The sequence below is a fragment of the Sturnira hondurensis genome, unplaced genomic scaffold (assembly GCF_014824575.4).
Source record: "Sturnira hondurensis isolate 20B ecotype Veracruz unplaced genomic scaffold, ASM1482457v3 Scaffold0006413, whole genome shotgun sequence".
Taxonomy (NCBI): Eukaryota; Metazoa; Chordata; class Mammalia; order Chiroptera; family Phyllostomidae; genus Sturnira; species Sturnira hondurensis.
In genome coordinates this window covers 27,261,505-27,505,297 of record NW_028079044.1, presented here as the reverse complement: position 1 = coordinate 27,505,297, position 243,793 = coordinate 27,261,505, and the positions used below count along the sequence as shown (strand labels likewise).

The 243,793-nt window shown below is 44.0% G+C and overlaps 1 protein-coding gene, 1 long non-coding RNA gene and 2 pseudogenes across 5 annotated transcripts; 2 read left to right on the top strand and 2 right to left on the bottom strand.

The window, feature by feature from the left end:
• Positions 1-478: 478 nt before the first annotated feature.
• On the bottom strand, positions 479-136,815 carry GRHL2 (grainyhead like transcription factor 2). 4 transcript variants are annotated; one of them, XM_037048299.1, is made up of 16 exons: positions 136,498-136,815; positions 93,247-93,442; positions 83,613-83,680; positions 78,197-78,590; positions 72,226-72,281; positions 68,883-69,039; positions 66,967-67,078; positions 52,226-52,320; positions 34,416-34,574; positions 28,318-28,405; positions 27,424-27,563; positions 23,050-23,081; positions 19,198-19,292; positions 15,128-15,213; positions 5,589-5,653; positions 479-3,492 (listed from the first exon to the last, which is right to left on the bottom strand). In XM_037048299.1, the coding sequence occupies exons 2-16, from the start codon at positions 93,412-93,414 to the stop codon at positions 3,378-3,380; spliced, it is 1,830 nt and encodes a 609-aa protein (XP_036904194.1). In that variant the 5' UTR covers positions 93,415-93,442; positions 136,498-136,815; the 3' UTR covers positions 479-3,377. The 4 variants fall into 4 exon arrangements, with proteins under 4 accessions (XP_036904194.1, XP_036904191.1, XP_036904192.1 ...); XM_037048296.1 differs by having other exon boundaries at positions 136,295-136,814; XM_037048297.1 differs by having other exon boundaries at positions 19,198-19,289; positions 136,295-136,812.
• LOC118988962 (60S ribosomal protein L36-like) lies at positions 116,448-119,914 on the top strand (annotated as a pseudogene).
• On the top strand, positions 136,391-140,078 carry LOC118988567 (uncharacterized). Its single transcript, XR_005066805.1, has 2 exons — positions 136,391-136,436; positions 139,609-140,078. It is a non-coding gene; the product is annotated as an uncharacterized LOC118988567 (long non-coding RNA).
• A 31,545-nt stretch (positions 140,079-171,623) lies between these two features.
• Positions 171,624-173,637, bottom strand: LOC118988357 (N-alpha-acetyltransferase 10-like; annotated as a pseudogene).
• Positions 173,638-243,793: the final 70,156 nt, after the last annotated feature.

Here is a 243,793-nt window from a genome sequence, read left to right as displayed (position 1 = left end):
AAAGCAGGGTGTTCACATTTGAGCCGACAGATACTAGCGAGCCTGTGGGTTCCAGGACGAGACTGTCATGACGGATTTGAAGTTTCACCCATGTGGTTTCGGCCTCTCTGTAGAGGTTGGAGCAAATGAAGTAAGGAACCAGCAAACTCTCTGCAAATTCAAGTCGGGGTGAGTGATCTGGGAGTGAGGAAGGTAAAGGTAAAGGGCAGAACCTCCCCTCCGCCCCGGGGGGAACAGGTCAATAGCAACCACGCTGGTGGCCTGTCACAGTCACGCTGCAGGCCTCTTGCTTCCTGCAGCCCCCTCTCACTTCTCCTTGGGGCGGGACACAAGAAGGCAACCAGAGGAAATGTCCGCTGTGTTGAGGCCCTGGACGCACAGGTGCCGAGGGGAGCCTAGCGCCTTCCCAGCTCACGCGCCTCCTTCCCCATCGAAGGACCCCCAACGCCTGCCTCAGGGAGCACAGAAGACACTGCCATTTACTCTTACTTTATGAATATTTATTTTTTTCTTCTTAAAAATGTACAAAAAATAAAATAACTGTATTTGTCGTTTATAGATTCCCCCTCTCCCATTTACAAAACTATTAAGTTACATTTGCCTTTTTTTTAAAACACAAGAGCAAATTGTCCATCTACCAATCTCCCTTGCTTGCCTTTAAGAAAGGGCTGTTCATAGAATTTGGCACAAACCCTCTGTTTTTGTTGCATTTCATGATTTTAAATAAGGAGGAAAAATAAATGTTTGATTCATTTCACGCTTCCTAAGTCTGTGGCATGGGACGTGCCTTAGCCTCTCGCGATCCAATTCAAGACAACATCTGATTGCATTTTTCTGTTGGTCTCAATTTCCAAAGACCCGTAAAGTCTGAGCAATTTGGGGTTTTTTTTTAAACCCTTGTTTCACATGTTCCTCATTTTACATGGATTTTTTAAAGCTTATTTATTTGAGTGTGATTAAATTAAGGGACAACAAAAGAAGAGGAGGCAAATTTTCCTTTCTTTCTGGAGTGTTTTTGCTCAGGAAATTTCCCTCATCAGAGCTCTGCTAACTTACACAGTGAAGAACACATCATAGCTAAGCCATGGGCACTCCAAGAATGCCGAGGGGACGTGGGAAACACGGGGGACAGATTACCTGGGCGGTGACACTCTGAACCACCCTCTGGTGGCACTGACCTCGTATTCTTTGTTCTGCCAGCGGCCCCCACCACTCAGGGACCTGGAACAAATGCAAAAGCATTTCCGATTCACCTGCTGCCTAGGGCTGGACCGGCAAGCAGCTTTTCCCACAGTCTAGAGAGAAGGGCAGGTAACCTGTGTCAGATTGCCAGAGTACTTTACCTTTCCCTTCACCCGAAGTCCCATGCCCTGTTCAATAGCATTTGCCACTCCGTCCGCCAGTGATGTTGGGAACCACCCCTAAGGCCAGGAGCGTGGGAAGTGCATAGTGTATCCGGTATTTCCACACTGAATGTGTCCATCTTAGAACAGAGCCCCACTGGTGCCCAGGAGGGTCCCAGCTGCTAGTCCAGGGCATGACAGTCACCCAGTGGAGGAGGAGGGGACAGACAGGAGCAGATCTGAATGCAGGATGCAAACCTTTGGCACCACAGGGAGGGTGAGCTGTCCAGAAGACACGCAGAAAGGTGCTCCCCTACCACCTCCCAAGGTCTTCCTAGGCATGACACCGGCTCTGCATCCCATCCAAACCCTCTGCAGCCTCCTAGAGTCCAGCAGGGCTGGGAGGGCAGGGAGCCCTTGGAGTGAGAGCCCCTGGGTAAGACGTCAAAGTGCTTTACAAACAAAGCTGGGCCCTGACATAGAGCCTGTTCTAGATCCAAGACCTTGGGTGGGGGGTGCATCTTGCTGCCAAAAAGCAGGTGCTTCCACCCACAAGGGTGAACGCAAACCCCTGGACCACCTACCTGCCCCCTCAAAGAGGACAGCGGCCCAAGACAGATCACGGTTTTGTGGTTCTTTAGGGAAGTGTGTTTTCTCTTCATCTCTCAGGGCCTGTAGCAGGAGGTGGAGTTCTCCTCTGGAGGCTGGTTTCAGAAGAGCCAGGGCTCTTGGGGCACTGTCCCTCCCACCCTCCAAATTCAGCAGCTGGAGCAGAAGCAAGTGGTCCCTTCCTCTCCGGCACCGAGACCCGGGAGGCCGTCCACTCAGACCCGAGCTGTTGGCACCACGCTTGGAGTTGCAGTCAGGCTTAAGGGGCCACTTGAGATGAAGGATGTGCTTGTAAACCGCGAGGCCCTGTACAAAGGCCAGGGTCCCCGTGATTGCCATGGAGCTCTGCAGTGGGCCCCAGCGGCAACCCCACCACGATCCCTCCAGAAAGCTCAGGCAGTGCCGACAGCAAAGCTGGAGAGGCCGGGGCCTCAGACATTGGACCTCTCCCAGGAGACAGCTCAGAGGGAGACACACAAAGCACATTGCCGTGGGGTAAAGGCGGTGGGCTCCAGAGCAGGCCGTGCCCGTGGAGAGAGAACGGGCTCCCTCTGCCGACAGGACCAAGTCCCGGCCGTGCCCACCAGGGCAACTGTCTTGGCACCCACCATAGTCACTCACACCCTGAAGGCCGCTTCCCTAGCCCAGCGTGTCTCCTGAACAGCAGAGAGGCAGAAACCTCTTACAGAAAGCAAAGTTTCCAGGTACGTGCCTCCTCCAGGCCAGCGGTGCAAACATGCCCGCATACCACAGGTAAAATATATTATTGCAATATTATAAACACTATGTACATGATATCCAGGCATGTCTTCCGTGTCACCTGCTAATTACATGGTAGCTGAATGTCTTCCTGTACAAGGCCTGATGGCCACTTGCTGGGAACCCCAGAAGGTATCTAGCAAGATGACCGTCCCCAGATCAACCTGAAGGATTGACCAGTACGGGGGTGTCCACCTCTTACCCGGCCTCTGACTACTATACCCAGAAGCGGCTCATCTTGTCCAGCCACTCGGGAGAAGTGGAGAGGTAAGACAGATGGGACGAGGCCTTCTCAGGGGCTTCGAGATGAATGGATTGGCGGAGTCGCCCTTGCAGGCTCTGGAGGGCATCCTCTGGAGCCGCAGTGGCCTGCAGAGTCCAGGCTGGGCCCTGGGCTCCCAAAACAAGTGGATAATAAATAAGGGTCTGAAGGGTGCAAGGCCCCTTCCCGAGGAGCTGGGGCCTCAGCTCCACAGCAGGAGTTAGTGGACGGGCTGGACACACAGACAAGCAGCGGGGCTTTGTGCTTCGTCCTGCTCTGCAGCACAGTCGTGTAACAGCAGTTCTGAGGTGGGCGAGGCGGGTCTGCGGGTTGCGGGGCCGGGCCCGCTCTTCCAGGGAGGAGTGTGCCAAGGGCTCCTGCCGCGGGAGCACCGAGACCGGAGCTCAGATTTCCATGAGGGTGATCTTGAAGCCTTCCACCATGCTCTCCATGTTGAGGATGAAGGTGTCCTCATTCGAGTAGTGCTCGATGATGTTGTCGTCCATGTTCACCAAGATGCTGCGGGGGTAGGGCGGGGGATGAGAAAGGAGGATTCGGTGAGCCACGTGCTTGGGTCAAGGACAGACTCCAGCGGGGGTGGGGAGGGGACTTCCCTCTGCCATTCTTTTGCAAGGGCAGCCTGGAGGGGTGGAGGGGAGGGTGCAAGGCAGAAAAGAAGACCCTCATTATATTGTCTTTCCCCCAAAACCAGTTTGAGGAAAGCAAAGCCTCGATTTTTTAGAATTAACTTCATGATTCCTTATTAAATAGGACATCAGAGATCATTCAACCCAACCGTCCTGCTATACAGATGGGTAAACTGAGGCCCCGGGGAGCTCGCAGAGCCTTGAACTCACAGACTTAGCTGTTGGCATATCGACAGCACTAGGATCTAAACTGCTAGGGACCCTATTTTCATCAAACCATATTGCCTCTTGAAAATGCATCTTAAAAAGTATTTTGCATGAAGGAGAAAGAAGAAAATAAACCAGAACCGCTGCTACCCTTCACTGAGTGTGCCCCACGTGCCAAGGTTTCTGAGACCTTGCACTTCATCCCCAGAGCAGCCCTGCAGGGAGTTGTGATTCGTGCCGTGTCGCAAATGAGAAAACTGCACTCAGTGGAGTTAAATCATTTTCCCAAGTTTATCTGGCTAGTTCATGGCTGAGGTGGGTTTCACCTCACGCTGAAGCTCACGCTTGACCACACAGGACCTAGTCCTTGACTAACTACGTGCAGTGGATTGAGTTTTAAGAAAATCAGCAACATCGAGGTCTGTCCATGACTTAGCAGTCCTTGAGCCAATCCCATCCACTGATGTCAAACAGCTGTTATTCTGAGGATGAAAAACTGACTATCATTTTACAGCCATGTGTCATCAGGCACGTGTTCAGACTTTCGGAGCTTCAGTTTATTCTTCTGCAAAAATAAGAATAACAACTCTGCTCTAGAGGCTTGTTGTTAAAATGACAGTGTTTAGCGCAGGGCCCGACCCAGGGCGCAGTGCAAGGGGATGTCTTCACCATGGGCTTGGGCACCCAGGGTAGCTTCCGCGCAGCAGCAAGGTCTTGAGATGCCCCTCATCTCACAGTCAGGGAACAAACCCAGACTAGGGCACTGACCTTGGAAAGAGCTGAAAATGCATTTCTGTGAGCTTTCCAACAAGGGCTCAAGTGGAAAGGGTTTCTTGCTTGATGCCCCTCAAGCAAGAGACCCTATGACTGAGAAAGCCTGCACTACCCAGATCACCCATTTTCTTTATGAAAGAAGCCCAGGGAAAAGTGTAAAGACCCAGGTGCTGCTTCTCATAGGGAAACAGCCCATACGCTGACTTCCTGGAGACCCTCTGGCACTAGGCCCCACCCGCTCCTGCAGTCTCTACTCTCAGAGCTTCAGAGGAAGCCCCAGGAAGACTGGCGGTGGTGGAGAGCAGAATGAGGAGCTAAGCATTTGATTTGGGGGGCCACAGACCTGGGTTCATATTTGTGTTCTGCATATTGTACATGAGACCTTGGGTAAGATTTTCAACTTCCATCTGGCTCACTTTCCTCCGCAGCACAGTGGGGATAAGAATCTACGCCATAGCACAGTGCTGAACGGTAGGTAGAGCAATGCGTATGAGGCACCTTGCGGGGACCCAGGACCTACTGAACACCCAATAAATGGCAGCTGTTGTTCTAAATACTGCAAGTGAGCAGGTTCAAGGATTGTTTCGTTAATAGTTACCTTGGGAGAATGAATTCTTTTTGTTTCTACCATGCTGTCCTGATGCTAACCCCCAGAGCAGCATGGGATTCCCTATAAACCCCACTCTCTACAGAAGGGTGGCTTTGCCATGCTCCCCACTTCTAGAGCCCTCTATTCCCCCCACTAATCCTGCCACTGGAGTGGGGTATCTCAGGTGATATCAGGACAATGCGCTATCGCCCTCCCTCCCATTCTCGCGAAAGGTCCTCAAAATTCACCACGCTTGCAGGCTGTCCCCTGGAAAGGAAGGCACAGAATTTTATAAAAAGGCAGACATTTGGAAATAACAAAAGCACCACCTTTGTTTTCAAGGCCTTATGTTGACTTGCGCAATCTGAAAGTTAATTTAAGGTCAGTTTCTTTCTTACCCTTTTTTGCTTTTCTTGTAGAGCTTTGCTATCTTCTCCACAGGCAGCCCGTATTTCTCAGATATCTGTAACACCAATGACAAGAAGACAGGTGAGCACGGGGGCAGTCCGTGCAGAAGCAAGGGCGAAAGCCCCAACTTCCTTCCCCTGCAGATGCTCCTGGAAGCCAGTTCCCTCACTCGCGAGTCTCTCAAAGGGGCCTCATTTGCAAGGCTCTCCCTTCGGACAAACCTTAAATCATTCAGCAACAGATTCAGCCACGTGGGAATTTAATCTATGATGAAGCTGTCATTTCAGATCAGAAATGACATCAGGTGTCATTTCAGAAAAGATGGACCCTTATATTAGGATGTTGTGGATTAAATAGGTAGCGATATAGAAAAAAATGAACACATTAAGCTGGATCTCTTCACCACTCCTGTATCAAAATAAATCACATCAAAATTTACTTGTGAAAAATGAAACCATAAAAGAAGAAACCCATGAGTCAGTTTTTTTTGTTACTCTCCTTCAAGTAAGAGTAACAAAAAGTTTCCAAGCAAGATATCAAACTTGAAGAAAAAAGATCAATGGTTAATACAACAACATAGAATTAAAAACCATCATAAAGAGCTGAGGCCAATTAATACACGGGCGAGCATTTTTGCAGCATAAATGACAGATAAGAAACTAACCTCCACAAGTTAGAAAGAACCCCTGCAAATCAAAACAAAAACAAAAACAAAAAACACCTAATAATTCAAGGAGAAAAAACAACAACACGAAGGTAATTTTCAGAGAAAAGCCAATAGGTGTATGAAAAAATGTACCCCCTCGCACATAATTTGAAAGTTCGCATTAAAGCAATAAGATACTACTTTTAACCGATCAGACTAACACACACTAAAACATTGGTAAAACAGTGTCAGCCAGGGCATGAGGAACAGCACCCCTCATGTTCCATGGACAAGAGAACAAGCTCAACCGTTCTGGAGGGACATTTGGTGTTAAGTTGCTGAAATTACAAATGCATATATCCTGTGACCCACATATTCCACACGTAGTCATCTGGGCTGCAGAAATGCACTCGGTATATGCCAAACTCTACAAAGAATTGCTGTTCATAATACAGGAACTGTGTACAACAAACTTCCATTGAGCACACATACCTCGGCTCACAAACCAATGGATAATAGTCGGAACTAGGAGATTCTCGCAAACCCTGCACTATTCCAGTTCCGACTTGGGCCTGCGGGGAGCAGCCACAGCAGGTGGCCTTCACTGATTGCTTAGTAAGTGCCTAGCAGACAGGCTCGCAGAGCTCCACATCTTTTGATTGGCTCTGTGCATTAGTGGAAGAGGCACTTCTATGGGCCCTGTGTCTCAGATGAGGAAACTCAGGCTCACGGGTAGGAAGTAACTCGCCCCTGGTCCCTCAGCTAGTACAGGGCAGTGACAGGATTTGAAAGGTAACAACCTAGCAGTCTCATTTCAGATTTACAGGTTGAGACTGCCTGGAGGGGACCTCATGGACCCCATCCAATACCAAGCAGCAGCCAGTAACGCTGACACAGGTGCACCAACGCTGCTGAGGAGGGCAGACGACCTCTAGGAGGACTGTTGTCCTCGGTGTGTGTGTCCATGGCAAAGCCAGCTCGGTAACATGCCACATGGACACGGCGTTCTCTGCCTCCATGCAGGGTGACAAAGTGCGTTTTGCCAAATTCAGAACCCTGGAAAGAAGTGAGACTGTGCAGGATATCACGGGAGGAAGCTGGCCACCTGTCGGGGGCAGGACAGGGGGGAGTTACAGCACCCTTGTGCCTGAGTTGGATGGTATCACCATACAACCCTCCCTGTATGCACAGAAAGCACGTGCTACACCACAGAACGAGGGGGACTCGGAGTGCTTGGGTTGCTTGTTTGTTTTGCTTTCGAAGTCATCTAAAATGAGCATACCCTTTCGTAATTTTTAAAAAGCCCATTATTGATATTTTAAAAGACTTCCTGGACATCCAGGAGGATCCTAGGTCTTGGACACATCTCATCAATGTGTTACCGGTTGTCTGACGATCTATAATTTGTAGATATGAACTTGGTGGAGAGTTCTGTTTGCCCAGAAACCTCAGGTGTGTGATAGGTAGAACTTAGCAATGTCCCTTGTTTTTTTGTTTGTTTTTTTTAAGCACTGGAGGACTTAGTCTGCTTGTTGTCAGGTCACCCAACAGAGCTGCCTGGTCTGGAAGCCAATGACTTTTATTTGGATTCAGAAATTGTTCCGTGTGGGCTCTAAGATGTATGTTTAAAAAGAAGGGACTCTGGCCTGCAAACAGGCCTGCAGAGAGAATCGGGGAGCACAGGCCTTGGCCTCCATGCCTGAATGACTCAACCGGGTAGCCGAGGGGCCTACTGGCCCGCGAGCAGCATCTTCCCTTGCGTGCACCGGCCGGCTCCCCGGGAAAGAAGTCCAGGAAAGCCCCTTTTNAGCCAATGACTTTTATTTGGATTCAGAAATTGTTCCGTGTGGGCTCTAAGATGTATGTTTAAAAAGAAGGGACTCTGGCCTGCAAACAGGCCTGCAGAGAGAATCGGGGAGCACAGGCCTTGGCCTCCATGCCTGAATGACTCAACCGGGTAGCCGAGGGGCCTACTGGCCCGCGAGCAGCGTCTTCCCTTGCGTGCACCGGCTCCCCCGGGAAAGAAGTCCAGGAAAGCCCCTTTTCTCCAGCCCTTCTGGCTCGGAAGAATCTCAGTTTGCCTCCCCACCTGCGAGCATTTAGTCATTCCATATACATATGAACATATATATATAGTAATTTATAAAGTATTTCTTTGTGCTAGATTAAGTACCTTATATACGCTCACTTAATCTTGGCACCAACCCTATTTTTCACCTTACCATTATCCTCTTAATGATATCCCATATTTCTATTGTTCTCATTTCAGAAATGATATAACTAGGGTCTAGAGAGGCTGAGTAACTTACTCAAAGTCACGCCCCTCCTAAATGTCAGAGCCAGGATTTGAACCCTGACTGTGTGGAACCAGCTACTACACATACTGCCTCTTGCCTGGTGGCCTATTATTGGCTGAGCTTCTTTCCTTTATGTGTTGTGAGCTGTGACTTGGAATGTTATTAACATTTCATATGTTGGCATCTCCCTAACTGGACTTCAGTTGGCTCTATCACCCTGTGGAGCTATCAGAGACCTTGAGAAACCCCCTCTGTGGGCTGCGGTCCCCGGATCTGGAACGTGGTGATGGTGTTTACCATGCCACATTCGCGGGGAGATTGTGAGAATCCGGTAAAGCGGTGTGCATCAGGTTGTACCACAGCACTCAGCACGGAAGCACCTAGGTGCTCAGGGCAGTTTATTCATGTTCGGGGACCTGGGATACACAGAAAACAAGAGAAAATGTCCCGGTGCTCATGAACTTTACATTCATTGAGGGAAATGAGAAAAAATAAATGTTCACAAAATGTGAACGATGTCAGGTGGTGATAAATGCTGTGACATAAAACAAAGCAGGACCAGGGAATAGAGAGATGCTATTTATGTAGGTGCTGTGGGAAGGCCCAGCTGAGAACGAGACCTGTGTGCAGAGGCCCGAAGGAAGGGAGAGAGTGAGCCTGTGGATCCGGGGGGAGGAACGCTCCCGAAAGAAGGAACAACAAACGCAGAGGCCCTGAGGGATGAGTAGCCTGGGTGCGCTCGAGGACTAGCAAGGGGCCCACAGCACCTGAAGCTTCTTGATGTGTAGGATTACCAGGTAAACTCACTCAGAAATGCACCCCCCAGAAAAGAGAAAGTTTGAAAACTCGTGTCACCTCCACTGCCACCATCATCACCACCAAATCCTTGTCTGCTACCCAGTTTAACACTCAGTTACATGAATGGCTTGACTGACACTACCGAACACGCAGGTGAAAAGAGAAGGATTCTAATTCACCCAAATGACACCAAGCACAGGGACATTCAGCAACCTCTGGCGGGCGGAGAACTTTTTTATTTTCCTGTTTGGGTGTCATCTGCATGAACAATGATTTCCTGGAGTGCGAAATGAAGGCCTGAGAGGTGCAGGACCAGTAAATGAGAAGAGTTACCCAGTCTGTTCTATAGAAAAGTGACCCAGTTTGACACAGACAAACAATGATTCCACTCCTGTTTGTTGCGGTCAAGAGTTCTCTCAAAGACAATGAGAGGTCAAGTACAGTCTAAACATAACTCTTCTGGAAGGTAAGCATGCCCCACATTTTGCAAGGAAGCCAAAGATTCTGAGAGCGACATGCAGAGTCATGGTTCGGGCCCAATCAGTCAAGCTCCCCACTCTTTTTCCTTCTATATGCGTCTGCGCATGTGCTTATGGTGGGACCTATGACCTTGGCCTTACAGGAGACTTTTCTAATTAAGGCCAACTCAGCAATGTTACTTCAAAGGAGAGCATAGTGTCTGCTGAGTCTAAAAACAACCCAATTTTCAGATAACACAATTCTCCATTTCATTACGTGGCCTGACGTCCAGACCCAGGAAAATCTGTGTAGGCCGTAGGAACCCTGCCGCCACCTACAAACTGCTCTCAGAATCTGCCCGCTGTGGCGCCTTCTGACTCCACCCTCAGTTCCCATCTGAAGGGCCACGGCAGTGCCATTCTCTTTTGTCTCTAAGACAGGTCAACATTCCACCACAATTGCCGATCATAATTTTAATAGGGAAAAAATACAAAATATTTTGGCTTTTCATCCCCCAATACAGACTTTCTTTTCCATCTAAAGAATCCCACCCTGAGAACAGGGAATTTGAAGCTTAACGGGAGAAACGAGAGCTGGTTCTCCATCAGAAAGCAATCCAGATCGTCCTGCTGTGGAAGCTGCTGCATCGTCGTTGTCACCGTCACTGTCACCCCCTCAGCCAATGTCTACTGAGTGCTCGTGTTAACTTGTTAACACTCTTGCTGACGTCATTTGGCAGAGAGGAAGTCGGGGCACAACCAACCTTCCCATAACTAGTTCAGAAGGGAATAAAAGAACATGAATACTGATACGAAGCAGGGGCTCCCACCTCAAAAATGACTGCGAGGCGCACACTCACACTTTACACACACACTTTCATGTAGGAATTGTGAGGTCCACCCCTGGAAGACTGTGAGTACCCCCTGCAGTGGGGAAAATATTGGGCCTTCGCACACCACTGATGGGAGCTGAAGGACACAGCCTGGACCAGGGCCCACAGGATGGAGCACGTGGAATGGCCTTCACCACCGCTCCCCTGCTCACAGCTACTTTTGCAGGGCCTTCAGCCCCCAAAGGTACGAGTGGGGTTATTCCCATTCTGAGTGAATGTGCACATCGGGCCTGAGGACAGAATCCGACCCTGACAGAGGAGTCCAACCTGCAACCCATGGGCCGCACGCCGCCCAGGATGGCTGTGAACGCGGCCCAACACAAAACCCTAAATTTACTTAAAACATTATGAGATATCTTTTTATGAATATGTGTCACAATGTATTTAATGTGTGGCCCAAGGCAACTTTTCTTCTTCCCAGTGTGGCCCAGAGATGTCAAAATGTTGGATACCTCAACAAATTCCCAGGTCTAATCAAATTCCCAGGCAGGGTTCACCACAGGTGCTGGCTCCTAAACTTCAGTGTACTTCAAGGTCAACCAGGGGGCTTGTTTCCAACGCTGATGCCTGGGCCCACCCCCAGAGAGCAGGATCCAAAGGTCAGGTGTGGGGCTCTGGGATGGCACCACTGAAAATATCTGGGGAGATTCCACTAGAATCTTAGGGCAGCAATACCCGAAGCCCGCAGCACCTGCTGGGTCCACAGTGAGTTTTTACGGAAAGTCATTTTTAACCAGTGGCAGGGTTCTAAGTGACAGCTCGAGGTCAAGTGTAATACTCCTGGATTAAACAGATTTCCTTAAGAGTTAGGAATTTTTAAAAATGTACCTTTTAGTTGCTAAAAGATACAAAGCCACACAGGTGATGATACTATTTTAAAATCAGAGCGATAACAAAGCATGGCGGTCAGAGTGCACCGCCTCTGCTTTGAAGCTTTGTTCAGCGTGGGGCCCTGATCTGTGGTGCACACAGATCACTTCTCAGGAGCAGCTTTCCGTCTCCGGGCACAGGAGGGAGCCCCGCATTCTAATTCCAGGGCTCCCGACGTGGCCACCTGCTCACACCCACAGCTCCGGGCCTCCTCGGCAGTGCCTAATTAGTGGAAAATTACATAATGGAATCATGAGCAAAAATAACTTTCCACCTTTGGGATTATTTGAGAAATCCAAAATCTGAGAAGAAGGAGGAAGTGCTCACTCTGCGACTTTTCTAGCTCTGATTCCTCCTCAAAACAATGGTTTAGAAGCAAAAGCTAACCTCCGGAGGGGACTCAGGAATCGGGCAGGGAGTTTTACATCTGTTTCATCTCATTTCATCCCCACAGTGACCCTGTGAGGCAGGTACTGTTATTATTCTCATTTTCAGGGGGAAGATGAGGTTAAGAAGTTTGCCCAGCTAGTGAGAAGCACTGTCAAGAAATGAACACGAGTTTCTGAGCCTTCACTCCATACACTGACTCACTAGGCAACACTGTCTCTACGTGTGTGAGTGTCAGGATGGTAAAATGGCCCTGGCTGGTGTGGCTCAGTGGATTGAGCACCAGCCTGTGAACCGACGGTCACAGGTTCTATTCCCAGTCGGGGCACGTGCCTGGGTTGCAGGCCAGGTCACCCGTTGGGGGACTGCAATAGGCAACTGATCAATGTTTTCTCCCTCTCTTTCTCTCTCCCTTCCCCTCTCTCTAAAAATAAATGAAAAAATCTTTTTTTAAAAGAATGGTAAAATGCTATACACTAGTGAGGTGCTGTTCCTCAGAAAACCTATACCCCAGAGAGAGCACTTTCTGGCCCCACCTGGGCCCCCAGATGAACTTAGGGTGCAACTACGGCGAGCAGAATCCAGTATTCTTCAAAATTTTGCCTTCTCACTTCACAGGGTGCTCAAGCCTTCACTTAAATGAGACCTGTCTCCCCCAAACTGCAAGGGCTGCTAGCGAATGCTGCTTCAGAGTTCGCCCCCACGTCACCTGCGGATCCCGAGGGGGCTTCTCCGCCCTGCTTTCCCACTTGCAGGAGACGGCTTGTGCTGGAGCTCGAACAAAATTTTTTCTTTCCCAGTTTAATACAGGTGAGGTGAAGTCAGAGTTGCTTAGAAATCTGACCAGAACCAGCCTGGGGAACCTGTCCCGTCTGTGGCTTACGAAGTTGGCAGATACTGTGCATTTCTCTCCCCACCCCCACCCATGCCCCAGCTGAGCAGAGCAAGGAAGGTGTAAGGAGCTCCCCCAAGAGGGATCAAAAGCTGGCTCTGCTGTGGTGGGGTGTGTAGGCAGGGACTCGCAGCGGTTTGGGTGGGAGGGGGGGTGATATTTCACCTCACCGTGGTCCAGCGAGACCACAGCTGCAGAACACTTGCAGAACTGGCCGGGTGTGGAGGAAGGAAAAGGAAGACACAAGGAAAAGGGGTCATGAATCGCAGCTTTGTGAGTCGGTTCGGAATTAGTCTAGACCAGTGTTTCTCAGGCCTGACTGGCCTCAGAACACCCGAGGAGCTTGTTAAAAATATGGACCTTCGATCCGCCACCACCATTCCACCTCCAACTTAGTGCCGTCAGATCTGGAGTGGAACTCCGGGAAGACACCCTTAAAAGTTGCTTAGTTCATGTTCGTATTTACCACTATCCTAGGTGAGTCGCTTTCAGCAATAAGATCTCAGAAGCCTGGTTGGGGCTAGGAAAACTGTCTGCAGGAACCCAGGCAGGTCTGAATATTTTATACGCTTCTCTAGCTCACAAGTTTACCTCCGGCAATTTTAGGTTCATTTTTAAAACCCTGGTTCACTTGAAGAGATACAGATTGTGTTTTTGTTGTGTCCATTTCTATTTTGTTTTTCCTTCAGGCGCAGCAGACTTGGTAATAATGAACCCCCTTCCACTGCAGGATCTTGTGGGTTAGAAATGATCACCCAGCCCCCATCAGTGTTTCTCAGAGGGTGGTCCCCGCTCAGCAAGGCCCGGGGACCAGTTCACAACACCAGCCACAGGGGCCAGTGAGAAATCTGCACTGGGGACACTGCTCTGCATTTCAACAAAAATTTCAGATGGACAGTGAAGACATTTTTCTACACATTATACAATTTGCCATTTTTACCATTTTAAAGTCTACAATTTGGTGGCATTTAGTACATTCACAATGTTGTGCAACCATCAGGAATTTCTAGTTCCAGAACTTTCCATCACCCCAAAAGGAAACTCAGCAAGCAGTTGCTTCTTATTACCCGTTTGCGTAGTTCATGAAGTAGTCATTTCTTATTACCCTTTTACCCCGCTTTCTATTTCTATGGATTTGCCTATTCTTGATATTCCCTATAAATTAAATCATATAGTATGTGACGTTTTTGTCTGGCAAGGAATTCCACTCCTTGGTGTAAACACAAAAGAACTAAAAATATGTTCAGAGACTTGTGCATGAACGTTCATAGCGGTACTGGTCACAACAGCCAGAGGGTGGAGAAACCCAAATGTCCATCCACTGAGGAATGGAACCCAAACATAGTCTATTGACACAATGGAATGTTACTCGGCCACAAAGAAGAACGAGGAACTGATTATAGTACAAGATGGTGAACCTCAAAAACATGCTGAGAACTGTGGCTGAAATAAATCAGCTACAAGAGACCATGTATTGTGATTCCACGTATAGGCATTATCCTATACATTTTACCATTTCACCCCATAACCCCCAAATTGCTGTTTCTGACATAGCCACTTCCCAACCCACAAATGATCTGGACTGTCCTGGGCAGTCCTATTGTCTCGATCACTATAAAAAACCCCACATCTTCTACAACACGGTTGTACAGGAGTAAGTACAGGTAACAGGGAGTTAGAAGTCATATTCAAAGTAGAGTAATGTTAAAGTCATATTAGATAAATCATATTGGAGGAAAAATAAATTAACTTTTCCTGAGCCCAAGTAAGGTAATCCCCTTTCACCCCAGACTAAATTAGGGGTGAAAGGGGAGGAAGAAAACTTAGAATTTTTCTTCAGAATTCTGTAATACATTTTTTCTTCTTAACCAAACAGAGGTCATACTTCTATTTTGGATTACATTATCACAGCTAGCAAGGCACTTCCTAAATGTTTTTGGTCCATGTGTATCTGGAAATTAAACATATCTAATTTGACTTAATGCAGAGACAAATGGAATCTCACAGTTAGAGAGAGAGAGAGAGAGACTCAGTTTAATCTTTCTTTATGGCATCTCACTTGGATTGGCCTGCCACTGACAGGGAATTGGCTGGTTTTCAAAGTTTCCTTCCCTTTAAGATGCTAATAAGCCCCGACAGCATGGAAATCAGTGTCTCCATAAATCTCTCCGCCTTTTCTTCTTCTTTGCAAAGCCATTGCAGAGCCATCTCAAAGGCTGCATTTTAATGAACGGATTCCAGCTCAGGAGACCACAAGCAGACTTCCTGCAAAGGAGCCCCCTGCTTACCGCCTCCATCAGGCCCTTCACTGTGGGCGATTTCAACATCAAGGCGTCGAACACGTCGTCGGTCTCCTTCCTCACGTACAAAAGCACTGAAAGAGAGGTGGGGGACAGCCGTGACTAAGGAGCCTGCGCAAGCCCCACAGCTGCCACAGGGGACAGCCTCCTGTCACACAGGCCTCGGACACTGACAGTGGCTGCTAATAAGCCTCGGACCCCTGAGCCAGGGGACATCCACGTCAGGCAAGGGTGGCAAGGCAGTTCCCCAAACAACCTGCTGCTAGGGACTGTTAGGGAGGGCGTGAACTGACCACTGGGTAGCAGCACCTCACGGGCTGTACGATGCTTTTACTCACTGTTCACCTTGGAATTTCTCAAGGTGGATATAGGATCTCTTTCAGACGTCTCTTTCTGTGACCTGTGCTTTCTATTTATTTATTTGATCATTCAACACAAGTTAATGAATTCCCATCTGGGCCCCTAGGTCCCAGGCTGTGAGCTGTGAGCTGAAGCTGCAGCAGCAGGTGAAAACACAGCCTGCTCTGAAGGTTGTAGTCCACTTAGAAAGGCGGGCATTCCTCAGATAAGCAGCTAGATGGAGTCTTAAGAGCTGTCAAGGAAAAAGAGGAGAAAGTGCTTCCAGGGGTCTGAGCTTTCCAGGGCGGTGAGGGAGGTGGGGCTCTTACCGCCCTGGAAGGTTACCTTGAAGGAGCGATCTGACTTATGAAGGGTGTATAGGCACTGGCGCAGGCAAGGGAGGTGGGGAGAGCAGGGAGAGGGACAGGACGGGGAGAGCAATCTCCGGCAGACAGAGCGACCGGTGTGAAGGCCCGGGAAGGAGGACACATTTCTGAGGCAAGTCACTAGGGGTATGACAGGTGTGGCTTTGACCCCAGTTCCGCCTGCCCTGGTCATTTAGCCCCTCCATGCTTTGCTTTTCTCTGTAGAACATGGATAATAATAATATCTGCCTCATAAGATTGCTGTGAGGGTTAAATGAAGTAACCTGCATATGGGATGCTTAACACAGGGCCACGCACACAGCAAGCACCCATTCCTCAAGCAGTGAGTGCTTTATCAGGAAGCAACTGTCACGGTTCTAGTGCCCTGAGTGAACACGAATGCAGCTTTCTGTTCATTTCTCTGTAACAAAACAGTCTGAATTTGGCAATGCACAGAAAATGGGAGATGATAAGCCCCCTGCATGTCATTAGAGAGGTGAAGATGCTCCAACAATGTGTACCGTTCCTCCCAGCTACTGCACAAGGGCTTAGCTCTCAGAACTGGGAACTGTCATTCAGATGCCACCCTGCAGCCTCAGTGAGCTGACTGCCCTTTCTCACTCCTGGTGACATGGCTTGTGGTTCTGCCTTCAGAGATCAGGAGGAGGGCAGGGCTGCAGCCTGGGGCACCTGGCCACCGTGGAAGCATGTGCAGGCCCAACAGCCCTGCGGAGCCCGGGCCCCCACTACAGCCAGGTACCTACTGAGCTACAGTCACCACCAGCCCGAAGGAAGGACTTCGGAGCTGGGACATGAAATCAGCTCAGACCCGAATCTTCCCCCGTCCTCCCCACCCCCCAAGGACTTCGTCAGAGCCGCTGTCTTAGAGAAGCGAGTCTGCACGGGTGCACGTGGGTTCTGCCTGGGTTTCCTCTCCGCAGCCGGCGCTGTCCCGTTTGTCCGGTCATGAAAGGAGGACGGAACCGAACCGTGTACCCTCAGTGCTGCAGTTTCTTCTCCTTGCCCAGTACAGAAACAAAATTGCAATTAAACAAGTAGACTGACTGTGTCTCCAAGGAGTTCCAAATTTAGTCCTTTTGAAAGAATATTTTATAGCCTCCATTTTGGCTAAAACGATTTAGTCACCCAATGACATGGTAAGAGAACTGAACGCTGATCGCACAATTAGACCTCAGGACCTTGATTACCACTAGATGAGAAAGTAAAACTACTAAGTAAATATAAAAACAAGCAAACAGAACACAATAAAACCTCTAACTAGTGGCTCCTACAGATGAACATTCTGTACCTTCTTCCCACAGCTTTCAGCAGAAGAATCTAATTTCTGGCAGTCTGAGCCTGAAGAAACCCCAAACCGTGCTCTGGGAAAATGAGTACTACTTCCCCAGTTCACAGATCCTTCTTAAAATTATTGTCTTTGAAATAATGTGGCTTCGGAAAGGGCTAAAGGTGGTGTGGTGGCACGTTGACAGACTTGTCCTGCTGGGCGTGTTGGCAGCCACACTCCGGCACACCCCGCAGGGGGCCCAGGGAGCCAGCCTTCATTAACCTGAATCCGGGCAGAGCCCTCCTGCGATCCCCTGCTGTGGACAGCAAGAGCAGCCGCCACCCAACCCAGGAAATGGACAAAGGCAGAAGGCCACAGGGACAGCCCCAAGCGACTCCAATCGAGGCCACCCTGAGAAGGCAAAACAACTAGTGACATTGGTGACCATTACACTCATTTGCTCTCCTGGAGAATGTCTAACGAATCCCCGAAAGGAACCGTCACTGATGCAGCTTCCTAGCACTTGTCAAAGACCATGAGCTCGGACGGACGGGGTGGCGGGGAGAGAGGGGGAGGTGGCTCTGGGCAGGGGCTCAGTGACCGCAGGATCCCTCCGCAAAGCCAAGCTGGCCTGGGGGAAACCACTTCCTCTGCTGCTGGTGGGCTGCAGCGCCCTCGTGTGTCCCTATGAGGCAGCAGTTTCAAAGGCCAGGTTCTTGCTTTCCATCCCAGCCCAACACAATTCCCAGTGGCAATTTTTGTCCTGACGTCACAATCCCAGAATAATCTGAAAATGACAACCTTTGAACTGGTCAGCATGCACTAAATAGGGATGCAAGCTACAGTGAATTTCGCCTGTGTGATTCTTTGATTCCCTTAGAGCTCTGCCCTCATCCTAAAGTACGAGACACAAAAGGCAGGCAGGCAGGCACAGAGCTCAAAATGCACTCGGATGTTCGACGGGGAGCCCGCGAAGCACGAAAGCCTTTCCCAGGTTAAATGCTGCTGATGGAACTACCGGTCTGCAGGCAAGTCTGGTCTCTCCTTTCTGAAACACCAATTACTTACCCACAATTATGACAGCAAACCTTAAGTAGATCCAGGCCTAATCCTAAAACCGATACTTAGAATATGGAACACAAGTGCTCACTATGTGTCAGGGGCATTCACTCAGCAGCCCGCACAGCAACCCTGTGAAGTCAGTACTCTGGTCGTCCCCATTGTACCAGTGAGGACTCGTAAGTAGCAGGCAACCTTCCCAGGGTCACACAACTCCACTTGGCTGAGGGGGCAACAGACGGCACGCTCTTGACCATCCCGTAAATCCCATGGAAACAAGTGGGAAAATAAAATCGAAGTTCTCAATAACAAAAACCTCGAGCCTGTGTGGAGGGCGGATATAGTTAACATGGTAAAGCTGACTCATTAAAACTCCAGCCATGCAGGAGTCGAAGGTCTCTGGAAGCCCTGGGTGTTGGCTGCAGCAAGTTATGGGGGGAACCGGCACCCCACCTGACTCTTTCCTCTCATTCTGAGGAAGGACAGCGAGTCGTGAACAGCATCAAATGCTGGGCAAGACACTGGCATGCTGCCTGGTTTCCGCCTCTCTCGGGGAAGTTGAGTGAGACCCTTGACGTGAGAGAGGATGAAAATCGTGACGTCACCGAAAACCGGTTTATTTCCTTGTGCGAGGTTAGTCACGTGCATCTACTGAACAGGTCTCCTTGCTGGCGCTTATGTTATTATCACACACACACCAAGAGTTTCTTCTTAACCTTGTATCTCACTGCTGGGTGAGTCAGTATATTTATTCCATTTCTTCCAAGGCAAAGCAAAGAACCAACGCCCAGGAAGAATAAACATTTGCTTACAGCATTTTAAAAGACAGAGTCTAAAGCAAAGGAGAAGACTGTGAACTGCCCATGCCCATCAAAACTCCCCAGGCCGGCCCTGAACCACAGGCCTGTTTTTCTTAGTCACACACACCCGCCCCCCCAACCCCCCACTCCTGGTGGGAGGGTGATCACTCTGGCGATGCCAGTGGAGTGCCCCAATGGGAGACATACCTCGCTTCATTCCTTCTTCTTTCATCTGTTTAGAAGGTGTTGGGCCAAACTCCTCTTCCAAGGGCCTGAACATCCGTTTAACCAGGACACTGCTGCTAGAAAAGATGAGCGGAAAGCATTAAGGAAAGCAGACGGGCCACTAGAACAAAGGTTCGCGCATGTTCAGTGCCCGGCTTTTCCCTTGGCTTGCATATCCCTAGTTTTCCACAACTGAGTCCGGTCACCAGCCTCCTTCTTCCCCCTTGCAGGTCCCAAGCCATCCCTGTTTGAGGCAGAACACACACCACTGCCCTTACGGCATGGACGGAAGATGTACTTCTCATGGCTGAATGTGGACCCACCAAGGTGAGACCTATGGGTTTTAGTCACTCTCTCCTGCCCCTAAGCCCTCGTCCTGCTGAGAAAGTAGGGGCTGGGAAACAGCAGGATGAGCTCGGTGTCTGTGTGGACTCCAAGCCACACAGCCCCCTCCAAACTAGCTAGGCCCCAGGCGCCTGCACTTGCCAGCCCCGAAGGCGCAGAGGGGACCTGTGGAAATGGTGCAGGCCAGCCTCACTGAGCCTCAGTTATGATGCTGCCCTGACTTCCTGCTGCTCCACGACTCCATCTGGTTGGAGCAGATGACCGTGCAGTGGAGGAAGTTCCCCGGAGACCCAGACCTCCGCTGCCAACCTCTCCCTCCGCCTTGGGAGAGGGTGTCAGTCCCCTTTCCTGAGAGCTCATGGTGTGGTGGCCCTGCATGTCCCCAGCTGGGTCAGTTCTGACAGTTCTGCGTTTCCTACCAAAGTTCCTGTTCTTTCTGGGCACTCTAAGGAAGGAAGGACTGTTCAAGGGGAATAGAAATTGGAAATATGGACTGTCTTTGAGAGGAGTCACTGATGCTGAGTGTTAGGGGCTCTGTGTGTTAGCCGGGCCGAGCGCCAATCCTACCCGCCTTTCAGTGATGGCCAGACTAAGGCTCAGAGGGCTGAGTGCCTCACTCACGGTGATGCAGCTAATGAGTGAAAAGGGCAGTTAAGGGAATCCAGCTTGGAGGGACAGCCTCATGCTAAAGGTACTCAAAAAATCTGAGAAGATGAGTGAGGGTAAAAGAAATGATAGTAAGAGTCCTCCTTCTCTTATTTTATCCCCTAGTAAGTCAAACTATGGAAGGAGCTGGAGGAAAATTCAAACCCAATTCCCAAGCGAAGGTGGCAGTAAGTTTTGGGGGCACTGTTCCCTCTGTCTTCACCTCACTACTTTACCCTAAAAGCAGGTCATGCTCTTCTGCCGTGTCTTGGGACCAGAGTGGCCACGGCCTCAGGGGCAGTGGCCAGTAGGGTAACAATCAGTAAAGAGCTGGAAACCCCCAGACTGTGTGACATCCCCTCCTCAGGCTGTGTGAGGGCTCCTACGCCAGTGGTTTTCTTTTTCTCCCCACACAAGATGTGCTTGTATTTTTCCAGTTCTGTTGACTTTTAATAGCACCCCATTCTGAGCTGTGAAAAACTTTGCCATTAAAATAACATCTTGGGTAAACCACTTTCCTCCTGAGAGTTCAAAACTGCTTTTTCACACTTTCAAATCTATACTCCCAACAGGGAGTCAATGAGTGTGTGTGGTCGGAATTCAACCGTCACATTTATTTTCAAAACAAGGCAAGGAAGGAGGGGCAGATATGACTGCCCCACTGGAAGGATGCAAAGAGCCTGAATTGCAGGTTTCCTGACGCCTGTCCTTTTGTACAGGCCTGCGTCACAAAGGGACTCAAGGACAAGGGGGAAAGGTGCTTTCTCTGCTGTCCAGCTCCCTCCCACTGGCACATGTATGATAAGCTATGACTCCAGAACAAGCAGTGCGTGAAGCCGTTACCCCGAGGAAGCAAATGCTTGAACTATAAACAAAGGGCTGCTAAGTTCCCTCAGAAAAAACAAAATCCTCATTTCACAGTTGAGGAGACCAAAGCTCGGGGGTCAAGGAGCGGGCCCAAGGCTTCACACTAGTAAGCCGCAGCCCAGGTGCAGAATGCAGGCTTCCTGAGCTCAGCGTCCGTGTTCTTCCCATGATGCCACGTTTTCCCTCATAAGATATGTGAATAACAGATCAGGACTGGTAACGCTAATCATTTCTGGTGATTATCCATGTGCCAAGGTAAAAAGAACAATCTAATTACGTGTTCAGAAAATGAAGAGCTCAGAGTTGAGAGGTCAGATCCCGGAGAAGGCTCTGCTTCTCGCCAGCTGGGGAGGGGTTGACCCCTTTGAGAATCCCCGTCCTTCAGGACAGAAGGGGGCACATGGCTTTCTGTAAAGGGTACATCGGTCAGCACTTAGGCTTTCTAGGCTCTGCGGTGTCCAACTCTGCTGGGTGACACAAGCGCAGCCATGGACAAGACATGAAGGAAGTAACACAGCTGTGCTCTCATGAAATGTCATATAATTTTCATGTTAGACAATATTCCTTTGGATATTTTCAACCATTTAAAAATGTTGGTAGACCTTCCCTGGCTAGCAGAGCTCAGTGGACCGAGCACGGGGTATGAACCAAAGGGTTGCAGGTTTGATTCCCAGTCAGGGCACATGCCTGGGTTGCGGGCCAGGTCCCCAGCAGGGGGTGTGCGAGAGGCAACCACACATTCATGTTTCTCCCTCTCTGCCTCCCTCCCCTTTCTAAAAACAAAATAAATTAAATAAAATAAAAACGTTGGTGAACAATACAGAAACAAGTGGTAGGCCTACCTGGGTTCTTAGGGTATACTTTGCCCACCTCTGCTCCAGGAAATGACCCAGCAATATCTCCTATACTTACTTCACCTTGAAATGTTTTGTGAGTAAATATATTAATTATATAAGAATAGGGAAGCCCTGGTTTGACTACAGCTTGAAAAAAATTGACCTAGAGCTTTTTAGTTATACACATGTAATGCAAACCACGATCTTAGGTCCAGTTAGGTAGTGTAATATACATGTTGAAAAATGAATATCGTTGTAGGTTGTTTTAAGAAAGAAAAAAACAGCATTCTGGTCATATGAAGAACTAGAGCCAATGACTAGAAGTCAGAAGAAGCTGGACAAACTAACTTTGTGGGGGCCGGAACCATCCAACACCAATGACCTACCTCACACCCAGCGAGCATATTCGGAATATTTCTATCACTGAGAATATTCAAGTGAAAGTTGGCTGCTCAAGGATGTGGTAGAAGATGTTACATTGCTTAAGAGAGAGGGCCAGTTAAATGAGCTTGAAGGGCCCTTCTTGGCCCTACAATTCCAGGAGCCTATAACACGAGTTGTGGATGGCGAAAGGAGGCCGAGTCCTGACGCACGGCCCCCTGGGAGCCTCCCGCGACCCTCAGTGCATCCTCTCTTACCTACAATCCTACTGACACTGAAAGGTTCTCAGCCTTCCCATTCCCACTGGAACCAGCCTCCCCAGCAGCCCACCTGGCTCACTGCCCAGAGCGAGGGCTTCGGGAGGTACGTGCAGGCGGCCCAGGTAATACCGAGAGCAGGCTGGCTGCCTCCTTGGCTCTTGCCTCAAGCTCAGTTTGATCTTGTGTTGAAGCCAAACAAATGATTTTGGTAACTGGGCAATCAGTAAAAAGGTGTAATCAAAGAGATGTGTCATTTGGAAGATAGCTAGTGATTCAAAGATAGATCAGAGGAAGGAGAGAATGGGGAGAGAGAGATTTGGATGGAAAATGGCATCCCCTCAGCCTTCCTCTGAGTGCCCAGAAGCAAACATTTCTCAGCTCCGAGTCTGGCACTGAGACGCAGCCCCACCCCCTACCCACAGTTACCCTCAGCTTGAAGAGCCATTTCTATTGATGTGCACTGACTTTGGGTGTGTAAGCAAAAGAAGCGAGTGTCTCACCCTTCTCGCTCGTCATCCGCGTTGTAGTACACCTGTGGAACAAAACAAGAGGCTTACTGCAGGTCGGAGACAGGAATGGAAATTCGGTGCACGAGGCCCAGACTTTCCCAAAGCTTTACACCGTCTCGCAAAAACAGAAAAATCTGTTTACTGGTTCTGTGTATGTGTGTGTCAAAGGAAATAACCTCCTATTCTCCACAGCGTTGATTCTTATACATTAATGAAATAAAATTGGAAATCTCCTTATTTCCTGCTCCAGTTGGTCTGATCAGATTACCTCTAGCTCTAAGCCAAATCTTGCTTTGGACAGAAAGAAAATATTTTCCTAGGATCTGAAAATCATTGTTCAGAAGGGCTGTAGAGCAGGGCCTGTGAGTGAGCAATCCCATCGGGTCCACGGGTGAGCTGGTTCTGGGCACTGTGATTAGGGGGTGGAAGGGGAGCAAGAAAGAGAGAGGGTCGCATGGTCAGGCAGCAGCGACCCCAGGCCTCTGCGTGTTCCTCGGAGGGCCTGAACCCCTGGCATCCCGCAACCTCAGAAATTTGGGAGTCAACAGTCTCCAAGCTGGTAAGCACACTCTGAATTAGAGCGATTATGAAGCATCCTTATTATTTCATGAAGCAACGGGAAAACTCAAGCAGGGATCTGCTAGGCACATAGGTTCTCTTGACCCAATTCCTTATGAAGATCAGTTGTAGACCTTTCCGGAGCTGTATCTGTGGGCTTCAGGCCCATTTTCATTTGGGTGAAGAACAATGCCCAAAGTACTATCAGACGCTCACGTATTAACTTCAAAAGTTGCCTCTAGTTCTAGTGCATTTTGTCACTATCCCTGCCCCAGTTCCCTGGGAGAGACACAGCTGTGCCTGGATAGACACCCTGCCAAACCCGGACTTAGTTGTGCAGCTGAGCTGGTTACCTGTAACTCCTGGGGAAGAGTCATTGCAGTCATGAAGCTCAGGTTTCCACGAGGAACGTTCTCCTTTTACATTTGTTTATGTCTATTGTTGTCGTACACGTTTTGTTTCTTCTCAAACAGAAAACGATGAAGGGAAGACGCCCCCCCCACCCACAATTCCAATTTTCAGTGTGGCATCCGAGAATCTGTCACTGTGACGCACTAGAAACAGGACTGTCCATCGAGACGCAAGTGGAACGACCCACGTAAGTGAGGGAGCCTGGGCCACAGCCCTGGCTACACAGCTGGGTTTCTCGTAAGAAGGTCCTGATGTGGGCCTGTGTTTGGCTGGATTCTTTACACGTGGCATAATGCACCTGCCCCACCTGGCTCTAAGGCAGTGTTGTCCACGGACAACACTTTGCAAAGTTGGCTGGTGACTCAGACATGGGAGCGGCCTTCTCTTAAGTGTTTTCTGACCCTCCTGAACGGCCTCCATGGCACAGTCCCTATCACCACCCTGGCAAGGTCCTTTCTCCTGTCACATAACAACCCACTGTTTCTTCTTTGTTAGTCGTAGGACTTACTGCACTAATTTGTAGAGTGTTTCTCAGGCTTTAGAGTGCATAAACATTTTCTGGAGACCTTGTCATCAACCCACATTCCTGGAACCCCTGCAGAGGGTTCAATTCAAAAGACCTGGAATGGAACTTTGGAACCCGATTCCAGCCAAGAACTTCTGGGTTTTGGAGGAAGATGGCTTACCAGCCACCGCTGGGGAGGTGGCTCCGGAGGGCGTGAGGGAGCAGCACCCCCCAGGGGGTCCAGTGCTCTAGGGAAGGCTGGTACAGGCGGGTTACACTACCCCAAAAGATGATGCCTCTGCATCCCACAATTTCTCCCAAGCTCCCTACTGTTTGTTTTTAAAGGCATTCTGGACTAAAGCTGCAGGCATATCAGCACTTTAATGTGAAGAGAGGGAGACTGGAGATCTCCATGGCACTTGCACAGTGGATTCGTTCCCTCGTATCAGTTTTTGACAATCATCTGGGAAATATTCCAGTCCATGTGCAAATCGGTGAGGTCACAGGAGAGGAGAGTATGAGTGGGCTGAGAGGAAAAACCCCACCTCTCCAGTCCACATCCTTGGCCAACTAGGAATCACTGTGCCACGGCTGGGGTGCCTGTAAGTGTCGCTCAAGAGTCTCCATGACTGAACTAGAGGGCTCCTTGCCCTCCATTTGGGCAAGGCTGTGATGTGGCTGGTTCTAACAAGGCACATGCCTGTGGTGGTTACTGAGCTCACACTACCGCTCGGCTCCTTCCCCTGCCCGCCTCCTCCACCCCCCATGGCAGAACTGGCCCATCCTTTGGCCTGCCACCGCTGGCTCTAGTTTAGCATGCTCAAAGCTGCCCATTCCCACCCCGCGCCTCTTTTTCAGCCTATGGCACTGCTGTCTCCCCTCCTGCTCTGGACCCATCTCCCAAGCTTCTAGTTCTTCTAAGAAAAGGCGTCCTTGAAAGGTTGGACTGGCCACACTAGGCACTTCTTTCCTTGGGCCAGGAAGCTGCCTGACCACAGAACAGTCACGAGTGGTGCCAGGGCCCAGCTGAGGTGCCCCTTGGCTGCCCAGAGCTCAGGCAGGCTCCCTCCCTGACCCCATAAAGCTGATTCCGAGGGCACAGGGACAGCCTGCGGGCTCTGTCAGGATGCGCCCCAGATAGCAGGACCCAACCTCACCTCTGGCTCGGGGACAGGGTTTGCCGTTGCTGAAACCAACGAGTGGTAAAGAGCTCTCCTACCCTCTGGATTCAGCCACAGGCTGGGGGCCCAGCTCAGGACGCGGGGGCGGCAAGTGAGGGCAGCAGATGGACCCTCATGGGAAGCCAACTTGGGTCCCTTTTTCTGTTAAGAGTTATTTACAGCTTTTTATAGTTCAGAAAAATGTTGCCAAGAGAATAGGTCAGGCTGTCAGCTGTGACATGATGCTGAAACCAGAATCATGACTGCAGACAATAAAAACAATCTCCCTCAATGATCCTTTCTTCTAGTACCTGTGGAAACCTAAGTCCATGAGATCCCACACAGCAGAGACTGTAACTACGTGCATCACCACCATGTTCTTGGGAATTAAAAAAATAAAATAAAATGTAGTGCTGGCCTGCATATCTTGATAAATCACAACATTCTTCCTTCCCCTTCTGCGCCCCTGTTCCTATCAAACAAATAGGACAAGATGGGAATGTCAAATTAGCTTTTAGTGGAATGCGCCCCGGGAAAGAGCTATGGGCGTTGTGTTACCATGCTGTGTGCGGCTGCTTTGTCTCACGCACATCAAAAACAACAGAAGGGGACAACATATTCTCAAAAGGAGAAAGCGACACCAAGAATGGCTTCTCCTCCCGGACTAAGGCCGATTCCAGTGAGTGTCTAAACACTTAGAATGGAGGGAACACTTGAGTGGGTCAGTTTGCCCCTATTTCTCAAAACAGGACTTTCTTCAAAGGACTTTGGGATTAAAGAAAACCAACCAAGGCGAGGTTCACTAAAACTCCATTGGTGTAGTGAGAGACAATTCTAGCAAACACTAGGAAAGTCATTATTATTTTTTCCCCACACATCTTTCGTTTATCACATGAAATAAACAATACAAAAGATACTGCAAAAAGAAAAAAAATTATCCATATGTTGTAACCCCACCATCAAGGGTTATAATTGTCCTTGTTCTTTTTAATTTCTGCTCTACATTTGGAATTACTGTGTAGAACAGATAGCTATTCTACTTTTTTTTCACTAAACATTGTCATAACTAGTTCCCCTTTTGCTACATAGTTTCCATCACTATAACTTTATTGACCACAGAATATTCTATCGACTTGAGCTACCATAATGAGTTCATTATTAGATATTTATGTTATTTTACTATTAACTCTTTCATTTCACTTGCAGGTATACCTAGGGGACAGAAATTGTTGTTTTTTAAAGAGCTTGTCTACAATATCATTTTTGGTGTAAATTGATTTAGCTATTGAATGGGATCTGTTAATTTACTAAAGGGAAAATTGTTGACAGGGTTTTATTTAATCACGGAGTTTTTCTTGTGAAACTTTATGAAATTACCGGCAGTTCAATTTCCCACCATTAGGTGGAGCTCTATGGCATCAGGCTAATCCCACGTGAGGAGACTAACAAAACTTCTTACAGGTTATCAGCCTTCTAACATTTCTTCCTCTTTCGTGGCTTTGTCAACACTTTACTAATTTCAGCTCCTTCTCTTCTTCCCCTTAGTAAGTTGGTTTCCTCTCCTGAGACATTCCTTTGTATAAAAATCCCTTTTCGGTAGGCAATGACTCTGTGGAGTGCGTGCAACGCTGGTTTCATTTTTAAGGTCAACACTGTCTGAAGCAATTCCCTCTTAAGGCCCTACCAGCCCCAGGAACGGATGGCAGGAAGATGTCAGCAGGCAGCCCATACCTGTCCTGTCCTCTGCAGGTTTGCAAAGTGCACGTCGGGGATGAACAGGACCGGCTGCGAGTGCAGATCGGGCATTGTCCTGAAGTAGGTGATGTCACTCTTCTTTTGTAAAGGCGTGGCTGCCAGCTTCCCCTCAGAGGCTGGATGTGATCAAAAACCCGAAAATGAGCGCGTTATTTGTGACTAAGAACTCCCAAATGAAAGCTCTAGTCTCAGCTAACCTTCGTGACCTTCCCCCGTGAAGCCTTCCAAACGCCATAAATGGGAACACACTTGAAAGACCCCCCTTTCCTGCTGCCAAACCAGCAGGAAGAACTTGGACTTCCAGGGAGCACTCTCAAGGCAGAGCGTGCCCTCATGCCCTTCTGTCCCTCTCTGTGTCCTAGATTTCTTTTTTTTTAATGAACTTATTAGGGTGACATTGGTTAATAAAATTATGTGGGTTCCAAGTGTACGATTTGATAACACATCACCTGTATATTGTAATGTGTGTTCACCATGAGAAGTTGAGTCTCCTTCCATCACCATTTATTGCCCATTCACCCTCTTCTATCACTCCCACCCCTCTCCCCTCTGGTGATCACCACACGGTTGTCTATGTCTATCAGTTTTTTGTTCATTTAATCCCTTCACCTTTTTCACACAGCCCCCTTCTCTGTGCCCGAGATTTCTCGTCTGTGAAAGTGTTGGTCTCTATGATATTACAAAGTCCCTCCTAGGGCAAACACTCTGTGGTCATTGACTGTATTTGCTTTTCACTGGGACAGTTTACTCTGTCTCCACTGCTGGGGAAAAGCAAGCAGTCCCTTGCAAGTCTGCAGTTCTACCTGCACCCCACTGCTCCCCACCTGTTCCCTAGCAGGCCCAGGGCAGCCTACCCCTTCTCGTACTCACAGTTGTTGCACTGGGTTTGGGAGGCCTGGCCTTTCCCCTTCTTCCTGTTCTGCTTCCTCTCTTCATCTCGGATCTTTCTTTCTGCTCCCTGATGGGGGGAAACAAATACAGACAATGCCAGGTACGTCATCTACACAAAAACGTGCTGCTTCCCACAAACCACAGAGACAGGAGACAAAACCAGGGGAGAAGGCGAGGGGGCAGCCCCATTGCCACCACTCCAGTGAGGGTGCGGGCTCGGTTCTAAGGCTGAGAGTGATCCCACTTCTCCCAGATTTCTCCCTTTTTTGGTATCTTGACTATTCAGACAACTTCAATTTTGAAGCCATACAGAAAGCCCAGACCCAGCTCCTTATCCCAGTGAAGCCAGTTCAGTAACATTAGTGATTATAATAAACGTCCTAAGATGAAGCCTTGGCCCATTACCATCATCCCTGGGCATGGAGAGAGCATTCCAGTTGAGTGTGAATTCCCTATAACACTTTTCCTTTGCCCATTATGGTGGAACTTGTTATAATCATTACAGTAATGGAAATGACGGAGGGCATAGGGAATCCAGACAGGATGTAAGATCCCTTTGTGTCTACAACACGATTTTGTGTTTTGTTTTCATATGTGTATGGGGTCTTGGAGATGGTGCTTATTCAACCAAATAGAAAAGAATTCGGTCCATTCACCTCCTTATTTGCTCCTCTGTTGCTTGTGATCTGATTTTCTCATTGCCTTGCCTTCCCTTCCAAATCCCGTCCCACGTAACCAGTTTGCCATCACCTTTGATTGCTTTCCTTCTTGGCCCTTGAGGATCCCCTGTTGACCCTCCCCTCTCTTGGTCACCCTTCTATGTCAGCTTTGCTACCTGTTTCTTCTCCCCCCACAAATACAGATGTCCTGACACTTTCCTTTTCCTTCCTCTCTCTCCACTCAAATGGGCGTGACTACAGGCAAAAGGCTCTGATAATTCATTTCTGTTGTATCCACATTTGACACTTTTCTATGTATTTGGAGCTCTGTATAATTACTATAATAGAAATGTGAAACTTTTATCTACCTATAACAATTATAACTCACCCAAGACACACCCCAAGGTTTGTCCAGCAATTTTATTGCTAAATTCATCTTTTATTTTGTACTATTTCTAGGAGGAAAAGGTCTGGAATTCATCTGTTCAAAATTTTGATATGTTCAATGTAGATTTTTAGGAAATGAAGTCACCTACTAATTATTTCACAGACATTAACATAAAAGATTAATGTAAAACATGACCCGCTATGAGCATGGAAGGCAGTCCCGACTGCGTCTAAACGCTCTGGGCAGAACCACAGTTCCTGTCTCTAAAATGAAGCTCCGACTCCCGATGGCCTGGGGAGGCTTTGGTGCATTCAGTTCAGATGGAGAGAGCTTCCCTGGCCATGCCCTTCCAAGAATTCCTTTCCTTCTTTTGATTTGTTATGAACCCAAACTTCTAGAAAACATTCTTTCCGTAATTATTAAAGTGTAAACCAGTCTAGTTCTTCCAGAAGAGCATAATTTGTATAATTGGGTACAAATACCAAAGTTACTGTTTGAAAAAATTTCCCCCACTGAAATGTTCATTATGGGGCACTGAATTACAAAAATTTGCCTGAAGATTTACTGATCATATTGTGATCATCTCTTGAGAGGTCATGGCTATTTTTGGTTTTTATTTGACACATATTGTTTCTCTTAAATTTATTTTTTAAATGTGCTTTAATCCATTTAAAGTTGGGCCAAGGTACCAGGAAGGGGGTTGTAAGGTTATCCATAATCTTCAACAGGCATTGCCTCCAAGACCATTCCAAACAAAAATTAAAAGTGAGAAAAAACGAAAAAAAAATCTAGCTCCAAACAAGAATTAACAAAAAAGAAAAAATCTATTTTAAAAACAGAATGTGCCTTTATTTCTCAAGTTTTTCAAAACTCACAGTTACTGTTTGCATTGATACAATTCTTGTTTTATTTTTTAATTCCCATCCTCCCACTTTCTTCCTCTTTGCGGAACCACAGCTTATTCTCTGTGCTTTGCTTCTATTTTGTTTTGTTCATTCATTTTTTTAGATTTCACCTATAAGTGAGATCATACAGTGTTTATCTTTCTCTGTCTGACTTAACATAATGTTCTCCAGGTCCATCCACGTGTCTCAAATGGTAAGATTTTATTCTTTTGTATAACCAAGTAGTATTCCATTGTATACAAAGGGGAGCAAGAGTAGGTTTATGGTTGTGAGCATGCAAAACAGTTTATTCTTGTATTATTGTTTATTAATTATTGTATTAGTTTGCATACGAACAACTGTAAACCCACTTTTGCCCCGCCCTATCTATGTACCGCAACTTCTTTATCAATTCCTCTGTTGATAGACATCTAGGTTGCTTCCTTATCTTGGCTATTGATAATAATACTGCAATGAACATAGGGGTGCATGTATCTTTTCACATTAGTGTTTCTTTTTTTCTGTGGATAAATATACAGAAGTGGAATCGCTGGAATGTATGGCATCTCTAATATTTAATTTTTTGTGGAAACTCCATACTGTTTTCCATAGTGGCTGCACCAATTAACAATCCCACCAACAGTGCACAAGGGTCCCCCTTTCTTCACGCCCTTGACTGCACTGATGTGTTGATTTGTTGACGATAGCCATTCTGACCATCTATTTTAAGCTGAAAGGCATTTAAGTTAGAATATATTCTGTGAGGATTTCATTTTTACTCCCTGCTCCATTTGTTATGTTACTGATACCATATTTTTAAACAGATTTTATTTATTTATTTTTAGAGAGAGGGGAGCGGAGGGAGAAAGAGAGGGAGAGAACATTGATGCCTCTCACATGTGCCCCAACTGGGGACTGAACCTGCAACCCAGGCATGTGCCCTGACTGGGAATTGAACCACAACCTTCCACTTTGTGGGATGATGCCCAAACAACTGAGCCACGCTGGCCAAAGCAACGCCATATTTTAGATCTTTTGTGTAGTGGATCTTTTGACTACTTATTGTAGTCTGATTTGAATTTGATACGTGTCTCTTTTAACTTTTGTAGTAGCTTTTTAATTGTCTCATTGGTTGTATTTATTAAATTCTTTTTTTTTCATGAAAGATAATGGAAGTAATTAAATGTAGATACAAAGATTCAGACATCGGTATTAAGGTAGACAGATCCTATACCTAGACAGATATAGACAGATCCTGAATTCTCAATGCTTCGATAGATGCGCGGTGCTGCAACAGGGGTCATGCCGGAGACAAGGAGACGCCCTCTCAGCCTCCGCAGCTCACAGGCGCAGTAACCAGAACTCGAGGCAGAGAAGCACAACTCGTACAGGGTGCCATCTAACACCCTGGACTGTGATTAGGAAACTTGCAGTTTTAAAATGAAAGATCTCTTCATTCTTTTGCTTTAGATAATTCAAACTCACCACTTACAATTCTACAACCATTTGAAAAGTACAAACATTGAACGTTTTCTCTTTAATCTTGCAGGAGTGAGTTTTGCCTGGTTTTTTTAATCAGAGCTGCAAATATGATGGCAAATTGCCACAAAAGATTTCAGATTCAGCTTATCAGAAATATGAATAGTGGTGAAGGATAAAATACTCTGTCCCATAAGATTTCTTCCTTTCTTCCTAAATTTCTGACCCTCAGTATTAGGATATATAAGTTAAAAACTATCCACCAGAAACTCTACATCATTAGCAACTTGCAGCAAATGACAACATTTCCCAACATCGCGCTATCATTTTCCTCCAGTTAGCACTGTTATGTATTAGACTGATATTTAAAATAAGAGCTATAGCACCCTGGCTGGTGTGGCTCAGTGGATTGAATACGGGCCTGCAAATCAAAGGGTCATAGGTTCAATTCCTAGTCAGGGCTCATGCCTGGGTTGTGGGCCAGTTCTCCTGTAAGGGGGATGTGAGAGGCAACCACACATTGATGTTTCTCTCCCTCTCTTCTATGTCCCTTCCCTTCTCTAAAAATAAATAAATAAATAAATTTTTAAAATAAAAAATTAAAATAAATTAAATAGGAGCTGTAGGAAACACCATGTATTTTCTGATCGACAAAGTGTTTGCTAATATGATTCTTTCCAGTTCCTATACACATGTACAAGCACGCACATATAAATAAGCTGTTCTCTCGGCCATTTCTTTCCTTGCTGCGGAATGCCCTTTTTTGACTTTTGGAAACAAGTGTTTTGAATAAACCCACACAATCCTCTTTTCCACCTTCTCCCTTTTACTAGACATGGCTTTAAAAATATTTTCAAACAAAAAGCATAATCAATCATTTTATTTTTCTCTCTTAGTTTCTTTTTTAAATATTTTATTTATTTATTTTTAGAGGGGAAGGGAAGGAGAGAAGAAGAGAAACATCAATGTATGGTTGCTTCTTGTGCATACCCTGCTGGGATCTGGCCCCTGCTGGGAACTGGCCTGCAACCCAGGCATGTGCCCTGACTGGGAATCGAACCGCAATTGTCTGGTTCACAGGCTCGCACTCCATCCACTGAGCTACACCAGCCAGGGCCCTTCTCTTAGTTTCTCATAGTCCTCATTCTAGGGCATATATAAACAATAACACAAAACTTCCTATTCATTCTGCATTTTAACTTTGATTTTTACAGTTATTACAACAACACTGCAGAAAAAATAATTATACCAGTATCCTGTAAGCACTAACTGTGGAAATACAGCGAAATGGATTGCCCAGTGCTTTTGGCCCATCCTGCCCCTCTTTCTCCTTGCCTCTAATTTGACTCCTCACTTGCAAAAGGGAGATTTAGGGAGGGGGACTTGAGGGTCAAGGAAGGGAACTCAAATTGTTTAAATGCTCTTCCAGTTGTACTTTCAAAATTCCATGTTGTACCTCAATTTAAAATGTTCTGTTAATGTTTAATAGGCTGATTTAAAGATGTAACTGCATTTCTTTGTTTTGCATTGAAAGTCGACCTCGACTCTTTGTTGAGGTTTTAAAATCGTCACTTGCCATTTTGGTGTTTTATATGTATAAAGGTACTAGTTCACAGGAGTTATTGGCACACAGCTTCTCTCATTTTCACTGGGGGGACTCTGGGCTCGTTACCTGGGCCGGCTGGCCAGCCGATTGCTCATCTACACAACCACTGCGCCTTGACTGAACCGCCCTCCGACTCAGGAGGCTCTGTCCCTGAGGCCGTTCTGCTGCCCTGACAGCTGGATGATGGGCACCTGCTGAAACTGTCGCGACCTGAAAGCCTAGTCCATACTCTAGATATTACCACTAGAATTTAGTATCTACCACTCTGCTGCGTGTCCGTGAACTCAGTGCAGTTCTAGTTTGGGTATTTTCTTCTCTCCTCTTGTGACCACCTCTGCTGTCTGTTCACAGAACCCGCTTCTCCCCACACTCCATCACTCCTCCAACAGCCCTTGCAAAGGTTTTGATGGCACAGTGGACCTCGCCCAGCCCAGTTCCTCTCCAGTGAGTACCGTGGTTCAACTTGGTAGGTGTCCTGCTCCTTCACAATCAAGGGGCCCCTTTGCTTTCCCTAAAGATGCTGATAACACCCAAGTCTTAAAATGGCTGGGACAGGGATCTCGTGTCACATAACCATGGGACTTTAAGCTTAGCTGTCTAATTGCTTTGTCTCTTAGGGCTGGACCCAGACAGATTCAAACACTGTACCTCCTCCAGAGTGCATGTTTACTAATGCACTTAATTTATAGGTGCCGTTTCCATTCCAAAGATCTCTAAATGAGACCTCATTTAACCCGCAGAATAACAAAGCTTACACTGATTGTTCTGGGACAGGACGTAGACCCAGTATAAACGATTAATCTATTATTTCAGTTACCTAAATGAATCAGACTCAGTACAATACCACATCAGTTAGGCATTCAGTTAGTCATAAAAATGATTGACAAAAAAAATACAGTTGACTGATGACTCCCTACATATCTAACGGGAACTGAGAATGAAAGGTTACCACTCCCCGTGATTGATGAATATTTTGGCACCACTAGACAAGGGGGAAAGTCCATTGAAAGTAATATCTAACAACAAAGACACCTTTAGGACAAACTGTCATCTTTACTCACTTTGTCGCAGAAGACCTTGATCTGGCAATAAGCTCTATGGATGGGTTTATTGCTACGATTGTTATAACTGTATGTGTCGATCTGAATCATCAAAGGAAGTCCTTTTACGCCTTTCTGGGAGGAGAAGTCTGTGCTCAGGCAGTTCACGGTGATGAAGATCTAAGGGAGTGGAGAGAAAAAGGTTCTTCAGTCACCAGGAACAGAGCCACCAAAAACCGCACAAGCCTTAGGACTAGACATCAGAATACGGAACTCATCTATGAAGATGACTGAGGAGTATTTGGGTACTCTGACATAAGAACACTTTGAGCATATAAAATATAACAAATTACGTAATTCGTAAATATATAAAAATACTGTTTTCCTATTTAATCTAAAACAATTAAAATTACTTTTCTTACAGTACACTGACAAAAGCTTACTTATTTTTCAAACATGTGTAAGTTAGCTGGGTAAAACGCTATTTCCTTAACATGTTAAAGCTGTAACTTCTAATAATTAGATCAATTTTCCTAATCTCTGACCTTTAAAATAAAAAAAAACACACACTAAATAACACCTCCTGCATTATTATACTGAAACATAGTTATCTGTTTACATATCTATCTTTCCTACTTAGCCATTATGTATGAGATTTGAGAGCATTTCTTATCATTCTGTATTATTTTGTATCATTTTGTATGATACCTAATACAGCTCATGGTGGAGAACAGGCGGCCAATAAACGTTTGATGAGTGAACCAGTGAGTTTGTCTGTGCAAAGCCCACCAGAGAGGGAGTTAAGGCACCACGTGTGAGCTCCAGCTCTAATCCGAACCAGCCGAGAGGCCTCGGGCAAGTCCCGTATTGTTTTTGGTTCTCAATGTTCTCTTTAAATCAGAATGTAAACTCTCTTCTAGAAGTGGTGGAAAAGTATGAGAGGAGCTGGCAAAGGTACGACAGGAAACAGGAGGGCAGAAATGCAGTGAAGGTACCAGCATCCTCAGCTTGCCACATGCGCCATCAAGAGACACAATAAAAAGTTGCATGAATAAAAAGAAAGGAAACAAGTAAATTATTAAAGATTATAGCATTGACCAATAGAGGAACTGAAAATAATAATTTTATTATAAAATATGGAGGAGAATAGAGGGAGGAATATGAATGACTAAATTTACCCTTATTTTACATAGTGGGTAGATGTCAATATACCATTTAAAGTTGATTTATTATAAAATGGAGTGTGGCACCTAGATTTACACGGTAACTGTGTAAACATTAAGAGTTGTCTCTAGGAAAAAAACAGGTGTTCCGTAGTATACTCCCATTTTCATTTAATACCATATACATTATTTTTACTTCACATTAAACTTTAAAGCACGCACTGTTTTAAAATCGTGTATGTATGCATTCTGAAAGCCACTTCACCAAATGTATTATCTGACCCATGTTTTATTTGGTCCCCTCAAAATTTTAATTCGCCTCCAAATCCTCGACCTGAACAAAGCCTTACCCTTCCCAGCAACACCGCTAGCAAAGAGCCACGGCGACAAACCGCGTTTCCAAAGCCATTCAGATCGTCAATTTAACTGCTAGGCATGACCTAGTTAATTACCAGCTCAATGCCTGTAGGCTTTTGGTCATTTATACACCAGGTATCTAATTTTTAGTGCTATGTCTATATCATGATTATTTTTCCTTTTATTTGTGAGCCTCTTACCTGGCGGTAAGAAACACATTAGCAAGGCATCACACATCAACAGTAGTCAAGGCCAGAAGACAGGTCAAAAAAGAAAACCTACTCTCCTAGCAACACTTGACTTCTTTTATTATTATTCCTGGCATGGCAATATCTTGGCCAAAACATGGGAACATCGCTTTATGTCAGCAAACCAAACGCCCACTATGATGAGCGCTGCCGTCGTTCACTGTTTTGGCCACATATTTCACACACTAACCTTCCTGTTGGTGCTGTAATTGACAGGGGTCTCAACCACACTGGTTATTTTTCCACTTCCTCATAAAGCCTGCCTAGTACTGCAAAAGCCGGAGGAGAGAAGTGTTCTGGTAAATATTTCCTAAACTATTAGGATTCGCGGCTGGCTCACTGAGTTCCCTATACATCACTCACAGCGGGCATACACTCCCCAGGCAGGAAAGAGTATTAATTGCGGCCTTGTCGGCTCGGAGTCTCAATGAAGAGAGCTGGGCTGATGGAATGCGTGTATTTACAAAGGCCACTTCAGTAGGACAGGCCCACTGGAATAACAGGTATTTACCGGCAATACAATACAATTAATAGACTCACTCCTCCTCGGAGGAGCTTTAACAATCAGCCACCCAGTAAAGAAAGTTTTTAAAGGTCAAATGAGCTACAACACACTGGACTTTACTGGGAAACACTCAGACTGGGTCCTGTAATAGAGAAAGGTTCTTTGTAGAAGGTCCAATGGGCTCTCTTTGAGTCACGGCATCCTGAGTCTATGAAAAGTAAACAACACAAGAACTGGCCTTCTTTGCTACGTGGTGCTGGCCTCCCAGAGTCCTCCTTAGAGGCAGGGGTATATAATAGGGTTGGCACAGCTTTCCTCCTGCCTGGCTGCCTGACCCAGTACCAACACACAGTTTCAGACCTGATGGTATCAATCACAGTTTCGCTGCGGTGCACTCAAAACCCAAATGGTTGAACTTTAACTGCAGTTGGGGAAGTGGGTGGGAGTGGGAAGGCACAGAAGCACATCAACTAAAACCCTGGCTCGGGAACTGATAAGCATGAATTTGTTTCATCTTGCAAACCCAACCATGTCCCAGCTCCAGGCACAGCAGGCGAAGGTGAGATCGAATTACTTGGAAGTTTATCTACAAAGCACTGTTTGTAAATGTGTATTACAGAAACTCAGGGAAAGATATGCTTTCCCCACCAAACGTTCATCCAAATGTCAGGCACGGAAAGTTCTTTTTAACCTCAGTCAGAGCCATGGTTATGTAAGGAGCAGGTAAATGCCACGGACAACTGGTCTGTCCCCCCAAAGTTACGAATGTTACATATGTTCCTACAATTATTTTCAAAATCTCAGTTATTTGTTTTCCTATAATTCTGACAGTATGTAATTTAAACAAAAACATATTCACTAAAACAGGTGTATCCAGGCCAAGAGTAGAAATGATTTTAATTTCGTTGCTGGTGTAAAGATTTAGTCAGATAGAAAGATTGTTTCGAAATGTACTAAGACCTTTCCAGAAATAAAGGCAGTCTCATGACAATTGACATTTGTAAATAAAATAGTGTTTACATATGAATTACAATTCCCACTTGGTAGTTCCTGCATAAGACCAGTGATTCTGCCCAGGTTCTGATACCTCTCAGCTGTGCAGTATATGTAGTAAGATTTATTAAAATAAAATAGATCAATGATGGGCTTTAGAATTGCTACATTAAGTTGATTATTAACTCCCAAGATTTTTCTGAGAGTTTGCCAACACAATAAATGGGCTGATCTCTGATTTGCAAAACAATTTGAAATTTAAAAAATCAATAAATATGTCCATGATTTGGTGGAAAATATTTTTCTCTTTAAATAATTGTATTTTGCATTTTCAAGAAAATCCTTCCAATTAAAGACTACAAAAACTATTTTCTTAGGTTGAGACCCTTTCCTAAGAAATGGCACATGCACTAGCCTCCAAATTACAGGGTCATAAAATCAGCACTTTCACCCTAAAGCACAGACAACATGTAAATGCAAAAGTGTGGTCTTGTCAATTTCCCTACTCTGTTTTCTTCTTGGTTCTTAGAATCATCGAAGACCTTTGAATGGTTTTCTTGTATTTCAGCATTTTTCTTCCATTCTATATGATTGTATTGGGTGCAGATGCAATACCAAATAAGACAGAAAGATAGACAAAAAGTAGACAATATTAACGTGTGAATTTTCAGTCTTGGGCATTATTCATTTCTTCATGCATTCATTCATCAGATATTTATCAAGGGCCTGACACCATGCTAGGAGTTGGGAAGTAAGAATGACTGACAGGTTAGATAGCCTGCACTCAAAGAGCATGCTATCTTATTGAGGATCGAGGAAACTCCTAGATTTCCTGACACCTCTATTTATATAAGCACTTTTAGAGAATGATCTAAAACACGACAGCATATTTCTTCATTTTTTCCTATAGACACTATGGGTACATCTGTATACACACACATACACATTTGGTTTACTCACATAGTCTACCATAGTTTTCTACATTGTTTTAGTACTCAATATTTTCCATTGCCAGAACACACAAAGTGTGCTTTCAGCTGACAGCCTTTGCTATTTGCTCTGCCCTCCACTTCCAGTCCTGTCCCCACAAATCATCACATTGCCAGCTCCTTCTCATTCAGGTTTCAGTCCAAAGTCAGCTCTTCCCTGACTGTCCCATCCAGAGCTGTCTTCTGCCTCTTCCTCCTCCCACCTCTTCCCCCGTCCAGTAGTACACTCTATCACACTGCTCTTTTCTATTTCCTTCTAGTTTACCTCATTGTTTATCTCTTTAGTGCTAATCACGTGCTGCCCAACCACTGATCATGTGCCTCCCATTTGCTGATCACATGCCAGCCACTCGCTGCTCATGTGCCACCCATTGGCTGATCACGTGTGGAGCATGCGCCCATCATGAGCTGAGTTGGTGGCACATGATCAACAACTGGGTGGCACGTGATTAGCGAGTGGGTGGCACATGATCAGCACATGCACTGATCAACAAATGAGTGGCACGTGATCCACCAATGGGCGGCATGTGATCTGTTCACTGTGAGCCCATAAGAAGAGGGCCCTTGTCAACCCCAAGTTCACTCTAGTCCCAGTGCCAAGCCCATGGTAGATACTCAACAAATATTTGTCCAATGAGTTAAGATAAAATTACTTTTCTAAATACACATTTCCCCCTTTATCTATGCTCTTGCTTTCATAAGCAAAACCTCTTAAGAGTTGAGATTACTTTGAGTAGCTGAACTTGTCGAGATAGTACAGTAGGGTTTGCTGCTCTGACCAGATTTATACTAAAAAAATGTTACCTGCCTATCTATCAACAACTATAAATTGAGCACCAAATAGATAGGTATAGATACAGGAATAGATAGACAGTGATGGAGACAGATGGTAAAGCTATAGACACAGATGCACACACACGCACACACTGTGGAAGATGCTGATAGAGAGATGCTATGGGGGCTACAGAAGCATGTGGCAGGGCCCTCCCCTTCCAGAAAAGGGGAGGCAGTTATGGTTTCCATTGTTGTATAGTGTGTATACTTTGATAGTGAGTTGAATACCCCAGGCTACACTTGCAGTACGAACACGATGAAAAGGAGAAAACTCAGCAAGTCAGCCAGGGAAGATTTCCTGTAGGAATGCTGAGCTGGAAGAAAGAGGTAGCCTACTGGGGAAGAAGGGTTTGTGTTGGGAGGTTCAAAAAAAGCCTGAAAAGGGAGATTGGTGAGGGGGAGGCCAACCTAGATGCTTATATCACTGTTGTCAAATAACGGACATTTGAGGAGGTCAAGTGTGTATCATTGAGGCTAAGGGCAGATAGAACTATGGCCACAGTATCTGACATCCACGTTGCAGGGAGGACAAGGAGAGTGAGGGCTGAGAAAAGGCCAACAAGTTCAGAAGCAAAAAGGGTTTGTGCCCCTGTCTGTGTCCCTCTCCAAGGCCAGGTGAAGGGAGGGAAGATGGGAAACTAGACTTCTGGGGCACGTGAGACAGGACATAAAGATGGAGAAGAAGCAGCTCAGCTGGCCGTTGGGCAGAGGGAAGCGTGATGGACAGGAGCACAGGCCGCGGGGAGCAGGGCCCAGCGGAGGCATTCTTCCAAGACAGAAAAGGTGTTCACACTGTGAGAGAAGAAGAATGTGAGCAGCTGCAAAAAGGGGGAGTTGTGGAAGCTCTGAGCCTCAGAGGCAGGGATGAAATGAGATCAACTCACAGATGAGACTCTGAAACTCGAGGGCAAAATGAGAAGAAAGCATAGCAAGAGAAAAACACACAAGAGGCTCAGAAAAGGTCCGTTCCCGGCACAAATACTAGCACTATGACCTCGGACTTATTGTTAACTTTTATGGGCCTCATTTGCTTCATCTTTTAAGTAGTTATAACAATCCTTGGTACTGTGACACTTTAAAATGAGATCATGCTTTAAACGGTAAAGGGCCATGAAAATCTATCATCCATGGTAACTCTCTTCTCAGATACCTAGTCGCCCAGCTGGTACTATTCTCCACTCCAAGTTCTTCCTCGTCCCCCACACCTCCCAGCGCCCCACCCCCGCCCCATGGCACAGTCATACCTTTCACCTCCAAGAGTGCTCCTGCAAGACTGGCATCCTTCATGTCTCTGGTCCCCCAGTTCAAGCCTTCCTTTCCGTGGGACCACAACAATAGCTTCCTATCTGGGTGCTCTCCTGAGGCCTTTTTTGAGGCCAAAGGACTCAAAGGTGCATTAGTTATGATTCACATTAATTTGAGCATTAAATATTCACATTAAATATTTAAATATTTGAGCAAACCAATGTTTAAGGAGAAAACATGAAATCTATCTCCATGAATCTATCCCCCACTGTTAGAGGGGGCAAGTCCAGGCTCTATGGAGGGGAGAGCAGGAAGAAATGTCTCAGGCAGGACTTTCACTGCTCCTCAGACTGCGGGACTCCACCACCCACTCTGTGAGCTGAGAAGGGAGAATCTGTGCATCGAGTAACAACAGGGTGGGCTGTTCATTGATAATGAGCTCCCACAGAGGAGGAATTTCAGCCTAGACTGAAAGATTCACTCACTCAACTTTCTGATCATTTGCCATTTTAAACTTCTTGTGTTCGAATTTAATACTTAAAGTTTGTTTTGAGTTTGTAATACCTAACTATGACACAAAGTTCAAAAGTCACAAAAGGGTAAATGGAAATCTCACCCTGCCCTACACTGTTCCCCCCTCAGCCTACAGGTTCTTGAGTACCCTTCGTTTTCTTCTGTATTCCTCTAGAAATAGGCTATGAAATGCACATTCCTTTTGTCTTTTATGTCAATGATGGCATAGTAAACATACAATTCTGCGCCTTGCTTTGACAAATTTTGAAGATAGCTCTTCCCTTTTCTTTTTTAAAGAGCTGTGAAGTCCTGACTGGGTGGCTCAGTTGGTTGGAGCATCATCCCGTACACCAAAGAGGTTGCAGGTTTGATTCCTGGTGAGGGCACATACCTGGGTTGCGGGTTCGATCCCTAGTTGGAGAGTATATGGGAGACAACTAATCAATGTTTCTCTCTCACATCAATGTTTCTGTCCCCACTCTTCTTTTCCTGCCTCTCTCTCTAAAATCAACTTAAAAAAATATCCTCGAGTGAGGATTAAAAAAAAAATCCATGAGCCCTGGCTGGTGTAGCTCAGTGGATTGAGCGTGGGCTGTGAACCAAATGGTCGCCAGTTCAATTCCCAGTCAGGGCATATGCCTGGGTTGTGGGGCAGGTCCCCAGTGGGGGCCACATGAGGCAACCACACATTGATGTTCCTCTCTCTCTTTCTCTCTCCCTTTCCCTCTCTCTAAAAATAAAATTTAAAAAATAAATATTTTTTAAAAAATTAAAAATCCATGAAATATGGAGTCACAATTTCTTTAACATTAGGTTTTTTCTCAGTCTTTTGGTATATTTATATATCTCACACAGCATTTCATGGTACAAACAGTGATGCAGTGCATGTCTGTTAGTTAGCATGGCTTCTATGCACACGTGCACACACAGGTGAACAGGCCACGTCACTGACAATTTTAATCTGACTTTTGTCTTCGCTATTCTAAAACTGCTTTCAAGGTCAGCTTTCTCAGTAGCGTCTTTATAAGCAGGGGCCCTGGCTGGTGTAGCTCAGTGGATAGAGCACAGCCCTGCAAACCACACGATCGCGGTTTGATTCCCAGTCAGGGCAAATGCCTGGGTTGCAGTCCGGTTCGCTGCAGGCCAACTCCCAGCAGGGGCGCACAAAAGGCAACCATACATTGATGTTTCTCTCCCTCTCCCCTTCCCCTCTAAAGGTAAATAAATAAATAAAATCTAAAAAAAAGTTCTTAATGATGATTTGCATCTCTAAAAAAAAAAGCAGGGGTTCTCAAATTTAGTATGCATCTACAGGGTCTTGTTAGAATGTGGATTACGAGGCCCCACCCCCAGAGTTTCCAATTCGGTAGATTTAAGGTGGGTGGGCCAGGTCTTTGCACTCCTAGCAATTTCCATGTTGAGGCTGATGCTCCATGTGGAGGCCCAGGCTAGGAGGCGCCACTGCCTACAGCACTGACTGCCTTGGCCAGTTCTTCCTCCTCCACCTCTTCCTCCTCCCCCCAGCCTTCTTTTCTACTCTCCTTCCTAACCACCTCTTCATTTTTTGGTTCCTCTTCCTCCACATTCTCTAAGTAGGGTGGGTCTGAAGTCCCACCCTTAGCCCTCTTTGCCTACCCTACAATTCTCTCTGTGGCATCTCACCCCTTCTCGGGACTTCCGTCAGCCCCTCTTTACAAACAGCTCTCTACCTTCCCTGCTGCTCTGCACAGTCCCCTGGCTCTTATGCTCTCCTCTCTCTGAACCTTCAAGCACACGTTCTACTTGGTTTGCTCCTCTTTCCAACATCTGCATGTCTCACCCGACCCTTAGACATGCCAATATGCCGCATCCTCCCTTGTTTTCCCTGATCCCACAGAAGGGTGACCTCTCTACAGGCTGAAATATTTAGAAGTGAAGGATAGGTGTGTGTGTGTGTGTGTGTGTAAGGACAGAGAGCAGGAGAAGAAGAACAAGAAGAACAAGAATAAGAACAAGAACAAGAAGGCAAACAAGAAGAACAAAAATAACAAGAAGAAGAAGAAACAAATCTGACAAAAATTAATGAGTTCTCTTAGGTGAAGGGTATGTGATGTTAATTGTATTAGTCTTCTTTAAAATTTATTTATTTATTTATTTGTGTATAGAGGAAGGGAAGGAGAAAGAGAGGAAGAGAAACACTTACGTGCAGAGAGAAACATCAATTGGCATTGAAGGCATTCCACATGTTCTGACTTGGGACCTGGCCTGCAACCCAGGCATGTGCCCTGACTGGGAATCAAACCAGTGACCTTTCAGTTTGCAGGGCGATGCCCAACCTACTGAGTTAACACCAGTCAGGGCAATTGTATTAGTCTCTTGATCTTCATATGAGACTTTTTAAATTAAAAAGTTGGGGAAATGTTCTAAATAAACAGAGTTTCTCTCTCCAGAACTCTCTTAGCACTTTATGTTTATTAGAGGCACTGTCATTTTCTACCTCATTACGACAGTTATTTACAGCTGTGTCTCAGGCTCCTGCTCAGCCAAAAGGGCCAAAACGTTCTGACAGCAGATACTGTGCCTGGCTCTCTGTCCATGAGTTTCTACTCCCTGGCCTGGAGCGTGACAGCAGCAGGCCTAAAGCTTCAAAGGAACGACTGCCCTTTTGCCAGAGATAATGTAGAAGCTATTACTACTAGATCCTGCCAATGTAAAAAGTCAGCGTGGAAAAAGCACACGCTTCCGACAGCCGGGGTGGGAACTCCAGCTCCACCATGCATGAGCTGTCAACCTTCGTTAAGTTTGCTAACTGGACTTTTCTCACTCTTTAGTATTTCCATGAAAAATTACATCCACTGAAAAATATGAATACTGAGTAATGTTTAAAAATAATCTGGCAGGGTGCCTGGGGTATGGTATCACTAAACAAACATTAACCATGCACTAACACACACACCATTGGTCTATGAAACCCAAGTCTGTGATCTAATTCTCTGCACACACGCAATAGTTTGTGCATGTAAGTTGCAGAGCCCTAAGCAGGATTCAGGTCAGAAACCATGGATACTCTATGTATATTCTAACAAAAGATCAAGCTGTTGATATCTTATTAGTGAGATGCCTTCCAAAGATTACTCCTTCTATATATGAATTAACTACAGCTTTACAGCCTTTCCTGCCATCCATTACCTTATAAAACTGGAACAAAGGCATGGCTTTGTTTAATTTCAATACCAAAGACTCCAGCAAATGTTTATCTTTCCCTTTTAAAGCTTCCATCACCCACACCACGCCCCAGCAAACACATAAAAACGCCATTTGCCCTGCTTCGAGGTGTATCCCGACCTTTTAAGACCCTTTCCAAGAGCCTCTCCCAGCCTTGTGTTCACTTTTGAGACCATGGAAGATGGTCTAGAATATTCTCTAGCCTTCCATAAGACAACCTGGGTCCAAAATTGGGTCCTACTTCAACAAGAGTGGAGTGTAACTCTTTTCAAATCAGTAATATCGACCCCATTTCATCCTAGGTTTTCTCGTGAGCAAAACTAGAACTCCCCAGGGACTGAGAGGGGATGGACTGGGTTGTGAGCCATGGGGCACCAGGTGCACAGTCTCCTTTGGCTTGTCCTTTGGTCTCTCTCTCTCTTTTTTCATCCTTACCAGAGGGTATGGTTTTTAAAACTGATTTGAGAGGGTGGTGGGACAGAGAAAGAGAGAGAGAAACAATTGGTTGCCTCCCTTACACGATCAGATGGGGGAATCGAACCTGCAACCCTCTGGAGTACAGGATGACACTCCAAACAACTGAGCCTCCTGGCTAGCGCTGGTTTCTTTTTTCATCCTGCAAATCAATATTTATGTATCTTCTTTTCTCCCTGGTACCCAGCACTGGAGTTGGACAGAAGGGCAACACAGCCCATTTAGAAAGGAAGGCATGATTATCAAGCCTACAAAATTGTAATGTTCTAAGGCATTGTGCTTGACATACCAGGGGAGCCCAGTAAAAGCTGATTCAATATTTTAGAGCAAAAAGAAATGTTGAAAGAGAGCAAAAAGGAAGAAGGGAGTGAAATAATAAATTTAACACAACCGATTAGATTTGCCATGATTTGGTACTGAATTTCAAGTCAGCCTTTCAATGAGCATAACCTTATTTTCTACCCCCAGAGACTGAATAATTCGCAGTGTTCACAAAGGTTAGAACACCTTTATTTTGTCCAATTTACTGCCTTTCATAGGTCATAATCAAAGCACTGCCCTCCCATCTTTTGAGTGACTAAAACTGAGATAATGAAGACCAAGAGGCTGTGTTTTTGCTATTCATGAGCAGCTGACTGCGGAAAAAGCTGATCTGACTTGCTGGCCACGGATTGTACCTTGAAAAGACAGCACCGGGTAGAGAGAGGGTTGGCCTGGACACTATGTGGGGAAAGCAAGCAATCCTACACAATGGCTCTAGTTATGTCTCAGAACCTGAAGCAAGTCATGATGGGAGCCACACCCAACGCCCTGTGTCCAGGGCAGCCACGGGGCAGTGCCGAGGCAGCGCGGCAACTTTACTTTCTTCCTTCAGGATGAATGCAAACACATGGAAGAGGGCTTCCTAGTCCTGATGTCCACTCGCGTCCCCCTGTTCACCGGGCCGACTCATCTCCCACACCCATGTTTCCGGCCTTCCCTCCGGGTCTCAGATGTTACATGATATCTCTTCATATGGAGCAAAATCAGACACAAAGGCAGCAGTGTAAGGAAAATAAAGTAAAACTTTAAGGAAAACAGGGCCCAGAGGAAATATCAGCATGTGTTCCCTCACCTTGCATTTTTTTATAATGTCAAAAATTACGTGAAATCTCTTTGGTAAATCCAATGTATTTAAAGTACCCAAAGGGATCCAAAGTTAGAGGACTCTACTTAGAAAATAAATATTGCTTATATTAAATAAGCAATGTTATATTATATATTAAATATATTTCAATATTATATTGAAAAGAAATATTACTTCCAATTTACCAGCTTGGCAAATGCGGGTTGTTTACTGAATTTGTTAAGTTGCAAACACAAAGCAGAGAGTCACTGTGTGCCTTCTGCAACTTTCATTTTCCCTGATAACAATCATTGTTCTGGCTCTGAATTATTTTGTGCTGTACTTCCGGCATGGCATTTCAAAAAAAGAGCGAGGAAGAAAGAGTCGTCACTGTTCACAGTAGGAACAAAGGCATAAAAGAAAAGTGTATGAAAATTATGTAAATGAGTGTAAAATAAAAATCCGAACACCATGGAAAGGAGCTAGAGATAAGTGGGGGATGGAGAATTAATGTGTCAAGACATGGAGAAGAAAGAACCGATGTTTTGCAATATGAGAAAGTGCACTGATCTTCAATTAATGCAGAGTGAGGTGGTAATTATGCCAATGAGATCACACACACACACACACAGTTGAACATGACAAGGAATCCTAAAAGCCCTCACGCCCAAATCCACTCTGGTCAATAATACGTATGGTATCAACAGAAAATGTAACAGGGCAACCAAAGACGTGGACAGGGAGACACCTGTGTGCTCACAGTGTCGGGCCAGTGAGGCCATGTGGAGGGGGAGGGACAGGGAGACAGAGGGTGGCACAAGCAGGGTGACGTGATTAAACTGCTTTGCTCAAGAACATGGGACTGTTTGTTTGTTTTCTTTCTTTCAGCAACTACAGGCATTGTACCCTATGGACATTTTTGAGAAGGAAAACCACAGCATGCTTTGGCCTTTAAAAATAATTGAAGATTTTCCTGTATCGGGGTGGCTAAGAGCATGGACTCTAGACTCAGAGGGACGTGGGTTCAAAGCCCACCTTCACACTTGTCTAAACGTGCAGTGCCAGAGATGTATAGAAAGGTGATACTTAATGGAATCAGAGTCTGGGACGCATGGGAAAATGACCCATGGCATCTCTTAGCCTCTCTGCTCCCCATGCCTACCCAATCAGGTGTCAGTCTTTTCCACCCCCAATCTCACACCAAAAATTTGTTAACAGGGATGAAAATATACATATGCCTTATATGAGTCCTTAACTCTAAAATTGCAAGAAATGCCTTTCTGAAAGTTCCTCCCAAGTCCCCAAATGCAGGAGGAGCCACTGAAGCAGAGGGTGGGACTAGCCAATCCCCAAAGCCCTTCCTACAGGGAAGGAGGGGCAGGGTAGGCCTCCCCCCAGTGGGCAATGGCTCTGCTTTTGCAGGCAGAGGTGCCAGACTAGAGGGCAGCAAAGAGTAACCCACAGGAGAAAAAATGTCATATTATTGAATTGCAATAGATTTTAAAACAATCTTAGAGATGGAAGGGATGGGCTAGTAGTGGATTTCTTTGTTTGCTTGATGATTTAGAGGGGCTAGTAAATAAGGGAAAAGGAGGATTTTCACCAACTCCGAGCATTCCAGAAGTTTGGCTGCATAGAAATAGGTGAGGCAAAGAAACAGGGGGAAATTGGTCCAGTGGTCCAGTGAAAAGGCACAAAAAGGAAATTTGTTCCTCAAAGCGAGAAGGAGCACCTTAATGCTCAAGTCATTCTCCATGGTCATGCGGGAGGGACCTGCATAGCAGACTGAGGTCGGTTTCATTCTGAAATCACAGTGAAGAGAGAAAAGGCACCGGACAAAAATAAGTGGCCCAGTTTCAAGAATCTCCTTAGAAATCTGGGAGAAAGAGGAGCCTCTCTAATCAGGGTTTGCTGTGCCTCTGCTCCGGTGGGGAGGCTGGGGGGGGGGATGATGTCATCGCCCGGAGAAAGACAGCAGCCCGGGTGCCAGGAATCTGATCTCACTGCTCTTCAGTAACTCAGTAGGGTCTTGCGTGGGAATTCCTCATCTTGGGGATTAGCGACCAATAAATCTACTTTGCAGGTTTGGCTACCAGTGTCTGGCTAAGGAAAGAAAGAAAAACTGAAATAGCCTTCTAAATGGGAGTCACGGGAAAGAAAGTAGCACCAGCAGTCTTCCTACTAGAATCATGTGGATGGGACCTTAATAATATCCATTGACTTTAGTAATCTGTTTTAACAATCCCTGCTCCCCTTCCGGCTGAGGACAGTGAAGCTCAGACGGCAGAAGTCACAAAGCCGGCTATTCCGGCGACTGCCTGGGTGCCTGAGCCCCATTTCAGTGCATTTTCCTCTGTAGCACCTGCCACCCCACCCCCATCCATTTCCAAGCTGTGACAGGTGGACAGGGACCCACAACCTTACCCACCTAGAAGTCACCTGAGTCATTCCCAGGGACCCAGGGACGCCTGTTCACATTACACAAGCGTCCAGACTGCAGAGACACTGAGGGCGGGGGGGGGGGGGAATGTCCTGCTGGGGACTAGTTCTGCCGCTTGCTCTGTCATTGTGCAGAAGGACACGGTGGCACAACCAGCAAAACCGGTTTGGGGGAAGAACTCAGGAACAGTTCTGCCAGAATCCTGCTGCAATCGACACCAGGAATCGGGAGTTAAGTCCCGAACTGCATGTGCATTGTCTTAACGCTTTCCCTCATCAAAGTTTTCCCTCTAGTTAAACTAAACAATGAGAACGGGGCATCCTTTCGTCTCCTCTGTGCATGCTCAACGAGGGAGAAGGAAAATGCAGGTCAGCAGCAACACCAACAAAAATAAATCTGTGCTCTGGAAAAATCTATCACCTTATCATTAGCTCATGATTATACGTATGTAGTAAGAGACCCAATACTGGACTGTTGTTTGCTAGCTTTTTTAATAAATGCGTCGACTTAAATATTTGAATAAAAATTATCATTCAACGTCGCTGTCTAGGGAAGGCATGTGTTTCTCTCGAACGATGCCGCTGTGGCTCAGAGTTTATTTGTAGTGTCTCTTCTGACCCTGCCTTCTCCAAAGCTGGTCTTATAGAAAAGAAATCTCCTTTGAACCCTGAAGTGGTATTGTCCAACTTGTTGACATGACATCTGATCCCAAGTGATTTCTGGTGTTTTCATAAAACATCTTCAAAGATCAAGGTACACCACTCTTACGGACATTCGAAAGCATGTCGCAGCCACCCTCTTTAACGGTGCCAACCCAAGCCCAAGCTGGCCTTGCAAACACCTGGGCTCGTGGCTGCCAAAGGCCTGGCTGAAGAAGCCAGGGACTGTGGGCAGGGGTCTTGGGCCCCTGTCTCCACCACGGGGAGACATTTATCCCCAGGACTGAAAACCAGTGAAGATGTCAACTGCATATTCAGCTGCCTGAGAGGGCATGGTTCGGGCACAAAAATTCAAATGTCTACCAGGGCTGGGCAGAGAAAGTTCCAGAATGGAGAAGGCTAGCGAAAGCTTTCATGAGACTAGCCAGTACCCCAAGGGGACCATTCAGGGCCTTGCAAACACTTGGACTCGTGGTTGCCAGATTCTTTAATTATCCAAAAGAATCTAGAGACCTAGATTGTAGTAATAAAGACCTTCTGATTATTAAATGTGAGCAAAAAGTTAAAAATTGAAATAAAAGTACATAAATGCTTGATATATACATGCACATTCTGCGGACCACAGGAAGGCTCCAGGCCACAGATTTTCGTCCTCTGGCCACTGACCCAAACCATCACGTGACACTGAATGCAGTCCCAGCCCTGAAGCCTGGGAAGGAATTCCGTGTGGATACTACCAACAGGAACCCGAGAGCAAATTCAACTGCTCCTAAGTCCATCGTGTGAAAACTGCAAACAATTCCCCTGTGAGAGAGTCGCCTTTACTTCTTGCTTCGTTAAACTCCTTTTCCTCAACCATGTGATTCTATTTTTTGCTAATTGTAACATCAGCAATATGTTCAAGAAATACCTTAGGTGCTGCTAGTTGAAAAAAAAGCCTTGTCCTCAGTAACAATTTATCTTTTATGGATTTTCTTTAAAAGCCCTTCAGTAGTTTGAGGGAAATTATTTGAAATTATTTTGTATTATTTATTGGTTAAGGCAGACTGCCTACTACTGCAACCATCAAGCAATAGTAACTAAAATATATATATTAAAGAAGCAAACAAGTTCAAGAAGCAAACACTGCCAGTTGGCAAAGCACACGTGAGTCTGAATTCGTCATCTGGGACAGTGCACACGCACAAACACACTTAAACAAGAAAAGTGAAATTCTGCCTTTGGGTAAGGAGTGGTCTAGTCTTAACCAGGATGAAAGAAGGGTCAGCTCAACCCACAGTCATGACCTGCTGTTGCCTGTCAGAACCTCCATCATTCAAGCAGCCCCACCAGCGGTGGCATTTTCTTTAAAGGGTCCCTATGGACACAGAAGGGTGAGGGCATTCGCCCACGAGCGCTCATTACCGCAGATTGCACCGTGATGAAATTAGGGCTCCCATCGCAGCTCACGTTTACACTGACAAGCCTTTCCAATGCTGGGACCCCACCCTCTCCACAGGGATCAGTGCGGGGGGGGGGGGCCTGCCTCTCACTCCTCGCACTTGCTCTGTGGTCCCTGGATTGCCCTTCCCCTCCCAGGGCACGAGCTCTTCACACATCACACCCCCAGCACCATACTTGCTGTGGCAGAGTGACTTGGAAAAGTTTGTTTTTATTTTGTTTTGAGTAAGGGAACTGAGCGAGGCTCAGAGAGGTGAGGTGACTCACTGAGGGCTCTAATCCCAGCCCTGCTGGGCCTTGCACAGACCCTTTTCTTGTTCTCGCCCAGGAAGCCAGCCTCTGCAGGGAAGGGGCATGAAGGGAAACAGGGCTCTGGGCAAGGAACTTGAACCAGACAGAGAAGACCAACTCCCCTACAGTTCCGTGTGGGGCCTGACCACCCACCTGCTGCGAGGCCTGCTTCCTTCTGCTGGGCGCCTGAGCCCCTGCAGCCCAGCCCGCTCCAGGCTGCTCTGCGCTCTGTTGCTGAGCGTCCATTTAAGTCACCTTTCTTGGGCCCAAAGCCAGTTTCATTTCTATTGTTTAATACCTGAGTGAAATGAGACACTGAGCAATTCATCTTCTGTAAGACCTGCCCACAAACTCCAGTCCAGTTTCCTTTCTCACCCAGCCTTCCCCCAGCTCACAGACAATAACGCATTGAAGGAAGTTGTTTACATTGACCTTTCCATTAGTCTGAAGACAGAGTTTTGTTAACGCCCACACCCAAAGTACAAAACAAACTGAGGTTTCACCTGGACCCTTCTCTTTGGTGCAAAATAAAGATCAACAATCAGAAGCTATGCAACACAGAAAACAAAGTGCATGGCGGAAAAGTTCGAAGTTTTCATAAACCCAAAGGGACTTATGGCCAGAAAGCAAATCAGGAAGTTTTCCTTTTTCACCGGGCAACAAGGTGCACATCTGTCCTCAGGTCACACCTTGCTGGAGAGTTACTGTTGCCCTTTTTAACCCTACTGACACCAGAGAGAATTAGGAAAATCTTAAGCAGTCAATAAGGGAAAAAATGGCCCAAGGTCACAGTGGGCACACCACAGGGAGTGAAGTTCAGAGATCTGCAGCCCTGCCTCCTACCGCTCACTCAACCAGGTTACACTTGGAAAGAATTGTGGGGTCAGGAGACTTCCCAGTCACGTACAGATGAAAACATTACCTCTGAACACCTTGCTCCCTCTGAAGGAGGCTGGAGTTAGACCAGGGTACGGCAGGACCTGCAGGGCACGGAGAAAAGGTCTCCGGGCCCATTCGGGGCTCACCCATGGGCTCACATGTGGGGCCTGAGGCTGGGGAGGGCCGGGGGTCTCGGAGTCTTGTGCAGGAGGCCACCTAGGAACACGTTCACCCTTTTCTTCCTTATCCCCCAAAAGGCAATTTAGCTGAACAGAATTGGATGTTTGTGACTTCTAGAGAAAGATAAGAAGTTCATTTCTTTTTGTCCTGGCTCAAGGTCTTTCTCTACCTATAAAGGCTTTTGTAAAAAAGGAAGGAAGGAAAGAAGGGAGGGAGGGAAGAAAGAAAGAAAGAAAAGAAAAGTCACCTGCAGAGAAAGGACACATTACTTAAAAAATCTGAACAATGAATCAATGCTACTTTTTCACTCACCTTCGCCTCTTCATTCACGTCCCAGGTAAAGGAAACAGCATTATAAGCGATCTCTTCGATGTTTCCAATTGTATTAAAGCTCTCCTTGTAATCCGCTGTAACATTAAAATAGAAAACGGTTTTAAGGACGAGAGTTAACTTGGTGACATATCACTTTTTTCAACAGGGAAACTGACACATCGCCCCTGCTTCTAGTTGTTTCCATAGCAACAGTTAAGGATTTATGCTTGCTGATATGTTCTTACTAACACTTCTAAAAATGCAAACACATTCTTTTATTAAAAGACCAAATCTAGGTGAAGCCATGTTCCTGATTTGTTCATTAGTTTCATTTGGCACTGGGTTTATAAAGTTACTCTTTTTCTTCTGAGTCCCTTGTCACCCACCTGTTCCCTCTCCTACTCACTTTCCCACCACTGAGTTTTCCGGGAGGGACAGAGCGGTCTGTGGGGCGTGTTCAGCAGGACAGGATATTCTCTTTATCCGCCAGGCAGTGTCCTCAGGTCTTCGGTGGCGGAAATTCCAGGACAGGGCTGGAAACCCTTTTTTTTAAATTTCTTTTTGAACTTGCGTACGGAAAGTTGAGGTGATCATACTCACCTTGCTATCATCACCAGTTCATTTAAGGCCCACCATTCCTTTATTCACATAGCATTTGTTTATCGCACTTTATCGCCATTATCCACCCTCACAAATACAGTAGCTATTAATGTGTTTGCTACATATTGAGATAAGTTGTGTTGATTTGCCTGTGTGCATAGCGTTCGTTTTCACCAGCTGGGTTGTGCTGTGTAGGGCTGTCAGATCCAGGAAATAGTTGGGATATACTCATCCTTAAAGTTATTTGTTACTTTCTAATCAAAAATTCAAATTTAATTGGGCACCCTGTATTTCACCTGGCAAACCTAGTTCTGGACCTTTTCAGAGCTGACTACACACCTCTTTCTAACTGTAACTGTGCAGAATTCCATGGGGACCACCAACCACCGTTTCTCCCCTCTCCTCAGAGCAGGCCGTTGGGTGGTCTCTGCTCTCTGGTACCACAAACAGACCTGTGATCAACACCTGCATTACTCACTGCCTCGGTTGTCTCTGCCTCAGCTGGTCTTCTGGTCTGGACACGATGTTCCTAGGCCAGTGCTCACTGCTTCCTAAGGTTTCTAGCTCATGCTTAGTTACCATCTGGGTCCCCTGCCTTCTTCTGACCGCCTTAGAAATGATATCGTGCCTTAATTCTGTCCTTTGTTTACTAAACAAACATCAGCCATGTCCTGCTGGGCTGGCATCATGATAAAACCCATATTCTTTTCTCTGAGGCCTGGTTTATCCACAAATCAATCACCTGGTTACAGACTTTCTCCCTCTCTAAGACTCCATAACTACTTGTCTGAAATGAAACTGTGATCATGTGCTTTTTATAATTTTTATAAGGCTAAATCTTTCACCACAACCTACCATGCCCTTCACAGTTAGGTCCTGCACACGACTCGGTGCATTCATACCCCACCTCACAATGGGGGTCAGAGGGAGGCTCAATTATAATGATATTGGGGGTCTATTTGTTTATAACACCTCTTAAAATTTTCTATTCTGAGTTAGGATAGGAGTTTGTTACTACGACTTATTCCAGGATGTATGAAATGCTCATTGTCCACAAGATCGGCCATGTTCCTGGCCACATGGTTGTTTCCTCTCCTGTTCTGCTAAGTCACCACATCATTCAGGGCTGGTGGCTTCTCATAATACAAATAAGAAAATAAAGTCCATAAAAATAACATTCAAAACAATCCATGATAGAACAAAGAGAGTTTGGTTTTATGGGTTTTTTAAAAAATAAAACTCCCTATTTCTGGGCCCTGATTGATAGTTAATCACAGAAAAACCTACTTGGAGGCATCCTTCCTGACTCACTTTCTAGACTCCAGTGAAAATTCTATTTCTTCAGTTTCTCCCCAAACTTCTACTTTTGGAGCCAATCCCATGGGTACAAAGTGGTATCTTAATGATGTTACATTTGCATTCATTCTACCAGTTATAAGTTCAAGCATCTCTTCACTTCCGGGTCAGCCCACCCACGTGCCCTTATTTAAGCTGCGGGTTCAAGCCTAGTTCAGGTTTCTATTGGTTTCCCAAGGGACACTATGAAGCAAAACTATAATCTCTACATTTTAAACAAAGCAAACACACTTCACCGTAAAAACTTGTAAGTTCACCACAGGAAAGTCAGAGGCCATGAACAAATAAGAAAATTAAAAGCACCCACAATCTACTCACCCACAAACAGCTACTCAAAACACATCTGTATACACTTCATTTTTCCTCTCTCGGTCTCTGTCTCCCTTTCTCCAAAATTCGTAAATATTTGTACAAAATCTCATAACAATTATGTTTAACTGCTTTTTTCCCTTAATAGATTTTCAGCATATTTTAACAATAGCTCATTAATTAACTAATTTATTTTTGGAGGGAGGGGAAGGAGGGAGAAAGAGAGGGAGAGAAACATTGGTGTAATCAACCTCTCGCCTCTTGCACACCCACCAGGACCTGGCCTGCAACAGGCCCGTGCCGTGACAGGGGATCAGAATGCTGACCTTCTAGTTTGCGGGACGACACCCAACCCACTGAGCCACACTAGTCAGGGCCGTCTTCAGCATCTTTTTACATCAATAAATAAGTGTGTGAAAAATACTTTTAATGGCCAAATACCACAATATTGGATTAAAATGAAGTGCTATAACTCAATGTTGCTCTTGTTGGTTACTTAAATGATGTCTAGTACTTTACTATACCTTAAATATCACTTCATTATCTTTATGACTGAATACTCCTATATATATTTCATTTTTTCATTAAGATATATTCTCAGAAGTGAAGTTTATAGGTCAAAAGCAAGTATATTTTTAAGGCTTTAGTTCATTTTCTCAAATTATTTCTGGAAATATGAAAACAATTTATATTAAAAATGACAGTGTATTAAGTTCCTGCTTCTTTCCAAATTGGTATGCATAGCATGGTAACTTATTATTATATTTTTAAATTAAATTTTTTCAATTATAGTTCACATTCCGTATTATTTTGTATTAGTTTCAGATGTACAGCATAATGATTAGACAGTTACATACTTTAGTGAACTTATTATTTTAATTTGCAATTTCTTGATTGCTAAGGAGGTAGTACCATCTCCCATTTGCTTTCTGGCTCTTTGTGCTTCTTTATATTCTTTCTCCATTGTTTTTATATTTATTCACTCATCCAACAGCTTCCTGTTCTGTCCTTTGCTCATTTTTCTCTCAGGGTATTCAAATGTTCTTACTGATTTTTAAGTACATATTTAATGCTAACAGATAAGCCAAAGGAAAACCATTTTATATCCTACAAATATAGAATATGGCTTTATGACTGTATTGGGGATGACTTTAAATGCAAACCTGTGCTTTTAGCAGGTCAGCCAATCTATTAAAATTTCGAAGAGAGAAGCAGGTTACTAAATTTAAAGAAATTAAACTCCCTAATTCTTCATAGCTTTTTGTTTTAAAAGAAAGTCATGCAAGTTCATTTTAAAGTTTTTAATAAGCATTTTTAAGAAAAGTTTTTAGGTCAGTCATAAACTTAAAAAACAAATATTATGTCTAGAAATAAGGACAAACCAAAATAGTTTGGTCAAACACTTATCTTAAATCTTGTAAGTTGCTGCATTATAAGGTTTTATTTTTCCATTGTTTCTGCAACCGAAATTTAATCACCTTAAAAATGCATTAATTAGTTGGAAACACAGATGGCCAATAGACATATGAAAAGATGTTCAATGTCACTAATCACCTCACACCTGTCAGAACGGCTATCATCAATAAATCAACACAGAACAAGGGTTGATAAGGATCTGGAGAGAAGGAACCCTCATGTGCTGTTGGTGGGAATGCAGATTGGTGCAGCCACCGTGGAAAGTATGGAGCTTCCCCCCCCAAATTAAAAGTGTAACTACCTTATAATCCAGCAGTTCCACTTCTGGGAATATACCCAAAGAAATATGCAACACTAATTTGAAAGAATACATGCACTCTATGTTCATTGCAATATTATTTACAATAGCCAAGATTTAGAAGCACCCCAAGTGCCCATCAGTAGATGAGAAGATAAAAAAGTTGTGGTACATTTACACAATGGAATGCTACTCAGCTATTAAAAAGAAGAAGGAGAAGGAAACCTTACCTTTTGTGACAGCATGAATGGACCTGGAGAAGATTATGCTAAGTGAAATAAGCCAGTCAGAGAAAGACAAGTATCATAAGATATCATTTATATGCGGAATCTAACGAACAAAATAAACTAACAAACAAAATAAAAAGAGACTTATAGGTACAGAGAACTGACTGGCAGCTGTAAGAGGGGAGGGGTATTGGGGGGACTGGGTAGAAAAGGTGAGGGGATTAACCAGAGGGGAAAACTCATAGACACAGACAACAGTAGGGTTATTAACAGAGGGAAAGGGAGTTGAAGGAGGCAGAAGGGGGTAAATCGGGGATAAATGATAATAGAAGAAGATTTTACTTGGGGTGGTGAGCACACAAGAAAATATACAGATGATGTGTTATAGAATTGTACATTTGGAGACTTCTGGTCAAGATGGAGGAGTAGCTAATCATGGCTTGCCTCCTTGTACAACCAGAGAAAAATTAAAGCTAGATTACACAACAAATATCACTCATAACTGTGAGAAAGTCAAGCTGTATGGAAATCCAACAACTAAGGAATTAAACAAACCACACTCATCTGGCAGAAATGAAGGATACACTAATTCAAGTAAAAAAACAATTTACAGGGAATCATCAGCAGAGTGAATGAAGCCAAGAATCAAATCGATGATTTAGAACATAAGGAAGAAAGACACCCGATCAGGACTGCAAGAAGGAAAAAGAATCCAAAATAGCAAGGATAGTGTAAGGAGCCTCTGGAACTACCTCAAACATACCAACATTCACATTATAGGCGTGAACGTTTAAATCCCACTCTAAAACACTCATTGCTTTGGGTGAGGGCATTGCCACCTTCTGACATTAATATGCAAATATTCTTGGGGTAACAACAACTGTCAACAACAACAAACTGAGAACTCACTGAATGTCAGGGCGGTGTGGAGCTTACCAACCTAATCCTCATACCCACTCTCTGAGGTATGTATTAGCATCCTCCTACGGAGAAGTTGCTGCTTGTAGAAAATCACGTGGCTGGTAATAGGCCAACCTGTGATTTGAATCCAGGTCTGTCTGGTGCCAAAGGCCAAAATTTCAACCATGGCCTATATTTATCTTGCAAATCAAACAACAAATTGTTACCAGATATTAATACCCTGTAGTGAAAGATCACAGCACATCCTACATGGCAACTGGCTGGGAGAGAAGTGCTGAGCAAAGGTCAGTGAGGCAGAGAGATGAGCCATTTTTGGACAATTGCCAGTTCCTTGACAGAGGAGAGCTTGGGGTGCCGTACTGGAGAGAAGCAAAGAAAGCATCTCCATATGTCGCAGGCACCACGAAGACTAAAAGAAAGTCCAGAAGCCAGCCCTTGGGGAGAAACAAGGCAGGTCGGGGTGAGGAAACACTTGACGGTGTTTCAGCAAAGGGCTGCTGAGCACGGGTGATTGTGCCGGACACTTTCATGTCTGTTCCTGGCAAGTTATATTCTACACAGGAATTATGGGATTGGATTCTACTCTAACTGTTATGGGCAGCATGATGGTAAATCATGCTGTTATCTTTTTTCTTTTTTGCATATGATCAGTGGTGTATGTGTAAGTGCAATTCTGGAATGCCGTCAAAGGCATTTTTTAATTCTTTCACCTTAATTAAGTTTCACATGCTTGGTAAATTATAACTAGCCCTTCTAATTATTTTTTTATATATTGTGGGAGATGAAAAGGTGTGGTATAATTAATATAAAAATTGCTTCTCTTCTGAAAGGTGTGGATTTTGCCTGGACTAGTGAAATAATGAACCTGGAATGCTGCAAACAGCTCAGGGCACTACCGCGAACTCAGTGTGCACAGTCTGCAGTCGAAGAAGATTCTTTTTTTAAGTCAAGAACTCAGGGTACTTGTTCTTGACTTAAAGAACAGGGTACTTCAGGGTACGAGTCTGGGCAAGGAGAGCCTCAGAGAAGGAAGAAAGGAGAGGTTGGAAGCACCTAGAAAATCTAGTGAAGGGCAAAAAATAGACCTATAGATTTGGCATTCAGAAATTTTAATGAAAAAAGAAGTTACAGTGGCTTGAGATGCCAGTAGTAGTTTAGGGTGTGGGTTAGTTAGGAAGAGGGCTCCTCTCTTAGGAAACATAGAGGGGAAGGAAAGAGGAAGAGCCAGCGATAACATGAAAGGGAGTCTGCAAAGATCAGGACCTGGACATACGGGCAGTTTGTAAACTTGGTGCTGTCCTTGGTGGAGCAGGGAGGGAGGTGCGGAAAGAGAGAGGGGTGCGTGAGCAGTGTAGAAAAATAGGGTGTCCAGATCACCCCAGGAGGAAGTCGTTCTCTCCAAAGCTGCTGTCCCCAACAAAATGAGCTCCTGGGACTCACACAGAAACATGCATGTCATCATTGAATACTACAATGGCTCAAACACTATTAAATATTCATATATTTTGCCTGAACTAAAATTCAAGTTAAAAAGAATACTTGCATTTTATGTTTTAAAATATATAACCTTAATAGCCTGCCATGCTTGCATCACATAAATGTTTTCTAACCAAAGCTGAAGGAAAAGGAATTTTCAGTACCTGTGGCCGCAGCACTGGTCTGTAGAACAGAGGGGCTCCCACCGTGTGAACTCACGCTAACAGAGCCAAGGATGGGCAGCAAGACCCTGGGGCCTCACAGCTGCACAGCACCTCAAGGGTTTGGTGGTGGTTGCTGTTTTAAATTGGGGGCTCTTGTGGGGTTTTGTCTTCTTTTGAATCAAATTTACTTTTCCTATCTATTTGGAAGCATGGAAACAGTCTAGAAAAACATCAAAATTCTATCTATTTGAGTTATTTGTAAAGCAAGGTAGACAACACCCAGCCGCAGGGTAGAGCAGATCGGTACAAACTCGGGGAACGAGAGCCGGAGGACAGCACTGAAGCCCGGTGGCAAACCCTGGTGGAGAGCGGTGCCCCGCAGGGCAATCTTCTCTCCTAGGCCTGTTCAGGCCAGGAGTTGACGCCGATTGCCAGCCCACGGGACCTTCTGAAAGGTGGCAGCTGCCTCCATCACCGCCTCCCCAGTGTTTCCCCTCCCAAGCATGGCTATGAAAACCGCAAGAAAGCCCACTGGTGGGGCACAGCCGCAGCCAGCCTCCTCTGGGAAAAACGCGTTAGTTCATTTTAACCACTGTGAATACAAATCTTAATCAATTTGTATTCAAAGGTGGAGCATGACCCCAGACTGGAGATAGCTCTAGCCCTGGACAGATCGACCAAGTTGAATAACTCACAGGGGTCAGCAAACTTCTGCATTTGTGAGTCTTCTGGCAGGCTTCTCTTGGAACCCTTGGAGAAAACTACTTAGAACAAAACTTGAAGAAATGTTTTTATTTAGTTAGAACTTAAGTTCTCATGAAAAAGCTTTACCTTAATCTAAAACTGTTATCAACAGAGCCCAATTTAAAAACCAGCTCTGTAAGAGGGCACAGAGGAAAATCCTATAATCACACATTAATACCGAAAGGCGCACTATAATTGCCTGCCAATTACCGAAAACTACAGGATTAATATTAACAATGTAACCAATACATTCTGATGTATTATAATCCCCTACAAGGAAAGATGACTGTGAACCAAAATTAAAGACAGAGATTGAATAAAGAGCCAATGGTTGGTTTCACAATTAACTACACAATTATGTCAATAATGGCTGCACTGAATGTGACTGTCAAGTGATAATGCCTGTTTGTATGTGCTGGTGGAGTCGGTCTGATCATGTGACAGTGGGGAATACCCATTCTAAAAATGCAGATTCTGGGATGTCCATTCTTTTAGAACATCTGCATTGTAAAGGAGTAAAGTCATTCACAACTACATTCAGGAGAGCGAAAGTCCCTGTGAACGTGCCTCAATTTATCTGCTGTGGCTTCTGGCTCTCCGTCTGCAAAGTTAATATTAGTTGTTGAATGTCTAATTTTCCTTCCCTGCTTGAAAGGGAACAAACAGAAAAAGGCTCCTTCCCCAGAAAGCCGTTTTGGAATTGTCCACTGTTTGAGTAGACTTCGTAGGCAGTGCAGTTCATTTTGTGACTTGCTTCGTTTCAAGTGTTTTTTAGGTGGCTCACACGGTGCTAAATTGGATGACTCCACTCTGCAAGTGAGTCCCAGGGAAAAGCTGCCCTGTTCTATATGTGACAACACGGAATTCCTCGGGAACCTGGCTGACCTCAGCACCCGGTCGGGCCCCACTCCCTGTCCCTACCACTCCTCCTGACTTCCCGGCCCGGTGACAAAATAATAACTATCTTCTGCAATCCTTTCCATCTCCTTTATCCCCACAGCGAGGCATCACGGAGAGTCTAACTCTCCTAGAATTTGTCTCTAGTTCCCGGGGTGCCTTTGTATCTCCTCAGTGATTCTCAAAGTGCCTGAAGTCAAGTTCCGCAGCTCATTAAAGAGGAGTTGGTCCTTCACTGCAACACGCTACTTGCCTCCTACATCCGCATGTTCCCCACTGTCTGTCCTTATCAGAGTCTTGGGGGGACTAATGTTTGAAGGGAACACTCCCACTTGGATGAATGACTCGCTCACCTATTCCCGGATCTCTGAAACCTACTCTGTGCAACAATAAAGAGACAGGGATTAGCCAAAAGCAAGGCATGCATGTTATACTTCGATATAATAGGGTATAAACACACACACAGACTTCAATATCTCCCCAACAAAACTGCGAAATGGGACTTTGTGGAGCCACGATGGTGTCAAAGCCACAGAGAGCAAGAAACCGAAGCTTAGTTACCCTCCACATCCGGTGTGATGATGACCCTACAGTGGGTCTTTGCAGAGGAGCTGAAACGGGAGCGTTTCCCTCATATTCTACTTGCAGCTCTGAGGGCTGCCACCAGGGTACAGGTGGTGAGCATCAGTGGCCCTCTACCACCTGAAGCCCTTAGAGGCCCTGCTGGGCTCAGTCTGTCTCCTCTGGACCTGAAGTCTCCTTTTAGAGCCTGAGACCAGCGAGTTCCATGCAGGCTTCACATCCACGCTGCCCTAAGATTCCCCTTAAAAACGGTAAGCCTTTGCTCAACTACCAAACACTTCTCTCTCATTTTCTACACCCCGGTTACTCGGGGCTTCCCTCCTTCACCCCACCCTCTGTATTGGATGAACTGATTAACACTCCCACTGGCATGCAGGAGTCTCCACCCCTTCCATCAGTGCTAACAGTTTCCTGGACTTTGCCAACCTGTTTTGGTTTCTCTGTCTTGGCCCCCACACCTATGCATGAGCTCTTTCCTTTGCTTGTAGCACCTTCACTTTCATTTATGACCTCAGATGTTTTCATTATCCTTGGAGAGAGGTTTCAAATATAAAAGGTTATATTTGAAAATGCAGAAGGGTGTTCCTCTGGGGAGCACCCCTCCAAGCTGCCCCTCACCCTGTAACATCTTAACCATCCATCTTCTTACCCCCAGAGTGGAGCACTTTGAGGACAGGGCTCTGCCCTACTGTCCTTGATTCGCCCGTCCCTAACAAAGGGTTTGGCATGTTTACTGACGGGATGTGGAATTTCTGCAAGCAGCTGGTCCCCCACACAGGCCCAGCACTGACTCCATACTCCGTGATGAAGGGGCCTTCACACTCAAAGACAAGCCAAGGTCCAACAGGGTCTAAGGAGCTGGCCGCCCAGGAGGAATAGCTGGCACAGGAATGCTTCTTGGGCTACAGAATGTAAACTCATTTATGACCTGGAATAATTGTTGTTATTCAACAAGCTCGCAAGAAAGAACTTGTGAGACCAAGAGAACTCTGCTCATGGGCTTTCAAAAGCAGCAGATCTCTTGGGCCAGCATTTGTTTGTTTTACTTACATCAAGTAAGAGCTAATGGCTAACGTTTGCTCCCCTCTCCCCCGGTTAAAAAAAAAGTAGTGTGTGGCCTAATGTGCAAGAACCACACATATGGCTTTCAGAAATGTCAGAACGGGCACCAGCCGGGTCCCAGCGCCCAGACTGCAAAATGTGTCTGGGGGCCTGGTGGCAAGACCTGTCTAGGGCACAGGTGGCAAACACTAGGCCTGAGGGTGGAATCTGCCCTCCACCTTGTTTTATCCAGCCCAGCACCTTGTTTCTACCGGGTGGCAGTGCCCAGCTCTCGCTTAACTGTTAAGGAGTAGTTACATTTATACAGTCCTAAAATGACATTTGGCCCTTTGAAGGCAACCAGAAGGCTGATGTGGCCCCCAGTGAAAATGAGTTTGACACCCCTGCTCTAGAGGTTGGGATGCAAATACAAAGGCCTGTCCAGAAAGTATCCAGCCACGTACTATGAGAAACAGACATTTCTTGAAGAAGATACAAGATATAAGAAACGTTTTACACGGGACAATGACACCTCAGTCCCCTTCAAAGTAGGTACCTTGGGACCTCACACAGTTCTCCCAACATCTCTTCCACTGTTCAAAACACTGCAAAATTCTCTATTGGAATCACAATCAGCTGCCCCGAATTGTATTTTCCTGAATCTCATCGACTGTCTAAAATCTCTTCCATTTCAAAAGTGATATTAGCTTCATGCCAAGATCCCGTGTCAAAATCTTGGACACAGTAGTCTTTGGAACCCCCAGATCAGTTTCTAGTTCTCACACTGTCAATTGCCGATCTCTGTTGATTGCAACCCAGACACGGTCGATATTCTCAGGTATTCTGGGAATGTTCAAGCTTAACGCAAAATTTGATGCAGATTTGTTGCTCACCCATTTTGAATGTGACAGCCACACAGTGCACATGCTCACTCAACAGCATTTACCACCCCCACTAACTAGTACAGTGAAGCCATCATTGTTACACATGTTCATTCCAGTCCATTCTCCTTGGCTGCCAGGTTACATCGGTACCATGCAAACTGTTCTCATTATACTAACAATGGCCGGACTTTTCTGGACAGACCTCATAGGAACATAAATAACATGGGGTAGTAACAGTACTCTGCAGTGAAATAAACATAAGGGAACTCAGTAGTGATGAGGGTGCAACTTTTAGGTAGGGGATAGGGAAGGGATCTCTCTGATAAGTTGACAATAAGAAAAAGCCAGTAAGAAATGAGGGAACCAGCTCTGATCAGGTACCTCAATTGGCTGGAGCATCATCCCCTACACCAAAGGGTTTCAAGTTCGATGCTCAGTCAGGGACTATAACTAGGTTGTGAGTTTGATCCCTGGTCAGGATACGTATGGGAAGCAATGAACCGATGTTTCTCTTGCACATCGATATTTCTCTCTATATCTCTCTCTCTCTCTCATCAATAAACATATCCTCTGGTGAGGATTTAAAAAAACAAAGAAATGAGGGAACTAGATGTGCAAGGTGCAAATGTCCACCCAAGGAGGAGGGACATGCCCGGTGTGCTGCAGGAACAGCCTCGCCAGGAACCTTGGAGTCAAGGCTCCATGTGCAGCCTCCTCCTCTGGGCCCCGGGACCTCAGGCTCCCACTCTCTTTGCATGGGACCCACCAACAGGATTCCGCTGGGGATACTGAGGCTCCTCCCTCTGTCAGGCAGCTAGTCCGGTGGGATAATCAGAGGATTGGGAGCAGCCTCGAAGAACAGCCAACCATCTAATCCAAGTGATATGTTATGTAAAAAATATATAGACTCTTTGTTAGGCATCATTTTTACAGGGCACAAGACACAACAGAACAATCCTCGAGCATGCGTGCTGAGGGTTGCCAAATAAGGAAAGACACAAAGATGGGAGAAAGCTCCATCAGGCTTTGCTTGGAGTGGAGGCAGGGAGGCAGACTGACGGGGAGGAGGGCAGTTATCCCAGCAGCCCTGGAAACAGTCATACACACAAAACCATGTGGTGCACAATCTGAGGACTTTGAGGTTCCCCTAATCCCGCCTACTGACTCCAAGGACCAGCGGTTACTGCCTGCGAGGCTCAGTTCAACGTGCTGACTGCAGGGGCTGGTGGAGGTTTGGGAACTACAGCTTTGGAGCCCTGCCTTGAGCCTCCAGCACCATGGAGGTTAAGAAAAAGGAATACACTAAATAATTCTGGATTCTTCCTTTTCCTTTCTGGCTACTAGAGGGGTCTCCGCCTGAACTAGCAAACGTAGAGCATGTGCGTTCGGCTCTCTTCCCCCTCAGCAGGTCGAACCACGGTGCAGCCTCACGATTCCCAACACCTCGGTCCCCGTCCCCACTGACAATGGCACCCAGCACATAGGTTTGCCATCACAGCCTCATTCCCCCTTTGTATCAGAAATGGTGTAAACAACCCACTGGCAGAGGGACACACAGTTTGATTTTTTTAATCTAGTAGATAATGAATTCTATGAGATTTTTGCATATTTCCTTATCCTGTCGGAGTACTTGTTAGGTTGAGGATAAGGGTAGAGACTGTGGTCAGAAAATCAATTTTTCGTTTGAAATGAAGGGGCTGATTTAATGCTTTCATCTCAGGTTCAGAGCAAGGATCCGAAGTAGACATGAAGCTACTTAGTAATAAGTCACAGATCTATGTGTGCACACGCACCCACACATACGCATGTATGAGCACGTGCGTGTGTACAGGGTTACTGGAGAGCAAAGTCTGGAGGCAGACAGGAGTGATAAAGGGGAGAGATAAGACTTGAAGTCCTATGAGAGCTGAGGAACCATTCTGGTCTAAGAAAAGTAAACCTTGTAACAATATCAAAGTTGAACCAACAAGTATGCCAGTAAAGTGCTTTTATTATTGGCCTTATCTGGACCTAGTCCACATTTCTATTTAATTGTTCCTCTCATTTTCTTGGGTAATAATTATAAGGCTAACTTTTCAAATAAAATAAAATGATTCCTCTGCTCCATGCAGATTGGCTACAAGGCAGGTTAAGGCAAGTATCCCTACATCCTTGTTCTAATCAGTCAGCCTTGAAGGTTCAGTGTATGACTTTGTTAATGGAGACCAGTCACTTGGGATGGTGGGTCAGTGAGCCTCTCTAGGCTGTTTCCTTGTTTACTAGATAAAGACATTGGACTGGTCGATGGAAGATACATGTCTGTGGGGCGTGTGCTTGCACATGTGAGTGTGGTGTGAGGTACAGAGTGGCATAAGCATTTTGCGGGATAAACTGGCAATTAGTTCCAATACGTTCTACAGCGAATCTCTAACTCTAACCTGGTCACTAACCTCTCTGCTGTCGGTCAAGGGCATCTAGCAAGGGTGAGGCAGAACACTGAAAAATCCCTTACTGCAGAGTGTAAGAAATCAAAGCAAACATCCTTCCGATGGCTCAGTAACACTTCCTGACACTCGACTCGATGGAAACCTTCACTTTGTCTGCACGCACTGGGGTGCACCCTCTCGGTCTGCAAAACAGGCTAATAAAGCCCATAAATGAGAAATGACTTGTTTCTAACGGAAACAATAAAAATTGTTTCCAGTGTTAAAAATTACTCAGAAACACATACATTGCTGTTTGTGTTTTTAAGCGATTTCTACGAAACTTTAACATCTGATCCCTGACTTCCCCTGCTTTCTTCTGTGTCTCAGAGGTTCATTCCTGCAAACTTAATTCATTAGGGTCACGTGTTCCATGGCTTCTGGGTACATTTGGCCAATGGGAAGCACTTGTGGGAGATTAGGAGGCAGGGAGAAGCCAGGGCACTCCTCCTCCTCCCTGCTCTTGGCATTGAGGGGAGTCTCTAGTGGCAATTCCTCTGTGATCCTACCTTCTTTTGGAAAGCCAGTCCCTCTGGGGTCACAACTCCTGATGCAGCAGCCTCCCCCACGGTTACAGCTCTCTCTGGGTGACTCCCCCAACACCCACCACCTCCTCCTTTTGAGCTCCCAGCCCAGCAGCTCATTTCTGTATTGCCTCATGGTGCCTTCAGCTCTTCCAGCCTTTGCAATGAATTCCCTCACTTGGCCCTGCTTTCCTGAGAGGACCTTGAGTCTCTCGAGGGAACTACAGGTTCTAGAGAACAAACGTCATCTTTAGGAGTATACAGACTCCAGAAAACATACTTGGCAGATTCGACACTTATTTAGTGACAGGGAGAATCTCTTAAAGTTTTCATTTGCCAGCCCATTTAGTACTAGCTGCACTAGACATGTGTTAGAGTGACGGAAAACTGGTTGGAGAATTAGAGAACTATGATTCACTACCCACTCACGTGTCCTTCACAAGCATCCTTAGAGCCAAATGAGCCTGGTCATTCACGTCGCGGAGGGATCAGAGTTTGCGTGGCCTGCCTGCCTGACTGCCCATTAGGCTCAAACATGGAAGCGCATGGAAATACGCTTTAGAAACCGACATAGTCCTTGCACCTCTAAATATATTTCTATTATCGACGGGGCACGGTTGACATTTGTAGGACAAAAAGTACTTCCCACGTAACCCAATTTTGAATCCTTAGCTGATTGGCACCCCATGCACTAACACAGGAAAAGTGCGTAGGCTCGTGCCTGGCGCATCACGAGAGCTGTGTGGGGCCCAGCGATGATTTCTGTGCTGGGCCGTCCTTCGCATTGTGAAAACGTGTCGGTTCCCAAAGACCATGCAGGGAGGTTCCAGGCCAACCTACCGATGTCGAGAACCCGCTGCTTCGCCGTGTGCTGCCGAGAGTGCCAGTACTTCCAGTATTTCAGCTGCTCATCTCGGTTTTTGTCTTCACTGAAGACCACCATCACCACACTCTGTGGGGGGGGGAGAACACTGGAATTTACTTTCTGTTCAGAGACCCAGTTGCTTCACACGATCTCTAATTCTGGGAGTTCAGCCAGCAGTATGTTCCTGTCATGTTGCTTTCCTTGCTTTACAAAGCCCAGACAAGGGGCTTTGGTTTGTTTCGATATGGTTTGTTTTGTTTTAAAATGAGCCTACTTAAAAAATAATTGGAAAGGAGAACAGCACATAGAAAACAGGAATCCTACATCATCTTTACCAGGTCAGAAACAACCAAATTAACCAATTACCAGCAAATTTAATATTTTGTGAGGTGAGTAGGAATATCAATTTTTTTTCTTGTACTGAAAACAAGCATGTTTTTGACATTTTGTGACCTTAAGCACAGAATCTGGCAGCATTTTTAGGCACAGAATTTTTGTTTCTGGCCTAATTAAGTGCCTCGGGCTGGCACATTGGATTAATGAGAGATACTAAACTAATGAGAGGAATACTAAAAGATGAGTTCATATTGATGAATATAGATCTAAGCCACAGATATTTCACAGACCACAATATACAAGGTCAAGTACATTATTTATTTTCATGTAATATGACATACTGTTAAAATGAGCTCGAGAAACTTAAGAATACAAAAACCCCTTTGAGTTCTAAATTATAAACAGCCTCTTTAAGCTAAACACATGTTAATTCACTGTCATTTAGAAGATGAAGAAGGTACCAAAACCCAACAAATAAACAAACCCAAAGAACCCTTTAGTTACATCATTAGGGATATGGCTCTCCCTTCTCGCTCCATGTCCTGCTGGATGGAGAAGTGGGCAGCTGTCCTTCCTTGTTTTTCTCACCAAGACAAAGCCAGAAAACCCAGGTGACCCAGAAATCCCTACTGCGATGATTTACTGAAAGGTAGACACAGGCAGGCCAGCCAGCCAGTGCCCGGATCCTCTTCCTTCTCTTCTACCTCATTTGTTATCTCAGGGATGGGAACCTGGGATGGGGTAAAATTGGGCTGCCCTGTGATCCTGGCCCATGCCACAGCACTCTCCTCTGGTGCGCTGGGGAGCTAAGGAGGGGGGGAGCTATGGATAAAGTAAGGTGGAATGGGCGCCATGCACACGCCAGCATAAATCATTTTGCAGCAGGGCAGGAAGGTCCTTCAACCTCTTTCAGAGCCCTGTTATAATTTTCCTTTTCAGTAGAGAGGATTACCAGTTCCCTCCCTCCCCGGCAATAGTGAGAATGCTAGAAGCTGGCAGGCTTCCAGGGCACTTTCGTTTCCCACAAATCGGACTAACACTCATGAATGTGAAAATTCCTCCAAGTCACTCCTAGCAGGGATCCTATCATGCCTCGCCCCTTGGCCTCTGGATAAGCACTGGGCTGCACACGGCTTTTAGACAAAGCTGCGATGGGTCCAGGGACACAGATGCATTGCATCCTCCTTTACAGAAGAAAACAGCAGAAATATGTAGAAATATGTCCTGGCTTACAGCTACTTACTTAAAAAATTAGAATCAGTTGATTGAAAATGACAACAGCAGCCAGGTAGCACACAGGTCATGAATGAAGTCAGAAGAATTCCTTGGATACAGTCAGAAAGCATGTTCCAACCACGTCCCTTCCCCAGGGTTTATTGGTTACCCATTAAAATGATAAACTACAAGCCAGTAAGTCCTCTTGCCCCAACTCATTGACATTTGTTCTAGAATGACTTATTTTGGAATTTTTTCCCCATGCCCTCCCCACATGACTGGGGTAGCGGTTACGCTCAGCTGAGCTCTCTGTGGAACACTGAAGAAATGCAGCGCATACCCTGACTTTGCTGATTGGGTGTCGGAAGCATTTGTTGTCTCCAGTCTCACTGAGCGTTATGGCATAAAACTGTCCTTTGTTGAGGTAGGTCATGGGGCCCTCCCCCTGCTTCTGACGGAGCGATTTGGTGGCTTCCAGGGTGTACTGAAATGTGCCGCTGTGAACAGAAAACAAACAGGGGTCAATTCACTGACTTGGACATAACTAACTCCCGGATCAATTGCACATTGATATTTTTTGTATGAATATTAACCAATATTTACTCTATTTCAGAGACAAAAACACAGCATATGGCAACAGAGATGAGAGCAGACCAAAGGTTATTGCTAGCACAATGTATACGACATTGCTAGCAGTGGTCCAGAAACCAGGCGGTTAGAAGGGGACAGAGTCCACGTCGTGCCTGTCTGATCGTGCTAGGTTGTGCCAGGTCGTGCCAGCAGAACCTCTGTTAGGCGTAGCTGGCAACAGGCAATGCCTGAAGCATAAGGATCTGCAGAATTTGCCACTTCTATCCTAGCAACAAACCAAATGTGTGAACACTTTTGTTCAACTCATGTACATACAGCTCCCCCTCTTTCTGTCTGACCAAAGTATTAAAAATCTATTTCACGTTTACAAACCTCAAAAGGTGAAAACCCAAAACTCAAACATGCACCTCTAAAACTCTAGTTGCACAACAAGGAGTAATTTTTGATTTGTCGTGTTCTGTTTTTTAAGCCTGCAGAAGAACACGTAACAGGGCTGCAGCTTCACACCAGGAGTGTGCAAAACAACGGTCCAAGCGCCAGATCCAACTCACTGCCTGTTTCTGTAAATAAAGTTTTATTGGAAAACAGCTACATTCACTCATTTATTGAGTGCCTATGGCTGCTTGTCTGTGGCTGCTCTCACACTGCACAGCAGACTTGAGTAGCTGTGACTGCACAGCTCGCCAAATCTAAAACATTTACTACATAGTGCAGTACCAAAAAAGTGTGCAAATTCTTGCTCTTAATAATTTCCCTCACCTTTTAAATACAGGACTTAACTTAAAAAACAAAACACTCATTTTCCCAATTGTAAAGAAAATATCGATTATTTAAAATGAACAGCAAATATGAATCATAATCTTTCTTAACATGCTCACTCAGAAGTATTGATTCTGCTGTCCCTCAGGAGGGCACACAGGGATGATCCAGTAACAACTTGGAGTGTTTTCTCAATCGTCAGAATCTCTTCATTGAGTCTACCTATTTTTTAGCTCTTAAAATGGCCTGCTTACAAGAGTATGGGAGTCTCTTGCTTTCTATGTTGAATATTTTTGCAATACTTAACTTGTTAACTCTTATAGTGAGAAAAAATTTGAAGGACAGAATAATATTCCTCCTACACGATAAAGATCTTAGGCTTAAGCTGACAAATGAAACATATTCCAGAATATGTATCTTAGAACTAGATGGGATATAAATCATTCAAGACAAAATCAATTCCATTATCATTTTTCCTAGAAAGGGCAATTTTAATATAGTATTGAATCATAAAATTTGAGACCTGAACAGGATATTAAGAACTGCCTAGACTAGTAGCTTGCAACTTATCTAGGACACAGACTGCTTGAAAAACAAGAAAAAAGCTCAGGGACAACTATAAAGGACACATGGACAAAACCAAGCTGGGTGGAGTCAGAGGAGAGAGGTGGGGTGCGGGGGAGGGATGGGGGTAAATGCAGACAACTGTACTTGAACAACAATCAAATAATTTTTTAAAAAAGAAGAAAGCTGTGAACCCTCTTCCCAGAAAAAAAAAACAGATATCAATATAAATGCGTTTGAATATAATTACAGGAGTTTGTGTCTCCCCAGCTTAGCTATAACAGAGGCTAAGAACCACCTTCCTCATTCCACAGCCGAGCAGCGGCTGAGAAACTCACTGACTCCTCGGCACTGACAGCAACAGAAAGAGAAACCAGGTCAAGGGGCTAGTAGGCCAGTGCTTCCATGCTCCTCGCCGACCTGACAGCTAATTATGGTGTGAACTGGGTTGATTTATAGCGTGCAAATTATATATGTATTCCCACAACTTAAAAGGTCATTTGGAACTCTAGTCTTCCCCTTGCCCCCTTCTCCATTCTGCCAAATTCTGACTAGTATGATCTGGGGGGTGATGAGGGAGCCTGAGGTTGGAGCAAGACCCCCAAGGACCAGGAGGACCTCAAGTGGAAATAGAAACTGGAGGAGGGAAATATGTGTAAAAGCCAAGAAGTGAGAAAGACAAGGGTTACAGAAGGACCAGCACATATAGGGCCCTAACCACCTTCATAAGGAATTCGTGTTCAACTCAGAAATGGGTCAGTTTTGTGAATGCGAGGGACAAATACATGCTTTGCCATTCTCTCTGTCTTCAGAGAGGATCACAGCGAAGCTCTTTGAACATATGTTCCCTCAACCTAGGATGTTCTTAACTCTCCTTTTTAAAGAAAACTCCTGCTGCTAACCCTTCAAGATCTAGTTCCGAGTCCATCTTCCTGCAAAACTTTGCCTCCCATCTCCAGACACACCTACACACTCACCCACACGCTGTAGGTCTTCTCAGCGTTGTTTACGTATCTCTGTAGCAGGATTCACCGCTTACCAAAAGTATTGCCATTTGTCCATCACCAAATTTGTCTCCTCCAAAAGTTGATGGGCCTTTTGTTAGGAGAAGTTACATCTTATCCCTAAACCCTATCGCATTGCTGGCCCATGGGAGGCACTGGAGGGTGGACTGGCTGGCAGATATGTGCAACGTGGAACGGATGGGGAAAGAAAGTGTTGACAGGGAGATTAGTTATACTGCAGTCGTTCTGGAGAATGTGAATAAGAGCACATTGCAAAGGACAGGACAGACAGAATAGAACGCGCCACATGTGGCAATGAGGTGTAAGTGCAGGAGGAAGGCAGGCAGCTCCTTATACCTCTAGAGTGGTAGCTGGGAGGATGGTTACACCCTTAGCCACAACAGGAAATAAAAGCAGAAGGCCAGATGTGAAAGAAGCGGAAGGAAGGAAAGGAGAGGGAAAGAAAGACAAGGAGCTCCGTTGTGCACATGTCGGCCTGAAGGTGCATAGGTTCCGAGGAACACCTAAGAATTGATGTCCAGTCAACAGAAGAACAAAGACAGGATAGGGGCCTCAGAAAATTGGTCAAGACCAGAAGTAGCGATGTAGAAGTCATTTATACAGAGAAGAGAATTGAACGGAAAGGAAATCAGACTGTTCAATGAAAGTATACAGAGAAAAAAGGTTTAAATGTGTAACCGAAAGGGATACATTTAAAGGCACACCGCTCATCAGTTTTCAGGGGCATCTCCTGGTACTTCCTACCTTGATGTCTGGTCATACATGTATTCCTCAGCCCCGACTGAAGCACTCCGAAATTTCTACAAAATTTCAAAGGTATAGAAATTAAAACAAAGAAGTGAGTCATTAGTACAAATTTTAAAAAATGATAAATGTGTCCACACTGTTTTTCCTCACTTTAGCAAGGAAGTTATATATTTGGTGGTATTACATTTTCAACTACATTGAAGACAGTTGTCATCTGCACACAAAACTCATGCATCACCTGCACACTGAGAATGACACTCAGCAAAACGCATCTGTCCCTGGTGGGCTAGTCACATGTCTGCAGGTGTTCTTAAAGTGTTTGCAGGGACTCGAAACTGTTTCCTCAGACATACATAGCATCTCTTCCATTTTCCATGATCCCTAGTGCTCATTCCAAAAGTCACGGATTCTGGTTTCTCAGCCAGTGGGCACAGAGAGGCCACATATTATAGTACAGGCATTATCATAGAGAGGGTTGGAGCCGTTTCAAGAGCGAGATTGTTTAGGGTCGAGTTCTAGCTCTTTTGCCTGATATCTGTGTAAACTGAGGCAAGTGCCATATTTTCTCCATCCGTAAAATGCCTCCTTATAGTCATTAGAAGGATTAATGCCTCCTTAAATGCAAATAAAAGTACTGAGAACAGTACCTGGTACACAGTAAGCACTGCATGTGTGTATTAAATTCTGATAACAGTAATAACTTGATAGTGGCCTTTGCCAAGATACTCATTACCACAATATTTTAAGAGTAAGTTTTGGGGGAAAGTCTAAGTCTTTGTATTGTATAAAGAAGTTCGGGTCCAAAGATGTTCAGTTGTGTATTTAGTGCAAGTACAATGAAATCTGCTACATTTTAAAACCTTTTCAAAAGCAGATGCACAAAAGCCCCGACTCTTGATCCATGAACATAGTAGAATATCTATGGAAAAGCACTTTGTTGACCTCTAAACACCTGGTCCTTCCACTGTGAACTTTCCTCAAGTGTCTCTTTCTAAGAAACAACCTTCCTGCTTCTCCTTTCTCTGCCGTAAACAGATGTTGACCAGTAGTCCAAAGGTTTCCTTCTTAGGAAAGGATTACTCACAGCTGTTTCACAAACTTTCTTCACAATCCCTATCCACCACCTCTAGAACTTAGTGTACTCTCACATCACAGCTTATATGTATATATTTATGGTCTTTATTTGTATCCAGTCTTATGAATTCCTTGGATCCAAGAAGATGGTTTGCCCTTCAAAGTTCACCCAAATGCATTCCAGGAATATTTCACAAATGCTTGTTGAATGGTTTAATAATCATGACAGAATCAAAGATTCAAATTTACATTTCTTTTATAATCAATCAGCAAAGCATTCAACAGGAATTTCCTGGGGTTTCATCTTCTCAGTACCAGGAGAAATAGAGAAAAACTATAAGACACTGTCCTGTCCTCAGAGAGATAAAAATTGGTGGATGAGAAGGGTAAGTTCACATAAAAAGCAACAATAATAACAGATACAAAAATACAGCAAATGACTAAATATGTGGAATCTTTCATTAATGCCTGCAGGTGTCCTGACTGGAAAATCACAGAGTGGGCATTGCCAGGAAGGGGAGATCAGCAGAATTTTAGGAAGGTTTCCTGGAGATTGTGGCCCTTGCTATGACCCTTGGAAGCCAAAAAGAACCTGGATTACCTAATGAAATTGAAATAAAGTAATCCAGGTGAGCTAGGACCACTGTGATTCAAGACAAAACAATGGGTACAGATGTGGTACATACTGGGTTGGCCAAAAAGTTTGTTACATTTTTTCCAACCAATGGCTCTGGTAGTGCTTAGTTGTCTTTAACTTCATTTGAAATAATTTTGTTAGATTGTATTTGACATCTGTCATATGAGTGTGCATTATAAAAAAACTTATCAAAATTGGTGAATTTTTGTGCATCCATTTTAATATTGAAGATGGAAGAAGATATGTAACTTTTTTGGTGTATTGTGCTTTATTATTTCAAGAAAGGTAAAAACTCCACTGAAACACAAAAGAAGATTTGTGTAGTGTATGGAGAAGGTACTGTGATTAAGTGAACATGTGAAGTTTCTTGGTGCTAATGATATTTTGGCCCAATAATTCTTTGCTGTGAGGCTGTCCTATGCATTGCAAGATATTTAGCAGCACGTCTGGCCTCTACCCACTGGAAGCCAATAGTGAGAGATAGCCAACATACTCAAAATATCCAAATCAATAAAGTTATTGCTAAAAATGAAAAGTATTCCTTTTGTTTTACAGAAAAATATAATGGACTTTTGGCCAACCCAATACGTGAGGTCAAGGGAACAGACCTGTCCTGACTATGAAGGGAGGGCCTAAAACACCAAGGTCTTCCCTGCCCAGTACAGTAGCCACTAGCCAAATGTGCTAAAGTTGGTTAGAATTAAATAAAGTTAAACTTTCAGTTCCTCAGTAACCAGCCATATTTCAAATACTAAAGGACACATGTAGCCAGGGGCTACCCCTATTGGATAGCACAAAAGAAAAGTTTCTGTTGTTGGATAAAGTTCCATTGGACAAGGCTAATCTGTGAAAAGGTAGCTATACATAGTCTAGTTAAAGATTAGAAAAATTTGGAGTAGGAGGGTAGCATGATGAAAAAGGCATTTAAGGAAATATTTCAGAGATAAAGGAGATGCATTTCCAAAGTCTTCTTTGAAGGAATATGCCGTGACCTGACTTAGTGAACCAGTACTAATAAACAGGGCTTTGAGTAAATGTATTGTTCATGCCATAGAACTCTGCAGCCTCTTAAAATATACTGGACTCATAAATTCTGCAATTCTAATGCACCAGGTGATGTGAGAAGGTCTGATAGACTGCAACTGTTCGCACTCAGAGAGATTGTTTATGCGCTGACCAAAATAGGAGTCTTGCTCCAATAACCGTGAGTGTGCGTGAACAAGAACTCTGAAAAGAATTGTTGATATGTTTAGACACAGAATTATTGTTTTCAAGTTTTAAATATTTTCCTTAATTCTGTCACATTATCGTTGTAATTTAAAAAATTAAATGTGGAGTCCACTTGGAAAACAGCACGACCCTTTATGAGACCCGAGCACGTGGGTGCATCACATGGCCTTAAAGGATTGAGTGTGAAGAATCAGAACCAAAAGGCTTAGGCCATTCTGGCTACAGTTTCCAGTTTTCACAACTGCAAACCTCCTGATATAATTTGAAGGAGGCCTAAAGGCAGACAGCCAGCCAACATCACCATACCTAACCATTGGATGATGTGGTGTAATACATCTTTATATTTCTCAATCATTTGGACCAAACTACTCCCTTCCTGATACCACTACACACACACACACACACACACACACACACAAAAATCAGTCTCTAATAGCAAATGAAACCTGCTAATTCAACAAGGGTCATAGACATTTTAATAGTATTCCTAAAAAAAGTGCTAGATTATAGACAAATTCTCCTTAGTGAAATTTACTTGGTGAAGTGACTGAGCTCACCTAATCATATAACCAGTTGGCAATGCCACAGCTAAAGATCATAATAGAACATTCCACTTAATTCATATCAGATTGAAATACAATATGCAATGTAAACACTGATTTCCAAGACTAGGAAAGCGAAAATATTTCAAATATTCCAGATTCAGTGAGAATAATCTTCATATTTAGTTTCTGGTTAGTTACTTTCTCGTGCACCTCAAAACAGAACCCCAAATACAATAGCTTCCTTTCACAAGCCTCTTTATCTCCAACGCAAACACAACTGATAACACAGCCCCCAAATAGCGTGATGGTTCCATTGACATTGGACCACATCCATGGACTCTCCTGTGACTAATGGAATATTTCTACACCATGTAAGAAAAACGGCAGTGGCAACTCTGTAGTGAAAAGTCATGTACCTCATATTCCCACGTGGAGTGATTTGCTTTTCCTAAGGAAGCACCCCTGACTGCTTGAGGGCAGGTCAAATATTCAATAATACTACAAAAGACCCTACAAAGTTTCCTTGCTCAGTTAAAAAAAAATCTGCTAATTACTTTAAGCAATACAGCGTGGGAAGCTAAGGACACTAAATTTAAGACAATATTTTCAATTATAAGGATACTGATAATTTGATCATAAAGCTACTGGAACTCAAGAATATAATGGCCTCTCAAGGACAGAGAACTTATCTAGCCTCGCTCTGCTCATCGCCTGAGTTCATAGAACGCACAGCTGGCACTCAGCACTGGCTGGTGCAGGACTGGAAGGGCTACTAGGGTGACTTGGACACCCTAACTTTCTACCAACACTGCAGAGAGCTAGTCTTTTGTATTCCTCTTCTCCTGGTCTGAAAGATAAAACATAATTATGTAGATGAAGGACACTCAGATCTAGAAAAAAGAAGACGTAGGAGTGAATCACTGTCTTAAGCAATGGGACTACTGAGATCAGGTGGTTCCACAGTGTCTCTGAGCACACAGAGGCAATGGTTAAGGACACTGGTCCTGCAGGAGGCCACCTGCGATGAGTGCTCTCTCCCACTTAGCACAGTTTGGCCCTGGGCAGACTTCTGCTCTCCGTGCCTTAGTTTCCTCATTTGCAGACAGAGATGACAACAGTAGCACCTATCTCGTGGGGGTTTTGTGGGGATTAAATGAGTATATATCACTTAGAATGATGCGCAGCACACAGTAAGTGCTTGTTAAGTGTCTGTTGCTTTTACATAGTATTGTTTAGGGACGCAGTCTCAACCTCGGGTAGCTGCACTTTGTCCCGACGGGAACTACATGAGCAGCTGGCTGCAAGTATTTGGCATGCTGCCAGCACACTCACTCCTCTTTAGGAAATTAGAAACCCTACGTTTTCCCCTTGTGCCATGGTCTTTTACTGGCCCCATGGACTGAAAAAATGGGAAGCTGGTGGCCATCATCCCAAATGCACAGGCACTGTACCTAAATGTCAAAGAAGCTGACTGAACTAATAAAAAACACATTATATATTCTGGGTCAAAAACTAAAGTGATGATCCACAATTATATCAGCAGTCAATGTTATATATTATACATTGTGATGCATACTTACCATGAAACACTACTTAGCAGTTAAAAAACCAAACTCTTAGCACAAGCAACAACATGAATGACTCTCAAAAACATTATGCTAAGTGAAATAAGACAACAAAAAGGATTATGTATCCTATTATACCAGGAACGTGAAATTTCAGAAAAAGGTCAACTATAGTGACAGAGGTCAGGTTCATGCTTGTGAAGAGGAAGGGAAAGGAGAGGGTTTCGAGTGTGAGGGGCATCAAGGAGACTTTTAAGGTGAGGCATCAAGGAGACTTTTAAGGTGAAGGGACTTTCTACGAGTCTGATGTTGGTTACACAATTGCATACGGTGCCAATGCTTCAAAGTGCGCACTTGAACCACGTGACTTGAAAGCAAACAAGCCAGCAGAGATCATTGTTTCTATAAATTCTATGGGCACATTAGCAGACTATGTAGTCTCTATAAGGTGCAAAGTACATATATACAGACTTAATTACTGAATGTATAAATTCTTTCTTGAATACTCAATCAGACAAGGTTGTAGAGCTCTATTGTTTTTTAAAAGAATGGGCAGGCAACAAGTTTAGCTACCATTTGATGGTTACAAACTAGAAGAGGTCAGTAAAACTTTAAAAAGTAGGAAGTTTCCACTCAAAAATCTCTTTATTACTCATAAATATTTAACTTTAAGACTCCAACTAAAACAAAGGACTCTATCATTTAACAGTAAAAAAAAAAACAAAAAACTATTCCTCCACACCCCTAGACCAATGGTTTATTAAAACCTGCTTTTAAAATAAACAAACCCATTAAAAAATAACTGTAAATTCACAGTTTAATTCATTTATGCCACTCAAAAAGTAAATAGAGAAAAAATAGTGAGCTGGGGGCCCTGGATTTAGGTTCTTGCTACCGACGAAGGAGGAGAGACTCACCTCTGTGGTCCCGTCCTTGAAGCTCTCGCTGTAAGTGCTGTCCGGGGTGCTGCGCTGGTCATCCTTGAGGTAGGTGCTATGGCTGGCCATGGAGGGCACGCCATACTGAGTTTGCTCAAAGATAACCACCCGCTGCTCCTCACCGTCTCCCCGGGGATAGTGCACGGGCGGGGCCATGAACACCGGTGTGAAATCTTCAGCTTTCACCACCGTGATTCCTGACACAGGGATGATGGTGGGGCCCTCGGAGACGGCCGAGCTGTACGGTTCCCGTTTTGAATTCTCCAGGTGGTCTGGGTTTAGGGAAAGGTTCACTGGAACAGTCTTTAGGACCTGTACTCGGTTTTCTCCTCCACTCACATTGCTCTGGGCTTCACTGGCGCCAAGACAGTTTCTGTGTGTTTAAACCCATCCCACAATAGGATAGAATTAGAAAAATCATCATTATGCAACTCTTAGTAACATAACTGTTGCAGGCAATAATCCATGGATGCAAATGCATAATAATCAGAGGAAAGGTTGATGATGAACTTCACAATGGGATGCAATGGACCTTTGCATCACTAGAAGTAGGACAACTACGAATGAGCCTCATGGTATCATGCAATCATTAAAGTGCTATTATAAAACAAAATATTGACCTTAAATCTAAATAGCCTTTATGTCTAACTTCCAGCTCTCAGGAAATACGGGAGCTGGAAGAAGGACTCAGACAACATCACACAGAAGCAATCAGACAAATCAGAGTGCGGCCCATCTTACTGACCTGGCTTTCTCAGTAAGTCAGAGGCATGAAAAAGGAAGAGGGTGGGAGGCTGGTTCTAGATTAAAAGAGATTTAAAAGACATAACAATCAAATACGATCTTGTTTGGATCCGGATCTGAACAAACCAAAAAGGCACTGATGAAACGATGGGATTTGGAGGTAATAGAACATGGGCCAGTGTTAGGTGACATTAAGGAGGTGTGTCGACTTAGTAGGTGTAATAAAGATTTTGAGATAATGTAATAAAATGTTCTCAGTGTTTTTAGAGATACAAAACAGAAGTAGTTAAAGGTGAAATGACATGATGTCAGGGTAACAGTATTTTAAATACTGCTACAATTTAAAAAAGAAAAGGAAAGAGCCCTGGGTAGTGCAGCTCAGTGGATTGAAGCAAAGGGTCGCTGGTTTGATTCCCAGTCAGGGCAAATTCCTGGGTTGCAGGCCTGGTCCCCCCTAGGGGACACATGAGAGGCCACCACACATTGATCTTTCTTTCCCACTTTTTCTCCTTCCCTTCCCCTCTCTCTAAAAATAAATAAATATAATATTTTAAAAAAAGAAAAGGAAAGAGAGACCAGGTAGAGATTAAGCAATTGTAACAAAATGTTATTGCTGAATCTGGAAGACGGGATGGGTATTTGGGGGGTCATTATACTATCCTCTTTACTTCTGGATATGTTTAAAAATCCTCAAAAGAAAACATTTTAAAATAAAATAATATTTTAAAATATTTTCTCACTTCTTTTTATTATAAAAAGGCAGGAGGAGAACTAACACGCTAATTTGAGGGGAGGTGAGAAGGGTATTTTTCACTTTTCTGTGGGCTAAGCTAAAATTTAGGAATTGTAGGAAAAGTAAGAAGTGAGAATTTGTCATTAAAATATTCTCACTGAATAAAGAAATAATGTGAATTCACTGATAGCTTTAGCATTGAATTACTCTCAGGGCTTAAGAAGTGGTGTAACTGGGCTTATGCGAAACAAGATCGCTCAGATCTCAGACCTGCTGGCCGGTGCGAAGAAAGAGGAGAGGATTTAGGAAATTAATTCTTGCTGGACTAGGATGAAATGTTGTCATTTAGGCTAAATTCTAGAAGAGGGCAGAAGCAAAGAGAGCCTTGTTTATGAAAGATTATTGTTGATTGTGAAATGATTTTACCAGCAAAGTCCCTGTGGTCAGTACAATCTGGGGCTACCTCTCATTTGTTTATGGATTATTCTGATTGCTGTAGAGAAAAAATACATGTCTTGAATGGAGTCCTGTCTCCGCTGTCTGCTTTTTTTTTTTTTTTTGCACTAGTATGTTCTTTCTAGGGCTTATTGGCATCTCTCATGGAGGGAAATATTCTTTTCAAGATTTCACTTATTTATTTTTAGGGAGAGGAGATGGGAGGGAGAAAGAGAGGGAGAGAAACATGGATGTCTGAGAGAAACAGCAATGAATTGCCTCTCTCACGCTCCTGACCCACAACTCAGGCACATGCCCTGACCATGTCCTGATGGGGAACCAAATCGGTGACATTTTGGTTTGGCGAGGTGATGCCCAGCCAACTGAGCCACACCAGTCAGGGTGAGAAGTTGTCTAAAAAAACTGTCTCTCCCAAGATTTGAGTTCCCTTGGCTCCTCTCTGTAAAGGAAGTCCATTAGCTTCTGAGCATGCCTAACTCTGAAGCAGAACTTGGTATTTCAGCTTTGATTTTTCAGATAAAACCTCAAAGTGAAGTTTGAGGAAAGAATGGCTCCATGCGAACAAAGCCGATAGAAAAACATCTAAACCTCTCTGTCACAGAGCTGTAGAAATCATTCTAGAAAATAATCCTTTAAAGAATAAAATCGCAAGTCTACAAACATTCCGGCTTTAAGTAATAGCCTGCTTTCACGGCCAAATCAATCAGTGAATCTGTATATAGGACTGACTAAAATTTTAGAAATTATGTTTAATGAGAATCCAGTGAGCTGGAGGATGCCAAAACCCAGACCACCCATTTACAGCAGCATTTCCTAAGCCCCATTATTTAGAATGTTTGCATGGAATGTTAATAGATGTTCCTCAAAGAAAGGAGTCCATGATAAAATCAGTATTAAGTCAGAACAAAACAACATTGCCATAACCAGACCACCCTGGTGGGTCACAAATATCATGACCCGGTAGAGGCTCCCCAGGTGTTCCTTCACCTGTTCAGTTGTAAGCCCGAATTTCTGAAACTCATTTTCTGCCAGACCCTTCTGTGGAGGGTTAACTGTTAATGCCTGTGGATAATGTCCTGCAAGGTGGGTGTGGAAGTGTTGGTCTAGACTTATTAGCTACTGAAGCAATTACCCAGTTCCCATTCCTCTGGGCTTTGAACTAGCACAGTCTCAATGGCTTTGCCAAAATATTCCAAGTTCACCAACTCCTCAATAGTGAAGAGTCCATTTTAGTCTGAATTTCTTAGTTTTTTTAATTCATGTAAAATATGTGAATTCTAAACAAGAGACGTAAGTCAAAAGATTTTTGGTGGTCTTATAAACAAACAAATAAAAAAGCAAACTATATAGCTCTATAAATCTAGTCGAGTCATTGTTATTACCCGAGGAGAGAATAATAGACGCAGCACCAGCCTGTGATGTGTAACTGCCTCGTTAGAACAGCATTGGCTTCAGAAGCTGATGCTGCAGAGCCTCAGAAAGACATCCCCCAAATTAAGGGATTAAAACAAAGTAAGAACTATTGTGAGACACCAACTCACCTGCAATACAATTTAAAATTGAACCAAATACTAAAATATGAGGAAAATGCAGAACTAAGAAAGGTACATTAAATAAGCTTTTAAAAAAAGTTTGTTAATGTCATTGAAATTCCATTTCCCACAGAAGCAGCTTCTGTACACAAACAGCCGTAATGATGCCATGTTAGCACAGGGCACCTTGATTCATGAGTGCGCTGCAGATTGAATGATATCCTTCCAAATTACATTCAACCTGAGTCTACAAAGGCATAATTAGTCCCTACAAGGTGGTTTTGTCTATACTTCACTGCCAGCTTTTTTTAAATTGCTCCATTGGAATCACAAAAATAACCGTAGAAATACAATAAGTAACTGCCACTCTGTAATGGTGTTTTAAAAGAGGCTTTAACAAAAATATGGCTTCTTTTGTCTATTTTGATGCAGACAGAGTATGCATCTTAGACTCGTTTTCTCCCTGATTCCTCCGTGATGGCTGGCATAACACTTAGCAGACTGCATAGTCTTAGCTGAAGAAATAGTGGCTAGATGGAGAAAATGTTACAGGACCTGGACAGTGGCAGCCTCTCTGTCCCTGTCATCACTAGGACCAGCCAGGGCCCCAGGCCCCAGGGCAGCACAGAGCACCAGACCCGAGAAACTGCAGATCAGAGGCAGATAGTCTTAATCTTCGGCTGGGGTGTAACTTGGAGCACAGCCTAGGGCTGCCAGTTGGTGGGTGGCCTCCACCACTAGTCACACAATCAGACTATAATGTCGCAAGCAGTTCCTATCCAGGCCAGATAAGATTCTGACATACGTGCAAGCACGGGATTTCATTCCTCCTGGCTTCATATTTCCCTTCGAAAAAACCTTCAATAGAAAAACAGCCTTGGCTGGTATGGCTCAGTGGATTGAGTGCTGGCCCGCGAACCAGAAGTTCGCCAGTTGGATTCCCAGTCAAGGCACAAGCCTGGGTTGTGAGCCAGGTCTCCAGCAGGGAGCGTGCGAGAGGCAACCAACTGATGTTTCTCTCACACATCGATGCTTCTCTCCTTCTCCTCTCTCTAAAAATAAATACATAAATAAAATCTTTTAAAAAATGAAGTTAAAAAAGAAAAACTCTGTGGCATCTCCGTCCCTCTGCAGGAGCAGAGACGTATTCGATGAGTTTGGAAGAAGTAGCTGAGCAGGGTTTCCTTTTTATGTCTGGATCCTCTTTTACGTCTAGATCATCTTGACCAAAAAACTGGGGATACTCTGGTCACCCCTGACACACCACAAGGAGGCCTCAAGTCCTCCCTGGCACTAGATGAGCAAGGGTATCTAAGGCAGGACTCGATTCAAAATCACAGTCTCTGATTGCCTTCATCAGAAATCAAACTGATTTTTTTTCCTTTTTCATTTCAATCTGTGTGACTGTGTCTTGCTTGTTCCATCGGCTCTTATTTCAAGATTGCACAAGAGGCGTGTCACATGATGACCCCTAACACTTGCCTCGCCCCCGCGCACCGACCATGTCGGCCTGCCTCCCTGGGCTGAGGGCGGGCCTGCCGTTCCTCTGCCCTCACCAAAGCAAGCTCCAGTGTCTCCGCCCCTCAGTAGGCTGATCACAGTTCGACAGCGGAGGGACTGACCGTGAAGCTCGGTCCAGCAGTGGGCGACCTTGCCAGCTATCACCTCTAGCAGGATTTTCAGCCTCCTTGGTCTATTAAGAGCCTGCTGGTGAACTTTTGAATGCACAACCAAGAAATGCAATTTTCTCTTCCTACTGAGAGATACTACTGTCTTTGTCCGGCCTTCAAAAGACAGATGGAGGAGGCTATGCTTCTTAACCCCATCTCCTATCAAGAACAAAAACTAGAGTTTAATGCTGATGTTTTCACAAAACACAGAACAAGACTTATTTGGGAAGCCAAGCACAGTCCTTTACATAACACCATACCTTTTGTCCGGATCTTCTTGGCTGTCACTTGATTTGCTTACAGGCAGCAGCCTCTTGTCTCGAGGAACCTGGAAACATCAGCAACCGTCAGTCAGACTCACATAGATGCAACTGTGACTGTGTGCAGGGTTAGATACCAGCACAGGCAAAAAAACGAAAACAGAAAACTGAAATGGAACCTTCTCCAGAAGAAGGTGGCAGGTTTGTGATAGCCAGGAGATGGTTAAAGGTTACGTAGGTACAATGACAGTGGACCGGACACAAGGAAGTGATGCTAAACGGAGGCCACACCAATCAGGATTCCACTGTGCACTTCTGGCACAAGCGGCTGTCCAGGGCCTGCCCAGCTCCCGAGCCCGCCCCACCTCGGAGCAGATGGAAAAGGATCCTGATAAATGAAGGATGAATCTGGACATCTGCGGCCTAGAACAGACAGTAAACACCTTAGAGCTACCGCAAGCCTCCTGCTTAAGAGCAGGGACCCTGTACTCTGATGAGGGGCTGCAGCTGCTGACATGAAGGACAGCAAACTGGGCAAGGACCTACATCCAAGATCACTCTACCCAGCAAAGCCATCATTAGAATCAAAGGACAGATAAAGAACTTCCCAGACAAGAAAAAGCTAAAGGAGTTCATCACCACCCAACCAGTATTACATGAAACATTAAAGGGTCTTCTTTAAGAAGAAGAAAAAAAAGGTAAAAATATGAACAATAGCATGGCAACAAATATATTTATCAAAAATGAATCTGAAAGACAAAATAAATTAACAAGCAGAATAGAAACAGAGACACAGAGAACATTTTGACAGTTGCCACATAGAAGGGGGATTAGGGGATGAGTGAAAAAGGTGAAGGGATTAAAGAACGAATTGGTTCTTTACAGAATGGTCATGGGAATGAAAAGTATGGCGCAGGGAATATAGTCAGTAATATCGTAATAACCATGTGTGGCACTGCATGGGTATAAGATTCACTGGGATGATCACTTAGGAAGTTATATAATCTCTAATCACTGGGGTGGACACCTGAAACTAATATAATCTTATATATCAACTGTAACTGAAAAATAAAAAGTGATTAAAATGAATGAATAAATAAATAAAATAATAGAGCATTTATGAGAAGCTTTTTTCTTCTGAATTCCCCCAGCACCTCTAATGGTTTCTGCTCAGCTGAAGACATACACAAGCCTAGTCAGAGGAACTGGGGAGACCACATAGCACGGTGGCTAAGAGTCAGGACCTAGACTGAACTGCCTGGGTTCAAATCTCTAGCTTGGCAACTAACTAAACACTGCTTCACTTTCCTTATCTGTAAAACAGGCTTACTAGAAGTTTTATACCTCACAGGCTTGGGGTTTTTATTTATGATAAAGTATTTTTTAGTTTAATATTTATTGCATTTTTTCATTACCATTTAGTTCTCTTTTACCTGCCCTCCCCCCCGTAATCACCACACTGTTGTCCATGTCTGTGACTCCTTTTTCCTTTTTGCTCAATCCCTCCTCCCCCAAACCTCCCTCCCACTAGCTGTCATCTGCTCTCCATCTGTGAGTCAGTCTCTGTTTTGCTTGTTAGTTCAGTTTGTCCATTCGATTCTATATATGAGTGAAATCATATAGTACTTGTCTTTCTCTGCCTGGCTTATTTCACTTAGCATAATGTTCTCCTGGTCCATCCATACTGTTGGAAAGGGTAAAATTTTCTTTTTTTTATGGCTGAGTAGAATTCCAATGTGTAAATATCCCAAAGTTGTTTTAGCCACTCATTTATTGATGGACACTGGGCTGCTTCCATGTCTTGGCGACTGTAATTAACACTGCAAGGAACATAGGGTATGCTTATGTTCTTTCAAATTAGTGTTTCGAGTTCCTTTGGATATATTTCCAGAAGTGGGATTCATAGGGTTTTTAGTTAAATTAAATGAGTAAATTTTTAAAAAGTATTTATATGGTATGGTACAATCTAATTTAATAAATACTTTATAAGTATATTTAAGTAAATACTTAAGTATTTACTTAAGTAAATACCTATACTTTATAGGTATTATAAGTAAATACCTATACTTTATAGGTATTTATTTAATAAATACTTTATATTTACTAAATAGATAAAAAGTAAATCAATTATGAGTCCTTCATTAACATGTCAATGTTGAGGGTCTACAATACTCTAGGCATTTTGCTAAGTGCTAGATAGAAATGAAATTAATAAAACATAGTGCCTATCATCTACTGAAGATGATACATAAGCATAAAATTTCTATGCCCAGCACCCCCATCCACATCATAGCAGCATTACTCACAGTAGCAGAAGGTTCAAACAAACCAAATGTTCATCTCCAGATAAACAGATAAACAAAATGTGGTGTATACGTACAATGGAATATTATTCAGCCTTTAAACAAAATTCCGATATGTGCTATAATGTGAATGAGCCATAAGGAGATTACATTGAATCCCATGTGACTCAAGCTCACACACTCCCCTCTGAATGCCTGCCTCCAGGTTCCGCCTCCAGCAGCTCTTCCCGGACTGCTGCATCAGCCTCTCAACTGTTCCCTTCACCTCATCCCTGCAAACCCATTCTGGATCTATTAAGAAAATCTGATCTTAAAAAGGTAAGTCTGGTCCCATTGTGCTCTTACATAATACTCTTCAATGCTCCCCATTATTCTCAAGAACGTGGCCTCCAGAAGCCTCCCCTCAACCTCAGCTGCCCCCATCGCCGCCACGCGGACAGCCACACTGCCTCTCTGGCCACACAACCTCCGCTTGCAGCAGAGTCAGCACACAAAGTCCTCTCTGCCTGGAACACACCCACTCCCCTGCCCAACCCTACTCGTGCCCTCTCCAGGCTAATTTGTGAGCATACTTCAAGTCCCATCTAAATGTCACATCCCAGATTAGACAACAATCTCCAGGAGTGTCCCCCTTGTACACGGTTTTGTCCCAAGTGCCTGGAACGTAGAACAAAAAACGTGTTGAAAGAATGCGTGGATTAATCAAAATGGCCTGGAAAATACGAAACCCAAGAAGTAGGAGAAATAGGGATTCCCAACCCGGAAACATGTCAGCACCCCGCACAGTCTCACGGAGGTGCATGTCGCTATTGTCGAGGTGCACTGACTGATGAGGGCTCTGAGCAGGCTGCTTGGTGTAGGACACGCTGCAGCAAAGACCCCTGCTCACCTTCGGGTGTGTTCCCGTCCGCGCCACTCTGAACTGCCTTTACCTTTGGCCTCCCAGAGACTGTCCTCCACGACCTCTGAACCCCGGCCCCTCTCTCAAGTCTAGATCCACCTTACTATCTATCAAACACCCCTCCCTGGACAAACTACAAGCACATCAAATTCAACATACAATTATCTTTCTCCCCATCACCTTTCTTCTGTGCTCCCTACCTTGGTTAATCCAGGAATCATGTTAGATAGCTCACTCCTAGTCACGGGGTTCCCCCACCAACTCTTTCTCTCTCACACACATACACACAGCCAGTTGCCAGCCTTTATTCTAACAAAAACTTAATGATCTCCAGAACACAATGCTTTGTCTCTATGTCCTGTTTATTTTGGTGGCTGACTTAAGGAGAACCTTGTCAGTGCTGACCCAGGGAACCCCACTGCCATGTTTATGACAGGTCTTCATCATTTTCTATCCGGACGATTGCCATGGACGGCTCACTGGACCCCTGCCCCATAACCACCACCCTGCTGTGGTGGCAGCCGCTGCCGCCACAATGTGCGCAAATCCTTCCTGCAGTCTATCAAGCCGATGTTCAAAACCCTTCAGGATGGGAGGAAATGGTGCCAAACAGTATGACAGAAGAATTACAAGGCCTTTCATTTTCTTCTTAAAATGACAGGCTGTTCACAAAACAGCTTATAAATATTTACTAAGTTATTTATTCACTCATTTATCCAGCAAAAAGCAAGGCTACATGCACCTATTCCTGGACACCTAGTTGAGAGAGTAAAGCCCAGTCCACCAAGGGGGCTCTTTCAGGGGATCTACCAGCTTTCGGATCAATCTTCTCAGCCCCACCCCCTTCTGACCCTGCCCTCCATCACCACCGCAGTTCAGCAAAACTGACTACTTGGATTCCACCCAGTGCAACCCAGGGTTTGATATTTCACGTTTCCCCATCTCCTGCTCCCTTAGCCTGAAATGCTTTCTCTCCACCAGTCCACCTGACAAACTCTCCTCTCCGTCCCAGCAGAGCAGCCGCTGCTTCCTCCGGAAAACCTAAACTCTCTAGGAAGGCGTGGGTCCCTCCTCACTGCTCCCGGAGTACATCGCTTTTACCGCACTTCCTGCCACGAGTTGCAGTTGTAGTTTCATGGGACTGTGGCTGTCCCAGACGGTGGCCTTTCAGAGATGTTGAACCTGGTCCCGTCTGCCTTTTGATATCTAGCCCACCTCCACAATATCTATTAGCATGGCTGGAAGGTCACAGCTAGTGAATAAATAGTTATGGGCTGGATGGATGACTAGTTGGATGAATAAGTTGATGACCATACAAATGGACAAATAAACTGACAAAAAAAACCCTGGTTTCCAGCAGTACCAGGTCCACACAGAACAGGTGGAAACCAACTGGCTAGGGAAGCATATTTTCACTAGACCTGGAATCTGATTATTACAAACCACGAGCTTCATCCGGAAAACACAAAGTGAGATAAAGTAAGTTAAACTACTTTTAAAAATAACTTACTAATGGAATTTGTCATATTTTTCTGTCACACTCAAAATTCATCAAAAGGACACATTTAGCTTTAGCACTCCTGTTGGCAAGTAGCCAGAACTGGATAGAAAACTGGGCTAGTATTTGAGCCCCTAAGTTCTGAAAGATTCTGGCCATTTGGTTATTTTTACAACAGATACCATCTAAGTAGCTTCCAGTGTATATTTCAACAATTTGAACCCATTTTCAAATGGGTTAAGGAAAAGAATTTTTTAATGGTGAGCAGTGTTATGGACTGAATTGTATGCCCCCAAAGCTCAGAAGTTGAAGCCCTAATCCCCAGTGTGACTCCGTTTGGGAAAAGGAACGTTTAGGAGGTAATTTGGTTTAAATGAAATCAGAAGAGTGGGGCCCCAGTCCAGTAGGGCTGCTGTCCTTATAAGAAAAGACACCAGCAGTACACACGCGGAGAGGAAAGGCCATGTCAGGACACAGCACAAAGATGGCCATCTGCAAGCAAGAAAGAAAGAGAAACCAACCCTACCAACACTGTGATCCCAGACTTGCAGCCTCTGGAATTCTGAGAGGAAAAGAAACAAACCTGCAGTTCAGCCGCCCAGCGCGTGGCAACCTGTCAGGGCAGCCCGAGTGGACTAGCACAGTGTAACGGAACAGACATTAGGATTGACCTGTGACCTGGGTCAATCCCCCCTAGTTGCCTGAACTATGAAATATCAAACATAGTGATGGGCTTCACTGAAGTGCTCCTACGGTGACAGTTTTAAAATGTAGGTAGAAAGACTTGGACTTCTCCAAGGAAACACCAAGTGGCAATAATGACACGGGGGCTGCAGAAGGGCCTACAGGCCCCAGGGGCCCGGGAACGGGAGGCTGCAGCAGCTTTGGTAGAGGGTTTTCGGCGGCATCTGGGGTGAGGTGGAAGATGTGTTTGGGACAAGGTCACAGCCATGTTCAGGTCCAGGCCGGGGCTGTGGAGTTCACAGAGGCAAGGCCAGGGCAAGAAGTGGGTGTCCTTCACCACCCTAGGCCACCTGATCAAGTACATGAAGATCAAGTTCTGAGAGGAGAGACTCTCTTCTCCCCACCCATCAGGGAATCTGAGATCATCGACTTTTTCCCGGAGGCATTCCTCTAGGATGAGGACTTGAAGATTGTGCCGGTGCAGAAGCAGACCCATGCTGGCCAGAAGACCCAGTTCAAGGCATCTGTGAGCACTGGAGACTACACTGGACATGTCCTCTGGGTGTTAAATGCTTCAAGGTAGTAGCCAATGTCATCTGTGGAGCCACCATCCTGGCCAAGTTCTCTATTGTCCCTGTGCAGCAAGGCTACTGGGGGAAGAAGGCTGGCAAGCCTTCTCTCACACCAGCTCTTGCAAGGTGACCGGCGCTGTGGCTCTGTGCTGGTCACCTCATCTGCCCTCATGGGCCCTGGCCTGCTCTCAGCCCTGTGCCCAAGAAGCTGCTGCTGAAGGGTGGAACTTCGCCAAGACCGCCTCTAAGACCTTCGGGGATCTCACCCCCAAGCCCTGGAAAGGGCCGTGTTCACCAAGTCTCCCTGTCAGGAATTCACTGTCCATCTTGTAAAGACCCACCCCAGAGTGTCTGTGCAGAGGATGCACAGTGGCTACCACATAATTTAATGTAAAATAATAGTAATAATAATAATAAGGTGAATGAAGTATGTTTGCAAAAAGACTTTGAAATGTATAAAGTATCATACTATGATATGCCTTTGCCAGCCTCTAAGGACAAAGAACCAGCATTTCTTTAGTGTCTACTGTGTATCACACGCTCCTGTTTGACCATGGCCAACACTGTCCTCTAAGGCACAGATGGCAAACACAAGGCCTGCAGGCCAAATCCGGCCCTCCATCTTGTTTTATCCCGCCCAGCACCTTGTTTTCACCCAGCAGCAGTGCTGAGCTCTCACTTAACTGTTAAGGAGTAGCTACATTTACACAGTCCTAAATTTACATTTGGCCCTTTGAAGGCAACCACGAGGCTGATGTGGCCCCCGGTGAAAATGAGTGTGACACTCTGCCATAAGGGATAATGTACTCCAACCTTAAGAGTAAGGAAAAAAGGTGACTACTACAAAAAGAATCAAATAGCATTCCAAAGAGGTATTAAAAGTCTATCAAGTTTAAATAACAAGATGGCAAGAAATGTTACAATGACTTCCCAGAGTTTATCCTCAAAAAATAGACTCTGTTCTGGTTAACATTTTACTTACTCCAGAAAGAAGGGCCACCCTCAATGCAGATGTAACCTTGTTATCGCTGTAAAACCAGCACGTATAAGCCACGAACACCCAAAGAGCTGACTGGGGCTCGGAAACGATCACTTGGACACAGAGTGTTTGGAAACAAAACTAATTCTTTGTTATTTAAAATGTGTCAAGCAAAAATAGAGTAAAGCTTGTATGAAATAAAAGAAGCCATGTAACTATACTCATCTAAGAAAATACTAAGTCCTAGAAAATATTGTATATTCTAAATTAATCCTGGAAAATAATAATTCAACACAAAGATACTTGGTTACAAATTGAGATTTATGTAAAGTCCCCACTCTGCATCTTAAAATATTTACAGAAAACACTATATCAACACCTTTAAATATTAAAAATGTACAAGAGGAGAAGTAATCCAAGTGCTATAATTACTAATAATTATTCTTTGGGAAATAAAATACATTGATTTCATAAATTACTAATGGTTTTTGTTATGTATTTTTGTCTTTTTATGAAAAGAATTGCCATATTATATATATATAATTATGTCCATTTCACAGCAATGGAATAAAATCTATTTGAAAAATAGAACAATGTATTGCTTCAACATATATCTTAATATATTTCCTCCAGACCTTATAAAACTATTAACTAACATATTATTTTAACATAGTTATAAAAGTTAAAAAAGGAAGTTGTAATGACCCATGTGATTACATCAGAGTCATTTTAATGATGTGTTACTCGATATTAAAAGTTGGTGAAATTATCAAGTTTTAACTATTTTTATTGTAAAGGAAAACTGGGGTTTCTTTCTAAGGATGAGCCTGTTTCCGGACCTCACGCATTATCACAGACGTCCAACAAAGCCGAACCTCCGGGAAATGGCCTCACACAGCAGGCGGCCTAACCGACAAGTCCTGTGTTTCGGTGCAATAGAGTTTGTACAGAAATAGATTTTGAAATGTTCACTCCAAAACATGTAGAATTCATCCTTGCATTTTTCAAATGAGCTTCTCGGTCGGAAAAAGAATTAAAAGTATAAAACAACCACAGACAAAGACAAAGAGAAAGAAAAGCCTGCCATGAAACCCTCTTTGTTTTTCAGCTCATTTTTTTTCAGGTGCTACTTGTTTGCTGGAGGAAGGTGCCCCACTTACACGAAATGTAGTCTAGGCCCTAACACACACTGTCCCCTAGAGCCCATGTCCCCAAAGCAAAATCCCTTCTTGCTAGGGCAGGAGCCATATTGGGAGTTTTACGCCTTCACAAGAGGGCTGTCGAATTCTGCCAACTCCGCTCCAATTGGTAAGGAAAAAAGTCAGCAGAGACTAGCAAGGGTACCAGTGGAATATTCTTCATATGCTTCTCCAGCACTTTCTGATAATAAGATGCATTTAGCTGAGTTAATAGTATCCTCATTTAAAATATCCTAGATGGTCTGACTTCTCGGTGACTCATACCTTGTTCTGCATCTTAGAGGAGGCCAGCTTGGCTTAGTTTTCATTCACTTCCCCACAGAAGGAGATCTCCTGGGTGTTTTGATGGGGAACATGGAAGAAGCTGGAAGAGGGATGAGTAGCTGCAGGGAACTTCGGGGGAAGAGTAGGCCCAGGGGCACTCCCAGAGTTAGAGGTGGAGGCAGATCATTGGAAAGCGTGAAATCGCTGGATTAAAAGGGAAACAGGGAAAAACACAACTTGCAGAAGTGGACACTACTGAAAGGAAATAGGAAGTAGTTAGCAGGAAGGAAATAGGAAAACAAGCCTGAAGCCTGCTCAAAGGGAAATGGCTCCTTTGGGGAGATCTGCTCATGACAGAGAGAGGGGAATGTGAGGAATCAGTTCTTACTCTGAAGTAAAAAGTTTGCTGTGTCCAACCAGCACCATGAACACCACCAGTCTCACCTCTGAGCCAATTCCCAGCATTAGCCAATGGTGTTTACCACCAAAGCAGGCAATAAGTCTTCTCATTCCACAAATACTTGTTGATTTTGTACACTTCACCAGTTCTAAGGGAGCAGGTCATACCAATAACATGGCCCTTTCTAGTTGAGACAAACCACTGTTTGTTGTTTGATTTCTTGAAATACTCTTATTTTGAAAGTACTGTAGGGCAGGTACTTTTGTAATATAAGTGTATTTATTTTGTTTTAAGGGCTTTTCAAAATATTGAGTACCCATCAAAATAAATGGAGACAGTTAGGGTTGTAACAAAATTAGGTTTTAGAATTGCTACAAAAGTCTATATCCCAAGAGCATTCCTTATAAAACTGAAAAGTCTAAAAACCCTGAATGTTTCTTGTAAAATGGAAATCTAAAGGCAGCCTAAATGGCCAACAACTAAGCAATCACTAAACTATGATATAGCCACGCAATATAATATTCTTTAGTCATGAAAAATTATAATCATAATGCAAAAGTACTTGCACTATGGCATGAGTAGGAATTATATATCCCTTATGAGTAGGAGTCAAATAGCATGTGAACAGAGAACATAGAAGAAAACCTCCTCTGATGGGTGGCAAGTTGTGCTTCATCGAAATCAAGGAGCCAATGAGAACAGATGGAGGGTGAATTCCATAGGAGTGTGGAAATATCTGCTCTCTGAAGGGAATAAAGATTCTGTCTCTTCGTCCCTCCATTGAGGGGAGGCCCTGGAGTCAGGGAGAGGAGGGACAGGGACTGCAGGGACTACCTTGTAATAGTCGTACAGCAGGCCAAGGGCGGCGGCACTGTCCTCGTCACCATTGATGCTCATCATCGCCTTGGTGGCTGCAGTCAGCGGATTCTCCAAATAGGACTTCCAAGCTTCATCCTCACTAGTGTAGGCTCTTCGGGTGTTGAACGGAGGGTCAGTGGGCATGGGCACTAAGGCCACCAGTCGTTTATTACTATAAAAGCAAGAGAGATGAGAGGTTGGTGATCAGACAAATATTCCTTTTTCCACTAATAATGTACATATTACATGGTGGATTTGTACTTTCCCAGAATGGAGGAGAAAAATGATTAAAACTGAAGTGACTGCCACATTGCATTGATAAAACCACTGATTTATTGATTTCACCATGAGAATAATGACCTTTAAAAGGTTGTATAAGTAATGTAAGTTGGTCCCCTTCACACTTGGTTATCCATAGCTAATCATTCTAGGAGCCAAATCATTTTATTTGATTCTTCTTCTTCTTTTTAAGATTTTGTTTATTTATTTTTAGAGAGAGGGGAAAGGAAGGAGAAAGAGAGGAAGAGAAACATCAATGTGTGGTTGCCTCTTGAGCATCCTCACTGGGGACCTGGCTTGCAACCCAAGTATGTGCAACCCTGACTGGGAATCGAACCAGTGACCCTTTGATTTGCAGGCCAGCACTCAATCCACTGAGCCACACCAGCCAGGGCTGATTATTCTTCATTAATGAACATTACAGTGAAACACTGTGAGGAAGCAGATTTCATTGAACTCTCTAAGTTCTAATTAGAAATAAGTGCAATAATACATAATCACCCATTAATGATTATTAAAAATCACCTCATCTAGTTTTAATTTGAAATTACTAGAGAATCAGAGGCTAATCCAAGTTTCTTAATTAAAAAAGACAATATAAGCTACTTTGAAAACAAGACACATTGCAGATATGCTTTGTATTAAGGATAAGAAGCAAAGAGCTGAGACAGTATCGCCAGAGAATCCTACTATATTAAAATGACACAGAACCTATGGGTTACAAAAGTTACCATGGAGAGTGAGGAGCGTATCTAGAGAGTTTTCAGTAGAGACTTCAGTAGAGATTTGATAGAAAGGAGCAGGAGCAATCGCTTGTCAAGCCTAACCAAGCCAAACTTCAATAAAGCAGCAATTGACAAGGCAATGTCTTAAGGAGGATGTGATCATGACTCAAGTATCTGAAGACCAGGACGGTCCTCCTGGGCTCCCAGGTCAGGCCCAGCTGTCAAGCAGAGGCGCCTACAGAGGCTTTGGCATCCATCTCAGGCCCTCATTCACGTGTTCTTTGAAATGGAAATAAAATGGAACAAAGAGACATTGTATTTCAACAACATCTCTTTCCACTCACAGTAACATGACAGGGACGAGTGACAGGACTGGCAAAGGAAACACCTACGCTAACCAATGGAAATTCAGCCATCAAGGGTCTTGATGGTCACTCAGCTCTAAAAGAGGTCCCTTTTTGGTGGCATGTCTCCAAGGACCTTCCTGTGGTAGAGGGTCTCCCAGCTCACTTTGTAATGGAGAACTGCTATGAACCCACAGCGGTGTGTTGGGGGTCACTTATGTGCTGGTGTGGTGCTGTGCACTGGTGTAAGGTTAGAAAACAACACCGACATCAGGAAGACATGTTCAGGGATGTAGGGTGGGAAATTCACCATCAGCAGGTTGAAATTCTCGGGGAAACAGTCTCCAGGCCCCTGATCTGAAAACTCTTTGTGCCTGTGCTTTGGTACAACTGATTTGGGATGAAAGAAAGGATGTTAACCCAATCGCAAATGAACTGGCTTAAAAGGATAAAATCAAGCTTCTGGAAGTAAATGAGAAAAGCCCAGTGGAAGGGTTTATTAACCATTAGGAAGGACGGTGAGGCAGGAGTCGCAGAGCCCCTTGACGAGAGTCCTCGCTCGCCGCTAACGGTGGGGGAAAACCGCCTGAGCTTCGGTTTCTTTGTGGCTCAAGTAAGCGGTACCCACCCTGCTTACTGCACAATGTGACTGCGAGAATCACGTAAAAGAATGGACAAAATAGTTTTGTAAACTGTACGTGCTGTGCAAACAAGTATTGCCATCACTGCGCATGTCTACGTTCCTGAGAAGTATGTGCGCACACCGATTTTTGGTAACATTTATTATAATTTAAAAGTGCTAACAATAATGATTAATAAAAGGAAAAGTGAAATTTAAGTATTTATTAAGAGCCCAATAGGTACCACACTCCCTGCTACTTACAGAGGGCAGAGTGGCAAACGAAACAGGTACTGCCCCATAGCCATGCCGCTTGCTGCCCAGCGGGGCAGAGAGTACCCCAGGAGGGATGCATGTGGGGCAGGGAAATGGGCGGGGTCATGAGGGTAGATGACAGAGGGGACTAACCTAATCAGAGTGTCAAGGAGGAACCGAAGCTTCTACAAAGCCCTGAAGGATAGGTAGCACTGTGCTGGTCAGGGTTAAAATGGGCACATGTGGGAGATATTTCTCAAGGTGAAGAAGAGTTTAGCCATGCAGAATAATAGACTCTTCTGACAAAAGGGGGCCCTGTGGATTCATTTTGGAAGCTCCGCTAGGGAAATTCGCGTGCTTTGCTCTAACAGCAAAATAACAGAATTTTCGTGTTGTGAAAGTTATTAGTCATACAGAAGCAGAAATGTTGGTGGACTCCTAAAAGTCTCTGGGTGGAAGAGATGAGGACTCTGGAGAGAACCCAGAAGGCAGAGGTCGTGGGCCCATGTTGCTCCAGTGCCAACCGCTCCCCCGCTTCCACTGTTGTTGAGTTGGGGCCTCCCTGGGTGCCTGGTCTGCAGCCTCTACTCAAAGGGTGAAATAGAGGATTCTGAACCCTCCTCATTGCCCATGAGGGCCCAGATGCCATGCACACTTCCTAAACACGTTCCGTCCTACAAAAAGGAATGAAGAGCCTCCTGTTATTTGCAGTTGCCTCACTGTCGAAAAAGATGAGGGTTTTATTCTGTTTCATGCCTAGGAGAAGCGCATATTGCCGGGGGAGGGGAGTGTTCATTACAACACTGGCTAATTTCCAAAAGTTTTCCAGGAAGTGCCAGGCTGAAGGATGAGAGCCAACTCTTGACATACACTAAGCAGTGTCCCAATTCACTGGCAAGGTTTTCCCTTGAGTCTTTCTTCTTGAAGTCCCTGCTCCCTCCTGCCGAGCTTCCTGGATTGCTGATTTCACCTGTTCCCAGCACAAACGCTCCCTCATAGATCTGGACGCATCAGCCTTTCCCCAGTGATGGAATGGCTGATGAATCCTACACGATCGATGGAAAGAAATATTCTGGGAAAGCACACTCGCTTCTTTTAATATTTTTGATGGCCAAAGGGGCCTTTTGTGCTCTTCCCGTGAATTGCGTAATGACTTTGGTATTTTTTCTTCACAGATTATAATCTCTCTGGTACAAAGCACTGTTGAATAAAGAGCTGGGTTTTATAACAACCGGATAATCTCTCTGGTACAGTGAGCAAAAAATGTAGACTGGTTAAAAAAGGAAAGTTTCACAGAGCAGCTTTTACCAAAATTTGGAACAAATTCTGTGGCTGATTTCATCACTGTTCTAACTCTGCTACAATCAACTTTTTAAATAGCTTTCGTGTAGCTTTAGTTATATTAGGTTGTGGGTGGCCTCAAACAGAAGTGTAAAGAGCAACTCTAAACTTGATCTCTGGATCTTCTCTGGAGAAAAGTCTAGATCGGCACCTGAGCATTCACAGCAAGGCTAAGGTTGTGTTAGATCACCCATATACCTTTTCTGGTCACGTTTGCTCTCTGTCATCCACTGCTTCATTTTGTGGATGTTGGGAGAACAGTTCAGAGATGAGTCATCAGCTTGGTAGTGAAAGAGGAGGGGCAGTCACGTGACGGAAGTCACAAGCAACAAGCTCAGAAAGGCTCCAGATCCTCCAGATTGCTGTCAGAGGCTACCTGCCACCCCCCTCCCCCCAGCATTAATAATAGTCTAAGGCAGGAATGCTTTCCTGGAGAGAAGTTTATGAAACTTAGCACACAACGTCTTTACCTCCTAGAAGTACGTGTAGTAATAGTCAACAAATCCAGGCATAAATCCACTTCACTTGGGACCACAAAACAAAAATGAGGAGAGTGAATTGTTCACACAAATTATCGTTAGCAATCCATTTCTTTCATAACTCCTAGAAGGAGCACTGGTATTGTTTTTTCTGTTGGGTTTTTTTTTTTTTCTGTAATCTAGGGGACGGATGGTTTTGGAGTTGAATAAATCTCAGTTTTAATCTCTTCTGTCCTAGGAGATCTCCAATGATACTTATCTCCTAGAACAGGGGCGTCAAACTCATTTTCACTGTGGGCCATGTCAGCCCCGAGGTTGCCTTCAAAGGGCCGAATGTAATTTTAGGACTGTATAAGAGTAACTATTCCTTTACAGTATGCGAGAGCTTGGGTAGAAACAAGGTGGCCAGATAAAACAACGTGGAGGGCCCAATTCGGTCAGTGAGGCTTATGTTTGCCACCTGCAGCCTAGAGTTTTCCCTCCCACATTGCTCCAGAATTGCTTTATAGGACCAATAGCACGTAGCAAAAGCGATAGTAGAGCACTTCCAGAATTAGATAATACACTCTGCAACTTCCATCTTGGTATAAATCACTTTCAATCACTGTCTCTCTCTTTCTGTCTCTCATCTCTGTATCTATCTTTCTCTAGGAAAAGCAAACTGACATATTGTGGGGAGGAACTGAAGCTTTGACCAATAGCCAATGAGGAACTGAGGACCACTGACAACCATGTGAATGAGCTCAGTAGATTCTCCAGAGCCGAGACTTAAATCAGTCATAGCCCCAGATAGGAACTTAACCACAACCTTATGACAGACCCTGAGTCAGAACCAGTCAGTTCAACTGCTCTCAGATTCCTGACTATCAGAAACCATGAGGTAGTTAATATTTGTTGTTTTTTCTGCTAAGTTTTAAGATATGTTACACAGCAGTAGATCATTAATATTTTCCTGATAAGTTTCCCTGCTTTAACCAATACTCTCCCTTCCCTCCACTCTATTCTCAACAATACACCATCTAGAAAAATCCACTAAAATATCAATCAGCCCTGACCAGTGTGGCTCAGTGGGTCAGGCATTGTCCCAAAAGTGAAATGTTGCCAGTTGGATTCCTGGTCAGGGCACATACCTAGGTTGCAGGCTCCATCTCCAGTCAGGGTGCGCGGTCCTGGCCAGTCGTCCTGGCAAGTCGTCAAGGTGAGTGTGAGTCAACCTACTGATGTTTCTTTCCCTCTGTCCCTCCCCTCCCCTCTCTCTAAACTAAATAAATAAAATCTTGAAAAAAACATAAATCATATCATGTCACTTCGTGCTCACTCCTGTAGTGATCCTCCACTTTCTTTAGAGTAAAAGTCAAGGTCCTTCCAATGGTCTTCTGGACCCTAAAGGATCTTGCCAACCTTATTTCTCTGACCTCCTCTCCTAATACTTTCCTCCTTACTCATTCTGATCTTGCTACCCTGCTTACGTCTTTACCTTAGGGCCTTGGCTCCAGCTATTTCATCTTCTTAGAATGTTCTTCCCCCAAATACCTACAGCTAACACATACTTCCTCTAAGTCCAATCTCACCACTAGGAGACTTACCCTGATGACCTGCTTTAATGTAGTGACCTGTCTCCACACACCCTGAAGTTTAAATCCCTCTAGAACTTTTGATCTCCATTATTCAGCTCTCTAATCCTTCTCTCTTCCCTAGTAGTCACCATCTTTTAGCATTCCATGTAGCTCTCTTATTTATTGTGTTTGGTGTTCATTGTTTGTCTACCCTCATGAGAATGTGTTCTCCACAAGACATGGGATTCTTTGTTTTGTTCATGGCTATGTCACACTTGGTGCCTGCTTCAAATGTGGTACTCAATTAACATTTGTTGAATGTATGAATAAAAGCTCACCAAGGAATTGAAGTGTAAGTTGGAGTTTTAAGTATAGTGAAGGGGATGGGGAAGCTATCTGTTTCATCTTTTGATAAAATCCATTTATAACCTATATTTAAAGTTGGTTGTGAATTATGAAGTTCTATACAAATGCGAGTTGCCTTGATTTTTAGGAAGTACCGTTGTAAATTTACTTTAACAACCATTCATCCCATTTGTAAGTAAATTATCTTTCCCACATGTCCTGATGATTGCCTTCGAATTAAACAAATGATATTTCACTCTTCTATTCTCCTTAAATGTGAGCTACAGTACCAGGAAAGCAAGCAAACTCACATGCAGACCAAAGGGAAGCAAGGGGAAGACTGAAATCCCAGCAGCAAAGGAATGACATTCATGACCCTTTCTCCCATCTGTTGGTCATTATTCCCAACCCTGACCTGAATTAGTGGAAAAAGGATTTTTCCCACTCAGGACAAGCACTGTCCTCTCTTTAAGAGGTGAAGCTTTCATATAATTCTCATTCAGGATTTCATTGTGTGTCTTCTACGCCAGTCTCCCCCCACCTCTCCCTCTCTCTCACAGAGCCTTTCTCTTGGTGTGGTATGAATTCTGTTCCCCAAAGAGAATACCTTATGTTTTTAATAAGAAAAACAGTCTCATTTATCTCAAAACTAATATCTCAGATCAATAGAATATCTTGGGGTCTAGTCTTCAACCACTTTGACTGCTTGAGGCTGACCTACTGTAGCTGATTACTGACAGATAATACTTCAGCTCCCTGATGGGCGGTGGGTGTTGTGGAGGGAGACTACATTCAGAAACTAAACTTAAGAGCAAAGCTTCAAGAAGTGACAATTATTCTCTCTTTTGGAATCTTGGCGTTTTTCTCCATTAACAGAATAAGACTTTCAAATGGAAACTAATGAAACAATCATCCTAGCCACGGTTAACGTCATAGTTTAAATGCCAACGATATTAGTCATTCCACTGCTGGCTATCTTTGGTAATATGCCTACTTTTGGTGCTTGCTAAGGCAAATCACCAGAGATAACAGATACTTTCCATGTTAGAACAAGGGTTGAAATTTATTAGGAACTTTCTACACTGAGCATTTGTCCTTAATGACTCTAACCTTTCGCCAATGAAATAATTTCTGAAAGATTCAGGGGAATGAAATGAGTCCACAAACCTGGGATGATATCTATAATCTTCATGTTGAAGACTGTTATATTTGAAAGAGGAGTCATAATATTCAGTGAAAATATTATGATAACCTCCACCATGTAAAAGATACAATTTTTGAAAACTATAAACTCTAACAAAATTTATATGTATAGAAATTAAGATAGTTCCATTTTTAGATACACTAATAACAAAATACACTGATCCACAGACTGGAGCATATCTACGGCATGCACCACTTTCCCTCTCTCTCTTTCTCTTGTTGCTGCCCCAGCTTTGCCAGCACCCTCAACATGATCTTAGTCAACTTATCGAGTAATCCAGAACTGAGACCAAGAGGATTCGAAATATGATTGAGAAGCTGCAGGAAAGGCACATCATCAACTAGTAAAAAGAACCATCAGGACAAAGATATCCCACAGGAAAGTGAAAGGAGGAGGATAAGAAAAGAATTTGTTCAATGTAGAGAATTTGTAGAGATCACAATCTATGTGCCTGCGCATGTGTGTAGCAACCTAAATTCAAAATGTTTATAGTGATCGTATGCAAATTTTTATTTGCTTCTTTCTACTTTTCAAATAGTCTTCAATAATAATAAGTCACACATACTGAGCACCTATCATATGCCAGATAGTGTTCCAAGCCCCTGGCATGGGTTAAAATAGCCTTAAAGCTGATATGCAAACTTGCCCTTTACACAGAGGAGGACACTGAGCAGCAAGTGCTAAGTAATTTGCCCAGGGGCACGTAGCACTCAGCTTACACCAGGATTGAATACCAGAGCTCTTAAGCATCCCTCTCTGTTGCCAATTCTTAACTATGTTCTATTTTCATAATCAGAAAAAAAAGTCACTTGAAAAGAGGGATACAAGAGATCAATGGAACAAGAAATTTCTTACATGCAAGTAAATGACAGGATTTCCAAATTCAGAGTTTTAGAGAAAGTGTGCAAAGGGGATTCTATGAACTTTTTGAAGACAAAGACATTGTGGTTAGATTATTGGTAGAATTCAAGGTGCTGAAACATTCTGCAGGGTATGTATCATACCAGGAAACACAAATAAATAATGAGGGGTAGCAACTCCTCATTATTCATCTTTAGTTTGATATAGCTAGAGGCCAACTTTTCCAAATGTCCTGTGGAAAAATTTATGTAATTGACATGATAGAAATATAAATTAAGTAATTAGAAAATGTGAAAACATTATGTTTAGATACTGACCCAAAATATAATTTTTAAGGAAAAGAATCTTTTAAAGCAAATCAGTTTTAAAAATTAAAAAGAGAATTTATTCTTCAGAGGAATTTATTGTGCTCAAATCTCTAGCAGAAAAAACAAAACACAAATATCTCTTAAAAGGCCATAGGACAACCCTGGCCAGGTCAGTCGGTTGGTTGGAGCGTCGTCCTGTGCACCAAAAGGTCTCGGGTTTAAGCCCTGGTCAGGATACATACCTAGGTTGCAGGTTCAATCCCCAGGCAGCAACCAATCAATGTTTCTCTCTCTCTCTCCACCCCCTGCCCCACACCTCTAAAATTGATAAACATATTCTCAGGGAAGGATTATAAATGAGGAGGAGAGCAGAGATTGAAAAACCATTTTTAAAAGAAGCTGCAGGACAGACTTCCATCTCAAGCCCATTTCAAATATGAAAGATTTCCCTGAAATGAGAAAAGTAATAATGTTTATACCCAATGTGGAAACAGAAGTTTTGTCCAATTCTAAAAGATAGAAAGCAGAAGTGATTGAGAGGAGAAACCAAAGTCGAGGCTACTCACCAGCTCTGGCGCAGGGAAGGTTAATAATACAAGAGTGAGCACCAGTTTTCCCAGTGAGCCTGGAAAACTCCAACTCAGATTCTTCAGGGTCTACAACCAAGCCAGTCATTCAGTGTTCCTTTGGTCCAGTACACCCAAAGGAACTAGCTAAGCATTCCATTCTTAAATACAGAATGAGTGGACCTTTAGGAGCCCTAGGACCAGTGAGAGAAATAACCTGGGAAATGCCTACAGTAAATTTAAACTATCAATTGGAAGCCAAGAAAACATTAATCTTCAAACAACAAGAAAACCCTCTCATATATCCAACCCCCTTGGACCTCACTTGTACATTAGCAAAGGAATCTTCTAGGAACCCTCAGCACCTGTGGCCACTCCTTCATTTAAGAGAACAGCCCACTCTGGAAGAGTGAGCTCCACTCTGCTAAAAAACCCTGTCTGTCAGCTCTGAAAGGTGATCAAACTCCACTTTTAACAGAAAAAGTAAGAATCACCCGATATTTAAAGAAATCTAACAAAAATGAAAGAGAAGATCCAAGAATATCAAAACAGCTTATTGATAAGAAAAATAATGTTGGATAGAGAAAATAATGTTAGAAAGAAGATACTACCTCTACAAAGCAAGGTCAGGTCACTATGAAAAAGAAATAATCATAATACAAGATACATAATTTCTAAAATAAAAACGAAATTTTTTATGAAGTTTGAATTGAAAAGACCTAAAAAATGTAATGATCTGGAAGATTTAAACAAGGAATTTTCATAGTTTTTAGAGAAAGAAAATAAATGTTTAAAAAGCATGAAAAATACATTCAGATTTATAATGTTCAACTGACAAGAGTTATACAAGAAAGCAATGAAAAGGGTAAAACCAAAAATTAAAAATTAAAGAAATAACAGAAGAAAATACCCTCCAGCTGAAGAGAAATGTGAGTCCTCAAAACTAAAGTCTTCAAAATTCTGAAAAGAATAATAAAAGAAATACATCAAGCCATAGCCTGCAAAATTTCTGTGTTAAAAATTAAATAGAAAATGCTACCCAAAAACAACTTGAAAAAGAACTAAGTAACTTACAACAAAACAAGTCAACCAGCAAACTTCTCATCTGCGTCACTAAATGCTGTAAGACGAGAAAAGAGATTTGAATGTGGAATTCTAACACAGCAAAAGTTCAACAAGTGTGATGGCAAAATAAAGACATGTTTGGTCATGAATGAATTCAAAAACTACTCTACTCCTATATCCCTTTGGAAAGAATTTTTCCTCAACACAGTGAAAAAAGACATTCATGGTTAGGAAAGAAAAATGATCTAGCAATCAGAGTATCAAATAAACCATTAACATGTTAAATGGACTGTAACTAATTTCTGATCATGAAAATAGAGTTTATGCCACTAAGAAAGTATTCTTAAGGATAATACCAAACTCAAATGAAATATCTGAGAGTTTATAGGAGGGCAGTTTTTTTTTAAAGTGTACTGAAACATTTCAAGAGTTCCAGCTAAGATGAAGGTGTAGTTAGATATGCTTGTACAACCAAAAGAAGGAAACAACCAATTTAAAAAAAAAACCAGCCAGAACTGCCAGAAAATCAAACTTTATGAACGTCTGACAACCAAAGATTTAAAGAAAGAGCATTAATCCAAATGAGTAAGGATGGGCAGAGATGGGCAGCCAGGGCAGGAGGATGTATGGCAAGGTGGCAGCTGGCAGAACAGATGATCCCATATTTGCATAAGGATAAACCAGAAGAACAACTGGGGAGCGAGATAGACCACACAACCCAGGGTTCCAGCACAGAAAAAGAAAGCCTCAGAACCTCTGCTGTAAAAACCTATGGCAGTTGTGGTGGTGGGAGAAACTACCAGTCTCTCGAAAGTGGGCAAGGGCTGAGCAAGGGGCACTGGTTTTCTCTCTGACCCCTCCCCCACATGCAGTGCCACAAGTGGGTTGCCCTATCCTGGCAAATACCTAAGGCTTTTCCCCTTACAACATAACAAGTACATGAAGATAAAGAAATATGGCCCAAATGAAAGGACAGATAAAAGCTCCAGAGAAAGGACTAAGCAAGGAGGCGATAGACATTGCAGTGTTCAAAACACTGATAATCAGGATGTTCACAGAAATGATTGAGTGCAGCTGCAAAATGAAGGAAGAAGTGAAGGTTATACTAAGTGAAATAAAGAAAAATATACAGGGAACCAACAGTGAAGGGATGGAAACCGGGAGTCAAATCAATGATTTGGAACAGAAGGAAGAAATAGTCATTCAACCAGAATGAAGAAACAAGAATTTTAAAAAATGAGGAAAGGCTTAGGAACCTCTAGGACAACTTTAAACACTCCAATATCTGAATCACAGGGGTGCCAAAAGGAGAAGAGGAAGAGCAAGAAATTGAAAACTTATTTGAAAAAATAATGAAAGAAAACTTCCTCAATCTGACAAAGGAAATAGACTTCCAGTAAGTCCAAGAAGCCCAGAGAGTCCCAAAGAAGTTGGACCCAAAGAGGAACACACCAAGACCCATCCTAATTAACTTACCCAAGATTAAAGATAAGGAGGGAGTCTTAAAAACAGCAAGAGAAAAGGAGAGAGTTACCTACAAAGGAGTTCCCATATGGCTATCAGCTGGTTTCTCAAAAGAAACCTTACAGGCAAAAAGGGGCTGGAGAGAAGTATTTGAAGTCATGAAAGTCAAGGACCTACATCCAAGATTACTCTATCCAGCAAAGCTATCATTTAGAATGGATGGGCACATAAAGTGCTTCCCAGATAAGGTCGAGTTAAAGGAATTCATCATCACCTAGCCCTTATTATATGAAATGTTAAAGTTACTTATCTAAGAAAAAGAAGATCAAAAATATGAACGGTAAAATGACAACAAACTCACAACTATCAACAACTGAACCTAAAAACAAAAAACAAAAAACACTAAGCAAACAACAAGAACAGAAATAGAATCACAGAAACGGAGATCGCAGGGAGGGTTATCCGCAGGGAGGGGGAGAGGGGAGAATCGGGGGAAAGGTCCAGGGAATAAGAAGCATAATTTGTAAGGGCAAAATAGACAGGGGGGTTATGAATAGTATGGGAAATGGAGAAGCCAAAGTACATACGTATATGTACAACCCATGGACATGAACTCAGTGAGAAGAATGTTGGAGGAAGGGGGGTGCAGGGCAGAGGGGAATAAAGGAGAGAAAAAGTGGGAAAACTGTAAAGCATAACCAATAAAATATACTTTTTAAAAAGTACACTAAAGATTTTGCTTTGCCCAGAGAAAGAGTAATGGATAATGCTTAATTCCTGATGTTGACAGAAAATAAAACTTTAAATGTGTTTATTAAAAATTCAGTGATGATAATTGCTAAGATAAAGACAGGATACAGAAATTTTAGAGCAGCAATTCCCATGATATGTCTCTCAGATATTTTCAGAGGTTTATGGGGTTGAACTATTTCTATAATGATACTAAGATATTATTTGCCTTATTCACTATGTTGACATTTGCTCTGATGGTACAAAACTAAAGGTGGGTAAAAGTCTCGGTTCTTAAAATAAGTCAAGAAGTGACATTGAACTCTCCTTGAGTCACTGTATCCTTGACACACACAATGAAAACAAACAAAAAATGCTACATTCCTTTGAGAACGTCCTTGATGAAGTAGGACAAAGTACTAGTTTTAATCTCAAAGTTCAGGTATACATCTTTTCAACATTCTGTGTGACGAAGTGGGCCCTCCCTCCCTACGAAGCGCTTCCACTGAAGCACAATGCTTGCCTCGAGGAAAGGAACTTGTGTAACTGTTTCAATAAAACTGAACGAGCTGCTTTTCCCCTAAAACTCCGTTACTGCATGGAAGAATGTAATATATATTACAACTATATGTTTAGACTTGGGTGTTTGGCCAACACTTTCACAAATATAAACCAAGTGTGAGTTTATCATTTCAGGTAAAACAATTGATGGCACTTGTTGCCAAAAATGATGAGTTTTCAAGCAAAAGTTAGAATTTTTTAAACTGGGATTGACCACTATTGATGATTTTATAATACTTAAACATTTTCTGATGAGACTGATGGAGATATCAGCAGATGTGATTTTTTACTCATGTATCATGAAACATGTTAACGTTTGGAAGATCTGAATAGCTCAGGCAACCAATCTTTCCAAATGCCAATGCATGACATTACAAACTCACATGCAGGTTAAATGGCCCATTCAAAGTGCAAGACAGACCTAGGGGTTTAAAGTAACAGAGTACAGAAAGTTCATTTTATGATTGCAGTTTCCACATTAAAACTAAGTTTTGACAAACTACCACTTGTTGAATTTTCATGCAGTATCAAAAAATAATGATAATTATCTGAAAAGTCTATGAAAACAGGTTTTCCTTTTCCAACTATCAGTCGAAGCAGAATTTTTTCCATGTGTACCTCAACAAAATAACATTTTGCAACAGACTGAATGAAGCTCACGTGAGGATCCAGAGTTATCTAGTGAGCCAAACATTAAAGAGAATTGAAAAATGTAAAGCCATACCACTTCTCTCTAAATTATTTTGTTTTAAAATTTTTAATTATTTTTATTTTAAATGTTATGTTAATATGCAATGAGTTTATACTTATTATCTTAATTGAATCATAAATATTTATTTTATTGTGATTCTATTAGTTGTCCCAATTTTTCCCCCTTTGCTCTCTTCTACCCAGCCCACCCCCCACTCCCACAGTCAGTCCCCACACCATTGTCCATGTCCATGGGTCATTTACAAATGTCCTTTGACCAGTCCTTTCCCCTTCTTTCCACCTTTATCCCCCTCCTCCCTCCTCTCAGGCAGCTGTCAGTCTGTTCCATGGTTCCATGTCTCTGGTTTTATTTTACTCATTAGTTTATTTTTTTCATTAGAGTCTTCTTATAGGTGAGGTCATATGGTATTTGTCTTTTATCAACTGGCATATACCACTTAGTATAATGTTCTCCAGAATCATATGTGTTTTCATTACTCATCTTCATTTTCTAATTTAATACATAAATATATAAATGTATTTGTGTGGGATATGAAAATACATCCCACACAAATATAAGATTTTTAGGGTCTTTAAAAGGAAAAACCCTAAAATAAATTTTAAGAACAAAAAGTTTGGAAAATTTATAACACAGAAAACTGTACTTGAACAATAATTAAATAAATCTAAAAAAAAATTGGAAACCACTATTCTAGAAAATCACTAGAAGAAAATAAAAAGAAATACTGCTCAATAAAACAAAAATAAGCAAAAATAAAAATGATGACATAAAATGAGAAAAGTAAGACCTTACATATCAGCAATTATAGTAAGTGAAAAATGAGGTTCCCCTACTAAAGTCCTGCATGCTTAATACCATTTTGGTGTCTTCAGCTCTGGAAACCCAGACCAACACAGGTCTAATTTAGACTGAGAAAGTGGGTTACTGGGGAAGTGACACCTAAGCTGAGACTTGAAGAGGAAGAATTAGTAAGATAGAAAAACAAAAGAAAAGAAGAGGTGAAAGAGGTCATGGCAGGAATAGCATGTGCAAGTTCCCTGAGGCAGGATGGACCTTCTCCCAGTCGAGGAACTAAATTAAGGACAGTGTAGCTGGACCACAGTGTCCCAAGAAGAAAGAGAACAAGATCTGATGAAGGTTACAAGCTAGACAGAGGCCAGATTATACAAGGATTTGTAATTCACTTTAAGAATTTTAGTTTTATTCTAAGTGCATGAGGTAGGTATGCAAGGGTCTTCAGCCACAGAACAACTTGATCATGAAGTGTATTTAAACGATCGCTCTGGCTGGATTAAAAAGAAAAGAGGTACTAGAAGACCAGGAAAGAGGCTACTGAGATGGTCCAGAAAAGAGATAAATTAAGGATCATTTTCTATCTAATGAAAAAAAATCATTTTTATAAAGTCTCCCTTTCCCTTAAGAGTGAACCGGATTTTTTTTTTTTGCATTCAATATTTTATGACTTATTCTTCATTTAGGTAAAAGTCTTAACTTTTACTGTCTTTGTGCAAGTGGGCATTATGTCTTACTCAATTTGTAATTACACATAACATGTGAATTAGTCTATATTCTCCAAAATTAACAAAAACACTCAATGGTAAAAACATTAGAATCTACCTCCATCTTTAATAGATAAGGAAATAGATTAGAGACCTAAAAAGGTTACACAAGAAAGTAATGGGAAAGTGCATACAAAATTCACATAAATCTGTTGGTTACATAAAACGTCCCTTCCATAAAACAAAATAGGGCAAATAAATGGGCTTTACTATACAATAAACTTAACCTAAAACAAATAATGCTGGAAATAATAAAAAAATATTGCCCTCTAGTTGGCTTTATTAGAATTTAAATGGGCTTCTTAGAACACTATGAGGAAAATAAAAACCAATTACTCGTTTTTCCTCTTCTGGACAATAGTCAAAACCACTCAGTTATTCCTCTTGCCTTAGATCTGTAATTGAAATAAAAAGTTTATTTTATAATTGATGTTATGTGAATGTATATGAATATGCATATGTATATAAACATATATCTTTATATAGACATACTTAGGGTTGGCTGGGATATGTGTGATGTAGATGAATGGGAGTAGTGTAGAGAGAAGAGATGAAAAAGGGGGGAAGACAAAAAATACACTGTGTGTAATATGATCACATTTTGCATTTATATAAATTATATGTGCGCATAAAACTTTACGCATGTAAAGAAATTTATGAGGAAGAAAGGAAAAGAGGGATGAAGGGAACAAGGAAAGACGGGGATTATTGAAAGAGCTTCTCTTTCGAACAGAATGATGGTTGCCAGAGGGGAGGGGTGGAGGGATGGGTGGAAAAGATGAAAGGATTAAGAAGTACAGATTGTTAGTTACAAAATAGTCACAGGGATGCGAAGTACAGCATAGGAAATATAGTCAACAATATTGTAAAGAGTGTGTGTGGTGCCAGTTGGTCACAGGAAGTAGCAGGGCTGGATCGGGGGGCACTTTGTAAAGTATATGATTGTTTAACCGAAAGAAGTACAGGAGATAGAAGTTAAATCAACAAATTATGGAGCATTCTCACTAAAATCTCTGCAATATGGAGAGAAACCCAAAGACAGGTGGACAATAGCTTGGGAAAACTCTTTGACATAGATATATCACTACCTCCACCATCAGACTTCAGCAGAGATAAAAAGAACTTGAGATTTTTCTAGTATGAAGACAAAAGAGGAGAAGAAATGCAGAATGATCTCAACCATGTTTACGTAACTCTTACTGGCTAAGAGTGAATCGTTCTGTACTGAAGGAACATTGATTCCTGCACAGAAAGATAATACATTGTATAAATGACTACCAGAGAGGTCCTGGAAGAAACGTCTAAGATAAGGAGCCTGCAGAATGGTCATGTCTTATGACCAAACACACAGGGGAAGACCAAAAATCAGGGGTGCTCCACCAAATGAAGAGATTCTGTGTAGGCACCACTCCTGGGAGCCCCAGCAATCGGTACCTTTCCCCATATTAATGATTTCAGAATGGGAAAAGTCACACAGAGGTAATGTAAGTGAAATTAGGGGCAGGGCAATATGATACGTGGGGGCCTCCACCTTGGAAAGTCAGAAACGATGTGCTTTATTGTGAACACAGCACGAAATCACAGGGGACGGACCTGCACTGTGGATGAAGAGGACCATCTCGAGCCTGGGAGACCTAGAATGTCTAAGACTCTGCAGACACACGGGTTCTCCCACTGGCCCTGTGACCACATCAGGGGGAATAAGCCAATTGTCGGTGCAGAGGTGTCGCCTTGCCTCTCCTCCCTGGTATCACCACTGTGTGAAAATGCGCAGCACCACTTCCCACCCTCAGTTATGTCACAGGCTGGCAAACTTGTGCTAAGCCTTTTCGAAAGAGAGGTGAGGTTGCAGGAGACATAAAACTTTCCAGGAATTGTGGCCGCTTAATTACAATGCTTGCATCGCTTGTATCAGACTGCTTTAAACATACCTGGAAGTCTAAAGAAAAGACAAACGCCAGCATTGTACTTTATGTTACTTCACTCTCTATGTAAACCTCATCTTGTCTGCCTTGGCTCTGAGGAAAGTGAACATTTTTAAAAATTCTACAGATTACCTAATTAATGTTAGAATACGTTCCAATAAAAGTGTCCTGCAGAGCTCAATCAGACACAGCGAGCAGACTGACTTCTTCAACAGAAAGGGGCTAATGAAGTGACAGCATAGTTTTGTCCCCATGGTTTTTATAACTTGGGGTGATCGAGGCAGCCAACTGGACACTTTCCTGCCCTTCTTACTGTCCTGGGGCCTCTGGTCCAGCCGGAAGGGTGAGGGTGAGTGGAAGAAGGAGCCGGCATAAATAACCTCAGCGGTGAAGAGGAACTTAGCAGGATTGAAACAAAATGGTAGATAAATGTGGTAAGACCCTTTAAAGAAGAGAAAACCGGGGAGGGAGCACCAAGAAGACAACTGAATGTTTCAGGATGACTTTCCGCTGGAAACTGTTAACAAGGGTACCATCACTCTGAAGCACCCTTTTCTTTTAACCCTAGTGACTAACAGGGGTGAGAATGAAAACGAGAGATGTGAACAACCAAGACAACTGTCTCCGGCAGAAGCACAAGCCACAGTACTAGACAGTCAAGTAGAGGACAGACCTAAAACCCATACGCCCCCCCCCACACACACACGCACACACAGGAAGAGGATGCCTCCCTGCAGATGTGGAGTGAACTCAACGCAGAACGTTTGGCCAAGGAGCTCATAGGCCCCACGTGGCCAAGCTGAGCTTTTCCACCCCGTCACATCCTCAGATGCCCAGGCTTGACGCTGGCCTGGAAAGGGCATGCAAACACATCTCAGATGGCAGACAAACAGCAAAGAAATCATTCATTTTAATTATATCATAACAAAAGGAGGCTTGAAGAGAACATGTCAAGCATGAACAAGTCAAGAAGAAATGGCACAATGACAGGGCAAAAACCACCAGAGGAAATTAGACAAATAACGGAAGAACACGGTGTGCGTAAGAAAACAGAATTAACCCCTCCCTGAAAAGAAGAACAAAATCCCCAGAAGTTGCTTTATACTACAGAACATAACAAGACACGAATTCAATAAGAGAAAACTGCAGCATTGACGGCACAACAGAATGAGGCAGAAAGGGAAATGGCAGAGCTAAGAAAAGGGAAGACGGAAACAATAGGCGGTAGAGAAAATGATACCAAGGGAACTGCAAATGGAATTAATGACAGAGGAAAGGCTTGTGATAATGGCAGTGAATGTGGAGAAGAAACAGAACTTCGAGTAATTAGATAATAAATAATAGGGGACAGAGAGGAACAAATATGGAGATAATATCAATGTTCCAGAAGTAGAACACCAAACAAAGGAAAGAGAAACAATATTCAAAGTTTACCTAGAGACTTCTGGTAAAATATGGCCGGTTGGACATATTATCAAAAATCCCATTAACATGATAGTTACAGAGGTCAAAGGATGGAGAGAGGAGGACAGAGTCTGTATCAGACACACCAGGCAAATACGGGGAGACGGGAATTAGAAGAGCGGCCACTGCCTCAGCAGAGGGGAGTACAATAAGGCTTCAATGCATGCAGAGGGGTGTCTAAAAAGTCAAATAGCACCATAGACTATGACAGCCTGAGGCATAGAAAGCATTGGAAATCTTGGAATGTGGGGAATAGATACAAACAAATATGGTTAAAATACAATAAATACAAGTATGGTTAAAATAAAATACAATACAAATTGGTTTAAAGTACATAAAAGAATAAACAACCCCTTCCCCGTGTCTCTTTCCCCACCCCAAATTAGCAGGTATCTATCTCTCCCACATTCTAGAATGAAGGGGAGGTTAAATCTCTGGCCGTATTGAACCCAAAAGGCCGGTGGTTGGAAGCATCAAGCACAGTAGAAGGGGAAGGCAGAGCCCCTGACTGAAAATAGAGGGGTGAAGTGAACGGGCAATGTGAAAACCATGAGATTCCCATTTCCCCAAGAGTTTCCCAAAACCCATCCCATCCCAGTGCTTATAATCAGAGGGTCCTTGTCTGGAGGCGATCACTGGCCCCAGAGAAAAGGCTCACTACCCAACACCATCCAGAGAAATGGGCAGATCAGCGAGCCGGTCCACTGCGGCCCCCCCTGCACCCCCCTTGCAAAGCTTCCAGTCACTGCTGAGTCACTGCTGAGTAGCTGTTACATTAGGCCACTGAACACTGTGCTTCTTCTGAACAGCTTGATGGAGAGGCAGGAGCCACGCCCGTCAAAACAGAAACAAACTACAACAAAAATATGGACAAGCACAAAGTAATGGAGACAATGCCGAGAACAGAGGGAAAAAGTAATATCCTCAGAGAGATAAAAAGAAGTTATTGCATCTATTTAGTAAAAGAGGAGGCTAGAAAGAGACAGAGAGAGCCAGAGCTAGAATATTACAAATAATAAAAAGTACAAAATAACAAAAATTCTATGGAAAGTTTGGGTAATAAAGGTGAAGACAGCTCCAGAAAAAAAAAATGAAAGGCACGAAGATAGACAATATGAGCAAATTACAGAACCAGTCAGAAGGTAAACATGTGACTATGGATTCTGTAATGAGAAAAGAGAGAACTTAATGGGAAGTAATTGCTACAGAAATATTAGAAAATTCCCCAGAACAGAAAGAAGGACCTGAATAAGCAGTACATGGAGTACCTAGGACAAAAAGTGTGGGAGGGGGTGTGGGAGCGAGGCAGTGACGGAAGCATACTTTCATGACATTTCAGAAACCCAAATACACAGAGATGATTTTAAAAGCATCCCGAGGGGCACCGCAGGCACACCTGGGCAGTGAGGAGAGGGGTTCGGGGCATGTAAACCGCCTCCCATGAAATCTGAAAACTTACAACATTGGTTTTCAACAGTGAGTCCAAAGGACCAGAAAAGCACAAAGGGCAGAAGAGACTGAGGCTCCCTGACCCCATATCGCGGCATTATTTTCCTGACTCTGTTGTAACTAGGACTAAAACCTTGCCTATGTAAGCCACCAGATTCATGAACTTCACGAAGAGACAGGGCCCTGGGAGCGGAAGGAGGCAGAAAGGCAGTCTGAGTGGGAAAGGAGTGCTGAATTGTTTAATTTCAGTATTAAAAGATATTTCTACTTAGAAGCAAAGCTCATGAAGTAGGAAGAATGATTTGCATACCCCAACCCCATGTGTGTGTAGATATGCGTGGAAAGAGAGAAAGAAACAGAGTGACAAAGAGAAAGAGATGGGGAAAGGCGGAGAGGAGAAGGAGAAAAAAGGAAAGGGAAGCAAGGAGAAGGATGGGGAGAATGAGAGGGGAGGGAGCAGGTATGGAGGAAGGAGAGGATAATGGAAGGACTGGGATGGGGAAAGAGGTTAGAAATGGTACGTAAATTCGAGAATCCTCCTCAAGTATAACCCACAGCCCAGCCCCAGCACCTTACATCCTTCTGCCTAAACATCTGTAGTGAGAAGTCACTCCCTTCCCAAGCTATTCTTTCCACTGGTAGAAAACTCTCATTGTAAGAAAGCTTTTACTTCACCGCCATCACTGACTGGAGTGCACCCTGTGGGGAGAGAATAGACCAGGGTCCAGCGCTGCTGAAGCCAGGCCTTCCCCAGGCGGCCCCCAGCCAATGACAGAACTCAGCCCAGATGCCAAGGCAGGTGCAGAAGTCTGAATGCACAAAGTAGAGGCCTTTCCTTAGATGGCTGGGCATGCAAGAGGCTCTCACCCAGTCTCCCCTTCCTCTCTCCTGCACTCAGGGTCACACTGGCCTCAGGGCCTAGGCCTCCCCACCACACCCCACACCCTCCCTACACCCCTGCACACAGGAGTTCCCTTAATAAAACCCTTGCTTGTTTAATCTCATCTTGGTGACTATTTCTTGGAAGATTTGAACTAGCATATAATCCTATGTATATTTTTACCTACATTGAGACAAAATCTTATTTTTAAATATTGGTCTCAGTTCTATTGATGGGAATCACTGCAAAAGTCTATTCCACTGTGACCCCAGTTTTGCTAGTCAAGTGCGCATAAAAGCAGGGATGAGCTGCACTCTGTGTGGGTGTGCAAGGGCGGAGCTTAGGGGAGTGAACTGGTGGTAGGAAGGTAAGATCTGATACGGGAATGGTGAGCAGACATGTCTGAGGCTAACAAAGGCGATCTGAACATGACGGTTTTCTGGAAAATACACATGCTAAGTAGAAAGTCTGAATAAACAAAGGAAGGATACAAGAAACTGAGAGGTTAATCAAGGACCTTCACCAGGTCCTGGCAACCTTCAAGGAACAGATCATTCCAACATTGTTTGAATTATTTCAGAGAATAATAAGACATGGAAAGTTTCCCAAGTCATTCTAATCAGCTAGCATAACATGGATATCAAAATACAACAAAGATAGCATTCAGCCAGGTACACTTACAGACATACACACACACACAGGAAACAAGAGACCAGTAATAATGACAATATTTACAATAATAATATAGTTGTGATGACAATAATAAGGATAGCTAACATGTATTGAGTGTTTACCATGTACTATGTACTATTCAAAAGGTTATATATCTCTCCCCAATGCCAAAATCTCTTACTATTAATCCTGTTCACAGAGGAGAAACAGGCACAGAGAGATTAAGTGATTTACCCAAGGTCACATTACTAGTAAGCAGTGCGACTGAAATGAATATAGATATAAAATCCTCAAAATACGTTTTTATGCCATGGCTTGTCCCAGGAATACAAGAATGCTCTCCCCAAAGACTGGGAAATTTTTTATGGATATCACTACATTAGAAGCATAACAAAGAATAAAAATATGAAAATCATTCTCCATAGCCAAGAACCTACAGTACCATGATGCTTAACAGCAAGACCTGAAGACCGCTTCCTTCACAGAACCTCCTCTATCATCCCACTGTTCAACATTGTACTTGACATCCTGAGCAATGCAATAAGAGAAAAAAAATTAAGGAATCTAAAAACTGGAAAGGAGGAAAAATGATCACTATTTGTAGATAACCTAATTATTTAATGGATAATTTGAGATTCAGTAAAAGAGAGGGAAAAGGAAGATGAATACATAGATAGATAGTAGAATAGAAGAATCTCATTGGTGGTCAGATATAAGATCATATAAAACCAAGCGCTTTCAAAGTCCAGATGGTATCTAATGCTGATACCCTTAGGACATTAGGCAAGGATTTCCACTCGCACATCTATTAGTAAATGTTAGCTAACATTATTCTAAAGAGATATGCTGATACATTCAGAATGAAATGAAAGGTATAAAAATTGGAAGAGATGAGCTCACATCATCTGCACACAATATGAGAGCATGACTGATACCCAATATAAATGGATGAACTACAAATAAAAGGCAATAAAATAAGGTGGCTGGATACAAAATAATATTTAAAAATCAGCAGCTTTCCTATGTAAAACAACCAGCTAAAACATACAAAAAAGATCCCCCCTTAAAACAGTACCAAAAAAATACTTTAGTAAACTTAAACTTTTAGAAAAGTTTATATTTTAAGAAATAGTCCCAAGTACATATAGATATTTAATATATGATAAAGACTGGATTTCAAATAAGTGAGGGAAATGTATATTACTCATTAAAGAAAATTGGCACAATAGAGTGTCCATCAAGAAAGAATCCTACCTCATTTCAAGTAAACTTCAGGTGAATGAAAGCTTTCAATGGAAATGTGAGGTCATAAATCATAGAACGATAGAATAAACTTTGGAAGAAGTTAATGCTGAGGGAGAGGTAGTTTGTTTGTTTGTAACTTTAGAAGACAGAAACCCTTCCTAAGCAAGACAAAACCTAGAAGACATTTAAGAAAACAGATGAATTTGGCTACTTAAAAATTTAAAATCTCCACAGAGTGAAACACAACATAGTCAGGGCAGAGGACAATCTGGTAGACAATGAGCTAATCTCTCAGTACAAATATAGCTCTTAAAATTCATCAAGAAAAAAGACCAAGAACACCCCATGATCCAGCAATTTCACTTCTGGGTAAGTATCCAAAACAATTGCAATTAGGATCTTAAAGAGATCTGAGCTGCCACGTTCATTATAGCACTATTCACAATGGGCAAGATATGAAAACAGCCCAAGTAGCCAGGGACAGACGAATAAACAAAAAAATGTGGTATATGCATACAGTGGAATGTTATACAGCCTTTGAAAAAAGGAAATCCTGCCAATTTTGGCAACATGGATAAACCTGGAGGATATTATGCTACGTGAGGTAAGTCAGACACAGAAAGACAAATACTGCATGACTCCAATTACATGAGTTATGTGAAGTAAAGTAGTCAAGCTAAGAGGTGGAGAAAATACAATGATGTTTACCAGCAGCTGGAGTGATAGGGACTGGGGAGTTGCTGTACAATGGGTTTTAAATTTCAGTTATGGTACATGAATAAAATCTAGAGATCTGCTATATAAAATAGGACCTATAGTTAACAATAAGGTATTAGGCACTTCAAAATTTGCTAAATAGGTGAATCTCATATTAAGTGTTCTTAATGTACACACGGACACACATGCAGGTACACAGGGAAACTCTGGTCATGTTGCACACGTCTATTATCTTGACTGTGGTGCTGATATCGCAGGTTTTGCATATGCTCAAACCCATTGAATTGTACACATTAAATATGTGCAATTCTTTGTATATCAATTGTATCTCAACAAAGCTGTTTTAAAAAATTAAAAGATCAACAACAAAAAAGAAAAATAGGCAAAGAACATTAACAGACAGTTCACAGGAGTAAAAATACAAATGCCTTTTAAATTCATATAAAGAATTAAAGAAATGTAAATTAAGAGAATAAGAAGATACGGTCCTGGCTGGTGTAGCTCAGTGGATTGAGCGTGGGCCTTCGAACCACACAAGAAAATAAGAAGATACCATTTTTATATCAGCAAAAATTGGAAAGACTGATAAGATCTATTGCCTGAGGGTAGGCAGAAATGTGTATATTCAAACATTATTGGATTATAAATCAAAGGAGCACTTTTGGAGAAAAATCTAAGATTTCAATATGCGTAGCCTGTGCCCCAGAAGTTCCACTTCTACACGCTAATCCTCAGTCATTCACACTGTGGAAGTTGAGCCACCATTTTTAAAAAAGCAAGTTTGTATTACTGACATGGACCACTTAAAACCATAAAACAATATGTATTAAATCACTCATTTACATTAAAAAGTGATCCCCGGGTGGTGTGGCTCAGTGAATTGAGTGTCAGCCTACAAACCGAAGTGTTAACGGTTCAATTCCCAGTCGGAGCACGTGCCTGGGTTTCAGGACAGATACCTGGTTGGGGGCATGGGACGGGCAACTACACATTGATGTTTCTCTCCCTCTCTTTCTCCTTCCCTTCCCCTTTCTCTAAAAATAAATAAAAAAATATTTTTAAAGTAAAAAAATTTAAAAAATCAAATACATAAACATTCATATGTAATATAATGCCTAGAAACACATCTATCTAGGAGGTTTTCCAACAAACTGTCAAAATTCTGCTGAAAATGATTGGAGAGAAAGGATTATAAAAAGGGGCATTTATCTTTTTTTCTCCCTAAATTTACAATTATGGTATAATATGTTTTAAATATTTTTATTTATTTATTTTTAGAGAGAGGGGAAGGGAAGGAGAAAGAGTGGGAGAGAAACATCAATGTGCGGCCGCCTCCCATGTGTCCCCCACTGGGGACCCAGTCCACAACCCAGGCACATACCCCGACTGGGAATCCGACCGACGACCCTTTGCCTCACAGGCCTGTGCCCAATCCACTGAGCCACATCAATCAGGGCTATTTTTAAAATATTTATAAATTTTAATCCAGTAAACTTTATTTGTAGAAATTTGTTCTAGAAAATAATCTAAAAAACTTGAAAGAATTATAAAAGGGACATGTATCTTTTTTCTCTATAGAAATCTACAATTATTGCATAGTAACTTATTTTTAATATTTATAAATTTTAATCCAGTAAACTCCAGTTGTAGAAATTTATTTTAGGAAATGATCTAAAAATCATGAAAGGTTTTATGTCGGAGGTTTTTATAAAAGTACGATTTTATGATACAAAAATTATGGCAAATACCTACATACACCCTAAATGTAAGTCAATGATAATAAATCCACAGCACATAATACTCTGTGGCCATTAAAATACTTTGGAAAAAACATATATAGTTAGGTTGGAAAGAAGAGAAACATGTGCAACATGACCAATTGCTTAAAGACTGCCCTTCACTGACACAGTGATTTACAGATTTTGTGGGGAAAGGGCATTACTTATACCTTGCAAATGGTAGACTTCCTCATCAAACGAACCTTCAATTCACAGCTTCAAGAACATTTGAAAAAAAATAAGAAAAAGTATGGCGTGCATCAATGAAATTGTAGACAATCGAAGAATGTATTTTTTTTAAAGATTTTATTTCTTTGTTTTTAGAGTGGGGAAGGGAGTGAGAAAGAGAGGGAAACAAATACCAAGAACTAAGCTCTCACGTGCCCCGCACTGGGGACTGGCATGAACAGACCTGGTGACTCGGTGACACCTCCCCGCGCTTCACAGTCAGCACTCAACCCACTGAGCCACACCAGCCAGGGATCAAAGAGCGTATTTAAAATAATGAGTTCAACCTTCTACTAGAATGAAATTTTTTTCCTTAATTAGTAGCCAAACTAATTAAGCTGAATTTTCCTTTTCATGCCCTCTGTGTTACATCTGTAGGGAGAAAAAAAATTATATATCCAAAAGGTTAAGCATAAGAGGGAGATTGAAGAAAACAGCCTTGATAATTCATCACCCAGATAATTGAGTTCCTGATTAAAGCAGCTGGCCCTAATGCCACCAACACTTAAAATAAAAATTCCTAATTGTCCTACGTGTTTTCATGTTGTCTCAGTTTAGAAAAGTGGACGGCTCCGGTGGGGGAGGGGGAGGGGACGGAGGGATGAGCAAAAAAGAAAAAGGATTCATGGACATGACAGTGTGGTGATTGGTTGCTGCGGGGGGGGGGCGGCGGGCGGGGGGGCAGGTGGCAGCAGGAACAGGTGGCGGTAGAAGACAGTATAAGGGAGATAAATGGTAATGGGAAAAATGTAATAAAAGATGGTTAAATGTTTTTAAAATTTTCTTTTGATGATCACAAAAAGAAAGAAAAATACCAAATTACTTCCATAAATAGTCGGTTTGCACAGCTGTTACCATTAACGCTATAAGCGACATGCATAAGACAGAGAACACAAGCAAATGCTCTAACCCATGGCTCTAGAAAAGTTTTGTAATATAAAGTTTAACTACACTCCCACTGCGGCAGCCACGGAGGACCAGCCGCCGTGGCCCTGGGCTCCCCTATGGCCGTGGGCCTCACCGAGGGCCACAATGTGACCAAGAAAGTGAATGAGAACACGAGCAAGCCCAGGCACAGCCGCCAGCATGGCCGCCTCCCCGAGCACACCAATTTCGTGCAGGACGTGATCGGAGAGGTGTGTGGCTTTGTCCCCTATGAGCAGTGCGCCATGGAGCCGATCAAGGTCTCCAAGGACAAGAGGGCCCTGAAATTCATCAAGAAACTTTGGGACGCATGTCCATGCCAAGAGGAAGAGACAGGAACCGAGCAATGTCCTTGCAGCCACTAGGAACGCTGCAGCCTGGAAGGACTGAGCCCCTTCCCCTCTGTGTGTAATAAAACCTGTGCAGAAACTTGAGCAATAAAAAAAAGTTTAATTACAGAGTCCTAGAGATTTAGCTCTGAAAAGTGGCTCCATTTTAAACAGCCCTACTACTGAGATAAACAACCAAAGTGTTTCTTAACTGCTAATAATAGAGCAAAGTAAATAAATAAAGTGAATGGATAAAATTGTGACCAAACATGAGGAATTAACAAAAAAAGTGGCAAGTCTTTTCAAAATAAAGCAGAAAACTTGAAGACTCTCACTATTTTGTCTTAGTTTGGACTTGCCTGTCTCCACTTTGCCCATAACTAAAGACCTCAAGAGTGCAGGGTCAATGTGCATATTTTTTCTGAATTATGTTTTTTCTAATTATATTGTTTTTAATATATTGTATTGATTATACCATTACAGTTGTTCTATTCCCCCCTTCATTCCCCTCCACCTTGCACACCCCTTCCCCCACCCTTCCCCCCTCTAGTTTATGACCACATGTCTCAAGTTCTTTAGATTCTATATTTCCCCTACTATTCTTGCCCTCCCCNTACAGTTGTTCTATTCCCCCCCTTCATTCCCCTCCACCTTGCACACCCCTTCCCCCACCCTTCCCCCCTCTAGTTTATGACCACATGTCTCAAGTTCTTTAGATTCTATATTTCCCCTACTATTCTTGCCCTCCCCTTCTCTATTTTTTACCTACCATCTATGCTACTTATTTTCTGTCTCTTCTCCCCCCTTCTCCTCCTCCCACTCTCCTGTTGCTAACCCTCCATGTGTCCTTCATTTCTATGGTTTTGCTCCTGATCTAGCTGTCCTCTTGGTTTGCTTTTGTTTTAGGTGTGGTTGTTAGTAACTGTGAGTTTGCTGTCCTTTCACTGTTCATATTTTTTATCTTCTTTTTCTTAGATAAGTCCCTTTAACCTTTCCTATAATAAGGGCTTGGTGATGATGAACTCCTTGAATTTGACCTTATCTGAGAAGCCCTTTATCTGCCCTTCCATTCTAAATGAAAGCTTTGCTGGATAGAGCAGTCTTGGATGTAGGTCTTTGGATTTCATGACTTGGAATACTTCCTTCCAGCTCCTTCTTGCCTGTAAGGTCTCTTTTGAGAAATCCGCTGACAGTCTGGTTCTCAGACCTGAAACGAGTTGTCTGTCTCACCTCCGTGGTCTCAGCGCCCCGCCTGGGGCCGCTCCCCAAGTCACGAAGTGGAAGAGATGTGTGCAGTGACTGCTCATCCGTTGCTGTTTGCGGGTATCCATCCTGAACTCGCTCTCATCAGTCACCTTGGGAAGATGGACTCCCTATTCCTTGACTAAGTTCCCTGAACTTGTGGTCTTCCATTAGGGAACTTGAATGCTGACCTGGGTCATCGCTTTCATTGGCAAAAGATGGGGGATTGTCAATCAGGGACTGTTCCCAAACTCAGCGACTTGCACTGAGAGTGGAGATGTGGCTGGACCTGCGACTAATAGACTCTTTTTACTGACGCTGAACTTTCTGCAAAACCCCCAAAAGAGGTTTTACAATAACAAAATACTATATATACATTAAAAACAAAACAAAAGATAAGCTTTTCTGAGATGGAAAATATAATTTGAGTGAATGAAAAGAAATGCAACTCAAAACAAGTTACCACTTTTACCCGAACAAATTGGTAGACTGAAGGAAGGCTAATCCGCATTGCCGGGGAAGGAACGTGGGATTCTCCCCAGATGCTCCGGGAATGGGAGTGCTTATGAGAATGTATCTGGACGGCAATTTTGAAATCTGACCCAAATGTTTTTAAAAAGAACATACCTTTACAACAGGAATGTCTATTCAACGAAGCCTATTTCAAGAAAATAACTAAAAAGTGTGCAAAGATTTAGCCATAGGATAATCATTCCAATATTGACTCAACAGTAAAAAACTGAGAAAAATGTCTAAAGATACAACAACGTGGACTGCTTAAATTAATTTGAACATTTCCATTCCATGTAAAACTATAGGAACATTTAAAAAAATTATCACCATAAAAAGCTGCCTGTGATCAATATTAATTTAACGTAAGGTATAAACTATATAAATGACTATCTCATCTCAATATAACTCGTGTATTTCTGTGCAATTGCATAGAAAAAGGAAAGATATAGATGTCAAAATGTTAGCATTGTTAGCAGTAGTAACATCTCTGAGTGGTAGCTTTAGAGTAATTGTATTTCCTAACATTTTTATAATTAAATGTGACTTGATTACCTTTCAAGGGGTTTTTAAATAACCTTAAATGTAAGGCTAAAATAAAGGAAAACACTTTAATGAGTTAAGTCCATAAAGGTTGGTCTCAAACGTTCCACATTTGAAAACGATGAAAGTACTTACACACACAAGAGGAATATATGTAACACCAAAAAAAATTGAGGTTCTGAATATTTTTTAATCATGCAATCAAATGACAGACAAGCAGTTAGGAAAATGACAGCCGGAGTTTCAACGAAAGGATTAGTAATTGCAGGTGTGTAAAGAGCTCTCAAGAATCAATCAGAAAAATATCAGCATTCTAGTTTTTAAATTTGAGTGAAAAAATAAGAACAGGCCACTGCTATCCCATGTGGTACATTTGTACAGATGTTAGAAGGGGCCCTTTTCCCTGGGACGAGGCCAGAGGGAGACTTGGCTGGATTTCAGCCCCAAGGTCCCTTCTCCCAGGACACAAAATACAGCCGTATATAGTAGCTATGGCAAGAGCAGGTTCTTCATTAAAAAAGAAATATAAGTGACCGATAAATATCAGAAAAAGTGTTTGACCTCATTAATTCTCATACTGCAAAATAAAACAAAGATACAGATGTTTGCCTTTCCAATTGACAAAAGAAAACATTGTAGGCCTCATTGACTGGTGCCACAGTATGAGAAAGTCTCAAACACTCTGGGGAGAAAACATAAATTTTTACAATCTTGCCAGAAGTCATTTTCAAATTTTGAATTAAAAACCTAAAAATATGTGTCTTTTGTTCTTATACTTACAGAAACATATTCTAAAGTAATAATGAGAGATACAAAGATTGATGTGTAAGCATGATTTATAATAAAGATAAAGCAAAAAATTGTGTAAAAATAGAAGATAGTAGATTTTATCATTAAATACTAAGTAGAAGGACACTTAAAAGACTAATGAATAATGTAAAAATGGGGGGATAAGAAATCATAATCTGTCTATTCTTTTATAATCACACTGACATGTATGCCTATATTAGAAACTGTAAGAACATGCATAAATGTAAGGATCCTGGAATTATGAGTGACCTTTCTTCTATATAGTTTTTTCTAGTTTCCATTTTTTCCTCATGAGCATATATTATCTCCATAATCAGCAAAAGAAGCCTCCCCAAGAAAGAGTGCTTAAAAAATAAATTTGCAAATGTAAAAAACAGTATGACCAAATAGTTGCAATAAAAGCCAGTCTGTGCTGTATAGCATTGGAAGCAATGAGGACTCAGCAATGCTCTGAAACAGTGATTTACAAAATAGTCCATCAAACACTCAATATACTAAAAATCTCAGAATAGTAAAAACATGTTCAGTTTCTTCCATAGTCCAGGAATATTTGGTACAAGAACAAAATCTGGCTAGCCCTGAAAGTTCTGAAGACCATGTTCAGTTTGGTGCAGCTGGCCAAGCGTGGGTCTGCTGCTGGAGAACACTCAGCAGCTTGTAATGAAATGTTTCCCAGGTATCGACCACATAGGTAGTTCGTTGCTTAGGAAGGGTCAGGAAGAGCAAAGCAAGTAGGTCTTTTAAACAAGGAAAGAGAAGGGAAATGCTATGTGGGCTACCCCAGTTCAATGCAACTTCAGAATATTAGAAGGGATCGATGAATCGTGTCCCAAAATTTGAGGGCCAATTTCAAAAGCAAATGTGTGGTTTTGTGCGGCTGAAGAGAATACACACCATGCCTTGTGGGTTTTTTACTAAAACTGAAAGTACACACAAGATAAACAGACAAAATGTAGCTGTCCCCTCATCCCCCTCCACCAGCCCTATAGAGGTGTGTGCCTTTATTTATAGTTTGAACATCAAAAAAAGATAACAATTTTTTAAAATATAAGGTGCAGGATTTGAAACCCAGTGAATTCCTGTGCAATGAGAATTAATGCATGGTAGAGGGGTGCCTGACAAGCCTGGGAGAGAAGGGGCCGTTGCGATGTCACTTTGGAGCCCACAACCAAAAGGTACACCTATGACTCCCTGTTTCACAGACCGGGTTGATTCCCACAACCAAACATTGCTTTGGTTTTGCTCACATTTACCAAGATCGTTTCCATTTTTTTTGAAATCTCCCTTTTTCTTTTCGGTTTTTTTTTTCCTGACATAATTTGGCAACTTCAGGATCCTCTGGGGCAGTTTTCTCCCTCAAAGTCACACTGTGTACTTTTTGTTCCCTGTTGTGGATGCTCCTAGGATATGTTGATAAGCAAATAATTTCACATTTGTGATGAAGCCTCCATTACAGACTGCCTGCAGGAAATCCAGTGATGCAATCTCATCCAGCTTAACTAACAGACGGCAGGCTGGGTCTGGCAGGGTCTGTGCACAAGCTTGTAGAAGCAGGTAGATGAGTCACACGTTTGGCCCTCTGGGGAAAAGCCAAGTCTATGTTATGGAAAAAATAAATTGTTGTTAAAAAATAATAAAAACTTAACTTTGCCTATAACTGCTTCTTGTTTTTACAGGAAGTCATATTCCAGGCCCTCCCTATGTCTCCAAAGGATTAAGGGCAATGTGGACCCACCACCGAGTCTCTCTCACAAACTTCATTCAGACAGTGGCTGAAAGGTGTGGAAGGCAGCCTCGCCCACAGAGGACTTTCTGCAAGGGAAAGGAGGCGGCCACAAGCAGCCTACTGAGTAGAAGAATACGGAGTTTCTCTCCTTAGTCATTCCCCGCCTTCCAGTTATAAAAAGGTTGGAAACTACTACACCCATTTTGTGCTGTTTTGAAAAATAGTTGGACTGGATCACTGGGCAAATCCCAAAAGACAGAGTTGTTGTACAAATTCTAGTAACCCGCAGGGGAGCAAGGCAGAGGGCAGAGGGCACCGCAAGAGGGAAGTGCAGGGGCGTGACTGCATCGGGAGGGAGGCAGGGACCACTGTGGCAATCAGAGAAATTCCACCTAGAGCGAGCAAGCAGGCAGGCTTTTCCATTTTATTTAGTGTACATGTGTGATGTTTTTAAATGTGTCCCAGTCAGAATGATGACTTTAAAAAATAACCTTTAAAATTTTTCTCCTTAATTTCAAAAGCAGTATAAGTTCACTTCAGCACACTAGAAAAATACAGAGGCGCAAATAAAAGACAAAGGCACCTACAATTTATCTACAGAGAGCAAACTTCTTTTAACCTATTGTGGTTTTATTATTTTTATTCTTTATTTTTTATGCCTATAAAACATTCTAATGCAATACATCATAAATCTGTTCCCCTGTCATTTTTCCATAATGCTTTATAAGTTAAGCTCTTGTTTTACTGATTTTCACTTTCAAAAATAAGACAAAATTAATATCCTGATTATTTCCTTAAAGTAAATCCTTAAAACTGGAAGTCAGGTGTCAACAGGTTGGCCCATTTCATCTGGTTTTGCTGAACTGCTTTCCACAAAGTTCGTAATAATTTATAATCTTCCTAGAAATGCATTTTCTCCAAATCCAGTTTCGTTCATCTTGGCCAATTTGTCAGGGAAACTGAGAACGTTCCTGCTCTAGAATGTGTATTTCTTGGATTATCAATGAAGCTAAATACTATTTTATATGTTATTAACCACTTGTATAGGATTTGTGAATTGTCTATTTGTATTATTTAACCATATTTTTACTGAGGCATTTGTCCTTTTTAATATTTTCAAAAATATGCAAGATATACATATTTTTCAAAGTAGACACCAAGAGTCCAAATAGCTAAAAAAAAATCATGGTGTGCAAAGGAGGCAATAATGTACTTTAGGGATCTTATGATCTCCTAAAAGTCTGTCCAACGTGAGACCTCCCCAGGGGCTATAGTCTGTTCCCCATCCCCACTCCACCACACTGCAGAGAAAGAGAACTCAGAGTCTTTTCAATCCTACAACACAACAGGGTACCAGAGAAGGTTTTATTCTGAAATGGTTACTGGGTGTTCCAATGTGAAATAATACATTACCTTATAGCTGAAGTGAAACTGCAGATGCTATTCTCATCCTTGTGTAACATCTTTTCTGAACACTTACCAAACCACTGGGTTGGCATTATTGTCTGACAGTGGGCACCCCTAAATTATGTTTTATTACCAGGAGAAGAAGAAGAAGGAAGAAAAGAGGGGGAGGTGGAGGACAAGGAGGAGGAAGGGAAAGGGGTACAGGTGGCGGGGGAAGCCGGGAGGTTGTCCGATTTGCCTAAGGTTTCCAACTTACTAAATTTTATTCCGTGTTTCATCCATTCTGACATTGCCTCCTCTCACTCCAAGAGCCTGCCCAGAGTAGACCACCTTCTGGGTTCTCTCTGGAAAGAGAGTTCTCAGAGCACCTGCCAGGTCTTTTAATCTGATTTCTTGTAACCTTTATCTACCAGTCCAGTGAGCTGTGCAGGGTTCCTCCGGGCAAACCCTTGGTTTTACCGCCTAGCTGCCCTTCTGAATTCTACGTGGCCCTCTGAAATCTCCCCACCTGCCGGAAGTCTGTTTCTTTGCCATCTCAGTCAGACCAACTTTTATTTCGGTAAATGAGTGGGGGGCCGAGGGGACAGAAGCATTCCCACCGTGCCCTGTACTCTCCTACCTTGCTGACACCCCTCTCTCTCTGTGAGCCCCTGTGCCCCCCACCCCAATCCCTTTGGAGGGAGAACAGAAGACCCACAGAATGTTGGAGCAGATGGTTCTCCTCAGAGATCATTTAGTTTGACTTCATTTTACAGATGAGAAATAATTAAAGAAGAATCCTCTGATCTTCTGTCATCTTCCTTTTTATTGAATTTATTGGGGTGATGCCGGTTAACAAAATTATGCAAGTTTCAGGTGCACAATTCCACAACACATCATCTGCACACAGTACTGTGTGTTCACCACCCCAAGTCAAGCCTCCATCTATTACCATTTATCCCCCACTACATGTCCTCCTCCATGCCCCACCCTGACATTCCCCTCTCCTCCCAGACATCACCATGCTGTTTTCTGTGTCCAGGATTTGCTCAATCCCTCCACGTTCCCCCTTCTCAGCCTCCTCTCCACTGTCAGCCTGCTCTCTGAGTCTGTCTCCATCTTGCCTGTTAGTTCAGTGCGTTCATTAGATTCCACATAGAAGTGGAATGGACCTGGAGAGCATTATGCTAAGTGAAATAAGCCAGTTGGAGAAAGAATCCTCTGATTTTATATTAATTATGTTATTGGCAATACAGGAAAGAGGCAAAAGCTACCTTTGCTTCAAGCTTCTTTGAAAAGCTAACCCCGAGGAAGCAGGATCACAGAAAGCAGTTGCCCTACGGGGCTCACTGAACTGAGAACTAGAAACAATGATTTGGGGCGAATGTGGACAGCGAAGTCCACACTAATGGCACCAGTGATCAGAATAAACAGGTATTTCTAATACTTATGTTCATACAAGGTTGGGGAAAGTAGATTTATAGTTGCAAGTGAGCAAAACACAGTTTATTTTTGTATTCTTATTTATTAATTACTATATTATTTTCCATGTGAACGGACATAAACCGACTTTTGCCCCACCTTGTATTTTAAGGAGGAAATAGGTAATGCTTCCCCTGTTTTAGTCTCTCTACAAAAAAGGAGACAGCATATTTTTTCAAGTTAATCAAAACTTCAGGTTTTCACTCATTCTTACAACCCAACATACAACACAGAAGAAATAATGTAGAGCACCTTTCTCAAAGCTCCAGATCCTACGCTTGGTTACTCACATGCCCTGTATGATCTCTCAGCCTTGCTCTCTGCATCTAGGGTACTAGGCTTCAAGCTAGAAGCAATTTCCCAGGAGGACAAATGCCACATATCCCTGACCCTAACACGGTGACTCTCCTAACTGGGGAAACGCTGGAGCCTCAACATCGGCTGAAGCAGTTTCTTTCTGCTGCCTCTTGCCCTCTCCTTCCTCCACTCCTCCCTTCCCTTCAACCTTCCCTTTCTCTAAAACCCCAGTCTAAATTCAGGAGCCTTAAAAAATAAAAGATTCTGGCTTGGGGGGTGTGTTGTACTTGTACATTCAACGTTCAGGTGGAAGGCAGGTGCCAAAATAGAAAGAGGCAACAGGAGTATCCTGCCTTCCTTTTCTGCTTCCAAGGGTGTCTGCAATCACACTTGTAACAGAAACATTCCCTTAGAAGTGAAAGTGAAGTCAGCCCACTTTAGGAGTGCTCCCCAGGAAGGTCACTGCCATGTAAGATAAGCGATGGCCTTCCCCTGCAAGCCCCCTCACATGCTCCATCTCTACAACCCCCCCATTGTGTCAAAATGTACACTGAAATCCCTTGAAGTGTACCAGCTTTTCTAATATTTTCCATAGCACTCTAAAAGTGTGTATATGGTTGGTATTGTACATGACAAATCAAAATGTACTGTTTTTAGGAATTATACCACTTTAATCCTGTTAGTGATATTATTCCAAACACATCAAGCTGAAACACTCCTTCACCCTCGTACCAATAAAATGGAGGGGGAGAGTGGCAATAGATCCCCAAAGAGATACTTTCTTGCTTCTACCTCATTTAGCCTGTTATAGTTCAGTCCTTTTTACCATTTACCTTTAAAAGACCTAAATCATAAAATGTAATTGCTCGGTAATAGATGGATGGGCAGATCAGTCAACTGATCCATCTGTCTGAACCAAGGAGCTGGGACATCTCAGCAATTTTCAACCCTTTTCATCTCATGGCACACATGAATTACTTACTAAAGTTCACACCAAAAAAAAGTTGTATTTTTTGCCAATCTGAAAAAATAGGTATAATTATGATTCATTCACACCAGACACCTATTGTTGTGTTCATTGTTGTCATTTTTTTGTTTGACAATCAAAGGGAAAAGAGGTCAGTGCTCCTGACTAAATAGTCACCTGTTGCATGTTTGAAAAATTCTTTCAGCACAAGAAAATCACTGCTCTAAAGGATAGAAATAGGCAGGCAGGGCAGGTGGGGGGCAGGGTGAATCTGAATCTGGGGTACCTGAATTTGAAGACCTGTGAAGCTGTCTGAGGGACTCCCAGGTTCATGCTGTTATTACTAAGCACCCCACTAGCCCTGAGCCAAAGCAAAAATTCCCACTCAACCTGTTGCTGCTCGCTAAGGAATTTTTTCTGGACAAGTTTGCCAAACCAAGAGCTACTCTCTTTCAGCTTAGACCTAGTTTTTAATAATCGAGCAGGAATCCTTGAATATCTTTTGAAAAGGAAGAGAGGATCCACACCCCAAAGTGAGTGCCAAGTATCATGAGTGAGACTGTAATTAACTTAGGACGAGGCTTTTCTTATATTAAAAAGAACGTAAACATTTCCCAAAGCTAAACTGAGTTGACTTGAGTTAGACAGGGGACATCACCTGCTGCCATCACCTTCTTCTCTCTTGGCTCAGGTAGTAAGAATGGGTTGCTGATACTATAAGTGAAGGAAACGCAACAAAGTTCCCTGACTAAAGTGACACCTAAAGCCTGATTAGCATTGATCTCTATGCATAGAAGCTGTGTGTGTGTGTGTGTGTGTGTGTGTGTGTGTGTGTGTGTTGATCCCACTAAGTACAATACAGGAGGGAAAAAATCAGGAGACAGACCAAGGGGAGGAAGGGAGGGAGGGAAGGAGGGAAGAGAAAATGTTGGTTCTCACTAGAAAGGAAGTAAGAGAGATTTAAAATACAATTTAACCAATTGTTCATTTTTTAATCAGATGTATACCTAGTTCTATGAGAGTCATGAAGAGGAACTGAAGCATTTGCTTAAACTATCTAAGACTTTGTAAAAAAAAATGTAATAACCTGACATCAAAATAATGATTTTTTCTTAACTTATTGGCAGATTTCAAACAAATACTTTGGTTATTGCTGTTGTTTCCATGCTCCTATGCATGTTTGATTTGCCTGGCTGCTTGTTTAAAGTCTCCTTGACTTTGCAGAGTCTAGTAGAAATGGCTCTTCACCAGTTGCCCCAGTACTTACTTTAATCCTCCTTAAATCGGATGGCACAGCGCCCAGCTGAGTGGCTTCATCTCCACAGTCAGTTTAAAAGAGGACCTAACTACAGGCCAACAGAAGGCCTAGTACCATCTCATCAGGGCACTACTTCAAGCTACCATTAGCCCTGGGACCAATTCACCAGGGACCAACATTAGACTGGACCTCATTATCTTTGAGTTTTGCTGCAAAGCCAAATCTAAATTCAGTGAACTGACTATCCCCAGAAAAAGGAATGTTAGTTTTGGATTCTAATGTGAAACTATAGAAAGACAACACTGGCCTTCTAACTCCAACCCAGCTTCCTGGTGAGTGGGATCCATCCTAAAACCTGACCTTGACCTTGAGCTATGTGCCTGGCAGAGGCCCACACAGGTGGTATCACGGCAAGTCATGTCTTTCGTGGCTCTGGAAATACTGACCTGTCAAAATGACCCCATTCTTCCAGGAGGGGCCGTTCAGCAAGCAAGCAAAGCGAATGATGTTGAGAGAAGGCCTGTTCCTTGCACCAACTTATTGTATCAGAAGCCACTCACCCGGCAGCATTGCAATAAACATAAAAGAAACCCACAGGCTTCATTTCACTTACATACTGATAAACACCTCAGAAACTGCATATAACTTGAATTTATTATAGTAGTACCCACTTAAAGCATTACTTGGCTAGCTAACCCAATCACACACATTACCAGGACATTGTTTAAATGCAAATGCCCTGGCCACTCTCTGGAGAACCTGATTCCACAGTTCTGGGGTGGGGCCTTGGTGTCTCAGGTGATATTTTTGTAATCAGATGAGTTTGGGAAACGGTCATTTAAATTATTTGTATGGAGAGTTCTACTATTAAGCACATACGTAACTATCTTCAACTTTTAAAAATTAATCCAGCTCTTCCTGTTGTTCTCTAGCATTTTCTTGTTTTTCAGATTGGTTAACTGCCTGTGTATTAGTTTATTGTACTTCACTGAAGATGCAGAACTAACCAAAGCACACAGTTTGCAATGTCTCACTTTCCAACAGTGGACTAGCCTATATTTTTTGATAGATGCAAGTTTGCAGAAATTGAATGAGGTCAGAGGAAGGCAGGAAAGGTAAACCTTCTTTTGCTGAAGGCTGATGTTGAAGAACTGATATAGTCCTGGCAGAGTGACAGGATACATGAAAAGTTTTAGGGAAGCAGGATTGTCAGAGCAAACACTACCTGTAGGTGGTCCCTCCTCTTCGGTTCTCATTCCCAAAGTTCTAGAATGCATCCGTTCATTCATCTTTAAATTAAGGAGCATGCAGAATTCAATCTACTGTAGGGAAGAGAACACTACACCCTAACCATTAAACTGGTGATACTCCAGGAAAAGATAAGACCGCTGTTATTAGCTGATTCTTTATTTACTTACCTCTTAACTGCTGGGACCATTTATGAGTATAACTTTGTCTGTTTTGTAGTATAGTAGCAGGCAGAGAGTTGGTTCTATTAACTTATTTAATGGGACCCTAATCTCTCTACCCCTTTGCTTCACCCACACTGGGCTCCTTTCTGACCTTAGCACATGCTAAGCACTCTGCCAGCTCAGGGCCTTTGCACCTGCTCTTCCATCTGCCTGTGAGAAACACTGTCATCCCAGGCATCTTCAGTGCTTTACCCCCCACTTCCTTTAGGTCTCCGCTCAAAAGTCTTCTCACCAGAAAGGCCATCCCTGACCACTTTATATAAAACAGTTCTCCGTTATTCCCTCTAACCTGCTTTGCTTTCCTTCACAGCACTTATCGCCATCTAATTTATTACGTATTTACTTCTTGATTAATTTACTGTTTGTTTTCCATAACCAGGATGTAAGCAGCATGAGGGTGGGGACTTTGTCCTCCTCCCTAGTGAATCTCAATGTCAGGATCAATGTCTGGTCTATAGTGCCACTCAAGACATATTCATTGAATAAATGACTGCATATTTTTAGTGGCTAAAGAAATATATAATTAATTATTAATATTTGTGACCTTAAAAGATATTTTATATAACCAAGTGGAAACAAACACAGGCCTTCATAAAACTAAAGAGTAAAAGTTTAATTAAAATGTTTCATTCCATTACTTAAAAGGTTATCCACATGAAGTACCTATCACTTTGGGCATTTTCTGTTTTCTTGCCGGAATAATGGCCAGACTTCTTAAGATAAAAGCACACAGAATGACTAAGAGAATTGTCCTAAGACAAAGAGTGGGGTGGATAGGGAGCAGGGGGATTTATACTCTGGCCTGATAAAAACACTATTACATTGTATTTTAGTAATTTGTTAGGTATTCCTTAATTAAAGTTATGTCTGCTCATTTCAACATCATTAATCATCAGGGAAATGCAAATTAAAACCACAGTGAGATACTACCTCACACCTGTCAGAATACCTATCACCAATAAATTAACAAATAACAAGTGGGTCCGAGGATGGAGAGAAAAGGAACTCTTCTGCACTGGTGGTGGGGCTGTAAACTGGGGTAACCACTATGGAAAAGAACACAGAGGCACCTCAAAAAGTTAGAAATAGAACTACCATACGACCCAGCAATTCCACTTCTGATCATGTATCCAAAAATATCCAAAACACTCATTTGAAAAGACACAAGCACCCCTTTGTTGGTGGCAGTGCTATTCACAACAGACAAGATACAGAAGCAACCGAAGTGCCCATCAGTAGATGAGTGGATAAAGACGTGGTACATTACCTAACGAAATGTTAGCCATAAAAAAAGAGTGAAATCTTGCCACTTGCAACGACATGGATGGGCCTAGAGGGCATTATGCTGAGAGAAGTAAGTCAGAGGAAGACAAATACCACACCATTTCACTTATATGTGGAATCTAAAAGTTAAAATACATAAACCAAACAAACAGACTCAGACACAAAGAACAAATTTATAGTTGGCAGGTGATGGGGGGCTTTGGGAGGATGGGTAAAAAAGAGCATGGGGTTAAAATGAACAAATTGCCAGTTATAAAAATAGAAAAAGTGCAGCATAGGGAATATAGTCAATAATACTGTAAGTTATATAAATACCTAATCACTGTGTTGCATATCTGAAACTAATCTAATATTGCATGTTGACTGATTTTTTAAAAATTATGTCTGTTCATGTCTCACCTTCCACTAGATTATAAGCTTCTTGGGGATACGGCCCATCTTCCACATCTTTTTATTCTCCTATAATGCCTATCTGAACATGTTTCAAATAGTAGGCAGTCAGAAAACACACTTATGTAATGAAAAATACCTGTGGGTATCCAATGAAATTATACTCTCTGAACATATATTGCATATGGCAATAGAATAATAGTTTCTAAATCTATCATTGCCTTGCTAGAATACACTTGCTTGTTGACAAAGATCATAAATCTTCATAATATTTAAGGAAAGGGGAACAGAGAACTTTAAAACATGTACCAAGACAAACTGTCCTAAAATTATTTTTGCTTTAATTAGCAATAGTATCAACACTGCAGAACATAAAAAGCAGGACACTGTCATCGGAAAAGCCCACAACAGTAAAAAAGATGATGCTACTATTTCCGCCTGGACTTGCTAACTGAAATTATCTTCATAGGCTATAGCCAAAAGATTACCTGCACTTTAATAGGTTTATGGAAAAATACCCTGTGTGTATTCCTTTAAGTTACTTTCAGAAAATACGGTCAGGCCTTCTGGGTAGATTTACCAGGAAGCTGACAAAACTCAAGCTTTCAGGACCTCTCACTTGCCCTGGAAGGAAGTCCCAGCAACTGCCCGAGTATTCTTTTTCTTAAGAGCCCACACCCCAACCCCACCTAACATACACAATTGCATAAACTTCAGGTACATACAACCTGGATCTATGCCTGCCAGCCTTCCATTAGAATAATAAGAAAACAAGGCTAGCATTAGCAAAAGTGATCCAAAACTCAGTTATTAATTTCCAGCATTTCTCGGTAGTCCAAGCAGATGGAGGCAAGTGCGGTCCAAGGGTGTTTTTCTTTGCAGCATTTGTTAGTATCGCTTTTCCCAGGATACAGAATTAACTCTTGGAAACCATGAATAGATAAAAGCTACTTTCATTAAATGTATGTATATGTAATCCTAGTTAGTTATCACCACAAAAATTAGGTAACGCATTGCAGTCAAACCAGAATTTAATTTAAATACTAAATTAGTTGTCCTTTTTGGTGCTAAGTATAACAGGTGAAAATAAAAACCCACCCGTTTTCATTCTTAATTCGTTCAAGTCGTGTCGTATCACAAAACTAAACAGTGCAACCAAATGTTAATTGTGTAATTTAATTAAGGAATTACAATAAGTCTTATCCTGTATTCCCTAGATTAGCGACCATTTTTGACACAAAGATCAAAACAAACCAAACACCCTGCTGTCATCTAGGCTTTGGCTACCCAAGTTTCCAAAATCGAGTAGTGATTTCTTAAATGAGTAGAGATTTCTTAAAAGCCACAGAGAGAATTTGAGGTGAGCGTGGGAGTATTCATGGAGTCATACACCTTCCTATTGCTTCCCCTACTCCTACTCTCTTCCTGTGTCTGTAACCTTAGTTATTCCGCTCCGGTGTACGCAGCTACTTTTCGTTGGTAGGTAAAGTGGTACAGATACTTGGTGGACTTTTAAAAAAACGACAGCGTGTCGTTAGATATGCCTACCCTACCAGTGGCTTTACTCTGAAGACAGTGTCTCCCTTCAACCCCAGGACAGGTCTGCAGTGCATTCCCTGTGCCCCCAAGTCCTCAATTTGGGAACGGTGCTGGGCCACTTCTCTGAGCAGAGGCGCTGGCGGCCCGCAGCCTCTGGACGCCCCGTCTTTGCCCTGGAGCAGACACCCTTAGCAAGGTTTCCTTGGGGTTAGCCACACCACCAGGGCGAAGTTACCAGGGAAAGCCAAAAAGGCGGCCACTACGCACTTCGGCTAAGACACAGCCAGTTCCCAGCTCACGATGCCCCTCAGAGGAGGGGGAAGGGAGTGTGGTCATCGAATCCCAGGAAAGGCCGAGGGACCCACCTCCGGCTCCCTCCTGCTCCCGCCCTCGGCCCCACCTCCCCCTGCCAGCACAAAGCCGTTCCGAAGGCAGGGGCCAGGCCTGCTGGGAGGCCGGCTGGACGCGACTGGACCCGGCAACCCGAGGCTCAGGCCGCCGATCGCCAGCGAGCCTAGAGCTCCCGTCCCGGATGGGAAGGATGCGCTTCCCGGTTCGCCCTTCAAAGCGCGGGAAGTCGACCTGGCCTCCCCGGACCCCAGCCTTTCCAGCTGAGAGGTCCCCAGGAGACCCAGCGCAACCAGTGCAGTCCCGCTAGCCACGCCCGAGGCGGCCTTCAGCCTGGAGCGCTGGGGCCAGCCGGGTTACGGCCGGGCCGCGGGCGCGCAGGGGCGCTCAGAAAGCGTCCAGACCTGGGGAGAATCGGCAAGCTCCAGGCGACCCTTGGCGTCCTGCCGAGGCGCAAATTCGATGCCTCAAATCTGTTCCCCTCGTTTTCCAAAGGCCCTGTCCTCGCGCACCAGCGTGAAGTCGCTAAACAATGCGGGGAGAGCGGGTGGGATAGGAGTGGGAGTGGGCAGGGGTCGACGGGCAGTGCGGGACCCCACACCCCAGACCCCGGTCGCCCCCCTGCGCCTGGCCTCCCGTCCGGGCCTCGCACACGCACACCTTCCAGCACAAGTGCGGGAAGATGGCCGTTTCTGCTTCAGTATAAAGGCTCTTTGTTGCGCTCACACAAAAGCCGCCAAGAGTCGCTTTTCCAGCAGGCCCTTTGGGCAAATCGAAGGAACTCAGCTGAATTTCCAAATGGCCCTAGAAGCCTGAAGCGGTGGGAGCGACTAAAAGAGAGGGGAATAACAGGCCCCCTGCCTTCCTCTCCCCAAACCTCTGTCCATATCCAAGCACTAGTCCTGGGAGACGGGAGCTGAGACCGTGCGTAAGGGAGAAAGGAACAGAGGGGAACCCACTTTTCCTACCAAGGCCCAAAGGGGGTATTCGACATTCACAATTCTGTAGGGTTTCTCCCGTTAACCAGGGTAGAAACCTAATCTGAAAAAAAGTCCGGATACACCAAAAAGAAAAAGAAAAAAATAGCAACAATAGCAACTTAAAAAAAATAAAGCAAAAACATAACAAACCAGTTGCCATCAGCCCAAAGTGGTAGTAGCAGCAGCCGGCGCGTGTGATCCACTTACTTGTCCGACTCTTGTGACATGTTTGATCCAATGAACTCGCTCCCCTTTTCCTGGAGCCTCAGCCTCTGGTGAAACTGGACTTTCAAGTCTGTGCAGGTGAAGGTGTGTGAGAGCGCCCGAGATGGCAGAACAAGAGCTACAGGTAATTCTGCTTTTCCGTCCCCCCTCACCACTCTCGCTCGCTCGCCCGCTCGCGCCCTCACCTAGCCGGAAAGGTGGGATAAGGAGGGGCCCCTCACATGGGGCCCGAGCTCGGAGGCGGCCGGGCGGCGCGGAGTCCTCCCGGATCGTGGCAGTGGGTAGTCACAGAGCAGAAAGTGGCGGACTTGGTCGGCCACAGGTAACTTTCTCGCAAGGAGCTGAATTCTTTCACTAAAGGGTACAAGCCTGAGGGACGAGCTGCGCGGTGATTGGCTGTGGGGCTCCCTCAGGTGAGCTGCCATTGGCAGAGGCGCGCACAGGTAAGGCCCTTCTCCAAGCGCAGGTAACTCACTCTGAAGTTTACCTGAGTGGAGCAGCAGCACGTTTGCTGCGCTGTGGCAGCCCGCGGGACTGAGGGTCAGTGCCTGGAGCAGACTTCACGCTGTTTTCCATCTTCCCTGTGGCTGACCGGGGTGTGGAGCGAGCGGGGGGCGGGGGGTGGGGGTTGGGGGGCTTGGAGGAGACAAGGAACCAGGAAAAAAAAAAAGCAGCACCTGCAACCACTAGGGATTGTGGGTCGAACGGAAGGACTAAAGAGAGCTGAACTCAGGTATCCCAAGCCAACCGGAATCAAATGCGCAGCACAACCACAAGGCTTTTAATGTCCACCTTCAAAGGACGGCTGGACAGTGTCAGCAGAGTACGGCGCTGAAGTTTACTTTGTGCTCAGAGGAGGGGAAAACACGGCGGTGGCCGGGTCTGTTGCGTAATTTCATTTTTAACATTCTTACCCACAACAAACACTTTTCGTGTCCCGATGTGCAAAAAAACCACATCGGGATAGTGTTGCAGATTACAGATTTTCAAAGAGGTGAGCATCCTTGCACGGGCTGCGCACAAGGGCAGCGGCGTAGTTTGGGTGGGGCAAGGAGATTCGGTGGAGGAGCCGCCAAAGTGGCCCAGGAGCACCTCTTCCACGTCGACTCCTCCGCAGCCCGGGATTCCAGAGCTGCCAACGACCGCTCGGTCCGCCCCCGTCGTCTTTTGACGTCTCCAGGCAGACCTCAACATTGACACTGTAATTCAACAGAAGCAGCTACTACAAAGGTGCTTTATCTTTCCAGCTTAATATGGTTGCTACGGCAACAGTTCAGGATGACATTGACTTTCTTTGTGGTTCTGTCCCCTGGTTGGAAACAAGGCGCATTAGCAAAGGTATAACTGATTTACAGTCACCGCTCCCAGAGGTAGTTGTGGAAGCTTTGACAGGGATCTAGCCCACACAGGAATTTCGGAACTGAAGGAGGACATGAAAGGCGAACCAAACAACTTCTATCTTGATCTTTATGGATCAGATACTTCCTTAAAAATTACGTTATGAAACCAGGTTTCACTCTCAGCAAATGAACTTCAAAATTTTATTCTTTTAAAAGACTGTATAAGCACACACATTTTTAAAGAACTATCTTGAGAGTATGCATTACTCGCCCCTCCTCTGCCTTCTTAATCTCCTTTTCAGAGGGAACCGCATTCCACTTTGAACTGTCTCTTTGGTCACAGACCTCCCAATTTCTAAATAATTTATGCTGCTACCTTGATTTGTCTATTGAGTTATCGTGCTTTCACTACCTGTTGTCTCAGATAAGGATTTAACTTTCACAAGCCACCTAGTTTCCCCTTCTGCCATTCTTCCAAAATAGCTCTTTCACACTTGAGGGCTTGTAAGTAGTCAGTGACTGTGGAGCACCAGTCAGCAGAGCCTACTGGTGTAGTAAGGTTGTTTTCTTTCTTATAAAATCTTTTCTCTATTTACTTTGTTAGGTATCCATCCTGATATTTTTTCTACAACTTATCTATCAAATAACTATCAATTTTATTTTCCAAATGATCTAAAGATCAATTCCTTTCCCCCCACCCAATATCCCTCCAAGTCTTTTATTCTCTGTTCCAATGGAGAAGGAAATAGTAAGATGAAATTTTTCATAAGTTTATAAAAGTTGCTCTCTTCTAGCATCTGGTGTTGCTGTTGAGAATTTCAGTGCTGTCCTTACTTCATCTTTTTATGACCTGGAATTTTTCTTTCTTATAAGTTTTAAAATAATCCGTTTACATCTAATATTCTGAAATTCATAATTATATGCTGGGTACTCAATAGCAAATATTTGCCTAAGTTCAAATCATGCCTCTACTACATGACCTTGGGCAAGTCATTTATTCTTGCTGTGCTTTACTTTCCTTACCTATAATTATAATATGCATATATGCATCTCTATATATTATAAGGGGAAAATAATAATGATATTATTGATTTCATTAATATATCATTGATATATCTCAGCCACTTAGAATAGTGCCCAAACACAAAGCAAGGCCTCAGTTATTGTCCACTCATTTCTTTTTTGAAACTTAGTTGGATATCGAATCCTCTGGATTAATCTTAGAATTTTTGTCTTTCCTTTGGGCATCTCTTCATGTTTCATTCTATATGGGGAACTAGGTCCTTAGTTTACTTTCTGCTAAAGGTTTTTTTATTAGCTATTCCAGGAGCTCTTTTCACATTTTATGTTATTTTTTAAACACAATTCTATGATGATGTCATGGTTGCAATAATTTCTATTTTTTGAGGACAATTGTTCTACGGTTTTCTTCTGCTTTCTGCCTTCCCTCTGCTTCCTTTTCTGATGATCTCCTCTCTGGTGGTCTATGGCATCTCCAAGACCCAGGTGACTCTGGAGATTCACACGGTATTTGAGCTGTTTCTAGACTGACCTCTACACAACTTCTGCTATTCTGTTACATCAGTTTCTACTCTTCCATCGCCCCATCTTTCAGAATTGTGTGGAAATATATCTTTTGCGGATGACCCCTCCTCTCTCCTCTTTGTCCCTGTGGATTTATTCTTCTACCTTCCTTTACTATCCTTTGCAGAAGACCATGAAGATACATAATTGTGGGCTGATCTATCATCTTCAATATTAAGCCATTTTCAAAATTGTCTAGAAGTTTTTCTCAAACTATACCAACTTTGATTAGATAGCATAGTAGCCCCCAACTGGCTTCCTACTGCTGTACTGATTGGTTAGGTCAGTGAACCAGAAGGTCCTTATGAACAGTTTTAAATTGTCAATCACAGAATTACCTTAGTTACCTAAGGGTTTTGATTCTTTTGACAGAAGAATTATAAATGAATTGGAAAGTTCCTGCCACACCCATCATGAGAGAGTACTGCTCTCTCTCTCCAAACACCTGTATCCATAAATACTTGAGTGCGGCAGTGTGGCTTCTGGATGGACCACCAACATCAGATCACCTGGGAACCTGTTAGAAATGCATGCTCATCACCTCACCCCAGACCTACAGAAGCAGCTCAAGGAGATAGGCAGCAGTTTGTATTTCTAACAAGCCTGCCAGCAGTTCCGATACAGATTAGAGTTTGAAACATACCTGAACGTTACGTTTCCCGATGGGCGGAAGTAGCAGATACTTAGCCACTGAAGGCATTCATCCCAAAATATGCTGGATCCAGAGTTTTCCAACCATTTTCAATAACCATGAGGTAAGAGTGGATTTTACTTGATTATTCCATTACCAAACTAGTGATTTTTTAATATAATGGTTGACCATTGTCCTTAATTGGAGCAGTTAGCACATTAAAAGAAAAAAAATAAACCTGGTATCTGCCACAGTATTTATCATAGACTTTGGGGTTTCAGCACAGTTTAGTTTGATGGTCATTTTATGTGGCAGCAACAAAATTAATTTTCATATAAAAATTAGTGATAAGAGAGTACTGTTTTTAGACTAAATTATTTCATTTATGAAATGTTAGTTTTAGTTAAATTCTCAGGGAAGAAAAATAGTAATTTTAATTCTGGTTTTATTTTAGTAGTGGTCTTTGGCATCTATTATGATGGCTAATACCATTTTTCTAAAGTAAAAAATACAGTATTTGATGCTAAATTGTCATATGGCAAGTTTCTTATAGTGAGGCTTGGGGAGAAGGATGAAGATTCTGCAACACCTGGGCAGAAATATCAAGTTTGAAAGAGTTATAGTTCTAGTCAAACGTGCCTGCCTGCTGCCTATTCACCCACTGCATGTTCTCATATGCAGGACCGTTATAATAAGTCTGTCATTAAATTTACAGTGGTATCTCCCAGGTTGTTTTGCACTAAAAAACACTAAGTTGTTTGATCAGCTATTAGAAGAAATTTTGCAAAGAATGAAATGTACCTAGATGCCTGGTTTTGAAATCAAATAGAGATTTCTAACTTAACCAACTGAGTTATGGCAGTTCTCTTGTAGTCTGAAGCCACTTCTGTTTGTCATGGTTGCATGGATATGCATATTTGCATGAACACTTGCAATTTTTATGAAGGCTCTTGAAGTAGCAGTGTGAAATTCAGCCTCCAGCCAGCTTAAGTTTGCATATTTCCTTCAGGATAGCACACGGTTCTGTTGTTTGGGCTGGCCAGTGGTAACTCTTCAACAGAATGCATGGCACCTTAAAAACACGGTGCATTGAATCAGAGAAAGCCTACAAAATGAAGAACAAAGACCAGAACAAAAGTGTAACTAAGGTGATTCTGAGGAAAACAGAGAGTGCAGAGATGTGATAAAGACTATATTAATATACAAGTAGATATTGCATCCATGAAACAAGAACAGCATTTTATTTAAAAACAATAAAACAATGAGAGAATAAAAAAGAACATGTAGACATTACAATACAAAATCTGAAATAGAGCCTTCTGTAGTACCTTTGAAGATGGAATCAAGGAACTCTCCCAGAAAGTAAAACAAAAAAGACAGCAAAATAGGCAATAAAAAAGAAAAGATAAGGAAATTGCAGAATCAATCAAGAAAGTCTAACAGGTGACCAGGAGGTGTTTCAGAAAGAATGAAAAAAATGATGAGTGAATCATTGGAGAACAGATAGAAATATGATTCTTAAGAACTGAAGTGTTACAAGTCTAACTGATAGAGCCACCTACTACTCAGCACAAGTGGGTCATTGTTAAATGAAGCAATTACCACTAAATTTCTGGGCTGACCTTTCCTGAGAATAAAAATAAAATCAAATGAGCAAAGTGAACAGTTCTGACACAAAAATTAAGAATCAGAATGTATTGTCTCTCTCAACAACACTGCAAGCTTGAAGGTGTAACAAAGCAATACCTTTAAATACTGAATTCTGTGCCTAGGCAGGGTATCAGTGAAGTGTAAAAGTAGAATAAAATTCTATTTCAGAAGTGCAAAGTCTCAAAATTGTCGTCATTCACCCTTTCTCTGAAAGACACTGGATGATGTGCTCCATTAAGACAGGGAAGAACAGCCCTGACTGGTGTGGTTCTGTTGATTAGAGTGTCATCCCGTAACTGAAAGGTTGCAGGTTGGATCCCCAATTTGGGTACATATGGGAAGCAATCAACTTATGAACCAACCAATTTTTCTCTATCACTTCAATGTTTTTCTCTCTCCTTTCCTCTCTCTTCCTCTCTCTCTAAAGACAATGAAAAAAAAGTGTCCTTGGGTGAATGTAAAAAAAAAAAAGACATGGAAGAACAAGAAAGAACCCAAAAAGGGATGTCTTAAGACTAGGAAAACAAAGAAGTTAACAGAAGAGAAAGTTCAAGGCAAGTCAGAACGATGGCTTTGTAGCAAGCAGGCTTAGAGAGCAACTACACTTTCTTTCAACGGAGGTCCCTGGGTGGGACTGCGGAAGTAGAAGCCAACTATTAATTTTGACATCTTGAAAATTTATATTGAGAAATCATTTGAGAGTGTGGAAAGTATTAGCAACAGGTACAGAGAAAATTTAGCAAATATTTAGCAGCCCAGAATTCCAGATGGGAAATATATACAAGAGTGGCAATATAAGCATATAAATTTCAGTACATACTTGGTTCAACAATGAAGAATAGTCATGATAACAATAGTAATATAATTACTGAATGGTGATTTACTAAAACTGGTGATAAAACTTAGTTGGGAAGGTGGAAAGAGGACGATGGTATTGTGTGGGCATGGAAGAAATAAAAGTTGTGAAAGAGTTAAGTCATCAACAGAAAGTCAAAAGTTGTAAATCAAGAATTAGCAACATAAACATCAGCTAGGGGTGCTTTGGGCTGCTACTAGCATCGAGGCTGCTGAGTCTCTTGGCCTTTTGCTTGTGGACACACGATGAGCGCTCCAACTTTAGCCACCACATCTGTTTAAGGCAGTAAGACGGGGAAGGGGTGGTTTCCATAGCCATGCCACTTATCAGCAAAGCAATGCCAGCACTGAAATTAGAGGCCTTCTACATGCCTTCATTTCATTGGCCAGACCTGGGTCACAGGGGCACCATTGTCTGCAGGGATGGCTAGAAAAGTGGATATATAACTTTTCCAAATCCTGAGGTGGAGACAAGCAAGAAAAAAAATGGATATGTGTTTTGGGTTAATCAATCAGTATATTTTCTAGAAATTTGGAAGTAAATGCTAGAGTTTTGTTCAAAATCCAGTTACATAGTGCATTTACACAATGGAATACGCAGCAGAAAGAAGGAAGGACCTTCTACCCTTTGCAACAGCATGAACAAAACTGGAGAGCAATATGCTAAGTGAAATAAGCCAGGTGGTGAGGGACAAGTACCATATGATCTCACCTTTAACTGGAACCTAATCAACAAAACAAACAAGCACACAAACTATAACCACAGACATTCTGATAGTAACCAGAGGGGAGGTGGGAGGGGATAATGAGGGGAAGGGGGGAAGGGTTTTCAGGAACAACTATAAAGGACACATGGACAAAACCAAGAGGGGGTGAAAGCAGGGGAGGGAAGTAGAGATGACTGGGGTGGGAGGGGGTGTGGTGGGGGGAAAATGCAGACAACTGTAAATGAACAACAATAAAATAATTTTATTAAAATGATATCCAGTAATAACAATAATTGTTTTAAAAAGTGTTGCCTCTTAGGAGTAAGATCAAAAGAGGGGAGGAATGAAACAGAGATTGTTGTTTTTCCATAGTATCAATCTTATTGTGAATATTATTATTCAGTGTAATTATTTGACTTTTAAAACTATGTAGTTTTATACACATACATAGTCTATATATATATATGCATATATATAATCTTGATCAAAATAAGACTAATTCATAAAATAAAAGTACAAATTGCAAGCATATCATGTTCTCATGTTGCCCAGAGTTTTTGCTTTTACTCTTCTGTCTCCTTAAAACTCTAGCTCTTTTTCCTCCTTCTCTAACTAGCTTTCAACCTGTCCTCAGAACAACCTGCTCAATCATCTCATTTTCAGGGAAGCCTCTTGGGGCTTCCAGATCAGGGATAGGTATACTGGGAAGATAGATTTCTCCATTATTTATTTATGTAACATCATGCTCCTCTTCTTGAAACTTAGCATAGTTGTAATTTTACATTTATTTGTGAGGTGTTCAATCATCAACCATCCCCTTCCTCCAGACTCTAAACTCCATGAGGACAGAGACAATGCCTATCATTGGTGTATCGTTATCTCCCTAGTGCTTAACACTGTACCTAGCATTTGGTAAATATTTGATGAATAAATGGCAAATGATCATGAGCATTTTTCCCATTCTACAATTTGAGGAACTGTGAGAGAGAGATCATCAAATTGAGTAACTTCATCAACAATGTTGAGTAAATAAATGAATTCTATAAGCATTAGTGGAGCACCTTCTATATTCCAAGTGTCCAGTTGGGTTCCTTATTTAAGATATAATAGACTCTATGAGACAGGTAATTATAACAGTTAAGAATGCTTTCAGCAGCAAGCCAAAGAGCAGCCAGCTAGTAAGGGCTTTACCCAACACTGGTTAATCTGTCTTGCCTCATAAGAAGTCTGGGGAATGGAACAAAAGTAGGCAATTGCTGACATTTGATTGGCAGCTGCCTAACTCAAACTCTGGGTCATTGTCTTTGCACTGGTCTGCCTCTCACGGCAAAAAGTATCATGTCCTTACACAACCAAGTTTAGAAGCAGGAAGAAGGTAGATAGTGCACTTACTTGCCTCGGGAATGAAAAATCTTTCTCAGAAGGCCCCATCAGGATTCACCTTATATCTCATTGGCCAGAATTGGATCACATGACCAGTATGAATCAGGTGTTGAATCCACACTTCATGAAATTAGGAATCTCCACTCAATATTTAAACAAATCAGAGTTGTTATAACAAGAAAGAAGTGGGAGACTTGTGTTTTGTTAAAAAAAAAAAAGCTCAACAGTGATACCATAGTATTGGATGCTTCATAATACAGGTGGTAAATTTGACCCTTATTTTGGATAATGTAAATAGCAGATCTGAGATTCAAATCTTGGTGTCTCTCATTCCAAAGTCGGTATAATGTCACCTCCCAGCCTTGAGTGTGTAGAAGTTATTCCTGTAACAAAATGTGGTGGATTTAGTCAGGAATGGCTTTGCAGAAGAAAAATACTTTAGACAAAGTCTAAAAAGGCTTGAAGCAAAAAAAAAACCACACATACATATCGGGTCGATGGAGAGAATGAGCGTAGTAGTGGGACACTATATTAACACTACCCTCTTTATTTTTATTCTTGTATAAAAGTGCTTTTCATGTATCCCCCTGATCATCAGAGCATGTCTTCCTATTTTGGGAATTTATCGTTACTTTGATGATCTAAATGAACTATAAATAGACTGAGAAGAGATGACTCTTACCCAAGGGAACATGCCAAAATCAGAAGCCAGAGACCATGGCTGGGGCTACAGTAGAACAGAATGTTCTCTCTGAGGTTATTAATGAGGCTTGCTCAGTGTCAATGCCTCAATATACTCTTGAAAGTGTCTCAGCCCAGAAAAACACATTCAAATAACCTACTATCATGTAGCGACTCCTTCCCTGTTTGAAAACCTTCAGCAGTTCCTCAGCACACATAGCGTAACCTAATCTTCCAGTTGAGATGTTCTTCAGTCTAACTCCAACAGCCTGCATCCACCCCCACCAATCTGCATTAGGATACCTGAGTTGGGTGTGGCCTGATGTGGGATCTGCAGGGCTACAGACTGGAGGGAGCAGTTCTTGTTCAAGGCTTGAGACCCCCTCTTCCCCACCCAAGAACAAGTATAAGCAGAGCCTTAAACCATGCATGAAAATTGGGAGGTGGATCCAAAATGCCAGAAAGGGTATTTGAAGGGACCTTAAAGCATAAGAGGGCCAAAAGCAGGTCTTAAAACTGGGCCATGAATCTAGGGTATCAAGTCAAGAGATACAAGTATAAGGCAGTTGGGAGCATTGAGATTCAGACAGCAAAATATCTGGGGCAATTAGCTGTGGCCTTCACTGGAAGGGATGATTTGATTGCATTTTCTACCATGGTCTTGGTACAGCTACCTCCCTCCCCTGTACTGCATGGTCCTGGCAGAAAGCCATGAACTTTTCCAGGGTACTCTGTCCTGTACAAGGCAGGTCTCTGTGGCACATACTGATCCACGCCCTTATCCGTATACTAGGTTTTGGACACAACAAGAGCTTAGAGCATTTTTTTACTGTACTTTTTCCATCTCCAGTTGGCAAAGCTTCAGGCAGAAATGTATGTGCCTGAGGGTAGGAGGAGGGTGTGGCGGTCCAGCCCATCAGGAAGGCGATTGTCACAGGTTCAGGCAGCGAAGGCAGAAGCCATATGAAGGAGGGCTTCTGAGGTCCCCAAGTATTAGGTTTCCATGTGTTAGAAGAAGAAAGCCATACTGTTGCCCGATTCGCATGTCATCCCTGATTCTTGGGGCCAGGTGGCATAAGTCATCAGAAAGTTTCTGGAAAAAATCTCTGAGGAGCCAATAGCTCCTTCTGGTTCCTGTGGGATGTTGGACATTAGAGACGCACTAGAGCCTTGCTACCTAAAGTGTAGCCACAGACCAGTAATAATAGAGTAATCTGGGGGCTTATTAGAAATACAGAATCTCAGTCCTCCTGGAATATTAACAAGCTTTATATGCACATTAAGGTTGGAGAAACACTTGTCCAGGGCTTGGAGATATAGCCATGAACAGAAGTGATATCTCCTTAGGGTGTTTAGGGCAAAAAATATAATGGATTGTTGCAGGTAAATTGTGGACCTTGTCTGTTGCTGTAACAGAGTTTCCTCTTCAGAACTCACTAGGGACTATCAATGGATGAAACTAATATGATGAACAGTTAATGAGAAACTTTAGAATGCTATCAGGTGGTCACCACCTAAACCCACTGGTCAGTCTCAGCAGCATTAAAAGTACAACAGCCAGACCCCANGCCATGAACAGAAGTGATATCTCCTTAGGGTGTTTAGGGCAAAAAAATATAATGGATTGTTGCAGGTAAATTGTGGACCTTGTCTGTTGCTGTAACAGAGTTTCCTCTTCAGAACTCACTAGGGACTATCAATGGATGAAACTAATATGATGAACAGTTAATGAGAAACTTTAGAATGCTATCAGGTGGTCACCACCTAAACCCACTGGTCAATCTCAGCAGCATTAAAAGTACAACAGCCAGACACCATGGACCTTCTGGGGCACGACAAAGCCTAGGGCATCACCTTTGAGGTTTTATTGCTCAAAAAAAAGTAAAACTAAATCTAATCAAGCTTCTGGAAATAAAGAAGTTAGGGAATCATGTTGAACAGCCTTCTAAGAAGTCAAATGGACAAATCTAGAATGTTGGGAAGCCTCTAGAAATCAGAGTTTTTACTGTAGGAAGTCAGTGTCATGAAGAAAAGTGCTGTGGAGACAGAAGAAATCACACTGAAATAGGCTTAAAAGGCTAACAGCCAAATGTAACTTGTGAACCTGGTTTAGATCTTGAATTGGACAACTAACTGTCAAAAGCCATTTTTGAGACAATTGGGGAAATTTGGTTAGGAACTGGCTGTTAAGAGGTGCCAAAAATATGTTCTTGTTGGATGTGATAATAGCATAACAGTTATATATGAAAATGTCCATATTTTAAAGAAATGTACATGGAAATTAGTAAAGGTGCAATGACACGACATCTGAAATTCGCTTTAAAACAAGTCAACAAAAGGGGGGAAGGTACAGGTAAAGCAAATGACACAAAATCTTTTATAAATACTGAATTTGGGCAAATGGGTATTGAGGGTTCATTGTACTGTTTTCTCTACTTGCTGTGTTTAATTTTTATAAGCAAATTTTTCTCTAAAAGCATCAAACCCAGACCTCAATTTTTACATTTGTTTAGCTATTAGACTGCAGGGAAGGGAGGAGACAGCGGGCGGTGGGTGTGGAAGCATTTATACAATGCTTTAAGAACCAGAATGAGGAATGTGGGTCTCCACCTCCATTGGCCCATAGGTAGGTGAGAGCTTGGGGAGTGTGTGTGTGTGTGTGTGTGTGTGTGTGTTGAAGGGGACTCAAATGAAAATATAATATTTAAACAAAATGACTCAACTTTTCCTTGGGAACTAGTGAGTTAACCAAGCTCAGGATGAAGTTCCTAAGGATGAGGTTTGCAACATGGAATTACTTTCCCAAAATACCAGGTGATGCCCAAACCAAGAAAGCAAAGGCAATAGAAACTGGATGAGAAAACAGACATGTATTTGCCCAGTAGGTCCCCAGAAACAAAGAAACTTCAGGAATCCTCTGGGGAGGTTCGTGGTCAGGCCCTGGAGATAGACATGAAGAGAATGAGCACGCAAGACTTGGGGATGATGAGGCCAGTCCGTGGAGAACAAAGTATTGCTAATCCCTGCCAAGAGTGGGCCAAGAGTGAAAGGATATCAACTTAACTTTTCTCAGCCTTACCTCCTAACACCACCTACCCTTCTTCAACTCTGTGCACTGGGCACACTGCTCTCCACATAGTTGTATCTTAGACACTCAATGCATTTTCTGGCTAGCGTTTACAGAACTTTAACTTAAATAACTTAATACAGATGTAGGAATGAAGAAAGAGGAAGAGGGAATAAAAAAGGTGATTGCTTTTTATTCTTAGGATTCGAGAGAGAACTAGGCTTCTTAGATTTCCACCAGAATCATACATTGCCCAGAAGGAAGGACCCACAGAAGTAATCCTGGAATTCCAGATTTAATCTGCTTTTTTCTCATGCTCTCAGTGGCTGCCACATATTTTCTATAGCAACGATGTGCTCGGAGTCAGAGGTGCTGTGATTTTAGGACACGTAAAGCGTTGATTATTAGGCAGTCCTCTGCTTTAAAAGTACCTTTGATGTTTCAATAGAAGCAACTCATACAAAGTAAGAATTTTAGTTCTGTTTGTGTTTTTGAATATATAAGCATTTTCAAAATAAAACAATGGTATATTATTATCTCAGAAACACAGTTTCTGAGAGTCAAGAGTCTGAGAGTGGCTCTGCTGGGTGATTCTGGCTCAGGATCTCTCATGAGGTTGTGATCAAGCCATCAGCCGAGTCACTGTCATCTGAAGGCCAGAGGATCTCTTTCCAAGTTCACTCACGTGATTGTTCCACAAACTGTTGGATGGAGGACTTGCCATTTGCCATGTGAATCTCTTCATAGGGGTGTCTGAATATCCCCAACAAATGACAGCTGGCACCCCCCTAGAAGGAGTGACATAAAGACAGAGAAGGCAATGGAGAAGGAGAAAGGAAATGCAAAATAGAAGTTTCAGCATCCTTTATAATCTAATTTTGATAGTGAGACATCATCCCTTCTACTGTATTCTGTTGGCCACACAGACCAATCTTGGTGCAGCGTGGGAAAGAGCAACACCAGGATGTGAATATCAGGAGGTGAGATCATTGGAGCCATCCTGGAGGCTACCTATCATATATGTAGTTTCCAAAGCTCAAAAAAAAAATCTTGAAAAACTGTTGGACATCTTTAACACAAAGCTATATGCAGTGTAGTGGGGACAGGACAGTGTTTTAAATAAATGACTGTGAGCCAACAGGCTATCCAAATTAAGTAAGAAAGAAAGGAAGGAACGTATTCCTACCTCACACAAAACAAGTCAATTCCAGGTGGATCATAATATTAAATGTTAACAGTAAAACAATAAACCTTCCAGAAGAGAACATAGAAGAGCAACTCTATGACCTTGGAGTAGACAAAAAATATCTTAAACAGAACAAAAAGTACTATTTATAAATTGGACTACATTAAAATTTAATACTTCCACATTGTTAAAAGAGTAAAAAGAAATCCATGCACAAGAGAGAACATTTTTCAACTCCTATAAATGGTAAAGAATTTATACCCAGAGTATATTTTTAAAAGTAGAAGGAATAAGGAAGAAAACAATGAGATAGGAGAAAAGAAAGGAAAGAGGAAGGGATAGAAAGAAAAAGAGAGACAGAAAGAAAGACAGAAAGAAATTCTACAAATCCCTAAGAAAGAGGTCATCCAAAGGAAAATGGACCACTAAACTTGAACAAGCACTTCCAAAAAGTGGACATCCAAATCATCAATGAAGATAAAGATGTAAACAAAATGAAGATGAAAAGCAAACTAAAATTTGTTTTTAATGCATCTTAGACAAAATGCTTGTGAGAGTGATCCAAATGCCTGGGGATGTGGTGCAACATGTACGTGTGTGCTCTCAGAATGCCAAATTATTTTAGAGAAGAGCTTCAAGTGTTCTGTATGCCTCTTACAAAAAATAGCTTTGGTTTTGGATTTTTTTATGATTCTATTTTCTCCACAATAAATAAAATCTTTTCTCATTTTTCCTGGCTGCCCTAGTTTATTTCCAACATTTTGCCTTTCTAGTTGAATTAATTGGGTCCTTGTTTCAGCTGTTCAGCTGTGTCTCTCAGTAGAAATTTACCCAGTATCCACCAATCCACAGAACCTGAACTGAAGCTAAACATCTATGGTTTAAAAAATAGAAGCAATCAGAACGTGCAGATTCGGAGGGAAAGAAAGAAAAAGTCTGAGTGGAATTCACCTACTTGGAATCTGGGAGAAAGTTCCAGTGAGTCACCAGCTGGTTGGGTTGCCCCAGGCAAAACGCAAAATGGATCCTTAGCCAGGATCGACCTACTGTCCCACACCCTCTGTGAGGGAAGACTGCTCTCAGAAAGGAAGACACCCTGTCCCTAAGTGGGGCCACGACACTCCCCACACAGATTTTCATGATGTAGGGAGACATCTATCCCCAACCACTTTACAAAGCTCCCCAGTTGTCTCTGATAACAGGTAAACTGGCAGTTCTTGGGAAGAATTCTGCCAAAGAACAACTTTGGTAGATACGTTCATTATTTTTTAATTGAAAAAAATTTTAAGTGGAATTGCACATAAAAATCTGATTTCAGCTTCTTTTTAATAAACTCAGATGACTGGCAACTCTGGGCGCGTTGGCCCTGAGTGACGCTTCCTGTCTGCTCAGCCTCTGCCACACCCTGCAGTCCTTGGGCCGAGTGTCACCTGCCACTTCAGTCACTCTCCTAGTGCTCTAACATGTTTCTGCTCTGATGCTTTCATCATAAATGGAGGAAAAAGCCATTTAGACTGAGGACCACCTATTCTATGAAAATTGTAACAGAGGCTACTTCTCTTTGGAAATAAAGACTATCGCCATGTTTATTATGTAAAGAATAACTGTATCTAAAGAACTCAAATTAGCCCTGACCAGTGTGGTTCAGTGGGTTGGCTGTCATTCCTCAAAGTGAGAGGTCACCAGTTCAATTCCTGGGCAGGGCACATGACTAGACTGTGGATTTGCATTGTTGTTTTTCTCCCTCCCACCCCCTCTCTCTAAAAATAAATAAATAAATAAATAATTAAAAAATTTGTAGCCTCAAGTTGACTGGAAGCCTTCCCAAAAAGTCAACTTTCACTAACTAGACTCTTCTATGCAGGTCACTAAGGGCGACAGAGAAAGGCCAAGGTCACTTATTTAGAGGATTTTTGCCTCTTTGTGCATGTATGTTTTTAAATGCCTGGTATTTGCTGTACCTCATCTTCCAGAAATTTTATAATGATTAATTTAAGTTTTTGTGTCAGAATTTGATGTAATTATGTGAAATATTTAACCTACCAACTGGCATCCTGTTTTTAATGGCCTGCATACCCATTTAGCTAAAATTTAACATGAATTTTAAAATTGTTTACCTTCCTGTGGCAATACAAAGCAATTGGACATACACCAAACATTCCCCCCACCGCCCATCTCATTAAGTATAAATACCTCTGGATTCTTTTGTTCTGTAACATTTTCCGAAACTCTTATCCTACCCCAGGACGATTTTTTTCCTTGGGCTAACATTCTGGCACTTTCAGTCCAGAGAAACTGAAGGATAGAGTCCAAACAAGACTTTGTTTACTTTTTCCACACTTCAGGAACCAGAGTAAATTCAGTGCAAAGAACCCTAGGGGGAAAGGGGGAAAGAGAAAAAGAAAAAAAGGCTCTTTATGTTGCATAACTGAAATAAGCCAAGAAGGCTTTATTTACATTGGATATTATCACCCTAACTAAAAGGACAAGACAATACCTCCGTAATGATAGATTAATTGTCCTTGAGAACAGTTATTAATGAGATACGATAATCAAACGGTTGTTTGGAGGCAGTTAGAGGTTAATAGAGTGGAATCTTTGTGCTGTCCCGTTTTTGCAGAAGGAGTGGTACATTTGGCCTCTATTTCTAGGCATCCCCCTTGACGGTCCTTGCCTGGCTTCAGAATAGTACTAATTTTTATCTTGGGTGCTTGTCTGTTGGTTGGATTGGCTTCAGGAAAAGGGAGAGGCCAGCAGCACTCCCTGCCCCAGGCTGAGGCTGGTGGCCGCTGTCCCTCTGTCCACGCAGGCGGTGTGCCAGCCACCCTCAGGTTCCCTGTTTCCGCCTGTGGCTCCCAATGTGGAACGCTGCTGTTGGGCCCCAGTTTTCTACCTCGGTGAGCATTCAACAGGCTGTTTTGATGCCTTGCTTTCAGAGCCAGATTTAACAGAGCAAGGGCTGGAACTGCCTTCCTAGGAAGGCAAGAAAAACAGTCTCGCTGAAGTCCCCGCTGGGAAGCTGTTGCTACTGGTGCTGGTCTAAATCAAGGCAGGCCTCCTCCCTGCTGTGTTATGTGGGACCAGAGGCAGTGGCTGCTCTTTAACCGTTTTTTGATAATAAAAATGTCAATGTTAGGAGTCGAACTGTGTGGAGCACAATGGGGTGAATTAGGGCAATGGAAGAGGGAAGAGGTGTTTATTGAAGACACACTGTGTGCCAGCTAGGCCTGATAACCTTCTCCTGCCTTCAATTCCTCCCAGAATACAAGCCACATGGGGGCAAATAACACGCCTTTCTTGCTCACAACCCTATCCCTATTGCCAGCACAGGTTGTGGGTTTGATCCCCCATGTAGCGCATGTGATTCCAGTTCTGGGTACGCACAGGAAGCAACCCATCGATGCTTCTCTCGAGCATCGATGTTTCTCTCTCCCTCTTCCTCTCTCTGAAAAAAGCGATGGACAGATTTCCTCAGGTAAGAAAAAAAAAGTAGGAGGAATTCAATAAGGATGAGGAGAAACAACTCCCGAGGCACTTCCTGCACACCGGTCACCACACTAAGCCCTTCGCTTGCATCAGTCTGTGCACTGCCCACAACAGTCCCCGACTATCCTCATATTACAAACTGCAGTCACACAACACCGCTCTGTGTGCACTTCAAGTTGGCTCTCCCTTATTCCATAGCTCTGGCTTTTAACACTTACCACTTCAGATGGAACAGAAATGTCATCCTGTTCTCCAGAAGGAACCTAAGAAAAACCAGGGAAATGCAAGATTGAAATATCAAAAGACAGGCTATCTTGTACCCTTCTGGCCATAAAATGCCATCAGGTTGCGATTGTCCAGACATCCCAAGGTTCTTAGTGAAAAATCCAGTCAGGGCCGATCGCCCAGTCACTGGGAATAAGGAGAGTGGGGGGAAATGGGAGGAGGTACTATTCTTGGCAAAACCACCCTTCAGGACAGGAGTTGAGAAAATTGGAGGAAGATAATGATGAGCCCCGAGGAAAAAATGGCAGGGAAGGAGGCTGCCTCAGACAGAGAATAAGAGTGAGGACCCCAGTGCCCACCACTGGTTTACTGTATGACCTTGGGAAAAATCACCTCCCCTCTCTCAGCCTTAGTTACCTTCCCTGTATAAAGGGAACTAATAATGTAACTACACTGTATAGTTACGGCATTTAAAATGAGGGCATTTGTCAGGGACCTGACACACATTAAGAATTTAATAGTGAAAGACAAATTCCACATGATCTCACCTTTAACAGGAACCTAAACAACAAAACAAACAAGCAAAATATAACCAAAGACACTGAAATAGAGAATATGACAGGGACCAGAGGGGAGAGGGGAGGGAATTTCAGGGGAAAAGGGGAAGGGTTTGCAGGAAAAAATTATAAAGGACACACGGATAAAAACAAAGGGGGTAGTGGAAATGGGAGGGAGGTGGGGAGGGCTTGGGGGGTGGGCTGGGATGGGGGTAAAAGGCAGAAAACTGTACTTGAACAATTAAAATTAAAAAGTGAGAGAATTTAATAGTGATTCTTCTCCCTCCTCCTAGGGCTTAGAGAAAGCAAATCCACTTTGGTTAAATGCATATAAAAAGGCTTCAGGTGGCTTCCCAAACAATGAGGATCTTTGTCGGTGAATATGCAAATCAAAAATAAAGAGAGGTTAAGAAACCTTGGCTAGTGGGTCCCTATCTGTCTTTACGATCAGTCTCATCACAAGGGCTTTGCACCTTAGAAACAAACTGAGGCCCTCGTTCCAGACGCGCTGTCTCTGGTGGAGGGTGAACCCCCTCCTTCCCTGACTCCAGCCCATGCTGAGCACCAAAGGATCTTGGAGTGGGAAGCCCTGCCTCCTGGTGCTTCCTTTGTCATGAGTCCCTGCTTCAAAACTTAAAAGGAAAGACGCGGGAGGTTGGGGGCAGGGGGCGGGGATCTCTGTGTTGCAGCTCAGCCTTCCTGCATGCTATGAAATTGTGTTTTTTTAAAAAGGGGGACAATTCATAGAAATGCACAGGTTTCGGAATCCGAAGGCACTGCCTTCAGAACTCAAGTCAAGATTCCTCGTGTGTTGCTGTGATCATTTCGCGGGCATCCTCTCTCACCATTATCACGCTGCTCATGAGAACGACTCACTGAGACATTTAACATTCTGGGTACACACCTGGCTTTTCATTTACAAGCAGAAGAAACGACGTCAGCTGTTTTTTCCATTTGTAATTGTTTTCTTTGGACCCTGACGCTTTAGTCACTGTTTGTCCCTGCTCATTAAAGAGCTTTCCTGGACTCGCATCTTCAGTCCAACTCCGCCATAGAAGGAAGACTCAGGATTTCAACAGGCTTCCACGAGTCCTCCAGGAATTGGTGTTAAGCCCCGCGCCGCTCCAGACTACGGTCCACTTTCCCTCTCCTCTTACCCAAGGCAAACATCTCAAATGGACCATTTCACCCCGCCCCCCACTTTCCTTCACTTCTGTTTGATCTCTGACTTAAAAATTTTTTTGACTCATTTAAATTGCCTTATTTAAACCGACAAAATGCAGTGTGTACAACTTCAGCCCAGAAAACACCATGGGAATGGTCTTTACTATCGTGCAGCATAAAAAAGGAGAAGCAAAGTGACTCCAGTGGCTGTTTGTTTATCTAGTGCATGAGGGTGAGGGGGGCGGGGCGGGAATGGGAGCCGGCCTTCTCTTCCCTCCCCACTTCATTCCTCGCGCCTAAATGTTAGCACTTGCCCTCTGGGCAAGCGGGCTGATTATTTCTGTTGGGAGGCTGCCTGCCTGTTCTTTTGGCCACCACTTGACTTTTAAAAAAATTTGTAACTAAACATCTTTAGGTTGGAGCCTGCCTTTAGCTCTGGGCCGGCTGGTTGGCATGGGACCCACAGGCCTTCGCACGCCGAGGTAAGGAAAGGCCAAGGTTGAGATATGTGAGGATATCAGGTAGGTCTGCTGGTGCCTTTCTGGATTAGACCCACGCAAGCCAATTTACTTCCTAAAGCTTGTGTTTTCTCCAGCCCACTCATCTTTTTAAACTTAATGCCATGCTCATGGGATACCTGGAAGTGGTTGTGTGCTGTGAAAGCGGTTTCTGACTCACAGAAAGAATTCAAGGCGCCAGCAGCCACACTGAGGTTGCTTTTTCTACGGTGTCCAAACCTGGTTCGGGAAAAGCAGCCTACGAACGACAAGCTGTTCCACCATCACCAGTTGAATGCTTGACTAAATAAAGTGTTGGTTTGGCCAAGCAGCAAGAATATATCAAATATTGGCTAAGCAATGGCTCCCAACCTTCACCACACCTGTGGTTCACCTGGAGGTGGTTGAAAAACACCCAGTTGTCCAGGTGATGTCACAGATCCTCTGATTCAACGGAGTTGGGTGTAAGTTTTTGTTTTTTTTTTTAACAAGTTCTTTGGGTGATCTGAATGAGTAGCAGGATCTAAGGCTCTTAGGCAAATCTCTCTTCTTTCTCAGAAAGATCCAGAATTAGTTCATTTAGAAGGAACTATAAAACAGATTTTTTGTTTGGCGATCTCTGACTCCAGGAACTAAAGCTATGTGCTTATGCCTTGTGCAAAGAATTCTCACACTAACACCGTGCGAACGCTCTGGACTGCAGGCTCTTCAGCTATAAAATAGAGGCTTCATTTATGTGATTTCGAAGGTCACTTCAAGGTCTGATGTTCTCACATATGTGATTCTTAATTTGTTCATTACTCAAATTCCTGAAGAGAATTCTAGCTGGAGGAAGTAAAAAAAATTTGGGAAGTGCTGAATAGATACATAGATAAATATAAAGATAGATAGATAGATAGATAGACAGACAGAGAACAGGACTGGTGGAACCACATCTCAACGCCCTCAAGCAGCTGGTTACATGGAAGGCTTGAGAACACAGACTTAATGGAGGTCAGCTTCTTGTGACTTTAGGCCAACTACTTAACTTTTCTGCCTCAGTTTTTTGGGGGGAGTAAAGATTTCATCTCTTTATATTAGAGAAGGGGAGGAGAGAGAGAAACGTTGATGTGAAAGAGAAACATCCATCAGCTGCCTCTTGTACATGCCCTGACCAGGGACGGAACTGGAACCCAGGCATGTGCCCTGACTGGGAACTGAACCAGCAACCCCTTGCCTTGCAGGATGATGCCCAACCAATTGAGCCTCACTAATCAGGGCCCTGCCTCAGTTTTTTAATCTATAAAATGGAGTCAATATTAGTACATGAATCATAGAACTATTAAGCAAATTAAATGAGTTAATCTGTGTAAAGTACTTTGAACATTACTTGGCTATAGCAAGTGCCCAACAAATATTATCCGTCATTATTATTATGACTCCCAGACTTTTTCCTCTAACCAAGGTCATTGAACTACAACTGAAAACCCTTCCTGCCTTCAGGTTCTGCTGTCTCATTAGCTGAATAGAATTCATATTAAGGAGAAAAAGCTCAACTGGATTGTGAAGTATGTCTGCTGTTGGAACCCTATGAAAAATATTACTGAACAAAGGGCAAAATCTAGGTGTTTGAAAGTGGTCATGCCCCCTCATGGGATAAGAGGGGCTTCCATATAGTACTTGTTCAAGAGGAAGGAGAACTTAGGGTCTCCCATTAGAAGACTGTTTTGAGAATTTGATTTTGTTCTTAAAAATAATACCAGCCCTGGCTGGTGTAGCTCAGTGGATTGAGCGCAGGCCTGTGAACCAGACGATCGCGGTTCGATTCCCAGTCAGGGCACATGCCTGGGTTGCAGGCCACTTCCCAGCAGGGGACTCACGAGAGGCAACCACACATTGATATTTCTCTCCTTCTCTCCTTCCCTTTCCCTCTAAAGATAAATGAATAAAATCTTTAATAAAAAAATAATAATTCCAGGCTCATCTTTCCTCAGGAGAGAATCAAGAATTCTCTCTGAAATCATTTAGACTAGGGTCGTCCCAGCTCAGCCACACACCCAGTGCTTCCAGGGCACTACGAGAGACACAGCGAATGATCTGGCGGTTTGGGTTCCCCACGCTAGACCATATTCTCTAAGACACTAGTCCCTTGGCTTTGCTGCTGCTCAGCTTTTTCCTGTCCAGGATTAAAATCCCAAAACAGCTACCATGACCCTGAAAGAAAATAGCTGTTTATAAAATAATGACTTCAATTTTCACCTTCCACATCTATAATAGCCTGGGTTGTTCTTTTTTTAAAAGATTCTTATTTATTTATTTTTTAGAGAGGGGAAGGGAAGGAGAAAAGAGAGAGAGAGAAACATCAATGTGTGGTTGCCTCTTGCAAGTCCCCACTGGGGGACCTGGCCTGCAACTCAGGCATGTGCCATGCCTGGGAATTGAACCAGCAACCCTTTGGTTTGCAAGACCATGCTCAATCCACTGAGCTACACCAGCTAGGGCTAGCCTGGGTTGTTCTTAAGCAACTAGAGAAAATAGGCCCAGTGCTTGGGGGAAGTAATCACTACTTCAAGTGAGTTCAAATAAGGACACTTTTAAAAAAGATTTTGTTTATTTTATTTTTAGAGAGAGGGAAAGGGAGAAAGAAAGAGGGAAAGAAACATTGATTAGTTGCTTCTCACATGCCCCCAACTGGGAACCTGGCTCGAAATCCAAGCATGTGCCCTGACTGAGAATCGAACCTGTGACCTTTTGGCTCAATCCATTGGGCCACACCCGCCAGGGCAGGGCACTTTTTGATTCATGCAGAAGACAAAGTAGGAGGCAATGATTTGACTCACTCAAGGATTTCTCCGTTTATATCATGGCAAAATTCTCTCCATCAGCTTTCTTTCTGCCTTTCAAATTTGGGTTGACACACCACATTGGATTTGTCGCTAGAAGCTACCTGAGTGGGTAGAGTGTCAGAGGTCCCGGGGGGTGGGGGCTGTCAGGACACTTGGTTTCTATTCTTGCCTCTGCTTTGGCCACTCCACCAGCTCTTAAAGGCTTAGCCTGTTGGGCTGCTGCAGCAGACGGGTGGTGGTCTGAAGGCCCCAGCCACAGTGAAGTCTATTTATAGGCAACTTTTAATCAATCTGGCTAAATGTTTTCTTTTTTTTTAAATCTTTTCAAAAAAAAAATCTTTTCAGAGAACCAGCTTTTGTTTTCATTGTTTTTTTCTCTATGGTTTTTCTGGCCTATATTTCATTAAATTTCCATTCTGCTCTTCATTGTGTTCTTCTTTCTGTTTGTCTGAGGTTTGGTATGTTCTTCTTCCGGTGTGTTAATATAGGAGACTGGGTCATTAACTTGAGATTGTTCTCCTTAATATCAGCACTCACAGCTATACATTTCTCTATAAACACTGCTTTAGCTGAATTTTATACATTTCAATATATCGTGTGTTCATTTTCATTCCTGTCAAAGTAGTTTTTGATACCCTTTTGATTTCTTTTTTAACCTATTGGCTATTTGTGAGTGTGTTGTTTAATTCCACATATTTCTGAGTTTCCCCCAATTTTTCCTTCTGTCAATTTCTAATTTCATTTCTGTTGTGGTCAGATAACATGCTTTGTATTATTTTTATCATTTTAAATTTATTGAGGTTTGTTTTGTGTCTGTTTTAGGGTTTGGGTTTTGGGGGGTTTTGTTTTTGTTTTTGACTGTCATAACAAAATGCTACAGGCTGAGTGGCTGAAACAACAGGAATTGTTTTATACCCAGGAACTTTTATACCCAGGATCACAGTGCATGACTGGCTGAGCAGGGACAATGGTCAAGTCTTCTGACTGTGGCCAGTATTACCTTCCTTACAGAGCAGTTACAGGCAGAAGATGTGCACATTGTGGTGTGTGTGTGTGAGAGAGAGAGAGAGAGAGCAAGGGAGAGATAGTCTGGGACAGAGAGGGACAGACAGGCAGAGAGAAAAGTGCACCGGGCAAGTATGATGTTAAATTTCTGAGTCTCCTGGAGCCACAGTTAGGTTTAATCATTCCTGGAATTCTCGTACATGAACAGGCTGCAGTTTCAGACGCATTATTTACTCAACATTCTCCTTTCTCTCTTGCCTAAGGGAGAAAGGTGCTTTCTCTGGAACGAGCAGAGACCACCCCGCCTTCCACATCTTTCCTAAACGAAAGCCCACAGGCATGCCTGCACCTTCTCACGACTGTTATGAATGTGAATTGGAGGGTCAGACTGACCGTTAATAAGGCAGACGAGCTGCTCACAGCTTCTCTCTCCTGTGCTTTGCTGCCTTCCCTCATTCTCACCTGACCGTCGACAGAGTAGGCACTCAATCAATAGTCATTGATTTGGTTTTGTTTTGAGGCCAGGCTCGGGTGGACCCTAGTTAATGAACTAGTGACTTCGGTGAAAGGTGGGGCTGACAGTTACCCAGACAGACCCCTGGAGTCTCTCTCTGAGAAGAACGATAGATGAAGACTGAGAGTGGGAACAAAAAGCAGCACAGGGTCACAGCAAAAGTGTGACATCTGGACTCTATTTCTTGCACTCAGGCTCGTTACCTCTGAGGGGAGCCACAGCCCCTGTGTCCTTGACCATTGTATGTGGGCGCTCAATCTAACAGCCTGAGGGGTTACATATGCCTTAACACTTTTCTTTGTGAAATACTTCATTCCTTTGCTTACTTGCGTTTATTCTCATGCTCTGATTCAACAAATATTTACAGAGTACCTACTGAGTGCCAGGCACCAAAGTAGACCTGGATGAAAGATGAGGATGGAGTTACAGACATAAATACTGAACCATGGGCCCTTGGTGGGTGGAGAGAGAGACAGGGAGACATCCAAATGGAAAACAAATACACGCAGGATTAGATTGCTAGCTCTTAGAGTAGCTACCACATACATCTGGACGGATGGTGCTTGCTTCAGGAACCTGGGGAACTGAGGCAAGGCCAAGGGGAGGTGGGAGGTAGAAGGCCTCAATGGGAATCTCTTGAGCATTCCATTATATTTGAGGAGATCATAGGTCACCTCTCACTTGCCCACAGAAGATGCAAGCAAAGAATGGATGTGGGGACTGTGTGTGTAGGTATTTGGGATGAGTACAGGACCCACATGAAGGTGTTTGTGCTGTGCCCACTACACAGACTGCCAGTGTTCCCTAACATGCTTGCTCCTGGAGCAGTTGTTTCTCAGATAGCCCTGGAACTCAAGTCGGCCTTGGAGGATGGCCCGTGGGTCTTCCAGGACCATGCCCCTGGAATAGTCTCACCGAGGCCTGACCTGCAGCTGAGCACATGGCACCACCTTGGCTCGGCTCAGCTGCACGCCTGGTGATCACAGAGCCCACAAGCCAAGCCAGCTCATGCAAATGTCTAACAGACCTTGCAACCAAAACTAAACAAGAATATTTTTAAAATCTTGATTTCACACATCTCTTGTGCAGCCAAAGGTTTCACAGCCATGCATAAGAGCAGGCCACAGTGTCCAGCAATATGTTCACTTTGCCTCTCTTTATGTTGGGCCAGATCAGGAGAAATCCCACCTAGGTCTGTGCACACACCAGAAACAGATGCAATGTGGTTGTAACTGAAACCCCACCATGGCAGTGACCGTGACAATAGCAACACAACCGAACTGATTGCTTACTGTGTGCCGGGCACTAGGTTAAGCCCTCTGTGTACTTTGCTCTGGATCCTATGGAGTAGTTACTATCATTCCCTTTTTCAGTGATGGGGCAAGTGGGGTGTGAAGAATTCAAACAAATAGCACAATGATTAAAATCCAGACAGGGTAATTCCTAAAGACAATTCTTAACCATCACCCAACATTGCACTTGCAATGGCCCTGTTTCAGCATAAGAGAAAATTAAGCAACAGAATGTACTCTCTGTGGCACCTTTTTCTTCCTATGGCTGGAGTCTGATTTGAGTTTTTGTGTTTCTGAGGCGTTGCCATTGGGTGTGTTTTTTTAGTATTGTAAATCGCCACAAATCTTTGATGAAGTAGGCACATCATAAAGCACAATTAAATAAAAAGGCAACAGAACACACACAGAGATCCTGGAAATCGCTGCCATCCTCTGTCTGCCTTTGGGGTGGGGGCTGGGGGTGTTGTCTTCATGGCTGCCAGACAGGAGGTTGTTTGAACTTGGCTGGTTAGAGAGCCAGGAGAGTGAACTTGAAGAGAAAGATAAACATACAACAACTGTTCAAAGCTTCAGGTGTTATGATTGCTAATTGAGAAAGGCTCTAAATGATACCTGTTGGTGCACAGGAATTTTACTCCTGGGGATGTGTGGCTCGGGTAACTCTGGGACTGTGTTCCTTCAGATTCCCCCTTGAGGAAAATTAAAAGCGACTGTAGAGCCCTAGTCAGTCAGGAGCAGGTGTGCCTCAGAGTGACCCAGGGCAGCTAGGACACCTTCATCTCTGAACATCGCCAGGTGGACTTTCATACATGCACAGTCTCTCTCACACACAAACACCACACACACACTCTCAAGACATATCACATGCAATCCACACGTCATACCCACAGCCACACATACATGCTCTCAGACGTACATGCACATGCTGCCTTATGCACACTTGCTCTCCAACAAAATCACACACTAGCTCACATAACACTCAACATGCTCATATGCACATATGGTCTCATATACACACGTTTCTACACACACACACGTGCCTTCCTCATAGTCTCTCTCTCTCTCTCTTTCTCTCTCTTTCTCTCTCTTACCTGCACAATATATTCTGGCAAAACTGCCGTAGCTGTACTAACCTGCCCTAATTTCTTCCTGGGCCCAGGCCCAGACAGCATTTTCCCAGACCCCGGCTCATTTAGCTGTCCTGTTGCCTTCACCTTTGCCTCAGAGTCTGGTCACACTGTCCCGACTCCAAACCACTCGTATGTGAGACGAGGCTGCTAAACGCAGGAGTCAGTGTGCCGAGTGAGTGGTAGTTGGGGTGAAAGGCAGGAGCCCCTAAATGACTCCCAACAGGTACCACCCAGCATCTTTGCCTCTTTCTGGCTTCTTCCCCTTCTGGAGACAGCTTGGTGTGGTGGGCAGGGCTTTGAGAAACATAAAGCCTGGACCAAGTCACAGTTCTGGGACCCTGGGTGAGCTGCGTGGCCTTCTCTGAGTCTCGCCTTCTCTGCCGCCAAGTGGAGTTGCTGTGTCTCGCGGTTGTGGAGAGCATCCGCTCCCATGCGATAGGGAGCAAGTCATCTCAATGGGGGTTATTATCAGTGATTTTTGAAATGGTAAGTTGTAAAACGCGTCTCCTACTCACTCCCAACTCCTGTTGGCAAACTTTCCTGCCAAGTGAGTCAGCTTTGTGTCAATGTTGCTCCAAAAAAAATTTTTTTGAAGAGGCACCAATATACTACACAGACTACCATCATAGGAAAGCACCTTTGTGCTAGTTCTATTAAGTGAGTGCTGAGGAGAAATGGTTTAAAAACCTCTGTTTTTACGTGTAAGAAGTTCAAGGGTGAGTTGGCATTGGGAGTGGCAGAGGCAGCCGTCCCCATGAGCGGGCTGGAAGGCCCACGACGCCCTCTCTCCCCACGAGTCTATTCACTTTTTCCTGGAAGTATTTAATGGTGATGATTAATTACTAATTTTGATCAGAAAAACATGAAATACCACAGCTCCTCTGGAAAGGAAACAGCAGAGAGAAGGATTCTGTAGATACCAAGTGTAAAACTCTCTTTTCATAATTTTGCTGAACGCGGTCCCAATTAAACGGCGGAGGTGGCTGTAAATAACATGTCTTGAGCCCCTGCTAGGTTTCAGGCACTGTTTGGTATCTAGTATGCTCCGTCCCTCTTCTCCCTTATAGCGCTTATCACAATACTAGTGGCGTCATTGTTATTATAATCTATTGAATGTGTCTTTTTCTAAAGGACAAGGTCTTACTGTGGGCCAAGTCTGTGCTGTTAGCTGTTGCATCACCTACGTCTAGCATAGTGCCTGGAGTATGGCCGTGTATCGTAAATGCGCATTGAATGAGTGAAAGCCTATAGTCCTTGCAGCAAAGTTGTAAGTCAAACAGCATTGCCTCCAATTTTCAGATAAGGGAATGGATGCTTAGAAAAGCTAAACGGCCTTCCAAGAAGATGTAACTTCATGGTGCTGAGAACTAAAGCCAAGTCTGTTGATTCCAAATACTTTTGCTCTCTCAACTACTAAAATGAGTGACTGTTCCAGCGAGAGCCTTCGCTGGTCGCCTTGCTTGGGTTGTGTAAACCCTAAAGGTACTTAATACACATTTTTCTGGGTTTCACTCCTTTAGCTAGTCCTCAGTCTCCCCAACAGGTTTCTTCTTCTCCTTTCAGCTTCTCACTCACTCACTTTCTCCTATCCTTTTTGTGTTGCCTTTGCTTAGTCAGCCCCTTTAGTTTTGCTCTGAGCAGAAGACACATCTCAAGACAACCCCACCTGGTCCCCTCCTCTGCCCCAGGAATCCCAGCCAAGAAGCCAGGATAAATATTATCAGGGTTGCACCATGTAATTAACAGCCACCCGACTGCTCTGGCCAGAGCCAACAGTAACCTCTGCGTTGCCAAGCAAAGGCCAGTGGGCACCCTAGTTGCCCACTGCTCTCACCCTACTTGGACTCGGTCTGCACGCACTACTGGTGTCAACTCCTACCGCAAAGCACTTGTGTTCCCACTCCTACCCCATCTCCTGTGCAGCCTCTCCTTCCCCAATGGTGGTGTTCTGGGTTCTCCATCCTATGTAGTCTCCCTGGGGTACCACATCTACTCCTCTGCCGCTTCAATATCACCTTTATCTGGAGATTCTCAATATTAGGGGCAGAAGGACCTTCTGAGGGGGCCTAGGTGCTGATCTGTCAGGTTAAGGAAGGGGGCTGCGTTCACATGATTCCCAGCAGGTTGTTCTTTGTTCTCAGACCACAGGATGAAACATTCTGAGCTATAGGCTAATACTAAGCCCTTCTAAGCTCCAGACTGTGTAGTTGGCTTGACCTCTCTCTGGTTGCAGCAGTCACAACAGTGTACCACCAGACCTCCATCCTGCCCAGATACAGGAAGTACTGTCCATGTCCAGGCTTCAGCTGTCAGCCTCTTCCAGAATTGCCTTGGCTGGAGAGAACCTCCTCCTCCAAGGTCATGTCACTTCTCAGAGTAGTCCATGTCTAGTCACTGACCAGTGTGGGGGTATAAAGGCTCTACCATCCCAACCCAGCTTGGAACAGCTCTTAAAGGCCATTCTAGCTCTGAGCCTCTCAGGGGGTAAACTGATGTGCTGGTTATCTAATGCTGTCTAGCAAACCACCCCCAAATGTAATGGCATAAAACAATGACAGGCCCTGGCTGGTGTAGCTCAATGGATTGAGCACAGGCCTGCGAACCACACGATCATGGTTCAATTCCCAGTCAGGGCACATGCCTGGGTTGCGGGCCAGTTCCCAGCAGGGGACTCACGAGAGGCAACCATACATTGATGTTTCTCTCCTTCTCTCCTTGTCTCCTTCCTTTCCTCTCTAAAGATAAATTAATTAATTAATTAAAATAAATAAATAAAACAATGACAGCATTTATTTTGCTCATGAATCTGCAGTCTGGGCTGGACTCCAGGTGGGAGAAGGGACAAGGAGATGGCCCATCTCTGCTCCACCCAGTGTCTGCTGGGGTTTCTTGGGAGTTTGGGGCTGAATGCATTTACAAGTTTGTTCACTCACTCACATGTCTGGCACCTGGACTGGACACACCCAAGGTGCTAGGGGCTGGAACTTCTAGGCTCCATGGGCATCTCTCCATATTTCTATGTGGTTTCTCCATATGCCCTCTGCAGCATGGATGCTTCAGGACAGCTAGACTTTTTCTTTGTGGAATCAGGGCTCTTAAAATGCACATCCCAAGAGAGAAAACTGGGCAGAAACCATATTGCCTTTTATGACCTAGCCTCCTAAGTCATGCAGCATCACTCTGGTCAAGCAGTTACAAAAGTCCACCCAAGTTCAAGAGTATGGAGCATAGAGCCTATCTCTCCATGAAAGAGTATTGATGTCACACTGAAAATGTGTAGAAAATGCATAGGATGAGACACAAGTTGGTGTGGCCATCTTTGCAAAATACAATCTGCCACAGCCAAGCCCATCATTAGGCCTGCCCAGCAGCTAGATCTCTCTGTCTGCCCACTCCTGTCTCCTTCTCCTTCCTTTTTTTGGAGGTGTCACCCTCAAGAGCACACCTCAAGACATATTCCGATCCCTGAACTATGTCAGGCCTTTAAGTGCCTAGCTCCCAGCAACTCAACCTGTAAGACTATCACGCCCAAAATAACACATTCAAAGAAAGACATCATCTTGCCCTCCATCTGCTCCATCCCACCCCATCTTCTCCTCCTCTACTGCCTTATCTCACTGGGCGGCACCACCTCTGTCTAGCACCCTGTCCCTCCGGCACTCTCCATAGCCTGCCTCTCCCAGACATCTTTCACATGTATTCACTTTTCTTCTTCTCTCATCCAGACCGCCACCATCTGTCACCCTGACCTGCTCAACAGCCCCACAACCTGTCTCCCATGCCCACGCCTGACTTCCTGCAGCCTCAGCTCCACTCGTTGCCAGATGATCCTTCTAAGTCTCATACTGGGTTTTCCTTCCCCCGTGCCCACGTGGTAAAGTCCAGACTTCTTAGCGTGGCTCACACACCCTTTGTAACCAGAACCTTGCCTTCTTTGAAATCCTCATATATCACCATTGCCCATCACACTCACTCGCTCTGAGCATCTTTCAGCTCTTTGGTGAAGATCATGGTAAAATTTCTCCGCCTATTTAGGGATGTTCCCACCAAGTGGACAACACTGTTTTTCTCCCGCAAGAGAACTACTTATCCTTTGGTTTGGTTCAAATTTCAATTCCTTCAGAAAGCCTCTCCCTGACCCCTAGACTGGGTGAGAGACTCTGACCTGAGCTCCCACAGTGCCCCTCCCACCACAGCACAGCCTCATGGCGTGGAAATCACAAGTGTGACAGTTTTCCCTGGAGGCTGGGAGTTCCACCAGGGCAGTGACCACATCATTGTGTTCACCAGGGTAGCCGAGATACTTAGCCCAGCGGTTGGCACACAGTGGGCACTTAAACAGACTGCTGCGTACAGCAGGGCAGGTGTGCACTGACCAGTTCCACGGGGCTCCGGTTGCATAGACTGCATCGTGGGTGTGTCCCGTAGAACAGCGATTCTCAACCAGCGTGCTGCAAGAAATTTTACAACATGCAACACCTGACTATTTAGTCAGGGGCACTGACTTCTTTCCCCTTAGACTGTCAAATTAAAAAATGACAACAGCCAACATAACAATAGCTGTCCGGTGTGAATGAATCAAAATTATACCTATTTTTTTGTATGATCAGCAAAAAATAATATTTTTGGTGTGCCGTAGAATTTTAATTATTGGTGATTATTAGTTCATGTGTGCCATGAGATGAAAAGGGTTGAAAATCGTTTCCGTAGGATCATATGGTGCCTACCTACCATGGACGCACGGAGTGACCTGGCCAGAAGTTCTGACGGTGCGCTTACTGTCGGCACTCTCTGTTAATAACAAAATTAATGTTTGGCAATAAGAAAATAATCTGATCTCAGTAGCCTCTTTTGAAAGGCCGAAGAATATGACATTTGCAACTAGAAGAAGAACGCAAACACCCAAGCAATGGTTCCCATCCTGGATGCATAGTGGCATCACCTGGGAGCTCCGGAAAAGTACCGCTGGCTGGGCCTCCCCACAGGCTGCTCCAGCAGGATCCTCGGGGCGGGGCCCAGCAGCGGATTCTTCGCATCTCCCCAGGTGTCTCTAAGGCACAGCTAAAGTTGAGAGCCTCTGGCCTAAGGAGCACCCAAGCACATCCAAGGGCTTAGGAAACCCATGCGGCAATCTTTAACCTCACTCTCAAACACCTCGTTCAAGAGCCACGGGGCTGAGCCCCCAAGATTGGAACGCTCCTGTCACAGCACATGCTCCTCTGCACGCAGACTCCTTGCGCTCCTGGGCAGCTAAGCCAGACCAGCTTCCTGCGCTTGGACGTTGCGGACCCACGTAGTGTGCGCTCGTTTGGTCTGCCCAATCGGATTAAAACGGAGGGAAGTGACAGTGTCTTCTGTTTTCTCTGTATTTCAGAAAGCCCTGGGCATGTTCAAGGTTACAATAGACAGGCAGAGTGTTTCATTTTGTATAAATTTTCACAGTTCCTTTGGAATTTTGCCACCATAAGAATTGTGCTTTCTTAAGATTATCCAGAAATGTGTTAACAAAACCTGTGCGGTGTAACTTTTCCTTCCCTCTTCCCCAGAGAAGTTAGGTTAGTACTTCACTACAGACAGTTTCAACCAATTACTCCGTGGTGTGGTTCCTTTCACTCCAATGCTCCTGTTGTCGTGTTGATTTGCTTTGAACACAGATGGACCTTTGGTCCTGTTACTTTTTCCAAGGAGTGGCTCCCTGTTGAAGTCACAGAGCAGCACACACCCTTTTGTGTGTGTGTGTGAATATGTGTATGTGTATATGTTTAAAAAAAAACCCTTTCCTTTTACATTAATTTTTTCAGCCTCCCAGTGTTCACATACCATCGCAGATTATCATCATAAATTATTATGAAACATTATTACCTTTTATAGGTAGGAAGTTGGATGCATTTCAATTGCTTCATTCAGCCACTAATTGATTCATGTAGTTCTCTGACATTCAAGTTTCAACGTATTGCTTCCATAAACAGGAGAAATACTTTCCACTTGCAAAGATGGCCTACACAGTCTTATGTTATGTGATGCTCACTCTTAAAGCACAAACTGATTTCTGAAGTTTATCGTTGTTCTTTGTGTACAAAATGTTCCCCGTTCTGACACGATTTTTTTCTTTTGCTGACCCAATAGGTGCTACTGATGATTTGGTGGGTCTTAGTTCTACATTACCATATTTAATTTTCTTTCTTTTTGTTATTTTGTACTTTAACTTGTCTCAGAAAGGACTTGTGATGGCTGGCTTAGAAAAATGTTCCTTTCTCGTATGTTCCATCATTTGTTTCATAAATCCCATTACATGTTACAGGTTTCTAATCAGTGATCTTACTCATTTTCTCAGGATCTTAAACCCTGCCTGATCTCCAGCAGAAACCAGGGGTCTGCAGGCAATGGCTGTGGGCCAAAGAAAGGGCAGGACAGCAAGGAGCAGAAGCCGCCAGATGTGTTGCCCTTTCTGCTCAGGGTCTTGTTCACTTCTGTTTATACTTACTTCTAACCAAAACCTTTGGCTAAATTCTGCTGACCCTTTCAGTTCAAGGGCAGGAGGCCAGATCAGCTGATGTCCTCATGTCCTTCCTGGCACTAAGGTGACATTTAATCCTGAAGTCCCCTTAGGAATAGCTGGGTGAGACCTTAGAAAGCCTTTGGCTCATACTCTTTTTCACATCCTTTCCAAGAGGGTTAAAACACCCCCTGTTCCAACTTACTCTTTCATGCGGCTAACCAACGCCAGTCCCAGGACAGTCTTATTTTTTCTGCATCAAACGAAGATTCCCTCCTCCGAGCTCAGGAGCTCTGGGGTTGCTGGGAGGATAGCGTGCTGGCATTCTCATCGTTCCTGCTCACAACCCACACCTCTTCCATCTGCCATCCTTCCTCGGGCTTTATCTCCCAGTGTTGGGGTGGCCTCCTCTCTAAGGTCTCTCCGGCCACCCTGTATGTTTCTAAATTTGGAGAACTGTTCCCTCGGATCTTGGATCTCTTGTCTCATAAAACGTTCTGACTGCAGCACCTACACTAAAAGCAAAATGTGCATCTGCTTCCAAACTATTTTTTAAAAATCATTATAAAAAGTGTCTTTTAAGTACTTGTGGGGGTAAAAATGGCTAATCTAGTGTGGCTCCATCAGAAATTGCTCCCCAGGGGCCTGCATACCTTTCTCTGAAAGATAACATGTTTGCTTGAGTTTGAACTTGAGGAGTGAATTGAGTATTCCTGTGGAAACATCTTGCTTCAGTCCTGTAGGCCGGGATTAAACTGTAGACTCTGCCCCCATGCTAACTGGGTGACCTGGGGCGAGTTGTTTCACGTCTCTGAACTTCAGTTTCTTCATCTGTCGTGTGGGTTTGGTCACACCTGTGTTAGGGCGCTTATACAGATTAAATGAGAAAAACGCACGTTGAACAGCTGCGATAGGTCAGGCACTGCACTTGTAAGTCAAGGCACAGACTTGTCTAGGTTGGAAGTGGTTCCTGACATCATACTGCTGAGAGTCTGGGAGAGGGTTTCGGACTAGTTTTGGTATAGATGTGGAAAGCATTGTCTAAACAACGGAAGGCTCAGTAACATCTAGGCAGGGAGGGTGTTCCCTGCAGAGGGAACAGCCTGCGCAGTATGCCCTGGGGCAGAGAAGAGGCATCCAGAAATCAGGTGGAGAGGCAAACAGCAATGAGACCATCAAAAACCACATAAACCATTCTTAGAAGACTGGTTAGGACATCATTTTATTCATTCACATAAAAAACCTTGGTGCTCTAAAGGAGAGACAAAGCAATGAGCAGTCGATGAATTTGAGTAGAAATAATGGAGTGTTGTGATTCATTGGGTGCAGCGGATTCAGTCAGTATGATTTACTGAACAACCGCCCAGGCCAAATGTCCTGCAAACTTCACTGGACCTCCCATCCTCATCCACCTGAGGCCAAGTTGCTTTGAGTAGCCCCAGGCCAGTCTTGTTTTAGAAAAGCCAGAAGTTTAGAGGGAGCTGTCAGCACTTGAGGATTGGAGAGGTGACTGCCTGCTGGTGAGTGGGTTCTCTCAGTGTTTAGACTCTTCTCCTTTCTCTGAGAGCCCTCTTCGTAATCAGTGTGGTGACCTAAAGAAAAGGTTGGAGAGAGGCAATCACCCAACATAGCTACTGCCCTGTGTGGTTGGTCATTTGAGCTTAGCCAATGGACGAGGAATCGGGCTGTGGTGGGAAAGACCCCAAGCCACTGTCTGAAAATGCCCTCCCCTTCAGAGTACCTTTTCAGATTATGTGTTGGATTCTTTGGTGATAAAATCTGTTTAAAACCCCTGACCCCTTACCAACATATGGCAGTAAGAAGGAAGAGGGGCAGGGGAGAGAGCCTAGAATTGAAGACAGTGCACACGCAGGGAGCTGCCCTGCTATGTGAGGAAACCAGAGCCCCCCTACGCAGAGTTGGAGAACAAGTAGAGAACTCTGGGCTGTTCTGAAGGTACTTTTTGACCATCAGACATACCACTCTGAACCCGGGCCACAGGGGTCACTACTTTAATAAGTTTTATATCAACAACAAAAATAGCTGGCATGAAATGTATACTGTGTGCAAGGTCTCATACCAGGCAGGGAACTTTATCTGCCATTCCACACAGTGAGGAGATTAGGGAAGGAGCGTGATCATTCCCACTGTGCAGGTGAGGAAGCTGGGCCCTGGAGGCTGCTGTACCCTGCTTGGTCCACAGTCAATGTGTGGAACAGTGAATCAGAGAAAAACATGCAAAGTAGAACATTTGGGAGTTGATAGAAGCCGATGGCTAACAATGCATTATTTGTGGGAAGTTTTGTGTTTGGAAATGAGAAAGTAATGCTAATCAGGGATGTTGTGTAAATATTGTTTAACATTTACTTTAAAGCAACTACATAGTGGTCTGCACGTTCCCAGAGGTCTTCACAAGAGGATAAAAATGCCCATTCATTTGTCCGGTGTGACCGCCCAAGTCCCCATCAGTGCCTATAGTCCCTTTTTCGGGGGGACCACAACACTCACAGCATGGCACCTGGAGGACAGCCAGGTGGGCTTCTGGCTGGTGTTCCCCTCCTGGAGCTCAGGCATGCCACACTGTACTCCCTCTCAAGTGAGCTGCTGGTGAGAAGGGTGCTAGGCAGGCCTGCAGGCGGCCCAGCTCCACCACCCCAGAGCCCTGAGGATGTTTTCCTGGGAGCCAGCCCTGCCTGTTTGGCTCTGGCGGACAAGTCTGAGCTGGATGAACAAGCAGGAAGTGCCAGTTCCTGCTCTGAGCGCAGGGATCCTGGGCTCTTTGTAGAATAACCTGTCCAGCCCAAGAAGAGGAACCACCCCCTGTCCCCAGCAAACTGGCCTGACAGCACCGCCCCTCCCTCTCTGAAACCTGCTGGATGGAGAGCTCCTGTGCTCTGCCTGCAGTTTGAAATTCTGTCATTGGAACAGTCTGGGAGCACCTTCGGGTGTCACTTTTCTGGCAATGATTTTGCGGCCCACAATGTTCACCAGCCCCCACAGTCCTCTGACTGAGGCAGCCAGCAACTCCTCCCCTTTCTCTAGGCCTCAGGTTCTTTATCTGTAACACAAAGTACTCAGATTCAGTGAGCCCAGAGTTTTGATTCTGAATTCATTATCAGAAGAATAAAAAGGACAGCCAGTGCTAGCAACACAATCGAAATAATCATCTCTCCCAGTTAAAGGAATGGACACACTAGATGCGATACGGAGGGAAAACCGAGGTGAACATGGATATCCGGTGTTCTGTCACGTGCTCCAGCCACAGAAGCCCAGGCCTTGCCACACTTTGGGAAGTCCCTAGACCTGGTAACCTAATCATAGTGGGCCCTCAGCTGATCCAGGGTCCCCCAGCAGTGCCCACGCCCCCCTTCTAGCCCCAGATAATAACAGAGTGAAGGAGCAGCAGCATTCTTGTGACATGGCCCCCCTACGTCAAGTAGCATCAGTGAAAGGAAAGAACACAGAAGTGGCTCTGAAAGAGACCCTTATGACTCGGGCCACTCCCCTTCTTTGTGTTCTCTCTCTCTTTCTCCCACCAGGTGAGGTTTATTGTGAAACCTCCAGGGGTGAGATGGGGATGGGCAAGCCAGGGCAGGGAGAGGAGTTGGAGGCCTCTGAGCTGTCCTTAACAGTGGTGCTCTCTGTGGTCTTGCTGACCCTGCTGAGGTGCTGGCTGTCACCACTGCTGTCCTTGGCATCCAGACCCTTCTCCTCCCCACAGGGCTCTCCTGAGCTTGGGAAGGAGTGGCCCTTGCTCTCCACCTTGTTCTCAGTGGAGTCCAGTGCTATGTGCCTGCCCTTCTCCTTCAGCTCCAGGTGCTGCTGCAGCTCACCGGGTCTGGGTGAGATCCTGCTTCATGGCTTATGCATCTTCCCCATCTGCATAGCATCGGGGCTCTACTTCACAGGTCTGAAAGTTGAGAGTGTTGGAACAGAGGTGCAGGGTGGCCTGGTTTCTTCTCCTTACATGCAGGGAGATGGTTTTGGCATTGAAGTTCTCAGTCATGGCTTGGAGGCCTGGTCCGTCAGCTTCTGGGCCAGGCCAAGGCATAGATAGGTAGGAATGCTTCACAGCCAGTGAGGTGATATGTGCATGAGATGCGTCATCTGGGTCCCCTCCCATCTGGGCCAGGACTTACCCCACAATATTCTCATCCTCAGCAATGTTGGAGGGCTGCAGCCAGGAGAGGCCAAGGTGGAAGTGGTGTTCCACGTGGGACCTCTTGGGCAGGCACAGGAGGCCACAGTGCTGCGCGTTCGCCAGGTCCTCTGGCGGCGGGGAGGAGGAGTCCCTTTCTTCTCTTTACTAAAGAAGGGAAGCCAAGGCCCCAGCTGTTTTCGTGACTTGCTCAAGGTTGTACCTGTCATGGGTTTGGGGCTGAGTCCACAGGCTGCATTCTCCACGGCCAGCTCAGGGCCTGCAAGGAGAGGAGGAACTTTTTACCTGTGAGTCACCTCCATTTCTATCCCCCCTGAGGAATTCACTCTCTGGTTGGTCAGGGTGGACAGCCTGTGATTTCCATGAGTGATTTAGTGCTCGTGGATTTCATTTCAGGAGCTTTGGCTAACCCGACCCATGCCTTCCGGTTATCTTGAATTACCACGGCCTGCTAGTTCAGAAACCTCAAACAGTGCATGATCAGCTTTACCATTCCTGATAAGAGGGAAAAAGAACCTGTGTGCCCGTTGAAAAGTCATCATTGGGATTTAAATCAGCCTTGGTTAAAATAATCAGGGGATCTCGGGAACCATGGAAAGGTCAAAGGTTTGCTGGTTTAGGGTTTCGTGGGAACATGCGCATGTTTGGACCAGACCCAAGTGCCTGGTTGACCTGTTTGACAGGTAACAATTAGAGAGTAGGAGCTTGCCTGGCTGGAATGTGGCCGCAGAGGCCGGTGCGGAGGATCTGGTTTACCTGCTGGGCAGGTGGGGCCTGCTGGGTCCGACAGGCATGTGCACGCACAGCATTCCAGAGAATCGGTTTTCTTTTAAAGACGCAGCGATGACTGCAGGGCACAAAGGGTTGGGCTGAGCCCTGGCTGGAAGCCATTAGCTATTTGCAAGGTAAAGAAGAAAAATAAATAGTTCCCTCTAGACAGCTCAAGGAAGAAACTAAAAAGGTATTCAAATTTTTTTTTTCTTTTAATGTCTGAAATGAGCCTGTGCTTCGTGTCTTGAGACTTGAGAAACCCCAGACTGGTACAAAATGCCAAAGATAATAGAATCGAAAAGTCACTTTCCCCTCCCCCAGCTTCTTTTTCTTTTTAAAAAGGTCATAATATCGAGAGCGGAAGATAGGTTCCTTGGAGATAGGTGTCTGCTGGAGACAGTCTGGAAATGTTTTTGCTATCTTCCTTGCCATCGCTGCAGAAGATACCCAGAAAAGCAAATTTCTGGGGTTCCCCTCTCAATAAATTGTATATAGTCTGTATATTTTTAAAGTTAAAAGTGCTGTTTTGATAAAACATATTTAGAGAGAATAATTTGTTATTTAAATGAATAGAAGGATATTAGGATATCACATACAATGTACGATACACTAGGAAACCCACGCAGGCACAGGTCCACATACGTACCATGACTTCTTTTTCATTCAAAGGGGTTTCTGGTAGTACCACTTCAATTTCCCTGTGCCGCATTCACCACTGATGGGCAGGGGGGAAATCAAGCCAGGGAGACTGGGACCTGAAAATTGCAATGGGATGAGGAACATTGCTAAAACAAATGCAAAACTCTTTTAAAATTCTCAGTTAATTTGTAAAAACTGACCAAGTTACTTCTCTCAAAAATACATCTCCCTCCCTCACAGTGTCTCCTTTCATAGCAGAGACTAGGTAAGTCACCTCCCCATAAGCGATCGGCGCTTCCTGTTCTTGTGGCTGCTCTCAGAGCTCTGAGGTCCCAAGAGATAGTCCCAGGATGGAAGCCACTGAGGTCCTGGTTGTGAGGGGGGAGGTGCAGGGAAGCGCTGTCAGTGGATGACTACACAGAAAGCAACTTGCCAGTTCAAAGAGTTAATTATAGTGAAGCAGAGGATCTTAAAATTCAATTGGCAGAAGCAAACAAGCAAACAAAAACTTAGCTGTCTCATTGTTGACTATTGCTGGGGGTAAAACAGCTGCTAATGTGTTGACAGACTATTTACCAGAATTGATCAATAGTCAGTAATAATAAAAAGTCGAAACAATAACAACTTGCAAGGACTGAGCGCTTACTCTGTGCTACGTGCTGTGCCAAATGGTCTACATTTTCTCACTTAATCTCCACAACGATCCTGAGACAAATACCATCACAATCTCCAATTTACAGACAAGGTGACTGAGGCACAGAGAGGTTCCAGAACTCGCCTAATATCAGCTCACTGGTAAGTGAAAGAGCTAGGCTCAGTTCGTTCACTCATTCACAGTTTGGAACGCCTGTTCTGAGACAGGCACAGTGCCTGGGGTTCACAAGGCCATGAAGAACTCTTAGAGTTGGTCCTTCACGAACAAATGAGACTTCACAGAGTCTAATGAGTGTTTCTGACTCCTATAGCAGCTCTCTGAACTATCCTCTAGATCAGCGATTTTCAACCGGCATGGCACAAGAATTTTTAAAACATGCAATACCTATTTAAACAGGGGCACTGACCTCTTTTCCCTTAGATTGTCAAATAAAAAAATGACAACAGCCAACACAATAGCCATCTAGTGTGAGCAATTCAAAATTATACCTATTTTTTAACAAAAATATATTTTTGTTGTGCCATAGAATTTTAATAATTACTTTATGCGTGAGATGAAGAAGGTTGAAAGTCGCTGCTGTACATGGTTTCTTGGTGGTGCACACACCTTAAAGGATTACCAGAGGTTTCTCTCGGACGTTTCCTAGCCACACTCACACAGCCTGAACAGCCGCATCTGAGTGCGGCAAAGGATAATGGCCATTTGCTAGGATATACACCACATGTCCACTCCAGGCCTGCTTTATTTTATGTGCCAAATAAGTGATGGCTCTGTAAATTCAAGTTTGTAAGTTGTGAGAGCAGAGTTTACTCTGGGTGGGAAAAGCCACTTTGATGACTAGGTACCTTATGAATAACAAATATTTGCATGTTGGTTTTTACCTCTTCGTGATTAAAAATTGATCATTACAGATTTTGACACAATGACTACTTCTTGAGAATCCTGAAAAACACATACCAAAATTGGCTCGCACCATAAAGTGGTTTCCTTACCCTGTAACACTGCACATATCCACACAAGGTCATCTTTATTTCCCAACTGATAATATATCTTCCTGTTCATGTGTATAAATCCTGAACTTTATGCTACTCAACCAATCTGTCCCTTGTGTGCGGATGGACATAGCTGCTCTGGTGATGACCCACATTTAGTAGCCATGGAAAGGCTGAAGGGCCACTTGGGAGACAGTAATAATATAAATGGTAACAGTAATAAGTACACAGAGGGTCCACTATATACTGTGCCACACACGCTACGTGCATTGTCTCATTTAACAATTACAGTGGCGCCGTGGCTGGCACAGCTGAGTTGGTTAAAGTGTCGTTGCATAACCAAAAGATTGCCAGTTTGATTCCCAGTGAGGGCACATGCCAAGGTTGCAAGCTTGATCCCCCATTGGGGTGCATGCAAGAAGCAGCCAATCAGTGTTTCTCTCTCACATTGATGTTTATCTCTCTCTCCCTCCCCCTCTCTCTTGAATGAGAATAAAATGAACCTTTAAAAAATAATGATGATTACAGTGGCTTTAGATGTGTATTGTGACCGTAAGTAACAGGGAAGGGAACCTGCACACAGAGAATACATAATTTACCTGAGATCACTCAGCTAACAAATGGCAATGCTAAGATGAGAACTAGACCCATCAGGCTCTAGGGACTGCATCAGACAGATGTGGGAATGAATGACCCCTTGGTCCTTAAGGTTTCGTGATCCTGAGATATTCTGCTCTACTCTGCTTTCAACAAGGCAGACCAGAAGTGCTATCCTGGGTTCCTCTGGTCACCGTGCTTTAAGTGGGAAAATAAACAATCTGAAGCAGGTTTTAAGGAGAATAACCAAAGTAGAGAATACATTCAATCATGTCATGTGAAGAAGAGTTTAAGGATCCAGAAATATTTATATTCTGATTCAAGAAAGAATAGGCCAATGTTGTGTGGTTCCAAGTTGGAAAACCAGGATCAATAAGAGGATAAACACCACATGTATAAGAGAAAGTTGGAGGGAAACAGACTTTGATTGTATATAAAGACAAGTTTGTTATCCCTCAGTCTGGAGAACAATGGAAAGAAGGTGTGAATGCCTGTCCCATCACTGTGGTAAGCATTTATTGTTTTTGCTTTACTCTGAAAGCAAAGGCCCGATTCCTTCCAAGGGAAGTCACATTTCCCCATTGAGAGCAGCAGTCTTGGTGGGATAGCCAATCAGGTTGTGCTAATCACTCCGGCCTTGAGTATATGACCCAGTCAGGTCCTTTTTCTCAGGATAATCTATCTTGAGCTGAGAAACATGAGGGCAGACAAATGGCTGGAGTTGAGTTGTCCCTGAGAAGCACCCTGTCCTATCTGAGCATTAGCTTCTATCCCCGGATCTTAAACTTCTCACAGAAGAATCTGTGCACTGGTCAGAAAACATTAGAGACCTGGCTGGTGTGACTCAGTTTGTTGGAGCATCGTCCCTAACTGAAAGATCACCTGTTTGATTCCCAGTCAGGGTTGTGAGTTCAATCCCCAGTCAGGGTGCATGCAGGAAGCAACAAATCAATGATATTCTCTCTCTTTCGCTTTCTCTCTCTCTCTCTTTCCCATCCCCCACTTTCTTCTCTACCAAATGAGATTAAAATAGGAGAAATTTTTTAAAAAGGAAAATACCCTGGCTGGTGTGGCTCAGTGAATTGAGTACTGGCCTGTGAACCAAGGGTTGCTGGTTCAATTCCCAGTCGGAGCACATGCCTGTGCTGTGGGCCAGGTCCCCAGTATGGGGCATGTGAGAGGCAACCACACATTGATGTTTCTTTCCCTCTCTTTCTCCTTTCCTTCCCCTCTCTCTCAAAATAAAAAATAAAATCTGCCCTGGCTGGTGTAGCTCAGAGGATTGAACGTGGGCCTGCAAACCAAACAACTGCGGTTCGATTCCCAGTCAGGGTACATGCCTGGGTTGCAGGCCAGTTCCAAGCAGGGGATTCACGAGAGGCAACCATACATTGATATTTCTCTTCCTCTCTCCTTCCCTTCCCTTCCCTTCCCTTCCCTTCCCTTCCCTTCCCTTCCCTTCCCTTCCCTTCCCNAACTGCGGTTCGATTCCCAGTCAGGGTACATGCCTGGGTTGCAGGCCAGTTCCAAGCAGGGGATTCACGAGAGGCAACCATACATTGATATTTCTCTTCCTCTCTCCTTCTCTTCCCTTCCCTTCCCTTCCCTTCCCTTCCCCTCTAAAGACAAATAAATAAAATCTTTAAAAATATAAAATAAAATCTTTTAAAATTTTATAAAAAGGAAAACATTAGAGATGTCTAGTAAGAGGCTTCTTACTCATGAGGATGCCAAAACACTAGAATTGTTTAATTCTAGTGTTTAATTCATATATATTAATTAAATATTAATTAGAATAAGTATTAGAATTGTTTAATTAATATATACTAAACATATCCTTCAAGCTACATTTTTCATCATTGTATTCTAATCCTTAAAGAGAATTAAGAACTATATCTCCAACCTAAGCTTTTTATAATGTGATTTGACCTCGAAGAACAGAAGTATTACTATCCTTTGTCCTATTCTTCAACACTCTCTCAATTCTGTGAGCTACCTAGGTCTTTCCAATACATTCTGTTGTTGCTTAAGTTAGTAGGACTGTTTTTCTAAGGTGAGCAGAGTCTAACTGACACAACCATTAACTTGATGCATGACTGTGATCATGGGGAACAGTCAGACCTCTCTGAGCCCTACTTCCTTCATGTGAAAATAATCCCAGGAGGTTTTAGAATATAATATAAGATAGTATCTGTAAAGAAAAAGACACATAGTAGGTAATCAGTAAGTGCTGGTTCTCTTCTCTTTCTCCTCTAAAGCATAAGTTTTCTGTTTTTAGAAAAATTAAGAAAGATAATATATGCAAATTAGCTAGCATTGTGCCTAGCACCATAGTAGGTGCTTAATAAGTGGTTGCTATGATTTTATTATAATTTGTTTGTTACTGGAAGAATTCAAGTCATGATCAGAAAATCATTGGCCAGAGATTTATAGAAGTAATTCAACAAGGGGAAGAGTGGTTGGATGTAAGGGCCTCATTTCTTTCCCGCACGGAGGGTCTGTGATTCTGTGTTAGAGAGATTTAGTGTTGTCTGTAAGGATGTGTTAGCTCCTTTAAAGCAAAATGGCAGAGGCCAGACAGAGTCTTGGGATGAGGACAAAACATGCCTGGGTGCGTCCTCTGGGCTGATGTCCAAGCCAACACTGAGGAGGGAGTCGCTACTCAGCCTGCCCTTGGAGAGAGCTAAGATGGTCACCCAGGTTAGTGTTCAGAGGGTCCATTTGGCTCAGAGCTTCCACCATGGTTTTGCCTTAATCAGGAACAGACACTCACTCAAGTTGTTCCAGAAATAATGGGGTTTTACTGAAAGGACACTTATGCAAAGTGGCCCTGGAAGAGCCAAGGATTCCAGCCTCTGAAACAGCAGGGACCACAGCAGCTCTGTGATATGCTCTTTTCCCATTTCTAACTCTCCTCCTTACAGCAAAGTCTGTCTCTGTATGTTGCCTCCTTTATCTTCTTTGCCACCTGGCTATTTCTGCTGATTTGCCCACACCTGGCCCACAATGGCTATTCAATCCCCACACCTGCATGATCTCCCAGATCTAGGCACTAGAACTAATTTCTACCTACGCATCTTTTCCCAAAACTCTAGAAAATGATTTGACTGGCTTAGCTGTTGAACCAGGCTATGTCACATGCTATACATGAATAAATCATTCTTTTAAGATTTTACTTTTAGAGAGAGGGGAAAGGAGGGAGAAAGAGAGGGAGAGAAACATCGATGTGAGAAAGAAACATTAATCAGTTGCTTCTTGCATGCACCCTGACTGGGGATTGAACCTGTAACCCAAGCATATGCCCTGACCGGGAATCGAACAGGTGACCTTTCAGTTTGTGGGATGCCACTAAACCAACTGAGCCATACTGGACCAACTGAGCCACACTGATCAAGGCTGGATAAACCATTCTTGAGATCCATGTCCTCACCAGGTGCAATCAGATTCACCTCATCTTCTGCCCACTCAGCAGAAAATATGAACTGGTCAGAAAACACGAGAGATGTCTGGTAAAAAGCAACTTAACTATAATGACACAAAATATGAGATACATTTTTATACATTAAACATCCCTTTCAAGATATATTTTCCCACCATTTTCTTCTAGTGTTTAAAGAGACTCTGCAAGGATTGTATCTCAAGCTCAAATTTCAGAGGATGTGGTTTGCCCTTGAAGAAGATCTCCTATGAGAACACGGAACTTTCTCTTCTGTGGCAAATGTTGACTGGAAGCAACGGAGTCTTCGAATGGGTTGTGTGGGATTCTCGAGCTAGGACCAAAGGGTTTCAACTGACAGGCTCTGGTTTTCAGCTGAATGAGAGGTAGGAGGAGGACCCCAGGCCATGAGAATGGAAAGGAGAGGACAATAAGAAGCGAGGGGAGTCAAATGGGAGAGCTGGTAGGAGAGAGGTCAGACGGGAGCTGCAGAGTGGCAGGAAAGGCAGCCACGGCCAGAAACCAGACAAGAACTGCTGCTTCCTCTTTAGGGAGAGAATTTGCCAGTGAATCTAGGGAAAGAGGACAGAGAATCAGGGAAAATGGGAGAGCTGGGCTGGGTGAGGCCTCAGTCCCAGCTGAGCTGAGTGCCAGCTATGAACAAGGCACGTAAGATCTCTCCCAGGCTTGGAGCGGTATTTACCTTGTGAGACTCTAATTGTCAACATGTATTCGATTTAAACATTTGGAAGTTCTTAACTACAGTAGTCTTATGGACTCTGGCTAAAGGGTGGTTCAGGGAGTAAGGAAGATAAGTATCTTAAATCATATGTAACACAAGGGATTGTGGAACATTCTAGAAAAGGGCCCGTGGACATAATGTTCCCTGGGAAAATTTGAAAGCAAAGCTAGGCATTGCCCTGTGATTTGTGGTTGGCTTCAGTACCATCCACATGCCTGTGAGACCCCAACCCCAGGGCTGGACTTGTATCTTTCCAATTTGCTTTGAGATGCACCCTTTGACAAAGCATCTCCAAGAAAACATCACCACAGTCTCTGTAGAGTGGGAGGTTTAAGGGATTAACCACGGGTCTCCAGGGACTAGGCTAAAGCAGAGGATTCTGGGCCCAGAGTTTTGGGCCCATACTCTTCAAATCTGAGGATTAATGCTTGATCCTCCTCTAAAAGCAGGAAGGTGGTGGGGGTGGGGTTAAGCCTTGGCTGGTGGATTATGAATGTTTCAGATACAAATCTTCAAGGCGGGAACTTTGCAAACAACAGGAACAACCATGGGGAAAACTCCACAAAACGTCTTACCTCAACTCATTACTCAACTTTGTGAATTTGGAGGACTTCATGAGACATTTTAAATAAAGGAAGAAGTTACTTAAAGGCTAAGGGTATCTGGGGCCAGCTTAAATCGGGCAACGGGAAACCCAAGTTGCCCTTTCAGGATGTTATTCACCCTATAAAAACAAAGCGTATTTGTTCACAGTAAACATGTCGGAGCAGCAGCTACATAGAACAAGTGTAGACCCGTTGCTGTCCAATCTGCCAATTTTCAGATAAAAGACCAGGATCTGATAAGTGACAGATTGCCCTTAGGACGTTTGCCACGGGATCTTTTCTGGTTCGTCCAGAAATATTATAATATTATATTATAATATAATATAATATTATAATTTCAGTGTCAAACACGTAAATGTATCAATAAAACTTCAGAACAACTTGTGTCCTCATGATATATTTATAATAGTTATCTAAAGGCAGGGCAGGGTCGAGGGGGGCAGGGGGAAGCTCTGCTTAATGGCTAGCTTCGAACCACTGAAATTCCATGACCTGTCAAACACAGGTGAAATCCCGGGACTCGTCCTGGTACTTGCTTGTAAGACAGGGCAAGGCCAGATCCCCCAGCTATAAATAAAAGTAGTGTTGTCCTGTTCATGAGCAGATTTCCTCTTTATCCTGTGGTCCTACGGCATCTATCAAAGGGAGAGAATTATCCCAGCGTGGTGTGTCCCACATTTGTATACTACTTCATGATTTTTGCCATATTATCAAAACGTTCGTAATATTATTTACTGATCTTTTTCTTTAAATCAAATCACCCTTTTTTAAAACCTAAATAGAGTATTTCTGAATAAAATTTGTCTTTCCCAGATCAGTGTTACCTGTGAATGTATAGCTTTTATGGGCTAATTGTTTTTTCTAATATTGATTTAAATAAACATGTAGTATTAAAATAAAGAAAATGTTGGCTGAAAAAAAATAGCTAAAAACACTTCATGTAGCCCTGACCAGTGTGGTTCAGTTGGTTGGCCATTGTCCCACAAAGCGAAAGGTGACCAATTCAATTCCTGTGCAGGGCACATGCCTAGGTTGTGGGTTCAGTCCCTGGTCAGGGAGCGTACAAGAGGCAACCAATTGATGTTCTTCTCCCTCCCTTCCCCTCTCAAAAAAAAACCAAAAAAACAGTATAACCTGGAGTGGTGTGCAGACCACAGTTTGGAAAATACTGCCTAGCTAAGGAGAATGCTAGGTGTGAATGAATCTCTGTGCCATCTGCCCCATTCACTCCTGGAAGAGGGCAATCGGTTCTAACTCTCGCATTCAATGGCTGATCTATCCTGGGCTAATCACTCCCTACAACTTCACTTTCTCACCTGAGGAAGTTGGACTAAATAGGCTCTGAGTTTCTTTCTGTCTCTAAGGATCTGCAGTTTTCCATGATTCTGTTGCAGGGCCCGGCACCCAGCAGGTGATGCGGTCAAGAGTTGGTTCCCTGGCAACACTCCATCCGTGTACCTAATCTTGAGAATTTTGCAGGACTTTGCTTTTCCTTTCATCAGCAATGGTTAGGGAATACTCCTTCCAGCCAGTGTGTGGAAGGAAAAGCCCCCTTTCTCTAGTTTGGATGAATTGCATGCAGTAGGAAGAAAAGCGAGTGGAAAAAGGCAGTTGGAAGAGGGCTTTGAAGGATTGCTGACTTAACCTCTTCTGATGCCCCAACTACTCTGAAACAGCCTTTGGGGAAAGGAAAAGCTACTTGATTACTCCACACCGAAGAGCTTAGTGATGATAACTGTTAGGAACAATAAGACGTAATTAGAACGGGTTATCAGTCTAACAAAGTAGTGACACGTGAGCTAACCTCACTGAGCTATTATTTTCCCATTTGTAAAAGGAGTTTGAACTGGATGATTTGTAAAACTTCTCCCAGCTTGGAAGTTCTTTGATTGTGTGGCTTACGGCTTTTATTTTTTAAACAAAAAAGTGTTTTAAATTTGACAGAGTGACTTTAAAATGTGGCATTAGAAGACAAGAATCAAGTTACTTTTTAGGATAATCATCCATCAAACTTTTACATGTGCAGTGTTTAAGTGTGTGGAAACTTGTTTTAATCTACTGTACAGCTGAATCTAAATGTCACATGTCCAGGTTATTCATTATTTTATCCACTTCCTTAGTCACTTTTTCTTCAAACTTGAACTGTACACCTCTTATGTACCAAGTAGTGGAGCATGGTGATTAAGAGTCTAATTAGAGAGGCGAAATAACTTGGGATTCAATCCCATTTCCACTGCACATCAGCCCTAAGCCTTGGTTCATTTTTGAACCCAGAATGACAATATATTGATCATAATTATAGGGTTCTTGAAGATTCAAAGAGATACCTGGTAGAAAGTCAAGTGCCCCAAATATAGTAAGCACTCGATGAAAGGGAATTGTTACCCTACTCTTTGTCACCCCTGCCAGGCACTGAATTGTGTCCCCCCCACCTCCAAATTCATATGTTGAAGTCCTAACCCCCAGTGTTTCAGAATGAGACTGCATTTGGAGATTGAGCCTCTAAAGAGATAACTAGAGCCCTGGCTGGTGTAGCCCAGTGGCTTGAGCATGGGCCTGCGAACCAGAAGGTTGCAGTTCGATTCCCAGTCAGGGCACATGCCTGGGTTGCAGGCCAGTTCCCAGCAAGGGACACACCAGAGGCAACCATACATTGATATTTCTCTCCCTCTCTCCTTCCCTTCCCCTCTAAAGATAAATAAATAAAATATTTAAAAAATTAAAAATAAAAAAGAGATAATTAGAGCAAAATGAGGTTGTATAGATGAGTTCTGATTCAACACTCGTGTCTTTATAAGAAAAAGAGATTAGGACACAGAGGTAAGACCATGTGGAGACCCAGGGAGAAGGGGGCCATCTACAAGCCAAGGAGAGAGGCCTCGGGAGAAACCAACCCCACTGACACCTTGATCTTGGATTTCTAGCCTCCAGAACTGTGAGAAAATAAATTTCTGTAGTTGAAGCCACACTGTGGTATTTGTTGCAGCAGCCCTCGAAGACTAAGAGTCATCATCACCGTGCGCTGGATTCAAGGGTGGTTATGCCATTCACTTATTTTTTCACTGAATTCGCGGTCTAACACAGGGAGACAAGCACATAGGCAAATATACTTTATGATACAGGCTGATAAGGACAAAAATAGAGGTCTGTAGCCATGAGAGCACAGGAGGGGGAATGCTCTACGATATGGAGTGGGGAGTACTTACACAGAAGCAAAGGGAAAAAATGGAAAAGGTTAGAAAGGATACCAGTCCTCAAAAGGTCAAGGAAAGTCATTTGGTAAATAAGGTGGGATGGGCATTTTAGGCAAGGGAATAGGACCTGCAGTAGAATGTGTGTAACAAAGACATTCTTTAGGAGTTTTTATTCAGGAATCATCTGTTCTTTAAGATGGGACCTCACCTGTCTGTGATGGAGAGAAAGCCCGTCTTAACCACAACCAAGTGAGAGACACACTGTATAAATCAGCTGGGTCAGCTGGTAGCGGGACATCCTGTTTACTGCCCAGACCACTTAGGCGTAGCACAAAAAGAGACAGCCCTGTGCTGGCCCACCAGAGGCAGCCAGCAGGCCTGTGCATCTCGCTTGGAAGCCGAGGCAACACAACACCCCAGCATTCGCTCAGAATGAATAAGAGGACGATGGGAATGGGGGAGAAATAACCTAATTCTGAGAAGGTGGTTAAATGTAATCCATTTATTCTGGTGTATTTGTTGGTGGGGATTTAGAATATATAAAAATATTATTACAATAGGCTTCACTTAAAGCCCTCATTATAATTTTTTAAAATTATGTCTGTAAGTGAACTCGAACAAGCAAAGGGGGGAGGTAATATTATTATCTGCCTGTTTCATGGATTGCCGAGGATTAATGACCTAATTAATATCATTAAAGCTCTGCAGGAGTGCAGAAGAAGAGAAGTGGAAAACTAGGTGTTATTTTCTCTTCTCCTACCCCCAGCATAGCTAAAGGACCAAACAAAAAACAGTCTGTGTTGCCTTTTTACCTTTTTTATATAACAGAAAATGATGACAGAACATCTTGTTAAAATACAAAAAATTCTCCATTTTACTAATATGGCAACTTGGATTGCTCCATAGTTCCTTCATCTTTATTCTGATTCATCCATGGTTGTAAACCATTGATGTGCTTTGTATTTTTATATACTTAGATGTATTTTGCATCAGCTTTTTTTTACAGATTATTTTTATTTTTTTATCTTCACTTGAGGATGTTATTCATTGTTTTTAGAAAGAGAGGAAGTGAGGGAAAGAGTGAGAGAGAAACATCGACTGGTTGCCTCTCATACACAGGGACCAGGGACCTCTCTTGACCAGGGACCAAACCCTCGACCTAGGCATGTGCCCTGACTGGGAATTGAACCCAAGACCTTTTGGTTCATAGGACAACACTCCAAGCAACACTCCACCCAACCAACACTTCAACCAACTGAGCCACACCAGCCCGGATGCTTTAGCTTTTTTTGTTTTTACTTAACATGTCATACCTCTTGTTTGTGTTGCTTACAGAATCTTCATAACAACTTTTAAAGTGTTCTGTCGATGCATAATTGGTATGCCATAAAGTCCACCCATTTTAGTGTATCATTCTAGAATTTTTTAGAAATTTATAGTTGTGCAAACAGCTAAAATCCAGTTTTAGAACATCGCCATCCTCTGAAATTCCTTTGTGCCCAGTTGTAGTTCCTGGTTTTATCCCCTGCCCCAGAAATCCACAGGCCTGCTCTCTGCTTAAGATTTAAATTTTCTAGAATTTTAATGTAAAGTTGGGTCTTGTTTATTTCAATTAGCAACATGTTTTTGAGGTCCATCCACACTGTAGAAAGTACCAGTAGCTTGCCTGTTTGTGTTGCTGAATGTTATCCTATTGTACGGATATATTGTACCACAGTTTGTTCATCCACTTACCAGGCGATGGACACTTGGATTGCTTCTAACTTGGGGGTGTTTTGAATACTGCTGCTATGAACATATGTCTTTGTATGGACACATGTGTTCCCTTTTCTTGTAGATTACTAAGAGTGAAATTGCTGAATTATATGGCAACTCGGTGTTCAACTTTTTAAAGAAACCACCAAACTGTTCCAAAGTGGCCGCACCATTTTACGTTCCCTTCCTGCATCCAGCAAAGTGTCAAGGTCCCAATATCCCCACATCTTTGTCAACAATTACTATTGTCTTTTTTATTGTGTTTAAAGGAGGTAGGAAGTGGTATTTCATTGGTTTCAAGGTGCATTTCCCTAATAACTAATGATGTGGAACATCTTTTTACCTGTGTTATTAGCCTTTTATATATCTTCTTTGGTGAAATGATTATTCAAATCCTTTTGCCTGTTTTTAAATTAGGTTGTTTGACTTCTCATTACTGAGTTATAAGAGGGTTTTTTTGTATATTCTGGATTTATGTCATTTGCTAGACATATAATTTGCAAATATTTCTCTCAGTCTGTGGTTTTTCATTTTCTTAGTGGTATTTTTTGCGGGAGGAAAAGTTTTTCATTTTGATGTTTTCCTTTTCAGATCGTGCCCTTGGTATCACACCTAAGAAATCTTTGCATAATCCAAGGTCACAGAGACTTTCTCCACTCTGTATCCTAAAGTTTTTCAGTTTTGGTTCTTATGTTTAGGCCTGTGTTCTATTTTGAGTTAATTTTTGTGTCTGGTATAATGTAAGCTGTAAGTTGTTTTTACTTTAATGTGGGTATCCAGCTGTCCGACCACCATTTGCTGGAGAGACTCTCATTTCCCCATTAAATTGCCTTGAAGCCTTTGTCAAAAGTCAATTGCCCATAAACATAACAGTTTAATTGGGGGCTTTCAACTTCAACTCATTCCTATCTCTCTTTGTGCCGATACCATACTGTAAGTATAAGTCTTGAAATCAGGTTATGTACAATCCTCCAACTTTGTTCTTCTTTTTCAAAATTCTGATGGCTATTCACTGTAACAATTTTTTCATAGTGCAGAATAGTCATTAAAATGGATGTTTAATAATAAATACACTTTATCACTTTTGATACCACAAAAGAGAGTTCCAGTCTTTTTTTTTCTATTGTTATAAACTCGGCAAAGAGCAGTGTTATGCCTATATCTCTTGTTTCTCTTGGTTGGTTAATTTCTTAAGGTGAATTCCTGGGAGGGACTTACTGGATCCAAGGCCGTGAGGGTGTGTAGGCCCCAGCCTGGTATGAAAGGGGACAACCCTGACCGGCAGGGCAGTGGTTTTCACACTGAGGGGCTAACATGTTTTAAAGTACTTAACAAGGTGTGAGGCATTATGCTAATGCTTTATGCCCATTATTTCAAGGATACTTCACAACTCCCCTTAAAGTAGGTGTGATTATCTCCATTTAACGGAAGAAGAGGCTGAGTTAAGTACTTGGACTCACCTTAGGCTCACTCCCAATCTGACCAATAGGTAGATGGTAGAGCCAGGTCTGCAGCCCAGAAAGTCTCCCTGACTTGCTACTTTCGTTTTATGTTATATTTTGAGTGTGAGGATTCATCTGGAGTCTTTCCAGAAGGCTCAGTGCTGGGTGTTGGCACTCTCCATAGACATCCTCAGTCTATCCTTTCCCACACTTCCTCCCACCCAAGAGCTCTCAAGCCTTTTAAGCCAAGGACACCACGTCTTCCTCTCCCTTGACCTGGAGTGTGGACCGAGAGGAGTGCACAACGATGGGGCTGTCCTGCGGAACAAAGCCAGTGCCTCAGCCGGCAGGAGATACCAGCACCACTGTCCTTCTTGCTCAAAGGAGTGGCCACAAACAAAGCAGCCGGGGCCCTGCCTGGGAGCCTGCAGCTCGGAGTAATGGAGACTCTGGGCTCAGCTAAGCAGGCCCCACGCAGGTGCCCAGGCCAGGAGAGTTTGGGTGTCTGCTTTGTGCAGGCGGGAATTTGGGCTGCCTGTCCCAGTCTCGGGCCACTCTCAGTCAAAAGCTGGCATTGATGAGGGCAATGGGTCCTGTTTCATTCCAGGACTGTGCCCTGAAACAGCACGAGGCTGAAAGTAGCTCTTCCCTCCCTGGGGAAATGCTGAGACTGCACAAAGCGAGAGCCTCACCACCCCCGCCCTTTCCCAACCACCTGCTGACAAACGAACCCTCTACTCCAGGCTATTGTCCAAATGTTTTCCTCTGCCCCAAGTGACCTACCTCCCCACCTCCCTATCTGCCATTCCCCCAAGACCAGCTCAAATCCTATTTAGGCTTTATCTGAGTCTAAATCCACAGAATGGCTACTATATGCTCGGCACATGTGCCCATCTTGGAGACTGTCCTGGATCTCCCTGTGACAAGTTACCTCCTCTACCTCGATGCCCTCTCAGCACTTGCCTCCAAGCCTACTGTAGTGTTCACACTGCAGCTCTGCTCTCCAAGGCTGCACTCCGGAGCTTCTTGTTTTACTCTTGACTCTGAGCTTCTAGCCTCCAGTCTCTGACTCAGCAAGCTGATTCCGATCTCCAAGTTCTTACTGAACCACAGCGTCCTCTGTTGTTGTTGTTCCCATCGCTTCCCTATAACCAGGGCTTCTTGGAGTGTGCTCTGAGGAACACTGCCATCCTCGTAACCCCGCCTGGGGACCTGACTCGGATTCCGATTGGTTCCCTTTGATGCATGGTTTGACTTTGCCTTATCATCCACAGGCACCCCTATGCTAGGACCGTCTAGCCATGAAAACTCTGCAGCAAGAACAGCCTCCCTTCCTTAAATACATATTTTAGGTTTAGTGGCTTTTGCCATAGATTAAATTACCTATGGAACAGGAGATATAGTTGTGACAGTTAGATGAGGCTTCTTCCAGAGAGTATTGCGAATGAAGGTCAAAGTTCAAATCCAGCTGGTGCCCTATAACTAACTCTGGAGACTGGTCAAGATAGGCAGGGCCGAGCATGTACACCTGTTGCCTCACTGAGCTTTTGACAGTGTTGCCCATGGCTTCCTTGCAAAGCTCTCTCCTGCCTCAGCTCTCGGCCCCTCGCTGCACTCCTCGGCCTCCTTGGCTACATCCTCTTTTTCAACCTGCTTCTTAAATGTGGGTGTTTAGCTCTAAAGTCCTCATCATTTTACTTTCCTGCAAATTTAACTCCCACATATTATGTCGAGGAGTCTTATATCCACCTCCAGCTTAGCCCTCTTCTGGAGCTCCGGACCTATACCTAGTCATCCATGTCCTATTCCTCTGGCCCCTCTCCCCTGGGGAAACAGATGTGAGCAAACTATCTAATTCTCAGTGGTTAGAGAGGGGCAATGGGTAGTGAGGATGGGATGATGCCACAACTCACCCATCTATCCATCCATTCCACAAGCACCATGCTCCTGCTGGATGCTAAGTACGGGATTAAGCACCAGGAATGAAAAAAGGAGTCAGTACTTGGTGTCCATTGTCAAAAGCCCAGATCTATGTGAGCTATAGAAAGATAGCATACAATGCAATGTGGTAAACACAACACGACAGATATAAATAAAGTATTAATAGAATGGGCACCAGATGTGGGAATTTACCGACGCTGCCCATGGAAGACTTCACAGACAAGGTGCGTGGAGACATTCCTGGCAGTCTCCGGATTTTTATGGATGTGGGTATTCACACACATGTAGATGGGTGCTCAGGAAACACCCAGCAACTGTGGGGGGCAGGGAGCCCATAGCCAGGGCTGAGAATGGTGGGGAAGGAAGAGAGGAAACCAGGGTCATGACTAACACTGTGGAACAACCATCCTGACCCTGAACTCCAGACTTCTTTTACATCAGAGAAAAGTAGACCCCTCACTCTCTTTTTAAAGTCCTTATGAAAACTTTCCTTGTCACCTAACAAAACTCTGAAGTCACATGGAAAAGGATCTTAGAGCTCAGTCAGTCCGTTGTAACAGCAGACCACTGAGTCTTACACCCGTGGTAAAAGCGCGGGAGCTCTGTTGGGCAGAGGTGCGGCTGCGCCCCCATCAGCCATCCTGCCCTGTGATCGCCCCTGCTGCCCCTGCAGATTCCTACGGCTCTAGGAAGGATAGTGTGCAAACCACCACGTCCTCTATCTCAATTAGAGTTGAGGGGGAAACCTCTGAGAAGTTCAAGCAATCTGCCCAAGGTCACAGGACTAGACTGTGCTAAAGCCAAAACAGGACTAAGGTTTCCGTGCTCTGTCCACTGTCTTGCTTTCATTTTTCCCTGTGCGAGCTGCTCTGGAGAGACTGGAGGAGCCAATGCAGAAGGGCTAATGAAGAATAGAAACCTGGACACCGAAATGCAGGAAGTAAACAAGGAGGGTTCCAGAGGAGTGAGAAAGAGAAGAGAAAACACAGGGGCTGCAATGTTGAGACTGTTTATCAATTGACTGGCTGTTTGTTCAGTGTTACCTGAGGATACTGAGAAATCTTACCTTCCTAATACTGCCCTGTAACTGGCTTTATTATCACTGCTGTGGTAGGTTTTCTTTCCCTCGTATCAAAATGCTCCTGTGAGCAATCTGTCACAATCTGCAGCTTCTGTGCATCACATGCATGTGCTCAGCACCGTGTGGAATGTTTTGTGCAGGTACAGAGGGACAGCGGAGGTGGCCTGGCCAGAATAGACTGCTCTGCCCACCTTGCAATGCCCCCTTCACTTTCCATTCTACACTCATTCACAGGAAGCCTGCTCCCTGCAGCCCTGCCTATTCACCATGATCTTATACTCTGGGCCCAGGTGACTGGGCTACAGGTGTCTGTCTGACCCACACAGAGCCAATCAGAGCCCATTCGCAGTAAATATGGGGCTGGGGTGGGGAGAAGGGAAGGAGAAAGAGACACAGAGAGAGAGACCACCTTAGGAAGAAGGAGGAGGAAGAGGAGAAGAGCCAGATAGAGAAACCAAATAAAAGAGATTTACATGATAGTCTTTTGTCACCTACATGCAATGCGTACCAGAGAAGGCAGGTGTAAGGAACACTCAGAGAGAACCCGAGATTATCCCCAGGGTCCCCGACAGCAGATTCTCTGTGCTGCTCTGGGGCAGTGCTTGGGAGGGAGAAGCTAGTAGCACAGCCACCCTGGCAGGAGGTGGCATCCCCCTTGGACTGAAAGTCCCCACAGGACTCCCGTGCCCTCTCCCTCAGACGGAAGGCTATCCTGGGACTGCTGTGGGTCCATGACCCCTGTGCTCCTTTTCACAGAGCTGTTAGCTGACAGACTTCAGGTGAGACCAGGTACGGACCACACTCACACAGGGATTCAAACAGGCGCAGGCACAGTGGAAATGAGAGCTGCTGCCTGTGACCCTGGAGGTCAGAGCTGCCTTGAGGCCAAGAACTGGCATGAAGAGACCTACCCGGGCCACTGGAGATGGCCGTACCACCAGCAACGCTGGAGTTCAGAGGCAGAAGCCTTCTCAGCAGCGGTCCTCCGCATTCCTACAGGAGCAGTCACCAAGGGGAGTTCTCTTCTGATGCCACATCCGCACAGAGCAACCATTGTTTTCCCTTAGATTGTTTGTTTTGGGGCAGCTTGAGCAAGAGGGGCTGATTCTCCCGAACACATCTCGGCACTGTTACTGGTTGTATCAGTGAGCACTTGCCTCATAATGTTGTGTAACCGATCACCCCCAAACTCAGGGTTTACAGCCGCCCGCATTTATTCTCACGCTCACATTTATTCTCATGCTCACATTTATTCTCACGCCTCTGTCTACCGCAGGGGTGACGGCCCTGAGCCCCAGCCTCGGCCAGCCTGGGCTTCTCTTGAGCTTGGGTTTGGTCGGCATAGAAGGAGTCCATTCAGGGGAAGCTCTTTTCGTGACCCAGGTGGAGGGGCAAGCAGGCAACCCCCGCTGCGGGGACTTGCGTTACACCTGGTAGCAACCCATGGACCCAAGTCGCACAGCTGAGCCGAGGCTCAGGGAAATATCGGGCGGGCCAAAAGGAGGTTTACAGCTGTGCGTATGGAAAACAACGCAATAATTAATACATAACTCTACGAGAACAAACTCCGTGTCTCGCACACTCACAACTGTAAACTGCGTTTGCCCCACCCTGTACTCCCGCACCACGGGGGCAGAAGAGCAGGACTCTTCCTGAGCAACCGGCGGGCCACCGCTCCAATATTCAGGGACACTCCTTGGCAATGTCTGCCCCCGAGCGGCGCGAGGGGAGCGTGGAATGTACCTTTTCCAACTCCATCTGCCCTAAGTGGCCCACCTCCAGGTCCAAACACTGTCTTCTCCTGCCACTTTCCATCTCCTCCAAGGCGCCGACTCTCAGTACAGGCCATCCGCCACCCGCTGTGGCTCTGCAAGCGCCAGCCGCTTCTGCCGGAGCCCTCGTTGCTGGAGCGCTTTGTGGGGCACGCACCCCGCACCCCACGGCCTCCCGAAGGTTGCAATGGACGGCGCCCACAGATCCAACTGTCCTCACAGAGCAGTGATTATAAATCATATTTTTATCATTTGGATTTGTCTGTTATCTAGGCCCTTCCCCCAGATGGTAAAGTTTACAGAGACAAAGCTCGTGTCTGCTGTTTTTCGCCGTCAGTGGCCCCATTGCCAACCACAAAACAGGCCACAGACATTTGGTAAAGGAATGAGTTGAAGGGGCCCCACACCAGTAGGCGCTATCGCGTCGGGCCCCAGGTTTTCAGTGTTTTCCTGAGCGCTGGTCCGGGCCTCACTGTAACTCTTCTGAAAACCCCTCCCCTCCCCCACTTTTGCCAGGTGAGCGAAGCCCACCGATGGATTGCGAGGCTAGTGGTGGCAGAGCCCCCCTATTCCCGCCTAGGGTCCCGCTCAGTTCTCACCTGCCTGGGCAGGTCACCTCCGCCCTGTCCTCTGGCCTGATGACAATCAAGGTATGCTGGCAGGCTGAGCATTGCCCTCTGTCCTCGGAGCTACTAGGGAGTAAACCTGTTGGCTTTCACCAACCTTCTTCTCTCCCCTGCCCCTCCTCCTCTTTCTCTGAGAGCAGGAGAATACTCTGATGTTGGAGGATCCGGGGAGAGGGTCCTTCCAGGTGACCGCTCAAATCAAGGCCCAAAAGCCCAACCCAGATGGGAAATCAGAATACACACTGGGCGCTTCCAAGAGCTTTAGAGTCGGATTTGGGTTCAAATTCCATCTCTACCACTTTTCTGACCCTGTGACGGAAGACAAGTTTCAAAGCCTCCCTGCTCCTCCGTTCCCGTGTGTGAGACCTCAGGGCGCTGTCCAGCAGGGCACTCGTGAAGAGCCAATGAGAGAGTCTGTTTTTTTTTGTTTTGTTTTGTTTTTATTTATTTATCTTTAGAGGGGAAGGAGAGAGGGAGAGAAACATCAATGTATGGTTGCCTTTTGTGCGTCCCCTGCTGGGAGTTGGCCTGCAGGGAACTGGACTACAACCCAGGTATGTGCCCTGACTGGGAATCGAACCGCGAGAGAGAGTCTGTTTCAAGAGCCCAGCACAGAGCCTGTCAAGTACCTGGTCCTTGGAAAGAGGGGTCCTTCTTCATCCCCATCCCACACACTTATTTATTCATTTATTCCCCCCTCCCCCAATTTTTGCAATGAAGGCAGGCTAGAATGATGAGCACATCAGCCCGGAAGACACCAGGTTAACATGCAGAGTCTGAATCTAGGAGGAAAGGATAGTCCCTCCCAGACCTTTTTTTTTCAACCTGTTCTTCTGCTAAAGCCTGCGATGTATAAATTTAATTATTTAAAATACCTTCTTATCCTGCGGAAAACTTTCATCTATATTCAAGATTTGAATTTCATAAAAGAAAGGCCACTGTAAACAATTGGTAAAAGAGAATAGAACTTCAGGGGGGAAAATCTTCTTTATATTAGACAGAGGTCCACAGTTCCCTCATTTCAGTAGGGCCTGCGAAGACTCCTCGCGGCAGGCTGTTCGGGAGCGTGGGCCCGTGGGTGGGTAACCAGCCTCCCCAGCCAGGATTCTCCCACCCATCCCACCAGCCTCCTCTGCCTCCTCCCTCCCACCTTTCACCCTGCCCCCACCCCCGCCATCGCTGATGCCACTTCTGGCCCCTCCTGCAGACCTGGCCGTTCCTTGCCCATGAGTTTTGTTCTCCTGCACATTGCCAGGAATACTCTTGCCACCTTTCAGTACGGAGCTGCTCTTATGCATCCTTCCAGGCCCAGACTAAACATGGTCTAACCCAGGAGCCTCTCTGTTGAGATTACCATTTACTCCTCTTTGCAAGGTGCAGATGCATTTGGTAGAGTTGTTCTGGTTACTCTAAGTAGGTGGTCTTTGAGACCTGGTTTGGAGAGGGAGTGGTTTGTCGTAACATCATTCTTTTTTTTTTGTCCCTTTTACCAAAATTGTGTAATAAATGCCACATACAATGAGATCAAAACAGAGTTCTTCACAATATAGTGTTTATAATGCAGTTTCTGGAGCTACTTGCCTCAGTGGGAAACCTAACTCCTCCAATTACTAGAATGTGAAATTGCCCAAATTAGTTAACTTGGTCTCAGCTTCCACATCTGCAAAATGGGTATAATAGTGGCACACACCTGGCAGGGTAGTTGCATGAGTGAATGACTGTAATGAATGACACCTTGTGTGCACTCAGAAGTTAGCAGTTCTGATGAGGGCATCCGATGGTGGAGGAGAAGATGAACCAACTCCCAAGCATGACTCAGACATCTCCACTAAAACCACATCTTAAAGTCCAGATTTTACTGGTTGCACTGTTTTGATTTTATATCTGCCCTGATTGTTGCCACCACACTAGGAACATTCCAGGATGCCTCTACTCTGACTAAGCACTTGGTATTCTCCACGGACCCCAGTGTGACAGAAATTTGTTCTAGAAGATCTCAGTTCTGCTCCAAGCTCAGGATCATGCCCTTCATCCTTGACTTTAAAGGCTGAATTTATAAATACAAAGGGAATTGCATCCAACTCAGGAGGGCCCATGTCACATTCCACTTAACTGGACTCTCTTTGAACAGGATGACTCTGCTTTGTATTAGTCTGTCAAGAAAAATGGAAGCAATTGGTATGGTCTAGTACGTGCCTTGAACTCTTTTCAAGGTAAGTAATAATGTGAATCAATTTGATTAAATTAGGTCACTTTGATCAAAAATATATTGTAACTTTTATAAATTTGTCACTTTTGAAGACATATTTCTTTCTAGTTATATAAAGACCATGGATAGTTAAGATGCCAGCAATGGTGGTAGCAATAAATCTATGGCAATCTTTGTAAGTCTAAAAGGAGCCAGATTATGAAATGATTTATACTTGAAATAAAAACCATATTTATGAAAACCATACTAGGATTTTTCTCTGTTAAAAGAGAGAAGGTAATTTTTTAAATTAGGTAAAATAAATAAATATTAGCACTATTTCCTAGACTTTTAATCTAGGCAGTCAAAGTATTAAGATATCATTTTAAAGGTTCAATGAATCATTGATTAGTTAAAATTCTTTAGGAGTGGCATACTTTGGTTAATTGGATTTTCTTCACTTTGCAAGAAATTTTTCTAGAACAGTTTTTTCCTTCTCTTCCTCCTCCTTTCCTCCCTCACCCTCCTATTTTATCTTCTTTCTTTCTTTGTTATTTATTTATTTGTGTTTCATACATTATTGTTGTTCAATTATAGTTCTGTACATTTTCTCCTCACCACTCTTCTTTCTCTCTTAAAAATGAGTAAAGAGATATGATTTAATCTTCCTGCTCTTCTGGACAATCATTCTGAACATGAAATTTTATAGTTCAGGCTTGAGATATGAAAATTAGCTTGATTAATTCTCTGGATAATTAAATAGTGAATAAGTCTATGTTATTTGACAACTCCCTGGTCATTCTCTATGACAAAGGCTTGACTTACTTTCCTCATAGCTTGTAATACTATCTGAAAACAGACAGTCCATTCATCTGTGTACGTGTTTTCTATCTGCCTGGCCCTCAAACGTAAGCTCCACGGGGCAGGGAGTCTGTCTAGTTCCAGACTGAATCTCCAGCACCTGGGACCACCGGGCACAAGACAGGCACTTTATAAAACTTTGTTGTACAATGAGTACCTTGGTTTCTGACCCTTTAGTTCTCACAACAAGTCAAATGGAAATATTTCTCCTGGGTTCTAGTTCTATGGTGATTTACCAAAATATCATCATAAGGAGTCCCTGCTTTTCACCACACAGTGTTCCAGAAACCTGAATCATGAAGGTGATTGCTCCAAAGAAAGTTCTATTTTCTCAGAAGGAGGGTGGCCTTCTTTTGAGGTAAAGGTGTTTAATTAGAGACCATCTTCAAAGGATCTGAATATGTACCCAAAATTATAGCCAAAAGACAAAACAATGTCTAAACAACTAGAAACAGTCACAATATAACAATTAGCTCCCAGATCACTGGTCTTCCCATTTTGCTTCTCAGACCCTTGCAGGTTCACTCTTGGGGACTTGCTTAGAAAGTTGGAGGAGAGACACATGAATGTCTTCTAATCCTTCAACTCTCCCCTCTTCTTCAACCTGTTTGTTCTATTTAAAGAAAGGATTCCATGGATAGGAAGGCTTAAAAACCAGAGTTCTAGATCTAAACTGCAACAATCTTGCTGTACTTTATGGTGCCCCAATTAAATTTCCATTTACTTAGCCATTCAAAAATATTTCCTGAGTGCCCCTGTCCACAGCCCTGGGGGTACAGTACTAAATCAAGGAACAAAAGTCTCTGACTTCATGGAACTGGTATTCTCATGGGTGAGGAGACCACCAAAGCCAAAGCAACAAATACATATGTCAGATAATGGTCGACGGTGGGGAGCAACACAAAGCAGGCTCAGGGCTGGGAAGGGGGGGTGACGAGGCAAGGTTTACTGGTTAAGCAACCCTGGAGGAGAGGCAAGAAGGAAGTGAGGGAGGAGCTGGGTCAGTCTCTGAGGGAAGAGTATCTTGTCTCAAGGGCAGAGCAAGGGCAAAGGTTTTGAGGCAGAAGTGTGCTTCATGTTCTCAAGGTGTGGGAGGAGGCTGGTGAGGCCATGAAGGAGGGGGAGTAGGAGATCAGTCAGCAAGACTGGGTTGGATTGGTCATGACTTTGTGGCACTTTGACGTTTACTCTAGAGTGAAACAGGAAGGCATGGGAGCATTTGTAGCCAGGGAGGAATAGCATCCCTCTCACAGCCGTGTTGAGAATAGATTGTAAAAGGACAAGAAGGGAAGCCAGGAAACCCATTAGGAGGTTTCTGCAAAAAAACCAAGTGAGAGACTATGGTGGCTTAGACAAGGTGGTAGCAATAAATCTATGGCAAGAAGAGGCCAGATTCAGTATATACAGTGTGGGCAAAACTAGATTTACAGTTGTCCATAAGGAAAACAATACAATAATTAATAAATAACACAAGAATAAACTCTGTGTTTCATGTACTTGCAACTGTAAACGTACTTTTGCCGAGCCCTGTATTTTGGAGGGGGAGCCAAATGATCTGCCAGTGGATTGAAAGTGTGATGGGAAAGGAGAGGGGTGAAGGAGGACCCCAAGGTTTTAGCCTGAGCTACTGGAAGGATGGAGTTGCCAATTTATTGAGATGTTCAGCTTTCACACGGAACATTCTTAACAAATGCCCTAGTATCCTCCTAGAGAAGTCCAGTTCGGCTGGCCCCCAGTGGGATCGCAGCAAGCCTTGGGATCCAAGGGCCCTGAGGATCCACTACGTAAAATGGGAGAGGCTTGTGGGGAGATGACTTTCCTGAGAAATGCTACCCCCAGGAAAGTGGGAGACCAGCTGGGTCTCTCCCCTTTCCCACTGTCCCTCTCCTGGGGGACGTCTGGAGGCTTAGGTGGGCAGACCCTAAGACTGACTAAGCCAGGCTCAGAGTGGCTTGGAGTAGAGGTCCCTCCTTTACAGCCATTCCTCCTGGTTGCCCCCTTCCCACGCTGCCAGCAGTTGTCCTGTTCTGAGCTCTTCCTGCTGAAACCACGCGTGTGAGTATGAACACGTGTGTCTGGAGAGCAGAGAGGTGTCTTGGCTGTCTTTATCTCCCCAGCACCTGGAACCTTGCATGTGTCCAGGCATCTGAAGATTGGGAGAATAAGATGAAAATGTACAGGGATCCAGAAAGTCCCACCCTAGTATCTGGTACCCCAATGCACATCTTAGACACGTGTCTAAGTCGCTTCCTTTCTCTGAGCCAGCCCAATGCATGGGAGACACCAGCAGCAGTCTGTATGCAGTAATTCAGTGGCCAGGGAAGGCCTGGTTCCCATCTCCCTGGTCCACATTTAATTCAAACAAATAAATGCTGAGGATCCTTTAAGTTCTACAGTAGTAATCCATTTGTCTGTTTCAAGCAATAGGACATGTCCAAATTGTGAAAATGAGTTTTCAAAGCCAGCTTTGAGGCAGGGAGAATGGAGCTGAGCTGGAGCTCTGAACCTGGTGGAGAAAGAAACGCTAAAGACAAATGTATTCTCCTCTCAGTTTGCCCTATTTTTATCACCCTAACACCAGCAAACAATTTCCTCCTGTTTCTAGTTAGGTTCTTCCAAAGAGTCACTTTACACATGTGGGGCTTGATGTTCCACCGCATTTCGCTGGGTCCACCTTTCCAATGTGCGCTGACAACTGCCCACTGCCCGACTGAACTAGAGATCCCATCTTCCCGCAGTGTTACCCACACTTGCCTCTAAGGGGTGCACGTCTATGTACTCACCCCTCCAGACTAGTGACGATGGCACCTACTAATCAAAGGGACATGCTTGTTGGCAGAGGATTTTGGGGGTCCAAGGGTTTTGGCAACTGTGCTCACAGGGGAGGGGAGACAAGGGTCATGCTATAGGGGTGAGCTTGCTGGAAAGAGATGCCTGTGGGAACTGACAAGGATAGGTCTGCTGGGGGTGGGGAAGGGAAGAGGTAAGAGAATGGAAAATTGTCCCCACCTCCAAAAAACAAAACAAGAGAGATGACCAGAATGTCAGCAGTTCCAGAGGAGACAAGACTCACAATTTCATGGCTCAGTTTGTTTGTTCTCTTTCTTTTCTTTAAGTAGTTCAAACAGGACACTCACTGGCTGCCAGCAAAATCTTATGATTTATAATATTGTAAGATGTTTAGACCTGAGAAGTTGAGATCAGAAATGAGTGCCTGACAGCTGAGGACTGATTTTAAGTATGTTGGGAAGTGACTGAACACAGCTCTCAGTCCCAAAAGGAGGAGGGAAAGGTGGGGACATAGGAGCAGGGACTCAGGAAACTGAGAGCAAAGTTAGAAGTGGGAAGAGATGGTGCTTTCAAGAGAAACGAGCCAAACTTGAGCAGTTTCCTAAGTCAACTTGTTCAGGGACAGGATGCTCCGTTTATGTCTGCATCCATAAGACACCCACATGCCTGAATTTTCACATCTGACACTTTCTTCTTTGACCATCAATCCTTGTCTATTGATCCATTTTGATCATATATCTCTCCAAGGCATAGATTTATTGCCCCAGCATTGGATCATAGGCATAAAGCAAGAGGCTGGGACCAGGTTCACTGTGGCAAGGTATAGAGGATGGTATGAGAGCACTGATAAGCCAGGACTCCACATGGACCAGGGAGAGATGGACTGGTCCTAAAAGCCAGAGCAAGCGAAAAATCACCTGTCTTGGAAGTCACGTAACGCCTGTGGATGGGAGGGGTTGGAGGGACAATGTGAATCCTGTGAGAACCCTCGACTAGCTGCCCACACTGAAGATTCTGAGGGAGCTCTGCAGATGAGACCCTGTTTCAGGCATAGGTTCCAAATGACCACCTGGAGACTGTGGCCCGGAAGAATGAGGCTGGACCTCCTGGAGCAGGGAGGACTCTTTTTCCCAAAATGGGCAGGCCAATTTGGCCTTGGTTAAGTTAGGTGAGCTGCTGCATAGCCAAACTTTTGGTCCTTTTCTTTTCTATTTTAGACCTTAATTAAGAGAAAGAATGAAATGTGCTCACAACAAAATAGCAAATAAGTACAATATTTCACCATCACTGGTTTGATTTACATATCAGGTCCTCAGGTTTGCACCCAGGGGTAAATACTATTTGCTTAACCAATTATGGAATAATGCTGCATTCACTTCAGTGAGCCAGTGGTTAAAATCCATTTTGCAATTTCTCTCTCCCTAGGTTTCCGAAAACTTGAATACAGTCACTGGGTAGCGTGGTTATTTCTAAGGAAAACTGTTAGTGTGCCAACCACTCTTATCGGTTAGCACCATTGTTAACAACCAGATAATACAAATAAAGAGAAGAAAGCTAAAGAGAGAGCAGGAAGAGTGAGGGGAAGAGAGAAAAGAAAGTATTGGAAAGTTGTTGAGGCTCAGAGATATGAGGAATGAAGACATGTAAGAAGGTACTTGTAAGAAATCCAGGCAGCACAACACATGATAAAAGAAAAACCAGGAGACTTCATTGTTCTGGGTCAGGCACCCTGGAAACAAGTGCTGACATGGAGATTTGGGAGGTCTTGAGAGCAGCTCCTTTAAGGAAAGGAAGAAAGCTAATGAGCAGAGGGAGAAATGTGAAGCCTCGGTGTGTTCCATCCAGCTGGGGGCCCAGGAGCTGGGGTAGTCCAGTAGAGTTGTCCCAAGCTGGGGCAGTGGGGCCTGGACTTTGCACCCTCACATCAACCAGTCCTTGGAGATGGGCTTCCCCAGGCGCAATTTGGGTAGGACAGTCTGCCCATCAGAGGGCAGTCCTCTGAGACAGACGGAGCCCTGAACTGTGGGCAACCAACAGGCCTGACGGCTGGAGGAAATTTGTTCCTGGGCCCCGCTGGGGCAATCTGGCCAGCACAGTGGGACCTCTGTTATCTACAGCATGCTCAAGTCGAAGAGAAGAGATTATTTCAGGATAGGAATGGCCAGCTGTGTGGAATATTTCTGAAAGGATGGCTTGGATGAGGCTGGAGACATACCAAGATGGAGGTCCTGGTGACCTTAACCAAGGCAACTTTAGTGGAATTGGAAAGAGAGATAATTCTTTTGATAATGTTATCAGTCGACAAGGGCAGAGATCTGGGAATTAAGTGGAGAAACACTAGGGGCGAGGGAGGTTTGTTATTTAAGTTGAAAGATACTAGAACGTGTTTGTTTGCTGCCAAACCAGATGACAGGAGTCACCGGGAAAATTAGAGGGAGGGGATAATTGCAGCAGTCATGACCTTGAGAAGTAAGACAGAGTAGGATACAGGGCACCATTGGAGGGGGTAGGCTTGGATGGAGGCAGGGGTAGATATATCAGCCAAAATAGCAATCCAGTAGGTCTGCAATGGGTCCTAGGTGACTTTACCTAGATGGGGCCATGAGATTCCTTCTCTCTGGAATTTGGAATAAGGAGGGATTCAGAGGTCAGACTCAGCCTGGGAATGACTTTTGAATGGTGTTTTGAACCCAGGAGCTAAGGCATAGCTACCTTCCATCTACCATGTCATGTTTAGAGAAGTGGAAAGGACAGGAAGCAAAGGCTTGTAGAGATGAGATATGAGGCAGGTGACTTTGCAAACCCAGGGTCCAGGACGGAATCTTTCATGTGATCAGCAGCCTTCCCGATTGGTATGTAGTGAGCCTCAGTCAAAATGCTGCAGAAGGCGTGCTTGCCAGCCTCCAGCAGAAAGCTGCTCTGCTGTGAGACTCAGGCCCTTGTCTAGGACTCGACCCTGGATCTTGCACAAAAATGTTCTTTCCAGTACTGTCCCGCTAGTGGAAAAACTGGATGCAAGAGAATGTAGAGCCATAAGAAACAATTAAGATAAATATGATTTATTCTTTCAGTGAATAGTATCTAGCAATTCAATTTGATTATGAAGGCCAGATAGAAACATAAAGCAGCACAGGACATTGATTTTAACGTACAGTGTTACATGTTGTAAAAAATGCATTTGAAAAAGATGGGGGAAATATGCCCAAATGGTAGTATTTAATAGTAATGTTTCATGCTAGTGGGATTGTGTGTATTTTCTTCTATTAAAGAAACATACACACAAGCTTTCTAAGTTTCTAAAATAGAGAAACTTTCTAAGTTTCTCTATTTTATTTCTAATGTGTGGTTATATTATGTAGGCAGTTTTTAAAAATTCTTTAAAGCTCAAAACTGAGCAGTTAGGGTAGTTTCTGAGGGCCCCTGGGATCATCACAGATCATATGCCTAAAAGGAAGGAGTGAGTCAGCTCCAGAGCAGGGACCTGCGAAGGCTATTGTTGGAGGAAGCCGTTGTTCCCATCAAAGGGGACGCCCACCTGCTGTCTGCGGACACAAATTACAGTTCCTCCATGAACTCTAAGAAGAGAACTGGGTGACCATTCCAGCACAATCAGATCTTGAAGCCTGTTCCCGTGGCAGAAATTCTGCCGAGAAATAGCTGATGAACGGACAAAAAGGCTGGGCCGTGCCCTCCTGCTGAGCCCGGTCCCTGCCCTTTCTGGCCCCCTCCAGGCCATTCTCTTCAGCACCTGGCCCTTCTGCAACAGCTCTTCCCTCAAAAGTGCCAGAGGTTTCATTAGGGACCACATGGTGTACCAACCTTGAACTTCATCTTTGCTAAGTACCTTCAAATTGTCTTAATAAGGACTCCCCTCCACTCCCAGGGAGGTCTGCTCCTATCTGTCCCGTGACTCTCCTTTCCAGGCAAGGTCATTAACTGGCTCATTCAGAGAGCCTGGGAAAAAGTGCTTTGTGTTCCTGGACTCAGAACATTTCTTAGCTCAGGAACCCGGACAATGCTTCAGGCAAGGGAGAACTGGGGGAGAAAGTGGCAATAGCGGGGTAAGGATCATGACTCAGGCTCAGCCCTGAGTGACCAGCCATGTTTCTGTGCGCCTGCCCAGTCCTGAGTTTCCTGCAGTTATACATCCATCAAGCCATCCAAGTTCCTCCAGCTTAGTCTTCCAGCCTGTACAGACAGAGGGCAAGGAAGGGTGGACTGCTCTGGGTTTAAGTTCATGAAGGAAATGAGCCCTAGCTGGTGTAGCTCAGTGGATTGAGTGCCAGCCTGTGAACCAAAGGGTCATTAATTTAATTCCCAGTCAGGGCACATGCCTGGGTTGCAGGCCAGGTCTCCAGCATGGGGCACATGAGAGACAACCACATACTGATGTTTCTCTCCCTCTCTTTTTCCTTCCCTTCCCTTCTCTCTAAAAACAAATAAATAAAATGTTTTTTTTTTAAAAAGGAAATGAGACACCCACCCCAGAGGCTAAAATATAAACTTGCTATTGACCTTGTGTGGATAATAATTAGCTACAGCAGATAGAAATGTATTTGCAATAAGCTCTCCCCAGAGAGCAGAATTGGAGGATAATGTGAGGGTAGACCCTCACCTACAGAGGACCTGAGGTAGTTATCAAACGAATGGAAATGACCTACTTTATAGTAAATGTTAACATCAGTGAGTGACTGCTGTGTGCAGGCCCAGTGGTAGACAGCAAGCAAAGCTGAAGCCATTGGATGTTCCCCATGACAGATACCCATGGTCAGCTGATACATGCTGTGGTGTATCAGGGGAGGGTTTGGATTAGTCTGAGTCGTTCATTCCCTGGCAAGTCCAGACACAGGCAGGAGGCAGGAGCAGAAATTGCATCATGGTGGGGGGGGGAGGTTCCTGGGGGTCCCACACACTACTGGGTGTATCAAAGAAGCCAAAGTTAGTCAATCACCCTGCAGGTCTCTGCTTCAATGCCTTTTCCTCCAGGAAGCCATCCCTGTCTCTAGGTCCCTGTATATACATACTCAGATTGAAATGTAGCATTCACGAGTGTGATTGTTTGATTAATGGTTGGTTTCGGTGAAAATAGGGATGGGAGGGGTCTCTTTATGATCACCATTGTGCCCCCAGCTGGACTCTAGTGGGTTGTCTATAAATATTTAATGAGGTAATACCTTTCATAGCTCTCACCACACCACAAGGAGGTAAGTACTTAATTAATTATCTCAGCCACCTTGTTCACCGCTAAACTTGAAGTCTCGAGTGCACAGGAACCTCCTTATCTTGTTGTCCACCTGCATCAGCACAGTGCCCACACATGACGCCGCCCAGTACTGGTGGCAAGAATGAATAATGAGTGCATAAACCACCATGAATAAAGACCTACGAATGGGTAGGAAAAGGAAGACCACACTGAGAAATTAGGAGTCAAACATGACCAAGAATGGAGCCAGTGAGCAGAATTTGAGGAAGTCCAGGACTTCCGCTTGGGTGGACGTGAGATGCCCAGATCCTCCTTTCCAGGTGCTGCCTGGGTGTTGTGTGTGGGTAAGGGAACCGGGAAGGGTGGCCACCACGTTAGAAATAATAAACCAAGACCAAGGGTTTCTTCTCCTTAGAGGAAAAGCTAAGCCATTTGTTTTCTACTCTGCAAAGTATAAAGCTGGGATCCCTTTCTTTTGTGAAATGAAGACTTGAGCTCCTGAAAAGTGTGAGGAACAGGGAGAAATGGTTCAGCATCTCCAAGACCAGGTTCTCCATATGAGTAAGGGTGGACCCCGACCTCTTGGCTTTAGTGCCTCTTGCTGAGCCATTGGATCACCACGGCCTGACTAGTTATGAGGTCAGCTTCACGCCTGGTAGGTAGAGACCACAGCGTGGGGCATCATGTGGGGCTGCTCCTGCTAGAACTCACAGTTTCTCTTCTCCCCGGGTGTGAGTGCAGACAGGCTCCGGGAAGGGTTCGGAAAGGTGAGCGCCCGCAATTCAGAACAAGGTCACCGTGGAAAGATGTGAGCCATACAATAAGCTACTTGAGGTTTCTCTAAGCTCTCTCTTTGCAATAATGCCTCTCCCTGGATCACTAGATAATAGTTGCTAGAGTTGGCTGCTAAGGCAGAGAATCTTCTGGAAGCTAAGAAACTTCAGAAGTAGTGGGAAGATCCAGGAAGTGTAAACTGAGATCCAGATGGGAATTGCTGAAACAGGCTTCTCTTCCTGGACTACCTCTTCCTCCCTTCACTGCCCTCCCAAAACGTACGGGCTCTTTTCTTTTTTATTTTTAAGGAAACTTCTTATCTCTACTTTTGTTCCCCACCCTCCTAGTCACCAAAAGGGAGAGGGAGAGCTCTGACTTGTCAAAGCACCTGCCCAGTCTTCACCCCAATACACACCCCCCCCTTCCAGGATACAACCCATGTTTAGCAGAGAAAAAAGGAAAAATGCAGGTTTTACAGTAATCTATTTTATGGCTGGGTCAATCTATGTGAATGGCAAGTGAGAGATTTTAAAATGGTGCTTTGCATTTTAAGTTGGCTGTGCTGCAATGGACTCAGTCTTGCTACAAAAACAAGTGTGTCATCAATACTTTTTAGGGCTCCTCGGAGAGGAGAGGGGGTATGTCCTGTATGAAGTTCATCTGGGGTAGTTTTAAATGTATTCATCTTACCGGTCTTTGGTCCGGAGAAGGCAAAATGTGTGTGTGTGTGTGTGTGTGTGTGTGTGTGCGCGCATTTATTCTGCTATTTAGTACTTCAGTCCTACTCACCCAAGAAAATTTTCTAGCTAAATTTAACTTACGTATTTTGTAGATCAAGTGTCACAGATTTTGGATATTTGTACATTGCTCTGACTCAATATAAGCTGTTGTCTAATTTGGCCTTCATCATAAGAGCAACAACACAAAACATATATACCACACACATTCTTAAGTGTTTTATAGAAGTGAGTAGTTTATATATGTTCATTCAAATAAAGTATTCACAGTCACCCGTTTATTTAAATACAAGAATATAAAATGCTATTTCCAGGCAAGAGTAAAGAAAGATCCCCAAACTTGTAACTCTGTAAAATTATCTCATTCTGCTAAGAAATGGAACTCAGCATGTTGTCTGTGAGCTGGAGGAGCGGCAGGGCACTCGGGGGGGACTCTGACCGGGAGCCCACAGAGCCACGCTATGGGCCCCGAACTGCCACTTGCCCACCAACTGTGCTAGTGGGGTCAGTCACGTGGCCTTTGAGGGCCACATTTTCCTTCAGTGGCACACATGGTGCCTGGACTTCATGACTTCTAAGGGTCACCTGAGTTCTGAAATGTCATGCTACTTAGAATACAAAAGAAATCTAGGATCGTCTAGTGCAGGGGCCCAAGCTGGCGTACTGCCTGACTTTGTACACCCCGCAAGCTAGGAACGGACTTTATCATTTTACACGGTTTGTAAAAAAAAAAAAGTATTCCATGCACTCTAAAATTAGATGAAATTTAAATTTTAGTGTCCATAAGTAAAGTTTTATTGGAACTTTACTTTGGCTTTTGAATTACAACACAAAAAGAATCACATAGTTGCCATGGAGACCATATGGCCCACAAGTCTAAAATACTTACTGTCTGGCCCTTTGCAGAAAAAGGTTACTGGCCCTGATCTAGGCCAACTGCTTGACAGGTGAGCAAACTAAAGTTTGGCCAAGTTCTGGTTCAAAAAACAAAACGTCGTTATAGAAAGATGAAAGTGGCCATTATGAAGCATTCATAGGGACAAATTAACAATAAACAAAAGGTTAAGGATACAAACTGAATGTCTTCCTCAACCAGCCAAGGATAAGACGTTATACGAGAGGGACAAAGGACTTACGGAAGCCCTGGAGCACCCTGCCTTCATTTGTACGAAAGTGATGCTTTCCTAACTGGGATCCCGTTCACCATGCATTGCTGAGGAGGATCTGGGAAGCGGGCAAATTACATCAGAAGTGGCTTAAGATTCTCCATGCTGATACAATTCCAGGAAACTTACATTTGAATTCACTGGAGGAAATGGAGGTGGCCTTTAGAAACGCTTTAGCGGGCCTTTTCGAACGTGGAGGAGGTCTGGCAGGGGCAAAGCAGTGCCTCAACTCAGGGAGGAAAGTTTGGACCAATTAGCACTTCCAATCAAATGCAAGTCTAGTGTTAGACACTCCTAAAGCTCTTACGACACAGAAGCTCTGCTTAGAATAGCCAGCATTGTTCTGAGAACTTGGCCCACAGGGACGGGCTCACATCCCAGCAGGAGGGTAAATAAGAGCAAAGTGACTGTGGAGTTGGCCACCTGTCCATTTTGGGAGGGTTTAGACAATGTTCCGTGGTGGGGGTGGGGCAGGGAGGCAAGCTCACCATCCTTTGGTTCACACAAGGAGAGCATCCTTTGCCTGGGAAATGACTGGTGCTATTTGCTAACTATTTCAAGCCCAAGCACGACCAGGGAGCAATGAAATGACCCAAAGATCCAAGCTTCTGGCCATCAACCAGGTGCCAAACATTGCTACTGTGGGAAGGGCCCCAAGCAGTTAATATATAAAACTGAACTTGGCAAACAGACAGGATTTACCCTGGACATTCAGATTATTCACAACACGTAGTATGTGTACCACCGGGTTAGTGCACAGAGGGCTTAACTCCAAGCTTAACTCAGTGGTCAGTGGTGTGAGCTTGCCAGCCCGACTGCCCACGGTTACGTCTCAAACCTGCTGCTCGAATTCCCTGGGCAAGTTACTGAACTTCTCAAGCCTCACCATCTTCTTCTGTAATAGTAAAATAATATTAAAAGGGTTGCAAGAATAGTATCTCTGTGTGAGCTGCTGTTTTTACATGAGATTATCAATGCCAAGTTCTTGGGAGATCTGCACATTAGGGAGATCTCACTGAATGCCCCTGCGTGCTGTTGGCTGCATCGTTATAGCATATTAACTTCAGAAACACATCTGGGTGCAGATAGCTCTGGATTGGAGGTCCGGCTTCGCCACGGAGTAGCCTTGTAACCAGGAGTAAATTTTGTTCATTCTTTGAGCTTCAGTTTTCTTAGCCATAAAATAGTAATAATAGTAGTAGTACTTGTCTCAAGGGGCTGTTACATGGTTTTAGTGAGAAAACATACTTAAAGTGCTTGAGAGAGTTTCCAGCACTTGGGTGCCATTATTATTATTATTACTATTATTATCATTTATTGGTTCCCTCGTCGCCAAAAAGCATCCTGAAAACAGGCTGAAACCCAGGAAGCCTCACACAAGGTGCATACTTGGCACACACAGTATAAAGAATTTTCACATGAACGACTTGGTGGTAAAAATAAGTTTGGGTTGTCATGAAACTTGTCTTCTAAGTTAAGAGACAAGACACAGACTCAAGGGAGATGGTGGAGGATGGTCGCAGTCGGAGACCCCATTGGCGCAGGGGACTGCCTCCCGCCCCCAAGCCCTCCGCGCTGAGCCCAGAGGGCAACGTGCACCCCAGCTGCCTTGATTCTCTCCTTCAGAATCACTGGGATTCTTGCTTCTTGTTTCCTGTCAGGCTTCTCAACACTTGGAACGCACGGCCACGATACCGCTTCACGTTCCAGGTAAAATGTAAACACCTGTCTCATCCTCTTTATCAGCAAGAAGAGAGAAGCAACGGCCTCTGGAGAGGAAAGGGCTATTTGCTATCGGCCCAATCTCTCTCTTCAGTTGGCAGAGCTGGACTCCATTTCCTACCATTAACAGATTTGTTTGCTTATCTGATATTCCCCAGATTACATTACGGGGCATCCACGGTGACGGGGCTTGACAAACCTGCTCTCCCTATTACTCGCTACCCACATCCTTTCACTTCTGCTAACTCCTCCACAATGAACAGAAGGCAGCCTATCAGCTGGGATCAGGAATTACAAGAACATGTGTTACAGATAACAGTGGTGCACCGCTGAACATAAATTGTGATAAGGCCAAGGTGTTGCTTCTGCTCAGTTATTGAAGAACTGAGGGTCTCTTCTCTCAAATGACCCAGACTAGAAGGTTTGGCTTTCCTTCTGCTTTTCCATCTGCCCAAATAGGTGGTCCACTATGGAACAAATAACACCTGTAACTCATGCACTGTATTTGTAGGTTCATTTTTATGACTCTATGGGGTCCATGGGATCACTTCGTTCAAACTTTTCATTTTTCTGATGAGCGTGTCAAGAAAGATGTTGACAACTGGATTCTGGTCAAGTCAACAGAGGAGCCTGACTCTCAGGCCACCGCTCTTTCCTCCTTCCAGCCCCTGCCGTTTTCCATGCTCATGGCTGGAGAGGGTTTTCCTTGGTATCTTTTCTGTGTGCTCTATGCAGCCATGACTCATTTGGGATGAGCCCAACCTATCTTCTTATCCTTGAGTTCTGGGTAATGTTTGGTCTTCTCTGTGCATGCCATCCTCTGTAGGCCTGAAGACTTCCTCCAGCAGCTTATAATCAGGACAGTTGCTTATTTGGGGGGAGGAACTGGGCTTTACAGTGTAGAGGGTGAAGTCACTGCATGCTCTTTCAGCTTAGGTAGGATCCAGAACACAAGTGCCAGTGAGAAGGTTGCTCTGAGTGAGGCTACAAACCAAGCTGGTCTGAGGGTCTGAGGCCCACCCTCCAACCCCTCCCTCTCCAGCAGCCAGAGTCCTGTGAGGCTAGTCTTAGGAGTGCCCAGAAACTTTTCAGCCATGGTCAGGGAGGGTTGAATCAAGAGGTGAACCTCAGGACGGTGTCTCAGGAAACACTGATATGGGGCTGCACATTTATGTACAAAGTGGGTGGCCAATGACAGGAGCCCTGATGGAATGTTGGGAATCAAGATTCAAAAAGTTGTCAGAAAGAGCTCCTGGGAAACGTTGGTCTGAGCAGAACTGCTCTGTCTGGACCAAGATAATGTGGATCTATCACTTTCACCTTCCCTACAGTTGTTTGAGGAAGATGTTATTTTCCCCATTTCGAAGGCCAGAAACGGAGACTTGGAGAAGTTACTCGCCAAAGTCAAAGCTAGTAAATGTTAGCGTGAACACTTGAACCCAGGTCTTTTTACTCCCAACTCATGTTCTGTCCAAGTGAGCATGTTGCCTTTTAGAAAAGCTCATCTATACTCACTAGATAACTCTGGCTGCCGCGTGAGTGTGGCGTTCCGAATCACGCAGTCAAGCACGCAGTCCTAGGACTAGCTAGGTATCACTGACCATGAGACCAACTCTGCATGCATTGATTTCCTTTGCCACAATGGTACTCAAATTATCCCTTGAATAAGAGTCTTAGGGGCTTTGATGGGGACAGAGAAAGAGGATGGGCACAGGTCGCCTGCTGTCTGCACTCAACCCCCAATCCCCTCCCCATCATCCCTTCCATCAGAGCTGCTCCATTTCTACCGGTTGGGACCATGTGTTTGGAAAAGGTTTCAACGACCCCTGCACCTCCAGATGATCCAACTTCCAGTTCAACACCTTGCGTGAGGGAGAAATCACATACGAGGTGAGCTCCAGAATCCTCTAGAGCCAGCAGATGAAGATGTCTGGGTGGTGCCCTTAAAACCGTCTTCTGGGTGAAAGAGCCCTGCAACACCCACAATAGGCCAATGATCTAAAGCTAGCGCGAGCACAGAAGTGAACAGTTGCTTTAAAAGTTCCTCAGATTTTTAAAATATTTACATTAGAACCAGTGTACATATGGTCCGGCAATCTGACTTTCAAATGGCCTCAGTAGGGACCGCTGTCCCTCAGTGAGGACCAATAGGACAGTATCTCTGATATCATCCTCAAAAAGCCAAAGAAGGTCACCCCCAAATCACAGCTAGTGATCTGTCAGGCACCAACTTATCTAAACTCTTTGACAGTGATGCTATTTAGGGAGTGCTTAAGATCTTGCTTCCCAGCGATGTCAGTTTGGCCAAAATAATTTCTTACAAAAGAGTCTTTTAAAAATTCAACAAAAACAAGTGATGCTATTTATACTCTTAGCTGTCACCACCTCTTGACATAACAAGTTCAGTGAGTCGCCACCACCTATGTACTTTTGTTTCCCTGTCCTATATTTACCTCCCGCACTTTCCAGGGGCAACCCCCAGGAGTGGCGTGTGGATAAACTGGATCAACCTGATGTGGCTGAAGGACCAGTGGAGCAAATCGTTCTGGAACTGAGAATTGCATTATGGCAAATGCACGTGGGCTCAGGTTTTCAGTCTCGTAGAACCTTTTCTCTCACCAATGTCCTGAAATCTTGGGCGTGCAAAGCCGTTTTTCTACTTGTTAGACAGCTGAGCAGCTGGAGAAGAGGGGCTGGCTGTTCCCCCCTTTCACCTGGGTCCCTTCATGTGTCCTTGCCTTTATCACCCTGGCCAACTCTATGTACGATTTAGAGGAATGCAAACAATCTATTTACTGTCAACATTATGAGCCTAGAAAATCTCATTCTGACCCTCTGCCCAAGTTGTCGGTAATTCCAGAACCTCTTTCATGCCCTAGAAAGTTACCTCCTACAGATGCACCTCAGTTAACAGGCATTATGAGGGAATAGGGCACAGTTCTGGATAAAGGAGCTCAGATAACTAAGCATACAACTCTTGAAGAGCCAAGAAATTTTAACCTGACTTTCTCCATGTAGATAACACAGACCTGGGGTTAAAAATGTGGCTTCCTGGACTATAACAAATGGTGTTTTCTCCTCTGGCCTCAGTAAGAGACTGTGGTGGCCACAGAGACACGCAGCTCGGATCCCTTGGTGTGGGCGCACAACTGTCTGATGGAACATGCTGTCCCTCTGGGTCTGGTCCCATATGTGCCACGGCCGTGTCCCCACAGACTGCTCCCAGCCAATGACTGAGCATGAGGGAGCCCCTGAACACAGCAGAGCAGGGGGCTCTCCGACCAGATGTTGGCTCGGGGACTCCGGGTCAGCCTGCCTGAGACTCTTTATCAACTGGCCTGGGGTCTGGGACTCTTCCTACTTACTTCTTCATGAAGGTCCGGCATCCTTGTCTTCTCTGACTCCCTCTTTTTTCTTTCATGAGCGTTGCCTTCGACCATTCTTTTGTTTCTTGGAGGACCTGAACTAACACAGGGCCCTCTAGGGTGCTCTCAGTCAAGTCGTCCCCACCCACTCCCTCCTGTTGCCATCAGATGAGTCACCTGTGTTTATAAACACGGGCTACATGACAGCCACTCTCTTCCTGCTCCAGCTCAAAAGAACAAAACCATGAGAAGAGCCAAAAAATTTTGCAAAACGAAGAAGAGAAGGAGAGAGAGAGAATGAACTAAGGAGGTCTTCTCTCATCAGATATTAAAATGAATTATAAAATTACAGTAATTTGTGATACCCAGTAAATGACCTGGTTCTTGTCCAGAAATATACAAAAGGATAGAACAGAATAAAAAGTCTAGAAGCAGACCCAAATATTTGTATAATTAGAGTATGATAATGGTGATTGTTCATGTCATTATGAAAACATTACTCAATGAATTATACTTGGAATTTAAGAATAACTCACCCCAGAATTAAACACATTCCATTTTAATTAATATTTTTAAAAGAACCTCAGTTTTCCAGCAATGGCAAATGAGGCAACTCAGACCAGCCTCTCTGCAGGAAACAATGAGATGATCTGAACAAAGTTTAACATACATCTGCCTTGGGGTGGTGAACACCCAGTATCATCTATACACGATGTGTTATGGAATTGTACGCCTGAAACCTATATAATTTTATTAACCAAATGCCACCACAACAAATTTAATTAAAAAATAAAAATAAAATAGAACACATCTGCTGGAAGGCTCTGAGAGCTAAAGTGTCAGTGAAGAATGGCACGCCATTCCAAAAGAAGGAAACGAGGGACATCAGCACGGCACATGGGCAGGTCGCGACCCCCAGGGGCGTTAGTTTATTCCAAAGCAGGTGGCAGCGAGGATGGAGGCAACAGCATTTCTGAGAGCCTCGAGAAGCTGGGGGAACAAAAATTAGACTACACGGATACTGGGGAAAGGAAGCCCTTAGTAAGCTTTCAGTTCATTGGTGTGTTTCTCTTTTATCCCGAAGGGCTACACCTGGTCAGTGAGTGTGGCAGTCAATGAGCCTTCATGTTGGACACGGCTTCCAATCCTCTCTCACCCTCAAGCATGGGAAGAGGAGGAAAGCAAGACAAAAGACAACACTGTTATAAGGAGTGCATTTTTTAAAGGAAACCATACGTGCTGTGCTCCTTGGCTGGCAGACAATGCAAATACAGATTTATTTCCAAACAATGACTCAGCATAATGACAGCTATAACTTGGGCCCAGGAAGGCATGAGAGTGGCACAGAAGTCCTAACACGGAACAATCGTACTAACGAGGACCTGTATGCCCAGTTTCCTCTCAATTAGTTCTCTGCTCAGAGAGCCAGTTCCAGATTATTCCAGACCAGATGCCTGCAGCAGCCCCAGGGTCAGATGTGGCTGAGCCAGTAGGTCTTGGTCAAAGCACTTAGACACACAGAAACTGAGGTACCGTAGAAGTGCGGATGGCCTGGGGCTCACAGGTTTTGGACCGGATGACATGGGGATTGTTTTTGTGAACTATTGCTGTGTACCAACACACCACGAAACTTAGTAGCTTGAAGCAAATACAGTATTTCTTATTTTTTCATGAGTTTGCTGGTTGAACAGGCTCAGCTGAGTAGCTTTTCTCTTTCACCTGCTACAGCTGAAGTCACGGAGCTGTGCTGCACTGGAGCGTGGCTCGGACTGGCATCCAAGGTGGCACCTCATCCACCAGTGTCTCTCTGGATTGGTAGTCTGGCCCCAGCAAGTTCGCAGTACGGCGGGTAACTTCCAGAGTGTGTCAGCACTAGTGGGGCATCTGGTTACTTCATATTTTCTAATGTCTTATTGGCCAGAGCAAGTCCCACAGCCCATCCAGGGTCAGTGTAGAAGCTGAACAGTCTATGGCTATTTTGAGGTGTGGTTTATTGGGGGCCAACAATCCCACAGTCTACCACAGGACCAAGACAAGATAGTGGGGTGATATGAAGGTGTGAAAGGGGAATGCAGTGGGGGTGCAGAGGCCATGAGGGAATATAGCCACAGCCTAAAACATTGGCCTAATTGGAGGTATAGGGTTAAGGACAAGGAGATTGGCAAGGGGACGGTGGCTGGTTAAACAGATACTGTCAATAGCCTGGTCAAGGGAGCAGAATAGAAATCAAAGAAACTAAGTAGGTCACAAGGTGGAATCTAAGCAATGGGTAGAAAAAATTGCTGATTTCCCATAAAGAGGAGAAGTGGGGAGAAAGTGCGTATAAATACATGTGCCGTTACTCAAATGGGAGAGAGTCGATCTTCCGAGGAGCCCCTACAAAGCTCTTTCTCGTTTTAGAGGGAGGATGGCCAGCAGCAGCCCGGTGGCTCCCTGGGACCCCCGCCGGGTCCTGGCTCCTCTCTCCACTCTTCCCTAGTGCTCTGGCACTGGTGCCAAATGTTTGCTCAGATGCTCCAACTCTGAAATATAGTCTTAGTGTAGTTTAGGCCACTTCTACTTTCATATATAAGATGTCAGCGCTGGCTGGTGTAGCTCAATGGATTGAGCACGGGCCTGTGAAGCGAAGGGTCGCTGGTTCAATTCCCAGGAAGGGCACATGTCTGGGTTGCAAGCCAGTTCCCAGCAGGGGACTCACAAGAGGCAACCATACATTGATATTTCTCTCCTTCTCTCCTTCCCTTTCCCTCTAAAGATAAATAAATAAAATCTTGGGGAAAAAAAAGATGTCAAACGTTTGTATAAAGTTGAATAGGAACAATTCAACCAGTAGGGTTACCTACTAAGAGGGAAAAAGTCTTTCCATGGTTTACAAGGTCCCACATGATTCTCTGACCTCATCTTCTGCTTCCCCTCCCACCCTCACCCCCGTCGCTCTGGCCGTACTGGCCAATCGCTCTATACCAGGGCCTTATATCTGTGACAGTGCCTCCGTCTGGAAATCTCTTGTCCAGATTACCCACCGGACTCCCTCAGTTTTTTCTAGATCTTTGCCGATATGTTATCTGATTGATCATTTCCCTGACCATTTTCCTGACAGTATTTAAAATTTCAACCTTTCCCCACACAGCACTCTGTCCCTCTTCTCTGCTATTATTCCCTAGAGTGCTGTCACCATGCAACATACTGTGTATTTTGTTTTGTTGTGCTGTTATTATTGTTGCCTTTGTTTGTTTGATTGATTTTGCACTTCCCCAAGGTGCTAACATGCAGCCAGGTTGGCAAGGAGCAGGGGTAGAGCGTGGGATCAGAGTGGTTCAGACCTGGGTTCCAGTCCTGCCTCACGGCTGAGAGATCCCATGACCGGGGCCACTTCCCTGACTTCTCTAAACCTCATTTGCAAAATGCAAGTCATCGAAGTCCTTCTTATCTCTTAGGTCCTGTGGAGATTAAATGAGACATGCACATAATGGGCTCAGCTCATGGTGTGGTACCTGGCACACATAAGGTACGCAAGATACCAAGGGTAAGTGCTAAGTAATCAAGCTGGTTTCCACATGCTGGGACTCCTTACTCGGTGGCGCTTGCATCTCCCCTGCTAAAGACAGTGTGGGGCAAAGCAGACCGCCCTGCAGGGACTGCCTCACATTCTTTCTTTCCGTGGAAATGGTTGAGATTAGCACCAGCAACTCTAAACAAAGCCCCCGGTTGTTCTTTTAGAGCCTGGTCTCTCTTCCATGCCGGTAAACTCTTAGTTTCCTCTAAAACCACACCAATTTCTTAGAGCAATGCAGAGAATATTGAAATGGCTGTTGTCAAAGGTCCCTAGCTAGGAAGAGCAGCAGGAGAAAATGTGTGCTGTGAACTGCGTTTGAGGAACTGAATATGCGCATTGATTGTATTTGAATTTTTGTTGTAAAGAAGTGTATCAGAAGCTTTCCTCTTTCTTAACTTTCTTTCTAAGGGGAACATAGTCTGGGAAGCCCCCAGGATTCCAGCACTGGATGCCTCATTTCCTCAAGGGAACTTCAGGGTTGTACCAGGAATATTTACTTATTTCCACAATTTCTTGATGTTGCCTGCTGTTTCATTATTTGTTTGTTTGTTTGCTTGTTTGTTTTAATATCAGAGTTTCTTCTCAGGGGGCCTTATATTAAAGTAAATTTTCAATAAGAATAATTTCTCTTTAGCTTTTTCTTCCTGGAAAGATCTGGTAACAATAAAGGAGAAAGATAATTTTTTTAGAACTTATTATTTATACTCACTTAAAGCAGAATAGTATTTATGGTACCCTGGTGATACAAGAGACCTGACGCTGCAAACCCGGCCTCAGAGCAGTTTAGATTCTATGAGGGAAATCAGATTTGCATGCAACTGATGGCCACGAAGTGTGCTAAGCGCTGCGGTAACAGTATGGACCAAGCAGAGACAGCTATGGCTTCCCACTGCGCGCAAGGCGGTCTGACAGCTCTCCAGAAGGGAGGTTCTGCTGGAGCTGAACAAGAGGGAGGGCCATTCAAGTGAAAGGATCTGCAGAAGCAAAGCCACATGAACTGATAAGGCGACAGGTTGCCCGTTTGCAGGACAGTGAAGGTAGCAGCAGTCCTGTGCGGCTCCCCCGGGGCCCCGGGGAAGAGTGGCCAGAGAAGATGCTAGAGAGGCAGGTGGGGGCTAGTATGAAAAGCTCAAAGAGCCACGCTTAGAAATTTGAATGCCATCCTACAAGCCCTGGGGAGCCCCTGGAGGTTTCTGAGCAGACACAGGTCATGACTAGGTCTGTGTTTAAGGAAGCTCACTGGACTTCCCCTGCCTGGCTCGTTATGAGTACATAAGGGGCAGCCTTGACCTGCAGAGAGATGTTGCTGAGTTTTTCTTCAGCCCACCCCCCACCCCCAGTTTCCTTTTGGATATAGACTGGTGGGATTATAGCCCAGAGGACAGCATGTGACCCAGGCTAGGCCACTAAGACACTGCCTCTTTCCTGTGGAAACTGACTTGAGATGAATGGCAGAAACTGAAAGTGGGTGCTTTGTCCAACAGCTGCTGCCTCAGGACGCCCTGCCTAGAGCTGCTGGGCACAGCCTGTTCTCATCCCTGATCTCTGTGACCCCAGGACTCCCCTGCTTTCTTTACATAGCCACGCCCTCTTTTTTTTCTTAATCATGTCCATGTGTTTCTGTTGCTTGCAACTGAGGAGTCTGGATGTAGCACCCATCATGATTTTAATCATTTAAAAGTGTTTCTGGAGCACCTACTATATGTCAGGCATGCCACTAGACATGAGGGATACCACAGTAAAAAGAAAAAGAAAAAGAAATGTCTACTTCATAATGCTATTGGTAATAGAAAAAAGAATTGAATAGATAGTCCCATGACAGGCCCTAGAGGGACAGATATGACCAAGGTGAAATTCAGGATTTTAGGTTGGGCCCAAGGAGGACAGGATAGAGGATGTTGCATGTAAACAGAGACCTGAAGATTGAGTGAAGAACATTTCAGGCAGAAGGGGCAGCATCTGAGAAAGATCTGAGGCAGGACATAGGGTTGCCCGCCTTGGCCTGACCTTGGCCTTTGCTCATGTATCTGGTGGAATGCAGTCAGACCCATTCTAGCTTCTTCCTGCTCTGCCACCACCAAGGGCAGTGGTGCTGGCCTCAGGAACCCAATTTTCTTTCTCTATGAGTTTCCTGCCCTTATACTGAGGGTCAAAGCAACAAGCCAAGTCAGCCACTTCCAGCGAATCCTAGCCATGCAGGACGGTGTGGGGGATGCTGAGATGCACCACTTAGATCCCCCTCCGTGACTGAAGGGCTCACCCGCTGTGCTGCTTGAGTCCTGCCAGCAGACAACCCTCAGTGGTCAGTCTTACCTGATAAGCAGACACTTCTGGGCAGTCATCCCATGTTTAGAACTCTGAGGCTTCCTTTGAGACCTCCTGGCCACTCGAATTCTCCCTCTGCCCAATCCTGTACCCTCCCCTTCCCTTCTACAGACTCTGGTCACCCATAGTACTCCTTATAAAACCCCTGCACACTAATTTCATCTCCTAGGGACCCACCTGGCAACAGATGGAAGGAATCAGTAAAGGATGAGAAGACTGAGCGTGTCTATCCTCGTGGAGTTATTTTGGACCAACCTCAGTATTTACCGCTGGGGTCACACTAGGCACCATGCCGGCTGCACAGAGGGTTCTCAGTGAGTGCTGGTTCAGGTAAAGGACGGAAGTTTTTTTGAAAATGAGCACAGAACCACACAATTGCCAGTGGTTATAACTTAGAGTTGGAATGGGAAATAAACAAAAGATAACACCAATGGGAAAGTAAAAGGTGAGACCAGATTAAAAGTCGGAGGCCCCAGAAAAGAGGCAGCGAAGACGAGGAGGCCATAGCTGTCCAGAGGAGACACAACGAAGGCAGAAGGGGGGGGGCAAGCGATCAGAGAAGTGGTAACTGAGGAAAACAGAAGCACACAAAGCAAAGGTGCCTAATAAAGGGGCCATCGGTAGTGCTCAGCGCTCCAGAAATGTCAAGCGAGGTAGGCAATGGTGCATGTAAGGCATCAGATACGAGAGCGACACTCACATCCACTCCTGCAGAAATGTTTAATTGGTCTTCATTGGTCCACTTGGGAAAAGGGCAGAGGGGGCGGGGCACACAGGACATACCTGTCTCCTTCACAATCATGGACTTCGTGTTTAAGGAGCTGCTGGTAGCCAGGGGACACCCGACAACTATTTACTATTGTTGAGCAATTCTTAGGTGTTTAAAAAAGCAAAGTGGGTATTTTATTATCACTAGTGAAATAGTATGTTGGAAAATCTGTCTGCCACCAATGTCTGCCACACATACACAGGAACACACACATACCCCCCACTCTGTGTAGCCCAGTTGCTGAGGATAAACAAAGCTGTTTCCTGATGTATCGGAAGTTACTTCTTCTATGCACCAGCCCAGGAGGAGGATCTCTGAGCTCTTCCTATACCTATTTATGGCGTCTACACCACTTTGAACATTGATAATTCTTTAAAGAGCAGATCAATGAACCACTAATAAGACGGCATGCTTCTACATTGAGGAAAGGGTAAACACTTGTTACAGAATATAGATGAGAGATCTAAAGATACTTTCTGAAGGGCGTGTGAACAGGATACCGAAGGCAGTGGGAGTGTTTCAAAATAAAACAGTCCCCCTTTGAAGTGAGATACATCAAAGCAAGTTCCTCTTACTTTCAAGGACGTGGACTTTTTGTCTGAGGAGAGAGTATGAATCCACATGTCCAAATGCATGGTGATCCTGGCACAATCTCCTCATTTTGGTCCCATTTTGACCTGATCGTGGCGGTCTGTCATTTGCTAGGTATGACTGTGACCTCTGGTACATCACCACACAACGATGTATCTCTCTCCCCACCAGAATGTGAGCTTTTTGAAAAAAATTGTCTATTTATTTTTAGAGAGAGGAGAAAGGACATAGAAAGACAGGGAGAGAAACATCAATCTGCAAGAGAAACATCAGTCTGTTGCCTCTCACATGCCCCCAACTGGGGACCTGGGCTACAACCCAGGCATGTGCCCTGACTGGGAATCAAACTGGTGACCTCACTGTTTCTTGGATGATGCCCAAACCACTGAGCTACACCAGACAAAGCTGGGATGTGAACTTTTTCTGGGAGGAGACTTCTTCTCCAGTCTCTGGTTTGCTGGCATACTGCAGATTACCCGTTGAACAGGAGGCACTGCAAGCACATTGAAGGAAGGGAGAAGAGGAAAGGGAGGAAGGGAAGGAGAATGGAAGGGGGTCCAGTCAGACCCATGCAACTCATTCAGAGTGGTTGAAACACTTGACACCTGTTGACCTTCTGGCGGCTTTCGCTGACTCGTGCAGTACAGGGACATAATGAGAAACACACACGTTCAGAATCAGGAACCTGGGGTTTGTGTCTTAGCCCATCCATGTCATGCACGTACGTCATTGGAGGGGCCACTTAACCTCCAAGTCTCAGCATCCTGTTCCGTAAATTGGGGGTTATTATTTTTGCCTTAAAGAGGTCTTGAGTGACTACATAAAATAATATGTGTGACACCATTCAACAAACTATGAAGTGCCAAGTGGTTGTTAATTTATAATGATTATTTCCCTGGGATTAAAACCACATCTAACTGAATTGTTGCATCTGTGTTTTATTTGGCAAGACATTGCCCTTCGAGAGGATGTTTTGAAGGAGGGGAAAAGGTCTGATCTTTCACTCATTTTTCTTCTTATTTTCAGGACTTTGCTATTCTGTTTACATTAGGTGAGATGCAAATAGAATATCATTTAAAAAGAACCTATTTGTGGGCGAGAGTGAGTCCAGTGATTGACTAGCGGTCTCCATTTGAATCGGGGTCCCCTGCGAACTTCATAAAATACAAATTCCCACATCCCCATCCTGAGGGATTCAGTCCGCTTGTTCCAGAGGGGGGTGGGGCTCCGCATTTTGAAAAGCAGCCCAGGTGAGTCTGATGTGCAGCCAGAAGGAAGCCCAGACAGGCTTCTTTCCACTTAAAACTGTCAGAACACCTCCAAGGTCGGGCCTGAGAGTGTGTGTAAAATGCCCTCTTCTGCTGGACGATTGCCTGGAAAGTGCGATGAGGGTCCATGCCATCACGCTTGGTTACTTGAAACCAGCAATGTTATAGTGGAAACGCTAGCACATGCGTGGTGTTCCCGCAGCAAATTCACAGAGAGACATTGGAGCTAAGTCACACTGGGCCACGGGGGCAAGAGTGGGAGATGCAGAGCTTCTTAGAAAAAGCATTTTAGTCGCCTTGTTCCTCAGCTTCAGGAGGAAATGGTATAAAACATGTCTCCATCTACGTCACAGGGTGGTTTTGATGTAAAAACTAATGTGCAAATGAATGGTGTTTTGGACCCTGTGGGCGGGCTCTTATGCATCACCCTTGGTTGATTCAGGCAAGTATTTCTCTCCAGGAATACTTTACCATTGTCACAAATCTTTTTAAAAAGTGGTTCTTTGAAATTCCCAAACGTGATTGGCGAGAATGTAAATCTCACAACCACTCTGTAGTAAAGCTGAACATTTGCATATCCTATTCCATGCCTGCACACACACAATGGAAATACAAACAGCCTCCCAGAAGACCTGCACTGGAATGCGCACAGTCGCACGGACCTGACAGCTCCACGCTGAGCTTCACCACGGCCATCCACCGTGGACGGATAGATAAACTGTAATATGTCCACACAATAGGACACTGTGTAGCATAGAAAATGAATCATTTCCACTAACACAATGGGTAAATTCACACACATAAATTGAATAAAGGAAGCGAGATTTCATAACCCCCAAGGATGTAATCCAGAGGTGGCTGATGAAACTCACCAAGGGAAAACTCAGATTTATTTGTAGAAGAGCCCCTCTCTTCTTCTTAAAGATTTTATGTATTTGTTTTTAGAGAGAGGGGAAGGGAGAAAGAGTGGGAGAGAAACATTGATCAGTTGATCAGTCGCCTGTCACACGCCCCCAGCTGGGGACTGGCCCACACCCAGGCATGTGCCCCAGGCGGGAACCGAACAACTGGCCTTTTCATCCCCAGCCTGATGCTCAACCCACTGAGCCACACCAGCCGGGGCTGAAGGACCCCCTTTCTTTCTCGTGATGCCAGCAAGAGTCCACATGCTACAACCTTGACTGTTTCCCCCACTGGCCTTTCTGGTTTTCTTTAGAAAATTTTGGCCAAAAATGCCTGAAAAAAAGATATGCCCATAAGGTGTATTTGTAAAGGCTGTATGGGTTGAGATAATTCAGCCGAAGGAAGGAAAATGGGAGCTTCACACTCCGCGTGATTTTCTTTCCCCCTCAGAACCTGCTTTGACCAGCACTCGGAAAGAAACGCTGCTTAACTGGCCCGCTGAGTGCCCCACACTTCAGAAACAAACCAGGAAAAGAAACAGTGCATTTCAAAGCATTTTTTAAAGTAGGAGCATATTGCCGTGTACATTTTTTAAATGTCTTCTTACATGGTTTTATTTCTTACAAAATGATGCACGTTTTTTAAGTCAGTCGATACATAAAGAACAGTACAAAGCAGAAATCAATGTTTTAAAAAATCACCCTTGATGACACCTCCCCTAGTAAGTACTTGAGTGTTAAGTAGTTACCATTCCAATAATTCTCCAGGCACAGGTAGGGATTATTTTGTAGACAGGGAGTGCAAGCCTGTACACACAACGAATTACAAAGGAAAACCGTTTGGGCCCTTGTGATTGCAGAGAATGTTAAACAGCCTCTTTCTGGTCATTCCTTTGATGAGAGGAGCACTCTGATAAAATAGTCAGAATTTTAAGGCAAATGGTGCCTTTCTGATCAAGCCTTGGTCTAACTCAGAGGTAGGAGCTGGGATGGGAGGATGAGGAAAAGCAAGTTCCCTGAGGGGACCTCCTGGATGGAAGGGAATGTCCAGCTAACATGTGAACCATCGCAGAGCAAAGAGGGGAAGGAAAGGCATGGCCCAGAGGTCCTGCCAAAGCTCTGGACAAAGGGAAAAAGTAAGGCGACTGGGGTCATGAAGGCTTAGAAGTTTTCAAAAATGAGCCTGGAGCTGATCGAGGAAAGAAATAGAAAAAAACAGCACTCTTTTCTCCCACTTACTTATTTTTACATATTGGAATTTTATTGCTTATGCTGTTACAGTTATCCCAATTTTCCCCCCAGTACCCCTCTTCACCCAGCAGCCCCCATGGGTCATGCCTATAATAAGTTCTCTGGCGACTCCATTTCCTAAACTTGCTCTTAACATCCCCCAGCCCATTCTGTAACTGCCAATTTGTCATTTCAGTTTCTTCTATGATTTTTAAGAGGACATGTCTTGGAATCACAGACTAAATGTGCTAATCCTTAGACTCTCCCTGCTTATAAGTAAGAAGCTCACAAAAATAAAGTTCTCATGGGTTGCATGACTCCTTTTCTCAGAAATGTTCACAAGCTGAAGGTTAATTTAACGGAGGGGAAGGGGGCACAGCATGCGCACCCCTGACCTTGCCAGCCATCTAAGATGCTGCCCGTTCGATCCAGAGGCTGCGGTTATTGCTCACTGGTGCAAGGCCTCCAGGACACTCTGGGAGTGAGGAGGAAACAGAATAGTTCCCCCCTGCTCTGAGGCTTTTTCAAGTGTAAGGGCTTATAAATGGCCACCACTGGGGTGGAAATCCCCTAAAACTTGCTGACTCTCTCCGTGGTTCTCACTTCCATATCAAATCTGAAACTGATTTCTGCCTCTGAGACCATTCTCACTGGTTAAGGATAGAGAGAAAACCCAAGCCGTCAGTAGCCCACTGTTGGGGAGCACGTATGTGCCCTGCCCTGGTCTGTGAGCTTCACATGTATTAGCCTGTTTAGTGATCATCGCTCTGTAAGATGAGCACGACTATTATCCCCATTTTACAGATGAGGAAATGAGGCAAAGAGAAGTCAAGCTACTTGCTCAAGGTCGCAGAGCTCGTGTGTGGGCAAAGGACCTGGGGCCAAAACCTGACTCATACCAACTGGGGGCAATTATTAGGGTTAGAATGGAGGCCAGATTTTCTTAATACACATCCAGTGTTCCTGCTGTGGCCATGCAATTGTTTCCTGCAGCTTTTGAGTTACAAACCCCACATGACACCACCGCCCCCACAGTTTATTATATGGGATGTCGGCCTCCTGACCTTGCACACCAGTGTGCGCTCAGCCTCTGTGCAGGAAGCGAGAGGTGTGTGTGTGCCCGAGAAGGTATGCACCTGTGTGTATGAATGCAGAGGGTGTGTGTAAGTAATGCGCATGTGGGTATGCGTGAGTGCTTGTGAGGGTGTGGGTATGAATTGATGTAAGTGGAGGGGTTGTTTTTGTGTGAGTGCCTTTGTGAGTGTGTGTGGGAGTGACATATGCATGTGTATGTGCATTTGTGGGTGTGTGGAAGTGAAGTGAATGAGTGCGTGAATATATTGAGGGCAGTACAGTGTGTGCATGTGTATGAATGAATATGTATGTGTACAGGTTAGGGCAAAAGTCATTTTACAGTTGTTCATATGGAAAATAATAAAATAATTATTAAATAGCTCTACAAGAAAAAAGCTGTGTTTCACATACTCACAATTGGAAACCTACTTTTGCCCCACTCTGTATGTGTGTGGATGTGCATGTGCACAAGCCTGTGTGTGGGTGTGAGGGCAAATGTGCATTCATGTGTGAATGTCTGAGTGTGTGCATGCATGTGTGTGGATGAATGTCTGCACACGTGTGCATGTATGAGTGACACAGGTGAGTGTGTTTGTGCATGTTGCGTTTGTGTGACTGGTGACACCAGGTGTTGCTCCCGACTTCCTTTCCTAGCAGCCAGATCAAGTGACACATGAGCTCTGCCCTCGACGAGAAAGTTTGAGGAAGATGTCCAGGGACAGCCCTATCCGGGGAGAAGGGAGGATGCAGCTCTGCGCCCCTGGGAAAAGTGGCCAAGGGGACTCAGACAGGCAGTGGTGAGCAAACTCGCTGGCGCCACCCCCGCCTCACTCCCCAGACCACTGCATGTGAGTGCTGCCCCCTACCAGGGCCCGTGGGTTTTTCCTTTGTCCTAGCCAGTGGAGTGAAGAGGGAGTGGTCAGCTGCTAGGGATGGAATAACACAGGCCTTGGAGGTGAACAGACTTGGGCTCACATTCCTGCTCTGCCTCCGGACACTAGAGGACACTAAGGGACTATGGGCAAGCTACCTCACCAATCTGTCCTCGGCTTCCCTGCCTGATAAAAGAGAGCAATCACACATAGCACAACATTTATGGTGAAAACCAAAGGAGCCGATGCATCTAATAAAAACACCACAGAGCACAGTACTTTGCACAAAGTATCTGCTCAATTAACACTATTATTGTTCCAATGAACAATGAATAAAATAACCCCATTTTTTTCTTCCAGGTGGCCACTTTAGGTAGATCAATAGTTCTCGTAAGTGAAGCCTGGCACTCTGGGAAGTTTGCAGAAGCTCTTGGTCCACCCTAATTACACATCGGGGCACATTGAAAGCCACTTACAAGGGAGGCCCCAGGCTCAGAAGGAGTTAGTGCGCCAGAGCAATGACAACCCTTCTCATGACCCGCTGGGAAGCCAGCACTTCCCTTTCCAAGAGGAAGATAAAAAAGTACCTTGTTACACAACGAACCCAATTAGCCAGCTGAAAATTCCGACTGGAGTGAATTATGCTTCTTAAAAAAATGAAACTCTACACCTGTAAGTGTGAGTTGGTTGTTCGACTGTTCAAGGACCAGGAAACAAAATAAAGAAAGAAAACTCTCAACAGGGAGACCGCAGTGTCACCGAGGAGCACCGAGTCAGAACAATGACTGAGTGGCTGGCCGAGGCCACCTGCCTCAGAGGCGGGAATTGAGTCAATAGAGGCACTAAACAAACAGCGGGGTTTTAGTGTCCTCAACCAGTTTGCACAGTGGTTAAAGCTTGTGGGCCGAGGAGCTCGGGGAGCCTGCACACATCCTCTATTCAATCTGAGCCAACCTCCCAGGGCAGATGCCCTGTTTACTCAGCCTCTTTCATTGCAAAATGGCCACCCCATTAGGGCCTGGAGCTGAGCCGGGTGGGGCAGGCCTCAGCGGGCAGTGTGTGATTTCACAGGTGTGTAGCTCCCCCACCTGCAGGAGCAAGGGTTGGTTGCATATTCCCCTAGGAGCAGGGCTGAGGGTCCCATTTCTCCCATAAAGCAGAAGGCTCAGGTGAGGATGAAAAAATGGTCCGTTAGACACGGTCTTGGAAAACAGCTTTTCAGAATCTCTTCAAGGTGGGAAAAGCGAGTGAGAGAAAAGAGGGTAGTTTGCAGAGGTCCCGGCTCAGTCTGGGAAGCAGGGCCCCAGCCCTCCGCCAGCCATTCCCCTCAGCCTTCCATCTGTGAACTTAAACATGCTCCCACTTTAGCAACACAGAATTTGGGCCGATCAGAATTAAAGAATTTGGGGAATGTGTATTATGGTCTCACATGTGATAAATGACATGAGGCTGTCAATGAACCAGCTCTGTTTATGGCATTCGCGAGAGATGGCTTTGTTACTGTGAAGAGCTGGAAACATTTTGGAAGGGGAGAAAGTGGGACAAGATGGTTCCCATAGTAAACTCTAATTTTACAACATCTCACGTCTTGGAGGCAGCAAGGGAGTGAAGACCTGTCGAATGCCAGAGGACACGCAGGTTCTATGTCGGCACAAGGTGCTATTTCACACGAGTGGACTTGGCCTCTCATGCCAGCTATTTGCCATGGTGCACCTGTCTCTCTCACAGGAACAGTGAGGGGTCTTCTCAGGCTGAGACACCGCTGGTTCAGAAATCAGAGGGTATCATCCACAGCCCGGGCCCCCAACAATCTTATCCAGGCCTAGCCTCCTCTGAATCTTCCTACATTGCAGTTTCTTCTTCCTCCAAAATTCTCATTCCTTCAGCTCAGTGGCTGTCAGCTGGGGATGGTGTAGATTCAGCACCCAAGTGGACATTTGCCAATGTCTAGAGACCTTTTCTGTGATTCCAGCTGCGGATTAGAATGCCACTGGTGTGTTGTGTGGGTAGAGGCCAGAGGTGTTGTTGCTAAACATCCTGCAGAGCCCAGAACAGCGCCACACATCAAAAAATTATCCAGCCCAAAATGCCACTGGGTCCTGACATCATAGCTATATTCTTGAAAACCTTCCATTTAAACCAATTCTCAATATGGTTTAAATAGCTGGGAGTCCATGCATCACCTTCCAGCGCGTTGGTTTTTAAAACACCCAAGGCTTCTGCTTTATCAGAGGGATGGGACCCTAAGCCCCGGTCCGAGGGGAATATGCAACCAACATGTGCTCCTGCAGCCGGGGGAGCCACACAGCTGTGGAGGCAGACACCGCCCACCATGGCCTGCCCCACCCGGCTCAGCTCCAGGCCCTAATGGGGTGGCCATTTTGCAATGAAAGAGGCTGAGTCAACACAGCATCTGCTGAGTCAACACAGCATCTGCCCCAGGAGGTGGGCTCAGATTGAATAGGGGATGTGTGCAGGCCTTCTGCAAAGACTTTGGGGAAGATACAGGAGAAAGGTTTCATGTATGTGTGTGTTGTGAGAGGCCCTCCCGGCTAGTCCTTCGGTCTCATCAGGATGGCACCCAGCTATGTGTCACATGGGTGGCCGGACCAGCCTTGACCTCCCATTCTGGCAAGGGCAGAAACGAGGACCCAGGTGCGCTGTTTCTTCTCCCTGCAGTTGATGGGAGGCACCACATTGACTGACATGCCCTCCTGGTTCAGGTCGCCCTGTGATGGGAATAATTCTAAGTTCAAAGATTGAAGGGACAGCAAAGGTTGTTGTGAAGAATGGGGGTACTAGCCCCGATGCCTCCTTCTGCACAGCTCTCAGCGAGCTGCTTGCAAGAGTGCACTAAACGCATCTCTTAGGTCAGGGTTCTCAGCCCCAGCTGCATGTTAGAATCTCTGGAGAAGGTTTAACAAACCCCAGTGCTCAGGCCATCTAATTAGAACCCCTCGTGGTGAAACCATCAGTACATCAGTATTTCTAAGTTACAATTTTAATTAAAGTATAACATGTATATATAAAGTACACATACCTCTAGCAATTCCACTATGGGGAATAAGGAGTGGGTAAAATAATTGAAAGCAGGATATCAAAAAGATATATGCAAATCCATGTTTAGAGCAGCATTATTTCTAGTAGCCAAAAGGTAGAAGTAACCCAAGCATCCCTCAATGAAGGAACAGAAAAACAAAACATGGAATATCCATACAATGGAATCTTATTCAGTCTTAAAAAGAAAGAAGATTCTCATAGATGCTATACATGGATGAAACATGAGAACATCATACTAAGTGAAATAAGCCCATCATGAAAGAAAAAATACTACCAATAATTCCCCTCGTATGAGGCACCTACTGGGGTCAAACTTGTAGAGAAAGAGAGGAGACCGGCAGTTGCCCGGAGCCAAGGGGAGGAGTCAAGGGGGGTTACTGTGGAATGAGTCAGAGTACTCATTTCGCAGGACGAAAGGAGCTCCAGAGGCTGGTTTGTTCAACAATGTGAATGTACTTAAAATCACTGAAGTTCGCTTAAAAATGGCTGAGATGGTAAATTTTATGTTGTGTGCATTTTACCACATTCTTTAAAAAGTGCATATAGCAAAAGAACACAGATTGACGAATTTTTATGGTGAATACTCTTGAGTAACCAGAACCCAAGTGAAGGAATTAAATATCACCAGCAACCTGTTCACCCTCTTCATGCCCCTCTGTGCCCCTTCGAGTCACCATCCCCACCCAAAGAGTAACGGTATCCTACTCAGGATGCCGTTGGTAAGCATAAATGTAACGCTAAGCACAAATGTAAGTTTTAATAAATCTGCAACCATTTACAGATAAATCATGTTTTATTTAACCATTCTCCATTCTTTTCATTGGACTGGGTTCATGATTTAAACAAATACATGAGATGCTTTGGACATATATCTTTCTCCACCTCTCTATTTTTTCACAATAGATTGATGCCTGGAAGTGGAATTTTCAAGTCAAATGGTTTGAATTTTTTAAAGGTTCTTCTTCTTATGGGTATTAGTATTTTTAGAGGTTTCCAGGGAATTGTGATGTACAGCCACAGAGGAGAATCGCAGCCTCGATTTACGGATGCCTCCAATTCATTCCTTAAGGGAAACACTTTGAATCGCCACTGATAGTTACTTAGACTTGATCCCAGTTGAAATTCATTATGGAGGAAAAGGACAGAGATGTAGCACTGGGGATGTCTTTGGCTGCAAGGAAGGTTAACCAACTGGACATCACTTTAACAACATTCCCTATTCTCACCAACAAGTAATCCAATAAAGAGCCCTGTCTGGTGTAGCTCAGTGGATTGAGCATGGGCCTGCGAACCAGAGGATCGCAGTTCGATACCCAGTCAGGGCACACGCCTGGGTTGCAGGCCAGTTCCCTGCAGGCCAACTCCCAGCAGGGGACGCACAAAAGGCAACCATACATTGATGTTTCTCTCCATCTCCTTCTCCTCTAAAGATAAATAAATAAATAAATAAATAAATAAACAAATAAAAAGAAATCCAATAAAGAACCTGGGGTTAGAAAGAGAAGGAAGCAAACAATATGTATAAAGTATCCCTTTTTATATCCTTTTTAGGACAACATATATATCTGGCCAGGGAGAAGGGGTCATGGAAAAGAAGTAGGAAAGAACCTAAATGCCTTAAGCCTGATACCTAAGTATTTAGAATGTATTATTTCATTTAATTTGACATACAAAAAATACACAGTAGGTATTACTGTCTCTATTTCCCATGAGATCCACATCAGAGGTGATTTAAATGATGTGTTCAGGATCACACAGTTAGTTAGCCAGCAAGGGGCCAGGAACTCAACATGGTCTTGATCCTGCCGACATGGGCACTTACCCTTTCTGCATTGGTTTTGAGATACTCGCACCCAATTATCTGAAAAATTTAAATCAGATTTATCCATCGACCTGAGTGCCATTTCAGCAGTTTTATATTAATGATCACCTGGAAGCAGGACACGAGAATAGATCTGAAACCAGTGACACTGTCTATAGCTTTAGGAGCAAGCCAGTAATTAAGGACAATTCAGCAAAAGCTTTGCAATTTAGTCTATTAAGACAGACTATGAGCTTTGGGATCCAAAGCCTGGATCCTGTTGTGCCGCCCTCCCTGGATTCCAAGCCCCCCAGAGTCCCAAGGATACCTACTTCCCAGCGGGTGGGGCTGGCATAACATTGGATTGGCATGAGCCTGCTCTGTGATGGAGCAGCTACAGCTAGCCATGGCCCTTCTGAGCTCAGAGCCTTTCCAAAGGTATCCTCTCCTCTTGATGCTTCTCAGCCGTAGACTGAGAAGACTCTACCATAGACTCCAGCCGTAGACTCCACCATTCCTTCTTCTTCTCTGGCACCAGCAAAGCCTTGTCTGTGTCCTGCCAGGAAGTGGAGGAAGCATGTAGCTAGGTGAAGACAAGCTTACTTGGTGGGACTCTGAGGGCTGCCTTTCCCCAGTCTGTGAACAGTGTTCTTCCCAACATTAAAATGCCCTATGAGAAGAGCAAATTAACTTTGCAGAAGGAAATCCAGAATTTACTGACATTTTAGAGTTGACATTTGCATTCCCAACCTTTCCTCAACAAGGTATTTCATATTTCATAAGTCCTGGGATTAGGAACTTTCTTCTCCAAAGGGCAACATTAGCTGCATGTGGTCTGTGACGATGGTGTTTGTCTGAATGTTAAATAAACCTAGAACATCCAGCACAAATTTCATTAAATGTGACCTATTTCTCACACTTCCAACAGCTGTTAGCCCAGACTCTTCTCCAAATGCAGGGGCGGGCAAAAGTAGGTTTACAGTTGCATTGGGACATTCTTTTGAGTTACTGAAGCTATTGTGATCATCATAACCTGTATGTCTTTTTCCACAGGAGCAACTGTAAACCTATTTTGTCCACCCCTATATATTCACACAGAAATTTTTTTAAAAGGATCTCCAGCCCTGGCTGGTGTAGCTCAGTGGATTGAGCACGGGCCTGCGAACCAGAGTATCACGGTTCGATTCCCAGTCAAGGCATATGCCTGGATTACAGGCCAGTTCCCAGCAGGGGACTCACGAGAGGCAACCACACATTAATATTTCTCTCCCTCTCTCCTTCCCTTCCCCTCTAAAGATAAATAAATAAAATCTTTTAAAAAAGGGATCCCCAGGCATTTCCGAAGTGGGATTTTTATGTGACTTTATTTTTAGTATTCACAATTCTAAATGTGGATGAAATTGATGTGATAAGAAATGTCAATTCGGGATTTAAAAAATATGACAGTTTAATTGGCTGAGAAACAGATTATTACAGCTTTAAAAGGACAAAAGTTATTTTATTCTCGTGAAGACAAAAATATTTAAAACGATGCACTGCTGGGGATTACTGTGTCTGAGTCATTTTGCTAAGTGGACTCAATCCATCCGCCCTCTGCTCGGTCAGGTGGCATCCGCTGAAAGGGAAGCAGGACCCTAAGACTTCAGATCCTCAGAGGTAACAACAGCGAGGACAGACTGTTCAACACGCAGTTAACCTGGGTTACCTGTAAGCAACAGGTATTTTGCCCAAATGCACCTGGGGTGACAGCACTCATATCACTCATAATGGGTTCCATTTCCACATTCTGCTAGGATATATAAACTCAGAAAAACCAAGTGGAAAATTAAGGAAACAGCTTCACAACACGATAAAGACATTAAAAAAGCTATGCAACCCTTTTTTCCTACATTAGTTCTGTTTAAGTTTTTATTTTACTTTTGTAAATAAAATTTTCTTCTTTATTTGATTTCCTATTATTATTGATGTTTAGACATGAAAGAACCAGAAATGGTAACTAATATTAAAAGGGATCATATGACTTCATTAAGAAGGGACCTGTTTGCATTGTGGGGTGCAATTCTCACCATAAGCCAGGCCTGCACATAGGGCAAGTGCTTGCTTCCCTTCTCCCTAAAACAGGTGAAAAACAAAAGGATTTTAACAAATCCAGTTTACCCTTCGCCTGCAAGGGTCAGCCACCATGCCAGTGTGTGCTCTCTGCAACAGTCTGGCCCATATTTGTCCCTGTGTTGGCTTTCCTCCTCCTGGGTGGTCAGCTATGTTATAAGTTAAGGAATGTCAGCCCAGCCTTTCCAAGGCCAGCCACCCCTCATCTCCCAACAGGCTCTGGTCACCGTTCTCAGACTCAGCCAGTGGTGGGCTGGTAAATATTTAACAACATGCTCTCCAAAAAGAAAAGCTTTGTATTTGCTAATTTCTTTCACGTAAATAAACCCACGAGGGCCAATTTCAAGCTATCCGCTTGAGGTCGCCGAACATGGAATTGGGAAGAGATGTGCATAATCAGCTCAGCTAGCTGGCAGGAGCTGACTCCAGGACGCCTCTGGCTTTAGCTTGGGAGGCTAGCTCACTCACGACTGTGCTGGATTTCCACACGCTTTCTTTCTGCCGAGCAGAGAGGTGGAGGGGCGAGACCTACTGCTGACTTGGCCAAGCAGGGAAGAAAGGAAGTACCTGAGACAGATGGCAAATGTCATGGGCTATGGTGCCTTTTCTTATAACTTTAATGACTCCTGTCTTCTCCTGAGAAAACGAGAAACCAGCGTCATGGGAAATGTAGCTCATGGATGCCATTAGCATGCAATTCTGTCCCCTGTGCTGTCACTGCTGAAGTCGTTACCCAGAGCATGGTTTGCAGGTTAAAGGTAACAGAAATTACATTCTAATTCCAATAGTATGAAAGCTCGCTTATCCATTTTGATCTGAATTAATACACGAGAATAATTAAATTGCCACAGAAAGGAAAAGAAAACCCAGAGTCCTCGCTAACGTCAAGAAGAACAAAAGAAAAGATGTGGATTAGTTGGAATACAGAACCTTATCTTCAAACCTCATCTCAAATCTACAAGTGGAGTGTGATGTGGACTTTAGGCCCTTCAACATCATACATTCATGTTTTCCACATAAATTATGGCCAAATAATAAGTATACCTTTTTTTATCAGTTAAGGGTGAATTCATGCTTCTTTGAATGGTGAACTTTCTCTAAATTGTTTGAAAGAACTAATTTTGAAATAAATCTTTATTGCGCCTGGCCTACAGCGCTTCAGGATTATGTGGAGAAATGACTTTAAAGTGGTTCACCTAATTTCTTCACAATTCTATCAGGACTCATATTTTCCAAGATCACTGAGCCAATCAGAAGTGTTAGCTTAGAAGCATCTAAACAATCCTGTGATGTTTATATGTTCGGAAGTAGGTTTGAAGCATTTATGTAGCATTTCTTTAGCACTACCTTGAACCATATGATAAAAATCAGTCATGGTAATGACTTTATGTGTGAATTAAATTGGCATCTTCCAGCAAAGTCATTACCCAGACTCATTACCAAATTGTTTTTGACTGCATCAAAAAGTAAAATCAATTTTCTGTGAAAGAAGATCAGCCTCATTAACTTCACAGAAAAGAGAGTCTCAGCCTCTAAAAGTATTTTTAACTGTTCCCCCCCCTTTTCTCTTCTTTTCTGTTTCTTGTGGAAAATGTCATGCATTCAGGAGAGTATAAAGAAAATACAACCCATTTAAGGGATGATAATAGTAAAATAAAGATTTGTACACTTACCACCTAGGTTAATAACTAGAAACGTACCCAGGATTGCTTACATGATTATAGGGCTTAGTGCTAAATGGAAACAAGAAGCCCCTTATTCAAAATGCAGAAATAAGCTCTGGCTGGTGTAGCTCAGTGGATTGAGCATGGGCCTGCAAACCAAATGATCATGGTTCAATTCCCAGCCAGGGCACATGCCTGGGTTGCAGGCCAGTTCCCAGCAGGGGACTCATGAGAGGCAACCATACATTGACATTTCTCTCCCTTTCTCCTTCCTTTCCCCTCTAAAGATAACTAAAATATTTTTTTAAAAGCAGAAATAATGTGTTATTAAATGTAATAAAACATAAAACTTTTTCCTGTTCTCCATGTGTTTCCTCTGCTCATGCATACACTTCATTATTCCAACAGACTTCAATTACAAAACACAAGTTCAAAGACAACTTTATCGAGAATTTCAAACCACAACAGCAAAGACCCCTCTAGACCTACTTTAAGACAAAGCTCAAAAATAATCCACTGGAGGAGCAGACAGATCCAGTCTCATCAAACTGCCTACCATAACAATGTCTGACATTCGTTAAAGGTACACAACAAAAGCTGTCAGCATGATTCACTATATCCACTATTCTATAAAAAAAATAAATAGTGGACCTATATAGAAGCAAGAAAGAAAGACCCATCATCAGGAGAAAAGTCAATGAATAGAAACAGAACATGAAATGACAGAGGTGACAAACTTAGCAGATAAGGATCTTAAAGCAACAATTTATATATGCTCCATGTGTTCAAGGATGAAGAAAATAGCAAAGACATATAATAAAACAAATGAAAGGTATTTCATTTTTAAAATAAAAATTACAAAGATCTTTAAAAAAATAGAATATCTAAAATGACAATTTCATTGGCTATGATTAATAACAGATTAGGTAGTACCAAAGAAAAGATAGTGAACTTGAAGACATAATAGAAACTATCCAAACTGAAGCACAGAGAGTAAAGTTCAAGATATATATTGTAAATTCTAAAGCAGCCACTTTTTAAAAAATCCAATGGTGAAAATAAAATGGAATACTAAAGGCCATCACATTCACCACTTCTATTTAACATTGTACTGGAGTACTTAGCCAGTGTAATGAGAAAAGAAAAATTTAAAAATGTGTATAGATGGGAAACGGAAATACTGTTTATTCTCAAAATAATTGTGTACAGAGTGGGGGAAGCAGTGATCAAGTAAATTTGGAAACAAACTCTCATGTATTGTAACTACAAAATTTTTGCTAATACTTTTAGGTTCAATAATATTATTGTTATATTTTTAAAAGTCTTTATCTCCTTTTGGTGCACACTAAAACATATAAAAGGACATGATATCTAGAATTTTCTACAAAACACCCTTTCATTGCAGGGGTGGAGATGGAAGAGAGGATAAAGAAATGTGTTAAGGTATACATGAAAAGCGATTGGTTTGAGTTGAAACTAGGCAATGGATTGGGTTTTTTCTATTTTTGTATACATTGACATTTCCCATAGTTTGTCTTAAAGACAGCATAAGGGAACACAAGGGGAAAGCCACCAAGTGGCAGAAGATACAACACGTATAAACAGCAAAGAGCATCCAGAACCTACACACAGTTGCTACGAATCCATTTTTTTAAAAGATAGCCTAATCAGAAAACAGGCAAAACACTTAATAGGCACCTCACAAAAAGAATTAGAATTAGAATTGGAAGAAGAAGAAGATGATGACATTTAAATGGCTAGCAAACAGATTCATTAGGAAGGAAAAACAACTGAAACCCAGTGATTACCACACCACACCCACTACAGTAATTGAAATTAAAAAGACTGACAATACCAAATGGTGGTGAAGATGTGAACCAACGGGAACGCTCACACACTTCTGGTGAGCGTGAGTATTTATAGAACCATTTTGCAAAATAGTTTGGCATTATCTACAAAGTTAAATTTGTGCACACCTTATAACATGGCAAGTCTGTTCCCACGAATACTCTAGAGGAGAATGCACGTTCAATGTGGACCAAAATCCCTAAGCAAGAATGTTTGTATAATTCACAATAGCCCCAAACCGGGAAGAATTCAGATACTTATCAGTAGAAGAATAGACAAACCAGTGCAACAAAACGATGAAATTCTACACAGCAATGAAAATGGACAAACCACAGCTGATACACCATAACCGACTGAGTCTCCCCAACATGACATGAAGCAAAGAAGCCAGACACAAAGGATTCATACTGTGCTGTTCCATTTACAAAAAAGTCTGAAACAAGCAAAACAAATGTGTGGTTAAGTCAGGAAAGCAGTTACTTTTGGAAAGAGGGAATTGGTATCAACTGAGAGAAAGCATACAGTGGGCTTTTGGGAACTGGCATAGTTTTATTTTCTGACATGAACAATAGTTAAATGTGTTTACTTTGTGAGAATTTTGTGTTGTATACTTATAAGTTTTGCGTGTTTCTGTATGTGTGTATACTTCTCACTAAAGAGTTTAAAGAATAAAAATAGATCATTCATTCATTCATTAATCCATTCATTCATTCAGTAAACCTTTGTTGAGGATTGGTTATAATATAATTGTACCCATTAGTGGGTTGTGGTATGTATAAGTTTCTCATGGAAAAAAAAAGGTCTTGCTTTTTTTTTCTTTGATCCCATGATGCTATGCAGAGGGCTAAATAAAATGCAAGTGTTCTGGGACCTTTTTTTTTTTACTGAATTTGGTTAGTCTTTCTCTGCCATAACTTGCTGGTATACTTAAGCCACTTGGCCTTTCTGGACATGTGATCATCTCTGGAGCAGTTGACCTTAAGTAAGTGATCCTTCCTTCAGCTTTGAAAGTCTAGTGAATTCCATCAGCTTTAGCTGAGCACATATTACCTGTGTTAGTGAATTTACTAAGGATTGGGGCTAAAAAACAAGCAATTTGCCCTGGCTGGCATAGCTCAGTGGATTGAGCACTGGCCTGTGATGCAAAGGGTCACTGGTTCGATTCCCAGTCAGGGTACATGCTTTGCAGGCCAGGTCCCCAGTAGGGGACACATGACAGGCAACCACACATTGATGCTTCTCTCCTACTCTTTTTCCTTCCCTTCCCCTCTCTCTAAAAATAAATAAGTAAAATATTTTTTAAAAAGCACGCAATTTAACAAAATCATGGTGCTGCCTTTCAGACGCTCATAGCCTTGCCAGTAGCAAAGAGACCATGGTGATACAGGGAAACAGGGCTTCAGCGGTATGTTCACCCAGATTCTGAGTGAGCACGTGAGGAGCACCAACCCGGATTCCGGGAGGAAGGCAGCCCAAGGCTGGGACACCTGGGCATGAGGCGCTGCCCTGTGGGATGAGCCTTCCCAGGCTGAGCCAGCGAGGCTGCCTAGAGGCCTGGACGCAGGAGGACGCACCCATCAAACAGAGAAGCGCAGGAGGGACAATCCAGGGCAGGCCCTGAGTGAACACAACAAAGTTTTTTATGCTTGTTTTCCAGCATGTTATGGGAAACCTCACAGTCTGTGTATCAGAATGGTGGGCGACAGTGTACAGAAGGGAGGGGGAGTCCAGAGCAAGGCAGAGCCAGGCCAGGAGAGGCCTTGATTGCTGTGAAACAAAACCACAAGTCAATATTTACCTGGCGGGGAAGGAGCTCTGTCTCCTCTTCCCAGTTCAACTTCCGGGAGTCACCCGATGGCCGAGCCAGGCCAGGTGACAGCAGACTCCTAGTGGCAGGTTAGGGAGCACCCGGTGCTGGTGGCCTGGTAATCTTGCTCCAAAAAGTCAAACTTCTAAGGGCTCTTTCAAATTTCGGGAAAATACAGGCCCGCTGTCACTAGCGATGGAGAGGTGAATTTAGAGGCATATTAGAAAGCACAATAAACAAAACTGGGGAGGTCACTAGATAAATTGCCTAAGTGGAGCTGGAAAGGGCAGCCAGCAGTTCCCACTCTGGGAAAATACCTGCTGATCCTTATCTGACCCTCCCAGAGACCACCAGTCCTTTGAAAGACCTGAAAGGTTGCTTTGCATTTGGGCTCAGCAGATGCGGTCATTTGCATACAGGTAAACTTCCACATATAGCTGTAAGGAACTTGCAGGCCTTGGCATTCTTGAATGTTATTAAGATTGAAACCTGATGTCTACTTAGCACCCATCGGTGTAACTGACTAATAGACACCAAGATTCACACCCGAGAGCCAAGACCTGCAGTTACTTTAACGGTGGGGAATACTCTTGGAAATGGAGCTTAGAAAGATTCAGAGGAGCTTATACAAGCCTCTGCGGACAGCTCCACACAGGATGGCTCCCCCTGCTGCCCTCCATTCCTAAGCCACGCCCCTGCGCACCTGGCTCATTCCACTCTCTTCGGGGCGGGGGGGGGGGGGGGGNGGGGCCGCGGCGCCCGCCGCGCGGGGGGGGGGGGGGGGGGGGGGGGGGCCGGGCTCCTGGTTGTCACTGATGGGGAGGCCCTGCCGGCTTTGAAGGGGGCAGGGCTAAGAGACACCCTGAGAGTGTGGGCCTGTCCTGCTGAATGAAGAATCGTCCCTCCTCCTGCATGACTTGAGTTTTCGTGGGTTTTTAAATAATCCTCACCCAAGGATATGTTCATTGGTTTTTAGAGAGAGGGGAAGGGGGAGAGAGAGAGAGAGAAACATCGACATGAGAGAGAGACATCTACTGGTTGTCTCCCATAGGCACCCAATGGGGGATGCAACCCCCAACCCAGGTATGTGCCCTAACCAGGGATTGAACCAGCAACGTTTGGTGGAAGGGACGATGCTCCAAACACCTGAGCACCCCGGCCAGAGCGTGACCTCTGAATGTTGAACTTAATATTTATGAGTCATAACATGGAGGCACACAGAAACATTTAAATTATGAGAAAAGTAACGAGAAAGGAAATATACAGACAGATCATCAACGAAATACTGAAAATGCACAGGAAAATGACGCCAATTTCCCCACGTCCAGTTTTGATATAATCTTTTCAGGATACCAGTGGGGATTAACAGTGCTCCTCTCACCTTGAGGCATTGAGCTGGGGCGTGTGTGTGTGTGTGTGTGTATGTGTGTGTATTTGTAAGTGAATGAGTGAGACAGAGAGGGACTCATGCACTTCAGGAGCTAAGAGACTTCCAGCAACACTGAACCTGGTGGCCGGCACCAATACCAGGGTGGGCTGTGGCGGTTCCTTCCCTGGGGTCCGCTTTGGCCACCAGGCTGCTCCTGTTCCACAGAAATGCCACTTCTAATGAGTCTGTCATCAACAGTGAGACATTCATGAAACCAGCTTTGATTTCAGAGAAAGAACTGTTGAATTTAAGCAGTAGGGTAAATAATGATGATAATCTCGATGGCCCCTTGTTCAGCTCCCTCTTCCAAAGCACATAGATGACAGAAAGGACTGCAATGTTGTGTCTCCAGTCAAGGATGTTGGTGGCTTTCGTGTAATTAGCATGGGGTGAATGTGTTTGGACCAGCGTTCCGTGTTACCAGCTGCCCCATGGGGTCTGTGGGGAAGAATTAGGCAAACCAGTGATGCCGCTGTAGGCATTTGAAGTTCCACCACAGCTGATACTCACATATCGGCTGACCTGGAATGAAAGATGATGACAGTGACTGACGTGGGCCTGGCCAGAGCTAAGGACTTGGCATGCTCACCCAAACGCTTTTATTCCCAATGTCACAGCTGAGTGAGCTGAGGCTTAGTGAGGGAGCCTGAGCAGCGGCTGATGCTCTCACAACACGGCTCAGCTGGGGTGTGCACCCCGGCCTGTCTGCCTCCAGAATGCCAGAGCCCGCCCCACCTCTCGCTGCCTCTTGCTGAAACTTTTCGGCTCCAAACCATTTTTTGATAAAAATCTCATCTCTGTCTCATTACACACTTACTTGCCTTATGAAACCAAGCACTGCAAACGTAACTTGCACTCAGACGGGTGATTGGGGCCTTCTTTATAACTGGCGGGCAGTGATGCCCACGGTGGGGGGGGGGGCAGCTGCGGTTCCCGGAGGCCTTCAAGTTTCCTGTTCTTTTCACCTTTTCGTCCCCAGTCCCACTACCCTGCTTCCTGAACTGGAGTCCCTCTTTGTACTCGCCTCTAAAATTTTTCTCTTTTCCAAGTGGCTGTTTTGAATCTGTTATGCACCACAAACTTAAATAGTCAGATTGGAATTACCTGTAAAATAAGAGTAAATCCTCCTGAGTAAGCATGAGTTACGTGGATTTGGGTCTGTGTGTCAACACTGCCACCATTTTCTTGGTGTAAAAGCATCCCCCCCTGCCCCCACCTTGCTTCTCTGTTGGAATGGGATCTTAATAGCTGAACTCATGGGGTTGAGGGGCTCTACAAAGAAGTGAGAAGTTGCTGCAGTGTCCATGTCCCTCTGAAGAGCCTACCCTCCCATTAGGCGATGGTGAACCCTGTGACTAGCACCTGCTTTCAGGAGCCACGGAGCCCTCAGAGCCCAGGGTCCCTAACGCTAGGGAACGCCAATTGCATCCCTCATTGCCTCCTCGGCACTCAGAGGAGTCGCCTGAAATATGTGTTGCTTTGTTCATGCAAAGAGACAGGACTCAGGGGATAAAATCATAAGCCATTATTTTATTTTAAAATACAGCAATTGATGGGGAGATAAAATCACCATTTACTTTCTGAGTACATTGAATGTCCTCTGTGACACAATGTCGCCACCTGCTGACCAAAATATCACAGTGCAATTTGTGCATAAAATTATGCCCAGTGGGTATTTGCTACCACGTACATACAAAGTACAGGTTAGGACTATTTGTGTTCCAATCCAAAATACCTTTGATTTGTCTAAGCTTCACTCAGGCAAGTATCAGCCTCTAATTACATTTCCTTTCTTGAGTTTTCCAGAAATGTACTTCCATTTAAGATCAGTAACACCAGGTTAAGTCTTTATTATTACTTTTTAAAATGAACTCTGGCCTTTACAGTTAACACGTCAGAACTTCAGAAAGAAAATAATTATTTATTTAGTACCCGGTGAGGAACAGAACTAGAGACAGCCCGGTGTGCACCGAAGAGGGACCCGGTCCCACAACCCCCCTGCCCCACGCAGCAGCAGCCTGAGCCTCGGTTGTGAACCGGAAGTACGAATGCCCACGATAGAGTACATCCTGGAAAATAAACAGAAACACACAGTGCAGAGCACACGTGATTTAGCGCCTGTTGGTTTACTCTCCTTTTATTAAAGGAAAAATTACTCTGTAAACTAAACACACGCCCATGTAGCATACCTCCTCTAGGACTGTTGTAAGAGAATTATGATTTCGAAGCGTACATCTCATGTAAGACTCTAAAAGGACAAGCAGGACTCATGGTGGAATGGTTTTGCATGGTGGTGGTTGTTTTTCATTTCATGGCTCACAGGCAAGGATTTTCACTGAATCAATTACCTAAGGAATAAAATTTAGTGCAGTAAGGTCATGCTTTCAAGAACATGGACACTTTGTTTTTAAAGAGAACCCAACACTTCTGTCGGAGGATTCGGTTGGATGAAGAGCTCCAAGTGCTTGGCCTCAGGCAGCCGTCAGAGCAAGCAAGCCTCCAAGGGGGGCACTAGTGTGTGGGTCTTCAAAAGAAAAATGTTTCATTCAGGGAGCAGAGACCACTCTTCCTAGTTGTCTTTATTTATCTGTTATCCTGACCCGAAGCGCCACTTTCTCAAAGCATTATAATTATTTGTTTAATTGACTATGTCAATATAGTCTTTATTAAGTGTACCAGTCAAGAAAGTGGATTCTAGGGTTAGACTGATGGGCTCAGATCCCAGTGGGGAGCAAGCTGCCTAAATTACCTCCAGCTTCCTCGAGAGGTTGTTATTAAGGCTGAACGCATTAATGCACACCGTTGCCTGCTGCAGGAGCAGTGTGGGGCACGGAGAGAGTGTTCAGAGATGTTTATATCAAGCTGTCGTGTAACAGGGGAAATGCCACTCTGAGTTCACCCGGATGAAACGAGATCCCAATGAAAATGAGTGAATACTTGTGCAGTGCTTACCCTAGTGCCTGGTCTATCCAAAGTGTTCAGTATGTGCTAGCTACTATTATATTAATAATAGTGTTATTGTGGATAACAAAGTAAAATAAAGAATCACTTGCCCGGCTTGTGCTATCAGATTATACTACAGAGCAAGACCCAACTATTTGCTGCCTTTAATAAATGCACGTGAAGTGGAATGAAATTAGAAGTCAGTGACAGATGGCTCTCTGAAATTCCGAGGGTGTGGGAACTGGACAGCACACTTCAACTAACCCCTGGGCAAGAAGAAATCAAAAGGCAAAATAGAAAGTGTGCTGAACTTAAAGGCAATGAAAACAATATTTGTGGGATTCTGCTAAAAAAAAAAAAGCCACTTAGGAGAATCTTACAACTCCAGATACCTATATTGGAGACAAAAAGCCTCAAAATCAATGGCTTTTAAGAAACTAGAAAAAATAGAGGAAGTGAAACCAAAGTAAATAGAGGGAAAATAATAAGGATAAGAGTAGAAATCAATGAAAGGAAAAAGACCCAGAAAAATAATAGAGAAAAAATGATGAAAACAACAGCTTCGATAAAATCAATGAAGTTGATAACTGATCAGAAAAAAAAGCAGAAAGACAGAAATTACCAGTATCAGAAATGAGAAGGGACATTGCTTGAGATTCTATAGATAATAAGAGGATGATAATGGAATAATACAAATGATTCTTTGTTAATAAATTTAATAAATGAAATGAACAGATTCACGAAAGAACACAAACTCACTCAGGAAGAAATCAATAACCTGAATAGCCCTAAACCTCTCAAAGCAGTTGAATCTGTACTTAAAAAGCTTTTTACAAAAAAAAAAAAAAAAGCCTCCTGGCCCAGGTGCTTCATTAGTAAATTCTATCAAACTATCAAACACTTGGAGGGAAAATATCACAAAATATGCAGCTGATTTGGGTAAGTAGAGGGAGAGGTCCAGGTCCCAGGCCGCTGTGAACACCTGCTGTTTGCGGCCACCCCACATCCATTCTCTTGTGCTCCAGTAAGGGACCTCTAGTTTTTTCCTGGGGACAGTGCGTGAGCCCAGCTAATCAGGACAGACCTCCAGCAGCTGAGAAGAGCATCAGCAGGCAGGCCCCGTGGGGACCTGAGCTCATGGCCTCTGTACTTAAAATTTTCTGAAAATGAAAAAGATGGGTCAGAACTTGAATTGGCTAACTGGCTACATTTGCTTGCTGCCTTTTCTTGCTGCTTTCCCCTCTGGAAATAATAAATAAAGGAACTGGATCTGATTATCCACATTTGTTCATCTATTTTAAGGCCAAATAATTTCTTATCATTTAGCATTTAACCTGTTCAACATGTTGCCTTTTATACGTGAGCACATTTACTGGTGGGTTTTGGAATAAACGTCCTGTTTATTTATCCAGAATTTATTTATTCTGTTTATTTATCCAGAATGCTAAATTCTCGGAAGCTCAATTGGGCATATCAATTGGGATATTCCTTCCGGTATGAATAAGCAATAGTTTAGTGACGGCGGAGTCGTAAACTGCTATGTAACAAACTACCTGAGGAGACCTTCTGAATCGTCAGAGCAAGACCGAAGAATGCGCTGGGTGGTTCTAGGGCCAAGTACACTTCGCTGGAGGTTTATGTGGACATTGATCATCATTGATGCCATTTTGGTAACTTCCAGTGAACCCGAAGGAACAAGTCACCAGGAACCCCATTTCTCAATCATTGAAAGAAATGGGAGTTTTCCGTTGTGGCTAATGAAAGTTAGAGGAACTATGAACAAGGAACTATGAACCTGTAAGTAGCTAAATGGCTAAAATATGTGCAAAAACAACACCCTATACTTACTTGCTGGGCACACCGTGCATGCAGTCACAGCTTTGCATGTGTCCTAAGAATATTTTTAAGAGGTGAATAAGACAATTCCTTTACGAAAAAAGGACTTTGGGCAATCCAAATGGAAAAGCAGAAACAGGAGACAGATTAGTCTTCAGGCTCTGAACAGGCTTGAAGTGCAGTTAAAGAAAACCAAAGCTTCAGGTGGTAGAGTTTTAATCCCTTTAAATTAAAATTAAAATAAAGAATGAAAACCAGCACTGAGTAATTCTTCTCTGGTTGAGGCAAGGAATTTGCTTGCAGTGAGAGGGGAGATGGGAGAAGGAAGAAATGGATGGCCTGGGAGACCCTTCTGTTCTGAGCTTGGGGAAGACGGGAAGGAATGTTCGCCGGACAGCCGGGGTGGAAACGGGTTCCAACGAGGAAAATCGTTACAGACAGGCAGCGAAGGTGAGATCCCTGGATGGAGATTTCGTAATATGGAGGAGTGACAGCGGCCTTCAAAGATCCAAGTGTCCTCTCATTCATTTTAGAAGATGCAAAGGAAGACAGTGAAGCCTGAAGAGACGGGATTGAATCAAACACCCAGATCTGAAGTCAGAGAACACAGACCCCAAAATAGCTACTATAATCTACTTTACAGGAAGGCTTTATGTATTGGAAGCAAATTCTTTTTTTTCAGCCCAAGAACATTGAAAGGAGAAAATAGATGCTACGAGGTGGTGATTTTAGGAGGTCCCTTGGAATTCGCATCCCTTCGCAGCTCCGGTTTACTCATTCCAATGTTGAAAACAGATCCACTGTAAGCACCAGGCCTTGACGACCCAGCTGGGCTGCATGTGATGCTGAAACAAACTCAGTCTGTGAGTCATTGTCATGACCACCAGACCAAACAAACTTGCCACATAG

What these genes read in the sequence shown, in the direction of transcription:
- GRHL2 (XM_037048296.1), bottom strand. Translation starts at nt 136,314, where the DNA reads ATGTCACAAGAGTCGGACAA. An exon ending in CAAGAAGATCCGGACAAAAG is followed by an intron (nt 78,591 to 83,612) that starts GTATGGTGTTAT and finishes TTAAACACACAG; the next exon opens with AAACTGTCTTGGCGCCAGTG. An exon ending in CCAAACCCAGTGCAACAACT is followed by an intron (nt 27,564 to 28,317) that starts GTGAGTACGAGA and finishes GATCACATCCAG; the next exon opens with CCTCTGAGGGGAAGCTGGCA.